The 288,358-nt window shown below is 42.8% G+C and overlaps 3 protein-coding genes, 1 long non-coding RNA gene and 2 pseudogenes across 12 annotated transcripts; 2 read left to right on the forward strand and 4 right to left on the reverse strand.

Annotated features, from left to right (window-relative positions):
* The first annotated feature begins 15,566 nt into the window (after positions 1–15,566).
* SMAD5 (SMAD family member 5) lies at positions 15,567–69,588 on the forward strand. 8 transcript variants are annotated; one of them, XR_010942118.1, is made up of 9 exons: positions 15,640–15,779; positions 35,367–35,920; positions 42,497–42,748; positions 46,112–46,231; positions 57,600–57,821; positions 59,585–59,841; positions 61,287–63,261; positions 63,595–63,633; positions 69,430–69,588. XR_010942118.1 is itself a non-coding variant. In XM_067731818.1 (7 exons), exons 2-7 carry the CDS (start codon positions 35,518–35,520, stop codon positions 61,428–61,430), a joined length of 1,398 nt encoding a protein of 465 aa, XP_067587919.1. In that variant the 5' UTR covers positions 15,567–15,585; positions 35,367–35,517; the 3' UTR covers positions 61,431–66,347. The 8 variants fall into 8 exon arrangements, 3 of the variants coding, with proteins under 3 accessions (XP_067587919.1, XP_067587917.1, XP_067587918.1); XR_010942119.1 differs by lacking the exon at positions 69,430–69,588 and adding an exon at positions 66,186–66,347; XR_010942115.1 differs by having other exon boundaries at positions 61,287–63,633.
* Positions 69,589–74,475: 4,887 nt separating this feature from the next.
* On the reverse strand, positions 74,476–76,207 carry SMIM32 (small integral membrane protein 32). Its single transcript, XM_067730112.1, has one exon. The coding sequence runs from the start codon at positions 75,562–75,564 to the stop codon at positions 75,253–75,255; it is 312 nt and encodes a 103-aa protein (XP_067586213.1). The 5' UTR covers positions 75,565–76,207; the 3' UTR covers positions 74,476–75,252.
* A 224-nt stretch (positions 76,208–76,431) lies between these two features.
* On the forward strand, positions 76,432–107,475 carry LOC137221698 (uncharacterized). Of its 2 annotated transcripts, XR_010942121.1 has the most exons (6): positions 76,432–88,105; positions 93,702–93,801; positions 94,160–94,247; positions 94,981–95,668; positions 106,482–106,579; positions 106,963–107,475. It is a non-coding gene; the product is annotated as an uncharacterized lncRNA (long non-coding RNA). The 2 variants fall into 2 exon arrangements; XR_010942120.1 differs by having other exon boundaries at positions 76,432–93,801.
* TRPC7 (transient receptor potential cation channel subfamily C member 7) lies at positions 94,419–217,660 on the reverse strand. Its single transcript, XM_067731820.1, has 11 exons — positions 216,889–217,660; positions 185,291–185,473; positions 152,097–152,261; positions 146,595–146,811; positions 131,502–131,735; positions 125,811–126,075; positions 110,332–110,527; positions 104,943–105,164; positions 104,217–104,297; positions 97,093–97,168; positions 94,419–95,120 (listed from the first exon to the last, which is right to left on the reverse strand). Exons 1-11 carry the CDS (start codon positions 217,639–217,641, stop codon positions 94,951–94,953), a joined length of 2,562 nt encoding a protein of 853 aa, XP_067587921.1. The 5' UTR covers positions 217,642–217,660; the 3' UTR covers positions 94,419–94,950.
* Positions 190,871–191,481, reverse strand: LOC137220573 (small ribosomal subunit protein eS4, X isoform-like; annotated as a pseudogene).
* A 10,547-nt stretch (positions 217,661–228,207) lies between the features above and the next one.
* LOC137220815 (neuronal vesicle trafficking-associated protein 1 pseudogene) lies at positions 228,208–229,122 on the reverse strand (annotated as a pseudogene).
* Between the last annotated feature and the right edge of the window lie 59,236 nt (positions 229,123–288,358).

Below are 288,358 nucleotides of genomic sequence, written 5' to 3' on the forward strand. Positions count from 1 at the left end.
GTGATGCTGGGCTCTGAGAGGTGAGTAGAAGTGGACAAGTGTGGAGGGGCATGGGGAGGGAACACTCTGGTAGACCCTCCAGACAGAGAGAATGGTGTCATGAGCCGGGGGGGGGGGGGCAGCAGGGAAGACGGAGAGGGGTGGACAGGGGTGAGAAGGGGGACAGTGAGAGAGAAAAGAAATTATACACTTGACTACCAGCACCATGAGCCCCTCTCCACACACACACACACAGCCCCTGAATATCTTACTTGGAAGCAAATGGAGGGTGAACTGGTCAAGACCAAAGGATTCCTCACAGGGCTGGATCCCTCCTTTTACTATTCAATACTTTACTGAGAGAGAAACTAAGAGTTGAATTGACTCAGGTGCCTGCTAATTAAGAAACAATGAGAAATCTACATAAGAGGATCTGAAGTAAATATGGTAAAAATATACACTTGACTGTCTAGTTTTAATTTTCATCCTTTTTACTGGACAGGAAGCTGAAATGCCAGATGGTCTGGTTCAAGGCCACGCACTCCTTGTCCGGACTCCTGGGCCTCCTTCCTTCCTCAGGAAACGTAGGCCGTTGCCCTTGGACTCAGATGCCCAGAACCTTTTCCTCTTGAACCCAAAAAGCTCCCCACTCCAAGCCTCAGGGGTTCTCTCTGCCAACTTTCCTCTCGCCCTCGCAGACCCTGGCTCCATTCCCTCTGGTTGACGCTGCACAGCCCCTTCCTGATACCACCTGCACCCAACCTCCAGCCTCGTCTGAGCTGCACAGAGTCCTTCCTGGCCCAGCGCTTCACTCCACCATTTTATTTCCTTTGTCCCAGACCAAACTACAAGGCCCCTCTGACCAGATCCCCCCAGGCTATGAGTAATGAGAGGGGAATGGGAAAGACTCTCTCAGGACCCCTGGGCCTCAACTACCCACCCACGTCCTGCCCCTTTCTCTCTGCCTCTTCCTCGGTAGCCAGCCGTCCATCAGATCCAGAGTGCCACCTGGGAAAGCAAAGGTGCTGTGAGTATCTGAAGATGCCTTCTTAGAACTGGAATCTTGGAGCTGTTTGGCCTGAGGAGTGGCACAGGTAGAAGGCCTGGTCTGGGGCTAGAAAGCACCTCTCTGTGAGTTCTGCTTCGAAGGAGCAGGTATCTCCCAGGGAGAACGCCTTCCAGCCCCATAGGAAGCTTCATTCATGGATTCGGTGGGCCACCGTGGGCCGGCTCTCTTTATGAGGAGGTGGTCTGAGACGGTCAGACCAGAATGAGGCCACGGTCATCTGGGTTTCTGCAAGACGAAATAAAATATAAAGAATCTCTTTTATAAAGATAAGAGGTTCTTAGCCTCTTGACGATCACAAACCCTTAGAATGGATGAAGGGTCCTCTCGCCAGGAAGATGTCCATGGGCAAAAGTGCCCAAAGCTCTGCACACAGCAAGGGGTCCACCCTGCAGAGGGCCAGGGAGAGCCCGGGCCTCCAGATAAGCTGTGTGCCAGTGGGCGGGCAGGCACCCGAGTCCCTTTCCCCAGGCCAGAGAGGGCAAGGGTGACCTAGTCTCATCCTGGGTCCGGTGCCCAAGTCCTGGCTGCAGGGAAAGAGTGAGTGAATGAGCACCTTTCTTTTCTCTTTGGGGACAGTGCCATCACATAGGGGCCCTTGCTCTCTACCAACATTTCACTGTGGCAAGAATTTTCCTCCAGGTTGAGAGGTGATTGAAATGCTATTTCCAATGCTTTCATAAGGGAAAAGTCTACAGAATTCACCCTATGGCCTTGAAACAGTCTGCTGACTCCTGACCAGCCAGCCAGATCTAGGGCCTTCCTAGGTCACTCTGAGAGGAAAGTACACTCCTAGACACACACAGGGGTCGAGAGACCAGTCTCTACAGTAGAAACTTGTCTGGGCTCCAACCTTTGCTGGAATGCTGACCAGGGCAAAATAAATGAGGAGGTCTCTGCAATTCAAATAAATAAGCAAACAAACAAAAAAAAACACGTCTCGTAAGGGAATGAGAGCAAAGTCTACAGGAGCCCTGGCTTAGTCTAAGACTTCTCTATCCATTTAAATTTTTAAAACAATTTTATTGAAGTATAGTTGATTTACAATTTTGTGTTAATTTCTGCCGTATAGCAAAGTGATTCAGTTACATAATATTCTTTTTCATATTCTTTTCCATTATGCTTTTTCACAGGGTATTGAATATAGTTCCCTATGCTACACAGTAGCACCTTGTTGTTTATCCATCCTATATATAATAGTTTGCATCTGCTCACCCCAAAATGCCCATTCTTCCCTCCCCCGCCCCCTCCCCCTTGGCAACCACAAGTCTGTTCTCTATGTCTGTGTGTTTGTTTCTGTTTCGTTGATATGTTCATTTGTGTCGTAGTTTAGATTCCACATATAAGTGACATTATATGGCATTTGTCTTTCTCTTTCTGACTTACTTAGTATGATAATCTCTAGGTCCATCCATGTTGCTGCAAACCCATTTCAATTTATAATGAACTTACCCTGCCCCAACCCAGAGGATAAGAAATGAAATTGTTTTCCCTGTCAATTTGGGGCGTTCCTCCCACATTTTTCCCTCAAGGTAATAAGCGAAAAAATTGCCTTTTGTATGTTTTGCATTAGGATTCAATTAACAAACGTTTGCTGTGGGTCTGCAATGTACCACTATACACCAGGCATCACAGCAATGAATTGGACAGATGTGTCCCTACCCCTTCCCTACACCACAGAAATAAGTCCAGGTGCAGTAAGTCTTCCCACAGGCGCTCCTGGAAGTCTTGTCATCTAGGAGTCATGGAGGAGTCCCCACCACCACCTTGGGAGGAAGTGACATTTAACACCTCCTGGAAGGGTGAAAGAAGCACGTGGGGCTCAGTCTTCCATGGGGCCTGTTTGCCCCAGACATACTTTCCCAGCTCTCCAATGTTCCATCTCACTCCTGCCCTTCCCATCAGTAGGTGTGCAGGGGGGTGTGACACAGTCCACACAGTTATGGGGCCACAACAGGAAGATGGTACAAAGCCCCAGGAGTGCCAGCTGGGGTGGGTCTGGGCTGGCCTTGGGTAGAAGCCACAAGTAGGACAGAAGTCACAGTCCTGAAATGTTGGTAGAGAGCTTGTCCTTCGAGTAACCCCATCTTCCCTTCTCCTCCCCACCAGTAGCCCTGTCTCTTCTCGGGGAAGGCAACCACCTAAGGCGCAGCTCTGACATGTGGAGCACGTTAGGATAATGCCACATCCCAGCCACGGCCTACAAAGCCCTGGGTCATCCTGCCCACCTCTCCAGGCCCAGCCCCACTGGCTGTCTGTGTCCGACGTTGGTCTTCTCTCAGTTTCTAATTGTTACCACCACGCTCCTTCTGTCCGTGCGGTCTTCACACGCTGTTCCCTCCTCTGCCTAGAAGGCTTTCCCCTGACTCATCCCCACCCAACCTTCACCCTCACTTAACTGCCTCTTGTTCATCCTTCAGATCTCAGCTCAAGCACCGTTTTGTCAGAGAAGCCTTCCCTGCCCCCTGGTTCTGTGTGCTCCTTGGCCCTGGTTCCTTTTTATACAGCATGGTTATTTGATCGATACCTGTCTCTCCTACTAGTTCATACAATCTGTGTGGGCAGGGACTGGTCTGTTTTTGGTCACTGTGTGTGGCATCTGTCACAAAGCCTGTTGCATAGTAGGCTATCAGTAAAAGTCTGATGAATGCTTGGATGGATAAATGGATCAAGGAATGTCTTTTATGGAGGAAGCTGTCTGTACCAAGCTGATCCCCTGGCGCTTACTTTGTGTGCTGGGTTGGCAGTGGTGGAGTCCAGGGAGCCCAGGGTGTCTGCCATGCCCACAGCAACCTTGTCAGGAAAGTGGCCCGAGCCACTTCATTCCTGGAGAGGTCGTTGTGACTTGTGCCCTGTGGTTTGAGTGGAAGCAACCTTATAGCTCTGGCCACGGTTGCCCAGATGAGGTCTGACGCCCCTGCCAAGTGGAAAATGCACTGGATGCGGAGAAGGCAATACTTTTTGAGGAGGATTGGCATGAAATTCTACCCAGTAGAATTCATTTTGGGTGATGGCAGACTTGGGAGTTTCTCTTGAGAAGTCTAACTACCGGAAATTCTGGAAAAGTGAAAAATGTAAAGGAGGATCGCTCTAGGGCTGGCTCAATCCCCAGCCATGCCCTGAGTTATTGTTCTAGAAGACTGCTGGATAACCCAGCCTTGGTAGCCCTGGGAACAGAGCGACTCTGTGGCTGAGGGAACCACATCCCCTGCCACACTGCGCTGCCCCATAGCCTTGCAATACGCCTCCTTTACCACTGGTGATTCATGTCCATCCCTTCCTTTCCATTTTAAGGAGTAAGAACAATCCTAGTGTGAGGATGAGGGGTGCGTTTCTCTGTGTGTTTGTCCTCATAGTGTGCTGAGTAGAAAAAAAAAAAAGGACTTCTTTAGTTACTTCTTAAGGCTGTTGGGAGTCTCTACAGCAAGCAGCTAGGGACCACACAGCACAAAGACCTGTGTCTAGTGTCTTTTCTTCCTGATATGCTCACGTAGCTGCGGCACGTTAGCCTGCTGCTCCAATTGTTCATGGCATCCTAGTAGTTCCAGAACTCTTGGGGTCCTTAAGGTGACATATCGCAGCCCGGTGAAGACATGGCCTGTTTGTGAGTCAGTGGTAATCGCCAGCCCCCCAGGTGCTGAAGCTTTCAGGAGTCAATGCAGGTGTGGGTGCCTGGGTGTCTGGGTGCCTTCGTTACTCCAATTTGTTTGTGGTTATGTCAATGTTACAAAAACCAAAAAAGCAAGCAAGATGTGAGTGTATCTATGTCCATGAGGTTGCTTGTAGACCTAAAAAATGAATTCCAGATGTGTGATGATGAGATGCGTAGAGGGAGGAAAAAAATTTGCAGTTTAGAAGTTTAGCTCAGGCGGGACTTCCCTGGTGATGCAGTGGTTAAGAATCTACCTGCCAATGCAGGGGACATGGGTTCGATCCCTGGTCTGGGAAGATCCCACATGCCGCAGAGCAACTCAGCCCGCAGGCCACAACTACTGAGCCTGTGCTCTAGAGCCTGCAAGTCACAACTACTGAGCCCGCGTGCTTCAACTACTGAAGCCCACGCGCCTGGGGTCCATGCTCTGCAGCAAGAGAAGCCACTGCAATGAGAAGCCCGTGCACCGCAACGAAGAGTAGCCCCCACTTGCTCCAGCTAGAGAAAGCCTGCGTGCATCAACAAAGACCCAATGCAGCCAAAAATAAAAAATAAATAAAAAGTTTAGCTCAGGCAGTGCTGATCAGAAGAATAAAAGGGTGTTTTGTGTCCATCTTAGTTAGGCAGACTGGAAAGGGAGCCATTTACACCTGTTGTCCTGGCTTGTTTGCAGTCCATGTGAGCAGGGACCCTGCCTGGTTTTGATCTCTAAGGCATTCCCAGCGTCTGGCCCAAGGCCTGGTACATAGCAAGCCCTCCGCAACTGTTTGTTGAGTGAATAAATGGATCAGAAAGTAGGTTTCAATCCTGAAGCCAGAGATCAGAATAGACAACTGACTGAAGGAAGAGATAGGGAGGGAGGGTCAAGGAGAGAGGCGAGTATTCTTTTCCACTAATATCTTTATCTCCAAATAGCCTTATTTTTCATGAAAAAAATAGAGGAATGTTTAGGACCTTTTCCTTACCATTATAGTGCCTGGCATATAATAGAAACTCATCCAGCAAATCATAAGCAAAGAAGATAAATATTTTAACCTGTATGACAAGTGGACTCCTTTCCTGTGGTCCTGAAAACCGGAAGCATTCCCAGATGGTTTTTGCTCAGACCCCAGAGACATCATAGCCAGGACCACATTGGAGCTCAGACATCGCATTTTTGGCAGAATGACCCGGCAGGGGGCTCCCACTACTCCATCCATGACACATTCAAGGCAGGCGACTTTGTTGACTTCTTTCCTCATTTTTAAATCGTTTGAACTCCAGTTTTTAGCACACAGTGCGATAGCACTCTTAACAAAACAGGTTTGTGGAAGCAACACAGATGAGATCAACCCCCCTGGACCGCTTAGCACAGCGCCTCTCTACAATGGAAACATTACACCGCATGACTTCGGGTAGCCAGAGTGGGCTTAGAGGAGCTTAACTGATTTGATTCATCAGTTCAAATCACCTTTAATGTGGCACATTAGTAATGCCACCATATTGTAAACGATACATCCACAGAGGCATTAGTCACTATACAAATAGAATTAATAGGTTTCACTACACTTTAAGATAAACATGTTGGAACAGTAACTCCATTCACTCAGGGCCTTTTGAGCTTGTTCCTTCAGGGTCCTTACCTGACTGTTAGAATAAACACAGAGTTTTATGGCCTACTTGCTCTGTGTGACTTCACCGTCACCAAATGACACACATTCAGTTTAGAAATTGCATTTGTGTTCATCCACACGTTTATTTATTTGTTCATTCATTCTTTTATTTAGTAACTGAGATTGTTTTCCAGCTCAGTTCAGAGAGTATTGTGGTTCCCTGGCTATTCTCATGAGTCACAGGAACCATTTTGTTGGAGTGCAAAAGTTAAGAATACTTCAATGCCGGTGAGTCAAGAGAGCAGGCAGCGTGCGTAGTAGTTAGAGCAGGAGTTTGGGTGTCAGACACGCCTGGATTTGAATTCTAGTATCATTACTAACAATCTGTATGAACTGAGACGTTGACTTCACTTCTCTGAGTCTCCATTTCCTTATTGTAAAGTGGCTGTGAAACATCTCACCTCCCACCATCTCTACATTGTATCTCTTCCTTCTTATGCACCTCTCATAGGGTCAAGAATCATGTGAAGTCCATTCTCTTTGTCTGCGTCTTTGGGATAGGGAGGGTGGGAGGGAGATGCCAGAGGGAGGAGATATGGGAATATATGTATATATATAGCTGATTCGCTTTGTTATAAAGCAGAAACTAACACACCATTGTAAAGCAATTATACTCCAATAAAGGTGTTAAAAAAAAAAAAAAAGAATCACATGAAGATCGCTGAGAGATCAGGAGGACCAAGCAGGCCTCCTGAAGGAAGCAATTAAGTTGCCCTGGGAAGGAAAGGTAGGACAGGGTGTCGAAGGGGCCATTCCCTACAGAGGTTACTGTGAAAGCAGGAGTGTGTTGATGGAAATGTGATGGCATGTTGGAGGGAGTGGGGACAGCAGAGACCAGCTTAGTGACGGGAAAGGCGGGTGGTACAGGGGCATGGTGGGAGGAGTCAGAAGACACAGGGTCGTGGAAAGCAGAGAGTGCAAGACTTTATAAAATGCACAGAATGAGGATTGGGGCCTAGGTACAGAATATTTCAGCCAGATTCTGTTATATCTTTCAATGATCAGCAAAGCATTTTTGCAAACATCAGTGCTTAAAAAAGACACCCTCCGCCGAGATGGAGTCAGAAACATTTCTGGGAGTTATAACCCCTAGCAGGCTGTAGAAAGATGTGCATTCACAACAGCTAGTTACTTAATGGCTTGTGCCTTAGTTACTTCATTGAGAAAAAGGAGGATGACGGTGTTAGCAATAGCAACTACATTGTAAATTTTCTGTGGTATTTAATAAAATACATAAAGCACACTGTTCTGTACTTAGCATAAAGTATGAGTTTGATCAATATTAACTATTGTGCACATGAAGAGATGTCTGGCAAGATTTTCCGTCAACTGATTAACCATGGTTATTTCTGTTTGCGTGATTTCAAGTAAATTTTACTTTTTTTGGTCTTTTCTCTATAATTTGAATTTTTCTAAAAAACATGCAATATTTTAAAAAAGGATTTTAAAAATCCTTACTTAGCAATGAAACATTTCAGGAGATGTAGTCTAGAAGGATGCAACTCTGTAACAGCCTTTCAAATGATCAAACTGAATAGTTTAACCCTTTAGCACTAAAAACTCCATTTCAGAAAAGGGTCTTGGTTTTTCATTTTCCTGATTGAATGGTCTATGATATGTGGGGAGGTTTTTACAAAAGAAGAGATCCTTAAAGTATGAAAAATCTCCTCCATTGTAAATACTTGGGCTTACAGCTTTGAAATGACAGATTTTGATTTTCTAGTTTCTGACTTTTCCATCAAATGTTCAAGGATTGTGAAGATAGAAGACAACCAAACATTCCCCCTGGAGACTATGAACTTCACTTCACCAGGGCAGACCTTTGTAGTCCCAGTACTTGGCCCAGTGCCAGAGACATAGTTGGTACTACATAAATATTTAAGTTGAATGAATAAATGCATGAATGAAACCTAAATCTAAGGGCTGAGTTTTTGCTTGGGAGGTGGGGGGAATGACACCCTATTACATATTAAAATTTGATTAGGAAATTTTAAAAAGTTAAATGCAAGCAAAGTGATTTTACTAGGAGTAAATGTAAAACCAAAATTGAAGGAGAAAATCCAATGACTGTTTATTGAGGGCCTATGGCACTCCAGGCCCTGATCTAAGTGTTGAGGATTCAGTTGTGAAGAGGAGCTTAACTCCAGTGGGGAACGTAAACTTTGATCAAGTCATGACATGTGAGAAGAGAGTCCCATGAAGGAAAGAGCTGGATGCTCTGGACGTGTACACAGGGGTGGAGGGGCAGGTGGAGTGGAGTGGCAGGGAAAGCTTTTGTAAGGAAGGGACCTTTAAGCTGAGACTTGGGTTGGTGAGAAGGAGTGAGACAGGTGAGGAGTGGTGGGCAGGGCATTTCAGAAGTTACCAAGGTAGAGGACGAGAACAAGCAGAGGGAAGCACAGGTATAAAGCCTTAAGTTGGGGAGTAGCTCGTGGCGTGTGAGGAACAGAAAGAAGGCCAGTGTGGGCAAGGTACATGTGAGAGTGTTGGCAATGGCAGGGACCACATCACTCGGGGCGGGGCCATGGTAGAGGGTTTATCCTAAATGCAATGGGAAGACCTTGAAGAACTTTGCTTTGAGAATGACCATAACCTCATTTACATTTTCAGCATGTGGTATCTATTGGGTGATCAAGGGATTGGAGCAAGGCTGAGTAGAAGCAGATGATGGTCCAGGTGAGAAATTATAGTGACCTGGACGAGGACGTGGACCTGACTATTGGTGGCTGGTAGATGTGGAAAGAAGTGGTTAGATTTAAGGTATGGCTTGAAGGTAGAACTGACGAGGCCTGATGCTGGATTGGAAGTAGAAGTATGACCTGATTGAACCCTGACTACTCCATCCAAACAGCAGCCGTTGTTCTTCCTTATCCCAGCACTCCGGCCCCCGACTCCCATTCGTGGTTTTACTTTTCTACCGAGTGCTCATTACCACGTGATATGCCAAATTTTACTTGTTTTCATATTTTTTAAAATTATCTGTTTACTCTCTGAGAGCCGGGATTTTTGTCTGTTTTGTTTAATGTCTTTTTCCTGGTGCCCAAAATTATGCTTGATGCCTAACGGGCATTCAATACACATCTGTCACATTCTTAAAAGAGGGAGTTAACAAATGAATAAATAAATGAGGATGAGAGATAGGGATAAGCAAAGAATGTTTTAGTTGGTTATTACAGCATACCAAACAACCCCAGAATATCAGTTGTATACCATAACAGACATTTTTTTTCCCACTTACGGGTCTGTGAATCAGCTTAGGTAGCTGAGCTTCAGGCTGCAGGTCTGTCGAGCTAGGCTCCAGGCTGTGGGTTGGGTATTTGTGTATTTTCATCCTCCTTGGACCAATGCCTACCTCAGGTCTATTCTCCTAATGGTAGATGGCAAAAGCACAAAAGACCAAACCAAATTACCAAGCACATCTAAAGATTTATGTTCATGTCATGTCTACTGTCCAAAGTCAACATGGCCAAAGTCAACATCAAAGAGGCAAAGAAGTATGCGCCACCTTTTCTAGAGGAAGTTATGGCAAAGTCACATGGCAAATGGTATGGATGTATAGTGTGTACTCCTTCCACAACAGGGAGGGAGTGACGTTTTAGAACAATAATCCAGTCTATCACAGATGACTGCCAGGTATGAGCAACTATGTGGATAGAGCTATTCATTGATATGGCAAAGATTGGAGAAGGACCAGGTTGGGGAGGAAGAATGAAAAACATCAGGAGTTACATCTGGACCTGATAAATCCAGTTATACTGCCAAGGGCAGACGTTACAAGTGGCAGACACATAACTAGCTTAAACTAAAGCAGAATGTATAGGGTAATGTGATTGGGAAGTGTAAGGGAGATCTGTTGAGCTTCAGGAACAGCCAGATGAAGGGGCTTTATCAGGGCTTTGTCTTCTCCTCTCTATCTCGGCTCTGATTCTCTCTTTTGGCCTCATTTTCAAGCAAACTCCCTCTACATGGTGGCAGGATGGCCCCTAGTAGCCTCAGGGTCACCCTTAGCTTAGCAAGGGTGACAATAAGAAGGAAGGCTTCTCTCTCTCAATATCCATACGTCAGTCTAAGAGATGACACTTGTTACTTTGCTTGAGTCATATGTTCTTCTATGAACCAATCACAGTAGCCTGGCTAGCGGGGAACTATGGTAACCCTCCTGGGCCATGTACCCACCTCTGCGGTAGGGTGTCTGGTCCTGTGGTTAAAATAGAAAGGAAATGGTACCACAGAGGAAGCAGGAGAAACTGGATTGGAGAGTATGGCAGGCAGACAAAATCCACAACTACTGTAGCTCAGCAGAGACGTTAAGAGCATTTAGGTTTAAGGGCATTTAGGTTGCTTCCGTGACCTGGCTATTTTAAATAGTGCTGCAGTGAACATTGGGGTGCATGTGTCTTTTTGAATTATGGTTTTCTCTGGGTATATGCCCAGTAGTGGGATTGCTGGGTCATATGGTAATTCTATTTTTAGTTTTTTAAGGAACCTCCATACTGTTCTGCATAGTGGCTGTATCATTTTACGTTCCCACCAAAAGTGCAAGAGGGTCCCCTTTTCTCCACACCCTCTCCAGCATTTATTGTTTGTAGACTTTTTGATCATGGCCATTCTGACCGGTGTGAGGTGATACTTCATTGTAGTTTTGATTTGCATTTCTCTAATGATTAATGATGTTGAGCCTCTTTTCCTGTGTTTTGGCCATCTGTATGAAAATATATGTTTTTAAAATAAGTGCTTAAATATCACTTACTACGTGCCAGGCACTGTTCTAAGTCCCTAACAAGTCTCTATTCATTTAATCCAAATAATAATCCTATTAAGTTAATTTTACTGTTACCTCATTTTACAGATGCCAAGACCGAGGCAAAGATTGGGTAAGAAACCTGTTCAAGGTCACACACGTAGTAAGCAAGAGAGTCTATGTTCAAACCAGGAAGTCTAGCTTTGGAATGCTCACCACTACGGTTTTATCTAGTTAAAGGGCATCCTGGAGAACGAGAAGTTTCTGTCTCCTTCCCCTCTCCCCAGTTCCACAACACTTCCAGATTTTCACCTGCTGCTCTGGATTTGCAACGGAGTGCACATGTGGTTTGGCTCATCAGAGACTATGTGTCTGAGGATGGAAACTGAGAATGTAGAAGCGGGGAGGTCAGTTGAGTTAACTCAGAGGGTGTTTGCCATCAGGAGGGACAGATGCTGTTTAAGTCAGGAAGAAATGAGCATTCACTCCAAGTCTTGCTTTAGAAAGCCTCTTTGTTTTATGACTCTGGGTGCATGCAACCCTTTTAATTTTGTGTTTTGGATTCCAGCCATAGCAGGCCTTCTTTAATGTAACAGATGGCTGGAGACGGGCAAGCGGGTTCCTACTCTCTACATGAAGCAACCTTCCCTAGAGAGGAATCTCGCAATTATGTTGCTCTGCAAAAGAGAGGAGAAGAAAAGATTAAAATGGACACATTAAATTTACACCACACCTAAAGTAACCACTGCTTTAGGCATCTGCAGACATTTGGAGGTCAGGAAAACTTTTGAAAATCTGATGAAAGCTACAGACCTTTTCTGCAGAAACTTTGTACATAGGTATATATACAGAAACGTGCATGTTCATTCCAGGGGGGCTCCTGGAGGCTCTGATGTCTATCCCTGAAGCTTCAGGGAGTCTCTGGCCCCAAGATTCCTGTGCTTCCAGGGGAGACAGCTGTTACTCTTTTACTTTACTTTTCCTTTTTTCGATACATTAAGATTCTCAAGTTCTGTGTTGTGAAAATAAAGGACCTGTGGACTATTAAGGGATCATTTCACACCAGGACACTCACATTTTACTGGAAAAAAATCCTGTCAAGTATTGGATAAAGTCACTTCAGTGTATTCTCTGGTTGGCACAGAACCTTGGCTCATTCTGTTAAAAACTAACGAAGTTTCTTTTGAAAATTGTAACATGATTTTTTTCTCTCTGGGATCGTGGGGTATGTCTTTGCAGATCATTTCTTTGGGACTTCACTCTTCTCAGAACTTTTCTCAGTTTAGCTCTGCCTTCTACACCGTTTCCAATATTAAGGATGTGGGGTGGGGCTAGTTTGTCAGTTGAAGAGCATAGAATTTTCAGAACTTGGAAAGGTGGCTTTATTGTTTCCTGGACAATGTCCAGAGGAGTCACACAAACTTAGACATTTCTTCTTTTGATGTCCACTTGCCACGACTGTGTGAGGAAGTGAGAGGTTTCTTAGGTGGCTACCAGGACCCTTTATGGATCTCTGTGATGTCATTCACTGATACTTCCACACTGGGTGACCCCTCTGAACATCACCACGTCCTTCCACTTCTACTGGGTGTGCACTGGTCATTTAGGGAGAATCTTCTGAGCTATAGCAAAGGGTCGGAGTGAGATCTATATTAAATATATGGAAACCAAACCCAATTCGCCTCAATTACCCTACATTTAAAAATAAAAGTTTAAAAATATGGAAAGACTGAGTTAATTATTCCAGTTCTTCTTTTCCCATATATACTCCCACATTTCCTGAAAATTATCTCCATATTGGATCTGCAAAATTCAGGGTGGGAGTAGGTCATTGACCAAACATTTAGGCTGGTTCTTTACATCAAATGAATAAATAACACAGTTATTGGAAAAATTCAAAGAAAGGGCTCATTTTCTCCCTAAACATCAACTCAACTAGAGGGAAACTGTTTTGGGCTTAAATCAGGGTTTGTGAACCTCAGCACGATTGATATTCTGGGCTGGATAATTCTTGGTAGAAGGAGGCTGTCCTGTGTATCGTAGAACGTTTAGCAGCATCCCTGGCCTCTACCCAGTAGATGTCACTAGCACCACCCTCCTAGATGTGACAACCAAGATTGTTTTCAAATATCGTCATATGTTCCTTGGGGGCCACAGTCACCCCTGCTTGAGAAGCATTGGCCTAAATTATCCAGAATTAGGTTTCTCTGTAAGTAATATAAAATTGAGTACTGAAGCTGCTTCTGTTTGGTCTTTCTGATCAGGTGAATGCTAAACTGAAAAAGCAGATTGTCTATTTTGATGCCGCACTAACTATATGTATCTGTTCAGGTCATCCTGTTCTGCATTTGCTTTTAGATCCCATTTGATTGCCCAAAACAGGGACTTCCTTACTCCTTTCCTATGGCTCTGACAGGCCTGTTCACTTGCTGTTTGATAATCTTTTTCACTATACAGATCTTTAATGAGCTGTCTGATTTTTTTATGCCCTTTGAGGTCTGGGTAATGTCTCAGTTCTTTGGAAGGAGTTTGCCTTCCTGTCTTCTATGTTATCATCTGTTCCGATTTAAGACCTAAGCTGAGCCTACACAGCAACTTGGAGAAGTTGGTGTCTCTGGTTGATTTGATCAGTATTTGGACACATAGTTCAGGAAGCAAAACTGTTGGCTTTGAGATCAACATGTGATTGTCAGAAGGAATCCCGTAATCACAAATTGTTCTCTCCATATGTGGGTGCAGTGACTGCAAAACAGCAAACAGTTTGTTTTGGGAAGGATTTTACTGGCTGTTTGAAGGCAGGAGTGGCTGAAACATACAAAATATTTAAACCAAATTTTTATGTCTTATAATGTTCAACAAAGCTCTCTGCAAACATCAGTTCTGGGAAAAAAATAAAAAAGGCATCCTCCAAGGCAGGGTTGTGGGCACTTTTGGGAGTTGTAAAGCCATGCAGGCTCCAGAAATATGTGCTTTCCAAGGGCTGGAAACTTCTGAATTAACAACAAGTAATCAGTGAGTGTGACAAAGAGTTAAAGTACACAGACTTTACTTTCACAAAGTTTATGATGTAGTAAAGAGTTTTAAGACGTAGACCTGAGATTGCAAACTGATGGCCAGCAGGCTAAATTGGGACCATGGATTTGTTTTACTTGGCTTGTACAGGGTTGGCCTCTTGAATGTCTAAGAAAGAAAAAAGAGTAAAAGAAGTTGCTAAACTGAGATTTTTGTATTAAAATCTGGATTTCCAGCTGTTTTTGAAAAATCAGAAGATCTGCCAACACTGGGTCCTTATTCCCATATTTCCCCATGGTGACATTTGGCTGGAGTGAAATAGCAGCTGCTCTCTCTCGTTCCCCACCCTGGCGCACTACATTCCCTCACCAGGCCTCTGTCCCTATCTGAGATGACTACCCTTAATGCAGAGACTCGGACAACATTCACCACGCCTCTTCACTGTGGAAACAAACTGCTAAAGCCTGGAGCAAAATAGCAGATTCCCATTTGTTTCAGGGGAGATGACCCTGGCTCAGGCCACCTTGGTGGCACTAGAGGCAGTGAGCAGCGGTCAGATTTGGGATATATTTTGAACATGGCATTGGTAAGATTTCGTGATAGTTTGGTTTAGGGAATGAGAGAGAGGATTTGAAAATGACTCCAATTTTGATTTTTATTTAGATTAATTTATTTCAAAAGCAAACCTACAGTGGAATATTGGAAAACCAGGATTGAACTTTTAAAATGAAAACAAAATTATTTAAAAGTTTTTCTTCACTAGTACTCTCCGAATTGGGTGCCCTAGATGGTACTATTACCCTTTTCTGGGAAATGCTGACACTTTGGGGAATTGGGGAAGGGGAGAGCATTGAGAAGAGCCCCAGTAACTACAAAAAGAGAATTCGGCTCTTGCCCCCAGAGACGGAGTAGAGGGACATCAGTCTATGGATGGCCTCTGTGCACCTCAGTGTCCCCACCTGTCCAGGACGGTGTATCTTGAACTACTGGGGTGTCAGTACGTGGGCAGGCCTACTTCAGGGAGCTACAAGGTCTGGCACTGCAAGAGCAATGGAGGATGGTAGAGGCTCCAAGATTTCCACGTGGGAGGGGGCTTAGGGCATCCAGTAAGAAGCTGCAAGATGTTCAGAAGCTTGTTTTGAAGCTACTTTTTCACAAAAAGAGGACTCTCTTCTCTCAGATTTATATTACAAATCATTAAGAGTAGCAAAGTTGCATCCGAAGATGTTTTTATTTACACTTTATACGTGACTGGGAAAATCTCCAACTGTCCATGTCGAGGACAATTATTTTATAATGTGGGTTGATTTGGTTAGTGGAGACTACTAGTGGCTATCAGGACGGTGGGAACTAGCCGACTGCCATTTCTGGGGCTGGCCATGGACGAGAGAAGCCTCCGGCAGATCGGAAGCCAGAGTTTGCGGGCACCGAGCCAAGCGCGGTGGCTTCCTTCAGCCCCTGTAGCTAGGAGGCCCTTCCCTCGGTGGGTCCCACAGCGGTCACTCGGCGGCTTGCGCGCATGCGCCGACCCCGCGGCGTCCTCCCCGGCTCCTTCCCTCCTTCATCCGGGTCCTGGGCGAGCGGGCGCCGTGCGCGTGTCCCGCGGCCGAGCTGCTAATAAAGTTGCGCTGTGGGCAAGCGCAGCTACGGCGCCGGGAGAGCGCGCGTCGCCGGCCCGTGAGTGAACGTGGGGTCCCGGGAGGGGCGGGCGAGGGGGACCGGGGTTGCAGGCTGTACCCGGACGCGGCTCTGCCCTAGCGGCCGGACTCGGGCCGAGGCGGGGGCGTGCGGCCGCGGGCGGAGCGGAAACCACCCGCCTGAGGGGCGGGAGGTAGGCCGAGTCCCGGCCTGCCGGGGTCCAGGCGGGCGGCGGTGGTGCGGCCCGTCTGGCTGCGGAGGCCTCGCCTGCCCCGGGGCGTCCCCGGACTGTGGCGGGAGGCGTTCGGGACGCCCTCGCGGGGATCCCCGGCCCCCCCCTTCTGTCCGGAGGAGCGGTTTGTTCTCCCTCATCCAAGCGCCACCCTCAGTACACACCCCTGGTAGAATTGCCGAGCTCGGCGGAGCAGCCTGGTCGGCTACATTGCAAAGCCGTCCAGTGGCTTGATGAATCCGTGCCGCCGTCGCTTTGTGTTTCAAAGATAAGGATCTACGCTTATCGGTGGAAATTACACTCTGGGCAGTTGTGACCTGCTGCTGCGCTCAGCTGGTAGTTAGACCCGGTTTCTGCCACTTGCCATGCCAGTTTTCATTATTGCAAAGATTTCTTCTACTTTATGTAAACTTTAGCTGCAAGGAAAACGACTGGCGAGGTCTGTTTGCCTTCACCATATTCACCCGCTACCGGGGTCCTTTACTTCAGTGTCTGTACTCATATTCCGGTCTGTCCCCCTCCCCCTCCCTCTTTCCTGCCTTCCCCTTTCAGCTGCTGTTATTACGTGGAGTTTGGAGCCTAAGCTTTGAAAACTCCCATGTGGCGCCTGTCTTAAGTCGGAGCATGCTCAGTAGCCAAAACAGATTTTGGTTGCAAAAAGAACTGGGGCGAGGATAGTCGGTTATTTGGACGTTTGCCCGCTTCCTAACAAAATGTTCCAATTCTGGTTTGGATGGCATTGGAGAGTGGAGCTGTAGGCCAGCCTAGAGGTGAGGAATGCCTGAACACCCTGGGCCAGATCTCTATCTTGATTGTAGAGACATTGTTTCCTGACCAGCTGGAGGTTTAGAGAGAGACTGGGGGGCCGGGGGAAGCATTCCTGGCTGCCTGTGAGTTTATATGGGTGTGGCACTCCCTGTATCTTGTTTACCTTATCTTTCTGTGGAAAAAGTTTTGAAGTCTGGTTGGGTTTGTCACATCATGCCTGTTGCCTAGCACCACCAAAAGTGTTCTTATCTAACAACGAAGACTGGATAGGTGGAAGGTTGTGGGTTGGCCTCACAGAAGTTGAGGGGAATGGGTACTTGAGTTGCTGTTTTTTAAATTCTTATTTATTTATTTATTTTTTTGTTGATTCGGCAGGTGAGTTGTTATAAATTCTTTTTTAAATTCTGTTTTTAAACGGGAGTAGTTAAATTTCCTTAGAGTACCTGAATTGCCCAGAATGGATTAGTTTTTAACTTTAATTTGAAAGCTGAAAGGTTGAAAACCTTAATCCCAATAGATTAGTAACTTTCCAAGCAGTTTAAAGTTGCTGCTAGATGCCAGTTTTGTGGGGAAGACAGTACCTAGACATGATGTGAACATTTATTGATCTGAATATTTCTATGCAATTAGTGTGTTCCAGATTCAGTAAATAGGAATTATTTATAGATCTGAACAAATTATTTTATATTCTTCCTTTTACCGCTACTTTGGTAACTTTTTTCCGCTAAGATGAATCAGAGGTTACAAGAATATGAAACAGTTCTTAAGAAACAAGTTAAGAAGGTGTAACCTTCGTAAAGGTTGTATTTATTATATTTAGATTTTTAAAATTTAACCTTTGCATAATTGTCTCTATAGCATCCTCCGTTCTTCCCTCTCTACCTTGCTGCTCCCTTAGTCAGTGTGCCTTTCCTTTTCACATAGCTGCTGTTATCGCATACACTTTACCCCTTTATTTTTGTTAATAAAATCGATTTGTCATTTATGCTTCCATTCCTTTCCGATCACAGCTGAAATAGGCAATAAAAGTTTGATGAACCTTCCCAACTAACTTTCCTCTTAGATTTTTAAATGCATCCGTATGATATGGTCTAGTTAAAAGAAGAGAACAGTGAACGGGAAGAGAAAAGAATAAAATATTTTTGTAGGTTCTGTGCAGATTTGATGGAATTATCTACTTGTCTGGTTCACTGAGATAGGCGCCACAAAAATGGGTCTATTGATGTGTGTTGCATTTCTTTCCCCTCTGGCAAAGTCAGTTATTAATTTCAGAGGGAGACAGTGGCAGAATGTTGTTACTAATGAGGTTTGAATCAGATTGACTGGTTATGTAACATGTTGCTGGGAGTATTATTAAAAGTTGCCTTCTGTAGCAAGGTAGAGGCAAGTAAATTCTGCTTACCCTCTTCACTGGGTTTTAATTCTTGGCTGAACCTGAAGGCACATTAGACTATAACCATAATTATACCTGGTCAGCCTGTCTGTTTCCTGTTTTCATCATGAACCCAAACATGATTTGCAGTGATGATCTTTTTTGTCCCTTGCATTAAGCAGAGGCAGTATGTTTTCGCCTGCTTCTGAAAACAGATTTGTAACTTGGTCAAATCAGAGATACTGGCTTCTTAGTGTTTTGAAGACTAGGCAGTAAAATATCAAAGTTTTTAATTTCTTTGTAACTTGAAATACTATCTTAAAAAATGTTTCACACATATTGTTTAATTGTAAATTTTAATGTTACTAGTAGTTTGTAGAGTCTTTGAGTAAGAAAGCCCTTTTTGTTTATGACTTACCAGTGTTTATTATTAACCAGATGTATATGTTGATTCAGGCAGTGAGCCACGCATTTGGGTGAATTTCATAGCTGACTTGAGTACTCTTCAGGATATAGCTGCCTTTATTCCCCTGGTTTATCAGTCTTCCCTGTTCGCTTTACTTCTAGAGGGTCTATGTTCTTTGTCTCTCTTTTTTTGTGCTTCATACTAAGCACAAAAAAGAGCCTGAAATAGTGTCTTTACTTCAAATGTTACAGGTGCTGTATACCCTATGGGTTTGCCAGTGTATTGATAAGGTCAAAGACGTTGGAGAAGATTTCCTTTTGTTAGGGACAGTCTTATAAAAGGAAATCTTATAAACAGCCTGGGGGATCATTCTTATTTCTACCGGTCTGGATATTTTGGAGAAAAGAATATCTGGGAGGATAGGACCCAAGAAGACTGTACAGAGATAGTACGCATTCTCCACCAAAGATGATGATGAATGACCTCACAAAGTCTCTCCATGTTTTTTTACACCTTGTTTTTCTACTTCCAAAGTTAATAGAATAAAAGTAATTGAAATTCTTAGTGCTGGATTATCCAGTTCATTGCCATTACCTAGATCTCTGAATCTGAGAGGTGCATTTACTACTTGGAAGGTTAAGATATAAAATTCTCTTTGAAGAATTGTTAAAAACTAGATTGTTGTTAGGACCAGCTAGTTTTTCAGTCTCATATTCTAACAGCTTTTATTGTTTCACAACTTTGAAAAGATGGCATAATTACAGAGTTACTAGGTTTTTCATAAATAATCAGCTAGTTCTAGGCTCTGTAGTTTTGATACTTTTTTGCCTTGGGCACCTAGGTGGGAGATTTTTGTTCCTTTTCTAGTAGAGAGGTGTGGTTTTAGTGACTTTTCTTATTGTATCCCTAACTTGGTTATGATAGTATTTTAGAAGAAGGAATTCTTTATTAGATGGTTCTGTGTGTGCAATACTATAATTGTAATTCACTATTGGAAGATGGTTGTTAAAGTACATATTGTAAATAGGGTTTGCTCTTGAATTCTTTGGTACAGCAGTCTCTGCTTATTTTATATATATATACGTATATATATGAATATGTATATACATATATATATGAATATATAAATGTATATACATATTCATATATATTCGTATATATATATAAAATTTACAGACTGGTATACTTTGGAAATTTGAAAATGGCCTTATCTGTTGTGAGATTTAACTGGATTTTTCTTTTTGGTTTCCGTTTATGTTGTTTTGTTATTACTGAAAATAATAGTAAGAAAAAAACTAGTGTCACCTTCCCACCTTTCTTTGAGCATAGCAGCTGGAGTCCTGTGAACAGTCTTACACTTTTCAAATTTAACTATGATCTCAGAATATGGCTGGTACTTTCAAGGCAAGTTTTGTTCTGTTCACTTCTGTTTTCATGATGTGTTAGGATTTGCCTAGCATCCTATCTGGTAGGCTGTATAACTTGAGATCTAGTTATTCTGGTTTGTGTATTTCCAGGAAAAAGGGGGTGCTGCAGAACTTTTTCAAAGCTAGTCTTTTGTTGTCTTCCCCTTCTTCACATCATTCTGCCCACTTAGGTGAGTAGGTGACTTGACCTCTGGGGTACACATGAGGTATCTGGAAAACATCTTCATAAAGCATTGGAATATATGTTATGTACACAAGTTAGCACTTTGTACTCCAGAGACACATTTTATAATGTAATGATTTGGTATCTGCCCTTGATTTTATAATTTAAAGGAAAGCACTATAAAGATTGACCAGCTCTGTGTCTATTCCTGTGCCTACAAGCCTCTACAGGTATACTCAGACACATCTGGCAGCAATGTCAGAAATCTTGCAGGCTCTGGCGGTGAGTGATACATCTAGATCAGGCTCTGCTTAATTAGAGGACTTAGAGGAGCAGGCGAGGTTTAAGGAGTGATTAAAAACTGGGAAACAAAAGTCTGGCTGTAGGAGATAAAAAAGTAGAGACTTGTGTAGTCACAGAGAGAGACTAGGCGAGAGTATTATGGTGTGAGAAGTGTCAGGGATCATGAGTTCAGCTCCTGAATGGCTTTGAAATCCACTGTGAGAACTTTGGATGTCTTTGGAAATTGGGAGCCACAATTGGGAAAAGTGGTGATTTAAGTGTTTCTCTAGGAAAATGATTTTGATTTTACGATTGTGATTGTATTTCCTCCTCTTTGTAGATGTTCCAATAAAGAATAGGATTTCTGAATCTAGGGGAGTTTTGGAGCCAACGTGCTCTTGGTTTCTTTCTGTTACTTGAGTGTAGTCATGGATGTGGCTTACGTGCTTTATAGTAATTGTATACCTAGATCTAGGGTTGGTTTGACAGTGGTGGTGGGATGTCTACTTTTGCTGATACTTGGTGACTAAGGATGTTAGAACCACAGGGGTAAGACATTTTTAAAGCTTTACCCCTGCCAACCACAAAATGTTATCTTTGACTGTATATAGGCAAGTGACTTTCTCCCATTGCAGATGGTCCTAAGGGCCTTGGTTCTCAAACCTACTGCAGAACCTGGGACGCTTGTTAAAAATATGGGAGGTAGGGCCCTACTCTCAAACCTAATGAATCTGAATTCTGTGGAATGGTTATGAGGAATTTGCTTCTTTAAAGCCCCCACCTGTAATTCTTCTGTGTAGGTTTGCCTGAGCCGATGGTGGCTTGTGACCCATATGCACATTTATTTGCATGGGTTGATGTGCTCAGGAGATTGCCGTTTGGCTAACAGTGTTGGGTGAAATTTTTGGATTGGTTTGCTTGCCTTTTATTTTGGATTGAAGCAATTAGAGAGATGTCGGAGCAGAAAGTGAAGGAGCTGTTTCTATGAATTTACCACTGAAGTCTGGGCATGAGCAGTGTGTGTCTATGTGTCTGTCTGTTTGGGGGAGACTGTTGAGGGAAGTTTGTGTGTGTGTTTATGGCAGGTCGGAGGTTCTACTCAGGTAGTTTGAAGTAAGAACAAGACTTTTGGTTTTTTGACTTTAATAAAAATTCATTTGAATGGAAGCCTGGTGAAGTTTAACAACATTTTATTCATACACTTAATGTATGTAAAATGTAACTCCAGATCATCCTTTAGCTTCCCTATCAGCCTTTCCCAAACCATTTGATGACAAATCCTATTCTTTGGGTAGCCCAGGCTGACACCTTGTAATCATTATTGACTCCTCCGTTCTCACATTCCCTGTTCTCTTCCATCAGGAAACCTTTTGTCTCCCAAAACATGTGAAATTGTCCATTTCTTACCACCCCACTGCTGTCACCCTGTTCTGAGCCATGATCATCTCTTACCTAAATTGCTTCAACTCTGAACTGATCTCCCCGCTTTTTACCCCTGCTGCCCACCCCGCCCCCATTATTCTTAACATGTGGGCCAGAGTGATTCTTTAAAATAATAAAAGTCTGAAAATGTCTTGTCTTCACTCAGAGTTCTCAAATGGGTCCACATTTCACTTACCATAAAAGCCAAAGCTCTTATCATATCCAGCATGGCTCTCTTACCTATTTGATCCCATTCCTTGTTTTCCCCTTCTTATTTACTCATTCTCAGGCTTCGTGGTCTTGTAGTTAACTTGAGTGTGCCAGGCATGCTCCCTCCTTGGGTTTTTCACATTGCCTGTTGCCTTTGCCTGTACTAGTTTTCCCCTAGGTATCTGCCTGGCTTACTCTTATTTCCTTAAAGTATTGACTCAGTTGGTACCTTCTCAGAGAGGCTCAGCCCAGCCACCTTAAAATTACACCTCCCCCACAGTGCTGCCCATCCACCTTCCTCTGCTTTATTTTTCTCCATACCATTTTTCACCTAACAAACTATACTGTATCACTTATTTATTGTCTTTTGTCTGTCTCCCTCCACTGGAATGTAAGCTACATGAGGACAAGGATTTTGGCCCCCTTTATTCACTTGTATATTCCCAGCTCCTAGAATTCTACTTCAATAAATAGACTTTTGAATGAATAACTTGAATCAATTTAACAAGTTCTCTGAATATGCTTAGTACTGTTTTTTAAAAATTACATTCTAGTGGGAGAGACAAAAATCAAGTAAACCAACGAATAATTACAAATTGGTAGTACAGTGAAGGAAATGAATATAGTATTGGATTAGAGATTAGGGAAAACCTACTTTATATAGAGTTAGATGATCAGGGAAGGTCTCTGGGATGATATCTAAAGCTGAAGCCTCAGTGATGAGAGAGCTAGAAATTAGTGGTTGGAGCTTGAGGAAAGTGGTCCAGGCAGAGAATGGCATTTGTAAAATCTGTGAGGAATCTGTATGGTACAAATGCCATACAGATTCCAGTACAGGAAGGTAAATGCTTTTGAAAAATGAATTCTTACTATTATTTATTGGAAGCAGAAAGTATTTGCCCCTAGTTTTTGATTGACTCTTAAATTTCAGCCTCCAAATTTAATTCATGTTTATTTTAAGATGTACAGAATTGCATGAAGCAGAAAGTAAAAAGTACCCTGAACCCCACCCTACCCCCATGGCTAATATCTTTTCAAATGCTTTGTATTCACGTTCTCTTTCATTCATTAGACAAATATTTATTGAGCATATGTATCACTAGGCTTACAGTGATGAGTGAGACAGATATGGCTCTTCTCATTTACATTCTTGCCAGGTTGTACAGGTAAATGTAAAAACATAGATATGTTAAGTGCTACGAAATAGAGGTATGTGAAGGAGTAAGTGTGTATAATAGGGGAATTTCACCTAGGCAAGGTAGTCTGGGAAGGCTTCCCTGAAGAAGGGATGCTTGAGCTGAAATAGAAGTAAAGTATGTGTGTGTGTGTGTGTGTGTGTGTGTGTGAGTGTGTGTATGTTTTGTAATGTGATAGATTCTTTTGTAATGAATGATATCTCTCAATTTTATAAGATTTTCATTTATGGTTGAGATGCCAGTCTTTTTCTTTGGATTTCCAAGGTACTGCTCTGTATTGTTATTGTCCAGTTGATAGTTGCAGTTTTTCAGAAGAATTTCAGGGAACCTAATACACACAGGGATTTCTGAAGCTCATAATTAAATCCCAGTTTTCTTTCTAGCTGTCTGAAATGACAAAACACATTAGTGAAAGAGTCATCTAGTTAGGTCTTCGTAAACCAGAGGTGAACTATAAAAAGCCAAGGTAGGGCTTCCCTGGTGGCGCAGTGGTTGAGAGTCCACGTGCCGATGCAGGCGACGCGGGTTCGTGCCCCGGTCCAGGAAGATCCCACGTGCCGCGGAGCGGCTGGGCCCGTGAGCCATGGCCACTGAGCCTGCGCGTCGGGAGCCTGTGCTCCGCAACGGGAGAGGCCACAACAGTGAGAGAGGCCCGCGTACCGCAAAAAAAAAAAAGCCAAGGTAATAGCAGATAATGTATGTGTTCACAGTTTTCTTAAGTCCCTCCAAGTTCTGATGTACGAAGTAGCACACATTCCTATCTACTCAGTTACTGGCCTTCTGTGCTTGCTGTATGTATTTTTTACTCTGTTTTAATACCCCATCTCTATTGAGTATCGTATGGAAATCTATAGTAAAACTAAGTGATGTGCTAAACAGCATGTGAAGCTCTTCATAACATCTTCTCTTTTTCCCATTATTCTTTATGATCATTGAGATTACAGATAGTATCTTTTAAGCCTCAGTTCCTAGCACAGAGTATTCCTGGCTTACTAGGCACCCAATAAATTTGAATAAATCAAATTCAACTCTTCTCTTTGTATCATCCTCCAAATTTTTATATTCATTCCTCCTGTCTTGAGCTTTAAGTGTCACATCTGCTTGGACTTGGATCAGTACTTGCTTCCTTATACCCCTCCACCATCACCTTTTTGCTTCATCTTGGCAATAACTAGAATTCCCCTTTTTGGGTGAGCGGTGTCTAATTCTTTCAGCTTTTAAACCTTTACTTGCTTTTTTTTTTTGGCTGTGTATGTGGAGTCTTAGTTCCCCGACCAGGGATCGAATCCGCGCCCCTTACATTGGAAGCGCAGAGTCTTACCGCTGGACTGCCAGGGAAGTCCTCAACCTTTACCTTTCTTGACTGCCCCGTTTCTCTTCTTGGTGGTCAGCAAGTCCTATGGATTGTTTATCTGTAATGTCCCTCATAACTCTTCCTTTTCTATCTCTACTACCGTCACTACCTGGTCTGTGTACCACCACCCTGGTGCGGCTTCCTCTCATAGTTGGATTACATGTTTTCCATTTACCCTCTCTGCCCCTTTTGGTTAAGTCTTTACTTGGCTATGTGCTATTGCCATTTTTGTCTTCTCAAAATGGCTCTTTGAATATGTCTTTCTGCTTAGATAGAACTCTGTACTGCATATAGGATTACTTCTAGCAGCCTGACTCCTTTGCCTTATATTGTCTTTCTTTGTTTGGCTCTCATTCTGTGGTAGTATCTTTCCCTTTAGCTTCACGATCTAGCTGATTGTCTCCTCCTAGTCTTTCTTGCCTCATTTGGCTTAATGATACTTGGTTTTCCTTATTCTTTTCCTTTATTACCAACTGGATCATGAATTACAGATTGTCATATTCCTTTTTGGATCTTGTGATAGTCATTCCTAAAATCTGTGCTAATATCATGAGCAATTATCCACACCTAATCATTAAGGCTTTTTTTTTTTTTTTTTTGCGATACGCGGGCCTCTCACTGTTGTGGCCTCTCCCGTTGTGGAGCACAGGCTCCGGACGTGCAGGCTCAGGGCCATGGCTCACGGGCCCAGCCGCTCCACGGCATGTGGGATCCTCCCGGACCGGGGCACGAACCTGCGTCCCCTGCATCGGCAGGCTGACTCTCAACCACTGCGCCACTCGGGAAGCACATTAAGGCTTTTATTCACTTAAGTGGGGTGTGTGTGTGTGTGTGTGTGTGTGTGTGTGTGTGTGTGTGTGTGTGTGTGTGTGTGTTTGGGTGGGGGGAACAGGGAGCCTGTCAGAGCTAGGTTATTGTACATTTGCTGAGCCCTCCCCTTTTTGCTGTCACCAGCCATTTGAAGCACAGTTAATTCCTTCTTAAGCAATTGTATTCATAAGTGTGTAATCTTTTCACCTTTTCCTCCCTTGTTTTCCAGTTATATTGGCATAATTCCTCTTCCTTTCTGTTTTTATGGTTCCCCTAAATAGGTAGAAGTTTGAAAGTGATCACTAGATATCATTATATTCACTCAAACTGCAATACTGATGAGAATTGACTTACTTTACACAGATTATCCTGTGTATTTCCTAATGGGATATTAGATTTTGGGGGATTCTCTGGGTTTTAAGCTAGAAATAGAAATTCTCTGAAAGATATCTTGGGCATTGTTCAATTTAGTTTGTGAAATTTGTTTGTTTGTTTTATTGACTTCTTTGTTAGCCTCCTGTGCATTGTTTTAAGAAGACTTGGCTTTTAAGAAGGCTCAGTTAATATTTAGCATTCAAAAAGGTTGGGTTAGTATGACTCCAGAAGAGCAAAAAGAAAACAGAATTTGTCTTCTGTGCCCAATTATGCTATTGAAATATGGCTTTAACATTTATAAATAATAACTATTTTGAAAGAGCTTCTCGTGGAGGTTTATTGCAAAAGAAAATAATTCCATGATTTAAGTTCCTTGAAGCCTACTGATATTTTGGTTTTTGTAGGAACGAAATAAGTCACCTTTAAAGAGTAATAACAAATATTTTACTCCCAATGGTGTACTTTAGGAAAGCTTCAATGTATTAGGTGGCCCAGGATGAGGATGACAGAGGCACAAATAGAATTTGCTCAGAAGCCAGATTTTCATGTAGGGTATTGTCTTACATATCTGGGCTGTTAAATGCATCTTCTCTTCTACTTAGAAGAAAACTCGGAGGTAAGCAAGCCCTGGAGCACTTGAAAGTACCAGAGGTACAAAATACGTACCCTGTGCTAAGTAGGTCCTTTTGGAGTTAGAAGAAAAGTTCATTTTCCTTAGGTAGTTTATACATCATTAGGTAGTAGCCAAGCTTCTCCAAAATCAACACTCAGGAATGTGGGAGAAGCTGTGAGGAATGGAGAAAGGGGAGGCAAGAAAGGAGAATGAGAATAAGAAAGAAGGGAGAGCAGTAGTACTGGTGGGAAGTGATGGGGAACATCAGAAAAGACTTTGGGACAGGAGGAAAGAAAAAGCTGCCTTATTTCTTCTAGATATGCATTTTTCCCAGCTCATAATATCTCTGAAATTGGTATGTGTCTTATAGCCGATGGCATCTGAATATTGGTTTCGGCTAGGTGGCAGTTTTGATGTTGTCATTGCACGTGCATGATGTCTGCCTTTGCTGTTTTCATTGCTGTCATTTCTTTCATTTACACCCTCTGGGAAGATCAAGGAAGCAGCAGTATCAAAACTTGCAGGATGGGTGTCAGTGGCTTGAACAACAATCCTGGAGTAATATTGGAACACTCTTCAGACCTACAGTCTTGATGGCAGAAGGATGATATTATGAAGAAAAAAATCTAAGCGATGAGAAAGCATGGTGTGATAGTTTAATTTGCAGCCTTTTCTTCCTTCAAGGTTCATAAAATAATGGAACCTCTTAAGTAGATGGCTTTGTATATTTGATGAAGTAAAGTAGCCCAGGGCTTCCCTGGTGGCGCAGTGGTTGAGAGTCCGCCTGCTGATGCTGGGGACGCGGATTCATGCCCTGGTCCGGGAAGATCCTGCATGCCGCGGAGTGGCTGGGCCCGTGAGCCATGGCAGCTGAGCCTGCACGTCCGGAGCCTGTGCTCCGCAACGGGAGAGGCCACAACAGTGAGAGGCCCGCGTACCGAAAAAGAAAAAAAAAAAAAAAAAAAAGTAGCCCAGCTGTGTATTTAAAATCCTGAGCCTGATGTCAAAAAATTTCACGATTATTGCAATAATAATGACTGCAGTTTCCCTTTGCTCAATATGTACTATGCCAGGCATTAAGTGTGTATCTCATTTAATTCTCAGAACTGATACTCATTATACAAAATAGGAAAAATGGATATTTAGGTGTGTTAGATTCAGAATTTGAACCCTAGTTCATTAGACTTCAAATCTGGTGTTTCTGTTTGTTACAATACGTATATTAATATCCCTGTGTAGATTAGCCTTATTGTATGTATCTAGTCAGTTTTCTTGTTCTACCACCTATGTTCCAGCAAACTGAACTGTAGTTTTCCCCCGTCCTGGTAGATAAAAACTCTGATTTTATGTCTTTATCAGAATAGCATTTATGCCTAAGATATAGCTACTTCATGCTTTTTGTCTCCCTCCACTCCCTTCCCCCAAGGGCCATCCCCTGAATTTCTTTTAGCATCCTATACACCCTAGGGGATCTGCCATTCTCCATGGTGTATTGCAGATAGGAATGGGCACATCTTAGTTGATTATTAATTTGTAATTCTTACAGTTAAGGTCTGGACCTGATTTATCTTTTAACCCTTTAGCATCTAGTTGAGTGGCTTGCCCTTTTTAGGTACACTCAGTAAGTGTGTGTTGTATAAATAAGAGTATAAGTCTGCTCTTGAGTTTAGCATGGGTGGTATATACTTGTGCCTCAGTAGACCCTGAAAGCATTGTAGAAAGGGAGTACAGAGGACCAAATTTAACTACCCAGCAATCTGTAACCTCTAACGGCTGAAGTTAGTGAATATAGCCTTTTTGGACTTCTCTATTACTGGGATAAGTTTAGAGATAATATAGAAGAGTATTGTTGTTGGTTGTGAACACAATCAGCTGTTTGAATTGAGGGTGGGTGTTCTCCATGTTTCTAAATTCATTTTATTTAGTGAAAGGCAAAGGGGGTGCGAAAAATTGAACCAACTTTTCAATAAGAGATTTAAAATTAAACCTTTTGGGTACTCGAAAACCTAATCATACTCTTATTTTCAAAGGTATTGCAAGTTCACTTGGGACTCATATTACATATGCTAGTATTTGCAAATCAAAAAAATTATTATTTTACTCTATTTTTTGTATACGTAATGAAAAAATTCTATCGTAATGGAGGACTTTTGTGAGGGTAGTAAAATAAATCTATTGCTCTATCCCAAGCACTCTGATACTTTTATTTCAATTTGTGGACCAATATCTGATTTTAAATATATATTTTACAGAAAAGATGACAGGAGAAAATTGATCTATCACATGGGTACCATAAAACAGTTTTACCGGGACTTCCCTGGTGGCACAGTGGTTAAGAATCCGCCTGCCAATGCAGGGTACATGGGTTCGAGCCCTGGTCCGGGGAGATCCCACATGCCGCGGAGCAAGTAAGCCCGTGCGCCACAACTACTGAGCCTGCGTGCCACAACTGCTGAAGACCATGCACCTAGAGCCCGTGCTCCACAACAAGAAAAGCCACCACAGTGAGAAGCCCACGCATCGCAACAAAGAGCAGCCCCTGCTCGTCGCAACTAGAGAAAGCCCATGTGCAGCAATGAAGACTCAATGCAGCCATAAATAAATAAATAAAATTTAAAATTAAAAAAAAAAAAAAGCTTATGCTATATTTAGGTCTTCATGAGCCAATGATAATTGGTTCAGGAAAACACCCATTCAAAATGAAACCACTTAAAATGCAGACCAGTATTTCATACTGAATTGTGAATAAAAGGTCTGATTCGGACTTTATCTTAAAAACTTAAAATTTTGGAAAATCATTAGGTTATAATTGTAAACATGCATTAAGTTTTATAACGAACAAAGACTGAATTGAGTATGGATAGGCTTAATTTTTCTCACAAAACAATTTAGTAGCATGATATGACATCCTTCATGTTTGACATTTGTGGTACTAATATTAAGAGCATTTTTATTTTTGTGAAAATATTCATTAAAATATTTATGGATTTTCCCATGGACTTCTGTTAATCCGTTGACAGTGAAGTTATTATTGCTTACTGATAACTATAAAAGTGGTGAATTTTCCAAACTCACTGTTCATCATAAGTGCAAACCACTGCAGGAGTACCGTCCATCTGGGTCATATTGCAATATTCCTGTGGGTCTCAGCGGCAAAGGGAACCGTACATCTGACGCTTACGTTGCTTGATGGGCCATGATTAATAAAGGAGTCTCATGTTCTTTGACAGTATGCATGAAACAACAATAGACTTATTTGTTTATAGGATAGTAAGGTAAAATTAAATCCCAGACCTTGCATCTTTTGCTCTCATTTTAATAAACTTTATGAAATGTTACAATTTTTGCAGAATTTGCAGTTTCATTTGTGGTTTAGAAGCTGTTACAGTAAGGGAGATGCTAGTGAACTAATTATAAGTGATCAGTACACTAGTAAATTTTTAAAAGATTTTTTAAATTGAAGTATATCTTAAAGTGTACAAATCTTATGTGTATAGCTCAGTGAACTTTTATGTATGTGTACATCTATACCACCATCACCCAGATCAAGATATAGAAATTTTCTAGCTCCCCAGAAGGCTGTCTTGTCCCCTCTTAGTAATATTCTTGCCTCTGATGCCATAGGTTAGTTTTGCCTGTTTTTGAATGTCATGTAGTTGGAATGATAAAATGTGTAATCTTTTGTATCTGACTTCTTCAGTATATCAGTGAGATTCATGCATGTTTTACATGTGTGTGTTCTTTTTCATTGCTGTGAAGTATTCTGTTGTATGAATTTATTACTGTGGTTTATCTACCCACTCTACTGTTGATGAATATTTGGGTTATTTCCAATTTGGGACTATTACAAATAAAGTTGTTATGAACATGTACTTGCCTTCGGGTTGACATAGCACTTGTTTCTGTTGGATATATACCTAGGAATGGAATTGCTGGGTCATAGGGACCTATGTTTAGCATTAGTAGATGTTGTCAAACAATTTTCCAAAGTGGTTGGGCTAGTTTATATTTTTGCTAGCAATATGTAAGAATTGTTCTGATTGTCATGAACACCTTCTCTCTCTCTCTCTTTTTTTTTTTTTAAGTCTAGCTATTCTGGTAGATGTGTGATATCTCACTGTCTTTTTTTAAAATTTTAAAAATTTCTTTGATAACTAATGCTGTTGAGTCCATTTTACCATCTAATGGCAATTTTGATATCTTTTGTGAAGTGCCTGATCAGGTCTTTTACTTATTCATTAGTGAATTTTTATGATCAATTTTGCTCCCTTTTTTAACTTTAGATAACAAGTACTTGGATTACTTGCGCATACCAGTTATGCAGTTTGGAAAGTTATAAAACATTTTTAGAAAGAATTCAATTAAACATGTTTAAAATTTTTAATCATTCCATATTTAAAGAAGTGAGTGCAAAGTTTGTCCCTTCCCCTTTCCCAGTGCTAGAAGTTCATGTGTGAATAGCATGTTTGAGTTTATAAAGCATCTATTACATGTATGTATATGTGTGTTTTCAATACTTCAGGCACACATTATTTTATTACTTCATCATTTTAATGACTTGGGAACCATCATCCCTATTTTATAGAAAAATTAATAGGCTTAGCAAGAGTGATACCTGGTCATGGTCATATACCTAGTAAAGGACAGAATCTGATCCTCTTCTGTTTTCATTACATTGATAATACTTAAATTAAAAATAGTGCATTTTTGAGTTATAAAATATTTAAATGTAGAAAAGTAGAGAAAATACTATATGTGATGATTTGTCAGATTTTCTTCAAATCTAGTTTTAAAAGAAACACAGCTAAAGCTTTTCCATGTGTTCTTCCACCTTCTTTCTTCTTTCACCAGAGATAGTCAGTATTCAGTATCCTGAGGTTGGTATGTATCATTTCCATGCATACTTTTATTCTCTTACTATATCTGTGCATGTCCATAAAGAACTCCTTTTTTTTGTTTTAAATTTTACACAGTTGCTCTTATAAAGGTATATATGTTTTTACAAATTGCTTTTTTTCAACTCTCTACTCACTCACTTATTTAATAAATAAGCACTATTCTAGGTCCAAGGGAATATGATGATGGATAAAGAAGACAAGACTACCTGCCTTCTAACATTTCTGTGGGGAAGGCATGTAGTTAATAAATAAAATTGATATGATATCAGATTATTATAAATGTCATGAAAGAAAATTGAACAGGACCAGGGGATAGAGAATGATGCAGGAGTGGGATGTATGCTATTTTAGATAAAGTGGTCAGGGAAGTCCTTTTTCAGAAGGTGACTTTTGAGCAGCTGAATTAATTGAGAGAGAAAGCCATGTTAAGATCTGGGAGTGGAGAATTCCATGGGAGGGAACATCAAGTGCAAAGGCCTTGAGGTAGAAATGACTTTGGAGCATTTGAGAAATGGAAAGCCTTCAAGTGTGGTTGTGTGCAAAGTTAGCTAGGAGAATGCTAAAAATGAGTTTGGAGGAGAAGCCAGAGGCTGGATCATGTAGGTCCTATAAAGTAATGTTAAAGAATTTGGATATTGAGTGTAATGGGAAACTGCTGGATGATCTTTGAGCAGAGAAATGACGTAGTTTGATATACTCTTAAAAGATTACTTTTACACTGGAATTCTGTGTATTAGAAAAGAATATGGAAGCTGTTTCTATATAGGTATGGAAAGATCTTGAAGATAACATTGTTTATACATTTTTCTGTACCTTGCTTTTTTTCTTTTCAATATACCACTATTCGTGTGCAAAAAAGGTTATGATTATTTATATATCTGTATTTGTGTAAAATTTCTCTGGAAAGACATAAAAGACAATACAAGAGGGATTGCCTGTGAGAAGGGGACCTGAAGATGGGCAAAACATAGGAAGGAAGCTGACCACTCTGCACTTTACATAACAGGAAAATATTTTTAAATTGTTAACAGAAAGTGTGTACATCTTCAGTATTCAGCCAGCCAAATTTTCACAAAGTGACTCTCTCATAAAATCACCCAGAGCAAGATGAACTTTACCAGGATGGCAGAAATCCTCAAGCTCCCTTCCAGTCAATACCCCCACTCTTCCCTTTAAAGGGTAACCACCATCCTGAGTTCTAGTAGCATGCATGAGTTTCACCGGTTTTATTGTACTAGCACTCTTAACTCCATTCTGTTCTATAGTAGATAATAGATTCTCTCCTATTTTATTTATTTCTTTAATTTATTTGGCTGCATCGGGTCTTAGCTGTGGCACTTGGGATATTTGTTGCGGCACGTGGGATCTTTCCCTGCGGGGCACAGGCTCTCTAGTTGTGGCACGTGGGCTCCAGAGCACGCAGGCTCAGTAGTTGTGGCTCACGGGCTCTAGAGCGTGTGGGCTTAGTTGCCCCGCAGCATGTGGGATCTTAGTTCCCTGACCAGGGATCGAACCCGCGTCTCCTGCATTGGAAGGCGGATTCTTAACCCCTGGACCACCAGGGAAGTCCTTCTACTATTTTTATCTTAGAATTATGCCTTTGTTAAAAGGTTAAAAAAATACAGAAGCATATAGAACAAATCATGCAGGACCCCTTTCTATTTTGCTTGTCTTCCATTCCATGCCTCTCCCCAGAGGTAACTGCAATGAATAATTTAGTATGTAGCCTTTTAGTCCTTGTTTTGGGTTTATATACACAAATAACTTTCCCCTTTTTTCTTGTTAGTACATAATATGGTTAGTATTTAACAGTAATAGTGATACTAGGTTAGTAGTTAACATTTATTAAGCACTTTCTGGTGGTTAACTACTAATCTAGTATCTGGTCTTAAAGCTCCTCTGCTTTTGTCTCTCCGTTCTTCAGCATATCATTGCTCATACACCTCTCTCTCATACACATGCACTACTCTGTTTAGCTTCTGTTATATTCTAGTATTACAGAATAAGGTCTCAGTCAGCCAGGCCTATCTGCTCTCTATCCTAGGAAATGCTCTCTTCATATCTGCCTATGGATTTTTTTACTTGTGCCCCTTTTCCTTTGAAATTTTCCTTCTCATCTCAGACAACCAAACCATGCCTTTACTTTCGGACCCAGATGGCTTATCCTATATCCTTAATGTTGCTACAACTGAAATAAGCCTTTCTAACAGTTTGTTTAACTCATAACACTTTATACTCTGTGACCTGTTACTGAAAAACGTGCTTTCATCTTTTTGTTGTATTTCTTTGGTTTAAGGTAGGCAGTTTTGCTTACCTGATGAAAATTATCCTGTGTAGCATTGGGAAAGATGTCCTGCATAGGGTTAGGCATATCCATCCATACATAAGGAGTATACCTTCACTTCCCTGTACCCTTCCTCCCATGGTTCCAGCATGGCAGTCTGGATAGCCAGTACTGAGCATCTGAGCACATGTGACTTCCCAGTGGCAGCAGGTTGAGTGGAATTTGAGTTTAGTGAAACGGGGTGTAAGTTGTTCTCTGCACTCTGTATAGTCTGGCCTTGCAAGTAGGGAGAAGTCAGTCTAATTGAAGATTGTGCAGTTCCTAGTGACAGGTGCCAAGAGGTTATGATACAGGTTTCTTGGGTGTGGTGTACAGTGTGAATAAATGCTTGCAGCTCTTAGCCCTTTTTGATCAATTAAGCACTTTTTAAAGGAGGAACCGTAATGTTCCATAGCCCTACATGTAACCCTTTTCTCCTAAAGAGGAGTCAGTCAGTGCTCCTATACTTTTCCTTTTCTGGATCAGCACCTAGAACAGTGCCTGGCACTTAGTAGGCTCTTACTAAGCACATATTGAAAGAATGAATCAGTTGGCTCTTAAGATGAAATTATTTGGTATATGACTTCTTTTTTTTTTTTTAAAGTACCATCATGGCTGTTCACAGTACATGGCGACAAGCAATCAATACATATTTGTTGAATTTAACTCTGTTTTATTTTACTTTATGTTTACCTGAGTTTTAACTGAGCACATGTGTTCTTTCCTGGGAAGATGCACCCCAATCCAGAATAGGCTTGATGCTAGAATTTGCTAGTATTTGTCAAAGACAGAGCTTCAGCATTATTTGGCAATTTTAGGCATAAGAAAGGAAGCATCTTTTGTTACTGACATCCTTTTTCCAAACATTACTCCTGCTATTTCACTAGCTACTCATTGTCTGTGGTTGGCTGTATAGTGACCACAGGGGATTGTACCACTCTTATTGGTGGAGTACCACTGCATATTGCTTCCTCTTGTCACCATCACCAAGGGCTTCTTCAGGGTGTAGAATGGTGGTCTGTCTGGAGCAGGTTCATTAACTTAACATGCTTAAAATATCAGAGAAGGCAATAGGAATTATGAAATTATAAACTATCTTTTTTTGGATTAAACTTTGAATTTATTCTCTTTAAATCTAGCATTCTTCATTTTAAAAGTAGATACCTCCCATTTTTCTGGCAGTTAAGTATGTTATAATTTAGTTGAGGGTTTGGTACATCTTACGACAACTTCTAATAAAATTTGCATCTATAATAATAATGTGACTTGAGTACTACTATGACTTTTGCCCAAATCTTACAAGTCTGTGGAACATTTTAAAGAGAATAATGACCCTAGGGAAGAGCTAGATTTCTCTTAAGACTTTTGTTCAAATCAGGATAATATCATGTTCAAAACTGACACAGCACATAACCTGGATATCAATGAAGAAAAGTACATTAGAATCAAACCTTAGATTTGGGGGCTTCTGACCGAAAGAAATAAAGGTCTAGAGGCTGTTTTTTTTTTTGGTTGGGGGATAATACATAGAAAGTAGAGCACCCTACTTTGCTTTTGGTTATCATTTGGCATTGCCAGTGAATTACTTGTTCATATTATGAAGAAGGAAGTGAGTGGTCACAGGACTAGGAAAATTTCTCTTTCTAGACATAGGTTTTTTGTTTTACTTTGTAATCCTTTTCTGCTGTTATTTAAAAGTAATATGCTTTTCAAATTATATTGATTTAAATGTATGTTAATTGCATTCATTTAAATTTTCCCCCTTTCTCTTTCAGGACTTGAACCAATGAAAGAAGCTTATGACACTTATGAAGATAAATGTCACTCCTCCCTTTTTAATTGGAACTTTTCTTTAGGACTTGTATATGACTTTTCACTTGTGATCTGACTTTGAGTTGCAGGAAGGTTTCTGAAGATTTAAATCAAATGACGTCAATGGCCAGCTTGTTTTCTTTTACTAGTCCAGCAGTAAAGCGATTGTTGGGCTGGAAGCAAGGTGATGAAGAGGAGAAATGGGCAGAGAAGGCAGTCGATGCTTTGGTAAAAAAGCTAAAAAAGAAAAAGGGTGCCATGGAGGAACTGGAGAAAGCCTTGAGCAGTCCAGGACAGCCAAGCAAATGTGTCACTATTCCCAGATCTTTAGATGGACGCCTGCAGGTTTCTCACAGAAAAGGCTTGCCCCATGTTATATATTGTCGTGTTTGGCGCTGGCCTGATTTGCAGAGTCATCACGAGCTAAAGCCATTGGATATTTGTGAATTTCCTTTTGGATCTAAGCAAAAGGAAGTTTGTATCAACCCATACCACTATAAGAGAGTGGAGAGTCCAGGTAGGTTTTAACTCCTCTGGGAAAAATTATAAAAACTTTTCTCTTTCTGATTTGCATTTGACTGAATTTAGTAATTAAGAAGGTTGTTTTAGCTTTATGTTTCCTTCTTAAAGATTTTAATCTTGGGAGGAGTACTGGATTTTAAATTGAGCTTAATATATGGATGATACAGCTCCCAAGTGGCTTGTTCTAATTCATTGTTCGCTGTAAGCAGCCAGTAGTATATACACTCTGCCATTCCTCTATTTTATCTGAAGTCTAAGTTCTATGTGTGTACTACATCCCACTCCTTTTTGTTTATTTTTTATTTATTCCAGCATTGTATTTTCCCTGTCTGCTAGACTTTTTCTGAAAGCATACAAGCATGTCATGATACAGCCCAAATTCAAATAAAAGTTAAGAAAGAATTTCTGTCTTGACCTCAAGAATATGCCCCCACCTTCAGTCTACCTTTTATAGTAGTCTCCATGTTTATTATCTCCACATTACTTTCTTCCTGTTCTTTCTTGATACCCCTCTAGTTAGTCTTCCTTCCCTACCATTTGACTTGTCAAATTCACTAATGACTGCCTTGTTACAGATAGAGGGGTCATTCATTCTCAGTCCTCATCTTACCTGCCTCATCAACGTCATTTGATACAGTTGCTCTTTTTCCCTCCCGCTCAAAACTTTTTTATATTGGCTTCTGAAACATTACACTCTCCTAGTTCTCCTACCACACTGGCTGTTTTTGCTTAGTCTCTTTGTTGGCTGTTTTCCTGTTTTTACAGGAGTCAGTCCCTGGACTTTTTCTCCATCTATATTTTTCCTCTGTGTACTTTTATGTTATCACATGTCCTAAAACTATCTATAAGCTTATGTGCACATTTTGAACTCCAGAGTCAGCTTCTCCTGACTCTGTATCCAGTTGCGTACTTAACATCTCCACCCGAATGTCTAATAAACATCAGATTTAATATGTCTAGATAGGACTTTGGATTTGTTTTTCCCACTAAGTCTTTTATTTCCTCCAGTTTTCCCAGTTGAAGTACATGGCACTAGCATTCATGTAATTGCTCCCTAGAAGTCATCTTTTATTTCTCTCTTAGGTTCTGTGTTTGAGCTATGAGCAAATGCTGTTTGCTGTACCTTCAAAATATATCTTGAGCATATCATCTCACCATCTCTAACACCACTACTCTAGTACAGACCATCATCATCTTTCACCTTAAGTAGTCTCCTAATTGGTCTCTCTGTCTTTTTTCTTTCCCTCAACCCATTCTGTTTTCTATTATAGCATCCAGAGTGATCTTTAGAAAATATATATCAAATCATGTCAGTCCCTGCCCAAAACACTTTAAAGGCTTTCTGTCACATTTAGAGCAGATTTCTACAAGGGCTTACATAAACTATCCTCAAACTTCCTCTGTTCCTTGGACTTGCCATATTCCTGCATCCAGGCTTTTTTCCAATGCTGTTTCCTCTACTTAGAGTACTCTCCCCCCAGGATCTTTTCGTGTCACATTTTCTCATTTCATTTAGTCCTTGCTCAAATGCCCCCATCACTACTTGACTCCATTAGGTATTTATTTTTTTTATTGACTGATGTGAGAAGTACCTTCCTCTGGCTCATTCTGTACTGCATTCCCAGTGCCTAGAATAGTATTATTAACTTGAACTTAGTAGGGAGTGCTCAGTAAATATTTTTTTGTATTGACTGAATTATATAAGCTGAGATACTAGCTGGGTACATTAGTTATCTATTGCTGCATAACAAAGTACCACAAGGTAAGTGGCTTAATACATGTTAATTATCTCACAGTTTCTGTCAGTCAGGAGTCCAGGCATGGCTTAACTGGGTCCTTTGCAAGGCTGTACTCTAGGTATTGGTCAGGGCTTGGGTCTTACCAGAGGCTCACCTGAGAAAGGATCTCCTTCCCAGCTCATGTGATTATTATCAGGATTCAGTTCCTTGCAGGCTGTTGGACTCTGTCTGGTTGTTGACTGGAGGCTGCCTTCATTTGCTTGCCATGGGACCTTCTTCATAAGTAGCTCACATTCATGGCCACTTACTTCTTCAGAGCCAGTAAGAAAGTGTCTTCTTGCCAGAAGGAACATTGTATTCTTGTGGAATGTTATCGCGTACATCCTGTCACTTTTGCCATATGCTCTTGGTTAGAAGCAAGTCACAGATAATATACTCAGAGGGTGGGGGGATTACTCCAGGGGTAAATACCCAGAGGCAGGAATCAGGGTAGCAACCTTAGTCTGCGGGCCTCGCTGGATTTCACTGAAGATAATATAAGAGCCCAGTATGGTAAAAAAGCTATAAAAATAACATTGATTGTGGAGACTAGCAAAAAAAACCAAAAATAGTAGTAATGGTGCTGTCAGGGAAAGTTCATTTTAAGGGCTTTAGAGCTGCCAGGTGGTATTTGAGGTGATTCTCAGTTTCTTGTTGAATCCAAGGAGAGCTGTAGCCTGAGGAATTGATGAGGAAAGGAAGATGTGAGGATTTAATAGAGAAGTGTAGTTTGAAAAATTCCCAGGCTTGATATTTGCTAGAAGTTGTTGGAAAGAAAGTCAAGGAATTTAGTGTATTCCCCCATAGCTAGGGTGTGTCCAATAATCAGTCAATAGAAATGTCTTATTTTTGTAATATGTTTTTCTCAGCTGTGATTCATTCTGTAGAAAAGACTGGGGCTTAGGCCTGGTATGCTTAAGCAAGTTAAGCAGCTGTGGCACAGGATGGATCACTTTATAGTATCAGTATTAATAAAGTCATAATTATAGTAACAGTAATAGTAATAGTAATGAACATTTATTGAGCACTTAAGGACGAGACACTTTCCTAATACTATGAGGTTATTCCTTCATAGGGTTAGAAAATGGTACTAACATTTTACAGCACTCTAAGTTTACCAGTAAGTTTACAGATAAGGAAACCAAAACTTAATAGGGAAGTACCTTATATAAGATCACATAGTTACTTATAGGGAAGTAACTTATATAAGATCACATATAGTGGAGCCAGAAAGTATTGCAGAATGGTAAAAAAAAAAAAAGAATGGAAAATAGTTGGAAAGTGCTAAAAGAAAAATAGAGGGCCAACCCAAGTGATCCAGTGTTTAATAGGCAGTATTGTCTACTGGTTAAGACTATGTTCTGGAACCAGACTTTCTGGATTTGAATCCTGACTTTACCAATGCTATCAGTGTGACCACAGGCAAATTAATTAGCCTTTCTGTGACTTCGTTTCCTCATCTGTAAAGTGGGAATAATAATATGTACTTCAGGTTAGTTACGAGAATTAGATGAGTTAATGCATGAAAAGTGCTTAGATAAAACATTAACTGGCTCAGAATAAGTTTCAAATTAAATATTCCAATAAAATAATACATTCTAGAAATCAAGCATTGGAGAAAATGGGAAGGAGAAAATTATGAAAGAAATCATACTAGAACAGTTCCCAGAACTGAAAATCGAAAGGGCCCAGTGACTGAGTAACCAGAACAAGGGGCAGAAAAAAGACCCACACATGAAATTTTAGCATATCATGGATAAAAAGAAGATTTTGAAAGCTCTCAGAGAGAAAAGTCAGGGCACATAGAAAAGACTGGGAATGAGAATACTGGATTTCTCAATGCAGTTTTAGATTCTAGAAGAAAATGAAGCAGTGCCCCCCAAATTCAGAGAGAAAAAGTTATCTATTCTGGAATCTGTCTGCAGATAAACATAAGACAAGATATTTTCATATAGGCCAGGGCTCAAAATTTCTCTTGCTTACATCCTTCCGTAGGAAGCTAATAGAGAATGAGGTCCAGGAAATGGGATCCAACAGGAGAGAAGAGAAGGGGAAGTCCAAGGACCTCAGATTTGTAGGAGACTTAAGTAGCAGCCAGTCTAGATTATAGCAAAGGATGGAGGATCAGGGGAGAAAGTGGAATCAATAGATTATTTGTATATTTGTGGGATCTGGAAAATAATATTGATGGGAATTTGATAGATCTGTTGGACTTCTGGAAATTAGTGGTACAGACTTGAGATTAAGCAAATGAAGGACCAGGGCAATAATTAATAAAAACATTGTTCAAGGAAAAATATAATCATAATATATACTTGTATTTATTATTTATACATAATAAATACAATTCAGCAGTGAATTGTATTTATATAATTTGTATAACATAAAATATAAACCCTGGATATTGATTTAACCAAAATTTTTTATGTGACTTTATTGTGGGGAAGGGCAAGGGGAGTGGGATAGAATGGTTTAAGAAAGCTACTTCATTTGCCACAAAAGCAAGTCTACGAATAATGTCTTGACCAACCAATAACAACAGTATAAGCATATTACTTAGTAGTGCACAAAGTGAATGTTAGAAGAAATGGCTAAGAGTTTAAATTTGTTGTCTCTGGAAGCAGTATAGGAGGAGGCTTAGAAATTGTTCTTTTTGTTTATAATCTCTTGTAGCATCTATTTTTTTAAACTATCCATGTATTATTTTTGAATGAAAATTAAATAATTTCTAAAAAAAAGATGTGTATAGATAATATACAAGTAAGAGAGAAATCAGTGATTTTAGTTTTGCCTCAAAAAAAAAAAAGTAAAGAAATCCTTACTGGATTGAACTCCTAAGTAGTTATTTCACTAAGTCTTTCAGATTACTAGCCAGCTACACATAGACATTCTTACTGTCTCATGCCCTACTGTCCAGTGGCATCTGTCCCATCATTTTGTAAGGGGAACAGCAGTTAGTAATACACTGTAGAACAAAGCGATTGTAATCAGATGTTAACTACATAATCACAACACTAATTCAGTAAAATGAAAAGAGATAAAAAAACAGTACAAATTACAGAGCTTCTGATTCCTCAGGTTCATTCTTATTTCAGGGAGGGGAAGTGTGACCCAGTTAACTTAAAAACAGATTGATTTTGTTCCTGCTGACTGATGTCAGAGTCAAAGTGAGATTTTCGGAAGTGAAATTACACTGACAAATATAGGAAAGTTATAAAAGAGATGAATTAGTACCGTAAGAGTTTAGAGAAATCAGGTTTGTTTCAATTTCCTGTAGGGAAAGGTGATCAGATATTTGTATGTGGTTGACACTTGGGTCTTTAGAGAAATTGAATATTTGAATAAAGTGAATGTGCTAAGAAAAAGTATATCTCTTAAAATGTTTAAGCTTTCTTGTATATATTTTCATTATTTTCATTATGGTCGTGTTTAGAAAATATGGTTATATTTTCATTATAGTCGTGTTTAGAAAAATTATTTTGAATGGAAGACCTCTACCTAGGAATTGTTAACTGTTTTCAGTTGGGAAAACTTTACTGAAGAACATAAAATGCAAGATCTCTCAAAGAAAGAAAGGTAAAATGTCCAAAATTGGAAACATGGAGGCTTTCAGGGCATGTGCATAGCTAATCTCAACTTTATTCTCTAGTCTTACCTCCCAGTTTAGTGCTTAGGCCACCTGACTGTTCTTTCTTATCTTTATCCATCTCCTCCTTTACATTCTTTACACTCTCCACCCCTAGCACTTCCGTGTGAAATGCTTCCAGGTCTTTAAGGTCCAATCAGATGTTGTCTTTTCCATGGTATTTTGTTTGATTCCTTGCTAGCTGGGAATACTTACCTCTGTTCAACTCCCAGTGCATTAAATTCTCTGTATTATTGTTGTTTTTATCTATTTTTTAATTTAAAAAAAATTTTAAGTTATATTAATCCATTATTTTATTTCAAATTAATATTAGCTTCTTATTTCATTAAAAGCATCCACAGTCTTGAATGGTAAAGAGCAAACATGCAAAGCAGTAATGTCATGGAAATAGCTACCTTGGTTGCAAACTAAGGGATGATACTTTTGTGCACACGGTTCAGAATGTGTTCCCTGTTGCATGTAGACAAAGCAAGACCAACAGCAGTAACATCTAAGGAGATGATGGCATATTTACCTTTTTTTTTTTTTTTTTGGCGGTATGCGGGCCTCTCACTGTTGTGGCCTCTCCCGTTGCGGAGCACAGGTTCCGGACGCGCAGGCTCAGCGGCCGTGGCTCACGGGCCTAGCCGCTCTGCGGCATGTGGGATCTTCCTGGGCCGGGGCATGACCCGTGTCCCCTGCATTGGCAGGCGGACTCTCAACCACTGCGCCACCAGGGAAGCCCCCCTTTTTTTTATAGGTATAGTTGATGTACAGTATTATATAAGTTTCAGGTGTACAACATGGTGATTCACAATTTTTAAAGGTTATACTCCATTTATAGTTTTTATAAAATATTGGCTATATTCCCTGTGTTGTAATTATGGTTGTTCTTAAATGTGCTTGATCTCTTATAGAATAGGAGTGATATCTTCTCTGCTTTGGATGTTCTGTCTTCTAGAGTATTTTATATAGGCTGAGTGCTTAGAGAATTTTTGGTTTAGTTATTTTGTAAATATAGATTCAAGGTTCTACAAAGCAGCCCTTCCTAAAAATAAATTGTTTTAAAAGGTTTACAGTCTTCCCTGAATCCTTTCTGTCTTTCCCTTCATGTGTATGAGATGTTTTAGTCGTTGCTGACAGATGACTTTTGATTTTTGTCTTTCAGTCTTACCTCCAGTATTAGTGCCTCGTCATAATGAATTCAACCCACAACACAGCCTTCTGGTTCAGTTTAGAAACTTAAGCCACAATGAACCTCACATGCCACAAAATGCAACGTTTCCAGATTCTTTCCATCAGCCCAACAACACTCCTTTTCCCTTATCTCCAAATAGTCCCTACCCTCCTTCCCCTGCTAGCAGCACATATCCCAACTCCCCAGCAAGTTCTGGACCAGGAAGTCCATTTCAGCTCCCAGGTAAGATTATTTATTTTATTGATACAAAAAAATAATTCCTAAGAGTTAGCAGTTGTTCTAATACTGCTGATCCTCTGGGTGAACTGTTAATATGCCAAGAGCCAACTATTTTTGACTATTCTTTGGTAATTGTTTGACTTCCAGAAGAGTTTGGAATTTTATTTTGCCAAGTACCATAAGTTTAAAAAAATGTAAGTAGACATTTTTCACAAAATATATAAACAATCCTGAAATTTGTATAGAACCATAAAAGACCCCGAATAGCCAAAGCAGTTTTCAGAAAGAAGGACAAAGCAGAAGGCATCACACTCCCTGATTTCAAACTGTATTACAAAGCTGTAATAATCAAAATAATATAATATTGGCATAAAAACAGACACATAGATCATTGGAACAGAATAGAGAGTCCAGAAATAAACTCATGCAAAAATGGTCAATTATTGGGTGGGCCAAAAGGTTTGTTCAGTTTTTTCCATAAGATGGCTCCAGTAGCACTTAGTTGTCTTTAACTTCAGTTGGAAGAGTTTTGTTAGATTGTATTTGACAGCCGTCATATCAGCATGCATTTAAAAAGAGACTTATCAAAATTGGTCAGTTTTTGTGCAGTCATTTTAATATTGAAGATGGAAGGAAAAAAGCAACATTTTCAGCATATTATGCTTTATTATTTTGAGATAGGTAGAAATGCAACTGCAACGCGTTGGAAGTGACAAGTGTTGGTGAGGATCTGGAGATATGGGAACTCTTGTGCACTGTTGGTGGGAATGTAAATTAGTACAGCCACTTTTGAAAACAGTATGGAGTTTCCTCAAAAAATCAAAAATAGAACTACCATGTGATTCTGCAGTTCTACTTCTGGATATTTATCCAAAGAAAACAAAAACACTAACTCAGAAAGATATCTACCCCCACCATGTTCATTGCAGCATTATTTACAGTAGACATGATTTGGAAGCAACCTAAGTGTTCACTGATAGATGAATGGATAAAGAAGATACGATAACACACATACACACGCAGTGGAATATTATCCAGCCATAAAAAAAGAATGAAATCTTGCCATTTGTGACAACATGGGTGAACCTTGACAGCATTATGCTAGATGAAATAAGACTGAGAAAGACAAATACTATATGGTCTCTCTCAAATAAGATATGTGGAATCTTAAAAAATAAATAAGAAACTAAGCTCACAGATACAGAGGACAGATTGGTGGTTGCCAGAGGTGGTGGGGGAAGTGGATGAACTGTTTTTATTTTTTTTAGTTTAAATAAATTGAATTTTTTAAAAAAGCAAACACAATTTGGGGGAGATCAGAGATTACCCTTTAAGAATAATGACAATAAAATAAGATAGAATTTAAAAATTGCACTCCCTCCTCCCAACCCACCTTCCCTCTCTCATTGCTTGATCTTTCTCTATAGCATGTATTACAATCCAGTATAGTATATATTGTCTTTATTTACAGTCTGCCTTTCCCCAGCCTCCCCCGTCTTGACTATAAACTCCATGAAAACAGGGATTTTATAGCATCTTTTGTTTATTGCTACATACCCAGTACCTATATCAGAATCTAGTATGCAGTAGATCCTCAATAAATATTTGTTAAATGAATAGACAAAGTTATAGCAACACATAAATACATTTACTGCTAACTATAGATATAACCATGTGTCAAGTGGTTGCCAGTGCAGCTTGAGAGATTGAAGCCAAATGGTGTTAATTTGAAAGGTTTCATAGAGAGGAGTCCTATATACAGTAAAGGCAGTGTGTAGTAAAAGCTTATCAAAAACATAAAGACAAAATGACTGATGAATGTGAAGTAAAGTAGCTAATCTGGAAACAAAATGTTGTTAGATGTCAACTGACCATTTATTGGACCAAATTACTAAATCCATATATACCATCAGGCATTAAAATTAAGTTCTACCAAAACAAGAGCAGCAACAAAGGAAGTAGCTATATTTGACGTAAAGTTAAATATTTTCGTATGATTTATAATACCAAGTACCATTTATCAGGTGCCTTTTATGTAACTAATACTGTGATGAAAGATACCACATTAAATTTAATCTTCAGAACAACCAAGTGAGATAGATTTTTTTTGTTTTATGGATGGAAAACGAAACTGGTATTAACCCCAAGAGCTTAAATACCTTGCGTAAGGTCGCACAGCTAGTAAGTGGGGTTCAGGCCCACGTTTCTCTGACTCTAAAGTGTGTGCTTTTTTAACTTTGCTACATTGCTTGTCAAATCATTTTGTACTTCGGTAGGTTAAAATGAACCCCAGTTATCTTTAATTAGGTAACTGATGCACCGATTTGCCTGAAGAAGGATCATAAGTGGATTTTTAAAGTTGCTAAATTTTGTTAATGGCATGCCTGTCTTATGTGAGTAAATCGTGAGGTCACTGTGTCAAGAAATATTGGGATGCCTACTGTTGTAAGTAGGGTCATATGTAAATATATACTTTGTAGTTTCTTTCCTGCAGTGAAGTAGCAATTGATGAAGTTGTATTTTGTTGTGTTGTGTTTCTTTGAAGAGGATTTCAGTTCCAACTGTTTAACTTGCTGTTAGGTGTTTGTTCAAAAACTAATTTTCATCCTTTGTCCTAGATTCAGTGCTGACTGTAGCTCTGTCTCAAAATACATCTTATACAAACGTTGAGGTGAAAAACAAGTTATATTCAGTATTTACAGTATGAGACAAATAAGTATAGCTGTAGCTTTTATAAAGGTTTTCAACCACAAATGTTGGAACTCAAAAGATATTCTAGTTAACTTTCAGTTTCCTAAGAGCCACTTAATAGGATTTAGCCATTTAATAGGACAGAGCAACCATTTTAAGACATTGCAGAAGAATTAGACAGCTGCTGTTAGTGTTGGCAAATTTTGAAAGAGCATGGTTTTATTTTCCAGTTTTAAATAACCATACAGTATGTGATGATCTTGATAATTCAGAAATGTCTCTGTAGATATCTATCTAAACAAGGATAATCTGTGGCCTTCAGATTGACCTGCAGTAGTTGCAGTTTCTCTGAGCATATGATTCTAAGCAAATGGAGGCAAAATTCTTGACCCTGAATTCTATTTTAGTGAATTTTAGCACTGATCTTACTATCCTGGATTGAAACAAATTCATGTGGACCTGCAGTAGGTTTCTGGTAGCTAATGGGTGTGCTGTCTTTTCTCCTTTTCCCTTGCCCTAAGGTAGCATCCTACATTTTTGTGTGTCTCTGATGTTTAGTAATGAATCCTGCTGGTAATCTTAAGAATTTACAGATGTGTTTAGATTAACTTTGAGCAGGATGAAGATTTTAACTATTCTTTTGGGACTTAACTTGTCTCATTTTCTTCCTCTTAGCTGATACTCCTCCTCCTGCATATATGCCACCAGATGATCAGATGGGTCAAGATAATTCCCAGCCCATGGATACAAGCAATAATTTGATTCCTCAGATTATGCCCAGTATATCCAGCAGAGGTAAGAGAAATACAATACTTTGTTGTTGCTCTTTTTTTTTAACTTCTTAGCCACTTTTAACAACCAGCTTTATTGAGGTGCAGTAATTTATTTTTTAAATTTATTTTTTATACAGCAGGTTCTTATAAGTTATCTATTTTATACATATTAGTGTATACATGTCAATCCCAGTCTCCCAGTTCATCCCACCACCCCCCCACACACACCCCCACCGCTTTCCTCCCTTGGTGTCCATACGTTTGTTCTCTACATCTGTGTCTCAATTTCTGCCCTGCAAACTGGTTCATCAGTACCATTTTTCTAGGTTCCACATACATGCAATAATATACGATATTTGTTTTTCTCTTTCTGACTTACTTCACTCTGTGTGACAGTCTCTAGATCCATCCACGTCTCTACAAATTACCCAATTTCGTTCCTTTTCATGGCTGAGTAATATTCCATTGTATATATGTACCACCTCTTCTTTATTCATTCGTCTGTCGATGGGGATTTAGGTTGCTTCCATGACCTGGCTATTGTAAATAGTGCTGCATTGAACATTGGGGTTCATGTGTCTTTTTTTTTTTTTTTTTTTTTGTGGTATGCGGGCCTGTCACTGTTGTGGCCTCTCCCGTTGTGGAGCACAGGCTCCGGATGCGCACGCTCAGCGGCCATGGCTCATGGGCCCAGCTGCTCCGTGGCATGTGGGATCTTCCCGGACCGGGGCACGAACCCGTGTCCCCTGCATCAGCAGGCGGACTCTCAACCACTGTGCCACCAGGGAAGCACTCATGTGTCTTTTTGAATTATGGTTTTCTCTGGGTATGTGCCCAGTAATGGGATTGCTGCGTCATATGGTAATTCTATTTTTAGTTTTTTAAGGAATCTCCATACTGTTCTCCATAGTGGCTGTACCAATTTATATTCCCACCAGCAGTGCAAGAGTGTTCCCTTTTCTCCATACCCTCTCCAGCATTTGTTGTTTGTAGATTTTCTGATGATGCCCATTCTAACTGGTGTGAGGTGATACCTCACTGTAGTTTTGATTTGCATTTCTCTGATAATAAGTGATGTTGAGCAGCTTTTCATGTGCTTCTTGGCTGTATGTCTTCTTTGTTTTTCTTTTATTTTTTAAATTAAAAAAATTTTTTAACATCTTTATTGCAGTATAATTGCTTTACAATGGTGTGTTAGTTTCTGCTTTATAACAAAGTGAATCAGCTATACATATACATATATCCCCATATCCCCTCCTCTTGTGTCTCCCTCCCTCCCTCTCTCCCTATCCCACCCCTCTAGGTGGTCACAAAGCACCGAGCTGATCTCCCTGTGCTATGTGGCTGCTTCCCACTAACTATCTATCTTACATTTGGTAGTATATATACGTCCATGCCACTCTCTCACTCTGTCCCAGCTTACCCTTCCCCCTCCGCTTGTCCTCAAGTCCATTCTTTATGTCTGCGTCTTTATTCCTGTCCTGCCCCTAGGTTCTTCAGAACCATTTTTTTTAAAATTCCAGATATATGTGTTATCATACTATATTTGTTTTTCTCTTTCTGACTTACTTCACTCTGCATGACAGACTCTAGGTCCATCCACCTCACTACAAGTAATTCAATTTTGTTTCTTTTTTTGGCTGAGTAATATTCCATTGTATATATGTGGCACTCTTCTTTATCCATTTATCTGTCGATGGACACTTCCATGTCCTGGCTGTTGTAAATAGAGCTGCAGTGAACATTGTGGTACATGACTCTTTGAATTATGGTTTTCTCAGTGTATATGCCCAGTAGTGGGATTGCTGGGTCATATGGTAGTTGTATTTTTAGTTTCTTAAGGAACCTCCATACTGTTCTCCATAGTGGCTGTATCAATTTACATTCCCACCAACAGTGCAAGAGGGTTCCCTTTTCTCCACACCCTCCCCAGCATTTACTGTTTGTAGATTTTCTGATGATGGCCATTCTGACTGGTGTGAGATGATATCTCATTGTAGTTTTGATTTGCATTTCTCTAATAATTAGTGATGTTGAACATTCTTTCATGTGTTTGTTGGCAGTCTGTATATCTTCTTTGGAGAAATGTCTATTTAGGTCTTCTGCCCATTTTTGGATTGGGTTGTTTGTTTTTTGGATATTGAGCTGCATGAGCTGCTTGTAATTTTGGAGATTAATCCTTTGTCAGTTGCTTCATTTGCAAATATTTTCTCCCATTCTGAGGGTTGTCTTTTCATCTTGTTTATGGTTTCCTTTGCTGTGCAAAACCTTTTAAGTTTCATTAGGTCCCATTTGTTTATTTTTGTTTTTATTTCCATTCCTCTAGGAGGTGAGTCAAAAAAGATCTTGCTGTGATTTATGTCATAGAGTGTTCTGCCGATGTTTTCCTCTAAGAGTTTTAGTGTCTGGTCTTACATTTAGGTCTTTAATCCATTTTGAATTTATTTTTGTATATTGTGTTAGGGAGTGTTCTAATTTCCTTCTTTTACATGTAGCTGTCCAGTTTTCCTAGCACCACTTACTGAAGAGGCTGTCTTTTCTCCATCGTATATTCTTGCCTCCTTTATCAGAAATAAGGTGACCATATGTATGTGGGTTTATCTCTGGGCTTTCTTTCCTGTTCCATTGATCTATATTTCTGTTTTTGTGCCAGTACCATACTCTCTTGATTACTGTGGCTTTGTAGTATAGTCTGAAGTCAGGGAGCCTTATTCCTCCAGCTCCGTTTTTCTTTCTCAAGATTGCTTTGGCTATTCGGGGTCTTTTGTGTTTCCATACAAATTGTGGAATTTTTTGTTCTAGTTCTGTGAAAAATGCCATTGGTATTTTGATAGGGATTGCATTGAATCTGTTGATTGCTTTGGGTGGTAGAGTCATTTTCACAATGTTGATTCTTCCAATCCAAGAACATGGTGTATCTCTCCATCTGTTTATATCATCTTTAATATCTTTCATCAGTGTCTTATTGATTCCTTCTAGTGTATTTTTCATTTCAGTTATTGTATTGTTCATCTATGTTTGTTTGTTCTTTAATTCTTCTAGGTCTTTGTTAAACATTTCTTGCATCTTCTCGATCTTTGCCTCCATTCTTTTTCCCAGGTCCTGGATCATCTTCACTATCATTATTCTGATTTCTTTCTCTGGAAGGTTGCCTATCTCCACTTCATTTAGTTGTTTTTCTGAGGTTTTATCTTGTTCCTTCATCTGGTACAAAGTCTTTACCTTTTCATTTTGTCTGTATTTCGGTGAGTGTGGTTTTCCTTTCACAGGCTGAAGAATTGTAGTTCTTCTTACTTCTGCTGTCTGCCTTCTGGTGGATGAGGCTATCAAAGAGGCTTGTGCAAGTTTCCTGATGGGAGGGACTGGTGGTGGGTAGAGCTGGGTGTTGCTCTGGTGGGCAGAGCTCAGTAACACTTTAATCTGCTTGTCTACTGATGGGTGGGGCTGGGTTCCCTCCGTTGGTTATTTAGCCTGAGGTGACCCAGCACTGGAGCCTACCTGGGTCTTTGGTGGGGCTAATGGCGGACTCTAGGAGGGCTCACACCAACGAGTACTTCCCAGAACTTCTGCTACCAGTGTCCTTGTCCCCATGGTGAACCACAGCCACCCCCCCGCCTCTGCAGGAGACCCTCCAACACTAGCAGGCAGGTCTGGTTCAGTCTCCTCTGGGGTCACTGCTCCTTCCCCTGGGTCCCGATGCGCACACTACTTTGTGTGTGCCCTCCAAGAGTGGAGTCTCTGTTTCCCCCAGTCCTGTCAAAGTCCTGCAATCAAATCCCACTAGCCATCAAAGTCTGATTCTCTAGGAATTCCTCCTCCCGTTGTCGGACCCCCAGGTTGGGAAGCCTGATATGGGGCTCAGAACCTTCACTCCAGTGGGTGGACTTCTGTGGTATAAATGTTTTCCAGTTTGTGAGTCACCCACCCAGGAGTTATGGGATTTGATTTTACTGTGATTGCGCCCCTCCTACCTTCTCATCGTGGCTTCTCCTTTGTCTTTGGATGTGGGGTATCTTTTTTGGTGAATTCCAGTGTCTTCCTGTCAATGATTGTTCAGCAGTTAGTTGTGATTCCGGTGCTCTCGCAAGAGGGAGTGAGAGCACGTCCTTCTACTCTGCCATCTTGAACCAGTAATAATTTATATACCATAAAATTTATCCATTTTAACTGTATGATTCGATGATTTTTAGTAAATGTGTAAAATTTTACGCCATCACCGCAATCTAGTTTTGGAACATTTTCATAACCCTTTAAAAATATCCCTTGTGCCTATTTGCAGTCTATCCCCTCCTGTCCCCAGCTCCAGGAACCTTCTAATCTGTTTTCTGTACCTGTAGATTTGCCTTTTCCAAACTTTTCATATAAATAGAATCACAAATTGTGTTGTTTTCAAGATTCATCCATGTCGCACCATGTATCAATAATGTTCTTATTGCTGAATAGTATTTTATTTTATGGATATACCACATTTTGTTTACCCATTTGTCTGTCGATGGACATTTGAATTGTTTCTAGTTTTTGGCTAGCATGAACAATGCTGTAATCAGCATTTGCAGATAGGTCTTTTTTTTATTTTTCTGCGTCACAGGGTAAATTTAAGTATTTACGAGAAACTACAAAATTACTGTAAAGTGAAAGCACCATTTTACATTTTTACCAGTACCATATAAGGGTTCTAGTTTCTCCATATCCTCCTAAGACTTGTTATTATTTATCTTTTTGATTATAGTTATTCTGATGGGTGTGAAGTGGTGTCTCATTTGTTTTAATTGTATTTCCCTAATGAGTAATGATTTTGAACATTTTTAATGTACCTAGCCATTCATGTATCTTCTTCGGCTTATTTAAATCTTTTGCCTTATTTTTTTAATTGGGTTGTTTGTCTTATTGTTGAGTTGTAAGAGTGCTGTGTATATTTTAGATAGAAGTCCTTTGTTTGTCTTATTATTGAGTTTTAAGAGTTCTGTATATATTTTGAATAGAAGTCCTTTTTCAGATATGTGATATGCAAATATTTTCTCTCAATCTCTGGATTGTCTTTTCATTTTCTTAATGGTGTCTTTTGAAGCACAAAAGTTTTTAATTTTGATGAAGTTATCAATTTTTTTCTGGATTATGCTTTTGGTGTTACATCTAAAAAATCTATGTCTATCCCAAGGTCATAAAAATTATTCTCCTGTGTGTTCTCCTAGAAGTTCTTTAGCTCTTATATTTATGTCTATGATTCATTTTGAGTTAAGGTTTTTGTATGTTAACGGTCTAAATTCATCTTTGCGCAAGTAGACATCCAGTTGGTTCTAGCACTATTTGTTGAAAAGAGTATCATTTCTCTACTGAATTGTCTTGGCATCTTTTTCAGAAATCAGTTGACTATAAATTTAAGAGTTTATTTCAGGACTCTCAATTTTGTTAAGAGTTTATTTCAGGACTCTTAATTTTTTGTTGCTCAAAAAATTGATCTGTATGTCTGTACTCACCATCTTGATTACTGAAGTTTTATAGTAAGTTTTGAAAACAAGAAGTGTTAGTCCTCCAACTTTGTTCTTCTTTTTAAAAATTGTTTGGCAATTCTGCATTCTTTGCATATTTTCATATCATTTTAGTATCAGTTTGTCAATTTCTGTCCCCCACCAAAACTCTTCCTTGGACTTTGATAGAGGTCACATTGACTCTTTAAATCAACTTGGGGAGATTTGCTGTCCCCTTCTAGTACACAGACATGGAATGTTTCTCTTTTCTTTTAAAATTTATTGCTAGGTGTGTGGAAGAATTTTTTAATTTCGAGTTTGGATTCTTCATTGGTAGATAGAAATAAAATTGATTGGATGAAGGCAGTCAAAAGGCACATACTTCCAGTTATAAGATAAAGAAGTACTAGGGATATAACGTACAACATGATAAATGTAGTTAACACTGCTGTATGTTATATACGAAGCTGTTAAGAGAGTAAATCCTAAGAGTTCTCATCACTAGGAAAAAGTTTTTTTCTGTTTCTTTAATTTTGTGTCTATATGAGATGATGGGTGTTCACTAAATTGATTGTGATAATCGTTTCATGATGTATGTAAGACAGATCATTATGCTGTATACCTTAAACTTGTACAGTGCCATATGTCAATTGTATCTCAGTAAAACTGTATGAAAAAGACTTAAAAAAAGACTTGCGTCACCTGCATCTTTGATTGCTTTGCCAGTTTGAGCTGTAATTTTAGACATAATTTTTGCTACAAAGATTTAAAATATAAGAGCATTTTAACCACTCTAAAGTTTAGAAATAGGAACTTGAGACAAATTAGATTTTTCTAATAGAAATATTCTGAGCCTAAAGCCCTAAAGGAGAGTAAGGAAACCAATTAACTTTAATTTAAATAATCATGTCTTAAGTAGTGAATGAACCAAGGTCTGTTGTTAAAGAACAACTGTATTAAATCCCTGAAAGATTAGTTTCAAAATGGCATTGATGCAGTGGTTTCAGGTCTAACTAATGAAATAAATTTCTATTGGTCACTATAAAAAAAATTTTTTTTAATTAAAAACATACAGTTGATTTTTGTATATTAATCTTGTAACCTGAAATCTTCTGAATTCATTTATTAGTTCTAGTGGTAGGTTTTTTGTGTGTGCATATGTGGATTCCTTAAGGTCTTTTAAATATAGGAGCATGTCATCCATGAATAAAAAATAGTATTTTTTTTCCTATGCAATCTGAATGCGTTTAACTTCTCCTTCTCTCTTATTATTAAAGGGCATATATGAAAAACCTATAGCTATCATAATTAATGATAGAAAACTGAATTACTTTCCACCTATAATTGGGAGTAAGACAATGATGTCGGCTTTTATTACTTCTGTTCAGTATTGTTCTAGAGAGTCTAGCCAGCAAATTGTTAGTTCTCTTCTATTCCTAGATTGAGAATTTTTATCATGAATGAATGTTGGATTTTGTCAAAAGCTTTTTCTGTATCTACTGAGATGATCATGTGAGTTTTTTGTTCTTTTTTTCTAGTAATAAGGTGTATTACATGAATTGATTTTCTGATGTTAAACCAACCTTGTATTCCTAGGATAAAACCCATGTGGTCATGGTGCATAATCCTTTTTTATATATTGCTTGGCCAGGTTTACTAATATCTTGTTGAGTATTTTTGCTTGTATATTCATGAAGGATATTGGTCTGTAATTTTCTTGTGATGTCTTTGTTTGGTATTGCTGTCAGGTAATAATGGCCTCACGGAATGAGTTGGGAAGTGTTCCCTCCAATTTTTGGAAGAGTTTTTGAAGTATAGTATTATTTCTTCTTTAAATATGTGGTAGAATTTACCAGTGAAGCCATTTCGGCTTGGACTTCTATTTGTGGGAAGATTTTAAATAATCGATTCAGTTTCTTTAGTTATTATATTGGTCTATTCAGAGTTTGTTTTTTCTTGAGTCAATTTTGGTAATTTGTGTCTTTCTGGGAATTTGTCCATTTCATCTAAATTATCTAATTTGACATAAAGTTTTTGGTAGTATCCTTTATAATCTCTCTAATTTCTGTAGGAGTTGGTAGTGATGTATTAATTCCTGATTTTGGTAGTTTGTGTCATGTTATTTTTTTCTCGTTGGTTTAGTTAAGGGATTGTCAATTTTGTTTACCTTATTTATTTATTTTTTTTTGCGGTACGCGGGCCTCACTGTTGTGGCCTCTCCTGTTGCGGAGCACAGGCTCCGGATGTGCAGGCTCAGCGGCCACGGCTCACGGGCCCAGCCGCTCCGCGGCATGTGGGTTCTTCCCGGACCGGGGCACGAACCCGTGTTCCCTGCATCGGCAGGCACACTGTCAACCACTGCGCCACCAGGGAAGCCCTTTGTTTATCTTTTGAATGACAACTTTTCCCTCTTCCATTGAATTCCACTCTAATCTTTATTTCCTTCATTTTTCTTGCTTTGAAGAATGCAAGTTTACTTTTAGTTTACTTTTCTTTTTGTAGTTTCTGAATCTTACATTATTAATTTGAGTTGTTTCTTTTCTAATATGGGTGTTAAAAACTATTTCTTTCCCTCTAATCACACTTTTAACTGCATCCCATGAATTTTTATTTTTGTTTGTCTTTATTTTTATTCAGTTGAAAATATTTTAAAATTTCCGTTGTGGTTTCTTCTTTGACCCATGGATTATTTAGTAGCATGTTTATCAAGTTCCAAATATTTCAAGATTTCCCAAATTTCTTTTTGTTGTTGATTCCTAATTTAATTCTGTTGTGTGCTTTGAACATATTTAGTATGATTTCAGTTCTTTAAATTTGTTGAGACTTGTTTTATGCTTGTTTTTGTATAGCCTGTGACCTAAGAATGGTTTCTAGATTATTAAAGAATTGTTAAGAAGAAGAAGAATATATGACAGATAGTACGTGGCCTGCAAAACCTAAGGTATTGCATCCCACTTGGTCATGGTGTATAATCCTTTTTATATGTTGCTGGATTTGCCCATTTGGGTGGGTAGAAAAGGTTTGCCAACCCTTGGCAAAACGTATAGTCTCTTTTAGACAATACTCCATGTGCCTTTGAAAAAATTGTATATTCTGATGTCGTAGGGTGTCATAGGATCTCTGGATTTCAGTTAGATGAAGCTGGTCAGTAGTGTTCAGATCATCTGTATCCTTGCTTATTTTCTTTCTAATTGTTCTATCAATTATTGAGAGTGGGAGATTGAAGTCCCCAGCTACTACCGTTGAATATTTATTTCCACTTCTAGTTCTGTTAGTTTTTGCTTCTTGTACTTTGGGGGCTCTGTTGTGTACAATTCAGTAGCATTGAGTACATCCACAGTATTCAGCAAACCATCACTCCTATCCATTTTCAGAACTTTTTCATCATTTCAACTAGAACTCTGTACCTATTAAATAATGACTCCCCATTCCCCCTCACCTTACCCCCTTGGTAACTACCATTCTGTAATTTACATTAGGATTCATTTTTTGTACTAACATTCTTTGGGTTGTAACAAATGAATAATGACATGTAGCCATCATTATATTACCATATAGAATAGTTTCACTTCCCTAAAAATCCTCTGTGCTCTGCCTGTTCATCCCTCCCTCTCTCCTAACCCCTGGCAACCACTGATCTTTTTATTGTCTCCATAGTTTTGCCTTTTCCAGATGTCTTGTAATCGGAATCTTACAGTATGTAGCCTTTTCAGATTGGCTTCTTCACTTAGTAATATACATTTAAGTCCCCCACCAACCATGTCTTTTCATGGCTTGATAGCTCATTTCTTTTTAGTGTTGAATAATATTCCATTGTCTGGTGTACCACAGTTTATTTATCCATTCACCTCTTGAAGGATATCTTGGTTGCTTTCAAGTTTTAGCAGTTATGAATAAAGCTTCTATAAACATCTCTCTGCAGTTTTTGTGTGGACATAAGTTTTTGACTCCTTTAGGTAAATACCGAGGAACACATGTGCTGGATTGTATGGTAAAAGTTTGTTTAGTTTTGTAAGAGGTCAACAGACTGTCTTCCAAAGTGGCTGTACCATTTTACATTCTCACCGGCAGTGAATGAGAGTTTCTGTTGCTCCTCTTCTTCACCAGCATTTGGTGTTGTCAGTGCTTTGGATTTTGGTCATTCTAATGGTTGTGTTAATTTGCATTTTCCTGATGACATGTAATGTGGAGCATCTTTTTATATGTTTATTTGCCATGTGTATATCTTCTTCAGTGAGGTGTCTGTTCATGTCTTTGACCAGTTTTTCTCATTACCTTGTTCATTTTCTTGTTGAGTTTTAAGAGTTCTTTGTATATTTTGTGTAACAGTCCTTTAACCAAACGTGTCTTTTGCAAATATATTTTCCCATTCTGTGGCTTGTCTTCTCATTCTTTTGATGGTGCCTTGGTGTTGTATCTAAAAAGCTATCACCCTATCCAAGGTCATCTAGATATTCTCCTCTGCTATCTTCTAGAGTTTTATAGTTTTGTATCATAGGTCTGTGATCCATTTTTGAGGTAATTTTCATGAATAGTGTAAGATGTTGTGTCTAGATTCATTTTTTTGGCTGTGAATGTCAGTTGTTCTTATACTATTTGTTGGAAAGACTATCTTGTATCTATTATTGGGGAAGTAACCAAGATCCTTCATCAAAGATCAGTTAACTATATTTATGTGGATCTATTTCTGGGCTCTCTATTCTGTTCCTTTGATCTCTGTTCTTTTGCCAATACCACACTGTCTTGATTCCTATAGCTTTATAGTGAGTCTTTAAGTTGGATAGTGTTAGTCTTCCAGTTTTGTTTTTCAATATTGTGTTGGTTGTTCTGGGTCTTTTGCCTCCTCATGTAAACTTTAGGATCAGTTTATCAATATCCACAAGATGATTTGTTGGGATTTTTATTGGGATTTCATTGACTCTGTAGATCATGTTGGGAAGAACTGACATCTTAAGAATATAGAGGCTTCCTACACATGAACATGGACTATATATCTCTGTTTAGTTTTTCTTTGAATTCTTTCTTTAGAGTTTCATAGTTTCCTCATATAGATTTTCTATCTATTTTGTTTGGTTTTTACCTAAATATTTAATTTTTTGAGTGCTGATATAAATGGTAATGAATTTTTCATTTCAAATTCTACTTGTTCATTGCTGGTATAGGAAAGTGATTGACTTTAGTATATTAGCCTTACAACTTGCAGCCTTGCTATAAGTGCTTATCAGTTCTGGGAGTTTTTTTGTCAGTCATTTCAGATTTTCTGCATAGACAATCTTGTCGTTTGAGAACAGACAGTTTTATGTCTTCCTTCTCAATCTGTATACCTTTTATTTCCTTTTCTTGTCTTAGTGCCTCAGCTAGGATTTCCAGTGTGTTGTTGTAAAGGAGTGGTGAGCACATCCTTGTCTTGTTACTGATCTTAGCAGAAAAGCTTCTAGTTTTTCACCATTAAGTATGACGTTAGCTGTAAGTTTTTTGTAAATGTTCTTTATCTCAAGTTGAAGAAGTTCCCCTCTATTCCTAGTTTGCTAAGAGCCTTACTTAGTTTTTTAGTTCAAATTTTTGTTTAAAATAATTTTACAGATACTGGTATAGTTAAGTCTTTCAGTTTGCTGAAACAGAGGTTTGTCATCTCAAATTTAAACCTGGATTAGATTCTGCTAGAAAAATAACTTAAAATGTGATGTTGCCTATCCGTGTATATGTATAATTTTGAAAATTGTTATGATCAAGGCATTTCTGATATTTGTTTTTTTGAAAACAAACATACAAACAGACTGAAAGTCAGGAAGGACAGTGAGACTTAAGTGAAATATCTGAAAATTTTCTTTTTCATATAGTGCTTGGGTTGGGTTAAAGGAAACACAGAGCCTGGAGTTTCTGATAATCATTAAACATTTTTTCTGTCTGGTTTGTTCACAGATGTTCAGCCTGTTGCCTATGAAGAGCCCAAACATTGGTGTTCAATTGTCTACTATGAATTAAACAATCGTGTTGGGGAAGCTTTTCATGCATCTTCTACTAGTGTGTTAGTAGATGGATTCACAGACCCTTCAAATAACAAAAGTAGATTCTGCTTGGGATTGTTGTCAAATGTTAATCGTAATTCAACAATTGAAAACACCAGACGACATATTGGAAAAGGTACTTTTGTCATTTTCCTACATTCAGTTGAATTCAGTCATTTGTTGTGCTTGCTGTGTAGTCTGCATTGTGTAAGGTTCTGGGGCATACAAAGAAGCTTAAGGCATGGTCCTGCCCTCAAGTTGGAGATGTTGAAGAATGTATTAAGTAAAGACAGACTTCTTTTCTTTATCCTACCTATTTTTTCTTCATAGTACTTAGGGTCTGAAATCATACTATTCTGTGTTTATTTTTTTAATTTTCAGTCTTTTTGACTGAAATACAAGCTGTACAGAAATTTGCATTGTTCACAACAATATCTTCAGCAACTAGAATGCTGCCTGGCTCATAGTACATACACAAGAAATATTTGTAGAATATATGAATGCTAGTGAAGGATTAAAATTTTTAAATTATGGTATTTGTGGAATATTTTGGGTTGAAGACTTGAAAGAATTTCCATTATGTTAGAGGAACAGGGTTACTGGTAGGATATCCAGTTTGAATGACGTAAGTCTTCAATGGCTTCACTGCCACTTCTCCCACCTTTTAAATTCAGGTAACAGGGTTTTATTTATAATTCATCCTGCAAGATAGTTGCCACAGCAAACAAGGAACTTTTCACATTGCAGTGAAATGTCTCATGCATCAAGTGGTCAGAAAGGAAACCTATCCCAGGTAGAGCTGTTTGCCTCTCTTTTAAGAAGTTTTGTTTTTACCACTTGCTACTTTTTGCTTCTTTGACTTGAGGAAGTCTTGGTCCAAATTAGGAACAAAAGGTAAATAACTTTAATTGTAAAATGATTTCTTATAGAAGAGATTCAGAAAAATACTATGTCCAAAAATAAGTTGGAAAGAAAGTTTCCATTCTTTTTTGACAGAACTGTCAACTTGCCATGATTTTTTTAGGTAAAATGCCTCACTTCTATGCATTGATTTTTCATTCTGCAGTAGAATAATTTAAGAGAAATCTACTTGGTGAATTCTTAAATTCTAGAATCATTTTCCTCTTTTTTCCCAGTATACAGTTCTAGGATCCTTTCTTCCATGGCTCATTTTTATTTGCCCAGAAACAAAACTAGTTTTTAATGTCATAGCCTGAAACTAGTCTGTGACTCACATGTGTGTACTATGATGGTCTTTTTAGTACTATTTGCAGTAGAGAAAAGTTGGGAACAACTTCAGCTCTAGCTATATAATTTGAATTTTTAAATATTGAACATTCATATATTATTTATATATATTTTAAATACCCAAAACATTTTTTTTAAAGGAAAGTAAAATACATCTGCCATTTAAAGGCTTTTCCTATGACCTGAAATTACATATGTGACTTAGCTTCTTTTTTTTTAAATGCTGCAGACCTTTCCATTAGCAAAAAGAGTGCAAAACTTTTTGCCAAACAGCTATTCATGATAGTTGATAGCACTAAGAATTCCTTTGAAAGGACTCATCATAAGGTGCTTTTTGGGGATTTTTTTTTTGCCATTGCTTTCTTTCATAGAGATGATAAATGATTGTTGGAAAAGGAAAAAAAAACCTGAGAACTGATAACCTAATATGCTGCCAACTTGAGGCTTAAGTCTTAGTTATTTGAGGATCATTTTAGATTTAGGCACATTAACCTCTTGATTATCTTTGGCAGCATAAGGCCATCTAGTGGTAGCTCCTGTCTGAAGACTTGCTATAGTGTAGTGGTTATTCTTGGTTGCACCTCATACAACTTCCTCGATTTCATTATACTGCTTTGTTAAGTTTACTCTTGTAATGCCTGTCTTTTTAAGGTGTTCATCTGTACTATGTTGGTGGAGAGGTGTATGCAGAGTGCCTCAGTGACAGCAGCATATTTGTACAGAGTAGGAACTGCAACTTTCATCATGGCTTTCATCCTACCACTGTCTGTAAGATTCCCAGCAGCTGCAGCCTCAAAATTTTTAACAATCAGGAGTTTGCCCAGCTTCTGGCTCAGTCTGTCAACCATGGATTTGAGGCAGTATATGAGCTTACCAAAATGTGTACCATTCGAATGAGTTTTGTCAAGGTGAGTGGGTTGTGACCTGTAGTTTAATTTGAGTCACTGTAAATATGTATATTATATGTCTGTAGGTTATAATTTTAAAAAGTCTTTGTTAAATGAAAGGTAGTAACTATTTTTTACCTGATTTAATAGGTTTTTAAATAAAATTCTTGAATTTATAACTTAAACCACATGATTGGTCTAAGATTTTATTTTATAATCCAGGCATTATAAAGTGCTCAGTATTGATATTGATATTGAATAGGGGCTGAGTTTATAAAAGAATTTCAGTTAAAGGCTAAATTGCTAGAAAGCATTTAATATTAAAATTGCTTTTTAAGTTTCTTAGCTTCAGCAGTTTCAATCATTATTGGATCCCATTAGGTTGATGTAAAGAATTCTTTACCATACTAAAATTATTTTCCTTGTTTTAAGCTCTGTTATTAAGGATTTGAAAAGTTCAAAGAACTTTTCAAATTTATCATTTGCTCTTGGCCTAATTTTATTGGTATTCCAAATGATGGTGCATAAGCAAAATTTAGAAAGAATTTTGGTGTTATATTTCAGCAACCTGTCCTGTACCTGCTTGTTCCTTAAGGATTTAGCCAAAGAAGAGCAATTGTCAAATGCTCTGTGTATGTTTTTTTTCTTTTTGGCCCACAGCCCCACAGCCCAGTGTTTTCTTGCTATAGGCTTTGTTATAGGCCTGTTTATGCAGCAGTTTATCAATAGCCCTGAAGGCATTTCCCTTGCCTTCTATAGAAACATGGCTTTTGCATATTCAATTTAGTCTCCCAATCCACCCTCATCACAGCTGCTTACTTTTCCTGGGCCAGGACTACTGTAAGCAGTAAAGCAGAGAGCTAGTTAAATTCAGGCAAATAGAAGTGGAAAAATTCTGTTTTACTCTTTGGAGTTTTAGGCTAAAGTGGTCCAGCTCAATTCATCCCAGTAATTTCCCATCTTAAAGGATAATGATATGTGACTGCCACTTTAATTACATTTGTATGCATTGATCAGATTTACAACGCCTTATCTGATGTTTAAAAAAAACCCTGAAAATCGAAAACTTTTTGTTTACAAAATCTGATGTGAACTTACATGAGGTTATATTTGAGTTTTATTTATCCCATTAAGAGAGAATCTAGCTCACTGCAGGAATATTAATATTTTAATTATGAGGTATTTTACCATTATTAACTTCCTAAAAGTAATAAAAAAAAGAATTCTGAAACATATCTTGTTCCAAGGGTTTCTATTAAGGGATTATATGTTATTATAATGATGCAGCTATTGTGTTGCTTTTAATTTCATGGTGAATGCTAAGATTGGTTTTGTGATAGTTTTTCCTTTAGGTATGTCTGTATATCTCTACTGTTAAAGTTTATTTTTGTTAGTGTGTTGAAATTGGTTTCAACTGGTTGACAATTTAAAACGTGACTTGCCATGTTATCTGTTCATTTTCATAGGGCTGGGGAGCAGAATATCACCGGCAAGATGTTACCAGCACCCCATGTTGGATTGAGATTCATCTTCATGGGCCTCTTCAGTGGCTGGATAAAGTCCTCACTCAGATGGGCTCCCCTCTAAACCCCATTTCTTCTGTTTCATAGTGTAGAAGTATTCTTTTTCAGTTATATTATTAGTGGACTTGTTTTAATTTTAGGGAAAATTTCAGTACAGATACTGTGAGCTTACATGGAAAACAGATATTACAGCTTATTTTTTTTCTACATAATTGTGACCAATACATTTGTTTTTGTGATGAATCAACATCTGTTTGTATTCATGTTCATGTGATTAACTCTCAAAAGTGTTGTGAAAGATGCAAAGTGAGTATTGTGCCCCAGTTCAGAAGTTTGGCATTGATCTTAAACTGGAACATACTTTTGCCTTATTGTCCCAGCAGTTTTTTTATTTGTTAAATTTTTTTGGAAAAGTAATAGATCACATGATGAAAATTATAACAGTATAAGAAGGTGTTCAATGAGAGTCTTCCGTTCTATTCTTGATTCTCCAGAAGCTGTACTTTTACCAGTTTCTTAGTCCTACCAGCTTTAAAAAAGTGTAATTCATTGTTTTATAAAAGCATATGGTAGGGGCTTAAAGGAAACTATAAAAAAAAAGTCGTTTATTTGAAGGAACACTATGCACTGCTCTAACAGGTAGTGTTCAGTAAAAGCCAAGTGATAGTTTTCTAAGTGACATAAAATTTACATTTAATACAGCTAAATGTATGTCAGTGTATTGTGACTTCACTCAATATTATCTTTTGTAAAATATTTCCTTTTTTTAAAAAAACTTACTGCAAACAACGGATCTCCAGTACATGTCATTTACTCAGATCTGTCATAAGTACTACTTTATAGCTGGTGACAGTGCATGCACGGCCTTGTGCAGTTGTGTTTGCTGCTTTTGGCCAATGTTGCAAGAACTCTAATTTTGACATGCATTAATCTTTTATTTTGCACTTTGATGGGTGATAGTTTTTAGAGTAACCTTTTGTGAAACACACTCAAGTGACTTGGACTTACATGTTCATCCTTGCTTCCTTGGTACCCCTTTTGTATTAAACACTGCAATTTATAGATTACAGTTATAGGAAGTTATGCTTTTTCTAGCTTTTGTTGTATTTTCAACCTAGATTGTAAGACTGTTATTCTGTATCTCCAATTGAAGGTGCCTTTTTAATTCCCTGCAGGATGATATTAATGTTGGAAAATCATGTACTTCATCCCATTGCTCTTACTTGTGTCTGTTTCCCCATGCAAGGACCTGTGTCCTGTAGCCATAGGAGCCTCTTCAGTCTGGCCCCAAGGATGAGGCCACCTGTCTGATGCTTAAATGAATTGAGCTAGCTGATTTGAAAACATTCACATATCAAAGAATACAGACTATTCTCTCAGTTACCATGGGTGCTCTTTTTCCATTTTTTTTAGCACCTATGTGGATACCAGTCTCCACAATCCTCAGAGAGGAAAGACATGAAAACTCTAAAATATTCATTTAATCAGTCATGCTTAAGGGCTTTGAGTAAAGGACTCTTAACCTCTTTTTCTAGGGAGCAGTCAGATGGACACTTAGTTATGGCATGAAGAACAAATACATTATTTTGGAAAAAAAAATCACCTAACTTACCTGTTAGAAGAAGCTTATTTTCCAGTGCCTTTTAAAAATATGTGGAGCCATGTCAGTCTTCTGTTTAAAATGTTAGTTTCATTTGACTTTCTACTTTGCCCTTTGTGCTCTTATGAGGAAAAAAATGCATTTTTTGAGTAAAGGAGAATGCAGTTCCTTTTGTTTTCCATAACATTATTTATTGCTTTTATAAAGTGCAGCCAATGGATGGTTTTAGTTCTCTCAGATGAAGTGCCATATGTGTTCCAGCTCACAGTCCTTTGCTAAGTAAAAGGAAACTTTCTGACAGTCACCTGAGCCTTAAACGTAAGTTTTACATGACATGCATTCGCAATCTTCCAGAATTGTGTCAGCCACACGAAAGAGGTTTGTTTGCTTAGTGATAGAACTTAGCTACTTACATCATTCTTCTACTTAACAGGCTCATGGCACAATCTTTGGAACAAATTTGTAGAATAACTACCTAGGTTGACTGGCAGATACATGTAATCAACTTCAGTGGGCTTGAGCTGGTGGAAACTATTGAATTGTTTTATTGATGCTTACAACTGAGTTAATTAAAAATTGTTTTTATTTATGTAACAGCCTTTAGAGTTAGCAAGATTTTATGTGATTGGCTTTCTCTGTGTTTTCTCTAAGGAGCTGTGTCTCGAATGACAGTACTGAAGCAATTAACTGGTAAGAGTTTCATATAGAAGTATAATTAAGCCTGTTGTATTTCCTAAAAGTTGTTAACTCCACATCCCTGAGTTTTATATGAAAACTTCATTCAATCCAGCTGGTCCTATAATTCCTGAGGATGCTCAGTACAGGAATGGATGGGAAATAAAAATTAGCCAGTGAGATTAAAAAAACTAAGTAAAATTCTACCAATGAAAAAAGCACCTCTGAAAGAAACCATTTCATAAAATTACAGTTTTAAGCTTTCATTTAATCTCCAGAATGGTTTATAGTCAAATTTATGAAAACATCATCACAACCAGAAAAATCACATTTTATAGCATGTACAACATTGAAATAAATACATGCCAGCTGAAAAGACAGAGTCTGGGAATAATAAAACTACAGCCAGTTTGGTAAATGCAAAAAGAGGAACAGAATCGAAATTAATCTCAGTAATGTATTAAAGCAACAAAAAGATGCTGACTGGAAAAAATAATTTAAGAGGTGCATTTGACTAACATCTCTACATAATTACCTGGCTTACGTTATGGAATATAAACTAGTAGGCATGTTACTGATCTACTGAAGTGAACGTTTTTTCTTTAGAGAAAATTTAAGGAAGACATCAATCTAAATGTCAAATATATATATCAGACTATAAATCACTTTTTACATTTTCTTGTTATGTAAGTAAACTATCAGTATGATAATAGAATTGTCTGGGTTTCTGAGGTGAAATCCACAGTAAGATTACTGTCAATAGGTAGTTCAATAAGTTATACTTAATAGTATGGAAAGAGGGTGTAGCTATTTTATACTTTTCATAACATTTGAGAGTAAGACATTCTTTTAGGATGTAAAATGATCAGTAAGTATTCAGATTTGGAATCTATTGTTAAGATAAGGACTGGGGCTCACATTATATAACCTTCAGTATTATCTTAGAGTACCTGTGGGAAACAGTTCCCCTGTAATAATGTTCTTTTAAAGGAGAAAGTTTATACAAAAATGAAATCATGCCAGTAGCAGAGAAACTCTAAATTCAACTTGATAGTACCTGTTTAAGTGTTGTATTTCTATTACAGAGAGCATCTAATATACCATTTTAGTTCCATTTCTTTATACTTTTTCTAGTTGCTTGCTTAATATTACTTTGGATCATTATCATTCTCCTGCTTAAAATATATTAATATCTTTTATACTTTCTGAAGAAGGAAAAATCTTTTGATAATTATTAAATTCAGCTTCCGATGGTGATTTAAATTTTGGACCTATTAACTTTTAAGAGGCTCAGAGCTCTTCCTTGTCTTATTAGTTAAATCCTCACTTAATCTCTCTGGTAGGAATTATGAATGTGTGTCCTCATTATACCCATCAGCTAGATAAGCAAGAATCTTTTAAGGTAGTAGATAGCCTGCTGGTTTTAGAAGTGTTTGGTGATTTTCATTGGCAGGAGTTTTCCTAAGTATTGGTTTATAGGCATCTCCTCAGATATTCAGTAGCGCAGCTTTTTGGGTGGTAATCTCAGGTTTGATGCCTGTTTCAACCCCTGGAGAGTAGCATTTTCCTCATTAAAACAGGTGGGACTGGGGAGGTTTCCTTCTCACAGAAGATGCATGTATGGAGAGAGAATTTGAGGCATTTCTTTTATGTAAACAATTCTATTCCATACCTGCTAAACAGAAATTTAGTTAGTTCTTTGTAATTCACTGGATTGAAGTTTAGCATGTCCTAATTACAAGAGGTAAGAGTATTTGTCAAGCCTTTGTTATATTGGATTTTTCATAATAGAAACTTCTCTTCTAAAATGCAGTTATTATGATTGAGGTGTTACCCTAAAATTGGATGATTTACAAAAACCAATGAGAAGGATTTTACATACCAAATTTTTTAAAAAATAAGAGCTTATGCTGTAATATTTGCTGTAGCAATTGCTGTAAAACACGTGGTGAGTTGTTTTGTTGAAAAGATCTAGTCTCAGAGCAGGATTCTTCTGTTATTTATGACAGAGTGAAAAAGGTTTGTGTCCAAATAATTCAGTTCTTAAAATTCCTAAATTCGTCATAAACCATTGTCCTTTAAGGATTTATTTGAAGATAACTGTTTTTTAAAAGTTTGAAATTTTGTGTAGAGGTAGATTTTGTTTTACCCCGTTGATAGGTAGTACCTTCTTAATACTAGCTGGTGTTAGCTATAACAGAACTCCAGTGAGGCCAAACAATCCCAAGTAAAGAAGAAGTCTTTTAGAATCAGATTTTCCCTTCTAATACCATTGGAGATGATGTTGCTTTGATTTATTCATAAAGTATTTTAACTGTAGGGACTCTTGGAGATAATAGTTGGGCAAGTGCTTTTCTTTTCAACGTGGTTGGTTAAAGTTGCATTTTGAAAATCACTTATGCTAAAATTGGGTAGGACTGTAATCATGAAAACTGGGTATTTGTGTGTAATCCTGCCCATGTTCTCTTAAAAAGATATTTCATATGCAGATGATAAAGACCAAATCACTGGCTGCACTCTAGGTCTGCTTCTTACTTGTACTTGTTCTTCTTCTGTTTATGTTGTAGAAAATGAAATTCTAGCAACATGCTTCAATTCTGTTATCTTTTTGATACTTATAAAAATGTATTAGGTTTTACTATATTGTGCTTTTCAAAGCCATAACTCTTAAGAACTTTGTTTTTGGATATTGTTTGCTAATACTTTATTTTAATAAATCTCAAAATCTGCTTAATGTGTGTTTTTGTTTGTTTTGGGGGCTATTCTTTTTTGATTTAACATGTTTCATTGAGTGAAGTTATAAAAAAGGATGAGATTATCAGTTGCTGTGACCGGCTGTGTTATCTGTTTGTGCACTAGCGATAGAAATTGAATATACTAGGCCTTTCCACCCAGCATGAGGTTTCCTCAGAAGGATCAGTATGTTTCTGTTCTGTTTATAAGAGAGTTGATGTGTTTTTCTTTGTTAGTTTAGTTTTGTTTTGAAAAAGGATTTGAATCTAGAGTCTGGGGTTTTTTAGTTTAACCACTAATTTCCCTTCCCTAGCTCTATCTAAAATTAGAGGTCTTGACCAGATGATTGAGAGACAGAATAGTTGTTAGCAGAGCTGGCTTTGGAGTCTGCTTGCCTGCATTTGAGTCCTGGACCTCAGAGCTTCCTTAACTCTGTGCCCTTAGGCTTAACCACTCTGTGCCTCAGTTTCCTGATCTGTAAAGTAAAAGTCTACTCGTAGGATTTGGGGGAAGTTTAAATAAAGTAATACAAATATAGTACTTAGTGCCCGCCACATCAGAACTCTTTTGTTATTATTATTATCATAACCATCATCTCTTACATTTCTGCTACTTCTTTGAATCAGAGGAATTATTTCTGATGCTACTTGACCTTAGTAGATTAATCCTTGATTACCCACTTTGCGAATTAGCCTTGTTTTTCTTAATTTTCTCCTTTTAAAAGAAGTTCAAAATCACAGATTAGTTTTGTCATCCCCACCAAATGCCTGCCTACTTTTACTACCTTCTGTGTTGTATATACAAGAAGTACAAACTTATTCTAATTAGAAGGGGATGGTGAAAATCCATGTGTCCCCACTAGAAAAACCCAAACTAAATATTTTAACCTGAAAGAATAAATATAAAAGCTCTTATTATTCTCTTTAGAGAAAAGGCTTCATCAAAAGAATCCATATCTGCAAATTGCAAATCAGTTTCTTCTTATGCTTTTTTTTTCTTTTTTTTTTTTATTTCAAGTGTAAGGCGTTTAGTAGCAAGTTCACTGTTTTAGAAGCATACTTTAAAAACATTTGTTCTGGCAAAAGATTTCAGTGAACAGTGAGAGGTGGTGTTGGCTTCTCTCAGATTTAAGATAATTAGTTTTCAAATTGCAATAGCCAAAACAGTTCAGGTGACAGGGATCAATTGTGACAGCGGCTTCAATTTTCTTTTAGACGCGAGAACTCAGTGGCTAATGCTATTCCATATTACAGCAGTTTTGATGCAATTCATATTTTATAAATATTTATAAGAAGGCTATCAGCGGGCTATAAGAAAGTATTTCCCCCTCCCATTTAACATTTTAAATATTACTGTGTTTTTTGTTGTTGAATTTGTAAGCCTATCTTAATAAACTGACTTTTGTAAAAAAAAAGTCCTGTGTTCTTTCCGTCTAAATCACTTTTTGTGGTTGTATTTTAAAGGGGCTATAGGGAAAATATAAGGAAGAGTTTTTGGCACCTTGCTTAACTATCTCCATCTTAAAGTATGTTGCATGGGGGTGGACGGAGGATTTAGGTTGGTGGTTAAGATTATTATCAATATTGTTTCAAGTGGACGTGTGTTATAGTTGCTGTGAGGGGTGTTTCGTGAGGCAGTTTTTTGATGTTTGGGATGGATTTTGAAAGCCTTCTTATACTTTTTCTTAATCTCTTACCCCTTTCCTGTCACCTTTTATTTCATTTTAAATAATAGTTTTATCTGAGATAAATGCTGAGAATTTTAATAGTAGAGAAAAGTATGAACTAAAAATCCCAAACCAATAGTGAACCACTAAACATCTGTGAATGTATCCTTCTAAACTATTCAGGTAGTCATTCTACATCAGTCCTTTCCTTTCTTTGACAAGAATTTAGCTGATTATGGGTGAAGCTATAGCTCCTTTTTTGAAAGGGTTCTAAGAGAAATTGGTTTGGTTCCAAAGTGTTTCTTGAATTCTGTATCCCCAAGAGAGCATTGTCCTCTGAGCTGTCTCTTGTTTTGTTGAATGGCAGACCTTTCCAAAACATATTACATCAAGCTTAGCTCTCCAGATATTTTAATGAGACTGCTGAAGTGACAGAAGGAGCCAATTGGGATTAATCTGGGAAGGCGTTCAGAAAGAAGGAAAATAAGACTTTGGAAAAGAAGGAGAAAGAAAAAAAAGTTTTTCATTCTCCATAGCATTTATCACCGTCCAACATCCTACATGTTTTATTTCTCTACCCTGTTTATAGACTGTGTCATCTCATGGGAATGTAAGCTGTGGCCAGATATGTGTTCCCACTGCTAGAACAGTTTTTGATATATTGTAAGCAGTCGAATATTTGTTGAATGAATGAGAGTACTGAAACCAGATATGATTTTTTATACTAGAATTTAGCTTTAAATTATGTAATAAGACAATACTTAATTGAATGGATTGGAGCTCAGTACTTTATTAGATCTCTTTATTACCCACCTCATAGGAGAAGAAAGGGGGAAACTCAACTAAGAACGTTCATATTTATTCTTTCTCTTTGAGCTTTTGGACCTTTGCCCCAAAGTTATCAGGCTCCTGGATTGTTGCTTAGAGAACCTTCAAAATTAACAGGCAACTTGGAGCTTTAACCTGTTGACATTTAATATTTTCCCAGAGAATCAAAAGGGCACAGTTTCCTTGATGTATTTGACAAGAGAAAATAACAACAACAACAAAAAAAGTGTGCTTTTTAGTTCATGGCTTACAGGGGCAGGGGCGGCAGTGTTAAGAACCCTGTAGTTAGATTTTAGTGCCCTGGTTTAGATTCCATGATATCACCCCCAACTGTTGTGCCTGAGGGTCAGGCCTTTAATTGCATTCAGGTGGGGCACCCTATGCAGTGCCTTTGAGAAACAGAACAGTGACCTTTGTTTGTACTTCAGAATAAAAGATTAATTTTGCTAAAGAGAGTGCGTGTGTGATTGTGGGGGGAGAGAAAGCAGAGGAGGGTTTGAAGGGCTATGCAGACATTAGTTAAGATTAATGGTAAACATCCCTTGGTTGTCTTTTCTTTACATAAAATTCTGTGAATTTTACAGAATTTGTTTAGGCCAAGTTAATGATGGCAGTGAAGGTGAAGATGATGAATGCAAGCACAAACTCGTTATGTATGAACAGGGAGCCTGCAAAGATGATCTTCATATGAAAAGAAAGGTGCTGTCCTTTTACTGTCTGTTTAATAAACTGCTAGACGTTTACCATACCCATTTTCTCTCCTTAATCGTTGAACACCTCTGTCCAGCTGCATACCACATTTCCCAGCCTCCCTTTCAGCTGTGGCCAGTCATGCGACTAAGCTATGACCATTGGCATAATAGCAGAAATGATACGTGTCATTTTGGCATAATGCTCCACAGAGGAGCCCTCTTGCTTTTTCCCCCCTTCCCTGTGGCTAGAATGCAGATAGCATGGCAGGAACTAGAGTAGCCACCTCAAGGTGGACACGGGAGCCAAGGGATGAGGGCGACAGAGTTGTGCTACTCTTGGAAGGTTATGTGGAAAGGAAACTTGGAGGTGGGGAGTGCTCTTTGTTGTAACAGTCAGGCTGTAACCTGGCGAGTCCTTACTTGCTTCTTCACTTACCCTCACCAGACCTTTATTGCGTGCTTACTGCAAGTCAGGCTTCAGGCTCGGCCGCAGAGCTGTCGCAGGGAGTCATTCCTGCCCTCATGGAAAGCGAAACTATAACATAGTTTAGTGGTTTCAGTCTCTATCTAGTTAGGGTTATTTGATGAATTTTGGAGGGTGGAGGAGGGGCAGAAATGGAGAATCAAGGAGACTTTAAAAAACAGGCTCTACTCCTGTTTTTCCGAATATCTTGATTTTTTTCTGGTCCTACGTGAGCAGTATCAGGTTGTTTGTTCATTTGTTTAACTAATATTTGAGGGCCTATTAGATGTCAGGCTGAGGAAAAACTGAATAAAACAAAAATACTTTCTCTCAAGCATCTTCATTCCGGTTGATGGAGACAAAATAAGACAAAAAATATATAGGGTAGTGGTAAGTTCTAAGGAGAAAAAGTAGGAAAGGAAGATTTGAAATGTCAGGGGCGGGAGAAGGAAGGTGGTTGAAGGTTTAGATCCAGAAACTAGAGACGGTCTCATTGAGAAGGAAATCTCTGATCAAAGTCCAAGAAGAGGTGAGGGAGTCAGTATGTGAAGTAGTGATTTAGTTGATTCTTAGTCAAGGCAATTCAGAAAGCATATGAATGACATGGTAAAGAACTCAGCTTCCCTGCAGGAAAAGGAGTAATTCAAGCAGAAATAGCTAAAGGTACAGACTTTTAAATTGCACATTCTTTAGTCTCTGCAGGATACAATAATAACTGAAGTGTTACATAGATGGAGACAAGAAATGTCAGTTGCTAACAACTTGGTGGATTACTACCTCCAGGAAACAGGCCAGTTGGAGGCCTGATCAATGAGGAGTGTTCAACTCAATATTTCATCTGATGCAAGTTTAGTTTAAGGCAGCAAATCAAAGGTGAAGTGTTGGGATGAAGAACCCACAGGCAAGAGTTTACCTTAACCTCTAGCTGTCTTTCCATTATATTCCAGTCAACAAATACTTATTCAGTGTCTATTTTGTGCTTAACGCTATGCTGGGCCTTAGGAAAGCAGCAGTGAGCAGAGCAGGCACATGCTGTCCCTGACCTCCTACAGCTTACACGGCAGTAGAGGGGAGACGTTAGGCCATGAACTACAACAGAGTTACTTGATGGCTGCGGTAAGGGACCTGATCGGCGGCTGTGAATGAATGTAACTGACCTCCTCTGAGAACTCGGGCAGATCCATTTTGAGGAAGAGATAGAGACCTGAGGGATGAGGAGGCATTAGCTGGATGAAGGAGGGGGGACAAGCAGCTTAGGCAGAGAGGCTTTAGGGATCAACGGGCCACTGTGTCTTGAGCCTGGAGTGCAAGAGGAGTGTGAGGGGATGAGGCTGGAGAGGTTGGTGGGGGCCAGAGGATGCTGCATCTTGTAGGCCAAGGTTAGAGTTTTGTTTTAAATCCTGAGAACAAGGAGAAGCCACTGGAGTGTAAGCTGGGGCTGGAGGCAGATACTGGGATCGGACGCATGCTTTGCAGAGAGGCAGAAGTGAATGCTGGGCTTTGAATTCAGGTCACGTTGGTGGAGATGGAGGGGAGTAGATGGAGCAGAGTGGTGTCTAGGATGGACTGCACATGGGAAGATGAAGAAGAGTTCAGGGTCAGGATGACCACCATGTGCTTTTTACTTTGGGCAACCAGATGATGGCTCAGTTTACTGAGATGGAGAAGACTGGAGGAAGGTCTAATTTATATGGAAAGGTGATGAATTTTAGTCACTGAGGGAAAGCAGTTGCTATTTTTGCTGCTGCAAACACTTTTGAAATGGTCACCCTGATGGCGAATAATAAGGATAGCTCACATTCGAGCACTTACCACATGTCAAACATGAGCTGAACGCCTTACCTCCAATGTCTCCCACAATGGTGAAAATCCCGTGAGCCAGGTACTGTTATTGTCTCCATTTTACAGATGAGGAAGCAGGTTTTCGGAAATCGAGAAGCATGAGCGTGGCATGGAGTGGATGGCCAAGGTCAGGTTACCGGGCTCCAGGACTCTGGCTCTTGGTCTCTACATTATGCTGCTTCTCCTGGTTCCTGGCATCTTTAACCACTTCCCTAATTTCCACCCTACCCACCCTCTTACTCCCCATCAGAAATGTCTTCTCAACCCTCTCTCCTGCCCCAGTGACTGGTTATGGAAGAGCAGCCCAAAAACGTGTGTCATAGGTCCTATTCCTCAATTTAGCTTGCAGGCCCAGCCCTTCCAAGGTAATTCCAAGACATCATGGGCTTGGTGGAAGAACAAAGGGCAGGAGGATGTGTGTGCATAGATCGACCTTCCTGATACCCATCTAAATGTCCAGTTACCACGTTATAGTCCACTTACCCTGCATATCAGCAGAAGACAGACATGAACTCAGCTACATCCTTTCCAGAGGAGAATCTGGGTCTAGGTCCCACATGACAAAGGACCCATTACTGCTCAACTAGTCTAACACTAGCCTAGAGATGAGAATGAAATTATTTAGGGTCACAGCCCTGGCAAAAAGCAGAACCCTAGTCCAGTTCTTCATACTGACCCTGCTTGGTTTCTAGATTCCAGATCTACACGGTGCAATTCCTTAGGAATTTCTTCCAGAAGTACCTGTTCATTTGAAGTGGGCAAACCTTTGGCTGAGGTGGCTAAGACCACTGAAACCCTGTAGAGACATCAGAAAGATGGTTTCCAAGTTATCTCCATCTTAGCATTTTTTAGCTTTAACCTCTTGCTGCCTTGGGACAGTGTTGTATTACGGGATCCCAAGAACCTCCTGGATCACTCTGGCTTCAACTGGTTCTGGTCCAGGAACTTCAGATGACCTCTAAGCCAGAAGTCCACTGATAATCCCCCCCACCCCCGCATTTTTTTGTGGTCACAGTAGAGCTGTGGTGAGAGCACATCCTGTTTGTGGGTCAGCTTCTCCCTTCGGCAGTGCTGCCTCAAGCCTAAGGCTCAGTTACAATAACAGCTAATATTTGAGTGCTAGCATGTTACACTGATTATATCATTTGACATTCAACCCTGTAGAGCTAGGTGATATAATACTCATTTCACAGATAAGGAAACAGGCTAGGATAGATTAAGTAATTTGCACAGGTCACACAACCAGTGAGCAGTGGAGCTGGGGTTTAAAGCCAGACAGACTCCAGAGCTTGTGCTTCTGACCACTCTGCATACTGCCTTGAGATCTATCCATGGGGAGATGTGGAGGCGGAATACGCTATCTCTACATTAGTCTCCTACCCCTCACAGACCCCAGACTAAAGCTGGAGGGTCCCGCATATCAGCAGTGTGTGATTTCATTATGCCAGCCAGGGCTCTCATACCTCCTTAAAATTTATTCCATTTTGTCTTCTCTGCAACCAAGGGTCACATGGATTAGCTGAGTTACCATTACTATAGGCTAGAAAGGTTTAGCTACATTTCCAAAAACCAAACTGTTCTGTGAGGTTATCATAGAATTAGCTCCATTAGGGCTTGGTTGGTGTTAGCTCTCCAAGACATGGGTAATCAAGCCCAAGATGAACTGTCAGCTGCTCATCTCTGCTGCTTCATGGGATAGGAGCAGGAGGGGATCTTGGGCACTGGCTGAGGAGGAGTGGTGGTGAGGAGCCCTAGCCTGAGACTGGAGCCGTAGCAAGTCTTTTCCCAGCCTCAGCTGGGGTCCTTAGATGGGTTTCAGTGTCAACCCTCACAAAAAGTTTGTAGCATTGTGTGCCTGTATGCATTTTGCCTGACAGGCGTCCTTAGTATTCTTCAGATTCTCAAAATCGGAGTGACCCCTAAATGGTTTAAAACTACTCGATTAGATAATCTACCAAATCTCCTTTAAGTCAAACATTCTCTAAGCTCCGGTGTCCTAATGAGCCAGGTGACTCCTGAAACTTTTAAACCACCGTAAAGAATTCTCCCTAGAATTAGATTAACTTTGAAAATGGTCAAGGTTATCACAATTCTTTCTATTCCCTCTCAGGTTCTTTGAAATCTGCTCCTCCAAGCTGGGCTTATTCATCCATTGCTTTCCTGCTGTGTTTTCCAGAGCTGGCCTCCCTGTCTACCTTGGGCAGAAGTGCTGAGCAGCTGCCCCCATTGCCTGACCCTCAGGCCCTTCCTTCACCAGGTGGTTCTGGTCCAGAAAAGGCTCCTGGAAGGGCTCAGGCCCAGAGAGGCTCTGAGAGCGACGGAGTGGATGCCAGGTGGGAGGAACCACCCCACAGGGAAGGTCTCCATGGAGCCCTATTAGAGGGAATTTTTTTTTTTTCAGCAGATGAGGCAGCAATTCCTCTTTGAGACCCACTCGGAAGACACTTGCCAGAGCAAGTAACTGACCCTGGGGAAAGGTGGAGCTGGAGAGGAGCAAGCATCATTAAAACTGACCTGGGCCACAGGGAGGTGGGAGGCGCGCTGCGCTTGGGTCTCAGCCTCAGCTCAGGATCGCCCTGCCCTTTATCCCCCTTTCCCAAGTGGCGCAACCAATGACCAGAGCGTCGTCAGCACTGGGTCTAATTCGGTGAGGTTTTATTGTAGAAATGCGGCCTCTGGAGATGGAGGACACTATTTCCTGACCACAGGGTGCTGCAGGTGGGACCCTGCGCCTCTAGACCGGCTTCCCCTTTGCGCGTGCGGGCAGAGAAACTGGGTCCTCAGACCCGGGCGGGACCCATTGAAACTCGAGTCCCCTCCTTCCCCAGGGGACGAAGCTTCCGAGAGCCATCATTCCCAAGTCCGGCTGAGTTCACACTCAGATCCTAGTGGGACTCTCGGTGCAAAGAGTGGGAGAGGTGGTAATAGCCGTAAGAAGACGGCTGCAGGGCCGGGGACTCCGGACAGGCAGCTCCGGGCTGGCTGCGCGCTCGGGTAGTTGCGCGCTCACAGCGCCTGCCCCTTGGGTATGCAAAGTAGGGAAGTCAGCGGGCGGCGAGAAAGGCTCCCTTGTACGGGCAGGAGCGCCGTCTTGCAGGAAGGCACCCCCTGCCCGCCCCCCCACCCCTTCAGCTGGGTCCGCTGTCCAGGGAAGAGAGAGTCCTCCAGGGAAGACAGAGTCCTCCAGGGAAGCAGAACCTTAGTTCCCTGCGGCCACGAGGATCGGGACCTTCTACAGCCTCCTAACGCCTCCTACTCCCTTGACGCCCAGGGTGCTGCTCGAGGGCGGGAAGGGTGTTGGGGTCAGGGCGCAGTGTTCCCAGGGGCGTCAGATGCACCCTGCCTGGCTCACACCGACTGCTGGTGGCGAGACCGGCACCGGGCGCCTGCCGGCGTGGCTGGCTCCGCCGCTACACCGGCCGCATCTTCCAGGGCGCGCGGGCGTCCCGCAGCGAGCGGTCGTGGGGCAGCGCGGCGAAGGCCGAGTGGCGCAGCTGGCAGCCGATGAAGAGGACGACGAGCGCCACGGAGAGCAGCAGCAGGAAAAAGAGCAGCAGGTAGGTAGGCAGGTCGGGCTTGGCGGCCGCGCCGTCCCGCATCCCGCGCGCGGTAGCTAGCTCCAGCGGCAAAGCGCCCTCCGCCTTGACCGTGGTTGCCAGGGCCAGCGCGCCGCCTACCGCCGCTTCGGGGCCGCCCGTGGCGTTGAACACGTCGCCGTACATGGCCCGCGGGGCCGCCGACCCCGGCCCGACCGCCTCACTTCGCTTTGCGCCGCCCGGCGCCGCCCCGCGCTTCCATGGCGTGCCCTGCTCTTCCCGCTACGGGTGACTGACCGTGAGCCAGGTGCCTGCGGGGTCGCCGGAACCGCGGAGCCCCCGGGCCGCCGCCGCTCCGTAGCCAGCCGCGCTCAGCTGCCCTCCCCGTGGGATGGTGGACCCCACGGTTCGGAGCTGGACGGCTCGGCGCCCGCGACCCCCGGACTTTTCGGGTTTCTCGCCGTCGCAACCCGCGGTCCCGAATCAGCGACCCGGGTTTACGGCCGCCCTCTCAGCTCGGACCCCAGCTCCGGTGAGCTCCGGGCTCCGGGGCGCCCCTGGGCTACAGCGGCGGCGAAAGCTGAGTGGTGAGTGTGGCCGCAGCTCGGGATCCCTGCTGGGCGCCGCCAGAAGCCGAGTGCACAGAGGGCGCAGACAGGGAGTCCTCCGCGTCCTCCCGCGCTGCCGCCGCTGAGTCTCAGAGCAATTCTGCAGCCTCGAGTCCCTGTTGAGATGCCGGGTGTGCGGAGAACCTGTCCCCGCTGGCTTCGGCTGCTGCGCTCCTGTCTCGAGCTGGAGACTGAGCTCTGAGGCGGCCCGCGCGCTCAGGTCCAGGGCGGGGGGTGGGGGGGTTGGAGGGGGGCGGGACTGGCGGCGGCTGTCCCCGGGGAGCGGCTGCGAACCAATGAGAGCGAGAGAGGACAGGTATGCACACACACACACACACACACACACACACACACACACACACCCCACCCCCACCCCCACCCCCCACCCCCCCGCCGCGCCTGGCCTCACATCACTCTCGGACAGAAGGACACACAGAGAGGGAGGGAGGAAAAACACAGGGTCATGGAAAGACAGACAAAGAGACGATTACAGACCTGAGAATAGAGACACACGCAAAATAGAGACAATATGGACAGCCAACCGGTTCAGAGACCAGACTCAGATAGGCATGGATACCTGTTTTTGTTCTTGTGGACATTCTCCTTCCAGGCACAGCCTGGTTGGCTCCAAGTCCCAAGACTGGGTAGTTTGGGGAGGGCAGGGAGGCCCTGGGTAAGGGCAGAGGGCTCCCAGACAAGCTGGGGCTGGTTCCGTGGGCCCAGGCTCCTCTCTAGCTGAGGACACATGTGCTTCCCCACCATGAGCTCACTTTATCAGCGCCCTTGGCCTGTTCTGCTCAGGCACAGAGGGCAAGAGGAAGACGTGATGCTGGCAATGGCCCACCTGCCCTTGGCAGCCCTGGCAAAGGCTTGGTGGCCAGGACAGGGGTGAGCAGTCAGCAGAACCAAGGGGTGTCTCCTTTCCGGGAGTCCACACTCTTCACTTCCTTTGCGAAGTTTTCCAAGCCCCCCAGATTAGAATGGGAACCAGTGGCCTGGCCACCGCAGCCCCTGCACTCTTCAAGAAGCACTGACTGCCCTGGACTGTCATGGTCTGGCACGAAGCTCAAGGAGGCAATCGCCCTCAAGGTTCTGCAAGTGCAGGGTCAGGAGGGAGTGTGCCTCCTTCCATTTTGCACCCTGGGCACCTCAGTCCTCACCCTAGTCCCAGCTCTGAGACCCCTACAGGGTCAGCCAAGGTCACAGCGTTGTCTCCCTCCCCCACACCTCCTTCCCCCATCAAGGGGTACAGGATGTGGGAGAGCTTGGTGAGCACCGGCTGCAGGAACCTGTGGGAAGATGAGTTCGTTATTCGCCTCTTCCCCACTGCACCTCGCACCTGCCCACAGGCTTAACAAGAGCAAGCAAGGTGTGCAAGGCCATCCTCGGCCAGAGCGCATTCCCACAAAGCCCAGCTCAGCCCAGGAGAAACGCCTCTGCGAGCTCTTTGTATAACACTGAATTGTGGGCCTGTCCTGACCCTACAGAGGGTTTGACTGCTTGCTAAGTGAGGTGCAGAAATGCTCCGGAGACCCTCCTCAGTGTTTTCCTGCAGTTCCATGGACAAGGCCTGTGGGGAGCCTCCCTGAGCATGGGGGTGGGTGTGGGTGTGAGGTGGAGAGTGGGACCTGGCAGGACTTAGCATGACCCCATCTGCCCACCTTGGTCCTGGGGTGCTGCCCAATGTGCTCCAAGGGCATAGGGCCCTGAGCCCCTGTGCCCGGCCGCTGCTTAGGCCAACTTCTCATCTTCCAGATGGGAAAGCTGGCTCCGAGAGGGGCAAGGTTTATCCATGTTAGCACAGGACAGCCTCCACGTAACAGTGATGCAGCAGCTGTGGATGTGGGCTGCTCAGGCAGGGAGCAGAGTCCCTTTCTCTGAAGGCCTGAGCTATTTGGGATAGCATTTTACTCAGCCAGCAGGATCCCAGGGACATTATGTGAAACCGGAAGAAGCTTCCTCAGGGACACCGTCAGCCAAGGGGAGAAGCAGCATGTGGATTGGATGGAGGGGATTTTATCCAGGTGAAGCCCCTGCTGTCAGTAACCCTCTGGGTCTTGGGTTTTTTGTTTGTTTCTTAAGGTACAACAAAATTAAAATTTTCTTTTTCATTAAAGATTGTGCCCATCTGAAAAATATAAAATGAAGAAAAACATCAAAATATTTTTGGTTTGTAGCTTAGTTTGTGGTTTGGCCTGGAACTTCCTGCATATGTTTGTGTGGGGAGTCATGGTGGCCCTGCTGACCCCCGGCTTCCTCTCCACCCTGCTCATGAGGTCAGGTAAGACAACCAGGCAGTGGCAGGAAGGCTGGGTGCCTCAGCTGGGAGGTCCTAAGTGGAATCTGGGCCAGGCCTCAGCCTTTTGGGCTATAAAGTAAGGGTTTATGGTAAGTGATTTTGGTTTCCAAAATTGTGCTGTGATCATTCAGGAAGTGGGCAAAGAGTAGGGGGTGTCTGCAGAGGACTTGGTGTGGATGGAGGGTCACTGCAGCTCCATTGCTCCTGGTGGGGCAGGGAAATCTCTGCACCTGGGGTCCCTGGCAATGTGCATTCCTTCGTCAGAGCTGCTGCTTTTCATCATCATTTTGCATTTTGCAGGCCTTGCAGCCTGTGAATGGAGGAACTGGGACTTGAACCTGGGCATTGGGTTCCAGAGTCTGCAATGGAGGTGGTGGGCCACCTCCAATTTAGAGCAGTTCTAGTAGCCACGGTTCACACCTCTTTCCATAGGCCAAGCACTTGCTGCTCACAACCTGTGAGACAGACACGCTAGCACCTCCATTTTCCCAAGGAGGAAGCTGCAGCCCCGAGGACTGGTGTCACCTGCCAAGGTCACACGGCTGGGTCAGGGTGCCCTGGAGCCTCAGACTAGGCAGTCTGTTCTCATCTACTCAGTCTTAAGCTGCTTTTGCTAGTGAGAAACTTAACAGAGAGTGTGGTCAAACCGTCTTTCCTGTTGGTAAAGTTGGAGGAGGTATCTTGCCCTTTTTAGGGGGTCCTTTGGTCCCAAAGTGGGAGGGCACTGTTTCTTTTCCAAAAGATGTTCAGAGAGGATGGTCACGTTCCCTGAACATCCCCAGGCAGGAAATTAAACAAGGTTGGTGCTGAGTAAATGCAGAGATGAAGTTTACACAGCTCTTTACACAAGCCAGAGAGACCTTCCATTAGGAAGCTTTGTGTACCCATACATTTAAGTCTCGGGAAAGATTATAAAGGGCCTTGGAGGTTGGCTTTGACAGGCAGAGGTCACAGGGCTGGGATCCCTGCGGGACCTCTTCCCCATTACGTGGTCGCTGAGTGACACACGCTCCCTCCCTGCTGGCCTGTCTGCGGAGAGACCAAGAGAGGCGAGGCAAGGGTGCCTTTCCTGCTGCGATGGGGCCATTCGTTAGCTGTTAAATGGAAACTTGGGAGACTGCAAGCATTACAGCCCCAGGATTTCATAAACTGCTGCACCGGTCCTTGGTGCCTGGTAAAGCTATTTTTATTTCTTCTGCTCACTAGGGGAATTATTATTAAAGCACTCAGCATCACCAAGAGGCTGGGGTGAAGATCAAGGGTGAAGTGTTGCTGTCTGAGGTTGGAGTTCATTGCTGCTGGTGTTGGTTTCCCTGTGTACTGTGAGTATTTAACCGCTGGAGTGGAGTGGTCTCCGCATCCTCTGTGAACGCTGGTGGTGCCCTTGCTTGCAGACTTTTATTGTAACCATCGCCCTTGGCAATGTTTTTGTTTTGTTTTGTTTGGGTTTGTGTGTGTTTTTGGTTTTGTGTTGTTTGTTTTCGTTTTTGTTTGGTACAGATGGCTTTGGCAACCATAGTGATTTGTGACTGAAGGTTGCATTTTAGAATGTCCATTTTAAGAACTGAATAGCAAGTAGGCCAAGCCCAGGCTCTGAAATGAAGTGATTTTCCAAATGGAAGCAGACAGCAGTGGGTTTGGAGAATGGTCATGCCAGGGCTTTCGAGGGGTTGCAGTCTGGTTTGTGAAACAGGAAAACTGGAGAAAGGGTGGGGTATGAGGGAGAGACGGTTCTGGAAGGAAAGAGCTCACAAAAGGTCTCCAATCCCAGAAAGGGCATCTCCACCTCTGTCCTCTGATCCCACGGGCCTGTGGGTCTCTTAAGGTCAGGGGGTGAGATGAAGGGTCAGTGACATGATTCACGGGCTGCCTGGGACCTGGGTGTGCAGGCTGTGGGTGCTGGCTCTGTCTCTGGTGATGGGGTGACTCTGGACATTTTTTGGACAAAGTCTCACTGGTTAGTGCCTCAACATCCTTCTCTTTGGTTTCAGTGACATGTGACCTCGCCTGCCTTTCTGAGTCCCTCTGGCTGTGTGGCCTCCAGCCAAGTGGGTTCCAGTGACACAAGGCTTGCAGGCTGCTGAGACATATTGCCACCCCCGGGCGCCATCACCTAGCCTCCTGTGGGAAGGACAGGGGTTTGCGTGAAGGTGAACCTGCACTCCTGCTGCTGCCTGGGCCTGACCGGGTGTTGGGTGGAGTCAGAGTAGGGTCATTGCACACTAAGGAACAGGCCACTGCTCTGGCCAAGAGTGGGATGTAGGCTGAAGCTGGCATGGAGCCAGCCTATGCCAAAAGGAACAGGACTGTTGCTTGAGATTAGTAGCCAGGCTCAGGGGTACCTGGCCTTCTGGCTGGGGCCCTCTGGTCCCTGTATCAAGGCAGGGGGTACCTGGCCTGTGAGGTTACACTTGGAGGGACACTGAGAGCCAGAGGGGATGCCTGGGGCCCAGAAGTGGTGACCGGCAGCAAGGCAGGGTGGGGGTACGTTCAGTCAATTAAGAGGCCCCCCAACCCACCCCATCTGTGGCATGTTGGAGAACTACTTCATGCAAAGGTCTGGGGCTTGGTGGTGAGGCCAGGGCAAAGGAACTCACTCAGGAAGAGCTGGCTCTTTTTGGATTGAATTGCCTAAGGTTTGGTACGCATACATCAAGTGGCATGCAAGATTATTTTAGATGGCACGTGGGTACGGCATTAAACATCATCGAATCACACAATGCGAAAGTTAATGTCTCATAATCAGCTTTAATTATTCTGATGATGGCAAGAGGAAAAATCCAGTTTGGTCCTGTGTCAGTCTGGATCCTCTGAGAAGCACATGCAAGAGATTTACTGGTAGAAATGCCTGTTGAGGATAAAAGGTGTGGGAGCTGGAGTACACTGGGAGAGCCTCCAGGTAACAGTGCGGGTCTGACACCTCTAAGAGGAGAGGGCTTGGAAGGACTTGGTAGGAAGCACCACAAGCTAAAAATGTCTCATGCAGGCCAGTGGGCGGCCTGTCAGAAGAGCCCCGTCAGGCAGGATGTATGCAGCTTTGCGGAGTTGGGCTCAGAGCGTGGTCAAGAGTAGCATCATCTGTCCCCTGCTGGGACTGGTGACCTTTCACATGGGGCTCTTGAGGCCTGAAGGAAGGGACAGCTGCCAGGGGTTGAAATCCTAGCCAGACTCACCTCTCCTCAGAAGCCCCCCTCCTTGCCCCCAGCCCCTGGTAACCTTTCCTCTCTGGCCTCGCCCCCCGACAGTCTCCAGCTATTTACTGATGGCTTTGACTGGGTGCCTCAGATTCAGAGTCTTCCAAGGGTGAGAGTTGCACCCTTGGGTTCTGAGTCTGGGCTAAGGTCAGAGCCCTGGGTCCCAGCCAGACCCCCTCAAAGCCAGTGCTTTGTTTTTGTGGTCAGTGGTATAAAGTTCACGTGTGTCCTCTCATTGCCGTCGGCATTGCCGCGGGGGCTACTACGGCCCAGGTGCTGAGCCCGCTGCCCTGCCCTGTGCTCTGTGGTCCATCCTTAGGGGCAGATGCAGGTTTTGTGGAGCCTGCAGCTTCTGCATCTCAGGGGCCCTCTCTGAGAACAACAGCACAATATTAGGTTTTTTTGTTTTTTTTGTTTTTTTGCGGTACGCGGGCCTCTCACTGTTGTGGCCTCTCCCGTTGCGGAGCACAGGCTCCGGACGCGCAGGCTCAGCGGCCATGGCTCACGGGCCCAGCCGCTCCACGGCACGTGGGATCTTCCCGGACCGTGGCACGAACCCGTGTCCCCTGCATCGGCAGGCAGACTCTCAACCACTGCGCCACCAGGCAAGCCCCCAAATTAGGTTTTAATGTAAATAATTATTTAGAATGAGAAAGAATCAAAATAAATGAAAAAGCTGACCAAGATCCAAAGTCCAGGAAGACAATCCAGACTGGCTTCTGGGGCCATACGATTCAAACCACAGTTCCCTTCCATCATCACATTCCTCGGTACCCGGTGTTTGGTGACAACTCCATATCTGGTCCCCCCTCTGACCCTGCACCTTCGTGTCCTGACACCTGTGAGCTGAAGTGGTGGGAGTTTTCCTGGGATCCCCAGTGGAGGGCTGGCGGTACCTTACCTCTAAAGTAACTGGAAACCACTTAGTTACACGCACTAACACTTGGAGGAAATGTATCTCCAGCTTGGCCTCCTCTCAGCTGGATTGCCCGAGTTTCCACGTTTCCTTCAGCGCCACCCAACCTGAGGAAAAGTGTGATGGGGGAATTTGTAGTGGAAAACAATAGTCTTAGCTGTTGCTTTTGCAAATTTTATAAACACATGACAGGTCAATGTGAACCGTAAATCCAGCTGGATCCATCCTGAACATGTTCCTCTGCCAGAGGGAACCTGTTATCCTTAGGTCACTGTCCGAGTCAGTGACCTACGGTGGCTCCCACTGACCTTTCTAAAATGAAACTCATTCCCCTTGATTTTTATTCTGTTGTAAAAGTAGTATTTGGTCATTACTGAGAAAATATAAACAAGGGTAAAGGAGACAATGAACGTCATCCTGGAGCAAACCCTGCAGGCAAGCAGTAACGATTTAGTTTCAGTCTTCCATCCTCTGCTAGGGGTTTGACAGGACATTGAGACGGGTTGGAATGTCCAGATGTCAGCACGTGGGCTCGCATTGTACTCCCCCTTTCAGCCTGGCTGGTTATTTAGCACGGGGAGTGACAGGGTCCGGATCCTGGTCAGAGGCTACGAGCAGACGGGACCATGGATGTGGGGACAGGCCGGAGAAAGACCCCCGACTGAAGAAGCAGCACATTGGTGCTAAAGAATGTGCTGATTCACATGAAGAAACCTGAGAGAATGTCCTTTTTGCTCTGTCAGTTCTTCACAGGGAGGGAGGGACAAATATGCCCATGGCCTGATTCATGAGGAAATGTGATTATTTAAAAAAAAGTTTTAAGTGAGAGAACTGAAGCTGTCCTTTAAGTGGCATTTTCAAACCTAAATTAGAAACTACATTAGCATTGCCATTTGATGCTGAGGCACAAGAAGTTTGGCCTGTTCCTCCCCTGGGGCTCAGGCTCCCAGGTCAGAAGTTAGGGGGTCTCCATCTGAGAAGGTTTCTTCTGGAGAGTCATGCGTGGTCCCTGCACCTCAGTACTGCTGGGGAAGGGGCTTTTCCCACCACTCCCTAAGGAGGCTGCCTGCAGGCTGTCTCTGCTGGATGGGAGAAGTGGGCTGGATGACTGGGAATCATCTGGTCCTTCTTTGAGAAAGCCTTTAAAATGACACTCCCCCAGATACAGTGTTGAGTGGATTTTCTCAACATCTCAACTGCAACCAAAGAGGGAAAACAGGAAGATGCATGGGAGTGTTAAGGGCATTTGAGAAATGACAGTCCCCCATCCAGCCCGGTGGGGTCCTGAGTTCACCGGCCCGGGCAAGTAAGGGAGTGTCCTGCACTGCCCCACAAGGGTTGCTGAGCCGTGGGGTAGTGTTCTCCAGGGACTGGGTCTGTTTCCCCTTATGGTACCCGTTCTCCCCAAACCCCTTCACAATCACCTGGGAGCTTTTAAAATGCAGGTTCTGTCTCAACCCTGAAGATTTGAATCTAGCATTTGGAGCTAGGAGTGCACATGCGTGTTTGTGTGTGTGTGTGTGTGTGTGTGTGTGTGTGTGTGTGAGATATGTCCTCAAGCACTGACCAAGGCATCCTCCGGCGTGCCCTGACACCTGTGATCCTTGCTTGCAGGCAGACGGCAGTCAGACTGCCCAACATTAACTGCCTCAGGGAAGGAATGACAGATTTAACAAAGGAGTCAAATTACTGGTTTTTGAGTACCAAAAGTCTAGGCCTTGGTATAAAGTTTGGAACAAGACATGATGAGTGAGGGCAGGGCCGTGGCTGGCACATATGGCACCTGTGGGTGAATTGTGAGAAGGTGCCTTTCTGCTTGCCAGGGCAAGGGCAGATTTTAGCCTCTGGTTGTGCCCTACCCCATAGCAGGCCACATTTGTGCAGTGCACACACTGCTTAACCTTATGTGGTAGCCCTTAGAAGAGATCTCCCTGATTTGGGGGCAGGGCCGGGAGGGAGGTGAGGAGAAGAGAGCTGGTGGGAAGACGAGGCGACCTTAGATGCTGGTGGGTCCCTGAGAAGGGAGTGCAGGGGCTCTCTGCCTTGGAACGGAGAACAGAAACGCAGAGGGTTTTGGGGAACAGGGTGCGGAGGGAGATAATAGATAGCTTTCTTGGGTAGAGCCCTAGGGAGGCAGAAGCCCCCAGAGTGTGGATGGCTCCCCCAGCCCCACCGGGTGCGAGGTGGCAGAATAACTCCTGCAAGCTCAGCTTAGCATATGTGGAAGTGCCAGGGGAGGGGGCACAGCTAGCTTCCTCTGGCTCTACAGCGGTTGGGAGACAGAGGAGGGCTTCTGTGCCAGTGCTCCAAGGAGGCCATGAGAGTGGCAGGACCTGCCTCAGGACGTCTTTTGGATGGGAATGAGGGTCTGTGTGGCAGGGGCTTGCAGGGCTGACCTTTCAGAAGCAGAGAGAACAGCGGTGGTGGACACCGGTGCAGGGAGGACCACCCACCTTCAGTCCGCAGGATTTAGCTCAGGGCCAGGAAAGTAGGTGTGGGGACTCGGAACTGAGATTTCCACCACTTCAGGGGCAGGATCCTTGCAGAAATCGACTCATGGAAAAGTAGCGGGACATTTCTTACCCACTTGAGGTTGTGGATTAAGACTGATATAATATGCAAAGAAAACCATAAGTAAATACCTCCTAATAATGATCTCTGCATGGTAGGATTAAGGGCAATTTTCTTTTTCTCCTTGTTGAGTGCTGAGGTTATTGAAAATTTTTCCAGTGACCATGTTTGCTTATTTAAATGAGAATAATAATGTTTTAAAAACTGTAATTTGCTTTTTTATCTCTCTCCCCTCTCTGGGGTCCTCGTTCCTTAAGTGCCTCATCCGTCACGCTTCCTTCAGCCCCTCTGAGCCTCCTCCCTGCCCCAACCTGGCAGGCACTGGCTGAAGGTGGGGCTGGAGCCCAGGAAGGTAGCGGCCCTAGTCAGGAGTCCTGGAGTCATGATGACACCGACAACACCGTCACCAAGGACACTTTCCTGTCCTCTCTGCACCCACTTGAGAGGACAGCCAGGGTGGAAGAGATACTCTTATCATTTTTGGCGTTGGGGAGATTGTCTCTCCTCCCCCCCAGGTAGGAGGGTCTAGGCTGGGCTCTGCTGAGCCAGAGGGTGAGTGGGCTGGGCCTTTCCACTGTCCAGACTCCCAAATGACACCCTTTCCCAGAATCTGCTGCTCGGGCCCCTCAGAGCCCTTGCTCGAGAAGGCCCATGTGGGCCAGTCAGGCCATTTGGAGAGAAAAGGAGAAGATGCTAAGACAGTGGGCCCCTTTAAGGCATCCCTGCCTGGGAGGGGGGCCGGGATGAAAATAGAGCGGTGGCCGGAGCAGGGCTTAGTGAGCTGGAGGGAGAAACGTGCTGATTATTAAAGACCGAATTACCTGGGTCTAATTACAAACACACTTAAGCAGCACATTTCTTCCTGATACACAACAGAAGTGGCTCAGATTCTATCACAAAGAGTCGGAAAGGGTGATAAAAATAAAAAACGGATCTCAGCCGTGTGTCTTTCCCCGCTCTCCCTCCCTCCCCCAATTAGTTGTGGTGGGAAGAGAAGTGGACCTCCCCCCGCCCCCCAAGCAACTTGCTCAGCCTGGTGGGAGCTTGGAGCGTTCTCCCTGCCATTTCTGTTGGCAGAACCCACCTGCATGGGGATGGAGGAGATGGAGGGATGAGGGGTCCCTCCCAGGACATCCAGGAAGCTTGCTGTCCTCACTGGGGCAGGTTGTCTGCTCAGGGATCTGCTCTCTGACTCCAGGTGAGCCCTAAGCTCGCAGGACAGAGGCATCTCTCTGCCTGTGCCCCCGTGCAGGCATGACATTTCCTCACCTCCAAGAAACAGGACACCAAATCCAAACAAGGCCATCCCTGGAGAATGTTATTACCCAGCCCCTGTTAGTGTTTCCAGTCCCTTTACTGTGTTTTCACTTCATAATGATGCTGTTTGATAATGGTTATGCAACATAGGATAGAGTGGGGTTGAACTGCCCATCCCTACTTTTTTTCTTAGTGCCTCCAATTCTTTATGCCCCATCTTTTCTACATGTCCAAATGTTACACATCCTTCCAAAACTTCACCTTGGTGAAGACAAGAGAGCTAGCAAGAGCGCTAGACCACGAGTGCCCATCAGTCAAGCAACTTGATAACTATACTGTTTGGCAACGGGGCTTCTGTAGCAATGGTGTCCAAATACAGTCGACCCTCAGGAGCATCTTAAAATATAGATTCCTAGGCTCACTCCCTGTCTGGCAATCTACAGTATCAGCAAGTGTCCCCAGGGATTCTGAGGCAGGGAGTCCTAGGACTGCACTGAGAAATGCCCTGAAAGACTTGTCCCTCCTGCCCCAGGCTGCCTCCCAGGACAGGGCTTCTACACATGTTGCCCAGCCGAAGGGCACCCCTCCCATTCACCTGTGTTCATGGGCACCCACCCTGCACCGAGTCCCGTTCACCAGGCTCAGGGGCCCCGGGGGTTGAACTTCCACTCAATGGGACCCTTGCATCGCATAAGCTCTTTTCTATGCAAAGAGGATAACAAATCCTGCCCTGCCCACCTGGCTGGGTTGTTGTTTGAATTAAGTGAGATAAGGGATGTGAAAGTGCTCTGAGAGCTGTAAGGCTGGGAATCGAAGGGAAGGTTATCTGTGCCCGCTAGGCAACGATTCACTGACTGTCTTGTGACATCGCCTCTGTACTGTCCACCACGCTTATTAAAAATCTCACAAATCTACTTAACCACTCCCAGCCGAGGGCTTGGCTTCGCTGACTGGCTGCATTCAGCTTGTTCAGCAAAGCCTGCCTCCTTCCACAAGATGGCCAGAGCGGTGTTGTTGGTTTCTGTTGGTGGACAGAAACAGGATTTCTTCCCAGGTGGAGCAAAGCTGACCTGGGTAGATGGGAGCCCACACTGTGGCTTCATTAACACTTACTGACTTGTGTTCTTGGGCTGTTGATTGAGGCCCCAGGAGTAAGTCATTCTCTTGGGGTGAATGGGTAAGATTCCTCTCCTCTGGTGGGGGGACCATGCTTCGGTTCCTTTGTTTGAGTTATCTACCGCTTGGGTGAGACGCCATCTCCAAACTTAGTCTTAAAACAACACTCTATTGTTTCCCGTGATTCCGTGGTTGACAGGCTTCAGCTGGGCGGTTCTGCTCCCCGCGGCTGACCCGCTGCCGAGCCTGCTCTCAGTTGGGAGCTTGGCTCCACTGGAAAGGACCAGAGGCTTCTCACCCTCCCAGGTTTCTCTCCACACGGTGTCTGCACAGTGAGTTGTGCAGCCGAGCTCCTCCACGACGTAGCAGCCGCCTACCACGAGGACGAGCCCCTGCTTACGGAGCCGCTGCTGGTGCTCAGCCGGACCCCCCGAGTCACAGGACCAAGCCTAGCGTCCACGTGGGAGGAGAAGAAGCAAAGGCAGGCGGCCGCAGAGGCATGCGTTCTGGGGGCCCCTGATGTGCTAATTCCCCACAACCTCACTTTCTTTCTTGGGAAGTCACCCCCGTACATCATAGAAGAGGGCAGCAGCCAGGCTTGTGTTTACCTGCTCTCTTTCCACTGGCACCAGTGTTGCTGGGCTTGGAGGCCTGGGGTGTGACTTGGGGAAGTTCCAGAGACCCCCGCTCCTCTGCTCTGTGCCAACGGTGGCTTCTGTCCCTGGGCGACCACAGCCTGTACAGAGGAGACTCAGAGGCCTGACAGGTAAGCAGTTTCTCTGTTACTTTCTGCAGTAGCACAGCTGCACACGCATGCTGCCTCTTGCATGTCAGTTCTGGTCTTCTCTTTCAGGGGGTGGCCTCCGCAGAGGCCTGTGGGAGCCCCTGCACAGGCTCCATGAAGATGGTGCCACAGACCTTGTCACTCTTCACGTTTGCTTGGGTTGCCTCAGGTCTCTGCCGCCAGGGGACCCGTGTGACAGCGTGTGGGGGGCCCTGCCTCCTCTGGCTGGAGAGTGCTGGGAGCCAGAGCTCATTCTCACCTCCAAACCCCTCTCCTCACGTCTCTGACCAAGTGGTGGGCACCGGGGGTGACCAGCGGGGTCTTGGCGTGGCCTCGGGTCTCTTCAGAGCTGCGGGCACCTGGTCCGGGGCCCTGTGGGTAGATGTGCACCTGGGCTGTGTGGGGAGTGACAGTTCCCTTGGTTTCCTCACACATCTGGGCTTTTGTCTCAAACCTTCGGCTCCGTTTTCTGGAAGAGGTCCCTTCTGTTTCACCTCAGGCTGAATCTTTCATGTCATATGTATGTATGCAGGGAGAGGACAGACTGGAGGGTCTTTAAGAATCAGCAAAATGGTATTTCTACCCTTTGGGAGAAAAATTGAGGATGTGTCCAGAGTGACTAGAATACTGATCTGTACCAGCCTCTCGCTGCAGCCTCAGCACAATGGGAATCACTCACCTCTGAGTCGCTGCCATTCACCTGGAGGCTCGGAAGTCCCAGGGCGCAGGAACCACGTCCGTGTGTCTTTGGAGAGGGACATCATGAGACACTCTGGCCCCCCAGCCCCATGGCCTTTGCTGAGGCTCAGAATACACATTCTGTTCATGCTTCTTGTGACAGACAGCGATGATGCTGTGAGCATCTTTACGTGAAGACGTGTCTGAAAAAGCAGCTCGGCTCTCAGAACATTCACCTTCAGCCGGGCTCCACAGGCCTTGGGGGCTTCTAATTTAGTTCTGCAGGCTGGGGAGCCACCCGAGGCTGTGGTTTGCGGGGATGTCTGTCTTGTGATTGATTGGAGCTGAGAGTGAAACCCTGGGGCTCTGTTCTGTTGTACCCTTGAAGTGATCAGGAGTTGCTTCCTCCCTTGAGGAGACTGACCCAGCTCCGGTCTGGGGTGGTCACTGCTCCCCCAGCACCACCAGTCTGAAAACCCTATGAGTCTCTGGTACAGCTGCTGGGATTCATGCTACTCTCAACGACCTAAGCTCACCGATAGCAGCACAAGTCCTCCAAATCCAGTATTGAGTTGTATCGTTACTTATGTAACCTGAATAGTCCACTTCACCAGCCTGCACCTGCAAGTAAGGCTACATTTCCTCCTTAGAGCAGGAACCTCGTCAGCCAGAAATTGGTTATCCTCAAACTCTTTGCTGGTTATTTTGGGGGTTTCTGAGTGGTTAGCCCCCCAAACAAGGGTGATAACTGTAGTCACTATGCCCGCTGCCTCGTCCCGCTTTCTGCTTTGGCCCCCCTTGGTCTCCCCGCTACTAACTGCCGGCAAAGCTGTTGAGAGGTGCCTCACTGGGGCCACTGTCCATCACAGAAGTGCCCAGGGTGCCAGTTCTGGATCCTCTCCCGGTCCTGAGCTGCACCCATCACCTGGGCCCCAGAGCAGCCAGTATGTCCAGCGTCTTGTGGATTCACTCTTGACCAGTTCAACCAGACTGATACCATCACCCACCGTGTCTTCTTTAGAGTCTCAAGAAGAATAACCCTGACAGTTTCTGGCCCTTGCTCCTCTAACTACAGAAATGCAAAACAGCCCCAGGGGGAGGATGGGGCAAATAAGTCCTGGAGTCATTTGTGTTCATCAGGATTCTGAGGATGTAAATGACATCCAGAAACCCAGTGGAAACTAGCATCAACAAACATGAGACTTTATCTGGCAGCAAAGCTGAGAAGGCTTCTGGAACAGTTCCTCAGATGTAGGAAGAGCTTCAGGAAGAAGGGTATCAGGGGTGAGAATGTGGCACAGCTCCCCTCTCCACCTTTCCTCTCTTCCCTCTCCCTCTTTTTTTCTCCTCTCCCCACTCCCCTCCAACCTTTACTTCTTCCCTCTCCTTAATTTCTCATCTGTGACCTCATTTGCAGACAGCCTGTCTGTGTGGCAGGGAGGGGTCTACTGGTGTCCCAGATTCACATTCCCCTGTGCAGCAACCCTACTGGAAAAAAAGATCTCTCTTTCTCAGTGTGTGCATAGATATCTCAGGGCAGGCATGTGATCACCCGGCTTGGGGCTGTGTTGGTTTCAGGGGCATGGGGTACTCTGGTAGGTTGTGTTGCGGTTGGGGTGAGATCTGTTTCCAGCCAAAGAGGGGTCACAGCCACTACAAAGCCTGCACGCTCGTGCCCTCCCCCACTCCACTCCTGCCTGCCCTGCCTTCATCTGCTTTATCCACGAGCACACAGGGCCCTGGAGGTGGTTGGGTGGAAGCGGCACAGTTAGCAGTGCTATCTACCCTGTGAGTGTTGAGTCTGCACTCAGACACCTGAACGAGTCCTGGCGTGCTTTTATTTGCATATATGAGGCCTTCTCTGGCCTTCTGCTTCCCCAGCGCACTGCTGGGACGGCAGGCCGCTGGCCTGGGAGCGTGTGGGGTCAGTGCCACGGGACCCACGGCCTCGTCTGTCAGTGGGCACAGCTGATGGGCTCGTTGGGCCCAGTTATTCCTGATGCAGACACTCTGAGGACGTGGAATCCGTACTTTTTAATCGTACTGTAATGAGAGTGCCCTCCACGCCTGTCCCGCTTGCTCCGGGGAGCCCCATCCTTCCCCCTCCTGCTCCTGCCTCCCTGGATGCCTACGGAGGGCGGCTGGGTGAGGACCTGGTCTTCCAGCTGTGGTCCCAACTCTATGGCCCTGAGCACTGTTCCTCCACAGGCAGGGCCAGGCTGCCTTGGCCTCTCAGCTCTCAGGCCCTCCCCTCCATCCCTCTCCTGCCCCCTCTGAGGGAAGCAGGGCTGGGTAGGGGAGAGCCCTAGCTCCTCAAACACCGCTTCTCTCAAACGTTTTGATTCTTTCCTCAATCCTCTCTCTTCTTTAAAGACTCAGGCCTTTGGGAACCTAAGATCTAGACACCTTTCTTTTTTCCCTGCGTCTCTGTCATTTTTTCCCTGAGGTAAAGGGCCTGGGACATCCCTGTGGCTTGACCGGTGGGAAAGCAGAGGGAGAAACCCGGCTCCTTTACCTAGGAAGAGCCAGCCAGGCGGCCTCTGCTTCGAGGCTGGGGAACCTCGGAAGCTTGCTGTGTCTGCAGAGAGGGCGGAAGGGGGTTTGCTGCCTGGTTAACCAGCCTGGGTTGATTGAGGTCCGCGTGCTTCTCCTGGAGTCCCTTCTCGCTAGTAGATCACCCTTCAAGGGATAAGAGGAAGGGATGGGATAAACATAGAATGGGGCGTGGCCTGCCTGCCACAGCGGGATCAAAACTCCTAATTCCTGTCAGCCCCCCAGAGCCTCAGGCTCTACCCTTTACAGAAGCATTAATGAGTGCTTTCAGGAGCGACAGGCCGTGAGGCTGCTTATTTTTAACCAGACAACGGAGGCTGAGCTCCTGAGTGGGACAAGGTGTCTCAGTCTCCCTGAGGCAAGCAGACCTGGAGGTGTCTGTCCCGGGCTTCCCAGGCCTGCAGCCGCTGGGAGGAACATTTGCAGAGTCGCACCCAGGTTAGGGAATCTCCTTCGGCCTGGGCTGCTTTGACCAGTGTTTTGTCTCCTGGGCCCCCTTGGGACGGAGGGAGGTGCTCTGTGATGGGCAGAGGAGGCCGGCTGTGCTTTCTCAAGTGTGTGAGCTCTCCTGCTTCAGAAATAGCTCTGGGTACTAATTGGGGGTTTTTGCCCAGGAAGTGTTACTAGGATCTGTCAGGTCCTACTAGGAACCATCGGAAGGTGACAAGTCACTGGAGACCTTGACGCTTAACCACTGGTTACCCAGAAACCTGGACAGGGCTGCCTCTCCGGAGCCCCACAGCACTGGGAGACAGGTTACAAGCATACACTAAAGTTACAGACTAAATAATGACTGTTGTGTAGAGGGCTGCGAGGGGACGGATCGGGTGCTTTGGGAAGTGTGAGTCTGGGGGGGGCCTGGGCCCTTTCTCCTCCCCCTCTCTGTACTTGTGCCTTTCCCAGACTCCGTTCCTCTGTCTCCTGTTTCGTCTCTCCAAGAACTGCTTCTCCTGCCTGGCTAATTCCACAGGAGCCAAGGAAATGGGGGAAAGTAAGGGAGGTCGTCAGTGCCTGGAAAACCACTAAGCCCCTGCCTCCGGCTCCAGGCTGCCAGCTCTGCCAGCCCTCGGTCCCAAGGCCTCTCCAGCAGCTTTCCATGAAAGAGACGTCCCTCCCCGCCTGCACCACCCTCTGGCAGCCATGAATCCGTTCCTGGACTACCGTCACCCCCCCTAGATGTGGCAGCCAGGGCCTAACGGGCGCTGCTAGTTTTCGTTCCCAGTTTTCAGTTACTTAGTGGGACTTGTTTTCCTTTATCTCCTTAAGGGGCAAATTGGAGACTTGGGTTTGATAGGAAAAGATCACCCCAGGACTTGAAAAATAGGGTTGCCAGCTGCCTCTGGTAGAAAAGGCAGATAGGGAAATTGAATAATGCATCTTAGAAATGTTTATTAGCATTCTGATGATGATAAGGGAGGGATCGGAAAGGAAATCTTCCACAAGTGTTGGTCATTTGTCCCCTGGTCAGGGAGGCTGGTGTGCTTTGTGGGAAGAGTAGTTGATTTATCCCCCACTGGACACATATGTGTCTCATCCCCGATACTTAGCAAGGGACCCGGGAGATTCTGCTGAAGGGATTCAGTCATCATCTGCAGGCTTTTGCGGGGGGGGGGGGGGGGGGGTGTGGAGCATGGATGAGCCTTTGAGAAAAGCTGCAGGTATTCTCTCCATAACAACGCACCCTCACAAAGACAAGCTCACAACTTGATGGGCACTTCAGGATTCGCAGGTTCTTTGAAATCCATCCATGGACCCTCACATAGACCCCAGGTGGAAAACTCCTGGACCAGAGTTTACATCTGTAAGGCCCCCTGCACATACATGTGCCCCCGATCCCTGTCGGACGCCTCTGCTACCTTCTTGCTGAGCACTGGGTACTGGTGCCAGGAAGGCCTGGGTTGGAGTCACATTTCAGGGCAACTTCTCCGGTCACCCGTCTTGGCTGCCAAGGCCCAACAAATGTGGGCTTTTTTCCCTCTAGAAATGCGGAAGATTTGGCAACACTGGGCCTGCATTCCTTATGGCAACAATTAGCTGGGCTTGGTGTCTGTGCCTGCTTTAGGTAGGGCATGGCTGTCTGGGTTGTCATGGCCTCTTCCTGCCACCTCAATGCTGGGACCAATTCAGTTCTGTTTATCACCCCAGTTGATCTGCACTTTTCTTAGAGCAGAGATAAGTAAACAGTTTTATCTCTGAAGATATACTGCATATCACAAAACACAAGTCTCCTATGTATGCATATAGAAAACACTCATATATGCACATGTACACGCACATACCTGTTTGGCCCACCCAGGTTGTCCGCAAGGCATCTGAATTTGTGACCTGATCCTCTTCCTCCTCATAGGGTTGCTGTGAGGGTTCAGTGGACTGATGCATGCAGAGCCCTCAGCACAGTGCCTGGTACACAGCAAGCGCTCACTCAGCACATCCAGCTGGTGTTACTAGTAAGTGATCCTTGGGGCCCAGTGGCATCTCCTCTAGCCCGCTCAGAATGGGCGTTGCTCGGGACTGGGGCGCCCTCTTGTGGCTGCTCTCCCTACTCACACCTAGGCCCCGCCGGAAAGATTTTAGGCTCCTTTCATCAGGCTCCCCTTCCCCTGCCACTCAAGGGGAGAGCGGGAGAGGTGGGATGGGAGAAAACATTCCGCTTCCCTCACCATTTCCTTTGCCTCCTTCCTGACCTTGGGGAGGTTGGGGTCACTAGGTCTGGAGACAGGAGGAGAGGCTTGGAGGTGGGGGTCCTGGCTGCGTCACTCCCATGGGTGGTACCTGCCCCCTCCCACTTGCTCATTCTCCTCCCAGAGCAGCAGATGCCCAAGGCCACCTCCAGAGAGGACGCAGGACAACAGGAGGGCAGCGCATCCACAGAGGCTTCCCAGGCTATTATGAGGTAATTTTATTTCTTTCCATTTCAGGTAAAAATAGTAAATACAAGATAATTTTAATAAAGGTAAAAATACATCATTTGGATTTTGTCGTTGTTCTCTGAACAGTGCTACCTACAGTACAATTTTTGATTTAGGATTTTTAAACCTTTTTTTTATATAAACAAATAGAGCGCTTTTGCTATTAGGCTATCTGTGTTCTCATCTGGCACTTAAGAATAGATCACAGGTCACCTCCCAGTTCCTTTGGATGTATGTGGGTGGCGGGGAGGGAGTGAGCAGGGCTGCATGGGATGAGGCATGATGGCCTCATGAGCCATCCAGGATGGCTTCCTGGATACAGACAGCGCTGCAGTCCGTGTGCAGTGGGAGGGCACGAGTGTGCATCCGAGATGGCCTTTTCCTGCGCTGGCCACAGGGACATATGTCACTGTGACTGGCCTGAAGGTGTCACATGCATCGGGGGGGGCACTTCCTCCCCTCCTCCTGTGGTCTAGTTTCTCACCCAACAGCCTAGATTCACAACAGTTCTGGGTCCAGGCAGGCCACTGGGCTGCAGATGTCAGCAAGGCTGATCAGGACAGAGCCAGTTGGTCCCCTTAGAGTCCTAGAGGAGTGGCCCAGGGCCCTCCCGACCAGGGCTGGTGGCCAGGGCTTCCCACCTGGCCTTGGAATGCTGGTAGAAGTCACAGGTGCCGATGCAGGCTGTTAAATGTCTTTGCCCTTGTTCGCCCTCAGGTGGTCTTTGTTTAAGTTCTTTCCAAACTTCTCGCTGAGCTGTTGGATGAGGTCTGCCAGCTCGCCGGTAGCTTGAGATTTCTCTTCAAGAAGCTCATAGCGCAGGCTGGAGATATCTTGCTTGATTTCCTTCAGTTCGCCTGCAAGGACAGATAAGATTTTGGTGAGATGAGCCTGCTGAAGGGGCTCAGCCCATAGGCATTTGGGGCGTGCATCCTTCCCACAGAATGTCAGGCTACTGGTCCAGCCCACCAAGGGTGGAGGTTAGGGGACGGGAGCTCTGTTTTGACCTAAATCCCACTCAGCTTCTACCGACGAAGGACCATTCATTCATCTGCTTAAGACCCCTCTCCCATTCCTGGTCACGCTCTCCATTAGGGGTTTGGGGTAGATGGAAGAATCAAGATCAGGGTTGTGACCTGCTAACACCGATTTATCACGGTTGTTAGAATGCTGGTTTTGGAGCCATTAGAAGCAGATTTCAAGACTCTAAGCAACACCCTCGTTAACTGAAACATTTTTTTCTCATTATGCTCCATGTTTTGTTCTGTCGTCTCAGGGAGGAGAAGCTCCCAAGCGTCTGAGGGGATCAGCTCAGCACAGTGGCTGCGGCTGTGGAGCCAGGCCTCCTCACAGGGGCAGAGTCTGTCCGCACCACGCAAGCAGCATCCCTCACCGGTGCGCCACGGTAGGCCTGCCTTCTCCTCTTTCTCTAGCAAGGGACCACAGGTAGGGTCTTCCGCTTCTTTCCACAGCGAACCATGTGGTTAGGAATCCACATGGGCCTGGGCTGTGGGAATCATCTTATTAAGCACAAAGGGAGTCGAAAGTTTCTCTCCTGGTTTGAGAGATACTGGACTTGGCTCAAGTGTCACATTAACTATACGTGTTTTTTAAGTATGCCTTATACACAGAAGATGCAGAGGTCTTAAAGGTACCGTTTGGCCAGTTTTGACAAAAGCATACATCCCCTATTTTCTTTCCATGGGGGCTTCTTTGGGCCCCAGTTTCGTGGTGTGATTCTAGTGGCGTGAACCTGGGCAGCCCCACCTTCTATGATCAGGTACCTTCCTGTCAATCACGTTACACGCTGTGGGGAGCTGGCTGCCATGACACCCGGCAGTTTTGTATCTGAGACCCAACAGTAGGGGTGGGTAGGTGGGCTGCTGCTCGGCTCCTAGACAGTGTCAGCCCCCGGGGCCATTCGGTCATTGCTGACCTTGAGGCTGCACTGTGGATGTCCCAGGATGAAGCAGAGGGTCACTAAATGACTAGGCTCCTTCCGGAGGCCCCTGGGGCCCTGGCAAGGGAGAGACTTCATGACTTCACTCTTGCGGGAGGCTCTTTCTAGGTGGCAAATACTTGTCCCAGGTGTCTCATGAAGATTAATTACCTGGTGTATGGTAATTTGCTTTTCGTTTAAGAGTAACTGCTTAAAATAGACTGGAAGATAACCCACACAGGGAAAATAATGTAGTTTGCAAACTTCAGTGGGCATCAGGATGACCTGGCATCCTTATCACGACGCAGACCCCCAGGCCACGCCGATGCATTAGGTCTCGGTGGGCTCTAGATCCGCATTCTTATCAAGTGCTTCTGAGGTGGGGGATTCTTTGAGAAACTCCTGGTTGGTAGCTTCTTAGAGCCAGGAAGTGAGACAGGACAGAGCTAGCTAGAACCGGGGCTGCCGCAGAATCTGAAAGAGGTGTACAGTCTGCTGCTGTCTGTATGTGTGCTCAGGGGATGAAGAATTCGGGGCCATCCTGAGCTCCAGGGACATGAGGCCGACTCACGGCAGCCGTGCCTGCACAAGGCAGAGCAACTGCTGTGAGCGGGGCTCCACGCCCTGTTGCTGGTGCTGAGATGGAGGCGCTACACGCCAAGACTGGGGGGCGGCTTTAAGGTCAGAGCTAAGGGCAGCCCCAGCTGATGGTCAGCCAGGGGACAGAGACGCCAGTCCTACAACTCCGTGGACCTGAATTCTGCCAACAGCCCAATGAGCCTCCCCAGGGCCTCCAGACAGGGACGTAGCCCCACCGCCAACACCTTGACTTTAGCCTGGTGAGACCACGTCTGGCTTCCGCCCTACAGCAGATGGATCCAATCGCTTACCTTCATTGACTTCGTCATTTTCTCTATCCACCTGGGCCTTCAGGACATATCTTTTTATGAGCCGTTTCATGATTTTCTGAAATGTGAACATAAGGAAGGGATCAAACCAGCCCAGCTCCTGTGCTGTAGGTGTGAGTGCCTTCCCTCCTGCAGGGCGCCTGTCAGCACGGGGGTCCTCCCTTGTCTGATGCCTCACTTTCGAGGGGTGCCCTGCCTAGTGGGGAAGGTTCCAGTATCTCTGGATTCAATACCACCTGAGCCCGGGTTGTGAAAACAGGGTACTCTCGGTGGCAGGAGGCCCAGCCACGGAGAGAGACAGAATCACCTGAGATCCACGGGCACTGCTTGAGGGTCCTTAGGCCTGCCTGTACCCTGGCCTTTGTGACCTTAGCCCATCATGCCCTCTTCTCGGGGCCTGAGCTCCGAAACACTTTCTTGTATTTCAACAACTGATGCGATCACGGGGCAGTAAGGAAACCTTAGCAGGCCAGTGCCGGTGGAGCCGCCTCCGTCAAGCTGCTGGGCAGGAGGGGAGGTTCGCTTAGCCCACAGTCAGAACCAGGCACGGAGGACCAGTCCACTGTACTTTGGAAAATTCCCACCAGAGGCAGAGACAGATACAGCCTTGGGAGGGTTGGCCAAGATACCGCTTCCCTGAAGTCTCACCACATGCCCAACACTGTCACACTGTCAGTCACGCTGGAGGTCCCACTTATTATGCAGACTCTATAAGCCAAGGAGGCAGGAACACACAGTTAAGAGCCACCAAGAATAGAGCCAAGTGTAAGAAAGACCGCAGGCGGTGAACTTTGCATTTCGCCAGCTGGTCGGTCCAGGGTTCCTGCGATATCGCAGGATTTAAAAATGTTCTGGTGGCCGAGCCTTCTGAAGCTGTTAGGAGCCAAGCAGCACCGTGAAGGGGGGGCTTCCCTGCTCCTCGGCATCCCTTCTGGTGACCGACTGGCCTGCTCGCTCTGAGGACCGAGGGGACAGAGGTGGCATTTGCTAGGTTGAAGGGCCCCGAATTCTGTCCCCAGCTTTGCTGTGTGAGGTTAAGCAGGTGGCTAAGTTCTCTCTGACTACCTGGGCTCAGGAAAAGCTTCTTGCAAGTAGAAGAGAAGTGAGCTGCCGGGATGTAGAGAGCTGGAGGATGGATCTCATCGTTATCACCAACTGGTGGTCCCCTCAGGGCCTTTAATGGTGACAGCCTTGCCAAGGAGGCGTCTCCAGCCCTGTGATGCCATGATTCAGTATCCCGGGACACTGAGCTCTGAGCCAGCTCATGGGGGCCACTTCTGCCCCTCCTCAGCCCCTGCTGGTGGTCCGCTTGGCTCTGTGGTTTGTGTCGTGCTCTAATTTCAGGCTGAACCGTTCATTAGTGAGTTGCCTTCATGCTGCTGCTTCTCTGAGAGGCCTGGGTCTCGTCCTGTTGGTGGTTAAACTGCAACGCTAGATTTCTCACCGATGGTCTCGTAGTCAATAAGGCAGGTCACCTGAGTTTTAAGAATCTGTGCCTTTTGTGGGACTCGATGCTCTTTTCACTTTGAATTGGAAGAACAAAACAAAATCAACGTTGTCCTGAACCAGTTCTCATGGGGGAAAAACCCCAACAAACCAGATACCCAAGTATCTGACATTCTTACTGAATAAGAAATTTGGAAGTATTCTACTGCAAACTTTCAGGCCGACATAAGACAAAGGCATCTAGTTAAAGGTTGTTGCCTTTCTAAAGGAAAACGTCAAGAATTAGAGGTCCTTCCATTTCTGGATCCATCCATTAAACAGACTGTATATTTACGACATAAAATTATAAACCAGAGAATGGAAGTGGAGAGCTCCCTTTTCTGTGATGGAGCCGAGCAGAATCCTTTCATAGCTACGGCAGCAGCTGTCATCCTCCTGGCTTCACGCGCACATTGTGTTTTAGTGCAACATGATTAAACTATGACTTTAAAAGATTTCATAGTATGTGTTTATTATTAAGACAAATTTGTTGAGTACTTCCTGCAGCCCGGGAGTTGTGTTATCCTCCTTGACAAAATGACCTCATGGAATCCTCCCAGAAACCAGGTGAGATAGGGGTTGTCGTCTCCATTTACAGATGAGGTCCCTGAGGCTCAGAGAGCGAGGTGACTTCTCCAGGGTCACACAGCCAGAAAGTGGCAGATCTGGGATTTAACCAAAATGGAAACCAAAGCTGGGGCTTCGTCCAAGCTTCAGAAAAAGGTTAAGTGCACGATGGTTTTGGAGGTGAGATGCAGGAAACTGGCTCCTGTTGGTCACAGGGGGCTTGGACTACTTCTGGGTACCAGTCTGTCCTTTACAAAGCACAAGGTCTTTTATGCAAGAAGAAGCCTCAGCTAGATTTCAGAGGATGGATTGCTAGCCCGCAGAAGAGGGTCACTGGTATGTCATTGTCCTAAATGCCCGAGGCTTGCTCTTGAACCCTGGCATGCTTGATCTGAGCTGTGGTTTCTGCAGATCTGCAGCTCCAAGGGGAGAGCAGCAAGGGTTTGCTTTTAGGATTAGGATTAGGATTAGGATTTTAGAGGTTTAATGTGGAAGCAGAATCGCATGAGCACAGCAGACATGCAGGGACCCTCTAACCTTCCTCCGCAGCCCAGGAGTGACATGTACCTTAAGCGAGAACAGTGTGACCACCTGTTGGTTGCTTAGAGACTTCATGCTCTGATGATGACCTAGCCTCCCCTCTGGCATATGCATGTTAGACCACTTGGGATCTGTGGGAGCAAGATGCCAGTCTCGTCCCCAGCAAGTCTGAAATGGTTAGAAAATGACCAAAGTTCTCTTAACGTGGACGCTACAGAGGATCTCTGTTTGCAGAAAAGATGGACATCAAAAGCCTCCCCTACTTCACTATGTGGAGGAAAAGCATGGTCCTTTGTGATGAGTTTGCGACCCTTCCTGGCCATCTTCCACAGAGTTTTCACTTCGTGGAGATAATAAACTTTTCCCAAATTAACATGCCCTCGTCAGTGCCAACTTGGCCCACTTTGCCCTGAGGCATTTAGCAAGTACTGGAGATGAGAATATTCAGTGATCTTACTCAGGAAAAATAACTAATACTGAGGTACCCGATGGGTAAGAATGGTTGTGACACCGAGACCCACATCCAGGGAGGGAGGCACACAGTTGCTCTGCCCAGACTCCGAGAGCCAGGTGGCCTCTGGCTGCTGCTGGTGAGGAGGGAATGGAAGGGACCGCTCTGTGCAGCCAGGGCAGCTGAAGACAGAGACAAGGAAGAGAATACACATGCTGAACATGGCAAACAAAGGAGCATCCCGAGGAAGGCAATGCTGCCACCTAGGAACAGAGAAATTGAGGAACATTTGGAAGAGAATGGACAAAAGGGATCACAGGACAAGTCATCTGTTAAACTGGGGTTTATCAGACCCCAGAATGGAAGAAATCAGCACTGGCAAGCTGGCTATCCTGTTGGCTTTAATCTCTACAGAAAAGGTCATCTAGAAGGCAAAAAAGAGGACTCCCCACTGGGCTTTGGGGAAGGGATTGCATCATAAAAGTTGGGGCTGTTTTCAGTGATGGACTGTGCCTAGATTCTACGATGCATTTGTGATGCAGCTCGTCTGCTTTGCCCATGAATGAAATGTATCCTCAGAGACTGAGTATATGAAGTCTGTACACACCCCAACAGGTGGACATGCCAGATGTCTTGGAACAGGTCAAGGGTAGCTTTGATAGGAAGCACACTTTGGCCATTTTGCTGGTATCATGGTTTTGTTCCATTGTTTGGTCTCATGTCCACAGAGCCCAGATTGGAAAAAAAAAATTACAAAAGCAAGGAAGCAATTTTGTGAAAAATGACAATTCAGACCCCTGGAAGCCTAAGAAAAGCAAAGCACAGAGAGCCTCTGGAGTTTGCAGGAACTGCCTCCCCTTGTAACAGAGAGCCCTAAAAAGTTGAAGGAATGACAAGCTTAAAATAAACACCCAACCTGCTAAGGGTGAGCAGTCAAGCAGATGCACTAGAGACACAAAGGAAACAAGCTTAACAACTATACACATATCAACGGCGGGGCTTTTATGTTATCGGGATTGCTGCAGAGTGTCTCAGAACCTCGATAGTGAGAGGCTGACAGCATACGGGCTCTGAGAGTTGAAGGCTGTGGGTGCAGCCTGGATGGTAAGAAAGAGGGCGTGAACTGGGTTCCTCACATTCTTGGCACTTTTGGAAGTTGCTTTGAGAGGAAAGCAATACAGCGTGGAAGGCCACCAGTGGGCCCAAGAAATCGGTTGAGCCATTTTTAGATCCCTGCCCAAATCCTTCGTTCTGTACCGGTTGCTGCCCCGTGATAGCAAAAGCACCCTCCGTTCCTAGCTTCCTCCCCACAGGCTCAGATAGAGCTCTTCCCAGGGCCTGTCAGACACAGACAGGGCAGGTTCTGACACTGTGAAGAGGAGTAAGGGGCCAGTGCCCTGGCAGCGTGATGGGGTGCAAGAGGGGTGCCCTTCTGAGTCAGACAGATCTCACTTCTACCATCCGTGTGACCTTTGCCACGAAGCCTGAATTCCCTCATCTGTTCAGTGGGGGTTACAGACCCTGCCTCTCTCACATGCCCTAGTGTCTAGTCTGATCCAGCTGCCTGTCTGTGTCAACTCAACGTTTACTCCTATTTGAGCAGATGATAGCTCAGGAAGATGCCCAGACTTGACCTTGAAGGACTGAGCAAGGTGCCAATGTACAAATGCAAGATGCTTTCTGCTCCATCCACTGTCCTCTCAGCCCTCTCCCTCTGACGCCCACTGGCCCAGTTTTTCTGTCTTCTTTCTGGTGATAACGATTTGAATAAGTCGCCCGAGGCTTTTCTTGCTGGATTCACAAAATACAGGGTGAGCCTGCTTTCCCAGGCCATCAGTAGCCTGAAGCTGCAAACCGGCTAATCTGTGTAATCATAGCAGGAAGCTCTCCGGGAGACTGAAGGCTGCAGGGACTCAGCCAGTGATGATGAAAGACAGAAATGGGATTGTTCAAGACTGCTGTGGAACAGGGCCTCGTTCATAAGGGATTCATCCTGGGTATAGACACTCACCACATCAGCTGCCTTCCTTGATATCAGCTGCTGATTCTGCTCAAAACCCAGGAGAGATCTGGCCCTAATCCATTAGGGTTTTCTTTTCTCTTCTTTTCTTTTTTTTAAATAATTTATTTTATTTATTTTATTTTTGGCTACATTGGGTCTTCATTGCGGCACGTGGGCTTTCTCTAGTTGCGGCGTGCAGGCTTCTCATTGCGGTGGCTTCTCTTGTTGGGGAGCACGGGCTCTAGGCGCGCGGGCTTCCGTAGTTGTGGCACATGGGCTCAGTAGTTGTGGCTCGCGGGCTCTAGAGCACAGGCTCAGTAGTTGTGGCGCACGGGCTTAGTTGCTCCGCGGCGTGTGGGATCTTCCCCGGGCCAGGGCTCAAACCTGTGTCCCCTGCATTGGCAGGCGGATTCTTAACCACTGAGCCACCAGGGAAGCCCCTGCTAGGGTTTTCTATCTTTTCTGTGGCACAGATAATCTCTACTTCTCTCCGAGAAGCTAAGAAATAAAAATCCTTCCCCTGACCAAAGGATTTGGTCCTGTAAAATAAATCAAAGCAGATCAAACTGGTCAGGTCCAATTTTGTGCACAATTAAAGACAAGACTTGCCCTTTGCCAATTTTTAGCCCATGTCATCTGTTAAAACTATAAGTACTATGAGGGATGAGCTGTTTCTTAATTGTACACTTAACTCCTCCGAACTGCACAGCTGGCTTCTGAAATATGGATGGAGATTCAATTAGAGACCTGTGTCTGGAAGATGCTAAGTCTGTAATGGCTCCCTCGGCGATAGTGGCACCAGGGTCATATCACCTTGGCCTGAAGGAGCACTCAGGACAGCTTCAGATTTACATCTGATAGGAGATGGTCAGCATGGGTAAAACTGCTGGTCATTGGGAGTGGGCAAGCAAGAAAAGAATGGCCTGCACTTTTATAATCAATAACCTGTAATAACCATTTATCACTGGCTGATGCAAACGGATACAGAGATTTTGCATTAATTTCCAAAAGCAAAGCAAGATCTGTACACACATAAGTTCTCCTAATTTTTATAACAACAGACTTTGCCTGCGGGCAGTCTAAGGTCAGGTGCTTACCGGAAACATCAATGTCCACCTGGTTGCTTAAGACAGATCCCTGGGAGCCATCCTGCATGCCTGCCTCTCCCTACCCAGTGCCCGCTGGTTTGCATCACATCCCTTTGGCCATGCATCCCAAACGTATATTTATTTATAAATATATAAATATATATTGAGTCAGTCAGTATATTGAGTTAGTCAGTCTTTCTCCCTCACCCTTCTCACACTCCAAGTCGCCATTCCTTGTACCTGGGTGACTGTCACATCCTCCTCACTGGTCTCCCTGCTTCCACTCTCGTCCTCACTGGTCTCTTCTCATTATAGCAGTTAGGTAGTCTTCTTAAAGCATAAATACAATTTTATCATCTTCTCCCTCCCCCAAGTTAAACTCCTCCCACTGCCTTCCTGGGTACATCAGAGTGAAATCCACCTCCTGACCTTGCTCCAGGCCCCTGATTTGGACTCTGACCTCATCGCCCTCCCCTCTCCCCTACTCAGAGCTCTAGCTGCTGTGGACCCACCAAGCTTCTCCCCTCTAGCTTTTGTTGCTGCTCTTCCTCTGCCTGGAAGGCCCCACGTGGCTGCCTCCTTCTCATCTCTGAGGTTTTAGCTAACTGTCCTCTCCTTGAAGATACATCCTCTGAGAGCCATATCTAAGCAGGGGCTCCCTATTTTTCTCGATTTTAACATCTGATTGTTTTCTTCTTGGCACTTTTATCAATTTGAAGTTACATATTTATTTGTGCGTTTACTTGCTCATTGTATCTCTCCCTCTATGGACTGGAAGTGCCAGTAAGATAGGAACCATGTCTGTATCCCCAGGAAGCAGCATGGTGCCTGGCATACAGTAGGCATTCAATAAATATTTGTCGAATGAAGGAAGGAATGAAGCTGTGTTCTGGGGGGAGTGACACAGCCATGTGACTTAATTGATGTCTGAACGGAGTCCGCTTCTGCCCATACCTGGGAAAGGGGTGGTTACCTGATATCTGGTGGGCTTGCTGTAAGTGTTATTTGCTGTCAGGTTTTCAGAATTCCTCATGCCAGCCTGATAGCGAGTCTTCTGGGAAAAAAAAAATAGAAAATACATAATATATAACACATAATCCATGATACACGATTGTACATACATACATGCTAGGACTCGAAGAGGACCTGCATACGGGGCTGTCTCTAAAATGAGGACCCTCAGGAGGTCACTATACCCACTGCTGCTTGGCTTTCTAGAACGTGTTCCTGGGGCCTCTAGTTCTGTAGGATGTCAGTGGGTTACAAATCACTGTTTGGTCAGCTTTGTTTGGAAAGCACTCAGTTAAAGTGATGTGGGTGTCCTTCCTCCAAGACTCCCCAGAGATTTTAATTTGCTAATAATTGAGAATCTCCAGGAGCGGGAGATAATGGGCAGGGAACCTTTCTTCCCAGTCATCATGATCCAGATACTTTCTGGGAAGAGCTAATCTGCTTCCCAGTCCACTAAGGAGTCCCTCAGTGGGGTCCCGGCTCGGCCCGCAGGAGGAGGGGCACTGCGGCCGGCCGGCTGCCCCTGCTGGGGCTGCAGCTTTGCTGACGCGCTGGCTGATTCTGGAAAGCACGGGGTCCCTCCGGGCTCCTGACTTCCTTTGTATCAGGGGCACCATCTGAATCAAACACACAGCTCCCCCTCCCCCTCCTGCTGCCTCTCTAGCCCCATAAGTCCCACGCTACCTACCCTGAATTTAGAATTCAGCATGCCCATTTCAAGGTCATTTTCACAGCTTTTGGCCTTAGATTTGCAGAGTTTTATGAGGCACATCTTGATTCTCATTATGAGATAATAAAATGATTTAGGACTTGGCACTAGATTAAAAGGAGCAGGTAGAGTTCTTCCTTCATCAAAATAAGACAGCCAGAGCTTTGCTCGGGCAAACTTCCACTCCACATCTGCATCCTCCTGTGAGGCAAGGAAAATAACAGCACACCATCAGAGGCAGTGCTATCCAACAGCACATAACGTCAGCCGCAAAGGAGAACCACACAAGGGCATTTAAATGTTCTCAGAGCCACATTATAAAAAGTAAAATGAAACAAGTGAAATTAATATCAGTGATTTTTTTTATTTAATCTGATAGATCCAAAATGTTATCATTTCAACATGTAATCTTTATAAAAATTATTTATGAGATAGCTCAGATTTCCTTGGCATACCAAGCCCTCGAAATTGGCATGTATTCCACACTCATAGCACATCTCAATTTGGACTGGCCACATTTCGAGTGCTCAGTACGTGTGGCTCGTGGCTACCATGTCAGACACCATCATGTGTTTCCTATTAGAAAGTGTATTTCTCATGGGTCAGAGTGCTGTCAAACGATGTTACGAGGTCTAGTGTATGTCATTCAAGGGGAGCAAACCTGATGAGCTGGCAGCAGGTCGTCTGGCCATGCCCTCTTCCCTGGTGGTGGTGGTGGTAGATTTAAAGCCCAGATCTGTTACTTCTGAGTTGGCGGCAATGCCAGAAACGCTGAGTGGGCCCCCCTGAGAGGTAGCAGGTGTGTGTTTTCTGTAGGGAGGCGCCTTGGGCCCCTGTCCTAGGAGGGTAGTCTGAGGCCAGGAAAGAGGCGTGGGGTTTGGAATCAGCTAGACCCCTACTAGCTGTGTGATGTAGGCAGTGGTCTTGGGCTCGCTCCTCTGCTCATGGTGATAGCCTGCTTCCCGCAGCCCTGAGGTCGGCACTGCATATGTGTGCTGTGGGCAGTGGGCTTTTCTCCACACGGGCCTGAGCTACACTTCAAAGGGTTGTGAGCCCAGCAGGGGCCCACATGAGGCTGCTGGGATGTGCCAGGAGAGTATAAGGTCATTACCAGCAGGCTTGTTTTTACTGAGACCCCCTCAGCACCTGGCCTGCTCTATGGGGACATGCTATACAGGTCGTTTAGACTGGAAGCTTTGTGAGGACTGGGGTTGTTCCTGGTCTCGGCTGTACAGCAGAGAGGTGTGGGAGGGACTGCCGACCTGAGAGGAAGGGTGATGCACTGGAGAGAGCACAGGCTCCGAAGGCTGGCTGGGTTCAAACCCTGCCTCTGTTCCTTACTAGCTGTGTAACCATGGCAGGTGACTTAGCTGCTCTGAGCCTCAGTTTCCTCACCTGTAAAATGAGGATAATAATACCTACCTCATAGGCTCTTGTGGGAGTTAAAGAAGTTAATGCGGGAAAAACAATGTCAGATACTTAGTAAACCCTCAGTAAGTATTATTTGTATCTCCATAGCTTAATACATTGCCTGATGTTCAACCTTCAGTCATTCAGCAAACCTCCTACTGTGTGCCCACCTAGCGCTCACCTACTGTGTGCCTGGCCTGTGCGAGGTAGGTACTGGGGATGGCAATCCTGCCCTCCTGGGACATGCAGCCTGGCCAATGACACGAGTATGTTAACTCATCAGCTCTTTGTATCTAGAGCTGGGCTAAGAGCTGGGGGAGGCACTGGGTGCTGGGGGTCCTGCCCCTGGGGTCAGGGAAGGCTGCCCTGAGGGCTAGCATTTGAGCTGAGATCCAAGGGGTGAGTAGTTCTCAACCAGGTCAAGTGCGGGTGGGCTGGGGTGGAGAAGAGTAGCGGTTAATTAGTGGAGAGGCAGTGAGAAATGTAAACAACTCTTCGTAGGCAGTAAAGAGCAGGAGACATAGAGGTTCAGAGCTGGAAAGTGAAATGGAGGGAGGATTGTTTGTAGTTACTTTTTTTTTTTTTAAAGATCAAGAGATGGGACTTCCCTGGTGGCACAGTGGTCAAGAATCCACCTGCCAATGCAGGGGATACTGGTTTGAGCCCTGGCCTGGGAAGATCCCACATGCCGCGGAGCAACTAAGCCCGTGTGCCACAACTACTGAGCCTGTGCTCTAGGGCCCGTGAGCCACAACTACTGAGCTCCCATGCCATAACTACTGAAGCCCGTGCGCCTAGAGCCCGTGCTCCCCAACAAGAGAAGCCACCGCAATGAGAAGCCTGCGCACCGCAACAGAGTAGCCCCACCCCCGCTCGCCGCAACTAGAGAAAGCCCGCGCACAGCAACGAAGACCCAATGCAGCCATAAATAAATAAATACATTTATTAAAAAAAAAGATCAAGAGATGCATTTAAATGCTGACAGGCAGGATTAGCTAGAGAGGGGGAGAGGGTGAGGATGTAGGTGGGGAGGGCTAATGTGCAGTGGCTGATCCCGAGGAGGAGAGAGGGTAGGGGGCCAGGGCGCATGGCTGGGGCTGCTCAGGGGGAGAAGGCCGTCTGCCTACAGGAGGACAATGGCGGGGGCGGGGGGGAGGGGGGGCGTGGCGGGCACAGAGGCAGGCAGGTCCATGGATTCGGATGTAGGTGCTCAAGATCTGTTGAATAAATAAGTGTTCTCCTGTAAGAACTTACAAATACGTGCTTCATTAAGGTTCATCATGACCATGAACACTAGGCACGTCCCGGCAGCCGATCTTAGGGTCCTTGTACACGAATCACCAGTGAGACGGTGGGGACATTTGCTCTCACCAGACAAGGAGAAGCCCAGCGCCCAGTGGGCTGCAGTGGGCTCTCTCTGTCACCTGTCACCGCCCTGTGGTGGATAACTTGACGTCATAAGCCGTGGGCTTGCTCACTCCTGCCCCAAACTAGTGGGCATCACTCATGCTAATCACGTGACTTCCCATGTTATGTTCATTTGGACCAACGCACAGTGTGCTCGATAGGATGGGGCAGAACATCTGGGGCGAGTGCTCCAGAAACCCATGTATTCCGGGGACCATCTGGTTTCTCTTACATGTGGGGAAGCTGAGGCCCAGGAGGGCAGGGAGGGTTAGTTAGCAACAGCTCAGTATTCACATAGGTGACCAAGTCTGTAAAACACTTAAATATATATATATGTATATATATATATATGTTGTTTGTCTGCTGACACAGTGCTGCGTTCTCCTGTAGGTGGCGGGGTGGCAGGGTGGTGGGGCTGGGGGCTAAGACTAAGGCTGCACGCTGGCTCACCTCTTCCTTTCTCCTCTTACCTCTTTTTCTTGCTCAGCCTACACTCTTGCAGCGCAGTGCTGAGTATACCACATTGTTTTATCCCTCCCTGCCTTGGCACATGCTGTTCCTACGGTTTAGAATACTCTTTTGGAGGGATTTTATGGACCAAAGCTTTCCCCTAAAATTCATATGTTGAAGCCCTGACCACAAGTATCTTAGAGTGTGATTATATTTGGAGAGAGGGCCTTTAAAGAGGTAATTAAGGTTAAACGAGGCTGTAAGGGTGGGGCCCTAATCCAATATGACTGGTGTCATCATAAGGACAGGAAGAGATACACAGAGGAGAGGCCCTGTGAGGACACAGCAAGAAGACAGTCATCGGCAAGCCAAGGAGAGAGGCCTCAGAAGAAACCAGTCCTGCCGGTACCTTGATCTTGGACTTCTAGGTTCCAGAACTGTGAGAAAATACCTTTTTGTTATTTAAGCCACCCAGTCTGTGATATTTTGTTGTGGGAGCCCTAGCAAACAAATACATGGAAGTCTTAATTTTTTTCTATACACAGATAATTGTTTCTTATAAAAGACTTAAGTACAGAGGTATACCAAGCAAACGCGAAAGTCCTTTCAAATCTCCTTTCTTGTTTCACTCCCCTCCCCAGAGGATACCCTATTTCTACCTTTGCTTTCTGTGTCTGCACATTTGTATTATTACGTACGTGAGACTTGCCTATGGATATTTTTCTACAGCTTGCATTTTTTCACTTAACAATATCATAGAGATTTGCTCTGTCAGCACAGAAAGGTCTTTCTCAATGTTTATAAACAGTATTTTAAAGTCTGTGCTATATCAGTTTATTTAAATATTCCTATATTGATGGGCTATTTCCAAGTTTTTCTTGTAATGAACATCTATGTAAAATCATATGTCTGCACGGATTTGCTGAGTCAAAGGGTCAGTGCATTTTATTTTGTTTTAATGTTGCATTTATTTATTTGACTTTTAATAGGTAGAACAATGACATGATTTCTAAGCATCAGAGCGTATAAAGAGAAAGCCTGTAAACCCACCATGACCTCTAACCCCTACCTCTCAACAGGCGCCCCTTGCTGTGCCCTTCTTGTGCACCCTTCCAGGTTAGTTTTCTTTTTCAAATGATTATATGATCAAAAAGGAATACGTGTTCCTTTTTCTTCCTCTCTACATAGAGTACAATATATACATTGTTCTGCAACTTGCCTTTTCTCTACTTACCATTATAATTGGAGGTCTTTCCACATCAGAATATAGAGAAAGTCCTCATCCTTTTTAAAAGCTGCACAGTTTCCCACTGTTCAGATCCATCATAATCTATTTAACTAGATTCCTAGTAATGCTCATGTAGTTTGTTTTTCATTTCTTGCTGTTCCAAACAAGGCTGTAATCAATAGTTCACGGTTTGTGCATTTTAGATTTTGGTAAATTGCCTCCTGATATACTGTCTTGACTCCTTTGTCTGTCTAGCAAAACAAGGCTTTGAACGGCCTTCAAGTATCACCTCTGCAAGCCTCGGCGCCCCCATCGTCATGCACTCTCTCTATTCTGCACCTCCTACACCTTCTAGGACTTCTCTGGGTGCACTGGCCCCACTGCACTGTAATTTGTTGATTGATGTATCTGTTCTCTCTCACTGGACTGAGTGAGAATCTCTTCAAGGGCAGAGATCATGTCTTGGTTATCTCTGTATCGCCAGTGCCTAGCACGGGCTTGGCTTTATTAAGTAGGTACTTAATAAATAACTCGGGAGAGGCAGAAGTGAATGTAGGGTGGAAGAAACAGTCATTCCCATTTGCCATGGGTCACCTGCATGCTGTCCTGAGGGGACACATGTAAAAGAGGAAAGATTCGTGACCCTGTTTCTTTCTGCCCTCATTGGGCCATTGCATGCATGGTGCCTGCCGTGTGTCATGGCAGGTTAACTGGAAGTGCTTCTTGGAGCGATCCAAGGAAAATGTCTGTTGTTTGCTGTTCTGGCTTCACATTTAATAACACATGAGCTTCTGACATCATTACCCCATTGCTGAAAACAGTGATGCAAATTAAACCGAGGGAGAGAGAGCATTTTCAATTAACTGGTCTTACCTCAATTTCCTGATACGAGTTGTTGATCATGGCTATTAGCATGTTGAGCAGCACGACCACCATGGTGACATTATAAACACCGTAGAGAACATAGCCAATGTTCTCGATGAATTTGTGGTCATATTTCAGCACCACCGAGATCACTTCAGACAAGCCAAAGATGGACCAAAATAAGGTTTTGAAGCTTTCTTCAACCCTGCAAGGAAACAGACAGTCCTCTCAGGAGGTTTGCATCTGCTGACACTTCTCACAGGAGAGTTGCCACTACCCAGACATCCGTGGTTACCCTGGAGTAGGGCTGGGGCTGCTAGCTGGTATCTGTACTCTGAAGTCATGAGATATTCAGGTTTCTAAGAAGACTTTGAAAGAACATGGTAAAGGGTAGACTCTTTCTTTTCCATTCAACCCTTTTATTGGGACCCTTGGCTGCAGCATCAGTTTTTATCTTGTTGCAATTACTTAAACATTTAAAATTAACCACCAGGGCAAATGTTTGTCCTTGTAGGTTATTAGCTTCAGAAAGCACACTCTTCCTTCAGTAGTCTCTTGAGTGTCTCTTCTCAGACTACCCAGCCCCACAGGAGAGGGAAGAGGATGGTGTTCGCTAATGGAGCCAGCATCATTGGCGACTGGGGCTTGCTGGGCATTTGACACAGGACAGCGTGCTTAAGCCCTGTGACCACCTCTGTGGTGGGCTGGCTTATTCCCTCCATTTGACAGCTGGAAGTACTGACGCTCAGAGCCTTCCATGCCTTTCCCAGGAACACTCAGCTGGCAGGTGGGTGCAAATCCAGGCATGTCAGAGGTTTTCAAAAGCAGGTCCTTCTAACCACTATGCTTTACCACCATCCTGGCTCTGGGTAGTGAGGCCAGCCACATATATCGGGTGCTCTAAACTGGGGATGAATTTTCAGGAATGAGAGTGATGAGTCTGATGTGTCCATGTTGATCAAATTCACCAGGTAACTGCCCAAACCTCACCCTGCAGCTCACTCAAGGTAGACACTGCATGTACTGTAAGGGCTGCCCAGGGAAGAGCTGGCTTTTAGGACACTGCTCTTTGACACTTGAGATTATCAAGTCACCAAATACACTGGTTTTAAGAGTAAGGCCCAAGCACGTCTCACAGTCTATACTTTGTGGCTCTGACCCTATATCAGGTTTGTGACACAGAATTCAATTAGAAAGCTGGATTTTGGTTGGGTGGTTTAGAACATGCCTGTGTGTGATAATATCTGAATGGTTAAGTGCAGGTCTTTTAGTTTGCATCCAGAGTTTGGGTCCTATTATGAGAAAGCACTTTCTTTTTTCTCTTTAACATTTCAGATTTTTAGCACTTACCACAAATGGCCAGGATTAGCTAGATCTCAGGAAAAAAAATCAGCGTTTTTTAAGGATTGGTATTTATTTGACAAGATGTACAAAAATACTAGTACTTGTCACTTTGGCTAAAAGTCCAAGACTGACTTGCATGAATTTTCAGCTCTCCTGTGTGTGTGAGAGTATGTGTGTGTGTATGTGTGTGTGAGTGTGTGCGTGTACGTGTGTGTGTGTGTGTCTAGCCAGCTGTTTGCTCATTCCCTGTGCATCTCAGAGTCTGAAAACTGAACACTGAACTGAGTTTTTGTTGTCATTATTTGTTTTTGTTTTCTTTTAAATCTGTGAGTTTGGAATATTTAATTTATCTTAGTTTTAGTAAGAAGGAATTTAGTTAGGGGTTTAGCAATAAAGACTGGGTATCGAGCTATTATTTTAGAGCTCCAGATCCTGATGCTATTCTGAGAAAGGGGCAAAACTGTTTCCTCACTTGAGATGCAGCGTCCATCTTGTGTGAAAAAGATGCCGTTCAGCCTGTGGGCATGATTCACTGCAGGTATTGCCTTCCATTAAGAAGCAATCTTTCATTTATCACCCTAGTGGAAGGGGACAGTGGCAGAGAGAATCTAAAACCACTGAATGAGCCCCAAATCAAAACTGAAAGGAGATGGCAGGACATGATTTCTCTGACACTTGGTCCCTTCCTAGCAGGGTCAGGTGAAAACCAGAGGACACGCTGTCCAAGGGAGGGGCTGGGCAAACAGGTACTGGTGCAGGATAATGTACTTACCAGGAACAACTTAAGAAGTGGATAATACATCCAACTGAGGGACATTTGACAGAAATTCATTTTCCCTTTCTTAACTTGGAGAACCCCACAAACCTTTGGCTGACATAAATGAAGCAAGCAATTCTAAGCAGTTCTAGAACACATCCAGGGAAAACCTTCTGCATTTTGATGAGGGAAGATGGCCTAGATTCGGCATGCGTTTTGTTCTCATTTGCTTCTTGCTGTGAATTTTGTTACTAAGCTCTGATTTATCCCTGGTGCCTTCCCTTAGGCATTCTGTGTTAATAATCTGGAGGGGACAGAGCCAGCCCACTAAGCAGTATGTGTTCCAGTAAAAGAAGAATATTTACCGATCCCTAAACCTATGCCTTTGCCCCTCCTCTAATACCCCACCTCCACCCCCGAGGCTTGGAATGCTCATCTGTTCAGTTTGTTGTCTGGGTGTCAGACAGTCTTCACACCTGTTTCATTTCTATTCTATAGCTTCAGGATTCACCTCTGGACTAGTATTTGGTCATGACCTCCAAGAGAGTCTAATTACAAGTGGCCCAGACTCACTGGGATTGCCTGAGTGGAAGTAACCCCCCTCCAAAGCAATAATCCTCTGCATCAGGCTGGGCAGGAAGGGATCTTAGCCAAACTATGCCTTTTTAACAAACTCTTCTATGTTCTTTAGGGAGTGTCTATAGCCCTTGCTTCCTCTTATCATGGGGCAAAATGAGTTGCAGTAACAAAGACTTCCTTTAAGGAAAAGCTGGGTTCATTGTCTTGGATCATCCATAACGGCTAGATTCACTTTTGGGGTCTCTTGGGACTTTCATTTGTACTCACACCCCGTGACATGAACTTTCAGTGGACTAACTGAATAGACTATTTTTGCTGTTGTTGTTTCTCAGAGGGGATATTATGGGCTGAGTTTATGTCCAGTTAGCTGGGCTAAGTGGTAAGCAATACACTATTTTATCCATAGCTCAAACCACCTAACTAAATAAATTCTAAATGGAATTGAAGCATTTAATGTTTAAAAACTACATAGTCAAAGCCAGAGTAAAATATTAGTAGTTATATAATCTTGGCCTGGGAGACGTTTCAAAACTACAGAGGGAAAGTTTGAAAGATATGCTCACGTAAAACTTTACTTGTAGATATTGAAAACATATTAAGTAAACATATAAGGCAAAAGACTGAGGAAAGGATTTGTATTTGCAACACATATGACAATGGATGATGTCTTTCTTACATAAAGAGCTCTTATAAATCAATATGAAATGATAGACATCCTTGTTGAAAAATAAAAGGAGGACAAAATCTTTCAGGAAAACTTGATGCTTTTTGTGGTGACAAGAGCTCCACAAGTAACTTGATAGGTCAGGTTTGTGGTGTCTTCTGGTTTAATATGTAGTGGGAAATAAGTGAAACGTGTCCTCACTGCATTGTGTTACGTTGACCTTGGAAACCTATAATAATATATGCTTAGAGAGAAGGCTGGCCTTGGAGAGGAGTGAGTAGTACATTCCTCATCCCAAGAGCTTGGGCACTGGAGCGAGCCCCAATGTCTTGTGAAGTAATGATGCTCTCTGAGTCATGTACCGGCCATCGCCCATAATTTTCAGGAGCTATGGGATACAGGGCATGGTGCAGAAGACCAGTCACTGAAGAGGTCTGGGACTGTCTTTCAAGAAGAAAGTATCTTGCAGTTGACGTAGATGATATTCACCATGAAGCCACTTGTCTCACAAAAAGTCCCCATTGTCAGATAGCTGGTCTCTAGGCTAAATTTGAGGTTCTTTACTGATAGGGATGCTGGCTGCTCGTTCCATATCCTCCTCCCACCCACTCTGGCTCTCTGCCAAGTTTGCCACAGATTCCTCCAATTGCGTCAGTCACAGGAATCTTCACAGAGATAGCCGGAGGAGTAAGAAAGCAAAGGTGCATACCTGGTTCAAATCCCAGCTCCATCATGTACCGGCTGTGTGAGCTTGGGCATCTTACAAAACCTGCTTGAGCCTCAGTCTGCTTATCTATGAAAGGGCTAATAGTACCTTATTATTAAGTTGCTGTGAAGATTAAATGGAGCAACCCATTTAAAGTGTATAGTAAGAGTCCAATAAATGGTACCTGTTATTTTTATTCATGTGTTTATTTGCCAAACATTCACTGAACTCCAGCTATGTGCCAGGCACCATACAGAGCAGGATGCAGGGGGCACAGAACTTGTTTATCTCTGTGGAGGTCCCAGTCTACAGCAAGCCCACTGGTGTGAGCCAGTGCTATAAGGCTGTGGGCAAGGATGCTCTGGTCGCCTTGCCCTACCCAGGAACACATACAACCCCATCAACCTTCGGGTGCCTCCACACAGGGCTGAATGGAGTTAACAATTCAGCTGCATACTGACTTTTCTGAACAAGGCCCGTTTTCCTTCCTATCTGCAAGGATCATCACCAACCCTTGATTTCATGCAAATCCTCTTTCTGATTTCTCCAGCCTGTGCTGTCTTTGATTGTTTGACTTCTGGCTTGCAGTGGAAGGGGCTGAGGTTTCATCAATAGGCCACCCTAGCCTAAGAACTGCTCCTAATGAAGTCAAAGGGGAAAAGTGCCTGAGAGTGACGTTGAATAGATCGTGATTCACCCTCCTCTTACCCGGTGGGGGGGTGTGTGTGTGTGGGAAGGTTGGGGCTGACTTATCATGCAGACGGCAGGAGCGAGGTAATCCGTTCTCTACCAGGTCTGTCTCGCCTGGATAACAGCACTTTAATAACGGGTTGTCTGAAGAGGCAGTTGTGTATGGGCCTCAGAGAACAAACGGATTAACAAGGCGAGGGTTTGGGGCAATTGTTATGGAAATTGCTGCTGCTTTGGGGTGCCATGAGGCCCTCCCCTCAGTGTCATGGAACTCTGCCCCCCACCCCAAACAGTTCAGTTCAGGGTTACCTACCCAAATCTGCAAGTAGCAGCCTCAAATTAAGCAGGAGGAATCAGCTCCTGAAAGGCTGTCTTCTCAAGTTCGAAGACAATAGCTGGCCTTGAGCTAGAGTTCTGCTGAAGCAGAAGCAATGCTCACTTGCCATCCCAGTGGGGACTGCTAGAAGGTGTTTGGAATCTAGAAAGACCTCCGCACCAGGGCTGTGCTTCTCTAATGCCCAGACCTGGAGACTGAGAGCAGTTGGACCAGCCTTGAGGGCAGTCAGGGCAAGAGTGTCCAATGCCTGAGGAAGTCTGGACCTCACCCCCACCATGGTCGTCTGAATCACCTCTTGGTTTATCCTGGGCCCTAAATGAGGCGTGATTTAGACGGTCCAGAAGTAGAAGAGTCTGGCCCCAGAATCAGGGCCGAGGAACTGGGATGCACAAAGCCCGGATTTATTCATACTGAGGGTCCAACTCTCCCCCTGATAGCCCGGTTGCTCCTTGAGGGCAGAGTTATGTTTTCTTCCCCCTTGAAACCCCAAACCTAGTGCAGAACCTGGCACACTGAAGGTGCTAACTAAATTCATTGTTCTTTGAATGAATGAGTCCCCGTTGCATATTCTGATTCCCTGTTCCTGATCCCAGTGTTGAGGTGAGGCTGTTGTAAAGCGGAGTACGGGTTCTGGGTTTAACTGTGAGCTTTTTGCTAAATAACTTTGTCTCGCTGTGCCTCTTTTTTTCTAGCTGCGGAATGGGAAAACAATAATCTCTACTTCACAGGGTTGTTGTAAATAAGTTAACAGAATGTTTGTGAGGGGTGCATAAAACACTGCCTGGCACAGGGCCTGAAAGACTCTTATACCCTACAATCAATTCTCAGAATAATCCTTTAAAAATATGAATCAGATCCTGCCTCTCTCATTTAGCAGCTTTCCACAGGCTAACAGTCAAACCTAGTCACCCAGCCAAGGCTCCCCTGACCTCACTCTGGCTCTCCCCTCACTCGGGGTGCTGTGCCCCTGACTTTAAACTTAATTGTCACATGGTCAGGTCAACCTTCTCCGACCATGTCTGAAGGAGGTCCGTTTCTCATTATTCTTTTGCATGACACTTTTATTTCCTTCCTAGCTGTCAGCACTTAACCTAAGATGTTCTTATTTGTCTATTTGTTTATCATCATCATCATTGTTATTATTTTGCCTCTTTTCCCATTCGCAGAGCATTGTGACCTCCACAAGGTCACGACTGGCTCACGTCTCTGCCATCAGTGCCCAGAACAATGTGTGGCTCACAGTGGGGGCTCAGGAAACATCTTTTGTCAATGAATGGTTGAAGCTGGGAAACTGAGGCACGGGGTGATGTGGTCTTAGCTTGCCTCAGACCCACTTAACAGATGTTTTTCTGCTAATATTCTAGAGCGAACCCTGGACAGTCCAGTTTCCTGTCCCTGTCACTTTGAAGAATGACAGTTTAAACCTTATTCCCATCCTAGAATTGAATTTTAGTGAATAAAGGGTCAGAATTTCCCCGTTGAAGATGCTACACTCAGTCTTAGAATAAGATAGAGGACTTGAGTCCCTTGAGGATAAGATAGAGGGGAGTGCCTGCAAATATGCTGTGAAGGCCTCATCCAAAAGGGCACATTTTCTATGGACCATCAGGTCTTTTTCCTCAAAACTTTGTGGGCTTTCAGCCCGTTCCGGAAGCGCAAAGCTACCAGGCTTTTAAAATTCATGTCATGAATAAACATGAGGAGAGGGTATAAATAAACATCGTATGAGAGTAGAATGTCTGCTGTAATAGGCACAATCATTCTAAAGTACCTCAGGGAAAGATCTATATTTTTATTTTTATCACTTGTTGGGGAATTATGTGAAGATAAGAAATTACATTAGACCCAAACTATCTTTTTGACACATAAAGGTCATTTCCAGATGCCCAGCCTGTATGAGCCTGACCTGGGCCACAGCATTGACCACTGCCATCTCCTCCATCAGGTCTCAGACCTCTCTGTGCTAGTTTCTCCACATGAAAATGGGCATAAAGAGTTCTCTCATTCCCCCCAAACCCTTATGCCTAACTTGAATTCATAAGATGAAAGGTGAGATTATAACTTTCAAATATGATAAAGTATGATGATAATGCTTCTGTATCAGGGATGCCCATATTTCAACACGGGCCCAGGATCCTGGGAAAATCTCTCCTCGTTAAAGCCCAGGAGGCTGACTGCATTCCACATTCGCACCTGCACACACATTCAGCATGCAGAGGCCATGGTCCCATGATGCTGTGCTGATTTCTCTTAACTGGCCATTGGTTATGATGAGCTTCATGAGGGCAGACGGTATAATCCAGCCTTGGCTGCCCTAGTGGGACCTCCTCTGCAGGTGAATCCTTGTTGGGGCTGTGGCCCTTTGCTATCAGAAGGCCCCTCTGGCTCATCACTCCCTTCTGGATGTTTCTGGGCCTGTATGGCTCGCCTGACCATCTCCCTTTTCTCCCTTCCTTGGGCCAGGGAAGTCTCAGGCTCTTTTGTTTGTAAAACACAACATGGCATTTTTAGCTTAAGGGCCCCATTCACCCCCTCAGCAAGTCTCTGCTTGTCCCTTGGTGCTGAGGATGGGCCCTCTTTAAGGCCCCACTGCTCCTGCAGTCCTTTAGGATATGGACCACTTCAGCCATGCTTTTGGGAGGTAGATCTGAGCGTTTGACTTCAGCTCTGCTGGGTATGGGTCCTGGGGAAGGTCAAAGCCCCTATATCTTTCCTGAATCACCGGGACCTTGCCCTCTTACCCATCATGCTCTCCTTGATTCCCTCCCCACATCCTTTTAGGGCCTTACCGATGTCAAAACCTGGAGAACGTCCTCCTTCTCCCCCCCTCCCCAGCCCCAGCCACGTGCAGGCAGTCACCGTGGTTCATCCACTCTAACCTCAGCCTCCTTCTCCATCCCCTGTCCACAGCCTCTTCATGGATCTATCAGCTCCCTTTGGGGCTGCATTTCCTTCACAACATTGGCTCAGTTGTAAACGAGCCCTCATTCCTGTGACTATTTGATTAATACCTGTCTTCCCAACCAGTCTGCAAGTTCCATGAGGGGAGGAATCCTGACTTCTTATGCTTCTGCTCATAAAACCCCCAGCACCAAGCTCAGGCATCCCCTTCCATCCTCTCCCATCCATTCCAACCCATCCTTTGCACTGTTGCCACAGCACACTTACTGAGGGCAGATCCGACCATGCTTCCTCTTTTTTTTTTTTTTTTTTTTTTTTGCGGTATGTGGGCCTCTCACTGTTGTGGCCTCTCCCGTTGCGGAGCACAGGCTCCGGACGCGCAGGCTCAGCGGCCATGGCTCACGGGCCCAGCTGCTCCGCGGCATGTGGGATCCTCCCGGACCGGGGCATGAAACCGTGTCCCCTGCATCGGCAGGCGGATTCTCAACCACTGCACCACCAGGGAAGCCCAGGAAGAGCTTACTTTTGGGCAGATTTCTTACTTGCACCTTGGCCATGGGGCTTTCCCCTCAGCCTTTGCTTTTAGCTCCTAGAGTTTCTTCTGCTCCTCTTTCTGTTTCTGCATGAATATCTTATCTCATCCATCTTCTTGGTCTGTTTCTTGGGCTGCTTTAGGGGCTTCTTCTTGCCACCTTTGTGGCCAGACATGGTGTTTGCTGTCCCTTCCCCAGACCCTGCCACTGGAAGCGGCTTTTGTTGTTGTTAAGAAAATTTTCACGTATTATGAGGCATTGAAACATCTGAACAAATCCACATCTGGGCAATGAGGCAGCTGCTTTCTCCTTCACTTAAAAATGCCCTTCTCCTTTACCTTAAACAGGCTGGAGTGCCCTCCTCCAAGACCCTCCGTTTAGGGTCACCCCCTCCATGAAGACTTCCCTGACCCTGCCAGGCAGAGTTCAGTGCTTCCTCCTCACTGTGCTGCCCAAGTACCCTTTGATGATGATCACATGGTGTAAAATAACTGATGCACCCCCCCTTTTTTTTTGGAATTCCCTACTTGTCTGTGCATTCCTCAGGGATGGGAAGATTGTCTTATTAATCTCTATGACGCCAGGGCCAAAACAGAACTTGGCATGGAGTAGCTGCTTCATAATGTTTGTCAAATGAATGAGCACACTTTGGAAAAGAAACCTGCTTTACCCAGGGGACAATCACAGGCTGATTATTGAGAGTTGAGATGCAGAATCATCAGGTTCTCAGTGATAATCAAAATCTGAATTTAGTATGCTATTCTTTAGAATTTCGTGTCACAGGAAAGTGACCCAACTTTTAAAGGCACTCAGCTTCTACCTTAGAGCATAGGCCCTGGTATGGGAGTGGGGGAATGTCAGGTAAAGAGGTGGACGACAGGCTTGGAGCCATGCAGATCTGGGTTCAAATCCTCTTTTGGCTCTGTGGTTGGGCAAGTCCAATATCTCACGGAGCTTCAGGTTCTTGGTAGTAGTATCTATGTCATTCCGTTGTTGTGTGGATTAAACGAGAGGGCAGATCATGTGTCTGTCATGAGTTGTTCCACAGCAGGGTGGTGTGGTGGTCCTGGGGTGGTGTATGTGTGGGCAGAGTCTCAAGGAGCCTCTGCCTCAGCCCCAGTGCCCATCTCCAGGTTCACTGGAAGGAGGAACTGGCTTTCCTGCAGCCCCACTGAGGTGGGTGGAGCTGAGTCAGTGCCTTCTGCCCCTGGTGTGCATATGAGTCTCTCTGTAGGGTATGGAAATTTTCCATGACTGTCATGGAAAATAGGAGCTTCTAATTTTGCCTAGCACTGCTGAAGTTCCTTCCATTAAAATGATCCCTGGGGAACGGCATAACCTTAAGAGAGGTATTTTTTGATTAGCAGTGTCTCCACCCGGCTATGCTATGAAGCTGACTCCACAACAGCCTTTAGAAAAGATTGGCTGGGATCATCTTTTGAGGGTCAGGGCCTACATTTTTTTTTTTTAATTTATTTTTGGCTGGGTAGGGTCTTCGTTGCTGCACGCCGGCTTTCTCTAGTTGCGACGAGCGTTGCAGTGCACAGGCTTCTCATTGCGGTGGCTTCTCTTGTTGCGGAGCACGGGCTCTAGGTGCACGGGCTTCAGTAGTTGTAACATGTGGGCTCAGTAGTTGAGGCTTGCAGGCTCTAGAGCGCAGGCCCAGTAGTTGTGGCGCACGGGCTTAGTTGCTCCGCAGCACGTGGGATCTTCCTGGACCAGGGCTTGACCCCGTGTCCCCTGCATTGGCAGGCGGATTCTTAACCACTGCACCACCAGGGAAGCCCAGGGCCTACATTTAATCTCCAGTCAAAATTAAGAGGGGGAGGCCAAGTTCACCCAAAGAGAAGACCAGTAGCCCATCCTGGGTTATGTTAGAGAGCCCTTCACTTCCCTGCTCTGGGTCCCTTCATTGCCCCCAGCCCCTCCCATTCTTCTTTGTGTACCTGTCCTCTTATGGTCACCAGTCCGAGTATAGGGAAGGCCACCCTTTTCCTACACATTCTCACCCAGCTGTATTTCATTAGTGAGCCAAGGATTTTTGTCTCTGTTTTTCCAACACTGAAACTAGAGTGCTGGACCCCAAGGTTTCCATATGATCTCTAAGCAGAAAGCCTTTGCCTATGGAACATGTGCATTCCAGCAAAGGTGGCTGCACAACAAAACTGCAAAAAGCAAATCCTATTTGTCTACTGACTTCCATGATAAAAATCAAAGGTATGTTCCCAATAAGAACAAAATTTCTAACAGTTGGAATTGAGAACTTTAAGACTCTTTGAAAGAAAATGCATTTTCAGGCGATTTCACCTCCACTTCCTTACCCCCGTCTCAGGACACTTAGATTTTATACTCTGGGAGCATAAAACTGGTCTGCACACCTTCTCCTCCTCACCTCTGGTCATTTTGCAGTTTCTAACAGAAGTGACTTAGAGACAGTGAGCTGCCAGCTGGTGCCCATCTGTCACGCGCAGGCAGGCCCAGCTCACCACCCAATAACCCGTGCGCACACGTGCCCCTTTTCCTGCTCCTCCCTTCACGCCAGCCCCCGACACTGAAGCAGCTGTGAAACATAACCAGACCTTTGGTTCTGAAGGGAGAGGAGGCTGGAAAGTTGCCTCCTAACTGCTCCTAGGATGTGACGGCAGACCATGCTCTCCGCTGGAATCTGGCTACGTATTCTGACTGCACAGAGCTTGAAATCCTATCAATAACACACTCACTTAGGTTAACAAGCTCTTTTTGTTTTTCAGTGCGCAGAGCTGAGCGTGGTCTGTCTCCCCATCTGAGTAATGATGAGGTAGAATCAGGTCAGCATTTCTCCCTGTGTGGTCCTAAGACCACCTATATCGGAATCCCCCAGTGGATTGTTTGGGCTGACTTCTAGGCCTACCTGGAAAGGAGGTAACTAGGCTCTCTCAGGGGTGGGGTCCGGGAAGACTCAGGTTTAGCCATCTCCCTGGATGATTCCGGTGTGGCCTGCGAAACGCTGGTCTCAGTGAAGACTGTTCATACTGTGTGTTTATTCATACCTTGGGCAGAATCAGTTCAGGCTGTCTGTTTTCCTCTACCTCCCCTCACTGAGGTCTGCCAGATGGACGGGATGGGAATTTGGGGGTGGGGAGGGAGGTATGGTGATTCCGGAACTGGAACACACTGGAGGTTAGGGCAGGGCCTGGCTGAGGGCTGTGGGTCTGTTGCTGGTGGAGAAACCTTTCTTCTTCTCTTTCCTTTTGTCCCAGGTTGTCTCTCCCCCTTCCATCTGGGACAGGACTATAACTCAGTGGGATTCGGGTGGGACTGGCTTTTGTGAGCTGGCCTGGGCCCACACCCCTAGGTGAACAGGGCTCTTGTGACAGACAGCTAGCTGTCTGTTGGTTCCTAACAGCTGACTTTCAAAGTGGACTCCCTTAGGGACCCAAGCTGTCCTTGAACATGGCTGGGGTGGGGGTGAGGGGGGCCAAGATAGGGGAAGAGTACCCACAGTGTGCTCCAGCCCAGATTTCCTTTCTGGAGCGTTGAGTCTTCTGACTCTATAGAAGCAGCTGAGAGGACCATCTGACCCTAGAGCTCTAAATTCCACACACAGACAGAGGGCGCCCTGGGGGTGGGCCAAAGGGATGATCCTGAGCTGGGCAGCGTGGCCCGGGTGTGGGCTGTTATGAAGCATTCACCAAGGGAGTCACTGGACTTCATCATCAACATTGCTGGCGCTCAGAATAGCTCTGCGTCCCCCTCAAGCACGAGCATCCTTTATCCTCCTGTGGCTTTTTGCTTATCAGAGAAGATCTCTGGGGGCTGGGGGTGGGGGGCGATACGCTCCAGAGAGCAGTCAAAAGGTAAGAGATGACATTTACAAAAATCCATTCTTTCCTCTCCACTTCACCACTCTGTTGACTGTTTTCCTGTTCAATCAAATCCTATTCACAACTTCACATCCCATTTTAGGAGTTGCCAAGGCGATAAATATCCTGTCCTTTCTTTACTGTGCTTGCTTTCGCCTTTTTCTCTCCCTTGCCCATCCTGGAGAGCCTGAATCCTCTTTGGTTGGGTTTCTCACATCTAGAAAGCTCCATTCAGTTCCCAGCAATGGGACAAGCCAATTGCTTTGGCCCTTCCTCCTGCTGTTACCTTTCCCCATGACTTTTCCTGATCCCAGAGACTCCCTTTATAGATTGGCTGTGCTGTGTCCAGCTGAGATCTGTGGCCTGGACAGCCCTGCTCTTAAGTCATGACGTTTTTCATTTTTCATGTGTCGCGCTACCAACTTTCGGAGGGACTGTGGGCTGACAGTACAGCCTCCTTGTAGGGGGAGCAAAGGGGAATTGCACAGAACACCCAGGGCAGGAGAAATGGGACAGAGGTCCTCATGGTCAGATTCCTAGTCAACTGCTTATCCTACTGCCTCGAATCTGGCTTCCTTTCTCCTGTTGATTCCCTCATTCTTGTTTACGAAGCATTTAGTGAGCAATGCTACGTACAAGACATCGTGCTAGACTGGAAACACAGGAGGGACATCAGGGCTTACCACGGAGGGTGAGAGTCTTTGTGTATTGACTGACATCTTGACATCAATAAACGATGCATCCCACACTGAGTGTGTACAGTTAGCTTTGCCTCTAGCAGATCCAGAGCAAATTTGCTTTGGGGTGATTCAAGCTTATTTCATTCCTTCAACAGTTAATCACTGAGTGCTGGAGTGCTATAAAGTAGTCCAACTGATCCACTCATGCACTTGGCCTGATCTGGTGGGCAGTTGGTAGGCTAGGTCCCTGTCCAGAAAGGTCCTATAGAGCCAGTCGGTCCCCAGGTGTCCTTTCTTACAGCTCATCCTGCCCCCTCCTCCTTATTACTCATCATTCCCATTATGATCACTATTATTCATTGAAGGCTTATTATATGCCAAGCACTATATTCAATCTGATTTCTTCCTTTTGGATCCTTACGACAATCCTGTGAAGCTGGCCATCTTGGTATTCTCACTTCAGAGCTGGGGACATGAATGCCCAGGGGGCTTAAACACTTGCCCGAGGTCACACAGCCAGTAAGAGGAGAGCTCAGACTGAAACCTAGTCTGTCTGAGCCAGGGGTGTGTGGTGTGCTGAGACACAGAGCCAGGCACCCCTCGGGTGCGTTTCTCAGCGCTGGCCAGGCACCTGTTCTCTGTGAACACAAACTACTTCTTTGCCTCCGCGAGTAACAGCTTTTGTGCTTCAGCAGCATCAGAGGCCCACCCTTCTGGGCAGTTTTCCTCGGGCAGGGCAGCGCTGTCCACGATTCTGAGCTGAGGGGCACAGGGTCCATCGCACCTGGTCTGGGTTTTTCGAGTCATGGACCGTCCCTTGAAGGGTGATTTCTCTGGAAGAAGGGTCAAGTGGAGGCCCCTTGCAAGGTGAGACCTGCTCAAGGAGCCTGCACGGTACGGCTCCGCCACTGTCACTGGCTGGAAAATAAATTCCAGGCCGCTCAGGGGTTCTTGGGGACCAGTGTCCGCAAGTGCTTAGCCCTGTGGGTTCCAGCTGCCATGCTTGTGACTGGAGACCTGACTGTCCTTCCCTCGAGACTCTGGGCCGCAGCCTGATGAAGGCAGGGAGCAGTTCTGGGACCAGGTGAGCCTGGGGCAGGTCCTGGACTGGAAACGCTTCTGAGCTTCAGGCACTTTCCAGAATCCCTTCGTTTGTGTGTGAAGGTATTTATGCACAAGGGTGGGAAGTCTTGTTTCCATCTTGCCGGTGAGGCCACAGGAGGCTCAGATCAATCAAATCCTATTCACAGCTTCACCTCCCATTTTAGGAGTTGCCAAGGCGACTTGTTGGCTTAGGGTCATTAGCTATGAAATGCCTGTGCCAGTGTAAACTCAGATTTGCCAGATCCTTCTACTAGACCACTGCTCACGGCTCCCGATGGCCCTCCAGGAGACCCCCTGGCATCCCCCGGGGGGAGAGCTCTGGGTCTTTGTGGACATAGGCTCAGTGAGCTCCGACACCACCCCGTGGGGGAGGCGGCAGCTCCTTCGGGACCCCGGAGTCAGTCGGCCTGACAGTGCCTTGTCACTCGGTCACACCGCGTGCCTCTAGCCTCCCTCGCCTGGGCCTTCCCTGCTGCTTCTGAGGCACGTGGTCCTGCAGCACTTGCTCGGTGCCCGTGCACAGCACTGGTTTGCCCAGCCAGGCACGGAGAGCTGCTGACCTGTGCCCACAGGCAGACCTACCTCCCATGCTGTGCAGATATGGCTTCCCCGGGGGCGGACCTAGAAGTGTAGGTACACTAATGTTCTGTGGAGTGAATCTGAGTAATGAAAGACAAAAGACAGCAGATGGAGAAGGTCTGGCTGATAAATTATCTAATTCTATCCTGATGGGCTATTCTGAGACGTAGTACTATATGTCTCACCGTAGAAGTCTGTGGTGACCAAGTTGTATGCCTTGGTAGACGGTGGTCAGGTCAGCAACCTCTATGTGCTTTCCCTCCCCCAACACACGCCATTTCCTTTTTTCCTTTGATCTTATTTCATTTGGATTACAACTCCCTCTCTCCAGTGAAATATTGGCATGCAACACCTGCCCAGGGCTTTGTTTTCTAGGTAACATAGCTAAGACAATCATAATAGTAATAATTCCTTCCATTTATTTAATTTACTGTGTGGCAGCTAAATCAGCTCATTGACTCCTCACACTGTCCCTATTAAGCATGTATTATTAGTTGCCTCATTTTAAAGATGAGGAAACTAAGACTCAGAGAAGTTAAGGAACATGCTCATGGCCACACAGCATGTAAGTGGCAAAGTGAGGATTAAACCCAGCTCTTCTGGTTTTCCAACTCCAGAACCTGAACTCGAAACCACCCTTGAATAAAGTTGCCTTTAAGCTTTAGAAATGCCAAGGAAACCCGAGTCTCTGTGAGGAGACACTTGCAAGAGGCTGCCAAGGATCCCTGGGAAGCCCGCAGAGCCCCCCAGGAGAGAGCAAAGGGGTACTCACGTTGTAAACGCTGGGTTGTACTTTGCACCTCGGTAGTAGGAGTACAGATTGAACATCCCAATCATGAAGGCCACAAATACCATGATGAAAATGACCATGAACTTGAAGATATCTTTCACAGTTCTCCCCAGGGAGATCTGCAGGGGCCCAAAGCTCTCGTTGGCTGGCAGGATGTACGCGATTCGAGAGAAGCTCAGCACGACAGCTATCGCATACAGCCCTTCCGATATGATCTGAGGGTCTGAAGGCCACCACTTGTCCCTGGCTAAAAGAAAACGATCTGGGTTACTCACTGGGCAACAGGATCTGCTCTGGAAGAGAAACCAGTTAGGCATCTTCAGAGGCCTCTAACCTCATCCCTTGCCATTCCTGCCCTTGTCTTTACATTAATCCTAATACATTGAAGGTGCCACCCTCCCTCTTGGAACATGCTGGCCCATCTGCCTGGAACACTCTCCTCTCACTTCAATCCCAGTCACCCTTCAAGACTCTGCTCAGGTGTCATCTCTTTCAGGAAGCCTTCTGTGCCCCCCACAGGCTGGGGCAGCCTCCCTGTACCCGTTGCTGCTCCCACAGTATCCCGTGTGCCCTCCTGTCATGCACTCGCCATGCTGCTTGCTATCCTATCTTCCTTCCCAGTGTCTGAGCTCCACAAGCAGGGGCTGTCCCATTCACAAGGAGGTGGTGGGGAGGCACACAGACTTAGAGTCAGACAGACCTGAGGTCGAAAGTGGCCTTTCTACGCAGTGGCTGTATGTAAAATATGACTCTCGGCAAGTCAATTAACCTTTTTGTTTTGCTTTTAAAATATTTTATTGTCATTTAGAAAATTTTTAATATTTTAATTTTATTGGACTATAGTTGATTTACAGTGTTAGTTTCAGGTATATAGCCAAGTGATTCATGTAGTTATACATATACAGATATTCATTCTGTTTTAGGTTCTTTTCTCATATAGGTTATCACAGGGTAGAGTTCCCTGTGCTATACTGTAGGTCCCCGTCAGTCATCTATCTTATAAATAGTAGTATGTGTATGTTCATCCCAAGCTCCTGATTTATACCTCCCCTCCACATTTCCCCTTTGGAAACCATAAGTTTGTTTTTGATATCTATAAGTCTGCTTCTGTTTCATAGATAAGTTCATTTGTATCTTTTTTAAAAATTAGGTTCCACATATAAGTGTTATATGATATTTGTCTTTGTCTGACTTACTTCACTTAATATGATAATCTCTAGGTCCATCCATGTTGCTACAAGTGGCATTATTTCATTCTTTTTTATTGCTGAGTAATATTCCATTGTCCCTCTCTCTCTCTCTCTCTCTCTTTCTCTCTCTCTCTCTCTCTCTCTCTATATATATATATATATATATATACACCACACTTCTTTATCCATTCCTCTGTTCATGGACTTTTAGGTGGCTTCCATCTTGGCTATTGGACTTTTAGGTGGCTTCCATCTTGGCTATCTCCGTCTTGGCTATTGTAAATAGTGCTGCAATGAACATTTGGGTGCATATATCATTTCAAATTATGGTTTTCTCTGGATATATTTTGGATTGGGATTGCTGGATCATATAGTAGTTCTATTTTAAGTTTTTTAAGGAAACTCCATACTGTTCTCCATAGTGGCTGTATCAGTTTACACTCCCACCAACAGGAGGGTTCCTTTTTCTCCATACTCTCTCCAGCATTTATTATTTGTAGACTTTTTGATGATGGCCATTCCGACCTATGTGAGGTGATACCTCATCGTAGTTTTGATTTGCATTTCTCTTATAATTAGTGATGTTGAGCATCTTTTCATGTGCTTTTTGGCCATCTGTGTGTCTTTTTTGGAGAACTGTCTATTTAGATCTTCTGCCCATTTTTTTGATTGGGTGGTTTGTTTTTTTGATATTGAGCTGCATGAGCTGTTGGTATTATATATTTTGGAGATTAATCCCTTGTTGGTTGCATCATTTGCAAATATTTTCTCCCATTCTGTGGGTTGTCTTTTTGTTTTGTTGATGGTTTCCTTTGCTGTGCAGAAGCTTTTAAGTTTAATTAGGTCCAATGTGTTTATTTTTGTTTTTATTTTCATTACTCTAGGAGGTGTATCAAAAGATACTGCTGCGATTTATGTCAAAGAGTGTTCTGCCTATGTTTTCCTCTAAGAGTTTTATAGTGTCTGGCCTTACATTTTGGTCTTTAATCCATTTTGAGTTTATCTTTGTGTGTGGTGTTAGAGAATGTTCTAATTTCATCCTTTTACACGTAGCTGTCCAGTTTTCCCAGCACCACTGTCCAATTAACTTTTTAAGCCTCATTTTCCCCATCTGCAAATTGGGGTAATATCAATGTGGTGAGGATGAAATGAAATCATTTATGTAAAGTGCTTAGCTGGAAAACAAATTGCAGGCCACTCAGGGGTTCCTGGGGACAAGGGTCTGGCACACAGCAGGTGCTGATAAATGTTTGTTAAATGGCTGAATGAAATCCTAACCACAAGTTTAGCCATAAATCAGAACAAATGAGCTCACACGGGGGCCAGGAATCTGAAGGTTCTTGCCTGAGAAAATGCTCTTGGGTTTGGTTCCTCAGGCAGTGTGTGTCTGCGAGTTGCTCCCTGACTGAGCTAAGGCCCCAGAACTGGTGACCAGTCGTCCAGGTTTGCTATGACATCCCTGTTCCAGGTGGCAAGAGTCCTGGGACCTGTCTCGTGCTGGGGAGATTCTGCTTGTGGTCACTGGTGAGGGCCTGAGCTGCCCTGGGTATATTCCTTCAGCAGAGCAAACCTGTAAAGTGTTTCTATTGTAGTTCTAATGGTGCAAGGAGCAGCAGCTTTCTTTAATAAGCTGCCTTCTATGTGTCAAGACATACAGTGATTTTCAAGTGCGGGTAGAACCTTCCTCCTGGGGCAGAGTGTGTGTGTGGGCCTCTGTGGTTGTCACAATGAGTGGGTAGGAGTCTTATTGGGATGCTAATATCCTGCAATGCTCCAGACAGACCTGTTCCATAAGAACTGCCCAGCTGAACAAGTCAATTGTGCCCCTGTTGAGAAATACTAAGTGAAACTTAAACTGAGAAACATAGAGAAACCTAAATTAGCCCCTACACTTATATTAGCTGCAGTTTTCACAACAGCCCTGTAGAGGAGGTATTATTACTGCCATTCTAAAGACTGGATTTGGGGTATGTGGTCCTTTTCAGAGCCAGGTAAATGCAGATAGCAAGGATATTACATAGTGATTCTTGGCACCCCAAGGGAGTTGGAAGAGAATAATTTTCTTCTTTATTTTCAAAGCTAGACTCTGTTAAACAATTATAATCATAAAGAGCAGTGAGAGATCTTTAGTAAGGGGAGCCAGGCCTCCATTTGACACAGACTCTCATGTAGTGCATTCTAAATTATATGCAGAAATATATAAAGTTATAGACTTTATGTTCTCATCAAGGTCATAAAACTCAGAAAGACAAGTAAGGGGAACAAATGTATTTTTCCAATATATCTGTTGCTCTCCATGGATAAATAACACATTTGGATAACATGAAATAGGACTCAGATTCTTCAAACAGAGGCCAAAAGGAATTCCTTTTTTCTCTCCCCTATAATTTATCATCTTAAACCTCAGTCGTAATAATAAAAGCCATTCCTATAATCAATATATTAAGATAGATTTAGCTGTTGTCAAACCCTGGTGACCCGGTCAGGACTTTTAGTGAAAAGTACTCTACTTTGACTGGCTTGTAAGAATTTTGATGGGTGTAAAAGCAAACAGCACTTTGATGATTCAGACAAAGGGATTTTCTTCCCCTTGGAGCTGTTTCTAGGAGAAAAATTGCCCTATTATAACCTGGAAAACACCTGCCTACTTGGTGCTGTAGAGGTTGGAAGGGAACCATTGCCTGGCTGACCACTAGAGGGCGCACTGCCTCCATAACTGGGGCACAAGCCAACCCTTTGCGATGCAAAAGATTTCAAGGGTACCAGGTGAACCACAATGCAAGGGCAATAAACTGCAAAGCTTTGGGTTGGGTGAGACTTTAATGGGTGAGACTTTAATACAATCCAGAAAAGGAATAGGAGTCCTTTTAGAAGCAATAGAAGCAATAGGAATAGGAAAATTCCTATTCTATTCCAGAAAAGGAATAGAGGCAATACTGTGGTTTGAATCACAGCCCTAAGAAAAGTATTCAATGCAGTATCAAGATTCTTTCATCTTTCCTTAACGAACCCTGAGCAGTATAGAGGGGAAACTATGCAAACCCATGCTTCTAAAATGTCTGGATTTGCTAAACCAACAAATGAAGAGTGGATGATTTGTAATACTACAAGGCTCTCCATTTCTTAGTGTGTGTGTGGGGTTCCCTACCACATTTACATGTAACATAATCTGTGTAACACAATCTACATTGAATATGGGCAGCAACTCAAGTTTTGTGTTAAGTGGCCAAGCTTCTGGAGATCATTGCTGTACCTGATCATGAAGATTCTGTGGTCACACACACCACGTGTCTTCCACCTAACAGGGACATTTGACACTCAAACCTTTCCTGCCACTAGTGAGTGCCTATTAAATGTCCAGCTAATTTACCAGTAACAACAAATATCTATTGTTTCGTCTCCCCACTCATCTTTCTTTTAGTACAGAAGCTACAGTGATTGAGCCAGAAAATGACCCCAGAGGTAGTCAGGTAGATAATAGGTAGATAATAACTTGTTACTATTAGTGAGCATTTAATATTTCAGAACACAGTGCAAAATTCTTCATGTGCACTATCTTATTTAACCCTCGAAACAAACTTTCTGACATGTATTATCCCAGTTTTACATATGGGAAAATAGAGGGTCAGAAAAATTTAGTAAACAAGTCCTTACAGTAAGCTACAGAAATAGGATTTGAATCCAGGTCTCTCTAACTCCAAAGCCTGCGAACATAAACACTATGCCATTCTGCATCGTTTTCATTTCATGTTGGACCAGGATCCCTTGCTATCCAAGGCAGTAATGTATTTCTGGGAACATTGTAAGCCATGCCACGAAAACCTGTTTCTTCCTCTATAAAATAGGAACAACAACAACAAAATCCTTTCTGTGGGGCTGTTGCAATGATTGGAGTTTATGGTGTAAAATGTCTATACAGTTCCTGACACCTAGAGGATCCTTGATAAATGGATGCTTTAACTCTTATTACTAAAAATTCAATCTAGCATCTCCCACTGTATGGCCTTGTGGTTTGAAAGAATTAAGGCATCTTCTAAGAACCTATCTTGCCATGAGAAAATAACTTTTGAACTGGGAAAGCAAGACTTATTTTTTCAGAAAATACAGGGATCCAATATGTAAGGAAAAGCTCCTGGATCCACATCAGAAATGAGATTTCTTTAAAAAAGAAAAGAAATAAAAGGATCGCCCCCGAAACGCTCCAAGAACCTTCTCAAAACAAATCCATCCTTTCCAACACAAAACGATTCATTTCTCGTAGTCACTAATTACACGTTCTATTCAGCTGGTTCTATTGCAGGGACTAGGGCTTTCTTGGAGGGTGGCGGGGCGGTGTCTGCTTTGACAGTAGAAACCACCAAAGTTCGCCACACCCATGTTACAAACCGCCAGCTGCGGGACAAGCCACGCTGACGGCCCCTGGCCACGCCCCGGAAGCGCGCGGAGCGGAAGGCGTAGCCGAACAGCCGCCGACTGGACTCACCGTAGGTGAAGTAGGCCACTTCTGGTGGAAGTGAGACGTTGTGGAGCGTGTCGTCCTGCACGTGCTGGTCCACGTACACCTGGGCCTCGCTGGCCTTCAGGAAGGCCATGAACCTTGCGGTGAAGGAGGCCACGAAGATGGACAGCATTCCGAAATCCAGCAGGTTCCACAGGTGCAGCACGTACTCCCGCGGCCCCTCCTCCCAGATTTCCTTGCATTCGGACCAAATCATTCCTGCGGGAGAGTGAGAAGGTGAGGCTCATTTTGCATTTCCGGGCGTGTGTGACCATAGTGGGCACGAAGGGAACCAGGGTACAGATGTAAATGTAGGTTCTTTGGAGCTGGGAACGTTGAGAGCCAGCAGCAAACGAAAACATGCCTTCAAAGGCAGATTTATAGTCAGGAAACCCACAGACGGCAAGAATTCGTGTCACCTGTCTCTCTGCTTGCAGCTAAACCATCTCCAGGTGAGAGGAGAGAGTTCTCATCCATTGATAGATTCTTAGAGGAAATATAGGAGAAATGTAATGGCTGACATTTATATATTTTAAGAACTGGGAGGTTATAAGGAATCATCCAGTTCTAAACTAGGTATAACGAAACTGAGGTCCAGGAATGGGAAAGGGTTTTCTGAAGGTCCCACATATGTCCTAGAACCCAGTTCTCCTAACTCCCTGATTAGAATGCTTTCCTTTATATTTCTACGAATTTTTCAGTGAACATTAGTTTTGGGTTATTAGTTTTTCTTTTCCTTACTCTTTTATAACTTATTGGATTTTAAAGACATATGTCTTCACTGTTACATGTTGATGTAGAAGTCAACGAGATGTTGCTGTTTCCCCCATCCCACCTCTAAGCCAGCCTCCTGAGGTAGCTGAGACTAACAACTGGGTGTGTATCCTTATATACCTGTACTATCCAGTATCGTAGCCACCAGTCACATGTGGATACTGAGCAATTGAAATGTGGCCAGTTAAATTGAGGGATGCCGTATAAGTAGAATACACACCAGATTTCAAAGACTTTTTACAAAAAATGTAAAATATCTCAGCATTTTAAAATCTGAAATGATATTTTAGATATACTGAGTCAAATAAAATCTCTTATTACTAATTTCACATCTTTCTTTTTATAATATGGCTATTAGAAAATTTTAAATTAAATATGTGGCTTATGGTGTGGCTTGCCTTATATTTCTATTGAATATTGCTATTCTCTCCCTTTATCTTCATTGATTATTAAATTAGTTTAGATTATTAAAAATTAGTTGGTAACATTTTGAGCACCTACTATGTGTACATATTATATCTGTTATAATATATACACATTATGTACATGTATGTGTACATATTAACTCCCTCAAATCTTTGCAGTAACCCTATGAAGTACATTCTCTTATTATCCCAGTTTTACAGCTAATATTTCCTTAGACATAGTGAATTGTAATGTGCCCAGTTAGGAGGCAGGAGATCTGAAATTTGAGTCCAGAAGGTCTCCTCCTAGAGTCCCATGCTCTTGACCACTATGCTCTTTGCTTCTCCAGGAAATAGAATTGAGTTGAAAGCAGATAATGAAGAAAAAAGACTCTTGAATGTTTTCTAATTAACATCAGAGAGTTCACAGCTACTCAGACATAGGAAAGATTTGATTCAGAACTAGCCCATTCTGTGTTACGCCGTGCTACACTTCACCTGCATACTTAGAAGGTTAATATGGTAAAAGAATCAGTAACTGATTGGTTAGTGAAACAATTCCAGCTCTTTGACCACATATCCCCTAAAGGTTAACACTGCCAGCCCCTCGGCACTCCCCTGGCTCTCGTGCATCAGACATCATGGCCTGCCTTCCCAGGTTCCTCCTGCCTCTTCCACAGCTGTTTAGAGAAGTTGTGGCTTTGTTTGACGAAACAGATTCTAAGAGCTGCATGTCTGTATCACATTGGAGGGGGACAGCAGGAAGTGTCCCCAAACATCGCAGGTCTGTTTACAAGACTACCCCCACCACACACACCTTGCTCCCCCCTTTTTTTCTTTAACAAAGCCATACTTCCCAAGCTTACACTTTGAAAATTTTTGTGCTAATTCAGTGAAGTAAAATTTCCTTAACAATGAAATGTACTTTCATCTGTGCCTGTTCAAATAGATATTTAAAATATGTTATTGGAAAAACCATTACAGGCTGGAAAAAATGTTGTTACTTTCCTCTATGCCCCTGCCCCCCCCCCATTAAAATTCCTGATGTCTTAGCGGAACTGCTTTTTGCTGAGCACTAGGAGAATTACAGGTTATCAATTATTTTAATTCAGGAAGCCCTGGGTTCAGTTCTACCTTGGTCACTCTTACTGGGTATGTGACCTTGGATAAGTCCCTTGATTTTCTTGAGGCTTTGGGCTGATTTCCAGCACTAAAAGCTCTATGAATCTGAAATGCAAATTATTTACAGTAAACTGACTTTTCTGACCAATACAGAGGCTCCTCATTGGGCATTGCAAATCACTTCCTCGCTGGTCCAATGCCCACATCAGTCTTCCTAGATTTACATATTAACTTACCCAGACTAATTTAAATTATTCCAAGTCCATGAGTAAAAGTAGCATGGGCCCAAGGGTTTGAGCAGCAGGAATGCTTAATTAAAAAAGAAATGTGTGAAATTAAGTACTTCAGTGAGTGAAATTAGGTCCCCTGCTTCCAGGGTGCTGAGGGTAGTTCAGCATTTTATATCCAACCTGAGCCCCCTGGACTTTTGCCTCTAGCATGTCAATCAGACGAGTATATAGAGCCCAGGGGCTTAGAGAGTAAGGATGTTGGGCAGTGGAGCCTCCTTCAGGCAAACTCCGCTTCACTGAGGGTTGCTTGGAGTGCAGAGAGCATGGTCACTGATAATTAATGAGGATGACTAGCAGAGGAACAGGTTGGGAAATGCTGGGAGGCCTTGAGGGAAATGAGTAGCTTTATTTAGGCAGGTTCTAAGTAACGGCATGCAGGCTGCTGAGATGGGGCTTGACAGTTCCAAAGGTGGTTCACTCCCATTCCTGCCTCAGATGCTATTCAGAAGGGATCCCCCTTCAAAGTCCTGTTGGACTTAACTGTGTGCATTCCTTAAATGGTCATAGCCCCTTCCTCTACATAGGGCTTCTCTATACTGTCCCAACGCCCCCTGACCACATCTTGGGAGGCTTGTCTGTTGTTCTGGGTCAACTTCTGATCACTGGGTCAGGATATAGGTGTTCTGTTAACTCACAGGTGGGAGAATATCCCTAGAAACCCTCAATCCTCAGGCCCTAACATCCAAACACCATCTCAGTGGCAGGTCCTTTGCAACAAATCTGGGCCTCACACACATTCAGGGTTCATTTGTTTTCCAGGCAAGGAGAGGATATTAATAGATGCAAACATTTTCTAAGAAAGCTCATCCCCATCTCTAATTTTAGTAGCTGACCATCGTTGAGGACCTGCTAGGTGCTAGGCCCTGTGCTAAGCACTTCTCCAACACTAAAGCTTCCTTCCAGCTTGATAGGTACCGACTGTCATTATCTCCACTTTACAGATGAACAGGCTCGTGTATGAAGATGGCAAGTAAATTATCCAAAGTCACACAGGCGGTTCAGGACCTTCTTTCCACTGCGCTGTCGCTCACCATGGCGTCTACTAGGCACAGACTTACTCTCACTGGTCAGGAACTCATTTACCACTTAACGGACAGTGTTGAGCTCTGACTTTGTGCCAGGCACCATTCTGGGGATACCACAACCAAGAAGATGCTATCCCTTCCCCAGCAAGCTCGGTCTAGTGCTAGAGACAGATGTGTCCACAAACAGTAGTGCTATAGGGTGACAGATGCTGTAATAAAAACGTCCAGGGGACTGTTTGTGGATACACAGTGATAAGAGCAGTCAGTATTACAATCGTGAGACCCAGCAGAGTGCCTGGCATAACATATATCTGTTGACTGAATGAAGGAGGAGGCACCTGGCGTGAGGAACCAGGAGGTAGCAGGGGCTGAAAGGTGTCCCACATAGTGGCTGTGGATGTGAGGGAGAACAGGCTGTTGTAGGGGACTGCAAGAGGCTTCGTATGGTTTCGGGTTGGTGGGGGTTCGGGTTGGGGCTGGAGGTCGGCAGCAGGAGGCTTAGTGAAGGCCCAGTAGATCCTGAAAGGCCCTCCTTCAGGCCACGTGTCACCCTAAGCTAGTTAGCTCCTAGAGGTGATAAGTGGAGGAGCAACGTGGTCTGACTTGCGGGGAGAAATTTTGGCAGGTCGGCTGCAGTAGTCTACTTGGAAATCTTACCTAGATAAGTGAGGAAACCATCAAAAGAATGATTTAGGTGAGGAACACAGCCCATTTGATTTTGCAGTTTTATTCTTGGTCAAACCTAGATGTGTGATTCTGGAGCTAAGACTTAGCACTGCCCTCGAAGAGTCTGTAATCCTTGGTGGGTGACGTGAACGAGCAGCTTGATCCTCACATGTTATACATGTGAAAGCTGAAATTCAGAGAGGCAGAGCCACCAAGGCAGAAGGGACACAGTCAGGACTGGGCTTCTTGATAATCAGTCCCAATCTCTTTCCTTCTCTCCCTCTCTTTAAGTGTATTTTCCTACTGTGCTAGGCCTTTACATCTCACTCCATCAATTGAGCTTTCAACTGGGGCATCTGTTTAAGAAAACACTGCCAGGTTCTCTGTAAGAGTTGGGTTGAGAGAGTCTTCATGACATAATTCTCTTCCTAGATGGAGAAATGACATGCGTGGTGAAGAGGCTTCCTGCCCTCCAAGCTCCATGGCTTTGTGTGAACCACTAATGTTGTCACAGTCCTCTGGTGAGTGTCTGTATAGACACACTCTCCAAGTCACAAGCTGTATTATAAGCTCTTTCCTCTACCCCAGAGTGGCTGCTCATGATACAGGCAAGAAAGATATATTCCTATGGTATGAACTGATGTTGGAGATTCTCCAGGCAGAAGAATCTGTGATCTCTGGTTCATTTGGTACTCCCCAAAGCAAGTTGTCTTACAGCTCTGGAGAACACACACGCCTGCTAGCAAATTCACCCCTCCTTCCTCAGTCACGCTCTTCTCTTGGCTTCCTTTTTTTTAAGTTTTTTAAAAATTAATTAATTAATTTTAAAAAATTTATTTGTTTGCACCAGGTCTTAGTTGTGGCTCATCTTCTCCTTAGTTGCGGCTCGTGGACTCTTTAGTTATGGCAGGCAGACTCCTTAGTTGTGGCTCATTGGCTTCTTGGTTCTGGCACGTGAACTCTTAGTTGTGGCATGCATGTGGGATCCAGTTCCCTGACCAGGGATCCAACCCGGGCCCCCTGCATTGGGAGCATGGAGTCTTAACCACTGTGCCACTGGGGAAGTGCCTCTTGGCTTCCTTCATACTGTGTCCTGGTTTTTCTTCTACCTTTGCATGTGGTCTTAGGCTCTTTGTGGCTTCCACCTCCTCTGCCCCTGCTTTAATTCTCCTGCATTTACAATCTAGAAGCTTCTCAAAATTCTGCTAGTAATCAAGTAAAGCATCGGGAGTTCAGGAAGAATATATTTCTGATTGGGTTTGATCCTTCCACAGAATTGTACAGCAGAAGAGGAACAACCTACATATCCAGTAGGGGTTTGGGGAAGTAATAGAGTATTGTCACACTATGTGGCCATTGAGAGAGGGCCTTGGGAAAACCAGGTACCTACATGGAGCAAGAGCTACCAGAAGATGAAAACAATCAACTACAATTTGTATGATTAGAGAAACATTAATATTAATTGAGACAGGCTGGAAACAAAGGAAAGTGTGTAGTATTTACTGTCAGAGATATTAACTGTTAGGAAGAAAAAGAGAAGGGAGAATGGGAGGACAGTGAGGGTGGACAAACTTGCAATTTTAAACAGGTTGTTTAAAAAAGTCTTCACTTTGAGGAGACTTTTTTCTTTTTTCTTTTTTTCATTCTCAGTTTCTTCTTTTTTTTAAATTTATTTTTTAACATCTTTACTGGAGTATAATTGCTTTCTAATGTTGTGTTAGTTTCTGCTGTATAACAAAGTGAATCAGCTATACATATACATATCTCCCCATATCCACTCTCTCTTGCATCCCCCTCCCTCCCACCCTCCCTATCCCACCCCTCTAGGTGGTCACAAAGCATGGAGGTGATCTCCCTGTGCCATGCGGCTGCTTCCCACTAGCTATCTGTTTTACATTTGGTAGTGTATATATGTCCATGCCACTCTCTCACTTCGTCCCAGCTTACCCTTCCCCCTCCCCGTGTCCTCAGGTCCATTCTCTATGACTGCATCTTTATTCTTGTCCTGCCTCTAGGTTCTTCAGAACCAATTTTTTTTAGATTTCATATATATGTGTTAGCATATGGTATTTGTTTTTCTCTTTCTGACTTACTTCACTCTGTATGACAGACTCTAGGTCCATCCACCTCACTACAAATAACTCAATTTTGTTTCTTTTTATGGCTGAGTAATATTCAATTGTATATATGTGCCACATCTTCTTTATCCATTCATCTGTTGATGGACACTTAGGTTGCTTCCATGTCCTGGCTATTGTAAATAGTGCTGCAGTGAACATTGTGGTACATGACTCCTTTTTTTTTGAATTAAAAAAATATGTATTTATTTATTATTGGCTGTGTTGTGTCTTTGTTGCTGCTCATGGGCTTTCTCTAGTTGTGGTGAACAGGGGCCTTTCTTCATTGCAGTATGTGGGATTCTCATTATGGTGGCTTCTCTTGTTGAGGAGCATGGGCTCTAGGTGCACGGGTGTCAGTAGTTGTGGCACGTGGGCTCAGTAGTTGTGGCGCACGGGCTTAGTTGCTCTGTGGCATGTGTGATCTTCCCGGACCAGGGCTCAAACTTGTGTCCCCTGCATTGGCAGGTGGATTCTTAACCACTGCGCCACCAGGGAAGCCTGTGGTACATGACTGTTTTTGAATTATGGTTTTCTCAGGGTATATGCCCAGTAGTGGGATTGATGGGTCGTATGGTAGTTCTATTTTTAGTTTTTTAAGGAACTTCCATACTGTTCTGCATAGTGGCTGTATCAATTTACTTTCCCACCAACAGTGCAAGAGTGTTCCCTTTTCTCCACACCCTCACCAGCATTTATTATTTGTAGATTTTTTGATAATGGCCATTCTGCCAATGAGGTGATACCTCATTGTAGTTTTGATTTGCATTTCCCTAATGATTAGTGATGTTGACCATCCTTTCATGTGTTTGTTGGCAATCTGTATATCTTCTTTGGAGAAATGTCTCTTTAGGTCTTCTGCCCATTTTTGGATTGGGTTGTTTGTTTTTTGGATATTGAGCTGTATGAGCTGCTTATAGAATTTGGAAATTAATCCTTTGTCAGTTGCTTCATTTGCAAATATTTTCTCCCATTCTGAGGGTCGTCTTTTCATCTTGTTTATGGTTTCCTTTGCAGTGCAGAAGCTTTTAAGTTTCATTAGGTCCCATTTGTTTATTTTTGTTTTTATTTCCATTTCTCTAGGAGGTGGGTCAAAAAGGATCTTGCTGTGATTTATTTCATAGAGTGTTCTGCCTATGTTTTCCTCTAAGAGTTTTATAATGTCTGGCCTTACATTTAGGTCTTTAATCCATTTTGTGATTATTTTTGTGTATGGTGTTAAGGAGTGTTCTAATTTCATTCTTTTACATGTAGCTGTCCAGTTTTCCCAGCACCACTTACTGAAGAGACTGTCTTTTCTCCATTGTATATTCTTGCATGCTTTATCAGAAATAAGGTGACCATATGTGCGTGGTTTTATTTCTGGGCTTTCTCTCCTATTCCATTGATCTATATTTCTGTTTTTGTGCCTGTGTCATGCTGTCTTGATTACTGCAGCTTTGTAGTATAGTCTGAAGTCAGGGAGCCTGATACCTCCAGCTCCATTTTTCTTTCTCAAGATGGCTTTGGCTATTCGGGGTCTTTTGTGTTTCCATACAAATTGTGAAATTTTTGGTTCCAGTTCTGTGAAAAATGCCATTGGTATTTTGATAGGGATTGCATTGAATCTGTAGAGTGCTTTGGGTGATAGAGTCATTTTCACAATGTTAATTCTTCCAATCCAAGAACATGGTATATCTCTCCATCTGTCTGTATCATCTTTGATTTCTTTCATCAGTGTCTTATAGTTTTCTGCATACACATCTTTTGTCTCCTTAGGTAGGTTTATTCCTAGGTATTTTATTCTTTTTGTTGCAATGGTAAATGGGAGTGTTTCCTTAATTTCTCTTTCAGATTTATTGTCATTAGTGTATAGGAATGCAAGAGATTTCTGTGCATTAATTTTGTATCCTGCTACTTTACCAGATTCATTTATTAGCTCTTGTAGTTTTCTGGTAGCATCTTTAGGATTCTCTATGTATAGTATCATGTCATCTACAAACAGTGACAGTTTTACTTCTTTTCTGATTTGGATTCCTTTTATTTCTTTTTCTTCTCTGATTGCTGTGGCTAAAACTTCCAGAACTATGTTGAATATTAGTGGTGAGTGTGGGCAACCTTGTCTTGTTCCTGATCTTAGAGGAAATGGTTTCAGTTTTTCACCGTTGAGAATGATGTTGACTGTGGGTTTGTCATATATGGCCTTTATTATGTTGAGGTAAGTTCCCTCTATGCCTACTTTCTGGAGGGTTTTTATCATAAATTTGTGTTGAATTTTGTCAAAAGCTTTTTCTGCATCTATTGAGATGATCATATGTTTTTATCCTTCAGTTTGTTAATATGGTGTATCACATTGATTGGTTTGCATATGTTGAAGAATCCTTGCATTCCTGGGATAAACCCCACTTGATCATGGTGTGTGATCCTTTTAATGTGCTGTTGGATTCTGTTTGCTAGTATTTTGTTGAGGATTTTTGCATCTGTGTTCATCAGTGATATTGCCTTGTAGTTTTCTTTCTTTGTGACATCTTTGCCTGGTTTTGGTATCAGGGTGACGGTGGCCTTATAGAATGAGTTTGGGAGTGTTCCTCCCTCTGCTATGTTTTGGAAGAGTTTGAGAAAGTTAGGTGTTAGCTCTTCTCTAAATGTTGGATAGAATTCGCCTGTGAAGCCATCTGGTCCTGGTCTTTTGTTTGTTGAAAGATTTTTAATCACAGTTTCAGTTTCAGTGCTTGTGATTGGTAGAAGGAGACTTTTGAACATAGACCTGAGTAAGTGAGGGAGTGAGCCATCGTGCTGCCTGTGGGAAGAAATCTTAGGCAGAGGGGACAGCCTAAGCTCAGTTTCTGAGGCAGAAACTGTTTGAAGCAAGGAAGCCAGTGGGGCTGAAAGAGAGTGAATGAGGTGGGAGGTGATGGGAAATGAGGGCATAGAGGTGGGGTAGAGAGGTGGAGGGCTTTGTAGGCCTTTATAGTGACATTGACTGTCATGCTGAGGGAGAATGTGATATCACTGAAGAGTTTTGAGGCAAAGAGTGACAAAACCTGATTACATTTTAAATGGATCTCTAGCTCCTATGCTGAGCATCTACTGAGGCACAGGGTGGGAAGGGCAGAAGCAAGGACACCTGGACAAGGCCCTTCATCTCTTAGTGGTCAACCTCTCTGTCCATCACTGGGGGACCAGTTTGAACTTGTTAGGGTCCTAAAGTCCTGTTCAGCTCTAGGGCTGCTCCTGGTGGCAAGGCAGTCATGGTTTGTATAGCCAGTCTGTCCAAAGGACTGCATTCATGAGTCATGGGGGAAGAGAACTGTGTGTTGTGTTTCTAGCTGCTCCAAGGCCTTCCTGGCAGTGCCCGGGAGTAGCATGTGAGGACTCGTTCAGTAAGGGCCTGTTACCATTTCAAGCCTCTCCGTGTCTGAGCAGAATATATCAGGTTGTGGACCTTAGGGTGTGCCAGCACAAAGAACACAGTGAACACAGTGCTCAATGTCTTCCTCTTAAAAGTTGTTATTATTATTAGCAGTATTTTATAATTAAAGAGCTCCAGAAAATAGAGACAAGATAATATTAGTCTTATTTTATAGCTGCTTCCCCAGTATCTGGCACAGTGCCTGGTACATAATGCTTGTAACTACAAAATATGGAGAAAAAAATTGAGAAAATAGAAACAACACTATCAGAAAACTTGCACGTTGTAGTCAGCACTGCGTTTACCAAGCTACCTGCTCTGTGCCCTCAACTCCACCTTCCTCCTGTTAGAGTAGATGAAGTGTCCACACTCCTGCTAAGGGCAAGTCCTCTGCTTGCCTGGTGGATCCCATCCCCTCTTGCTACGCAGGAACTTTGCATCCAAAGTCAGTGGTCAAGTCTCAGGCCGCATGTTACTTGATCTGTCAGCAACACTCGACATAAGTGATCACTGCCTGGGTCTTGACACAGTGACTTTGGTTGGCTTCTGGGACACCACTCTCTTATCTCAGTCTCCTTTGCTGGGTAAGATACTTCTCATTTTCCCATCCTTGAAATATTGCTGTGTCCGAGGGCTTGGTCCTCGGGTCATCTGTCCACATTCACAGTTGAGGTATTGCATACAGTTTACTTTAAGTAGACTGACATGCCCAAATTTATGTTTCCAGCCCCATCCTCTCTGACCTTCAGCATCTGTATCCAGTTGCTACTTGATGTTTCCACTTGGAGATCTAATAGATAATCTCAAACCGAACTCTTGATTTCCATATCTACTGTCTCTCCAAACTGCTCCTCCCCTGGTCTTTCCTGCCTTACAGGAACTCTCTATTATACCATTACTTGAGCTAAAAAACTTGGAATTTTCCTCGACTGCTCTCTTTCTTTCACACCCCACAGGCAATCCAGTAGTAAATATTATTGATTTTACCTCCGAAATATAATAACCGTCTACTACCTCCTCAAACCCAGCTATTTCCTGTCTGAATTACTGCAGTGGCCTCCTAACTGGTCTCCCTGCTTCTGCTCTTGTCCTAGAATCATCTGTTCTCTACACAGCAGCCAGTGATCCATTAGAAAATGAGGTCGTAGGATGTCACTTCTGTGTTCAGAACTGTCCAGTTGTTTCCAGTCATACTCAGAGCAAAATCTAAACTCTGTGCCATGGCCTCCAATGCCTTGCATGATTGACTCTGCCTATCCTGTGACCTCATCTCTGCCGTCTCTCCCTTATTTATTCTGCTGCAGCCACACTAATTTCTTTGCTGTTCCTCGAACTTGTCCAGCTTGCTCCTGAATGCAGGCCTTTAACACACACTGATCTGTCTTTCTAGAATGCTTTTCACCCAGATGTCTGCAAAGCTTGCTTTCTCTTTTCCTTTAGATCTCTGTTTACATTTCACCTTATCAGAGGAGGGAGGTAAGAGAGCTTGCTCTTACCTGCTCAACTACTCTGATAAGGTAAAATGTGAACAGAGACCTTAATGAAGAGAGAAAGCAAGCTAGGATATTTATTCAACTTGTCTTCTCAGTCAAAGAAACTTGAATACTGACTGGGTATTTGAAAAGAAATGATTAGTTTTCTTTTATGTTTGTAGTTCTGTTTTAGGAAAAGAATCCTGATTTCTATTACCAGTCATGATGGAGCAGTAAACTGGAAAAAAAAAAAAGAAACTATTTTCAGACGTTGGAAATAGCAGAGCACTGTGATACTTAAGAGAAACAAGCAAGGTAAGCCACATGATAGCCCTGTCTTTTATTTTTTTCTGGAAGCACATTTCAGTCTGCAGGGTTTGGAGAAGGATTCCAGAAGCATAGAAGGTGGTCCCAATGAGTTGAAGACACAGAGATTAGAGTTCAGGAAGGCTGAAGTGATTAGATGTTATATGGCAGAGTTCCAGAGAGAAAGGTACTATACAGAACCAAAACCCAAAACCAAACACAAACAAAAATAGTCCAGAAATGTACACAGGTGTCCTTTTGAATGTTCCCTGAATGCTAAGTCATGAATGCATAGAGTAAAACGCCACAAACAACGGCAAGAGAGCTGCAAGCTGAACAGTTTCTAGAGCTCACCCAGAGTGGAAAGATGTTTGAGCTCTGACCATCCACAGTTGAGAATCCTTGTTGATTACCCTGAGCATTTAGTAGAGACCCAGATGTGTGTCTCTATAGTACAAGGATAATCAATCCTTATGGTAAAGTTTTTCCAGGTCCACTCTAAGAAAGTTTGAAAAGGACCAAACTCATCTGTAAGAATTTAACAGCCTGTCAGAATAAAGCAAAAAAACTTTTTAAAGGAAGACAACAAAATCTAGATGCTCACCAGTATAACATGTAATGTGCCCATCATTCAATCAAAAATTACTAACACACCAAGATATAGGAGAATATGATCCATGTCACGAGAAAGTTTAGTCAGTAACCCAGAAATGATAGAGATGATGAAATTAGGAGTTAAGGACTTTATAACAGTTCTTACTATAAATATGTACATTATGTTCAAGGATTTAAAGGAAAATACAGACATCACGAGGAAGGAAATGAAAGATATAAAAGAGAACCAAGTGGAACTTACAGGGTTGAAAAATATAATATTTGAAATGAAAAATTCAGTGGTTGGGCATTAAAGTCACAGATAATGGAGAAAAAATGTCAGTGAACTTGCAGCACAGAAAGATTAGAGAAAAGTAAAAGGAAAATTATCTTTTAGGATACACACAGAAATGTTTGTAGATGAAATTTTATGATACCTGGGATTGGATTCAAAATTCTACAGGGTTGAGAGAAGGGAAGTAGGATGAAACAAAAATTAACTTTGATTTGCTAATTGTTGAAGATGAGTGATAGGTCCAAAGGGTTCAGTATAATCTTCTCTCGAAATTTGCAGTTCTTAAAATTATTCATGATAAAAGTTGGAAAAATATAATCTAGTAAGAAAAAGTAGTTAGAATCTTTCTTCTGTCTAAAATGTAACAGGAAGTAGGTCAATGAAAAATAAGTCTTCCCCTTTACAATACTTCTTACGTAATGGTCTTGAAAACTCAGCTTTGCTTTGATGGGTAGAAGCTGGGACCAGACTACAAAAGCTGGGACCTCTGTAGCTAGAGATGCTTCCCTCTTATTGGGATAATGCTCTGACACCCAGGAAGAGAAATATGAGGATGCAGGAAGAAGTCGTGGGTCAGTAGGAGTACCGTGGTTAACATATGGTAGCACCCACTGAATGGGGAGTATGCTTGGACTCACCTGTCTTCTATTTGCAGCCCAGGTGGGGAAATGTGATGGGTGAGCGATTGGTACCATAAATACTTTGTTTTATCCATAAACCCAACATGTGAGTTGTTTTTTTTTTTAACCGTGTCATAGTTTGAGTTGCTATAACAAAGTTACACAGATTGAGTGGTTTATACACAACAGAAATTTGTTTCTCACCGTTCTGGAGGCTATAAGTCTAAGATCAGGTGCCAGCATGTTTGGGTTCTGGTGTGAGCCCTCTTTCAGGTTGCAGACTGCTTGTTGTGTCCTCACATGGCACAGGGAGGGTGAGAGAGCTCTCTGGGATATCTTTTAAAGGGCAGTAATCCTATTCATGAGGGCTCCACCCTCATGACCTAAGCACCTCCCAGAGGCCCCACTTCTAATACCATGACATTGGAACTAGGGTCTTAACATATGAATTTTGGGGGATATAAACATTGAGTCCATTGTAAAGTGCCTAGTGTTAAAGTGCTTAATTTAGTTAAATTGAAGGTGGGGCCGGTATACTAGGGAGAATTGGGGTAGACTCAACTGTGAAAGTGAAGCCACAGAACTTACTCTGCAACAGGCTTTAATGTTCCTTTCCAACTTGAGTACCAGTGACTCTACAAAATGAACCTTTGGCTACAGACTTGCCGGTTGATTAAAAAAGCACCTGGGAAGCATGGTGTGCTTTCCTGTCTCTGCCCTTTGGGTCAAACCATTCTTCTCCTCATTACCTTCTGCCTATTGAGAGATCCAGGTTAGAGACCATACTCGCAGTTGTTCTCAGTTTGGGGATCTATGGGATATTCTCCAATGGTTCAACTCTTGTGGCTCTCTTAGGCAATATCATTTAATTAGTACGGGGCATGTACTGGGCTGTCTTTTCAGGTATTTGTTCTTTTGTGAATTTGTTGATTGAAAGTACAGACACTTTGACCCTGAATACATTTTGACTCAATGTTTGTGAACATAAACATAATGAATATTATGCCAATATTGAATTTTTGTTAAGAAAAGCAATTGGGGGCAAATACCATTAGGACAGTTTAATTAATTGATAAAATCTTGATACTGCATATATTTTTTGCCTTTTTTATTTTCAGTTTTGTTTTACTCAAAACATTCCCATCAAATTCAGATCTTTTTGATGTAAATCTTATAATTTATTGATCAAGTTTTGGTTATTTACAATATCACTGATTGTAGTTTTTGCAGTTTTTTATTGTTTCCTACGAAATCTGATTTTTTTACCAATAAATTTTGCAGTTTTCAGTGTTAGAAAAATCTGTAACACAGTTGGCCATGTACAATTTTAGCCATTGCCAGTTTTATCTTATCTTACTTATTTCTACTAGTAATAGTTCTTGTGAGTTAGGCAAAAGAGAGATAGCCTTTCTTGACTAGTCAGTGAGGTAATTTGGAAGGATTTCCTTGGCAATTCCAGTGGCAGACCTTGGCAGCACAAAATAGCACCACAAAGAGGAATTCCACAGCTTCATTACGTTCACTAACACAAATAATGAGAACACGTTACTCCCCTAACTTTTTAGATTTGTATTATTACTATTCTACTATGTATCAGTATTCAGTGGTAACAAAAAATATCTTGGAAGCTATGCAATCTTATACTTTTTTTCAGAGGCAGAACTTGATTTCCTAAGGCTTCTAGTAGACTATATTTAAATGAGCAAAACCATATGTCCCCCCCACACACGCTTCACAGTCACTTTCAGTACACACATAAGGAAAGGTACAGAACGAATCTCCCCCAAACACCTGCTTTCAAAATCGGGATTTATATTACAGGTGTGTGCATCTTTTACACCAGCACATACAGGAGTTGACTTTGGCTTCCTTGCTGGTCATCTCCTCACCATTTTGTCTGCCAAGAGTGCATTCAAGAGGAGAGGAAGAGCTTCTGAAGTCAGGGTTTAATAATGTCCTGTTATAATTAGGGGAGGAGACATTAAAAGAGTGACTTGCTTACCCAAGACCCACTTCATGATGAGCATTTCTGTCCAGGAGAATTGTGTAGTTTTCACTCTGAAGATCTGTTTTGGGTAGTCTGTGAAGGTTTCATTGGGCAGGGTTTTAACACCTTCGAAGCGGTCTGATGCGTTCACAACTAACAATCCCAAGAAGATTGTAAAAGAAACTGCATGTGCTACAAATTTCATGAAAGGGCTCCTCAGGGTTCGTCCTAGCTGGAAACAAAAGATATACAAGACATGTTAATCTGGCAGCTCCAGGCAAGTTCAGGGCTCTCTTTAAAAGGCTTTTGCTGAAAGTTGAACCAGAGAATCCTCAGTTTTGGACAGAAGCTGCTAATTGAACCCAGACATTTTCTCTAGAGCTTTTATGTGAGAGGCTGCTTGACCAAATCCATTTTTCTGCTCACTTTAATTTTTTCTGTTTAGAAGACTTAATGGGAGTGGTAAGAGAAAGGAGTAGAACACACTAATATGACATCATTTTACAACATCAGTTTACAATCTGACTGCACAGCTACCCCCAACCATGTGGGTATGAATTTTATGCCTTGTGAATCTAGGAAAAAAATCTGTTTCAATAGAGTTCAGAATTTTTTAAAAAAACACTTTGGATATGCTCTGTTGCTCTTTTGTCTATTTTCTTGAGTTTTAGCTTAGATGACTTATTTTCCACATTTCTTATATCTTGGTAAATTTATTTAAAGCTATGCATTTCCCACTAGGTACTGCTTTAGCTATGTTCCTATAAATTTTGACATGTAGCATTTTCCTTGATACTCAGTTATAAATATTTTTATAATTTCCTGTTTGATTTCATTTTTAACTCAGAGGTTATTTAGTTTCCAGATATACAGGACTTTCCCCCCCTTGCTTTAAAAAATCCTGTTTTTATTGCAGCGTGTGTTCAGATCATAGCCTCTGTGATACTACCCTAAAACTATTGAGATTTTCTTTGTGGCCTAGTACATGATTAACTTGTGCAGCTGTTCCATGTGAGCCTGAAGTGATCCAAAAGATGCCCTTTTAGGGAGTAGGTATTGGTCACATCTTCTTATCCCTGGCTTGCCATCCAAAGGCCACTTGGACTTTTGAGGACTAAATTGGGGGCTGCACAGTCAGTCTTTGCTGACCCCTGTAAATGAATTCACTTGGGTCTCTTCCAGGTCACTGCTGTCACGCTCACCTAAACACCAACTCTAACCCCTCACCAGGTGTACTGATAAGGCAAGAGCAAAGAGGGGAGTCTTTCCTGGATCTCAGTTCCTTCTCCAGGGCAAATGTTCAGTTATAGCCAGTGACTAGTTAATTGATGTTCATGTTCTGCCTCATTCAGGAGTCCTAGAGTGAAATGTCACCCAGCATGCAGAGTATTGGTTCAGCAAAAGATCAGCTATAGGATTTTCTCCTGGTAAAATTTCCCTAACTGTCATTATGTTCAACATAACATTTATAAATCAGATGGCTTGATGATGTTCTTTCAGTAGGCTTCAGTATGCTAATCATCCACGTTAATGGTGCCAGTAATTATTGTAACGCTCTAATGTCATAGAACCCGTCTGTTGAAATTTAAAAAGATAATTTTAATCTTTTTTTTAAAAAAGACTGCGTTTCAAGTCTGAGCGTTGGAAATCCCTATTTGTGCTGGAAAGAACTTGTTCGGATTCACCTGCATTGTCAAATTGTCATATGGCACTAGAATAACTTCAGAAGTGTTGAAAAAGATGTTTACCTGAAAACTAAGGGGACCACAAACGTCTTACAAATGACATTTCTTAGTAGTGTTTAACCTTATTATTTACAAAATAAGGACTGTAGATTATTTTTAGCCATAGGTAGATGTACTAAATTCAGAATGTAGAGATTAAATATAAGGACAAATAAAATACCTTACATAAATTCAGTAAAAAAAAAACAAAAAAACGGAATCAAACGATGTCTCATATTGACCTATGTGATGTCAAATACATACTTTGAATTTTTCCACATTTTATCTGACTGTGTTGGCATCTTGGAGCCCCAGTTCCCAACCAAGATGCTGGGATACTTTGGTGTATACAGGCGACATCCTTAGATAGTCATTGCATTGTTTCCTGTCACTGTGTCCTAGCTGAGGTAGTGGTGAGAGGCGAGGTAAGTTGGAGAATGACTGCAGAGTGGGGAGAGGAACGGTTGAGGAGAGGGCAAGGGATACCAGATCTGTGTGTCCCAGCAGGGTCCCAGAAATGTCAGAAAAAGGTGGAGAACACGGAGGTAGACACAGCTCTTAAGGGATTGATGGCCAAGTTTCCCCAGTCCTTTATCAGTGGGCTCTATGTAGCATCTTCCAATGACTACCTGGATGAGGACCTGGGGACACCTCTCCATCTTCTCATCTAGGCAAGGCACCTGATGTCAGGAATCTGCACGCAGCCGTGCCCATGCTGGCCCTGGGATTCCCCATAAGAGCTGCTTTGAGGAGTTTAATGTTCTCTTTGTTCCCTCCTTCAAGTTGTTATCTTCCGGCAGAAGATGCATATGTAAAAATTATTGTATTTATTGCAGACGATAAGAAAAAACCCTGATAAGGCCCTGCAGTGATGTAGAACGTTAACCTGGGCTCAGTCCCACTTGATTTAAGCCATAGGGAGGAAAAACGAGGTTAGGAATTGATGCACCTTTCCTATTTTTCTTCTGGGCTTGAAAACATCTTTTTAACTGGTAACACTTTGATAAATGTCCGATGAGATCAAATCATTTCAGGGATTTCCTTTTTCTTTTTTTTTGTGACATTCCATATTTATCTCAATTTTTTGAAGCAAATTATGCTTGGGGTAAACTTCCTCCTTTCACAAGGCCACCAAGTGAACCAAAAGAAAGGAGAAAAGTCGACCAATATATACCAGCAGCTCTTAGCTGGGGAATCATTAACGCTGAGTCAGGTAACAGCGTTAGGTGTAAAAAGAGATGGTAGAGCTTTGGGAGACGTAGGTCTTGTCCTCCTCTGCCTGAAGAGCAAAACTGGTGAGTCTGAAACATGGGCTAAAGCAGCTCTGTCATTACTTGGCCCTTATGAGCTGAGAATATATCGGGAAATCCAGGCTTGCTGTACTCAGTCTCTGGCTCAAGCCCAGACTTCCTGGGTACTATTCTTTTACTCTGGGAAATAGGTGAATGTGAGATAACTGAGTAGTGCTCCTGAATTAGCTCCAAATGAACTGCATTCTCAAGCCCTCAGGGTGGACACCTGCTTTTACTTGTTGACACACCTCTGTGTTCTGTGGCACTGGGCTCTTAGCCCACAAGTGTAAGCACCTAACTGGGACCTGGTAGCCAGTTGCCCACAAGGTAGGCCATGACTGCAGTAGAGCACCCAGAGAGTTTCCAGCATCTCTCCCCAGTCTGAACTTGCAGTCTTCCTCATCAAATGCTACCCTCTCTTGCCGCCAGCTGCCAGTGGCCACAAGCAAGGGCTTAGTGTACAAGCTGTTTTTTTGTCTTACTGGACATTCCAGGGACACAAAATGTCAGTCAGAATAGTCTCTGAACAGAGGAGAGGAAGCAGCAGCCATGGGGCCAAACTTTCCTGCAATCATTACTTCTAGAATATTCCAGAAGACACCATAGGTCTCACCCCTACATTCCATGGTGGCATCAGTCTCTTGAATTTACTGGGTCCCCAGAAAGTCCGGGATTCCTCCCCCGTCCACACATCCTTCTTTTTGCATCACATCTGCATGATATTGCCAAGATTCTTCTCAGACCTACTGAAAATCTAAAAAATTTAGTCAGCAGCTGGCATATCATCTCTTTCTGAATATTTCCCCAGGCAGGTAGAGGCAAACCAATTTGCTGGTGTTGCTTAGTCCCAGTTCCCTGGAAGCTGTCACATTTAGTTTTACAGCAAAAGTGAGGATTGGCAGTGTTTGCCTGTTATTTTAATGATTGATGCCCTAGAATTAGTTTGTGGCTTAGAGAGTGTGGAGGCAGCATCCCTGTCCATCTCTGGATGAAGGCAATGATCTAACTTGCAGTACAGACTAGATAATACTACTATGAAAACAAGTGCCTAAAACAAATGACTAGCGCTAATCCAGTTTTCAATCTGGTTAGTCCTTTTTCACTCACTGTGCTTTTTCCAGCTCATGATAAAGGACAGAAAAAAATAGCCTTACCCTACATATGTATCATTTGGGGAATACCGATTTAGAAATCTGTGTCATGGTAGAGTGCCATAGAAACAAAATCCTCAATAGATATGAGGTTGAACACCACAAATATTCAGTATGAGGACTTTTATTTTTAACACTGTCCTGCAGAAGAAGGAGTTTGAGTCCTAATTTCTTTCTCTGACACCCCTTCTACTCTAAGGCAGTCAGTTCCTTGCCTGCCTGGTTAGGTGGCCTCGTTAGCAGATCTGAAGTCTTGGGCCCATCGTCCTGGCATGAGTTTTGTCTTGGTGGAGTTGACAAGAGGATCCATTCACTGATGACACTTTTATTAACTGCCTTAGCTGATCAAATTCCCTGTGGAACTAATCTCCCTGTAGTCATATTTCTTCTACTGAATGTTGATTACCTAAGCTTAATTGCTTTTTTTTACTATATCACAAAGTAAATGCAGCTTTGGAAACTTTAATGACCACTTAACCTACGAAATATATTTCCGAATTTCGACATGATTTGTTTTTATAGGCGCTAGCTCTTGCCTGAAGCTGGAGTGACTGCTGATGCCTTTTGTGGCTTTGGGTCAGATGGGCTGTAGGGAGGGTGGAACAGGAGGGGCAGCAGCTTGGCTCTTGCAAGTTCCACTCCTTGCATTACAGGCGAGCACCAGACATTCCCCCTTCCTGTGAGAAAAGAACCCAGCTTTGCACCTTTCCAGCTCTCCTCCTTTTTCCTTTGTCTTTTTTCCTTCTAGTGACCTACTTAGCTGCCCGTGTGGGCCAGAACCCAGACAAGGAAGCCAGGAAACCAGGAAGATGTTGAGATGGGTCTGCAGTGCCCTAGTATGAGAAGCCTTTGACTCTCAGCTCCTAGTTGTTTCTCCTTTCTGAACCTGCTTAGAAAGTGTGTGCATCATAATGTAATTGAGAGAGTGAAATGACGTGTTGCATGAAAAGGGCTTAGCGAAAAGGAAGTACTCAATAAATGTTGGCTCTTCCTATTAGCGTTATTATAATTATTACTACTATGGGTTTGGAGGCCATGTTTAGGACATTGCATAATCAGAAAAGGAAAAGTGCCTTTATTCCCCCTTTATTCTGTTATTGATCAGATTATGCCTTGTGTATACAAAAGTTTCCATTTTATCACTCCTCTGTCTTTTAAGAAAATGATTTTAAAAGGCAAATCTTAGCATTTTCCCTCTTAAGTGGTTTTCTACTTTTGTTGGGTCTCTCAGGGCTATTTTCTTTAAATGTGGGAAATGGTCAGCTGCATGTTTGGACAAAATGGACTTCAGGTTATGCTAAGTGGAGAGAAGAAATAACCGCAAAGACATGCACCTTAAGCAGTCTGTACCTTGCTGCACGGAGCAATCCAATAGGCTATGGCGAGAAAAGGGAGGCCTAGGGAGACTCCAAAGACAGCCAGGAATTTCACAGCGATAGACTGTTGACGTAAGCCTGAGAGATTTTCATACCACATGGTAAGCAATTGCTGTTGACAGTTAGGATGAGCAACGAACTGTAAAAACAAAACAAAAACAGAAACAAAATGCAAACAGGAAAATGGCATCAGTAGCACTTGAACAGTATATGACCTATGAGTAGCTCAGGGCTGACATGTTCCCCTGGGGAGGGTGGCCTGGGTGTTCGAGCCAGAGCAGCTAGGTCAGGTACCTGCTGGGCCCTTCTGACTTGGGGATGCTGGGGGTCTCTGTGCTATAAGCCCTCATAGGACTGGCCCTCATAGGACTGGCTGCATCAGGGCTTGGTAAGCTGAGGGCCTTGAGAAGTCTCAGGCACAGAAAATGACAGTCAGCTTCTGGGTAGATGCTTGTCTCCAATCCGAGGAGACTTATCTCTGGGCAGAGTTCATCTGGGAGTCAACATATTGGAATGGATGGAGCGTGAATGGGATTTTAGAATCGACATGCGTTTGAATTTTGCTCTACCATTTACTAGGCAGGTGGCCTTGGGCCAGCTACTTCACCTCTCTGAGCCTCAATGTTGTCCTCTGCAAAACAGAGCCTGTCACATTGTCTTGTAGAGTTAAATGAGATATTGTAGAAAAGTTCCTCTCTCTTTTCCTCTGTTGTCTAAGAAAAAGTTCTTGCAGTGGAGTTTCCAGAGGACATGTTAAAACTCCTCAGTATTTCCGCACTGGATTTCAGTGGTATTTGGCTTGCATCCCTGTTGCTTATTGTAGCATGCTGGAGCGCTGACACATCGTATCCCCATGCAGTAGCTTCTCACTGCCACCTCCCTCTCTTGGATCTGCCTTGCCCTCATGCCAGGTTACAAGGTGGGCCTTTTGTGGACATTTTGTATTGTTGACCTCACCCTTCTTGATATATGTTGGACTAGGGTTGGAACCCAGACTTAAACTGGGTCCATTAGGTTTTCTCAGCTGGCTATTTTTGTTTTTTATTCCTCTTTTTATTTATTTATTCATTTTTATACATCTTTATTGGAGTGTAATTGCTTCACAATGTTGTGTTAGTTTCTGTTGTACAACAGAGTAAATCAGCCATATGCATACATATATCCCCATATTCCCTCCCTCTTGAGCCTCCCTCCCACCCTCCCTATCGCACCCCTCTAGGTTGTCCCAAAGCACTGAGCTGATCTCCCTGTGCTATGCGGTTGCTTCCCACTAGCTAGCCATTTTACATTTGGTAGTGTATATATGTCAGTGCTACTCTCACTTCGCCCCAGCTTCCCCATCCCCGCGTGTCCTTAAGTCCATTCTCTGTGTCTGTGTCTTTATTCCTGCCCTGCCACTAGGTTCATCAGTACCATTTTTTTTTAAAATTCCATATATGTGCATTAGCATATGGTATTTGTTTTTTTCTCTGTCTTACTTCACTCTGTATGACAGACTCTAGGTCCATCCACCTCACTACAAATAACTCAATTTCATTCCTTTTTATGGCTGAGTAATATTCCATTGTATATATGTGCCACATCTTCTTTAGCCATTCATCTGTTGATGGACATTTAGGTTGCTTCCATGTCCTGGCTATTGTAAATAGTGCTGCAATGAACATTGTGGTACATGACTCCACATAATTTTGAATTATGGTTTTCTCAGGGTATATGCCCAGGCTACTTGAGACTGTGATCGAGAGAGGCAGTCTTTTAATTTACTGAGGAGTTAACATGTAACCTTCAGGGATCTGGGCAGCTCCCTTCCACTGTGTAGACTTAGTAGCAAAACAAGCCAGTTAAAAAGAGAGAAAGAAGGATGAAGTTGTATAGAAAGAGATTCTATAGTGTCCTACCCTCTCTGAGGTCCAGCTCCACTCTGCACACATGGTCCACGAGACACCCCTAGATTCATATACAGCATCTTCCTTTTTCTGATTGATTCAGCAGGTTGACTTGAGTTGCTGTAACCAAACATCCTTTTTCTGCAAATATTTGGTGCTACTTGGCCATTTGTTTTTAGTTGATTCTGAGTCTTGGCCAGTAGAAACTGGTAATAGGCAATATGTAAGTAACATTTATGGGAATAAAGTTTACACTTGAGAAAATTATGCTCATTAGCTTATTTCCTCCCTGTGACAAAGGGAAGCCATTATTTGCTTTAGGCAGCCTGCTCTTTGGCCCCGTCAGGATAGCCATATGCCGTAGGAGCTGGGACGCATGGACTAGAGCAGACAGACTGGGCATTCTTCAAAGAGACTGCATTTTCAGTAGATTACCCTGGATCATAATGTCCCAATTTTCATCCCATTTGCCTCATTGGGTATTAAGAGGATATATGCAGCAATTTCTGGGAAATGCAAAACATTCCCTTTTCATTATAAGAACAATATAAATAGAGCTATTTAAAAAATTCTCAACGCAGATGGCAACATCTTCTTGTTTCCAGTTTCTGGGAACTCACAGTAGCAACCAAATGATTTGCGAGGATGCTATCAAAGCTTCATTTGGCCCTGCAACAGCCCCTGGTGATACTGTTACTCAATCATTAGCTGCAAATGAGGCTTTTTTGGGGTAGCATTATTGGATTCATGTCAACCATTGTGGCTTTTCCCTTCAAGAACAAGAGCAACAGATTCTCCTCAACCCAGGTAGGAACCCTCAGGCCCTCATATGCTTTCCTGTGCCCTTTCTGGCTCACAACAAAGTGGAGCAAACAACAGAACGTCATGCACGTGTTTCAGTAATTCTCAGAGCCTGATCCCAGCAAGTCGTCCCGTTGCAGGTCAACTTGCAGGCCTGGGGCGGGGGGGCAGTCGGTTTTGTTTTTCAACAGTTAGCCTTCCCTCGGTGCTGAAATGGTCCTGCTCTGGAGAAACACACAGTCTCATGAAGTAGCGGAAGACCACGTGGCTCACCCTGTGGCTCCCTGCACTGTAGCTGCTCTGGAAAGACTCCCGCCCTGACCCCTGCCTTTGGCCTCTTTGTCTTCATCTGGGGAGAAGCCCATCCATGCTGCTTCTGCTGCCTCCTGCAGACAAATCAGCACAACAAATTGGGCAGCAGAGCAGGAGGGGAAGAATTCTGAGAGGGAACACAGTGGGAACAATTCCCACTCGCCCTTACTTGCCTCAGAGGACAGTGGTCCCGACTAAAACAGTGGGGTCTCTCTTGAGACTCTGTCCTCTGATTAGACCTTTGTTAGTTTCCACAGTGGCCTTTCTTCCTCCATAATAAAGCAACCTAGCTCCAAACATGCTACTTATTTGTAGACAGACTTTATAATACTCCCAGTAAGCTGACAGCAGCTGATAGCTGAAGCCCAGATTGTTATTTATCTTTATGTGGGCACTTTTCTGTATTGGTAGCAGGACTTCAAAGATAACTTCGTGACACACAGTTCAATGTGTATCAGAGGATTTTTCTCCACTGTGCTTTTGAAGCACAAAGAAACATCATTCCTGACCCAAGGAAGATGAGAGTAACACGAGGCACACCATCAAGACACAAAGAACACCCTAACCAGAAGGGCACTCAGTCAGGGAACAAAGGCAGGAGCAGGGGGAGGGTTTTTAAAAGCAGGGTCAGAGAGGAACAGAGGAAGGAAAGCCCACAGCTAGATAGAACAGAGTGGGAACTCAGAAAATCAGTGTTGTCCTGGGCCAGATTTCTTTGGCATCTGGCTCACAATAGGATGGAATGATCTGGACCCTAACAAGAGGATTGCTCAGGCCATTCCTGCCCCTAACCATTCTGGACTGAGAGCATGGTACACATTTATGAAAGTTCTTCAAGGGAAGAACTGGTTTGACCACCTCAGCCTTCCCATCGACATGATTCACACTCTTCCTAGTAGGGAGTAGTGGCCTGGAGCTGAGACTGTTAAGGTAGGCTTACATGGAGCAGAGCAGCCTATCAAGAGAATACACGTCAGGCCAGACCCACAGCTGGGGTGGACTGTTCCAGAGGACTGGGTTGGGGCGGGGAGCCAAGAAGTTAAATTGCAAAGAGGGATAGGAGGGAGCTCTGAGACAGAATTCCCTATAATGGAGAAGGAGACTGGAAAACAGGACCTGAGGGTCAGGAGGGCCTAGAATTCATGTGGCTGCCGGTTCTTGAGTCCATCTCAAGTCAGTTATTCTGGTGGCATGTTTGACCAGCCTTCATGTTTAGTATAACAACATTTGTACCCAAAGCTGGTTTTCTGTTAATATCTCACCTAAACTTCCTATTCCTCCCAGACCCTGGTGACACTGAGAATATAATGCTGGCATATGGGAACTTTTGGGCATATTGGCCAAATCTTGGCTCTTTCTTTGCGTTCAGTTGGTCCATGGGCTACTATTTTTCTTCTATAGCCTGAAGGAAAATTATCCCCTTCACTCTTTTCCCTGCTTTGTATTCATTTATAAGGAAATATCTGATATTTTAAGAATAGATAGTTGTTGAAGAGCTATCAACATTCCTTAAGTAACTATTGAGTATTTTTAGGGCTGTTTCACGGAATATTAACACCCTTGGGCCATACATTCATATTACAACAGGGCTAAGACTTTCCTGATGGGGGGTGTTTAAGCGTGTGGACGGGTACATGGCTGCTTGGGTTCAAGTCCGGGCCCTGCCACACCCTGGCCATATGCCCTTCGATCATTGACTCTTTCCATGCTTAACTTCCTTTTTCTGTAAAATGAGGCTAATAATGAAGATTGAGTGAGTAAGGATTTGTAAAGTGCTTAGGACAGTACCTGACAAATAGTAAGCGCTGTATTAGTATTTGATAAATAAAAATAAGCCTGTGGGGCTTCCCTGGTGGCGCAGTGGTTGAGAGTCCGCCTGCCGATGCAGGGGACACGGGTTCGTGCCCCGGTCCGGGAAGATCCCACATGCCGCGGAGCGGCTGGGCCCGTGAGCCATGGCCGCTGAGCCTGCGCGTCCGGAGCCTGTGCTCCGCAACGGGAGAAGCCACGACAGTGAGAGGCCCGCGTACCGCAAAAAAAAAAAAAAAAAAAAAATAAGCCCGTTACTCTCCTTTCCCTTCCTGTTTTTTCCTTTCCCTCTTCCTCTTGTTTCTCTGTCCTCCTCCTCACTCCCTGAGGTTCTACTCCACCCTCCTTATCTTTATTCTGACCTCCACATTGTTTTGGCAGATTTTCTTGAAGTGTTGTTGCCTTTGGAAAGGTTCATGTAGCCTGACAGGTGCGTGAGGCCACTCCCTCTCTATCCAGTACCTCCCTCTGTATCCTCCAATGAAAGCGCTTTATCCAGGCAATTAGGTAAAAATGGGCTGGTCTCTGCTAGGGCAGTCAGGGTCACCATCCAGTCTACTCAGCTCCATGTTGATGCTCCCCCTCCACTCTGGAGCCCTCCATCAGTGAGGCGCAGTACAGGTTCCTGAACCTGCAGAAGTACTTCTCCTCCGTCCTCCATGCCCCTCCCCTCCTCCACCTTAAAAGCTGTTAAATCCTGCATTTCCCGTTTAGTGGGGAGGGGAAGAGGGCTACATTTGAGCGGAGGCTTGGAGGCTGCATGATTTCTATAATCCTTAAACACAGATTTTTTTCTCTGACACTGGACCTCATTTACAGAATAATGAGATGTGGCAATGCATGATCTGATAAGCCGAAGAATAAATTAGCTGGAGAAAAATTTATGAAATCCAATGCTTATAGAGAAAATGACTTATTTTATACAGATAAACCATCAAAGGCTGATGTCCAATGTGACTGTGGTCAAGATTTTCCACTTAGCTCATCACTAGCCTTTCCGTCTAGAAATCTTTTTTCCTCCCTCTGGAAACTGTCTACATAGGCAAAAAGAGACAGATACTGTATCAGTTGTCAAGTGGCTGTTCTTAGTGTGGACAGTCAGACTGAATTAGTATAGTTCTGTGGTGCCACTTCCTGTCTGCTGCATCTCATGGGATTTGGTTCAATGGTGCTAATGTTCTTCCCTCCCATTTTGTCTTGGCAAAGCTCTCAAGTCATGGAAGTTGACGAGGGAAGAAGAGGAATGGAAATGTCAGTTGTTGACTAGTTTAGTTTGTTGGTTTGTCCATTCATTCATTCAACATATTTTTCCTCACTGCTGCCCCTTACCAGGCACTGTGCTCAGCACTGGAAATACAGAGAAGTTGCAATCCTTGTCGACAGGGAGCTCTCAGCTCTGTGAGTCTGTGCATGGAATACGGCTGAGCAGTAACACCCACCAGTTTACGGAGTAAGCCTTCCATGAATGAATGAACACCAAATGCTCATCCCATCAGTGTGCTTTCTCCTGGGTCCCTCCCTCTTGTGAGACCTACTATTGAGAGCCCCACATCCTTGGCACAGCTGGTTGCTTTGTCTACACTGATAACTTAACCTTCAGACTCTTCTTCTCTGTGCAGGCTGTTAGCAGAGTGGTTACATGCACAGGCTCTGAGGCTGGACCATCCTGGTTCAAATCCCAGATACGACATTTTCTAGCCGTGTGACCCTGGGCAAGCCACCTCACTTCTCCTAGCTTCGTGATCTACGAGAGAGGAAAACATGTGTTGGATGCTCAGTACGTGGCCTGGTACTCACACTTTAAGGTGGACATTGGTGTTACTGCTGCTGCTGTTCCTACTACCACTTCTGCTCTCGCTCCAGGGCTTAAAATAGTTCTCTTTGCTCTTCCCTTTGCTGAGTTTATCCATCAGCAGAGTGTTGAGTGACCATGTGATTTTAGAGTTAAACATTCCTGAAGAACTTAGTATGCTTAATTACAGTAAAAAAGAAAGCAGAAGTTGCCATTGTTTTATTAAGTTTTCAATCAATAGAGCATTCTAATATAGAACCAACATTGCCACCATGCCTACTGAACCTATTTATTTAGCCATGCAGCTCCTGAGAGGCCACTACAAGAGTATGATCCAGGATAGTTCTGGGTAAATGGTGGTGGAGAATGAGAAGGAAGAGGTGTGGGGCTTGGAGCTTTGCGTGGGTAGCCCCACAATTCATACCTCTTTCAAGTAGCCTCTAAGCATGGGCACTAGACAAAGTAAAATGTTTTAAAATCACAGCTTGAGTGTTTTTTTACTGTTAATAATTTAGGACCTAGTCTATGAAGGAACTTTGGTTATGTTATCTGTAATCTTCACAATAACCCTCCCCCAAAATGGATATAGTATCTACATCCTCATATACAAATGAGGAGGTATTATCGACCCCATCTTGCAGTTGACGAAACTGAGGCTGGGTCAATTTAAGTCCCACAGCTAGAGAATGGTGTAGTCAGGGTTCCAGCTCAGGTCTGTCTGATTCCAAAGCCTGAGGTCTTTTCATGTGTAAGCTCCCTCTGAAATTCTCTTGATTTGGTTGGCTTGGACTCTAGCCCTTCCCGGTCTTAGTTCTTTACCATAAATAAAACAGTAAAAGCAAACGCTTATTGAGCACTCATATGGATCAGGCCCTTTGCTTGAGCACATTATGAACATTGTCTCATTTAATCCATTATGCCCATTATAGAGCTGATGGCACTGTGACTGTCAGATCCAAAGTGGACATTTCTTAACCACTTCCTTATACCGCCTCTCTCAACTGACGTTTCCTGCGTCTTTTCTGGGTCAGGTCTCTGGCATATTCTATCTGCCAAGCAGGAGGGCCTCTCTGTGAGCCTACAGATTTCACATGTGCTGCAGAGATGCTCATACCCCCAGCCAGAGTTTTGGGTGTCTCCTTTCACCCTGTGGCAGTGGGCTGTGTCCTCTTGGGGAGGACAGTTGATCTCTGACTTCCTTCTCCAGAGCAGTAGATGTTTTATGATAATCCCACATCCACTCCATTTGCACTGTTTGGGTTGGATGGGAGGATGGAGGGTTAGGGTTAGATGGAGGGGATTTTGGTTGGGGAGAAAGGAAGCAAGTGAAAGGGAGGGAAAGGAAGGAAACAGAAGAACAGAGCAAAGGATGGGAGAGTAAGAGATAGAGTTTAAAACCTGACTTCCAGCTGCTGTTCCAGCTTCTGCTCATTTCCTCCCCATCCCTAGTCTCTGGCCAAACTCCAGCAAAGCTGTTCTCAGAGCCTTCCCAAGCTTGACCATCTCTGAGCCTCTGGTCAAGGTATCGCTGCAGCCTGGAGTGCTTTCCTTCTCATCCCCCCATAGCCAAGTTTTGTCCAGCTCAATAACTGTCTCTTCCGTGAAAGTTTACCCTGCCCATTCAGGTGAGAATCTTTCTTTCTCTCCTCTCAAGTCATTTGTAGTCTCTCTCATTAATCATAGTTATAATGCCTGTGTAACCCTCTACTGGAGAGAAAACCCCTCTGGAGGGCTCTTATGGTCCTTAGGGTGGTGCTCAGTGCATGGGTACTCAGGCAGTGTCATCTGAACGAGTGAATGGTGCAGCAAGAAGTTCTCCGAGTTCAGACTGCAAACCTGGCGCCATCTAGAGGACCAGAGTGGCCTTCCAAACATGGTCCCTGTGGTGTGGCAGAGTCCAGCACTTGCGGCCATGTGACCACATCTGGAAGACACACATGGGTACAAGAGGCTGAAAGTTTGCTTGCTATCCAGGAGACATGATGAGCAGATAGATGACTGAATTCATGTCTCCACTGAAGTTGTTCTCACTGCAGAAGTGCCAGGAGATTGGAAAATGACGACAACAGCAGCAACAACAACAACTTCTTCATTTCCAGAGGTAACTGAGCTAGGAGTTCAAAGATCTTACCAGGAAAAAATTCATACCATCATCTGCAGGAGGTGCCCAAGAGTGGAGCCAGGGAGGCAGGCGGGGATTGGAGCTCAGCTCCTGGGGAGTTCTGCTGCTGTGTTTCACGTGCCTTGCCTCCACACCTGCCTCCCTCTCCTCACCTGTTCTGCAGCGCTGTCTTCAGAATCCCCCATTTGCTAACTGAGTGTGTTTTAAACACTCCCCTCTTTGCTGGGAGATTCCATTTGGATGCCTGCACAGATGGCTCTCGCTCGATTCCAGCTTCCCCTGCCTTCTCTTCCACTTGTGCATCTGCTAGCCCAGCCAACCCTGGCGTGTTCTTGGTTATTTACATAGCGGAGGGTCCTGCCAGGTAGCTGCTGATTGAGCCATTCTGGAAGTCTACAGGGCAGCAAGAGGAGATGGGCACTTCTGAAGACTCTTCGTGCCCACAGAGACAGATTTGATATCGTCTTTTCAGTTGAGTAGTTTGCCTGTTGTTCCCAAAGATAACTCTCTGTTCCTGTTTCCCAGGGTCAGCAGGACGTGGAAAATTCCTCGACCTCAAATTAGTCAAAGCTTGAATTTTCCGGATCAATAGGGATTACTTTCACAAATGCCCCAAATTGGTAGGTTCTGAGGACTGTATCTGTGACATGATTTTCTCATGAAGCACCCTGTGCTTCAGTCTTTGGGGGGCAGTGACCCAAACAAATGGTTCTGGGCTTCTCCCAGAGCTCTGAGCGAGCCATTTCCTGAGTGCAGACACAGTGGCAGCGGGACTTGGCTGGCCCTCCTGGAGGCGAATGCTGACTGTGCGATTTTCTAGTGCTCCCGGGAGTCCTCCTGCAGCACTGAGCCCTGAGGGTGCTGATGAAGTGACTTGGTTTCCAGTCTGGCTGTGTTGTCATGGCCAGAGTCACACTGTGTGTGGACGCAGAGTGAGCTTCCAGCTGGCTCCAGATGACTGCCTCTGCTCTTTCACAGTGTCACAAAGAGGCCACTCTCCATTCCTGGGCATTGACTCTCTCGACCCCACTTAGGGCTGTGCCCTAGCCTGAAACTAAAGGAGAAATGGAAGCAGCTTCTAGCAAACCTTCTTGGATTATCTGTAACTACTCATGTTCCCGATCACTCCCTTTCACCCCAACTGCTCTACATACTGTTCCTAAACATGGCCTGTGTAGTAGCCCTCATGCCTGTTTCAAGGAAGGTCCATCTTGTTTCTCTCTGGTTCAGTTCCTAATCAACCTTCAACATCCAAGTTTCTCTTTACTTTCAAGTCCTACCAAGTCCTTCAGCCCCCTGAGATACCTTGGACTCTTCTGGGTCTTGTTGTACAGCCAACTCACTTGACAGTCATGGTCATGGGTCAAGCTGTGAATAGCTGTATTATTGTGTTTACATCTGATCTCTTCTGCTATTTTTAAGCTCTTTGAGGGAACCAGCTGTCTTTGTATCCCCAGGAGTGTGCAGCCTTATGTTTTGCACATAGTAGGTACTCAGTAAACATATTTTGAGTGATGAATTGTACTCTTCTGAAGCCTCCAAGATCTGCTCCATCATTTTCTCTGTGACTCATATTCCCAGAATGGTTTCTAAATATAACACATCCTCTCTTACTCTCAGGGTCTGATGAACATTTAACTGTCTTCACGTCTTTAGTAGAGGGCAGACAGGGAGAGATGATGAAAACTAAACCAGGCTCTTGTCTTCTTGTGCAGGAGAAGATTGAAATGGGAGGCTGAAATAGGGTTCGAGGATTCTCTTTTGGATTGAATGAGGGTTGTTTAATTTCTATGTATGGCATAACCAAACTGACATCAATCTGGAAAATATTTATGTAATAAAAATAGTAATAACTATTATCATTATAAAGAGTAGCTAATGTTTATTGATTATCTATTCTGTGTCAGGCTCTTTGCTTAACAATCACTGTTATTTAACCCTCATATCAATTCCTTGAGATAGATATTGTTATATCCCTCTTTTAAATATGGGAGCATGAGACACAGAGAAATTAAGTAACTTGCCTATAAACACGAAGGTGATATAACAGGGTATGGACTTGAAGCCAAAGACAATGTTTTGAACTATTATCCTGTATTTCCACAAGGCAGATTTTAAACACCAAAGCATGAGGCACCACAGTGATTTCTCCAAGCTTACAGAGGCCAGGGGACCTCCTGATTCAAGTTGTTGCTAGACCTCTGATCTCTCTGTGCTTCTGCCTGTGGGCCAGCCAAGGGCCAGTAGAGATAAAAATCAGGAATACACAAGGGGAAAGGCTTGAAGCCAGCTTCCTCGACAACCTCATCTTCCTAAAAGGAGCGAGTCATCATGCTAAAGATGAAATGCTGGGCTCTCTCTCCTGCATACAGACAAGAGTGGCAACAACTGATCCAGCCATGGCTCAACTGCCTGGTCAGCACTTTGCTAGGAACCAGGTTAATGTGGACGTCACCTAAGCCCTGATTTACAGCCTAGAAACATACTGACTCTGGCCAAAAACCCGCTTTGCTAAAGGATCTTTTTAGGATCTCCGGCCTCTTGCCATATCCCACCTGATGCTGACATTTTACTAGGAAGAGCTGTAGTTTCAGATAATTCTTTGAGCCTGAGAACTTGATAATATTCCCAAGTTGGATCCGTAACTCTTGTCCCTTAGGTGCAAGGTCGTAGAACATGCACAGGGTCTGGAGTCAGCCCACCTGGCTGCCAGTCTTGGCTTTACCACTGACTATTAAGGGACAGGGTAGCTTAAGTTTTCAGGCCTCAGTTTCTCCATTTATAAAATGACCATAAGCGTGACTAACCCAAAGGAGGTTTCAAGGGTTCAGAAAATGCACTTCCAGTTTTTGGTTTATGGTTCAGTTTTCAAGTGCCACAATACTGTTTTGTTGTTGTTGTCAATACAATATTTTATTTCTGTGATAAAAGTCAGAAATGTAAATCATTTTTATCTTAAGCCCTGTGCAAAGAGTTATGTCATGCATTAAAATTTTTAGTCATTCAAAAGTATGTCACTTACGGAGTATTCATCTATATATTTCTTATGATTCTTAAGTAGAGAAAGAAATTTGATTATCAATAACAGCAAAGTTTTCCTACAAGAATAATTCTAACTCAAGTTCAAAGACTTCATCAACTAGGAGAACATACATCCAAAGGTATTGATATTGATCCAGGAAATCAACATTTATATACTCAATTAAACAAAAGAAGACAAAGACCAGAAATGCTTTCTTGAACTATAAACACAGCTTCCAGCCAATAAAAAATTGTAGTCCTAGGTTGATGGAGCTAGTGCTAAGTGGTAGGGTGAAGTAGTCATACATTTTTCCAGAAAATTTTCTCCAATTATGGAATGAAATATTAGATCAGTTGCAGATGAAAGAATCAGAGGGAACTGTCTTGGGTTTACTTATAACTTTCTATTATGATTCCCAAATTTCCAGGTTTCTCTTGCAGAGTAATGTGCATATAACTCAGCAATGATTTATTTCATACACTTTGCTTTTTAAAATCACACTTTACGTTTTACTCTTACGTAATTATTTAAAAATAACACTTAAAATTAATTTCTCTCCTACAAATATATTGTTGATGTATGTGTAACATGTATTTTGCCCATGTTTTCGTTTTACTTGATGCTTTTATTTCTATATAGTTTTAAATTTGACACATGCTTAGGATTTTTGTGTCACTTTTTTAAATTTATGAATTCTCAACACTTAAAGAATGTTAGTATTACCAGTATTTTGATGATAATGAGAAATGCTGAAATAATGGCATAACCATTGGTTGGAGGATTAGAAGTAGCATGTTTGTGACCCACATGTTCCAGGTATTGGCAGCTGGCGAGCACAAACCTAGCCCTATCGGTAGGCATGCTTACATTCATCCACAGACAGATAGTAAGTGCCAGTTGATACTGTGCACCAAGCATTTTCAGACACAGAGGACACAGCAGTGAGCCAGGTGGTCAAGGCCTCTGCCTTTGGGAAGCTTGTTAATTCCCAGATCTTGATGGTTCGTAGCCCTTTCAAGCTAGATGGCAGGGATTTTGTTTGATTGCCTCTTCCTATATATTTCTGCTTGATTCCAGTATCCTACACAAGTCACTTTATCCGTCACTAAATGTTTTCTGAACTGTTCCTCGGTGGCTGGTCCAGTGCACAGGCACAGCTGTTCCTGGGCCTCTGCAGCCCTGCTCTGGCTGCCCCACCATCAGCTCTCTGATCTCCTTTTCTGTTTGCATTGAAGCCTCCTGGCTGGTCCATGCCTCTGAAGAGTGTGTCTATCCTTCTGCTCCTTGCTCTCAGGGGCTGACTTTCTCCTGTAGTTCTGCCTCTGGGCTGGTGGGCTCCCACCTGGTGGTGAGCGCTGAATTCCTCAGGACTTTGAATGTCTCCTTGGCAGATGGGACATCTGCTTCCTTGGCAGAGATGACCACTTGCTCTCCATCATGCCTGTCTCCAGATCTCCATCTGTTTACCCTAGAAATGTCTGTCTCCTCTCACGCTCATCTTTTCTAGAGGGCAGCACCCCAACAGAGTCTCTGGAAGTGATGCCTAGGGTGAAGTAATACCTTCCATTGTCCCGCAGTTTCTCCTTCTCAGGGTTCAGGCCTGCCTGATTCTGCTTCTGAGATCCTAAGTGGAGGATCATTGTCATATTTCGTTTTACCTCCATCTGGCTATATGAGTTAGCCTCCCGAAAGCTGGATGGAGAGAGGTGTCAATCCTGAGCCAGTACTCTTAGCTCCCTACACACAGCTCATCTTGGCTTGTGGGGAGGCCAGGGACGATCTGAGGACCACCGTCTGCTGAGCCCAGAACCCCTGCTTATCCCTCACACTCAGGTCTTGGCCAGACTTCTCCTCTCTTCTAGGAACTTTTCTCTCAGACCTTCCTTAAAAATTAACCTTATTTCCTGCTCTTCCACCTTCTGGCACCGACCTGACCAACAAAGTTAAGTCCCGTGTAGACAGTGTTCAAGTGCTCTTCCATGTGGCTCTGGGCCCTGTGCAGACAATAGGGTGTGTCTGTTATGAGCACCCCTCCCCAACAACCAACGTAATTGTTCCCATCTAGAGCACACAGAGAACTTTTAAAGGGTGTCTCCTAATCCCATATGTCATACTGCTTCTTTCTGTCCTCTGATACTTTAAAGGACATTGGTACGTAGACAAAAAGCCGGGCACATACCTTAGCTAGATAATTAGTAAATGTTGGGTTCTTTTCTCTTGGTGCCTGCTGTCACACAAGGCTTCCAGCCTGAACATCCTCAGTTGGTCCTTTCCCTTCTCTCGGAAATGTGGAAATCCATCACACCCCAAACACTGGGAAACATGCAGCGTTAATTTCTGGTGAAGGCACATTCTGGTCAGGCAGGTGACCGCTGGCTCTGTGTTCTTAGATGCCAAATGAGGGGTATGAATATTCAGCAACCAATGCAAAGGTCCCCTTGACAATATGTTTGGTATTTGAAGAGACAGACGTCTCCTTTGTCATTCAGGGGCTAGTGATATATATATATATATATAGAAAATTTCTTGATAGGTTGAGTTAATTTTGGTCGTACTTTGAATGCTGGTTTTTATCAACCTCTGGCAAATAAAATCTCTTTAAGCATGTTCATATTCTTTAGAAGTGGAAACTGAGTCTTATAAGTTATCATGATATATTTAAGGTTACACCTTTGTATACATAAATTTATGTTCATCCATCCATCCATCCAGAAAATACCTACTGAGCCAGATAGCAGGAACACAAAGTTTGCAAATAATGTCTCTCAGTATTGCTCTCATGACCCTCAAAGTCTACTTAGGGAAACAGACAGGTAAGCAGGCAAATTCAGTGTAGCTCAATCAGTGCCATAACAGGGGTTAGCCATGCATGCCATGATATAGCAGCCCAAGAGGGGATATGGAGGGATAGTGAGAAAAGGCTTCCTGGAGGAAAGATTCTTGAGCTGAGCCATGAAGGCTATAACCAGGCCACTGAGAGAGTCAGGAAGGGCATGTTGAAGAGAAGCAGTTGCAAAGAGTTTGGGCTCGGGAATTAGATAGATCTTGATTTAAATCTCACCTCTGCCTCTGAGCTGAATCTGTTTCATCTGTAAATGGGGATGGCAGTACTGATGGTTTACATGGAATGAATGCATTCAGAACACTTCACATGGTGAAGGGGACAGATTAAGCACTTAATACATTATGGTTGTTGTTATTATTAGTGATGCCTTGGAGCCTGGTGTGTCAGGAGAGGTGTAGGTATCTCAGGGTGAATAGACCATTGGGGAGTGATGGGAAATGGGAGCCTCTGAAGGGGTCTTGCCTCATGCTAAGATGGAAACTAAATATGACTTGGAAAAGCAGGTACCTGGGGAGCTAGAGAGAGTTGTAATAGACTTTCATTTTTAGATATATGGGCCAGATGCCCATAGTGTAGATTGTATGTGCACACACATTTGCCCCCACTTACGCCCCTGCTGTCCACTCATTTACCAAAGAGCAGAGCAACGTCATTTAAATTACATCGTCAGTTTCAAAAGGCTCCAGGGCCACCTGATTCATGGAACCTGCCTAATAGACAATGAAAATAATGTCCAGGATTCATTTTGCAACCTCTTTAAATGTTAATGATCAATAATGGGGAAAGTTCCTGGGCCAGTTGTGGGTTTAATTTAATTTACAAAGCCACCTGGAGCTATGCAGAATACTTTTTACATTTTTTCCATACCAAATTTGGATAGCTTCTAGTCACTGTAATGTCAAATGTATAGCAAAGACACTACCCTAAGGTCTGAGAATCTAGAATGGAAGCCAGGTGACCTGGGTAAAGGGACAGGAAGGGACAGAGTGGTAAGCAGAGGGAAGACCTCTGTTTGGTCAGGGTGGTCAAGGAAGGCTTTGATGTGTTTCAGGAAGAATGAGGCTGCCAGTGGGCTGGATCAAAATGAACAAAGAGGAGAGTGGCAGGATGTGAAGTAGGCAAGAGCTAGATTATCCAAAGTCTGATAGACTTGGGAAGAAATGTGATGTTTGTCTAAGCATAGTGGGCACTATTGGTCTGGCCTCTTGTCCAGCTGAAGGAGGCTCAGTTCTTAGCAGAAATCCATCCTTCCTAGCCAGATAATGTCTCTTCCTTGTTCTTGGGGAGATGGGGGAGGGGAGGTTACAGAATCCACCATCATTCTTGCACTCTCATCCTCAGGTCACTGAGTGTTGGACAAGCAGTCTCTCCTTGGTCTTCACTTCTTCTCTGCCTTGATGCTCATCCTCTGCTCCTCTCTGTTCTCTGAGGAAGAAGCCTCTCTCCTAATCACAGCTGTGCTCTCACCTGTGTTCCTGACCTTCCCTATGGCTCCCTGACCATCTGAAGCCTGGCTCCTGAACCCTGCTGCAATGGATTTCTCAAAATTTCTTCTCCTTGTCCGATCTGCGAGTCTGTTCTGTGTCTTCCTTCCCTCTGACAGCTCTGTAGTCCAGGCGTAGCCTACCGCCTGCTGAATCATAAATGGGACCCCCTCTGTATCACTGGGTGTCTATATAACCTGCCTGGGAGAATCGAGCCTGTCTTGTTTTCCTGGCTGAAGGCTCATCATGGGAGAATGAGTGGCATTTTGCCTTCTACCTCCAGAGGAGGTGGCCAGGAGGGCTCTAGTGAGCCAAGTGGTCCTAGCTCAGGGGGAAATTCACAGTTTCTGGGGGCTTTAGGGATGGCTTTGAAGACCATATGCTGGCCTTATTTTCGGATCAAGGCCCAGTGAAGGGGAAGGGCTAGAGGGGAGGAGGGTACCTGGTGGTGGAGAGATACTTCCTGAGACTAGGAGAGGGGAGTGGGCTTTGGGAGTTCTCTGTGGGGTGTAGGCATCAGGTTCTACTTGAACTGTCTGCCCTGGAGGTAGAAGGACCCCCAATAGGGGTAATTTCAGAGTGCTAGTATTGACAGTGGCCAAGAGGCTTTTTTTTTTTTTTTTGCAGTACGCAGGCCTCTCACTGTTGTGGCCTCTCCCGTTGCGGAGTGCAGGCTCTGGACGCGCAGGCCCAGCGGCTATGGCTCATGGGCCTAGCCGCTTCACAGCATGTGGGATCTTGCCGGACTGGGGCACGAACCTGTGTCCCCTGCATCAGCAGGCGGACCCTCAACCACTGCGCCACCAGGGAAGCCCCCAAGAGGCTTTTTTAATGGAAGTTGAGGAGAGGGTCCCGGCATCAGTCTGACCTAGAGATCTTGCTTCACTGGCAGCTCCATGAGGGCAGGGATTCTTGTCTGTTTTGTTTTTATTATTATATTCCCAGCACCTGCTATAGTATTGGGATACAGTGCTCAAAAAACAAACTGTTGAATGAATAAGATGGAGCCACGGCTTGTGGACAGATGGAGGTGATCAGTGCGTCTTAGGGGTATCAGGTGTCCGCAAAGAGAAGGGCACAGGCTAAGAGCCCTCTTTGGGTATACAGGTGAGTCTTCAGGACTGTGATAAGACACAGAGGAGGATGCCCTAGACTGACTGAGGCAGGATTTCCTGTCAACCTGGGTGTAGGAGACCCTGGGTTAGATCTGACATGATTTAGAAAAATTTAAAAATGATAAGAGCCAACATTTATGATGCACCAGACATTTTTTAAGTAATTAATTTAATCCTCACAATAATCCTGTGACATAGATACGATGATTAACTTTTTTTTTCAAATGAGGAAACTGAGGCATAGACAGGCTAAATGACTTGTCTAAGATCACACAGCCAGGATGTGAACCACCCAGGAACTCTCACTCCAGAGTTTCTTCTATACCAAGTAGCAGTTAAGATGTGAGATTTCTTACCCCTGAGAGTCATGAAGCAAATTCATACTGGTTATACTTGTTTCTTCACTAATTACATAACTTAATATTGTATATACATGTATAATACTATATGTAAAATTTTAGTAATATAATAAAATAATTCTGACAGAACAGATTATGGTTAGAAATAGATAATTTGTTTTCTAGTAATAGAGTATAACAACTTGGAGGGAGCTGTGCCTTGTCTGCCAACCAGGTAATACGTAGCCAGCTCCCTAATTACTAGTACCTGCTACAGATCAGGATAACTCCTGAAAGATAACATTTGTAATGTGCTATACTAGTCCACATTTATACAGTACTTACTACGTACTGGAACTTTATAAGGCAAGTATTATTACGCCTGCTTTAGAGATGAAGGAAGAGCAAGGTTAAGTGATTTGCCAGGGTGACCCCAGGCTGTCTCACTCCACAGCTCATGATTCTAACCACTGCGCCACACAGAATGTTTTTTTCCACATCATGTGGAAAGATCTGTTTTTCAGTAGAAACATTCATTCTTTAATTATCTGGAAGGGAGTCAATTATTTCAGGAAGAAGTCTTTAACAACCACGTAAAGAACCTTTAGGATATGTGTACACTGTTTACGAATATACAATTATAATAGAACACTGCATATACGTATATGTATATGTAATGTATATGTCTCCCACCCTGTCGGTTTTCACTGGGCAGTGGTCTGTTATCAGTTAAGGATTTGTAACTAGTGCTAATGGATTTGGTTGTTGGAATTTTGTTTTTATAAATCCTCCCTAATGGGTCTTAATTTTACTAAATGCCAGGCTGATGGTCACTGAAAGCAGCTTCCAAATTAGCAAACATTAAAAAATTTCTTTTAATGTTTAAGAGTGCTCCCCACTCTTCCCCTTTGGGGATCCCACTGGTAACCTCCTAGGCAGAGAGAGCCGGTCTTAGCCCTGTGGGTCTCAGCACAGTGTGGTAGTTAAGAACAGAGGGTTTGGGACCAGGCATGTAAGTTGAAGTCCCTGCCTGCTTCTTACCAGCTGTCTAATTTTCAGTGACTTACTCTCCCTCTCTGGGCCTTGGTTCCTTCATCATTTAAATGGGGAAAACATGACTGAGGCTTCTGTGAGTATGCAGCATGCAAATGACAAGTGGGAACAGGATTGGCACTCAATGCCACAGAGCTACTCTACGTGCCCTTTTTTTTTTTTTTCTGCGGTACGTGGGCCTCTCACTGTTGTGGCCTCTCCCATTGCGGAGCACAGGCTCGGGACGCACAGACTCAGCAGCCATGGCTCATGGGCCCAGCCGCTCCGCGTCATGTGGGATCTTCCCGGACCGGGGCACGAACCTGCGTCCCCTGCATCAGCAGGCAGACTCTCAAACACTGCGCCACCAGGGAAGCCCTCTACGTGCCTTCTTTCTGAGCATCTTCTCTCCTTGCCTTCTGGGTCCTGATTCTTTTTTCCCTGTCCTCTGCCCAGTCCTTCCCTCCATCCATGTGGGCCCAGGGCTCTGAGGTACCCCATCTTACTGCAAAGTCCTCCAAGCTCCTAAATAGCCTCCAATTTCATCCCTCAGCTACATGAAATCTCTGTTAGGGCAACTTAGAATCTGAGTAAAGCAATTTATCCTATGGCAGGCCAGACTCCCACAGAAGCTTCTAAGTTAAACTTGTGCCCTGGGTTACAAAGTCCTGTTTTTTACCTCCAAAAGAGCAGTTACAGAGATTCCTTCCTTTCTTGGTCATAGCTACCACCTTACTTTATTTAGGCCCTCATCACCTCCTCCTGGTTCATCTAAAAGCATCTTAGGTAGTCCCCGTCTCGTATACACCATCACATCTTGCTACCTACAGTCCTGACATACCATTGACTTGGCCACACATGTGTAAAAGTTTCTGTATTGCACAAGAGCCATACACGTCAACACGGAGAAGATGAAGGGTCCAGTATGGAAATGCTAAAGGATATTGGTGGTGTGGTGTAGTGAGTGGCTGTGGGCAGGGGGAATTCACATAGGAAATGCTTATCTGCCTAGTGACCAGGGGAATGAATTTAAAAATTTGCATAGGATAGTATTTTACATCTCTTAAATTAGAAGAAAAAATCCTAATAATACTTCATGCTTGCAAAGTATTGATGAAACCAGTTTAGTTGTATAATACTGTTGACATTGAGAAATAGTATTGCCCTTTGGGAAAATAATTTTTCAGTGTGTTTCACAAATATTTATGTCCTTTGACCCGGTAGCCTCACTGTCAGAAATCCAATTTTAGGAAATAACAGAGAAGAAGGAAAGAAAGTGACATGTATGGAGATGATAGTAAAATATAAATAATGACAAGTGAATGTATAGCTAGTGGGAAGTAGCCGCATAGCACAGGGAGATCAGCTGGGTGCTTTGTGGTCACCTAGAGGGGTGGGATAGGGAGGGTGGGAGAGAGACGAAAAAGGGAGGAGATATGGGGATATATGTATATGTATAGCTGATTCACTTTGTTATAGCAGAAACTAACACACCATTGTAAAGCAATTATACTCCAATAAAGATGTTAAAAAAAAAGTGAATGTTTACCAGTAGAGAAGATATAAACAATGGTACATTAATGTTATGCTGGCATAAACATGATAATTATAGGAAACTGTTTACTTTGTAATGCTTGGTAAATCCAACCACAAAATTAGTTACCCTATAAGTATGTATTATAAATACATGCCTACTATGGGAAAGAATGGGAAGAATGTTAAACAAATGATAGCAACTGACATATGAGGCATATGAATGTAGTCTATTCCTTTCCTTTTAAATATTTTTCTTATTGTTAAAATGCTATGTGTACAATAAGTAAAATTATCAAGGTAAACTGCAAAGACAACTCAAGGATTCCCTTTCTGTTACGGAATGAAGGCGGAACACTTCAGCATGGCTTCTTCACAGCCCATCAGAGCTGGCCCTGCTTCCCCAGCAGGTCGTATTTCCTTCAAGCCCAGTCTCCTGAACAACGCCCCCCGCCCCCCCACCCCCGCTCATTTTTGTCCCCTTCACCCCAGCCTTTCTTCCCATGTGTCCTTACCCTGACCACCTCTGATTCTGCAAACATTATCACAGCTTTGTGCTTTGCCCCACTGTTTTCTCCATCTGGAATTCCATTTTCTTTGGCGCTCTGACCCACCTTTCAAGGTCTGACTCAGAAGCTACCTATTCTGCCTCCCTGAGGGTTTCCAACATCATTTTTTGTCTAAATTAATCTTTCCTTTCCTTGTTAGACAGAGGGCTGGAGTCAGATGTGTGTAGCCCTTTAGGATGTAAGCTTCTGATGGCAGGGGCTAGGTCTTTTATTTTATTTATTTATTAAAAATTTTTTTTATAGGAGGTTCTTATTAGTTATCCATTTTCTACATATTAGTGTATATATGTCAGTCCGAATCTCCCAATTCATCACAGGCGCCCCCCCCCCCCGCCACTTTCCCCGCTTGGTGGCTATACGTTTGTTCTCTACATCTGTGTCTATTTCTGCCCTGCCAACAGGTTTATCTGTACCATTTTTCTAGGTTCCACATATATGTGTTAATATACGATATTTGTTTTTCTCTTTTTGACTTACTTCACTCAGTATGACAGTCTCTAAATCCATCCACGTCTCTACAAATGACCCAATTTCGTTCCTTTTTATGGCTGAGTAATATTGCATTGTATATGTACCACATCTTCTAGGGGCTAGGTCTTTTAATCTACAGATTTAGCTGATAATAGGTGTCACATGATTATTCCCTCCTTCAAGCTTGCAAGTCGGCCTGTTCAGGAAGAGCTAACACCTATCAGAGGGGAAGCAAGCAAAGCAGTCAGATGATGATGTATCCAATGGTTTTATTTTGGAGTAATACATATAAAAAGATTAATTGGGGCTTCCCTGGTGGCGCAGTGGTTGAGAGTCTGCCTGCCGATGCAGGGGACGCGGGTTCGTGCCGCGGTCCGGGAAGATCCCACGTGCCGCAGAGTGGCTGGGCCCGTGGGCCATGGCCGCTGGGCCTGCGCGTCTGGAGCCTGTGCTCCGCAGTGGGAGAGACCACAACAGTGAGAGGCCCGCGTACAGCAAAAAAAAAAAAAAAAAAAAGATTAATTGATTTGTAATTGCTTCAGGATGCAACTTGCTGGCCAAATTGCTACTGATTTTATTAAACAATGGTATTTTGTATTTAAATGACCTTTAGTTTTAAATAAAATAAGGCTATTAGTTATGATCTGAGTTTCCGTGGACTCTGTGCCAGTAGTTGTAGGACTTTAAGAATGAGACAAACCATGCCTAATGTCTAGTAGCTCATCATGGACTCATCTCCTATTTATCTCATTTTGTTTCTCAAGAGAACCCTGAGTTTCCTCAACAGCTTTTAGGAATGCATCTCACCTTGAACGTGGGATTTTGTTGTATTTGAGAAAAATGAAAACTGGAGGAAAACTCAGGTATGGTACATTCATTCACTCAGTCAATCATTTATTCAGTAAATATTTTTGAGTATCTTCTGCTTGCCTGGGTCTGCTCTAGGCTAGGAATACAGTGGTGAGCTACCACCACAGAGCTTACTGTGTTGAGGGAAATAGACAATAAACAAGTAGACGAATGACAAATGATATTTGCTACAGAAGAGGGCACTGGGATAGAGAGTGGCTGATGAGGGAGGGAGTCACAGGGCAACACGTCTGCCGTGCTACTCAGTGGGGCTGCACTGAAACCACGCCTTAGCTTAGCTTCTCCTGCCTCGTCCTGCTTCTGCCCCTTCATTGCAGGCTTCTCACTCACTTGCACAAGGACCCTTGTCTCCAGCTCTGCTTCTGGAAGTGATGATCACGAGCCTCAGAACTCCCTGGAGTCAGGGACTGTGCCTTTCTTGTTCACTTTTAGATGGAAGGTTTAAGTGGGAGGCTGATGTGATCTGACTATTTCAGAAAGTTCTCTGACGGTTGCTTGTGCGTGTTGGTGAGGAGGAGGGGAGGGTGAGGTTGGAGGCAGATGGATCAGTTGGAGGCTACTGTAGTAATCCAGGCAAGACAGGACTATGGCTTGGATTATATAAATTAAAGCATCTCTATTAAGCAAAGGTTTTCATCCACAATTACACTTACAAGACTCCCCTTCCATCAAGAAATTTGTAGGTGACCTTAGGCAGATGAATGTTAATAAAAGAATAATGCATTATGGTACATAACGGGAGGAATATATAAAAGATTAAATGCTCGTTAAGACTCTGAATCCATATATGAGCATTTAGTACAGAAATAATGAGACGGAAATGTGTAGTTGGTCTTCAGCTTAATTGCTGGAGTTAGTTACAGGTCCTTGGGCTGGGGGGACTGTAATTTCTAAGATCTGTTTGACTGGGATAAAAGTGACAATTTGAAAACGACTCTTGTTCTTTCCGCTTTGGGCTGGTAACTGCATTTGGTTTGCGTCTATTTCTTGGAGGCAGTGGCGACTTATGTTCCTTTGTTGAATGCTCCTCAAATTCCTCTCTTCCTGTTAGTCCCTAACTCGGAATGTAATAATAATCAGCCTCTGAATACCTTAACAAATGCATCACACGATGGATATAAGGATAGGTAAACTAAGGCTGCACAGCTTAGGAAACATGATAACCGAGAAGAAGAAAAATGCTTTAAAGGATTATCCTTCCATGCAAATATTTATATATTCAAAGAGCTGAACAGAAGGCAGCAGAATAACCAAAAAGGCAGTAGTTATTTTGTCTGGTTGTGCGGACTTTGAGGAAGTGAAATCTCTTTTGCAAATGTGCAGTAGTATTTGCTCTTTAGAGAAAATTGTGTCAGATGATTCAACAGCAGGCCTGAGGAAGGGCAGAGAGGAGGCATCAGACGCTCTGCTTTTCCCTCTTAAAGCTGAGCCAGGCGGGGGCGTGGGGGGTGGGCAGGTCAGCAACTCAGGCCAGTGAGTGGAGGAGCACTCCTGAGGCTCACTGTGGAACACTCAGTGAGCTGAGCTCCCCTGTGGAGGACAGAGGCCCCATTGCCTCTCCCTGCCGTGCGGGGCCACCCTGAGAGCCACCTGCTGCTCTCCTCCATCCCTAAGACTGCCAGGCCAGAACCACTGTTAACGGCATCTCTGCATAGGAAGAGCTCTTTTCCAGAGTTACAGACCCAAAAGGATACACAGGTCGGCAATGGAGGGCATGGAGATGATGGCCCCATACTCTCAGGCCAGCCTGGGACATCATCTGAATTCTGTTATGTGGATTTTTGATCGTGAGGGGAATTACAGATGTTTGGAGTACATTAAAGCCTATGGCTTCACATTTTACACCCATCTGTCTATTCATTTGCTCACCATGGAGACTGCACATGATGTGTAGGGTGAGTACTATTTCTCAGTCTTCAGAGACCAAGATGAATGAGGAGAGGTCCCACCTGCCAGGAACTCAGTCTTTACAAAATTTAGAATCATTAGAGAGCCTTTTAAAAACACAGTCCCTGGGCTCCCACACAGGAGACTTGTATTAGAAGCTCTGTGGGTAGGGTACTGACATTTTTTTTTTACAAAGCTCCCAAGTGGTTTCCTTTATGTAGCTAAGTATGAGAACTTAATTTGTTCTAGAGAGATACATTGAGTTTGATTTCGATGTAACGTTGGGTTTGGTCTAGACAGATGCAGTGCATCCTTGGGGAACTACAATCCCTGTCCTCAGTGGTTTACAGTTAAGGGGTTATAGCCTAGATCCTGAAAACTATCCCAGAGATTCTCAACAGGGAATGATTTTGTTTCCACGTCTTCCTGTGGAGACATTAGAGACCGTGTCTTGGAGACATTTTCGGTTGACAAAACTTGTGAGGAGGGTGCTACTGGCACCTAGTAGGTAGAGGCCGGGGATGTTGTTAAATATCCTCTAATGCACAGGACAGTGCCCACAGCAAAGAATTATCTGGCCCCAGATGTCAACAGTGCTGAGGTTGAAAAAGGCTGGTTTTGTCTTAAGGGTAGTTTCTGCTTGTGAAACCAACATGGCATATAGTTTCCATTAGCTAGCATTATGCACTAACTGTGTTCTAGCTACATTATGTGTTAATAAACATTGATTGTCATTTATTAGGTACTATTGTTTGTCCCCACCGTACAGATAAGAAAACTGAGCCCCAGAGATGAAATAACTTATCTAAAGCCACCTATCTAGTAAATGAAGGACTTGGGATTTGCACATGTGTAGTCAGGTTTCCAGCCATAACAGTATGCTGGTGCCCAACAGGTTTTATTTTTCTTCTCCTGAGAGTTTTTCCAGGCAGAAAAGGGGTACATACATACTTGCGTTAGTTCTTCTTAGGATTGTTGCTTGAGAAAAACAAGACTACTTTTCCTAGGCAAAAGATAGCCGCTCTGAGCCAAGAGATTAATGGACGTTGGTCATTTTTGTGCCAGCTGGGGCCACAAAAGTGCTGAGAGGAATCCCCGAAGAGGACACTGATTGATGCTTTCAATACCGATGGATTCCAGCAGCGTTTGGCAGCTCCTGGACATCCTGCAGCACAGTTTGGGGTAGTGCCTGACCAGCCAGACTGTGTTTGTGACAGCTCTGGTCTTCTTAACTCTGAGCATCTGTTGAAATGATGCCTCAGCAGGAAAACACAGTGGGAGAATGTCTGCTCAGAGCATGTGAGCGTCTGATTGGCCTCTCAGGCGTCCTCTAGAAAGCCCCAGTGTCCCCACATTCCCTTTGCTCGCTGGCCCTGTGCTCTCTGCAGGCGGAGGAAATGAAACAGAACCCCAGTAGAGGTCAGCTGCTGTCTCTAGTGTCCCTACCTGTGGTCACCACACTAGGGTGAGGGGTTTCAGCCAGTTGTGCATCTACTGCTGAGCCTCATTGTGTCTCTTAGCACAGATTTAGGCCAGGAGGCTTTTGAGGGTTGGAGTAGCATCTGCCTTATCCAAGGGGCTCCTGCAGGCCAGCAGGTTAAGTAATTTAAGACAGGTTACTAAAGCCACGTATTAGTAAGTGGAGAGTGTGAGCCGGCATGCTCCTGGCCATGACGCTATAAACTGCTACACAACATGTTCTGTTTTCTTCTTATGGGAGTTTTTCCAGGTAGAAAAACGGGCCAACTTATGGCATGACTGTAAAATGTGCACAAGATGGTGATTTTTGGAGGAAAGAACAAACAGACTTATGCTGTTGTTAGAGGCCCTGGCCCAGCTTTAGACAGGGTGGTGATGCTGGGGGAATGTTCCCCCCCACACCCCTCCCCTCTAAGGTTGCCCCTCCCTCCTTGGTATTCTCCTCTGTGGGCACATTTTGTGCACTTCTGGGCTCCATCTCTATGAAGGAATCTTGAAATGAAGTTCACAGCAGGGAATTGAGGTTCATGGAGGCCACTGACTTGGTATGTTACCATTTTTTGTAGAGATTTTCCATTTTTGTTAAGAGCACAGACTGTTGCAAAGAATTTACAGTCTCTAGTATTGGCTGGGCTATTGGGTCTACTGTTCAGCTCTCTCTCCTCCCATCTCCCACAGAATTTTTCTCAAACCTTTTTAAAGAAAATTTTTTCAGGCTGCCTTCTACCTCAGAGGGTGATTCTGCTTCCGATTTATAGAGACGTTGATGCTTTTAATATTAATTTCCTCAACTTTTTTTCCTGTTGGTGGTCATTAGTGCTGTTTACCAAATAGCTCCATTTTTTCTTCTCCTTTCAAACACATGGCAGGGTTATTCAGCACTTCCTGGCCCTTTTGTGGTGGGGTGGGTGATGTGACTAATTGTTGACAGTGAGTTGTAAGTAGAAACAATGTGTGTCACTTCCAGGTGAAAGCATTTAATTGCTGATGTGAGACTCTCCAGGGCTGGATTTCCCTTTGGCAGGGTGGAAACATTTGAGATGGGGGCATTTCTATCAGCCTGGGTTCCTGAGTGAATTCCTCTGAATTCTGTTGCAAGATGGAAATAGGATGAGCAATAAGTAAACGTTTGTGTGTGTGTGTGTGTGTGTGTGTGTTAAAAGCCAATACAACTTTGGTTTTGCTTGTTAACGCAGCATAACTTCACCTGCCTTGATTAATAGTCTGTCCCTTTTGCTCAACAATATTGCTGCATCCATACCGACCCTTTTTTTTTTTTTTTTTCGGTACGCAGGCCTCTCACTGTTGTGGCCTCTCCCGTTGCGGAGCACAGGCTCCGGACGCGCAGGCTCAGCGGCCATGGCTCACGGGCCCAGCCGCTCCGCAGCACGTGGGATCCTCCTGGACCGGGGCACGAACCCGTGTCCCCTGCATTGGCAAGCGGACTCTCAACCACTGCGCCACCAGGGAAGCCCCATACCCACCCTTTTTGCTTTTCAGCCTTTCTCAGAGGCTTTCTATCCTGAGAAAACCACCCCTGATTAAACTCCTCTGATGGCTTCCTATTGTTCCTTAAAAAAGAACAAAAACAAAATCCTTTAGCATGGTCTGCAAGCCTCCGGTTCCTGTGTGCCTCTGTAGACTCATCCCACACCCCACTCTTCCTCATGCCTTCTGACTCTGCCACATTCACATTCTTTCAGTTCCTCTTATAGGCTGTATTTCTTCTCACCACAGGGCCTTTGTACAGCTTTGAACATGTTTTTTCCTGCCAGAAATGCCCTCCCCACCTCTGGCTAACTTTTCTCAGAGCAAGCATTGAGTTCTTCCGAGAAGCCTTTATTGACCTCCCCAATTAGGTCATATCTGCCTTTAGAAGTTGTAATACCATGTTTTTCTGCTTCATAACACTGACTTCAGTTGGAACATTACAATTTATTGGTGTGATGTTCTGATTAATATCCATCTTCCCCACCATGGTTCATATCACGTCATTTTTATTCACTACCACATCCCCAGTGATTAGCACAGCACACTTTGTAGTCACTCAGAGAAAGCTTGTTAAATGCATGAATGAGGATATATAGTCATACTGTCCAGTTTAGTAACCACTGGCCACATGTGCCTATTGAAATTTTAATTAATTAAAAAATTAAGAATTCAGATTCATAATTACATTAACTGCATTTCAAGTGCTAATTAACCATATGAGGCTAGTGGCTACCATATTAGACGGTAGAAAACAGAACATTTCGATCATCATAGAAAATTCTATAGGATAGTGCTGGCAGGATAAAGTCCAAGTTCCTCGTGCATGGCATATGATACCCTCAAGGATCTGCTGCTGACAAACTCTCCAGTTTGTTTCTTTCCCACAATAGCACAGCCTCAGCCACATCCCCCTCTAAACATGTTCCTTTCATAAACGTGCCACTCTTCCTAAGATATCTGTGGCTTTTTAACTTTAACCTCTCTCTACCTGAATTGCCATCCCTTCCAGAACCTCTCATCCTTTAAGCCCTACCTCAAGCATTTCCACTTCTGGGAAACATTTCCTGAGGTCTAGACTGAGCTGGTCAGTGCTTCCTCTGACCCCCGTGCTGCCCCCTTCCCATTCCTGTTTGCCTTGCTCAGACAGGATTGTGACCCTTTGTTCACACATCTCTCTCCAGTGCTACACGAACCCCCCTCAAGGACAAGGCCTGGGTCTTCTCAGTCTCTCCAGTGCTGAACACAGAGCTGGTGATGTAGTAGACATCAGTGAATGTTAGTTAAATGATGAGTCAGCCAGTGAATGAAAATCACAGGGGATATTATTTCCTGAGTACAGCAGTGTGAAGAAAAAGGGAACTGTGTTACTAAGTAGGGCTAGTGAGGGTTCCGCCTGCATCCTTCCCCCTCCCATGGTCTTGTCCCAGGTCTTTATTTCATGTGATACTAGCTTTCTGGTCCAGGAATCACCCAGGAGCTTGGCAGAGTCAGGAAAGGGCACCTCTGAAATTCTGGGATCTGGAAGGCTCTGCTGAGTGGTGCTGCTTCTTGAGGAGAGTGGGTGGGTCTCATCAGCTGGAAGGAAAGATAGCTGGTACCATAATTGCATCCTCCAAATCAAGCCACATGTCAAGACGCTAGAACTGGGGGCCACCTGGAGTCTGAAAGAGGCAACTGCTGTGAACTCTGCTTTGCTCAGCTAGCAATGTGCAGAGGCTGTTGCCGCTGTGGTCAGAGGCTGGCTGTCTGCACCTTACCCACCACACTGATGGCTCTCTGAGGGCAAGACTGTGTCTTACTTTCCTCAGGATCCCCTGCAGGCTGATCAGTGACTGTAGGGCTTACAGGCCATGGCTAAAACAACTTGTCAGATTAAACTAACCACCCTTATTGGTGACATTGCCTAATAATAGACATGCTTTCTGCAATGACAGTGATATAATTTTGGACAAAAGATTCATGTGTTCGCATGTTTTTTGGTAGCAGACCTTGGCTTAATTATGTCTAGAGGGGCCTCCATCTCCTCTACAGGTGGAGTTAAGGCTTCTATTGTAGAAAATAGGACCTTCCAGGTCTCCTGTCTCACTCTCCTTTGGCGCTTTGAACCTGGAGGACACACGCCCACAAAGTTCTTTCAGTGAATGGAGATGCACCTAATCCCCATTAAGGCCGACCTGAAGTCAGGAAGGAGGAAGAGATGACATAGGGGAGAGAAAGGAAAATAGCCTCACTGTAAGCCTAGAAATGAAGAAGCGATAAAGAGGAGAGAGAGGAAGGGATGAGAGTGAAGGGCTCCGAGGTGAGTCTTCAGTTAGACAAGTTGGAAAGGGCACGAAGCATCTTGTCTCTGTAAGCAGTCCGTCAGCAATGACCTTGTGCCAGACACTGCACTGATCTTCCTTTATGGGTGCAGACTGGGCCAGCTGAACCTGAATGAATCACAGACTGGTTAGGCCTTCCCAGTTGGTGTGACTCAGAGTCCCCAAGCATTTATTTAGAGTTGATATGCAGGGGGAGGGGAGAGTCTTTAAGAAGGATATTTATGCATGTTCCCTGGAGACAGAGCTAGAAATGGAGGAGTCTGCAAGACGTCTGTCACTCAGGTTGGCCCTGGGGGAGAAGACCAAGGCCTGTATATATACTGGGGCTGTAGGCCAAAGCTGGAGGGATTGTTTTCTTTATCTGTGAAGCATAGGTAGAGTTGCTTCTGGGCTGAGCTGTGACTCAGTATGGGGAAGAAGCATCCTTGCTTCTTCATGAGGCATGCTTGGCTTCTGAAGGGACTGTGGCCTGTAAAGGCTTAGGGGGACTGAGGTGGATAACAGAAATGTCTTAAGTAATGTGAACACTGACTCTAAGCCAGTGCAATGTGTGTATTAATACTGCCTCATTTATACCCACAGGCTGGTGAGGCCTGGGGCTATTTGAGGCACACATGCTTTATTCCATTTGATCCTTATAACAATTCAATAAAGTAGGCATTATTAACCAAGCTTTATAGATGAGGGAAGTGAGACACAGAGAGGCTAAGTGACTTGCTTAAGTGACCCCATTAATAAGTGTTTGGACCGTGATTAACTTTTAAGGGTACCTTCTTAGCCACTTCTCCAACACTGCCTTCCAAACACAGTGGGAAGGCTGAGTCACCCTATTAATCAAGGCAGAAGTCATGGAGAACAGCCATATCCTCACAAGGCCTTTTGGTCTTTGGGGAAGGAGTTTTAGGCTATAGGGATGATGTCCTTACCCAGGGGGACATTTCTAGCCTTCTCTGGGAAGATAACAAAGGACAAGCTAGGGAATATCTCTGGGGATAAAGGGACCCGTCTAGTCCCAAGGAAGGGGGAGCATAGCGTTACTGAATGACAGTGATGATGCTTTCCTATGGAGCTGTAGAGACCTTTTCAGTTTCCAAAGCATTTACCCTCATATCAGTTCATTTGAAAGTTCACAGAAACCCTGTGAAGCAAAAGCATATATGCCTATTTTTCAGAAGGGGAATGAGGCCCATAGAGCTTCAAAGACTTATCCAAGACCATGTGGTCATTAAATGTAAGAATCATGCTAGACATCTCCTGACATCCCCTTCATCATTCCTTCCTCTTTACCAGGTGGTCCCTCGTGCCATGGTGGGGTAATTGTCTTTATGTAACAGAGACTGACATTATGGCTGAGGCAGTCAGAGGACCAGACATGAGGGTGATGCCCGAAGAGAGGCAGACATTCAAATGAAGGACATGATCTTGGGTGCAGTGCCAGCCACAGAGTGGCACCCATTTCACTCAGATCTATGCATTTCATAAATATAAAGGCTGATTCTGTATTAGAGTTTCCCAAATACTGTTACATGGAAAACTAGTTTTACCAGATGCTCCATGAGAAAGGGAGTTCTGTGGTCAAGTAATACACATTGTACCCTTCTTCTTTTAGAGTAGCAATGCATGATCAAGGTTCTGTAATGTCTTTAAGCAAAGAAACCTTTTTGACTCTGCTTAACTCAAGGTCTCTAAATTTATTTGAACACAAAAACTTCTTTTAAGGTCACCTATTAGCAGCTCATGGAACTACCAAGAACAACTAGTTTGTTTTAATCACTGAATTAATGGTTTGATTTGATATGTGGCAGAGACTTAGGAATTTTTTTATGGCTTTATATTCCAGCCTTATGACACATATATATGTCAGGTGTAAATAAGCCTTGGTGCTAGTTGTTTCATAATTAAAAGACCCAGGGTTAGATTGTGCCCATGCAAGCATTCTAAAGTTCATAAATTAAAAATGAAATCTCATTATAATATCAATAAGATTTTAAAATATTATGTATTTTCGCTGGTAATTCACGATAGAATAAATGTCAAGGAAAACTGTGAGTCTGCTCTCTATGATGGCATATGTGGTTTGAGAGAATTACCTATTGGAGATTTTTGAAATGAGCAAGGCTGACATTTTATGCAGGTCATTTATCATCTTCCTACCTATGGATTGCATCAGACACTTGACATTCATGATGAGTGTTTCTTGAGACCTTTATGATTCTCCTAATTAGCAAATACCACTAGAGTAAATAATTTCCCTCACAAAACCTCTTTATTCTGACCAAAACTGTCATGTTCATAGAGTGTTTTCACTTTTTCTTCTCATCCATCACCAGGGCTGTTTTGTACTTGGTAGTTGACAATGAGAAGGAACATATAGGCTCTGAAGTGGTAGCCAAACTCTGGACTTGCTCAGTGATTTGCCCTCAGTGACTGTGTTGCTCAGTTGGATTTGTGTTTCAGAAAAATGGTGAATGCTTGCATTTTCATGGGCTGTTGGAATTGCTTGTGAATAGCCAAAACTGTGAACGTAAATCTGCAAATGCCAAACATCGTCTTTTCTTTGGGGTGTCAAATACATCTTCACCTTTCACCCTGTGTTGGGAAGCAGGAGAATACTGTGGCTTGGGGAAGGAAGGAAATGCTAGAAACTCAGGCTTGTTACCATTCATTACCAAGCAGTCTCTTCCGCAGGGTTTCTTTGAACCCCAAGATCATGGATATCTCAGCACCTTTAGGAAGGGATTGCTGTGCTTTGCTGAAGCGCCTCAGTGAGCCCTTGAGATAAGCTAAAAAGTGAGTTTCCCTACACTAAGTAAATAGGATTGTACATACTTGAAACTGCAGCCTGACTCCTCCCTTCCTGTAATTCTATGCTTCTGAAGATTAATCTAAGGCCACATTTCCCATGATTTATCAATTTTATCTTCAGGATTCAGAGTCTTTGAAAAAAGCTCTTTTTCCTAGAAGTTTTGATTATTATTAAAAGTAAAAGGACAGGAAGATTTTTATCGAACTTGGAAGCTCTCTCTAGATGAATACCACAGATATACATGGTTTCTTGAAGGATGGTTCATCCTACACAAATTAAGATAATCAGACAAGAGGAGAAATGCCAAGAGGCCAATTTGGGGGCATTGGAAATCCCCCCAGTAGTCACCCTGTAAAAGAGCTGGAAAAAAAAAACCAAGCCCTTGAAGACTGATCAGCCATCTTGCTTATGTGGGAAGCACATTGGTATTTAAGCATATGGGTCTTTGGAGCTCTGCAGTTTTCATCAGGATGAATGATGTCGTCTAACATCAGAGCAGATTCTAAAGAATCCAGAGTATATCCAAAGTGGAACCCTAATTGAATTTTGCTCCTTAGGGACTCAGTCTGACCAGCCACTGTGGGTGTGAGGGCTACTGGGTGCTGGTGGCCATTAAAGACACCTTGAGGTTGATTGAGGAGCTGGGACTTACTCTTTTGAAAGTCTAGTCATGCTTCCTATTAAAGCTTTTCATAAGCCTTGAGAGTGAAATTCCTCTGAGCCTCCCAGAACCGTGGATCCCACAAATCCTCTACACTAAGACATTTTCTACACAAGTCCCCAGGCACACAGGGAAAGCTCAATAAATGCCGTTCACAGAGCTGAGTGATATGTTTTTCATGAAAGCTTGGGAATCGGCCTGCTAGCTGATGGGAGTGTTCACTGTAATCTTGTCCTTGCTAGTGGCTTGGAGGTTGAGAATCTGCTCTTTTGTTCTCCAGGCTTGAAGCCTGTTCACGGAGTAACTGTCATGATTCATTTCTCTCTCCTGGTGGGCTGGGGGTGAAGGAAGGAGCTCTGAGCAGTCCTGCAAGTCTGGAAGTTCTGGAAGTTCCCTGTCTAGAGGCAAGTCGGGTACTCAGTGTTGTTACCATCCCCTTGTGGGAACAGAAAACAAGCATGAACACAAAGGTAGGCCAGCAGCCCTGGAGCTGGGAAGGCCGGGGGCGGTGGGGAAGCTTACCTTCTTGACTTCGTATTTAATGGCGAGTTTGATCCGGCTCAGACTTGGACGGTGGTGGTCGGACCAGACTTGGAAGTTCACATCACCATTTAAAATCGCTTCCACCTCTTCTGTGTCTCGGCACAGGTCCAGCACGCCCACCACAAAATCCTTGCATTGCATAGATAACTTCCTGTAATCGTTCTAACAGAATAAAGAGAAATCAGGGGTGTGTCACACTGAGCCCCACAGGTGGGCTTGCCTAGCATAGCAGTGTCGCTCAGCAAAGCTGTGCACCAAGCGCGAGCTTAGAGTGCGTTGGAACCAGAGGGTATGCTGGATCCAGAAGGCAGGGCAACTTCTCTTGACACAACAATCTAGAGGGCATCTTCTCTAAGCCAAGATTCGTCAAGGTGTGCTCCTCAGCCACCTCTATCAGAGTGACCTTGGGTGCATGCTATAACTATGATTTCCAGGCCCTGTTGCAGACTCACTGACTTAGAATTCCTGGGGATGAGGCCCAGGAATCTTTTAACCTCGTTCCCTAAGTAATTCTGAAGCCTGCCAAAGCCCACCCTGAGCTCTTTGAAAGCAGCAGTTCTCCTTGCCTAATTTTGAGCCAAATCTGAGGGAGGAGTGATAAGGAAATGCACTTTTAAGGCTGATGGAAATATCACTTAAATCATTTACTACCGATCTGTAATGGCAACTGCTCTACGCAGGAAGTTTGCTGGAAAGATACGGCTGATAGGCTAAATTTGGGGGAAAAATGTACACAGGTGTGCTTTCTTTTAACGTGCTGGAAAATCTGCTTGTAAATTATAAATTTAAAAATCAAATGTAATTTAAATCTAACAGAATCGTTTCCTACCACAGATCCTTTTGTACAGCAAATCATGACACCTTAAATTACTTGCCTGTTGAATAATCATTTTCAGACCTTGACCTCCTTTTTGTTTTGTTTTGTTTTTTTTTAATGAGTTGCCTCTGGGTTTCTCTCATCTCCTCCCTAGGCATACGTTTCTAAATTATCTTTCAGAGGCTGACTGCCTTTCCTAGTGACATGCCAACTTCTCTCTCCCCTAAAACACACTGCTTCAATTCCAGATAATGATCCGAAATGTTGGACAAAAGAATGTTTCATGTCACCTTCAAACCACTACGCCCCCAAAATATTTTCCCCTAAAGGCTTCCTTATTGGTTTCTTAGTTGAAACAAGTCTATTCAGAAGCAACACAAGAACCAAATGTCACTTTCAGAGTTAATCAATGTCGTAAGCCCTGAGAGTGGTAAATAGTAGTTGGTAGATAGGAGTTCAGTTTTGCTTTTCCAGAACCTGGATTCCTCAGCACATAGATGGGAGACTGAAAAACTGCAGAAGCTCAACAATTTTTCTAAATTAATGATTCGTTTCTCCTTGCAGCACTGCTGCTTCAAAATGTCCCTTTACGTTAGAGAAAGAAGTAAGTGTTGATAAATGTTTGTTTGCTAAAAGGAAAAGGGTCAAGAAGATGTTTTCAGACAAGAGTGGCTACCCTTCGTTTCCATATATCATTTAGGGATAAGCAGGGTGTTTTGGAAATGCTGGGTAGAAAAATGACGCTCAGCTCAGGCAGACTGTCATGGGCAGGTCAGACTGTGCCGTCCCAGAGCCTCTGCGCATTTCTGGGTGCAGTGCAGTTCAGAACAGAAGGTACCACTTCGTTAGAGACTTTCACTTCCCTGGGCTCTTTCAGCTAGCCGGGCCATAAAAAAGGGAGACACACCAGAGCAACCCAAACGGCTGGTTTGGTTTTGCCTTCTGTATCAGTCTGCAAGGCAACATGCCTGGTGTCTGCAGATGGCTGGAGGAGGCAGGCCTGGGCCTGCCAGGAAGACAGAGATGACATGGACATGGGTAGATGGGACATGGAATAGATGCAGACGGGAGGGTCATGCCAGGCCCAGGCCTCCCAGAGAGAGCCATGGGCGCACATCTCTGCGGAGTTGCGATGATTAGGAGAAATGGGTCAACCCTAGCTCAGCGAGCCTTTGAGCCACACTCCTCAACTTGAGTTGGAAAGACGAGACATATACCTAAGACTTCACAGGTGCCCTTTTACAAATAATTCCATATTCCTGCACACTGAAGTCTGCCAGGCCCAGTGGGCGACAGCTGTTCTACCTCCATCATCTTACTTAATCCTTATAAAAACCTCATGTTAGAAGGACTGTCAGCATTTCCAGCTCACAAGCAAGAAAACTGAGACTCAGAGAGAGAAACTAACAGGCTGAATCCACTTTTCCTTATATTGGTCACTTACTCATCTCTGGTTACTCTGTCACCTTCCTTGAAGATTTTAGCTTCTGTCTTACTGTCGCTCTCCCAACATTAACTGCTGTTGTTATTGGTGGTTTCAGTACCCAAGAAGATGTCCCTTCCATTACCCTGCCCTCTCATTTCCTTGACACCATCTTTTCAAGTGACCTTATCCTCAACTCCACCTCAACCATTCATTCTCTTAGTTATTCCCAGTAACTGCAGCTCCTCCACGACCCTAACTTTAGGTCTCCCTCTCTCTGACCACTACCTCCTATATGTCCAGCTTTCTTCATCTGGGATCCTAATTCTAGCAGTCCTTTGATTCCATGAAACCTACAAGCCATTGACCACACCACCTTTTCACTGGTTTTCATCCCCCTCAGGTCCCTGTCTCCCTCCTTGCAGAGCTTCTCTTTTATGGGTAGTCTTTATCATCATCCTTGCACACAGCAACTCTCTTACCCTCCTATTTTGTCCTCCTCATTGGATGAAAGCCTGACCTTGGTTGCGTCTAGCTCTCCACTACTCTGCTCCCGCCTCTGCACAGTTAACGCGGCTGGAGAGCACACACCTGCACCGAGCAGGCGTGCTGTAAACTCACTACCTCCAACCTCAAGCAGTCCACGGCGCTCCTGGGCAACTTACCCTCCCCCCTGTCCCAAACAAGCGTTTCATACCTCTCTAGTCTCAGTTTTCTAACACTTCATCCCCCTCCTAGTTTCCTATTTTACTTGGAAAATAGAGCTCATTGGAAGAGAAGCTTCACATGTTCGCACCATCCACATAGTCTACTTTCATCTGTGCTCATGGACTCTCTTCCCTCTTCTTACTCTTGCTGCTCCTATCTAAGGCCAGCTCCTCCACTTGTGTGTTGGATATCAGTCCCCTACGCCACTCAAGGACATGGCTCCTGCGCTCTTCCTTTCTCTCCCCTGCACTGTTAATTTCTCCCTTTCTCTGTTGGCTTAGTATACGACCGTGTTGCTATTGTCTTGTCTTAAGAAGGAACTCCTCTTGACTCCACTTACCTCTCCAATTACTACTCTAGTTTTCTGTTCCACTTTATAGAAAAACTCCTCATTAGACTCGTTTACGCTCATAGTTGACAGTTGTCCTCCTTACACTCTTTCTTATTCCATTCAGTAAGGCTTTCACCCTCTACCCATTGCCTCCACTGAGACTGTCCTTCCAAGGTCACAAGTGACTTTCATATGCTAAATCCAGTGGTTGGTTCTCAGTCCTCATCTTACATGACCTGTTAGGTGCTTTGACATAGCTGATCACTTCCTCCTCCTTGATACACATTCTTCGCTTGGCTTCTAGCATAGCATACTTTTCTGTGGTTTTTCTTCCTGAATGAGTACTTTTGCATCTTTGTTGATTAATTCTCATGTCCCTGATGTCTTAGTTTTAGAATGCCCCAAAGATGTGCCCAGTCCTTTGAATTCTCCTGTCTGTTTACACTCATTGCCTTAGTGATCCTGTCTAAGATCATTAGATACCATCCATATGCTGAGGACTTCAAATTTTATGTCTTTAGCTCGGCCTTCTCTCCTGAACTTGAGTCAAATATATCCAATTACCATCTTGGTATTTCCACTTGGATGCCAAATAGGCATGTCAAACTTAATGAAACTAACTCTGGACCTGGTCTTCTCCACCTTGTTAGTATTCCCCAATTTCTCAGTTGTCCAGGACAAAAAATCTTGGATTTATCCTTGATTCCTCTCTTCTTCTCAAAACAGACATATAATTTAGTAGCAGATCCTACCAGCTCTACCTTCTAAAAAAATATATCTATATCTATCTATCTATCTATCTATATATAAAAGATCTGACCTCTTTTCACCAATTCTACTATTTCTACCTTGGTCTAAGCCATCATCATTTCTTGCTTGGACTAACCAAGAGACTCTTAACTGGCCTCCCTGATTCTATGATTCTGTCCTGGTCTTCTATAGTCTATTCTCCATACATCAGTCAGACATTTAGGAAAAGTAGTCAGGTCATGGCACTGGTCTGCTCAAACCCTCCAGTGGCTCCCCATCCACTCAGAGTAAAAGTGGATTCATTATACTGTCCTATAAGGACATACATTATCTAGCCTCTCCATTCTCTCACTGATTTCATTTCCTGCGGTTTTCTCCCTCCCTCAGTCCACTCCAGCCACTCTGACCCCCCTGCTATTCTTCAAACACACTTGGCATGGACTAGACCTTTGTACTAGTTACTCTCTTTACTTGGAATGCTCTTTCGCCAGGTATCTACATGAACAACTTTTTTAACTCCTTCAAGTCTTCGCTCAAATGTCACTTTCTCAGAAGACTTCCTTGACTGTCTTTAAAAAATTGTAACCCTTCTCCATTTGCAATCACCCTTTCCTGCTTTTTTTCTTCATAGTACTTATGACTATATGACGTCCATACATGTTATTTAATTATTGTCCATATCTTTCACTAGAATGTAAGCTTCTCGAGGGCAGGAATCATTGCTGTTTTGTTCACAGATATATCATTAGAGCCTAGGATATTTCCTGGAACATGATAGGCACTCAGTAAATGCTTGTTGAGTCTATTGGAGCAGTGTACTTGTCTAAGATGACGTAGCGACTGAGTGGTAGAGCCAAGATTCAAGACAGGTCGGTATGACCCAAATCCTGTGCTCTTCCCTCTCACCATGTTTCCTCCTCTTGGTGAGCAGCGTGTTCCCTTCTACTTAGCACACTTAAAACTAGAGACTTAATTGGGGCTGACTCTCAACTAACTTGGAGAAATAAAGGGTGGGCTGGGATATGGATATTTGAACACCCAGCAGATTCTGTAGTGTAGTAGATGAGTGCACAGGTTTTGAAGTCAGAAAGACCTGGAGTTTGAACTTCTTTTTTTACTACTTGTCAGTTGTGGGAAATAGAACAAGCCATGTAACTCTTCTGCATCTCAGTTTTTAATCTGTAATACTATACATACCGTATAATGATTGGGAGAATCAATACCAAAACAATGTAAAATACTTAGTGTAGTTAACAGGAAATAACACAAATAACAAAATAAATAAAAACCTAAATAAATATTGATAATAAAAATAAAGCCTGTAAATGGTAATTTTAATTAGTTACCACCTTATTTTGACCACTGATTTCAAACTCTAGACCTCTTGCTTTCTGTGGTTTTTAGTTACTGGACTGGGAGCAAGACTGGCCCTTGGAGAGGAGAACACAAAATGCTGGAGAAACCCTTGATTCTTCTCTCTCTCTCTCACTCATGTCTAATCCATATATTAAAAATATACTCTGAATTTGTTCACTTCTCTTCATCTCTGGTGATCACATCAGCCCTTCCCAGGGTAGCACCGCCAGTTACCACATGCAGGTTATCAGTATTGAACTTGATTAAATCTGTAATCTTGCCCGTCCCCAAATCAGTCTGAATGATGTTCACCTTGATGAGATCAGAGTAGTGGGTAGTGTCAGCATCACGGCTTACCAAATGAGAGATCTCTTTTTGTACCCACAAAGATCTTTCTCATTTTGCACAACTTACACTTGGCCTCTTTAGGAGTAATACAGTGAACAACAAAGTGACCCTTGGTGTGATAGTCAGATGGAAATTTTCTCTAGTCTTGTCAATACTGATGATATCCAGAAACCCAGCAGAGTAGGTTATATCAGTGTGGACCTTGCCATCCATCTCAGTGAATTGCTCTATGCACATCTTCTTTACTTAATCTCCTGTTAGGGCATACTCAAGTCTCTTCTTAAAGAAAGTGACAAGGGACCACCATTCTTAGCTTGTGGGGACTGCTGGATGGACACAGAGTTAGCAGACAAGTCAGTTTGTCCAGATTAAGGGCTTTGAAGCTGCTACATGCTGCAGTGCTTCTTGGGACCGTGAGCTGTAGCTGTGCTGGGCATGGAACAAAGAGGCCCTAGAGTTTTGCCTTTTCCAGAATGCCATATAAGTGGAGTCATATAGTATATAATCTTTTGAGACTGGCTTCTTTCACTCAGTATAATTCCTTTGAGATTCATCCATATTGTTGTGTGTGTTAATAGTTCATTTCTTTTTACTTCACATCTACTGCATGCACGTATCAGTTTGTTTATTCGTTCACTCATTGAAGGATTTGGTTATTCCCAGTTTTTGACAATTATGACTGAAGTTTCTATAAACATTCATGTACAGGTTCTTGTGTGAAGATAAGTTTTTAGTTCTCCAGGGTAAATATCTAAGTGTGGGATTGCTGAGTATATAGCAAGTATATGTTTAATTTTAGAAGAGCTGCCAATTACCACCAACCAATTATGAGAGTTCTGGTTGCTCCATGTTCTCTCCACAGTCAATTTATTTTCTGTGTTGTGGTATCTCATTGTGGTTTTGATTTGCATCCCCTAATGGCTAATGATATTGAGCATCTTTTTATGTGCTTATTTGCCATCTTTGTATCTTTTTGATGAAGTGTCTGTTCAAATCCTTTGTTAGTTTTTTTAAAAAACTGAGTTTCTTATTATTGAGTTTTGAGAGTTCTTATATATATTCTGGATATAATTCCTTTGTAAGAGATAGGGTTTGTAAATATTTTCTCTCAGTCTATGGCTTATCTTTTCATTCTCTTAACAGTATCATTCAAAAAATAGAAGTTTTAAATTTTGATGATGTCCAAATTTATCACTTTTTATTTTATGATTATGCTTTTGGTGTCATAAGCTAAGAAATCTTTTTTAACACAGGGTCTCAGATGTGTCCTCCTGTGTTTTTGTTTTCTGTTTTTGACATTTAGGCTGAGTTTTTAAGAAATGATTACAATAAAAGTTTTCTAAGCATTGTAGTATTTCATTAAATGGTTACAGTTACCTTATAAAGCTGATAGTATAATATTATTCCCAAATAAGAGGAGGACAGAGAATTGATCATTGGATATAGCAACTTGGAGGTCATTGGTCACCTTGATGGGAGCAGTTTTGAGTGGAGGGTGTGACTGGTGAGGATTAAAGAATGGGAAGAGAGAGAAGAATTGAAGCCAGTAATACAGACAGAGAGGAGTTTTATTAAACAGGAAGGCAGAGAAATGGATAAGTAGCTGGTGTGAGAAGTGGAGTCAAGAGAAGCTTTCTCTTTTCTTCTCTCTCACTCTTCCTCCCTTCCTTCTTTCCCTCCTTCTCCTTATGGGAGAAACCATAATATTTTTTATGTTGATGGGAATTTTCCAGTAGATAATTATGCTGGTCATTGTATATGATATCAGTATATCATTGTATGAATCCAGTAATTCAACAGTGTATATGACAGAAGATTAGGTATAGTGTATAAATAGAGGAATGAATTTGGATAGAATCACATATGGTTTATCTGTGGTGGGAGGGAAGGTCAAGTATGTGAGTGAGGATGCTAGTAGATGGATGCATTGGTGGTAGGACTCTGTAGACATTTTCTTTCTATTGTTTCAATTTTTTTTCTAGTGAAATAGAAAGAAAAATTATCAGCTGAGAGTAAGAATTGGGGAGAAAGTGATGGAAGTTTGAAGAGAGGAGGTCTGAAATAGATTTTAGGGAGATTTAAGAGTGAATTGATGAAGGAGACAGGATATTATTGCTGAAGAACAGTAAGAGCCCATTTGAAATTCATGGTTAGAAATTTAAAATGAGACCAGCTAATGTGGTTGATTCTCTGTAACCACATTCACCTCCCTGGGTGCCAGCAGACAATTAGATTTTACCAGGATTGTATTTTTTTGCCAAAAGATAGAAGAAATCAAGAGAGAGGCAGTGGAACTGAGCTGTATGTGGGGAAGATTGTAATGATAGTCCATGGAATTGAGGCTGGTATGAAGGGAGACAGGACTTCCAGGGGAGAAGGAATGTAGAAAGACCCAACTATATGTTGTCTACAAGAAACCCACTTTAAACATAAAGTTGATGGTTTCCTACAAAATGAAATATACTTTTACCATATGATCCAACAGTCGTGCTCCTTGGTATTTACCCAAAGGAGCTGAAAACTATGTCTACACAAAAACTTGCATACGGATGTTTATAGCAGCTTTATTTGTAATTGCCAAAATTTGGAAGCAAGCAAGATGTCCTTCAGTAGGTGAATGGATAAATAAACTGTGGTACATCCAGACAGTGGAATATTACTCAGTGCTAAAAAGAAGTGAACTATCAAGCCATTAAAAGACATGGGGGAGCCTTAAATGCATATAACTAAGTGAAAGAAGCCAATTTAAAAGGCTAAAAAATACTGTGTGATTCCAACTATATGACATTCTGGAAAAGGCCAAACTATGGAGATAGTAAAAAGATCACAGTGGCCAGGGGTTGGGGAGTGAGAAGGATGAATAGGTGGAACATAGAGGGTTTTTAGGGCAGTGAAACTACTCTGCATGATACCACAATGGTACATATATGTCATTATACATTTGCCCACATTCACAGAATGTATAAAACCTGGAGTGAACCTTAATATAAAGTATGGACTTTGGCTGCTAATGATGTGTCAGTGTAGGTTCATCAGTTGTAACAAGTGTTCCACTCTGATGGGGGATGCTGATAATGGGGGAGGCTATGCGTGTGTGAGGGCAGGGAGCATATAGTAACACTCTGTACCTTCTGCTTGATATTGCTGTGAACCTAAAACGGCTCTAAAATATAAGGTCTATTGAAAAAAAGATGGTTAGATTAGTGAGTTGGAAGTCTTGGGGGTAGGCAAAAGATTGACAGAGTTGGGATATTAGAGGGAGATATAAAAATTTGAGCTAGTAGTCAGAGATTATGGCGAGTTTGCATTGATTGATCATGACAGGTATAGGCTCAGGTAGGCTCATCGTGACTAAAGTAAGACCACTGGAGGAGATGAGCTCATAAAACTGAGTCAGGGCGTTAAAAGGATGGTCTATGTATATATTAGCGTATCAAGAATTTAAATAGCAGTAACTAAAACCATGGAGAAATGACAGGGATTGACCCATTGTTGCAGATTCCAATGATATGGAATTATGGGTGACATAGTCTGATGAAATACGGTTCAGAACTCAGTGTTCTTAGGGGGGAGAGAAGGAGAAAGGTCTGGAAGTCATAAGGAACAGCAAGAGAGATATGTGCTCCCTCCCCCCCTTCTCTAGGCCCAGTGGTATGAGGACTGTGAGAGGAAAGCCAGCCCCCCGCCTGGGGGGACTGCAGGGGAAGTGTGTCCTTAGGGGAGCCTGTCTGCAGAAAGAGCAAGACACATCTCTAAGAGGAGGGGGCAATGACACGGGGGGTTTTGCTGAGGGGAGACTATGCTTTTTGGAGGGTGAAGTAGGAGCGTATCTGGAGATGAAGAAGCGGGGTGTGAGGACAGAGCGGGGCATGCGAGGAGCCTTGTGGAGAATCAAGTGCAGGTTCTGAGGGGTTACCTGGGAGGCAGCAATGACATAAGGGAGTTTAAGACAATTACTGCAATTATATTGTGAGGATTTCGTGAGGTAAAGCAGGTGAAGTGCGTGGCATGTGTTGGGCACATAGGTCTGGATCAGTACAGTTTAGCCAAGAAAGGACTTCAGAGCCTCATCCTGCCCTCCAGCCCTCCCTTCTGCACATCTCCCACTCAGCTGGTGGATGAGAAAGCTGAATGTTAAGATTTAACACACATGGCTGAATCCTTATTAATTGTAACTGGAGTCACTGAAATAATTAATGGATGTGAAATGCAGGGTAAGAACCTGAGCCTAGTGCTCATTATTGCAGATGAAAATTGAAGAGTTTCAATCCATGTTTTAGCTTTCATGCATACACTTGATTGTTTCATTAACCTTCACCATATAAATAAGCCCGGGCTCCGGAGGATCATAAAAGGCAAATATCCTTCAGCATTTAATTTCCATTTAGGAGCTCAGATCCAAGAAAGGTGGTTCAAGTCCAGCACATGAATCAGCTAGCCAGCATTTCTTGCCTTGGCTTTCCCAGGGGGATTTACACAGCCCCTAGGTCCTCAGAATCCAGGGTTCTGACCCCAGGGTGGGGTGGGTAGGGCTGGCTCCCTGCTCCAGTGACCCTCTCAAAGGCGTGACTCTCAAACTCTGACACTGGTTACTCTCTCCCTCCTTGACTTTATTATCTGTTCTCTGCAGGAGCCCTCCCCTTATTCATCCTAGACTTACTCCCTGCATTTCCTAATGGGTTCTCTGTGTCCTAACTGTTTCAGAATTTGGGAAGGGTGATTGTGTATGAGCCATTGGTGATCTTAGAATTTCTTGGGACGGGGCTGATCAGTCTTTGCATGAGGGAGATGACTGGGTGATTAGTGTTTGGTTGGGCTCTAGAATCAGAGCGTCCGAGTTCAAATCCCAGCTCTGCTGCATACTGTCTTTGTGTTTGCGTGTATAACTTAAGCTTCCTCTGTGTTCTAGCTTAATCTGTATAATGGGAGTTATACTGTTTTCTGCCTCATGGAGTTGTTGTAAACTAAATAAGATAATCCACATAAGTTGCTTAACACAATATGTGACAAGTATCAGGCAATATTAAGATACATGTGGCTTGTAGGTTAGCAGAGAGTGTAAACATGGAAAATTTGTCTTTCAGGGTGTTGGTCTTCAAGTGCCTTTTCTAACAAAGCAGACACACCCATTGTTGGATTTAATTTCGCAGCTTCACCTGTGTCAGTCCTCAGGTGGAAGGTGCAGGTAGCAGGACGGAAGCTTGGAGCAGGGCATTGGAGCAGAGTCCTTGATAATTCACAGTGAAGGTGCAGGCCCCTGGGTGCTGAGCTGAATCTGCAGGTGACTGCACCGCCTTTCTTAGCCAGGCAGTGTTGACAGTGTCTCTGTTGACACTTTGGCTTCCATCCTGATTTTTGGTTTACTTAACTGGCAGCTACTGACACCGTTAAGGGGCTCCTTAAGCCATCACCATGACGCTGTGAAGTCCCAGAAGTCATGGATTGCTCTGCTTGTTGGTTTTATAACAAGTCCCCTCTGATGGATTCAGACGCTTGCCTAAGGAGAATAGAGGCTGTCTTTCAAGGAAACAGATGAGCAACTCGAGTATTTTATTCTAATTCAGCAGGTATATTTGAGCACCCACTGTGTGCCAGGCACTGGGGATAGAGACCTAAATAAAATACAATCCTTGCCTCTGAGGAACTCAGGGTCTTGCTAGAGAGAATGACAAGTGACTAGGTAAGGACCACAGGGTGACGTAAGTGTCTTGGGATATGCCACCCAACTACAAATATGGGGGACTTCTAAGAGGAGGCAGAGTGTGAGCCCTGAGGATGGGTAGAAGCTAACAGGGGTGAGGCACGTGTGGAGAGGAGAGTGACAGGGAATGGACGTTCCAGGAAGAGGGGCTGGCAAGTGCAAAGGCCCAGAGGCCAGAGAACGTTCACCAATGGGTGGACTGTGATGGGTATCAGCTACTTTACCCACAGATGGTTACGCATAGGTTATGCACATTATCCAGCGTTTTACATAACTTCTCATAATTAAATAAACACGAACACGCTCATGTATCCAGAGAGGAATTCACATACACTCTGCACATCCTTATCCAGATTAAAGATGCTGCTTGGTTCTCATTTGCTGAGCTCCCAGAAGAGCCCTTCCTCAGCTTTCTGCTTTTTCAGCTGGAACCACAGGGAACAGACACAGGAAGGCAGGTCTGCCTGTGTGAACCTTGCCCCACCCCAGCGCTTCCCAGCTCCAGGCCTCCCTGGAGGCTCCAGGGCTCTCCTCCCTCGCTCTGCACACTCTCTGTCTTTGTCTTCTATCTCCTTCTCCTTTCCCTTTCTCTCTCTTTCTCACACATCACTCTGTCAACCACAGGTCAGTGCTCCATGGTAGAGGGATTGCTCAAAGCTGTGACTCAGGAAATTAGCCAGGAGGTGTGAGTTGAAAGAGAAGGAGGGACCCTCAGGAAGCTCCATGGTTCGCTTACATAGAAGCAGCCCCACCTTTCCCCTGCCTTCCTGTCCTACCCCCGCATGGGGTCGACCTAAGCATGATCGGTTGGTCTCTGTACCCATTAGAATGGGAGGCAGTATTAAAGCATATGACTCTTACAGTTTTTGCTCCTGCGGTGTTATTTATTGAATGTTTACTATGTGCCAGACCCTGGGCTGAATGCTTTACATATTTAGCTCATTGCATTCTCATGACAAACTAGGAAGTAGATACAGTTATCATTCCTCTTTATAGAAAGGGGAACTGAGGCCCAGAGACTTCAGTGCAGCTGGGATTTGAACTTGAGTGTGGCTGACTCCAAATTCCATAATACTAACACTGGGAAGTGCTCATCTGATAAAAATACCAGCTGCTCTGGCACGTGCTCTAAAACCCTGAGCGCGACCCTGAAGGGGCAGGTTCAGGGTCCTTCCTGGTGAAGAGGAAGAGAGAGATGAGGGCCTGTTGCTAAGAGTCAAAGGTGCTGAAACCGTGTGAGGCAATACCCTGTGTATCCACACCCAGGGGCAGGCCGGGAGTAAGACTGGCTGAGCCCAGAGAGCTGAGTTTGCCCCGCGCTCTAAGTTACCAGCAGGTGCGTTGGCATCAGAATGTTGGGGGAAGCCATCCCTAATGGGATGTGCCATTCCTGTTGCTCCCAAGGCCCTAAGCCTCTTATTTAAGTGCCAGTCTGTCCACTCCCCCCACATCCTTTTCAGTCTTATGACTTTCACCAAGGGGCCATCCACCTCTATTCTGTAACAGGTCCCCCTCCCCCATGCAGGACCACTGTCTTCATGGTGAGAAGTTATGGGAATGGGTGGGAAGCAGAGGGTCTGCAGAATTTCCCCCTGCGGTGGCTGGGACACCTTGCAGCTCACTCCTCAGATACACAGAGAAACTGAGAGTGGCGGGATGAGGCTGCATTGCTTTTGCCATCTGAATTCCAAAGTGGGCAGCACGGTGACTGCTGTCCATGGTGCACTGGCTTTTAGCAAGCATGATTTTCGGGTCTGTTTACTGTGTTGGAGCTGAGGCATACTGTATAGCTGCAGAGTGATGCTGAGTTAACAACTCTCTGTTCCTCGATCCTTCCAAAGCTTTCGTCCACAAGCACACCTAAGCCACTTTGGTCCGTGGATTGGTTCATTAAAGAACTCATGTATTCATTTATTTATTCATTTAATCAACAGAAATGAATAGCGCATTTACCCCATGCCGAGCACTGTGCTAGCACCCTGGAGATAAATGAGGAGCAAGGCAGGCATGGTCTCTGCCCATTAGACCTGCGTTTCTTTACATTCAGCCTCATAGTAATTCCTGGAAAAACATTACCTTCCAAATAAACCCCGTTGGCAAGCAGTAGAAACAGTAAGAGTCTGTTAGATGGAAAGCTTGAGTGCTTTCCAGTAATCCATCCTTACAAAATGTTCCAGCCAGTTCAGCCTGTGCTTACTGTGCTTTCTGTGTCCTAGAAGCTGTGCCCAGCTCTGGAGATGCAAGGAGAAGTGAGATGTGGTCACTGCCTACCCATGGTGAGACTAGACGTAACTCAGTTGTTCTAATATTATATGGCAGTGCTGGCCGCTCATTCAACAAATAGTCATTGAGTTCCCACCCTGTTCCAGGCACTGTTCTCAATCTTTGAATACAGCCATAAGCAAAACAGACTCCCTGCCCTCGTGGAGCTTATGTTTTACTGGGGGCCTGGGGACTTCAGGTTTCTGTTTTACATTGGTGGTTAGGCAGGAACTCCCTGAAGAGGTGATTTTGTACAGAGAGTTGGTGAAGGAGGGAGCTATCTATGTAGATATATATGAGGAAGGAGCACTCCAGACAGAGGGTCACCGGTACAAAGAGGGAGAAGAGTGCAAAGCAGAAGAGGGAGAGCATCTGGTGTTTCTGAGGACCAGCGAGGAGGCCAACTACTGGGGCAGAGTGGGTGAAGAGGAGAACGAGGGAAGAGGTGAGGCCAGAGCAACTGCAGGAGACAGATGGCCAAAGCCCTAAGAGGCACTTGTAGCACTGTGGCTTTTTCTCTGGTGAGATAGGGAGTCACTGGAGGGTTTCAAGAAGTGGCGTTAGCAGGATCTTCTGGTGTATGCTTGAAGGGAATCACCCTGGCTGTTGGGATGGGATGAATTGTAAGGGGCAAGAGCAGAAGCCTGAAGACCCAGTAAGAGGTTGTTGCAATTATCCAAGGGAGAGATGAAGGTGGCCTGGACCAGAAAAGTAAGTGCTCAAGGGGGAGAGAAGTATACAATTCTAGATGTCTTCGAAGGATAGAGCCGAGAGGATTTATTGATGGATTGGACATCAAGAAAAAGGAAGAGAAGAGTTAAGGATGAATGAGGTTTTTGGACCAAGCAACTGGAAAGATAGTTACCATTTATGACATGAGCACTGTGTTAGATGAGCTCTTTGTTTAGCAGATGTTTCCTTCCTCCTTCCCCATCTCCTTGAGACGAGTGCACTTCCTTCCCCATTGGTAGGGAACTTGGTCATGGACTTGCTTTAGTTCATGAAATTACAGTGTGTGACCCTTAAACTTAGGGCTTAAGAGGCATCATGTATTTTCCTTTGTCTCTGTGGGAGTTCTGACCTCTGCCCTTGGAGTGCCCTTGGTTTCCACTGTCCATGCAGCCTGGATCCCAGAATAAGACATGTAGAGCAGCCTCCTCCTCTGACCCAAAGACTTGTGAACCTGACAATAAATGTTGACATGTAGACTGCTGCGTTTTGGGGTGGTTTGTTACACAACATCATTGTGGCAATAACTGACTGATAAAGGGACAGAAGTAGGCTGAGTGCTTCGGGACATCATCATCAAAGATGGGCTCTTAGCCCTGCCTGGGTATTCAGGGAAGTTGCCCTGGAGAGAATAAGTTGTGACTGGATCTTGAAGGATAAATCAGAGTTACTGAGTTCAAGAAGTGGAGGAAGTGTATTCCAAGTTGAGGACATAGCATAAACAAAAGCACAAAAAACATGCTATATGAATATACAGGAAACTATGCAAGTAGAGGCACAGGGCAGCAGAAGATGAGTCTGGGGAAGTAGACAGGACCATGGAGGGCCATGGAAGGTTTTGTCCTCCATGATAATAAGCTTGAACTTCATTCCACAGGTAGTGGGGAGGCACCAAAGCTTTTTAAGTGGGAGGAAGACACGGTCTGATTTGCACTTCAGTGGGATCCTTCTGGCCCTATGTGGACAGAGGAGGACAGCTTCACCTGTGTGGTGGAAGCTCTTGTGATCATCTGATCAAGAAGAGTGGTGGTAAGGATGTAGGGATGAAAATGGATTGGGGATATATTTTAAGTTTTAGTACCAGCAGGATTTAAGGTACAGAAGGAAAACAAGAACTCAGTATGTGGTGTGCTTTGGATGTCAAACGCTGGAAGGAAATTAGTATCTGATGGGATTATAACATGGTAGTATCTGATGGGATTATAGGTGAATTTTCTTTTTCTTATAAACAGTTTCATTTTCTACATTAATTGCACATTTACCAACATAAGCAAAAAAATTTGAGTGAGTTATAATGTTTAAACCTGCCTGTTTTCCTTTGGGTGAATTTGCTAAACCCTTAAATCTCAGTGTTGGAGAGGAGTATTCACCCTTGGTGCTGTCTTGGCCAGGACTGCAGTCTTGTCTATTTGATATCTAATAACTTTGTTGTTTTTAAACATCAAATTAAAAGGAGATCGAAAATGAGATTCAGAGCAAATTTGACCTATGCATCTTATTTGTACTTACTGTATATTGTGAAAACATTTCAGAGAAACACTAATTTAGAATTGGCATTAGCAGATAACATACCCTTCCAGAGGATTATGTCATGATTCACCTGATTATAGATTCAGAATAGTAAATGTTCAGGAAACTTTTTTTAAAGAGTAATTATAGCACAGCATATGTATAGAAGTAATTTTTTAAAAATTTACTTGTGATTGCTGAAAAATGCTATTGATTAAGAGGGGCTAATGACTAGATGGCAAGGTAGGAATTAAAAAAATGTAGAGCCCTGCTAATTATAAAACAAAACCCCAAAACCAAATTAGGCACATCAGTACTTATGATTTCTCTGATCAAAAGAGCATACACCGTTCTTTTCACCTCAGTGCCTTTGTCCGTTGTGTTCCCAAGTCTGGACTGATGCTCCTCTTTACTTCCTCTAAGAACCTCTACTCTTCTTAAGACCAGGCGGAAGGTAACTCCAGGATTGCTTTCCTGATATCCCTGGGGAAATCCACTGTTTCACGCTTGGGCACCCACTGCATTTTATTCTTAGGGTCCAGTAGACCTGTCAAAGTGCTCTCTGTATTTTTGACACGTTCATACTTGACTAATTCATTCATTTGTATATCTCAGCCCAGGGCATGCCACATTATAGGACTTGATAAATGTTGCATAAAATGACCATACATATACTCTGATTCAAGAATTTTATTTATGGGAAGCTGAGGCACAAGCAAGTGCTGGTGTGTGGCTACCAGGGAACAGATCTAGGAGGTGCGAATGGGGGTCTATTCTTGGCTCTCAGAGATGGTCTTGGAGCCAGACTTGCCTGTTCAAGGCTCATTATCTTGTGCATAGCAAACTGCACTGACTTTCTAAAAGTCCCGGAAGACACAGGTAAAAGATGAGTAAGTGATTGCATTTAAATAAGTTCAAATCTAATCAGGAAAATAAGATTCTAGTTTTTTGACTGATTTCTCCAAAGAATGACTTAATAACACTTGGAAGTAGGACTTAAAGCTGTTTTGTAAAAATATAAAAAGAGAGAGACCAAGGCTTTGATATGCTTTCATTTCTCTCTACAGCTTCCATTGTTACCTATGTGCTGATGAGTCCCAGGTTTTTACCTCCAACCCCAACCTGTATTCTAAGGAGCAGATTTCAATATCCAACTGCCAAGTGGTCGTCTACACTGGTAAGTCCCGCACACACTTCAAACTCCGCATGCCCCAAGCTGAACACATGGGTCTTCCAAACATCCAGACCCGATGTTCTGCTTTCTGCTTCAGGAAATAGAGTCCCCATCCACTCAGCCTCCTGAGGTAGAAGTCCTGGGTTCATCTTTGTCTCTGCCAATTAGTTACCAGGATCTATGGATTCTGATCTAAACAATCTCCACTGTCTGAGCCCTACTGCCCACACTCACAGTCGTGATCTTAATTCAAGTCCTTAGAATTTGGTCTCTAGGCTTTTGAATTAGCCTCCTGATCGGACTGTTTACCGACAACAGTTCCTTCTACCCTGATGCCAAACCACTATCCCCTTGGTTAAAAAGCTACAGGATAAAATCCATGCATCTTTATTACCATGTTTCAATATACTTCCCTAAGATTAGCCCCCTTCCCTTAAACCCATCTAGCTGCACCTGTCCACCAAGAACACTGGGCCTTTCACGCCTCTGCACATGGTATTTGTCTGCCTTTATGTCTTTCTTTCCCTTCTCCATTTGCCAAACTCATCCTTCAAGAACCACTTCAGAATATCATCTTTCCCAGGAATCCTTATCTCACATCACCAGGCAGTTTGCTGCGCTCTTCTTCGTGTTCTCATAGCATATTGCTCCTACTCTACTATGTTCTGTTTATCCCTCAACACTCCAGTCTCTCCCATTGCTTTGAGGACAGAGTTCAGGTCTCTTCCACACTTGTAGACCTAGTACCTAGTACAGTATCTGGCACACAGAAAGAAGACCACCATTTGCTGAAAACCATTTAACCATTCTCAGTCCGTTTCCTCAACTGTAAAATGGGAATAATCATCTCTTCTTAAATCTCAACTTAGATGTTGTTTATGAAAATGCCCTGTAGAAATGAGAAGCAGAAAGGCCTAGAGAAGTGGGGACTCAACAAGGGATTGTTAGTAAAAGTACCTGGTCTTATGCATGAGGAAGATGAGCTGCAGAGAAGTAAAGTGACTGAGCCAAGGTCACAAGTCAGTTCCTGGTGGAGCCCCGGGTCTCCTCACTCAGCGCCCCCCATGCTAGCATTGCCCCCGAGGATCGTCTTTTATGGTGGCAAATCACCTGTGTGACATATGCTGTGCCCTGGGCAGAGTATGACCACAAGGCTCCAAGCTATTTGGTTCCCTCAAGTAGTCTCTGAAATCTGACTACCGTGAGCACATGCCTCACATATTTGCTTTACGTAAAGAAAAGATCCAACCCTGTGTTTAAAATCTGCTTTCTACTTTTGTAATCTTAGAGGGAATACCATTTGGGGAAATAAACTCTTGCTCCTAGTTTTTTTAAGCCAAATTAAAACATATTTTCCACATGTTCTGGCTCTCATCTCCATGCTTACATTAAAAATATCAGGTTTAAGCACATAAAAAATCAAGTTTCTGATGTGCTGCGGGAAGGTATTAGGTGAATTCTTTGGAGAATAAACTTTAAGCAAAATTAATAATCACCAGAAAAGAGAACTTGTCATCAGAAAGATTCTTGAGCTACTGCTTTCAAAGTATATGTCGGAGAAGCTGGAGAGAGCTATTAACTCAACAGGCAAAGCCCTGGTCTTCAACATGTATCAGTAAAAGGCGTGCTATCCTTCCCCAAAATGCAAACATGAATTCTGATGCCCCAGGTCCAAGCACCTGTATTACTGTAAATGGAAGTGTATTGTATTTCCAGGATGTGTGTGTGTGGGTGAAGAGAGGAAGAGAGAGAGAAGCTTAGCATCTCAGCATGGCCCTTCTTAATGTTCAAAGCACTTATCCATCAGTAATTAGTAAACCTGCTCTGCAGCCCAGAAAGACAGGTCATTATTATTAATTTCACACTGTAGGTATGGGAGATGGAAAGAACATCATAATATGAAAGATAATCATGCTACCAAGCATTTGGGGAGTGCTTTTCTGTTTGAGAATTGATAGTATTTAGAAAATTTTAGCCTCAGTCATTCTTACATCACTGTAATTTTAGGACTAGGTACACAAGATTAGTTTCCTTATTTTTCCTGGGCCTTATACCATTCTGCATCTGCGGTGACCAGAGCCTGTACTCCAACTCCTCCAGGCTCCTGGGGTCGGCAAGAGTGCAGACGGTACCATACCACCTGATCTGTCTTACTGAGAGCTGATGGAAAAGTCCATGGCCTCCTAGTGCTAAGGTAATACACGTTTTGAAAGGAAGCCTGTGCCAGGATATTAAAAGAGAGTTTATTATCCCTACACTGTGTTTGAGTGTATAACACTTACGGTAGGTACTGATCACATAGTTTATAAATGAGAAAGAAAGAGAGAGAGAGAGACACTAGTTCATCAATGCCTAGCGAGATTTCTGAACAATGGAAACTTTTTTCCCTTTGCAATCAAATGCAGTTCTCTCCGTTTTCCTAATTGGTACTAAATGGAACTCTACCTGGAATCCAAGAGCTGCTATGGTATTTTCCAGCTTCTTACAATTCATGGGCTTGAAGGGTAGCAGAATCTGCCACCCTAAAATGGGCTGCTTTGTCATAAGGATTCTTCTCAGCTAAAGGCAATTAAGAAGAAGCAGATACAAGAAAAGCTCTCTGCCCTCTCCTACTTGGCTAAAAGCAGAGCATAAATTTGTAAAGGGTGTCCCTCCTCCACTCTCTAACAAGGAAAGCAGATATTAATCACCAGAGACTAGACCCTTACCAGCCCAGAGACAGCACCAGAGGTATCTACGCAACAACCTTGTTAAAACTAGCTCTCATCTGCCATTAGTTTCCCCATATATTTACCTTCCCACAATTTGATGCCCCTAGAAGCTCAGAGTTCTTTTCTGTTGTCTTGTCATGTGTCTAAAAATTTATCCTTTTGTTACGATGTTATATAAGCCCAAGTTCTAACTACCCCTTTGAGTTACTCATCTCTGAGTTCTCTCATCTGTTTGCATGATACACTTGAAAAAACAGCAAATGCAGAGAGAGGCTTTCTCTGAATGCCCCTTTTCTGCCTCAAGACAGATCCTCCAGAAGGAACTTGATGGCCATAAATCCCTTCCCTGGGAGCTTCTTGAACCAGGGAAGATGGGCTCTTGTCACAGGAGAGGAGGTACTATACCCAGACAGACTTTGTCACAAACTATCATACCTCCCATCTATTCTTCTACGCGCCCATTCGTGTTTCCTAAAATTCATTTACTCTCCCCTAAAAGGCCTGCACCCCTGCCCCCATCCTCCATACCTTTCCCTATTAGATGGTATTTAATCCTGAGTTCTAAGCCGCTTCAGAGAGTTACTCATTTTTCCCTGGGTATTTCTCATGTATACACAAGGTATATGTGCTTCTCTGTACTTGTGTTTGTTTTTCTTTTGTTAGTCTTTACCCAGGGGTCTCAGCTCTGCACTCAGAAAGGTGGAGGGAAAATTCCTCCCCTACACAGGCAAATCTGTCTGTCCCTGGGCACGACTCAGAAACCCTTCTTCACATGGCCCTTCCTTAGTCCCTGGGGCCCAGCTTCACCTCATACTGGTCCACAGGAGTTCTATGATGGGGCTCAGAGGTTTAGTTTTCATGAGTACGTGTAGGCACTCTCAAAATCATCAAAATGACATGAAGATTATTTTAAGTTAAAAACATCTGAACAAACAGTAACTAAACTTCTTTTGCTAACTTGAGGAGAGCCTCCCAAAAATACAGTTGCCATAAATCCCCTCTGTGGAGGGGCTGGGGGCGTGGTTTACAGCCAGAAAGGAGACTGACCACCTGGATGAGAACAAACTTCACGAACTCTCAAGCCTTCCCTTTGTATCCCTAAAAGCCCATGTGTTTCCTAAACATCCTGTTTTTCCTTAAACCCTTTTCTCCTCTTCCTTACCCTGCTAGGTTGGTATATAAACCCCTGTCTTTAGCTGTTTAGGGAGCCACTGCTTTTATGCACTTCTGTGTTCGTGTGAATAAACTCAGTCTTTTCTCCCGTTAATCTGTCTTTTGTTAGTCAATTCACAGGCCCCCAACCATGGCAACCTAAGATGGTAGTGGAAAAGTTTTCCTCAGGACACATGACACTAAAATTTTCTAGGAACTGTTATTTGTAATGTGTTGATATCACATGGGGGAATGCCACAATATTCGGTGTAAATACATTAAATACATTGAAGTGGGTGCTTTTCTTGGGGCTGAGGGAGAATAGGGGGTAAAGTATGAAGGGAAACAAAAATATGATAGTAATGATCCATCAAGTAGTTGTAGTATTAATTCAATTTTTGTACCTGGGGGTAGAGGGAGCACTAGGAGCAAACGCGGGCATCTCGCTGCTGCGGCCTCTCCCGTTGCGGAGCACAGGCTCCGGACGCGCAGGCTCAGCGGCCATGGCTCATGGGCCCAGCCGCTCCGCGGCATGTGGGATCTTCCCGGACCGGGGCACGAACCCGTGTCCCCTGCATTGGCAGGCGGACTCTCAACCACTGCGCCACCAGGGAAGCCCAATGCTGACGTTTTTGTTCCCTCTACTTTTCTATATTCTCTAAAAGTTTTCTAATCTGTGTGTTTTATTTTCATTATCCCCAAACCCAACACTTGAAAATGTTTTTCTCCTACTGGATAGGGGTCGTGGCCCATTACTGTCTCCCCTATTGCTTCTGTCAGCTACCTCCCACTTCTTAGCCACCCTGCCGCTCCTAGACACACACATGCACACACACACACACGTACACACAACCGACACACACGCACAAACGCGCACACACATACACACACACGTACACGCACACGTACACAGACGCGCACACACACGTACACACACGGAGACACATACACACATGTACACGCTCACACACGTGCACACGTACAAGCACACACGTACATGCACACGTAAAGATGCACACACGCGCACACACGTACGTGCACACGTACACAGACACACGTGCACACACACGGAGACACACACGTACACACACACACACACACACACAGAGTCTTTTACAGAATTAGCCTGTCTCAGCTTGTGCCTTGGTCAGTAGAACGCATCAGTAGTCTCTGTCCTTTCTTCCAGAACGACCTCCTAGTTTTAGGACTGTTTTTGGTTCCCAGAATAACTGACCTTTACACTTTTATCCTGCCCTGCTCTGTGGGTCTGCCTAGATTCCTGGTGTCAGCCTTCCTCAGTTTCTCAACCTGCTGCTACCTATTGTATAGGGTTAAGTAGTGTCCCCGCCGAATTCACATCCTTCCTAGAACTCCAGAATGGTACCTTATTTGGAAATAGGTTTTGCAGGCATAATTAGTTGAAACAAAGTCCTACTGGGATAGAGTGAGCCCTTAATCCAAAATGACTGGTCCTTTTAAGAATGTCCTTACAAGAAGACGGCAAGAGACAAACACACAGGGAGATCACTATGTGGCAACAAAGGCAGAGATTGGAGTGACGTATCTATAGGCAAAGGATTGCCAAGGAAGCACGTATCCTACCCTGGAGCCTTCAGAGCCAGCATGGCCCTGGTAACACCTTGATTTTGGACTTCTGGCCTCCAGCAGTATGAGAAAATAAATTTCTGTTGTTTTAAGTCACCACATTTGTGGTACTTTGTTTCAGCAGCCCTAGGAAATTAATATATCCACCTAGACTCAACTGGGATTTCACCAAGGAGGATTCTGGGTACCCAGAAGAGCCTCATCTGCCTGCAGTATCCTCCTGGTCTGGTATTCTCAACATCCAGAGTCTTGGAGGAAGACGAGGGAGCGGTCTCCTTTGTGCCTTTATTTGTGATAAAATGAGCTCCAGTTGAACACAAATCAGAGATGAGATTAGATATTTTCCTCTACTTTAATGTAAACTTTACTTGGGCCATGCAGCAAGCACAGGGAGAAAGATGTCTTGAGAATCTGCAAAAGCGCAGTGGAAAGATTGAAATCTAGTGGAAAACTTTTTATACTGGGGTTATCACTTCTGAACCCACTTTCCGATACCTTTCTGCTGGTCGTGCTATGCCGTGAATAGTTTGGCCAAGCCTGGGGCACACCCTTCTGTACCTCCAAAGTTCAAGGTAGAAAATCAGAATCCTCATCACTGTCCTGCCCTCCTGCTACTCCACTGGGCTTCCACCTTGGAGAAGAAATAAAGAACTGGCTCTGTGCTCCCTCCCCTCCCTGTGTCTCTCTGGAGAGCACTGAGAGGCCCTAGGGACAGAAGAAGTTCCTGGGAACTCCTAGATAAGACAGCTGTCCTGGAAACAGCCAGGAGCCGTCTCCTTCTCTGACTGTGCTGTCACTCCAACTGCAGTGAGTCACCTGCTGGTTGAGATGTGCTGGTCCTTCTGCCACTCCCCCCGCCCCCTTCCTGGGAGGACTGCCCCTTCCTACAGCAGTTGTCCAACTCCTGCCAGTCTTGTCCCCTCCCAGCCACTTAGTACCCTAGGCAGAGTGGATCTTCCCAAGCTGAGTCACTCACTCACCTGCTGAAACCTTCAGATAGCTCCCCATTCACCCTACAGTGAATTCCAACTTCTTACCGAGGCTGCCAAGGGGTAAGGCCACGGCTGAGTGGTTCTTTAGCACCTCTGTCACCTGTCACCTCTTCTGTTTACTCCCTATGATAGGGAGCTAGTCACAGTTCTCTACACAGGCCTCTCTTTTCCCTCTCTTCACTAGGCTTTTTCACGTGCAGTTGCTGTGCCTGGAACCATCTTTCCCGTTCCCTGCTGTCTAGCTGTCTCATGCCCTCCATTTTCATTTCAATGTTGTCATCTCTGAGAAATCGTTCAACACATGCACACACTCACACAGAGTCAGCTGTCCCAGTAAGTCAGTGCGTTTAAAATTGCTCTTCTACTGCTTAGCACTCAGCATGATTTGTAAAGCTATTTGTGTGATTATATGAAGAACGCCTGTCTCCCCCACTAGACTGTAAGGTCCTGAGGGCAGGAACTTATCTTTTCATCATTTCATCCCAGCACCCAGCCCAGAGCCTGGCTCATACTAGAGGCTTAATTAAGTATTTTTTGCATGAATGCTGAATTTTCAGATAGCTCTGTAACTAGGGTCCATCCAGTTTTGATATTCTACAGGTCTACAGACCATATTTCCATCCACCCTCCTGACATATATTTTCCACATTTAATCTACATGTGAATTTGCTGCTAGTAAAACACATGCCTCCCTGTTGTTGGTATATTATGATTAATTTATATATAGAACTGTAACTTTTTTTCAGGGAAAAACTCTACATTTTCATCATTTCCTTTTGATATAATTTGTGCTACTACTCATTGCCTGATATCCTCTAAGAACTGCCTCCATTTTCTCCATATCTCTGATATTTCAGACTGATAGTTGCACTTGTATAGGAAATGATTTTTTCTCAGTTTTTTTGTGTGTAGTGATGAATCTTTAACACAGAGATATTTTTCAAAAAATAATCTCCGTCTGTACTTGGCAGGAGCTCAGCTTGCCCATTTTCTCCCTCCCCCTCTTTGCAGCCTCTGTCTTTCCTGCCCATGTTGCTTCTTTTCACAGCAATATTTTAGCAGCACGCCAGCCTTCTTCAGTTTCAGTGGTCTGCATTTTTCCAATTGGAGAATACTCCCTTGACCTATTGTTAATCATGGAGCTCATACGTACAGCCTGTACTTTTTCTTATTCTGGAAATATCTTTGGGATTGGGGAGGGATTAGCAGAAATCAGGAAGACCCTCTGAACAGAGGAGGTGTTGAAATTTAAGTTGTGTTTATTGGGAAGAAAAGTTGTGGTGCTGAAAATCCAGTGGGCTTTGGGGAACAAAAAGGGATCCCCACTGCGATCTCTGGGGAAAATTATGTACTTACTTTGGGTCAGGTCCTCTTCAAAGAGTTTTATATTCTTCATCTCATTTAATCCTCACCAACACCCTCAGAGGTCATTATTCATTAATTCACTCACTGACTCATTTTTTACTGAACTAATATTTACTGAGTACCTAATATGTGCCAGGACATTCTGGAGGTTGAATAGGATGAGGCATTGAAAGCTCATAACAATGGGGTGAATCGAGATGTCATTTACAGAGATTAGGGGTAAGGGCAAGTGTTTGGGTGGGGAAAACAAACATTCCATTTCCCACACTTTGCAGTTCTTTCCTAACACTTGTTCCCTCCCCCATCTCCATTTTTCAAATAAGAAAACAAACTTCCAACAGATGCCCAAGATTGTATGGTTGCTAGGAGAAGACTCTGAACTGGAACCCAGGTCATTCTGCTTCTGGAGCCAAGCTCTGTGCTTTCGACTCCATAGCCTTGAGAAAATGAATCATGGCTGCACTGGGTGCTCACCCAAAGCCTGTCCCCTGTCCTTGTCCTCGTCTAGCATAGTGGCCTCCTTTTTCCCATCTGAATACCTGTCACCCAACTTACACTCTCTCCCTGTATTTTAGAGGCTAATACTCTTGGCATAAAGAGTAGAAGAGGAAAAATCATTTAAGGCATTAGTTGTGACCCAATGAAAAACTGTCATTAAAGGACACATTAATTAGCTCATTTTCCTGTGATGACTCATTAATGAATGCTCTGGTGAAAGTGCTCCTCCAGACACTTAGGTAGAAAAATAGAAAAAGAGAAAGCTAACGTGGGCAGAATCACCTGTCTCTTCTCCTGGGATAAGCCAGTCCCTGGATCTTTCTCTCAGGTATGGAGACCAGCGCACATGCTCTGGCCGCATTTTACCTGTGCGTGCTTAGTGGGGGGGCTGTCCCATTATAGCTCATCACCTGACATCTGTGATCTATCTCTTCTGTGCTTACATTCTGCATCCTCAGATGCTCAAGCAGAGGGATTGGGTGACACAGTCAGATCCCTGAGGGTCTTTTGGATGGTATATAAACGAGTGCTTTGAGGAGGTTTCTGCCTGATTCTCTTAAACAACAGCAAAAACAACTTGCTTTTAAGACCTGTAGCCTTCACAGCTTAAAAATATTTTCCCAAAGGAAAAGGAAACAATTTTCAAGTCATTTCCTGCATATTAAGCAGGCATTTGTTTATACTACCAGCCAAGCTTTCAGACTTCAAGGAAGTGTATTTTCCCAGGATGTTGGTCTATAAAATTTAAAAATCCTAAAAATATTCAAAGCATATGAGAAACAGGTGCAAACACAGATTCCTCCGGAGGCTGGGGGCAATGGGCTTGTTCAGCTTTCAGTACTGCCCGAGGCCCAGAGAGGGCTTTGCTCAAGCTTCATGGCTCCAGACTCCAGGGTTCAGATGTGTTCCACAATACAAAGTCACTCCTTCACCTTCTCCCCTTCTCTTCCCTTTTCCATTTTGATAAGTTTGCAAGCAAATTGCAAACTGTCATCTCAACATCTTTACCTTCACAATGGGATCTCACTAGAGATCGTAGCAGGTGGCAAATTGGTCCGATTTATCATTATTTGCATTTTTAATTTGTGGTATTTTAGGCCCAGAGAGTTTTTTATGGGTCTTAAAATGGCAACAGAAACCTTGATACATAATTCATTATCTGTTTTTCGTAATGCATGTAGTTAACAACCCATCGACAAACAGAAAAATCATCAGCACTTCAAGCAAGATGAAGTTATAGCTTTAGCTTCCTTTCCCCCCTACTCTTCCCCTCTGTGGTCTCTAAGAATAAATTGCTTGTATCTGAAGCACAGTCTGCAGCCGCCATGCTGATGTGTTGTCAACAGGAAAAGCCTTCTTAGTTGCAGCTTATTATTCAGAATGACCAAATCTTAAATAACTAAGGCAAAGTGTTTGTTGGGCTTCCACAGTTTCTTGACTTGGGAACACTGGGTACTTTTTCAATTTAAGCAAAAGGTGAGAAAGCAAGAGGAATACCTCCAATCCTGATCCTGCTTTCTCTTTCCTTCCAAACCCCTAAACCTCCCTCTACAGTATTCCTTTGTCATACTTTCCTTCCCCATCCCCTCCCCACTCCCACCAGACATTGCTGTTGGCATAACTCTAAGTTGGAAGAAAGAGAAATCCTTTTGAAACACATCTGTAATCCTTTTGAAATAACAGCTCCACAGATAAACAATACACCTAGACAGGATGCCCAGGAATTTGACTGAGAAGATACCAGCAAAATAAAGGGGACCTTGAGCAATTTTATCAGAAGGATGATCAGTGAAGAAAACCATGCAGGCTAATTCAAGAGAAATGTAAAGACCTTATTGTGTTCATGGTGGCAGAGCTGTAACTCAACTGAGATAGGCAGATTCCTTATTTTTCCAGGCTACTCCAGGCACCTCTACACAGAAAGCCCGTTCCATCAGGATGAAACACCTCTGAAAAGTCTATCCGATAGAGTTTCCCTTCCTTTGTCTCCTACTGTGTAGACAAATCAGTTAACCAAAATGCCATTTGTGGGCAGTGCTCCAAGATGAAACGTGTTCTGTTCTGTGTGGGCAAGACCAGGAAAACACTCTCTGCCCTCCAGGAGTTGAGTGGTCATTGACACCAGACGGTGCAGCATATGATTGGTCTTCAGTTATTTAACGTGTGTTAGTTTTCAACCACCTTGTAATCTTTAGAGCTTCCTCATTTCACCAGGTCCATCACATACCTCTGTTAAATCCATAGTTGTTGGAAGAGTTTAAATCATAGATAAAAGTAATCACTTGCTTCATCAGTGATACGATTATCCTTCCAGGATTTCCTTTATTCAAGGATTTATGGAGTGCTTACTAGATTACCGGGCACCATTCATGGCATTAGGGAGGCCTCACTGCCACGTCAAGTTTTAATATCTTTGTAGACCCAAGAAGATTAGAGAGACGTAAGAAAATATGTGCATAATTTCCACACTACAAATAATGGCTTGCTAGCAGGCACCTGACTCCAGCCAGAATTTACTGGAGACCTTGACATTGGCTCTACTTATTGCTAATGACTAAACTTTCTTCTGGTGGTAAATTAAAAAGACTCTAAAAACAATAGCTTGGGGCTTCCCTGGTGGCGCAGTGGTTGAGAATCTGCTAATGCAGGGGACACGGGTTCGAGCCCTGGTCTGGGAGGATCCCACATGCCGCGGAGCAACTAGGCCCATGAGCCACAAGTACTGAGCCTGCACGTTTGGAGCCCGTGCTCCACAACAAGAGAGGCCGCGACAGTGAGAGGCCCGCGCACCGCGATGAGGAGTGGCCCCCGCTCACCGCAACTAGAGAAAGCCCTCGCACAGAAACGAAGACCCAACACAGCAAAGATAAAGAAATAAATTAATAAACTCCTACCCCCAACATCATCTTTAAAAAACACACAAACAAAAAAACCCGATAGCTTGGGCAACTGAATCCAGGTTTTCCTGCATGATATTTTCTAGTCAGGAAGAGTCACTCCCAGAATGAGTGTTTTAGAGGATCTGGAGGACGACTTATGACACCTCCAGTGAGAACCTCATAGCCTTTTTATACAGTTGGTGGCATTGGGTCATCTCCGTACCACATGGCTGCACTCATCAGTGTATAGTCCCTCTAAAGCAGAACAGACTCCTGGAGAGTCCATTTTAGAGCACATCACTTGCTCTTTATTCTTTCATTGCAGTTCGACTTCCCTCTTGCTAATAAGCTGCTCTTTTCTCTGGGAAGATTTATAATGTCAGGAGTGCACATGTAAGGACAGTTTAATAAATAATAAAGTTCTAAAGGAAGGCTTATGTTAATTTATAATGCACCATTTGTCGACAATCTGAAAGACATTATTTCAAACAAAGGTAACTAGGGGGATGTTAATAGGCAGCAAATGTGTTTATGCTAACTCTTATTCATTGCATTGTAGAAAAGATTTGTCATTATGTTAGTCATGTTCTTAATTGTACATAATTTTCATAATTTACTTTTTTTTTTTTTTTTTTTTGCGGTATGCAGGCCTCTCACTGTTGTGGCCTCTCCCGCTGCGGAGCACAGGCTCTGCATGCGCAGGCTCAGTGGCTATGGCTCATGGGCCCAGCCGCTCCGCGGCATGTGGGATCTTCCCAGACCGGGGCACGAACCCGTGTCCCCTGCATCGGCAGGTGAACTCTCAACCACTGCGCCACCAGGGAAGCCCCATAATTTACTTTTTAAATCAAAATATCATAGTAGATGCTTTCAACAAACTTCCAGTTTTAGATTATTATATATACTAAAATATGCCAGACTTTGGGTTTTAGTAAAGAAAACAAATGGCTCAGATGTACTTCCAAATGTTAGTCTAGCATCATTTTATTTAGTAAGGCTGGCATGCTCCCAGATTCCAGATAAATAGAGAATTGGGCAATTATCCAGATAATCTGATCCAAAAAACATTTTTTTGCTTGAATTGTTTTTTTCTTGGGCAGAAATATCTAAGTTAATTGGCTTAGCCATTTCTTTTATATGCTTGTGCATATTCAGTCTGAAGCCTAGGGAACAAGCAAAATTCCACTAAGCTTCCTTGGGACATCACTGGACTTATTGCTGGTAGGTGGAGTTTATTGTACAGAAACAAGGAAATGAGAGGCAATAGCCACATTCCTTGGGAGCTTCTTTGGTTAATCTCTACATCTACATCCACCAATTTTTCTAGATGAGGCTATGAATGTTACAGGGTTTATGGAAGTGGCTCCAGTTCAGTAGATGGATCCAAGGTAAGGGGACAGATGGAGTGAAATTAGTTTAATTACAGGATTTTTCATCTCTTCATCATTTGCAGTGCCCTGCAGCTTCCTGTAAGCCTGGTTCTTCAGTGCCTGGCTCTGGGTGATCCCATTCCTACAGAGAGGCTTCAATGGCCTCATGCATGCACAACTAAATTGTCCCCCTCTTCAGTCTCAGTGTCTCACACTCCAAATCCTCTAATTCATGTTACCTACCAGTCAAGTAAATTTCCAAAACCCTAGCTTTCATTTTAGTCTCCAAATCACAAACTTTCAGGGGCTCTCCATTTCTAAGAGGATAATATCCAAACTGCTCAGCTTGACATGCAGGGCCCTCTGAGGTCTGCCCACTCATCTCTTCAGCTTTCCTTCTGGTGCCCCTACAGGAAGTCTTTATTGTAGTCACATGGAGTATCTCATCAGTCCGCTACCTGCTGTGGGCCATTCTGGACCTCACCTTCACTTGCCTCCTCTGAATGCCTACATCTCTCTTCCCACTGATTCAGTTCCTTCTGCTCATTAAAGCCTAGCCCAATTCTGTTTCCTCCTTTGAGATCTTCCTGAACAGGATGGTCCATGAGGCCTCCTTTGCTGTGAGTTGGTACCAATCCTTCGCCACCTAATTGTGTCCCATGCAGGGGCAACTCTTGCCCTGACATCTTATTTGGACAATGAACTCCTTTCCTGCCGGTGACATCTTGTGTCAGCCCAACATGTGAAACCTTTTTGCATGCTTCATGGCATCATAGGCTCTGACTGAATGGCAGGATGAGAAATTATGAGCCCAGTTGTATTTTCTACTCTTTCAGCCACACCGTCTGCAGTGGAAGGTATCTTTCAGATAGAGACAAGTGAAACTCTGAGAAGCCCAATGTATGAACAAGGCCTCTGGCTCACAACTTCCCAGAATGGCTAAGAGCTGGCTCTGGGGTCTGAGTGCCTAGATTAAAACAATGGTTTTACTACTTATTGGCTACATGATACCTCTCCACCTCTGTGCCTTCATATAAAATGGGCACAATAATGGTACCCATACCAATGGTTGTTGAGGGGATTAAACATCATATAGGTAAGGAACTTAGTGCTTGGTACACAGTAAGTGCCCACTAAATATTTGATTTTAATTTATTATTAAACTGTCAAAAGAATTAGGTCCCAGTTTTCTCTTTCGGGGGAGTGACAGTTGACAGTAAAAGCACAGGACCACTATTGAATAATGGACTTTGGAGGTGGGTCTCCATCTCCTGGACTAACCTGGCAGTTCCAAGTATTCTCAGGGGGTGTCGCCTTGGGCCCATCTACTGGGATGACAAGCCCAACTCTACAGAGAGAGTTTTATTTTTATTTTGGTGTACCTCCTCCTCAGCCCTTTGACATAACTGCAAGCCTTTCTCAATTTAGCAAGCTATTGCTATTGAATCTAGGATCAACACAGTAGTCTAGGATGGGTTAGAGCTATGAACAAAACAAATGTGAAAACTGTACAGGTGAGACAATCAAGAAGTCCAAGACCTGGACTAGGAAACAACCAGAAGTATCCTAGACATTCCTGAGCTGCCTGGGGCAGAGCTGAGACATTTACACTAGAACCACAGTATAATCTTGCCTGTGTGCTGCATGTCTTTTACTGTATGGATTTGCATTTACGTCACCTCTTTGCCACATTTATGTGGTTTCAAATATTTCACCTAATGGGCTGCTTTTCCTTCAGGCCTACATCTGCCACACCTTGAGGAAGTTCCCTTCCTCCCTGTGAGCCTGAATAGGCAAGACCCAGTGTTAAACCAGAAGACAACCCATTTGGCTCCTGGACACACCTGGAAGAGCCCACAGGGCAATCTGCCTGCAGGGTGGTAAGTGGGAGAGTTACCTTGAATTCAGTCTCAATGTTGGCTAGTCTGGCTAGCTCATTGCTTAGCTCCAGCGCGGTGAGGACAGGGTCTTCGCTGGACAGGGACAAGTAGGCAGCACTTGCCAGTCCCTTGTAGGCATTCATGCGGGAGCGCGAGTGGCTGAAGGAGTCCTTCCGCTGCTTCTCGGTGCACTCATTGCACTTGCAGAAGTAGTCGTGGGGCCGCTCGATGCGCGCGCCCTTTAGAAGGAGGATATGCACGATCTCATACTCCTGGCAGTGGGCCGCCAGGATGATGGGCGTGATGTCGTGGGAGAAGCGCGTGCCGTCCTCGTCGTAGGCGTAGAAATCGTCGTCCCGCAGCTCCTGCTCCAGCGGGCTGAGCGTCAGGCGCTGGCCCTGCGCGAAGGCCGGGTGGCTAAGGATGGCCTCCACGATGCGCACGTAGCCCTTGCTGATGGCCAGCAGCAGCGCGTCCCCCACCCGCGCCAGGTTCTCCTTCTTGAGCAGCAGCTCCGTGACCTCCAGGTGCTCGTTGCCCACTGCCAGCTGCAGCGCGTTCTGCCCCATGTAGTCCACGCAGTTGAAGTTGAGGGTCTTGGACTCCTCCAGCATTTTCCTGACCACCGGGATGTTGCCATACTCAGCCGAGTCCAGAAAGCGCTCCTCTTCGGGCGTCAGGCTAGTGCCCTTCTCGTTGAACATGTAGGCGGGACCGCGGATGGCCTGACGGCGGCCCTTTTCCCTCAGTGTCGTGTGCCGGCGCTGCATGTTTCTGAAGGTGCTGCTTCCCAACCTGTGGGGTGATAAGGCAAAGATGCTAGTTACTCTCCCAGGATCCTGCAGGTTCCCCAGGGGCAGAGCAAACAAAAATTGTTGAGATGAAAAAGAATATCGTGATTGGAATATTTTGAGAAGTTATGAAATCTTGCTAGAAATTACTGTCCTATCACTGAGATTAAGACAAATTTCATAACCCAAACTATTCTTATACTAATGGAAGAATATTGGTTAAGTTACACAGCAGTCTATCCGCCTTGGGTGGAGGAGTGTCCAAAAAGCTGGAATGTGGGTTTAGGCCAAGCTAATGGTGGACATGGAGAGTGTGAGGTCATGATGTGGCGGAAACAGGCCAAGGGCTGTATGTTTTATTTCCATTTGTGCAAAGTTGAGAATGTCACTTAACTTCTCTGTGCTTTAGTACAATGCTTTTCTGTGCTTTTACCTGTACAATGTGGATAACTTTTGTGGGCCATAGAGTCCGTAGGAGGATTAAATGAGGTAACGTGCATGTAGAAAGTACTCAGTCCACGTGAGTTTTATTGTCCCTTCCTGCCTGTTGATGTGCCTAGTTCTTCAGGGGTTCTGCCACAGAAATGGCCACCATGGATACTGCTGCCTTTGCTTCCCACGCTATGAGCTCCCACACTATGACAAAACTGCAGCAATATGCAGGCATGGCCACACACCTCTGTTTCAGTGCTATACTATAGCGGGACTGTGCTTTCGTGCTCGTCCCCATGCAGACTGAGCACCTACTAAAGGGCAAGTATTGCACGGAGCAGGCCTAGACTCATTGCTGCTTACTGATGGCCGCTGAAGCAGCCTTCCTGAGGAAATTCAGCCACAGTTTCTTAGGATCAAACCTAGATTTTTATGTGGATAGAAAAACAGGTTAATTTATATGCTGGGTTCATTTCTTTCTTTTTTTTTAAATTTAATTTAATTTTTTTATACAGCAGGTTCTTATTAGTTATCAGTTTTATACATATTGGTGTGTATATGTCAATCCCAATCTCCCAGTTCATCCTATCACCACCATCCCCCCCCCGTAACACCCCACTTCCCCCTTTGGTGTCCATACGTTTGTTCTCTACATCTGTGTCTCTATTTCTGCCCTGCAAACCGGTTCATCTGTACCATTTTTCTAGATTCCACATATATACTGTATGTTTTGGAAGCACATTTCAGGAAACAGTAATGGAGTTGGCCATGACCACCATGCTTGTTCGCAACAGATCTTGCACTATTTGTCATTTATTTTTGATCTAAAAAAACAGTGAAACTTTTGACATGTCCACCAGAAACAACACATTTAAATAACGTGGAAAAAAATGTCCATGAATGTCTTTTTTCTGTTTAATCATCTTACACACTTAGTTTATCTAACTGGCAATTTCGTAAACATATACTTTACTGTCAAGATTCAGGTTGAAACATAATTATCTTAAAAAGATTGTGAATGAAAATGTCATAATTGGACTTGCAAGGTACGACGCCAGCCCTCCTCCTAGCCTTTCCTGCCTGTTTCTTTTTTTTTTCTTTTTAACATCTTTATTGGAGTATAATTGCTTTACAATGGTGTGTTACTTTCTGCTTTATAACAAAGTGAATCAGTTATACATATACATATGTTCCCATATCTCTTCCCTCTTGCGTCTCCCTCCCTCCCACCCTCCCTATCCCACCCCTCTAGGTGGTCACAAAGCACCAAGCTGATCTCCCTGTGCCATGTGGCTGCTTCCCACTAGCTATCTGTTTTACGTTTGGTAGTGTATATATGTCCATGCCACTCTCTCACTTTGTCCCAGCTTACCCTTCTCCCTCCCCATATCCTCAAGTCCATTCACTAGTAGGTCTGTGTCTTTATTCCTGTCTTATCCCTAGGTTCTTAATGACCCTTTCTTTTTTTTTTCCCTTAGATTCCATATATATGTGTTAGCATACGGTATTTGTTTTTCTCTTTCTGACTTCACTCTGTATGACAGACTCTAGGTCCATCCACCTCACTACAAATAACTCAATTTTATTTCTTTTTTTTTTTTTCCTTCAATGTATCTTTTTTTTTAACATCTTTATTGGGGTATAATTGCTTTACAATGGTGTGTTAGTTTCTGCTTTATAACAAAGTGAATCAGTTATACATATACATATGTTCCCATATCTCTTCCCTCTTGCGTCTCCCTCCCTCCCACCCTCCCTATCCCACCCCTCCAGGCTGTCACAAAGCACCGAGCCAATATCCCTGTGCCATGCGGCTGCTTCCCACTAGCTATCTACCTTACTACGTTTGTTAGTGTGTATATGTCCATGACTCTCTCTCGCCCTGTCACAGCTCACCCTTCCCCCTCCCCATATCCTCAAGTCCGTTCTCCAGTAGGTCTGCGTCTTTATTCCTGTCTTACCCCTAGGTTATTCATGACATTTTTTTCCCTTAAATTCCATATATATGTGTTAGCATACGGTAATTGTCTTTTTCTTTCTGACTTACTTCACTCTGTATGACAGACTCTAGGTCTATCCACCTCATTACAAATAGCTCAATTTCGTCTCTTTTTATGGCTGAGTAATATTCCATTGTATGTATGTGCCACATCTTCTTTATCCATTCATCTGTTGATGGACACTTAGGTTGCTTCCATCCCCTGGCTATTATAAATAGAGCTGCAATGAACATTTTGGTACATGACTCTTTCTGAATTATAGTTTTCTCAGTGTATATGCCCAGTAGTGGGATTGCTGGGTCGTATGGTAGTTCTATTTGTAGTTTTTTAAGGAACCTCCATACTGTTTTCCATAGCGGCTGTATCAATTTACATTCCCACCAGCAGTGCAAGAGTGTTCCCTTTTCTCCACACCCTCTCCAGCATTTACTGTTTCTAGAATTTTTTTTTTTTTTTTTTTTGCAGTACGTGGGCCTCTCACTGTGGTGGCCTCTCCCATTGCAGAGCACAGGCTCTGGACACGCAGGCTTAGCGGCCATGGCTCACGGGCCTAGCCACTCCGCCGCATGTGGGATTGTCCCAGACCGGGGCACGAACACATGTCGCCTGCATCGGCAGGTGGACTCTCAACCACTGCGCCACCAGGGAAGCCCTGTTTCTAGATTTTTTGGTGATGGCGATTCTGACAGGTGTGGGATGATATCTCATTGCAGTTTTTATTTGCATTTCTCTAATGATTAATGATGTTGAGCATTCTTTCATGTATTAGTTGACAATGTGTATATCTTCTTTGGAGAAATGTCTATTTAGGTCTTCTGCCCATTTTTGGAATGGGTTTGTTATTGAGCTGCATGAGCTGCTTGTAAATTTTGGAGATTAATCCTTTGTCAGTTGCATCATTTGCAAATATTTTCTCCCATTCTGAGGGTTGTCTTTTGGTCTGGTTTATGGTTTCCTTTGCTGGGCAAAAGCTTTTAAGTTTCATTAGGTCCCATTTGTTTATTTTTGTTTTTATTTCCATTTCTCTAGGAGGTGGGTCAAAAAGGATCTTGCTGTGATTTATGTCATGGAGTGTTCTGCCTATGTTTTCCTCTAAGAGATTGATAGTGTCTGGACTTACATTTAGATCTTTAATCCATTTTGAGCTTATTTTTGTGTATGGTGTTAGGGAGTGTTCTAATCTTATACTTTTACATGTACCTGTCCAGTTTTCCCAGCACCACTTATTGAAGAGGCTGTCTTTTCTCCACTGTATATTCTTGCCTCCTTTATCAAAGATAAGGTGACCATATGTGCGTGGGTTTATCACTGGGCATTCTGTCCTCTTCCATTGATCTATAGTTCTGTTTTTGTGCCAGTACCATACTGTCTTGATTACTGTAGCTTTGTAGTATAGTCTGAAGTCAGGGAGCCTGATACCTCCAGCTCCATTTTTTGTTCTCAAGATTGCTTTGGCTATTCCGGGTCTTTTGTGTTTCCATATAAATTGTGAAATCTTTTGTTCTAGTTCTGTGAAAAATGCCAGTGGTAGTTTGACAGGGATTGCATTGAATCTGTAGTTGCTTTGGGTAGTAGAGTCATTTTCACAATGTTGATTTTTCCAATCCAAGAACATGGTATATCTCTCCATCTATTTGTATCATCTTTAATTTCTTTCATCAGTGTCTTATAATTTTCTGCATGCTGGTCTTTTGTCTCCTTAGGTAGGTTTATTCCTAGATATTTTATTCTTTTTGTTGCAATGGTAAATGGGAGTGTTTCCTTAATTTCATTTTCAGATTTTTCAAATTAGTGTATAGGAATGCAAGAGATTTCTATACATTAATTTTGTATCCTGCTACTTTACCCAATTCATTGATTAGCTCTAGTAGTTTTCTGGTAGCATCTTTGGGATTCTGTATGTACAGTATTATGTCAGCTGCAAACAGTGACAGCTTTACTTCTTCTTTTCCGATTTGCATTCCTTTTATTTCTTTTTCTTCTCTGATTGCTGTGGCTAAAACTTCCAAAACTATGTTGAATAAGAATGGTGAGAGTGGGCAGCCTTCTCTTGTTCCTGATCGTAGTGGAAATGGTTTCAGTTTCTCACCATAGAGGACGATGTTGACTGTGGGTTTGTCATATATGGCCATTATTATGTTGAGGAAAGTTCCCTCTATGCCTACTTTCTGGAGGGTTTTAATCATAAATGGGTGTTGAATTTTGTCAAAAGCTTTCTCTGCATCTATTGAGATGATCATATGGTTTTTCTCCTTCAATTTGTTAATATGGTTTATCACATTGATAGATTTGCGTATATTGAAGAATCCTTGCATTCCTGGAATAAACCCCACTTGATCATGGTGTGTGATCCTTTTAATGTGCTGTTGGATTCTGTTTGCTAGTATTTTGTTGAGGATTTTTGCATCTATGTTCATCATTGATATTGGCCAGTAGTTTTCTTTCTTTGAGACATCCTTGTCTGGTTTTGGTATCAGGGCAATGGTGGCCTCGTAGAATGAGTTTGGGAGTGTTCCTCCCTCTGCTATATTTTGGAAGAGTTTGAGAAGGATAGGTGTTAGCTCTTCTCTAAATGTTTGATAGAATTTGCCTGTGAAGGCATCTGGTCCTGGACTTTTGTTTGTTGGAAAATTTTTAATCACAGTTTCAATTTCAGTGCTTGTGATTGGTCTGTTCATATTTTCTATTTCTTCCTGATTCAGTCTCGGCAGGTTGTGCATTTCTAAGAATTTATCCATTTCTTCCAGGTTGTCCATTTTATTGGCATAGAGATGCTTGTAGTAATCTCTCATGATGTTTTGTATTTCTGCAGTGTCAGTTGTTACTTCTCCTTTTTCATTTCTAATTCTATTGATTTGAGTCTTCTTCCTTTTTTTCTTGATGAGTCTGACTAATGGTTTATCAACTTTGTTTATCTTGTCAAAGAACCAGCTTTTAGTTTTATTGATCTTTGCTATTGTTTCCTTCATTTCTTTTTCATTTATTTCTGATCTGATCTTTTTTTGTTTTTTTTTGTGTGTGTTACGCGGGCCTCTCACCATTGTGGCCTCTCCTGTTGCGGAGCACAGGCTCCGGACGCGCAGGCTCAGCAGCCATGGCTCACGGGCCCAGCTGCTCTGCAGCATGTGGAATCTTCCCGGACCGGGGCATGAACCAGTGCCCCTTGCATCGGCAGGCGGACTCTGAACCACTGCGCCACCAGGGGAGCCCTGATCTGATCTTTATGATTTCTTTCCTTCTGCTAACTTTGGGGTTTTTTTGTTCTTCTTTTTCTAATTGCTTTAGGTGCAAGGTTAGGTTGTTTATTCGAGATGTTTCCTGTTTCTTAAGGTAGGATTGTATTGCTATAAACTTCCCTCTTAGAACTGCTTTTGCTGCATCCCATAGGTTTTGGGTCGTCCTGTCTCCATTGTCATTTGTTTCTAGGTATTTTCTGATTTCCTCTTTGATTTCTTCAGCGATCACTTCGTTATTAAGTAGTGTATTGTTTAGCCTCCATGTGTTTTTGTTTTTTTTGTTTTTTTTTGTTTTTTTTTTGGCGGAACGCGGGCCTCTCACTACTGTGTTCTCTCTTGTTGGGGAGCACAGGCTCCAGACGCACAGGCTCAGAGGCCATGGCTCACGGGCCCAGCCGCTCCGCGGCATGCGGGATCTTCCCAGACTGGGGCACGAACCCACGTCCTCTGCATTGGCATGCAGACTCTCAACCACTGCGCCACCAGGGAAGCCATCTCCGTGTGTTTGTATTTTTTACAGATTGTTTCCTGTAATTGATATCTAGTCTCATAGAGTTGTGGTTAGAAAAGATACTTGATACAATTTCAATTTTCTTAAATTTACCAAGGCTTGATTTGTGACCCAAGATAGGATCTATCCTGGAGAATGTTCCATGAGCACTTGAGAAAAATGTGTATTCTGTTGTTTTTGGATGGATGTCCTATAAATATCAATTAAGTCCATCTTGTTTAATGTATCATTTAATGCTTGTGTTTCCTTATTTATTTTCATTTTGGATCATCTCTCCATTGGTGAAAGTGGGGTGTTAAAGTCCCCTACTATGAATGTGTTACTGTCGATTTCCCCTTTTATGGCTGTTAGTATTTGCCTTATGTATTGAGGTGCTCCTATGTTGGGTGCATAAATATTTACAATTGTTATATCTTCTTCTTGGATCAATCCCTTGATCATTATGTAGTGTCCTTCTTTGTCTCTTCTAATAGTCTTTATTTTAAAGTCTATTTTGTCTGATATGGGAATTGCTGCTCCACTTTCCTTTTGATTTCCATTTGCATGAAATATCTTTTTCCATCCCCTCACTTTCAGTCTGTATGTGTCCCTAGGTCTGAAGTGGGTCTCTTGTAGACAGCATGTATATGGGTCTTGTTTTTTGTATCCATTCAGTCAGTCTGTGTCTTTTGGTGGGAGCATTTAATCCATTTATATTTAAGGTCATTATCGATATGTATGTTCCTATTCCCATTGTCTTAATTGTGTTGGGTTTGTTATTGTAGGTCTTCTCCTTCTCTTGTGTTTCTTGCCTAGAGAAGTTCCTTTAGCATTTGTTGTAAAGCTGGTTTGGTGGTGCTGAACTCTCTCAGCTTTTGCTTGTCTGTAAAGGTGTTTTCCATCCAATCTGAATGAGTTCCTTGCTGGGTAGAGTAATCTTGGTTGTAGATTTTCCTCCTTCATCACTTTAAATATGTCCTGCCACTCCCTTCTGGCTTGCAGAGTTCTGCTGAAAGATCAGCTGTTAACCTTATGGGGATTCCCTTGTGTGTTATTTGTTGTTTTTCCCTTGCTGCTTTTAATATGTTTTTTTTGTATTTAATTTTTGACAGTTTGATTAATATGTGTCTTGGCGTGTTTCTCCTTGGATTTATCCTGTATGGGACTCTCTGTGCTTCCTGGACTTGATTAACTATTTCCTTTCCCATATTAGGGAAGTTTTCAACTATAATCTCTTCAAGTATTTTCTCAGTCCCTTTCTTTTTCTCTTCTTCTTCTGGAACCCCCTATAATTCAAATGTTGGTGCATTTATTGTTGTCCCAGAGGTCTCTGAGACTGTCCTCAGTTCTTTTCATTCTTTTTTCTTTATTCTGCTCTGCAGTAATTATTTCCACTATTTTATCTTCCAGGTCACTTATCAGTTCTTCTGCGTCAGTTATTCTGCTACTGATCCCTTTTAGAGTATTTTTTATTTCCTTTATTGTGTTGTTCATCGTTGCTTGTTTCCTCTTTAGTTCTTCTAGGTCCTTGTTAAATGTTTCTTGCATTTTCTCTATGCTATTTCCAAGATTTTGGATCATCTTTACTATCATTATTCTGAATACTTTTTCAGGTAGTCTCCCTATTTCCTCTTCATTTGTTAGGTCTGGTGGAGTTTTACCTTGGTTTTTCATCTGCTGTGTGTTCTTCTGTCTTCTCATTTTGCTTATCTTACCGTGTTCGGGGTCTACTTTTTGCAGGCTGCCGGTTCGTGGTTCCCGTAGTTTTTGGTGTCTGTCCCCAGTGGCTAAAGTTGGTTCAGTGGGTTGTGTAGGCTTCCTGGTGGAGGGGACTAGTGCCTGTGTTGTGGTGGATGAGGCTGGATCTTGTCTTTCTGGTGGGCAGGTCCACGTCTGGTGGTGTGTTTTGGGGAGTCTGTGGCCTTATTATGGTTTTAGGCAGCCTCTCTTCTAATGGGTGGGGCTGTGTTCCTGTCTTGCTATTTGTTTGGTATAGGGTGTCCAGCACTGTTGCTTGCTGGTCGTTGAGTGAAGCTGGGTGTTGGTGTTGAGATGGAGATCTCTGGGAGATTTTCGCCATTTGATATTATGTGGAGTTGGGATGTCTCTTGTGGACCAGTGTCCTGAAGTTGGCTATCCCACCTCAGAGGCACAGCACTGACTCCTGGCTGCAGCACCAAGTGCCTCTCATCCACACGGCTCAGAATAAAAGGGAGAAAAAGTGGAAAGAAAGAAAGAGGATAAAATAAAGTAAGATAAAATAAAATACAGTTATTAAAATAAAAAATACAAAATAATTATTAAGAAAAAAATTTTTTTTTAAGTAAAAAAAACAAACAAGAAGAAAAAAAAACTGGACGGACAGAACCCTAGGACAAATGGTGAAAGCAAAGCTATAGAGACAAAATCTCACACAGAAGCATACATATACACGCTCACAAATAGAGGAAAAGGGGAAAAAATAATATATCGTTGTTCCCAAAGTCCACCTCTTCAATTTGGGATGATTCGTTGTCTATTCAGGTATTCCACAGATGCAGGGTACATCAAGTTGACTGAGGAGATTTAATCCGCTGCTCCTGGAGCTGCTGGGAGAGATTTCCCTTTCTCTTCTTTGTTCGCACAGCTCCGGGGGTTCAGCTTTGGATTTGGCCTCGGCTCTGTGTGTAGGTTGCCTGTGGGTGTCTGTTCTTTGCTCAGACAGGATGGGGTTAAAGGAGCAGCTGCTTCGGGGACTCTGGCTCACTCAGGCTGGGGGGGGACGGAGGGGCACGGATTGAGGGGGGAGCCTGTGGTGGCAGAGGTCAGCGTGATGTTGCACCAGCCTGAGGCACTCCGTGCGTTCTCCCGGGGAAGTTTTCCCTGGATCACAGGACCCTGGCAGTGGCGGGCTGCACAGGCTCCCGGGAGGGGAGGTGTGGATAGTGACCTGTGCTCGCACACAGGCTTCTTGGTGGCTCCAGCAGCAGCCATGGCGTCTCATGCCCGTCTCTGGGGTCCGTGCTGTTAGCCGCGGCTCGCGCCCGTCTCTGGAGCTCCTTTAAGCGGCGCTCTTAATCCCCTCTCCTCGTGCACCAGGAAACAAAGAGGGAAGAAAAAGTCTCTTGCCTCTTCGGCAGGTCCAGATCTTTTCCCGGACTCTCTCCCGGCTAGCCGTGGTGCACTAACCCCTTCAGGCTGTGTTCATGCCGCCAACCGCAGTCCTCTCCCTGGGATCTAACCTCTGACCTCCGAAGCCCGAGCCTCAGCTCCCAGCCCCTGCCCGCCCCGTTGGGGGAGCAGACAAGCCTCTCGGGCTGGTGAGTGCTGGTTGGCACCAGTCCTCTGTGCAGGACTCTCTCTGCTTTGCCCTGTGCACCCCTGTTGCTGTGCTCTCCTCTGTGGCTCCGAAGCTTCCCCACTCCACCACCCGCAGTCTCCACCCGCGAAGGGGCTTCCAAGTGTGTGGAAACCTTTCCTCCTTCACAGCTCCCTCCCACTGGTGCAGGTCCTGTCTCTATTCTTTTGTCTCTGTTTATTCGTTTTTCTTTTGCCCTACCCAGGTACGTGGGGGAGTTTCTTGCCTTTTGGGAGGTCTGAGGTCTTCTGCCAGCGTTCAGTAGGTGTTCTGTAGGAGTTGTTCCACGTGTAGGTGTATTTCTGATGTATCTGTGGGGAGGAAGGTGATCTCCGTGTCTTACTCTTCCGCCATCTTCCCCCTCTTCCTGCCTGTTTCTTACATCAAAGGAGTTACATCTGTCCCACAAAATAAAAATTAAAGTAGCCTTGGCGTACCAGCAATTACACTTTCACTTTTCTCACCCAGCTAATTAAAACTAAGTAGCTAATACGGCTGTTGGTGCAAACTTATTCATAATAGCTGTGAACAAAAGGGACAGTAGGTTTCATTCCTACTCAGCCCATCACAGAGCAGACGGACTAGCTACAGGGAGATGGGTTCTGCAACCTGTGGCCCCGGATCCCTTCTTCCCAGAGTCCCCACCTCACATGCTCTGACCCAGTCCACATGCACTGAGGGAAACATGGCTCCCCTGCCCAGTGGGCACCCTCTGTACTGAGAGGGAGCCTTCTGCCCACAGCAGTGACCACAGCCCGAGCCGACCTGCTGCAGTGCCTGCACACTCAGTAGTGAGCACGGGGCAGGCAAGGGCACAACTGCGACCTGATGGCATCTTTCCTTCCTTCCCTCTGCTGCTCACTATGGTGCGTCTTGACCATTGGCACTATTGCCATTGGCGGGAGGTAGGAAGAAACGTGCAGTACATCTTGCTCTTAGCAAAGCAAGGGATCACTCTAGATATGGCTATGGAGTCAGGTTTGCAAACGGCAAGGTAGTTAAAAAAAAAAATCAATCCCACAAAGTGCATATTTATCTGAAGTCGAATCCCTTGCATATCCAGTGTAAATTTATTTTTTGACAGCATCCAATAAATCCCAGTAAAGTCGCTAAATTAAGATTCTTTAACATGGCAAGTTGTGTCAGAGCTCTTTAAGCAATGCTGATATGCCCTTGATTTTATGCCATGGTGGTCTGCAGCAAGCTGTATTTGCAAAGCAGCATTAGCAAACAGAAGCAGTTGCACCATACCTGAGTAACCTCTAAATTATCAGTAATTATATCTAATGAAATCTCCCTCAGAGTCCCTTTGTTACCTTCCAGTGACACTGTAAGGAACCTGCCCATCTCACTAAGCAGATTTCTCAGCAGCCTCAGTCTCCTGCTCTGAGAGCTTCTCTTCGGACAGAACTGACATCCATGGCGACACCGAGTGGGTGATGCTCTGCTTGGCCAGGTTGTGGTGGTTGATGATGGTGTAAAATTTCTCCCGGACGTTGGAGTCTTGCTCCGCATGGTAGCTCTCCAAGCCTCCTGGGATGCACTGGGTGTTCTTGAGGGTGAAGCCATCGGGACAGGCACGGTCATAGTTGTACATCTTGTAGACGACCAGGAAGATGACACAGGTGAGAAAGACCAGGGCAAAGAAGACCAGCACAGACACCTTGAACCTCTTGGTTACACCCTCAGTGATGCTGACAGTGAACGTGGCTATCTCGGGAGGACGTGCTTTGCCTTTATTTCAGTCAGGTTCATTTTCAGTCTTAGTTTTCACGACCACCTTATCCAGGGGCGGGAAGTGCAGCTGATTGACATCAAGGGGCGTCATCAGGGGGGTGGTGTCGAAGCCATCCTCCAGCAGCGGCTGCTTGGTGCCCTTCTCCGTGAAATTGTTTCCCACCTTCACCATGGTTCCAGGAGACCCGAGGCTGCCACTCCACGCCTGGCTCCGGCAGGTCTGGGCTCCGACCGTGCTCTGAGCCTCCGTGTTGCCCGCTCCCGCTCACAGCAATCTCAGATGAAGATCTTGAGACAAGTGGGGCTGAGAGACAGGCTTTCAAGTTGAAAGGTCTAGAGTTGGAATCCTGGCTCCACCTTTTGCCAGCCTTGTGACTCTGGACAAGTTACTGAACCTTTTAGTTTGTCAGGCTTTTAAAATGGCAGACTGGAGATAATAATAGCTGTCGTGTAATTTGAGCTTGAGCTGGATATCCCATCTCTAGCTCACTTGGACTCCTTGAGCAGGTTCCCAGTTCAAGATGCTTTAACTGTAAAGTAGAGAGTCTGGACCAGGTCCCTAAGTCTCTACAAACTTGAACCTCTCAAACGTTTTTATTCTCCAGTTGGCCCTACCCACATTTTCTAGCCTCTTTTTCTAGTCTACCCACACTCATATTATTCAAATAATATTAAAATGGCATACATTTCAATAAGAAAGTATCTGTTCTAAAGAGTAAGCACTTGGGGGTTGGTTTTGAACTATTTTCCATCTTCCCAGTTGTCTTTTTGTTATTGGTCATGTCTCCATGCATCGAGTACTTCACTGAAGTCATTTGTAAAAGATAAACAAAAGTAATCACAGAAGAAGGCTTTTAAAATATACCTAGTATTTTGAGATTAAAAAAAAAAAGTATTGTCATTCAGTCTTGTGATTTTTAAAAATTTGGGCTCTATTTAGTTTTCTGCTCATTTTACCTTCTGACGTGCTCAAACCCTTCTGGTGTTAGCTCCTTTTGGGGCCCCAATCTGGTAAAAAGCAGAGACTTGGAGGTCAGACTTTGTACTCTGATCCTGCTTAGGCCTGAGTCACACTTCTTGGGAGAAGCTGCTAAACTATTCAGTGGAGCAGCTTCTTCATCTGCAAAAAAGTAAAAGGAATAATGGTGGGCAACTCCTTCAAAAGGCAACTGTGGGGGCTTCCCTGGTGGCGCAGTGGTTGAGAGTCCGCCTGCCGATGCAGGGGACACGGGTCTTGCCCCAGTCCAGGAAGATCCCACATGCCGCAGAGTGGCTGGGCCCGTGAGCCATGGCTGCTCAGCCTGCGCGTCCGGAGCCTGTGCTCTGCAATGGGAGAGGCCACAACAGTGAGAGGCCCACGTACCACAAAAAAAAAAAAGGCAACTGTGGGTGATAAATCCTGATAGAGTGCTCCTCTCTTCTTTAGGAAGAGCTTCTGAACTGCCATCCACTTTTCTAAATTGTACGTTGATAAAAAATTGCTAGGGAGGATTCCCAGAATTCAAGTTTATGAGCCCCTCCTGAGCCCATTTCTCTCAACAATGCCATCATTCCAGGGAGGGAGGGTGCTCGTTGATGCCAATGCAGACCGTAGATTGAGATTCCAAAAGAGATCTTTACAGGAGAGGGAAAGACTCACAAATTGGGCACAGTGTTTATTATTATAAGTTCTTTTAGAAGGAGAGGAGGTAACTGAGTTGAAAGCTAAGCAGTCACCTCTTTGTGTCCCCAAAGGGCCTTGTTTCAGAAGAGGATGTGAACTCAGTTTCAAGGTCTGTTATCTGGGGACACACACTCAGGTGGGAATTAAGCCCACAAAAGACTAAAACTCTTTGTCATGAATTTCTCAGCCTGTCCTGTGATGATGCTTCTCCCTTCTCAGGAGCACCTCTCTGGACTTGCCGTCACAGCACAACCTGAGAAAAGACTCAAGAGCACCTGAGCAGTGTTTCAGAGACGTAACAGTAACTGTCCTAGCAGGAGCCGGAGCTGGAGCTTCAGTTCACATCACTTTTCCACTGGAGGTCTGCTCAGGAGGGAGAATAGGTCAGGTGCCAAGGTCAAAAGTACACAACTACTACACAGCAGTGAGCCGTGGAGCGATTAATTCAAAGGAAATATAATAACTACTGAACCAAGTCAGAGCACAGAAAAATTTCTCAAGGAACACATAAGTACCCAATCTAAATTCAGAGTCCATATGGATGTCATAGACGCTGTAGCCTACAAACTTAAAGGACGTTAAAGCATCGTTTGTTAATTCCCTTCATTAACAAACATAAAAAACAAGGTGTTAACGTTTTCATTTTCAGGTGGAGAAACTGAGTTGGATGACGCAAAATGACTAAACCTCAGGGCAGATAATTTCTGTGCAAGAGTTGCACATCATATAAATCTTGATGTTTCTGTAATAATCATGTTTTATCAAAGAAAAAAAAATGTGTGTGGCTAGTATTTGTCAGAAGTTAAAATGTCTTTATTACTTACCATGCGTTTTCCTGAATGACCTTGAAAGCAGACACTCAGATATAGCAAGAAATAAACAAGCCTTTCTTTCCCATCCTTAAATACCTCAGCTTTGACTTACATTTGGATGCTCACAGAATTGTCAGTTCAGCTCCTTTCCTTACAGAATCTGGTGTTGATGAAACATTATGGGCCTTCAAATCATGTATGCATACAAGAGTATACTGGGACATTCCTACTCCATGGGATTACTCTTAACATAAGGGGTTTCACAGCAAACCCTGGAGCTACGTGAATTGATTCAGGTATTGATGGAGGCCTTTTAACCTCACTGGGAGTCTTATTAGCTCCGATTTCTATTCTAATGATACTTTCAAAACATTTGTTTTATTTTTTCAGCTCTGTTAAGGTGTAATTGACAAAATTATAAAATATTTAAAGTCCACATTGTGGTGATTTGATATATATTTATATGTTTTGGTTAGAACATTTAAGTCCTCTCTTAGCAGATTTCAATTATATAATACAGTGTTATCAACTATAGTTACGATGTTTTACATTGGATCTTCAGACCTTATTCATCTTATAGCTGAAAGTTTGTACCCTTTTACCAACCTCTCCCTATTTCCCCCATTTAAACATTTATATACCTATGAAAATATTTAGCCACTGTATCCTTGCCATTTAATCTTGACACAATAGATAATCAGGCTTTAGCCATACTTTTCATATGGGTTGGAAAGACTCCACAAAAGATGATATGTCAGAAACATAGTCATTTGGTCCACAATAGCTGGAGGACAAAGCTCACACTCATGAATCAGATGTGTTGCTCTGTTGGACTCTGGGGATCCTGTCAGTTTTACTGCCAATAATGAGCAAAATGATTCTCCCTAAAATGCAGTTAGCATTTAATTGCCCCTTCTTTAATTTTTTTCTTAAAAATGAACTTTGAATGCACATGCCTTTTTATTTGCATATATTATTGAGATAAGTGATCAAACTCATCAAACACCTCAATTAAGATACTGTGTATCTTTTCCATTTTCCATAAATGCATACATTGACATTTGATGTCATTGAGAAGGGTTTCAGTGGAAACAAAACCATATTTGAGAGGAGGACTGATTATTAAACTCCCTCTTGATCCCTTGGTTGCTATTTTTATCAAGCTGCTCTTACAGATGCATCAGCCAGTCTGAAGGAAGCCAGATGTCAGTGATCCATAAAAAGTATGAATTCTACACCCTAAGTCCCGCTGCAAAAGAGCATGACCACAGAGCCTTTTGGAGACAGGGACTGTGGTTAATTACTGATGAAGCAAAGGCCACACTTAATCACAATGTCTTTTTAGCGATATTTGTTGTAGTTTTTATAAAATTGCTACATGCACCGTAGGTCTTTGTAGAAATTATCCAAGCCTGAAACGAATTTAGTCTGTAACATTCCACAACTTAGAACCAGATAAAATCCAGGAGTCAGGTCAGCCATCCAGGAAAACCTAGTTCTGGTCTGTATATCCTCTTTCAAGTGTACATATTGTGAGTTTTAGTTCAGAGCAACAGTGATGAAATAGTCAAGTGATTTCGAGTTTTCTCCTAAACCTCAGTTCCCTTGCCAGTAGAAAGGAAGTGTTAAAATCCACCCTCCATGGGCCTCAAGACTACAGTCAAGATGAAATAATGTGTATCAAATGCCCTGGATACTGTAAAGCCTTATACAAATGTCCATGACAATAATGATGAACGCCTTACATATCAGTACATTTAAGTAAATGATTATAAATTGGCTTACATTTTACTCTACACTGGTATATAAAGCTTAGCTATTTTTCTAAATAATAGCTAGAGGTAACATATATTACACATTTGCCATGTGCCAGATACTGTGCTAACTGCTTTATATGAGTTGTTTTAAATTCACACAAATCGTATGATAAGCTTGGCTATTGTCCTTAATGACTAATCCTAATGATTAACACTTATTACACATTAACCACATTGCAGGTACCATGCTGAGTACTTTACATGCATTATCACTTTAAATCCTCATAAACTGTATGATATATTTGCTATTGTCATTCCCATTTAACAGGTGATAAAGTGAAGCTCAGGTAAATTAACTTTTGCCTATACAACTTGTGAGGCTGAATGATTTGTGAGTGGTAGACCTACTGTTAGGAGTCTAATCTGTCTGATTTCAAAGCCTGTGCTTTTAGCTGGTATGCCACTGCCATCCATCTTCCTCATGTATTTTTTCTAAATTTCCTTAGACTGTAAATTTTCCCTCTAGAGTGCAGGATCCTTGAGGGCAGGGGAATTACTTGTTTATATGGTATATGTACCTGGCACCCGATGCTTGGCATATGGTGCATGGTCAAATAACGTAATTCTTAAATACTTGACTTTGGGTTGGTTATTAAAGAAGGCCAATAAAACAGAGGTATTAATGTTTACTAGCGTCCTCTTTCTTACAAATACAGGAGCCATGTAATCCTATAAATACTGTTTCCTATTTGTAACTGACAACTTTTAAAATAAGGTATGAGTTGCAAAGGAAAAATTAGTTTCCAATTAGCTGCACTATAAATAATGGCCCATAAGTTGCTAGGTGAGACTGCTCATATCAGAGGGTATATTAAGTCTTTTTGTTTGTTTGTTTGTTTGTTTTTGTATTAAGTCTTGTGGGTGACTTGGGCAGATGACTGAAGCAGGCGTTCCCACTGCTTCAGAATACTCCTAAATGTTTTTTAATGTATTTCTAAAGGCATCCAACTTATTTCTAAAGTATCATCTTCCTTATTTTGTCAAAGCTGAGGTGAGATAGTACGTATAAATTACAGTTTAGTAAGTGCTCTAGTAATAATTGAATAATATTAACTATTTTAGTTTAATACATTTATAATAACTGTGGATTCAAAGCATTCAAGTTCCCACCTAAGCTAGTGAAAATAATTTGCTTGTGCAACACATATATTTTGAGTAAAAAAGATATTCACTTATTTACTCCATGAATATACGTGAGTTCATATTCCTTGCCAGTCAGGTCCTACAGGAAAGAAGCAAAGTATCCTTCTGCTACTCATTACAATACATGATATTGAGACATACTTTCCAAACACTTCTGCTAATCTGGCATTTTTTTTGGCCATTGCATCTTGGATTGAAAAACATTATCCAGTGTTCCTGAATGTTAATAAATGATTTTATCATCCATTTATCTTTCACCAAATACCATCATTTAGAGAAGAGGTTATTCTCAGTATTTTCAAACTACCCTATGTATTAGCCGTGCAAGTATAACTAGTGCTTTGTGTGTGCTTCTTTTATTTCATTTTTCTTTTTAAATCCTCGGTGGTCTATTTGGAACTAGGGAGTTGTGAAACTGAATATCTATATCTCATTGTGTATAGCTCCAGGTAGAGCTGAAACAGTAAGTTCTAATAGTTACATTTTTTTTTTCCTCCGAAAATTTGTCTTGGAATACAATAGATATGTGTAACCTTTTGATTGTTTATTGACCTCTGTGACAAGAGTCTGAAATAAACATCTAGTACCAAAAAAGTAAGAGAGGCTCTTAAATCATGAAATGCAATACTGAGAAAAGTAACATGCTGAACATTTATCTGGGGGTGGGGGGCAGTGTTGATTGCGTTTCCTAAGCAAGAGATCCTCTCATCCAGGCTACCACATGCATGTGTAATTAGCCTCAATGAGGCTTCACATAGTTTTGAATTTTTTCTGGGTTAATTACTGCCTAAAGGAGTTAGCTCAAGTGTTTTTAGAAATAATTGTTTTGAACTTATAATTGTGACATAGAACCTTAGTAAATTGTTAAATAATTGAACCAATGTCATTGTTTAAAAGATCTTAGAGAGTGAGTTTGAATCATATCCATAATGAATATTCTGGATTTAATGTGAATTCATTCATAAATCTGATGTGTGCCCAGTGCTTCAGAAATAGGACCCACCAGCAGGTGGCATTCTGAGGCAAAAATTCACTGAGTGCCACCAGACAGGGTCATTCATTATTGCCTCTTTCAAATCTACCCTAAATCCATTAAGCCTTTAAGTCGCAATTAATGGCAGTAGCATCCTGGTTATGTCTACCCAATTATACTTAAGTGAATTTACAACTTCAAAGTTAAAGAGGGAGGTTCTGTGTTCCAGAGTTTCAAAGCTTGTGCCAAAGCCCTGACAGATTACATCTCTTTTAAGAAAAGCATATTTGTTATGCTGAAATGGTTGTCTAAAGGACATGCTTTCAACAACGAAAAGGAACGAAAGGTAATAGTCTCCTTCCCACCTGTAGTTCTTTAGTGGTGGCAACTTATTAGGATATAGCTTTTTCCTCCTCATACCCCTGTATTTATATTAAGATAAATACAACCACAAAAAAATCAAAAAGCTCTCAGTAGTGAAGTAGGAGGAGAAGAGACAACATGCATACTCTCTTATAGGAATAAAACTACACTCTAGCACAAAACGGCTGGGCTACCAGCATGAGTTGCCTATTTCTAAAAGGCTTTGTAAACTTAGACTTTCAATGAAAAAGTAAACAAAAAAATTCTCTACCAACCCAGCAAATAAGAGACTTTAGATCCAGATTTACATCTAAAAATCTAAGCAATGCACAAGAGGGAGAGGGCTAATAAAAGTTTAATTCCATATTTCAGCGAGAAAACAAGCTGTACTGGAAAAATCATTATGAAAGAATCATCATAGCTGCTTACATTGAGGGTGAAATACGCAGGCTTGTCCTTCTCTAGATGACCGGAATCCGGTGTTGAGTCGTGGGAATCTGGCTCCCCATGGGTGGTTTGCCGAATAGATGCCACTCTCCGTGGTGCTGAAGTATGAAGCTGGTCGAGTGAGTGGAGTTGAGAGGATGTGAAAGCGCACTCCAGTGTCCTTTGTGTTGTAATAGTAAAAACTCGCCTTCCGTGGCAGACCCGCTTTACTGTTCTTTTCCTAATCTGGGGGAGATTTCCCAGGGAACATGACGGAGAGGGATCCGTGTGTGAGACTGGCACGCGGTGTGGTGATGGGTTCTTAATAGTCCCCACCCCCTCTCCAGTAGCTTTGAAAGGGAGGTAGCAACTCTGCCTTCCTACCACAGCTCCAAAGGATTTCTGCCGGCCCCCACTCAAGCCCCAGAACGGCACATAACACACACACACACACACACACACACGCACACACGCACGCATGCACACACACACACACACACACACACACACCTCAATTATATAAGGTAGCAGGTTCTGGCTCCCGAAGCAGAATATTCATCTGTTAAATGAAAAATGAGGAATGAACTGGTTTTCTACCTGTTGTATCTGTGTGTGTTTACAGAGGGAAGGAGTTGAGAAGAAAACTAAAACCAGAGGAACCTTAAGAATAACAGAAGTGGTTTACTTTAATAAGCTTTAAGGTCACACCCCACTTTGTCTTATGTGAGTGATGCATTTTCTAAATGTAACCTTTTGTTTCTTGATCTTTTAGCCATTGTCTAGGGTCAGGAAGAGGTCAGTGATGTAGAGCAAGTCTGATACTAGTAAAAAGACTTTAAAAGGGTTAGCTTTCATTTGTAACTTTCCACTTTTTGAAAGGAAATTCCTAATGCAAAAACCCATTTCCCCACATTCCACCCTCTCACCAGTTGCTTTGTTAACAAATGATCTATGATTTTTAAACACCAAGGTATTTTGATGGCCTCAATGGAGAGAAACCTCCTTAATTGAAATATTACCTGTGTGAGAGAAACCAGGATTACTCCCAGGATCTATCTGGGTCACTGAACAATGAATCAGAAGGCTTATTGTTTGAAACCAACTCAATGGTTAACAACTGACAGTCTGTATACTTAGGATTAAAGAGTTGGCTTCAATATATTTTGCACAATGTCATTCTAGGTTTATATGCAAATCAGATTACATTGGTTCATTAACATGCTACTAGCATTTTCTCTGCATATAACATGGTATGTGGGAAAAGACCCCGGAATTTTGATTCACTTATTAACTGTGTCACCTTGAGCATAATAACCTTACTGAATCTCAGTCTTCTTGTATGTAAATGGTGGGTGAAAATGGGTAACAATGCTTTTTTCCAAATGCATGCATTTAAGAGATGCGTAATAAGTTTGACTGTTCTTCCTCCCCTCCTTGTTCAAGAGAAGTTAATTATCTAGTTAAAACTCTAAAAAGCTTGACAACAAACTAATTTGATTCCTATAAGCCTCTACACAAGCTCTCCAATGTTAATGATTGTGGTTTATTGGATAAAATACTATTTTAAAAAGAAATTTCCTTAACATGAAGACTTTTTCTTCAAAAATTTTGCAGTCTTGAGGGCAAGGGAATGTTATTTTTAATTAGAATCAGCAACAAATACATTTAACTCATTTTGAATAAAATGTTAATAAATTAAGAGCTATTTAGTATTACATTTTTTTGTAGAAAAAAAATGTGAAGCCAACAAAAGTGTCTTACACAATCCCAGAGTTAGAAGATTAGCTATGACACTGATAATACTCCTTTGATTGGGATCCTCTTCATCATGATCAGTGAAGCAATACAGAATAAGATACTCTTAATTATAAAATACTTTATGAAGACTACTAGGTTGTGGCTTTTAGTTGATAATGATGGAGATGAATTCTTATTATATTTGTTTTGAATACATAACCAAGATAAATTGTGACATGAACTATGTACTTGTTTCCACTTATGATGAGCTCATAAAAAACCCCGCATATTTTAAAAAATGTGCTAATGACAGTACAACAGTCATATATATGGAGGAAATGAGCTAATTATTTTATAGATATATAATTGAAGATAGGTCAGAATCAGCTCTTCAGAAATGATGGGATAAGATGATGTTTTATGAAGAATCTAACTTGCAGTGTACACATTATTAGAGAGCTTTATCACTTCTGGAGGATATTATACACAACATTTGGTTCAATGGGTAAATACTTGTAATCTGAAAAAACTTATGTACATATCAAAATATTTTCAATATGTAAAATGCAGAAGTAATTAGGTTCTTACTATCAACAGTGAAAGTTCAGAAGATGATAGATGTCTAAGGTTCCTGTGTAAGGTCTCGAGCTTTGTTTTTTCCTAGGCTCATAGCAGAGTACATAGCACTTCTTGTCAAACTTCTTGTGTTTTAATTCCAAATATTCCATTCCCCAACGTGTCCCTTAGTTTTATCACCTATAAAATGAAGGTAATAAGAGTCCCTCACTTGTAGAGTTACAATGAAGATAAAATGAGAGAACTCACATAAAATGCTTATAGCAATGCCTGGCACAAAGTCAGAGCTCAGCATGTGTCAGCTTCCATTCTTTTTTTAAAACAAAAAATTTTTTGAGTTATAATTAACATACAATATTAGAGTAGTTTCACCTGTACAACATAGTGATTCGATATTTTTATATAAATGCTCACCACAGTAAGTCTGGTGACCATTCATTGCCATACAAAGTTGATACACTGTTCTTGACTATTTTCCCTATGCTGTGCATCCCTGTGACTTATTTTTTAATAACTCTTAGTTCTCTTCATCTATTTCACCCATTCCTCTATCCCATCCTCTCTGACAACCACCAGTTCTCTGCATCTATGAGTCTGTTTCTGTTTTGTTTATTTTGTTTTTTAGATTCCACATAAGTGAAATCATATGGTATTTCTCTTTCTCTTTCTGACTTATTTCACCTACGTAATACACTGTAGGTTTCTCCATGTTGTTGCAAATGGCAAGTTTTCATTCTTTTTTATGACTGAGTAATATTCAATTGTGTGTGTGTGCGTGTGTGTGTATATGCACACCACATCTTCTTTATCCATTCATTTATCGATGGACACTTAGATTACTTCCATATCTTAGATATTGTGTACAGTGCTGCAGTGAACATAGGGGTACATATATCTTTTCAAAGTAGTGTTTTTCTTTTCTTTGGATAAATACCCAGAAATGGACTCACTGCACCATATGGTAGTTTATTTTTAGGAAACTCTGTTTTTTATAGGAAACTCTGTACTGTTTTCCATAGTGGCTGCACCAGTTTACATTCTGACCAACAGTGTATGACATCCTCACTAAAACTTGCTGTTTCTTGTCTTTTTGATAATAGCCATTCTAGCAGGTATGAGGTGGTTTTGATTTGCATTTCTCTGGTGATAAGTGATGTTGAGCACCTTATCATGTGCCTGTTGTCTATTTGTATGTCTCCTTTGGAAAAATGTCTATTCAGGTTCTCTGCCCATTTTTTAATCAAGTTGTTTACTTTTATGATAGTTGAGTTTTATGAGTTCTTTATATACTTTGGAATTTAGCCCCTTAGCAGATATGTAATTTTCAAATATCTTTCTCAGTTCAGTAGGTTGCCTTTTCATTTTGTTGGTGGTTTCTTTCGCTGTGTAAATGCTTTTTAGTTTGATGTACTTCTATTTGTTTATTTTTACTTTTGTTGCCCTTGTCTGAGGAGACATATCCAAAAAATATTGCTAGGACAGATGTCAAAGAGGTTACTGCCTATGTTTTGTTCTAGTAGTTTTATGGCTTCAGGTCTTATTTTTAAGCTTTTAATCCATTTTGAGTTCACTTTTGTATATGGTGTAAGAAAGTGGACCGTTTCATTCATTTGGAAGTTGCTGTCCAGTTTTCCACCACCATTTATTGAAGATACTGTCTTTTCCCCATTGTATATTCTTGACTCCATTGTTGTAGATTAATTGACCATATGAGCATGGGTTTATTTCTGGGGTCTTTATTCCATTGATCTTTGTTTTTGTGAGTACCATACTGTTTTGGTTACTGTAGCTTTGTAGTATAATTTCAAGTCTGGGGACATGATACTTCCACCCTTGTTCTTCTTTCTGAAGATTGCTTTGGCTATTTGGGGTCTCTTGTGGTTCCATACACATTTTAGGATTATTTGTTCTAGTTCTGTAAAAAATGCCATTGGTGTTTTGATAGAGGTTGTATTGTATCTGTAGATTGCTTTGGGTCATATGGGCATTTTAATGATATTGATTCTTCCAATCCATGAATATGGCATATTTTTCAATTTAATTGTGTCATCTTCAATTTCCTTCCTTAGTGTCTTATAGTTTTCAGAGTAAAGGTCTTTAACCTCCTTGGTTGAATTTATTCCTGGGTATTTTATTCTTTCTGATGCAGTTGTAAATGGGATTGTTTTCTTCATTTCTCTTTCTAATATTTCATTATTAGTATATAGAAATGCAACAGACTTCTGTGTATTAATTTTGTATCCTGCAACTTTACTGAATTCATTTATTAGTTCTAATAGTTTTTTGGTGGAGTCTTTGGAGTTTTCTATATACAGTATCACGTTATCTGCAAATGACAGTTTTACTTCTTCCTTTCCAATTTGGATGCCTATTTCTTTCTCTTTTTTTTTTTTTTGCCTAACTACTGTGGCTAGGACTTCCAATAATTTGTTGAATAAAAGTAGTGATAGTGGACATCCTTGTCTTGTTCCTGATCTTGGGGAAAAAACTTGCAGCTTTTCACCATTGAGTATGATGTTAGCTACGGGTTTGCCGTTTATTGCCTTTATTATGTTAAGGTATTTCCCTCTATACCCACATTGTTGAGAGTCTTTATCAAACAGAAATGTTGAATTTTGTCAAGTGCTTTTTCTGCATCTATTGAGATGCTCATATGATTTTTATCTTTTGTTAATGTGGTATGTTACACTGATTGATTTATGGGTGTTAAACCATCCTTGTAACCCTGGAATGAATTCCACTTGATCATGGTTTATGATTATTTTAATGTACTGTTGAGTTTGGTTTGCTAATACTTTTTTGACAATTTTTGCATTTATTTTCATCAGGGATATTGGCCTGTAATTTTCTTTTTTTATTGTGTCTTTGTCTGGTTTTGTTATCAGGGTAATGCTGGCCTTGGAGGTCTTCCTCCCTCTTCAGTTGTTTTTGGGAATAATTTGAGGGGAGGTATAAACTCCTCTATAAACGTTTGGTATATTCACCCGTGAAGCCATCTGGACCTGGATTTTTTGGGAGTTTTTGATTACTGATTTCATTTTGTTGATAGTAATTCATCTATTCAAATTTCTATTTCTTCATGATTCAGTCTTAGAAAATTATATATTTCTAGGAATTTATATATTTCTTCTAGTTTGTATAATTTGTTGGCATATAATTGTTCATAGTATTCTCTTGTGATTTTTTTTGTATTTTTGTGGTGTCAGTTGTAATTCCTCTTTCATTTCTGATATCATTTATTTAGGCTCTCTCTTAATTCTCGATAAGCCTGGCTAATGGTTTGTCAATTTTATTTATCTTTTTAAAGAATCAACTTTTACTTTCATTGATCTTTGCTATTGGTTTTTAGTCTCTATGTCATTTATTTCTGCTCTGATCTTTATTATTTCTTTCTTTCTACTAGTTTTTATGTTTGCTTGTTCTTTTTCTAGTTTCTTTAAATGTACAGTTAGGTTGTTTATTTGAGTTTTTTCTTATTTCTTGAGGTAGACCTTTAGTACAGTGAACTTCCCTCCTAGAACTGCTTTTCCTGCATCCCATAGATTTTGGAAAGTTGTGTTTTCATTTTCATTTGTCTCAAGGTATTTTTTGATTTCCTCTTTGATTTCTTCCTTGATCCATTGATTGTTTAATAGCATGTTGTTTAGTCTCCACATGTCTGTGTTTTTTCCAGTTTTCTTCTTATATTTGATTTCTAGTTTCATACTGCTGTGGTCAGAAAATATGCTTCATGTGATCTCAGTCTTCTTAAATTTATCAAGACTCATTTTCTGGCTTAACATGTGAAAAATCCTGGTGGAACTTCCATGTGCAATTGAAAAAAATGTATACCCTGCTGCTTTAGGATGGAATGTTCTATATATATATCTGTTAAGTCCATCTGATCTAATGTGTCGTTTAAAGCGAATGTTTCCTTGTTGATTTTCTGTCTGAATGATCTGTTCAATGATGTAAGAGGGGTATTAAAGTTCCCTACAATTATTGTATTGCTTTCTCTTTCTCCCTGTATTTCTGTTAATATTTGCTTTATATTTTTAGATGTTTCTCCTCTGGGCTCATAAATGTTTACAAATGTTATATCCTCTTGTTGGATTGATCTCTTTATCATTATATAATGCCCTTCTTTGTCTTTTGTTACAGTCTTTGTTTTAGAGTCTGTTTTGTCTGATATGAGTATTGCTAGCTTTCTTTTCTTTTCCATTTTTATAGAGCGTCTTTTTCATTCCTTCACTTTTAGTCTGTGTTTTTAGAGCTGAGGTGTCTCTTGTAGGTAGCATATAGATGGGTCTTATTTTTTTTGTTCCTTCAGCTACTCTCTGTCTTTCAATTGGAGGAGTTAGTCCATTTACATTTATAGTTAATATTGACAGGTATCTACTTATTGCCATTTTGTTAACTGTTTTCTGGTTGTCTTTGTCATTCTTCTTTGTTCCTGTCTTCTTGGTTTCCTCCTTTGTTGTCTGATGGATTCCTTTAATGTTGTGTTTGGATGCCTTTCTCTTTATTTTTTTCTGTACCCATTATAGGTTTTTGGCTTGGTTCATATGTATAGACCTGTAAAGGTAGCTATCTATTTTAAGCTGGTAGTCACTTCTTTGAAGGCATTCTAAAAGCACTACATTTTTACTCCCTTCCCTTTGTTGTTGTTTTTTTTTTTTTGCGGTACATGGGCCTCTCACTGTCGTGGCCTCTCCTGTTGCGGAGCACAGGCTCTGGACACGCAGGCTCAGCGGCCATGGCTCACGGGCCCAGCCGCTCCATGGCATGTGGGATCTTCTTGGACCAGGGCATGAACCTGTGTCCCCGGCATCAGCAGGCGGACTCTCAACCACTGCGCCACCAGGGAAGCCCCTTCCCTTTGTTTTTGATGTAATATTGTATACCTTTTTATTTTGTCAATCCTTTACTTATTGTAGTTAGAGTTGATTGTTCTATTTTTGCCTTTTTACCTTCAATCTAGCTTTTTAAGTGGTGGATCCACTGCCTTTACTATATATTTGCCTTTACCAGTGAGATTTTTTTCTTGTATATATTCTGATTTCTAGCTGTGGCCTTTTCCACTCCAAGAAGACCCTTTAACATTTCTTGTAATGCTGGTTTAGTGGTGATAAACTCCTTTAGTTTTTGCTTGTCTGGGAAACTCCTTATCTCTCCTTCAATTCTGAACGATAATCTTACTGGATAGAGTTTTTTAGGGGCTGGGGCCAGGGGCAGTTGCTGGGGAGTACTGCACCTAAGGCCACCTTGATGGGATGGATGGAGCTGGAGTGGGCACAGGCTGGGGGGAGTCAGGGGCACTCAAACAGTGGTGCTTACTGGTGCCTCTGGCCCTGGAGAGGGTTTTAGAAGTTCCCTGCCTGTTGGCAGAAGCTCTGGGGTTAGTGAATGGATTACCTTCCAGGAAGTCTAGGTGCCTTTTAAACCCCTATTTTTTTTTTCCTGTGTTCCAGGGTGAGTGATTCTGTGCTCAGGCCCCTCAGCAATATTCCTCCCTACTGCAGGGTGTCTCCTTTAGGAATGGGGTTCCTTTGGATACCATGCCTCCACCTTTCCTACCCATTTCTATGTGGTTCTTCTGTGTGCAGTAGCTGTTCAGTCAGCCCTCAGTTCTTCTTCAGGAAGAATTGCTCTATATGTGGGTGTAGGTTTGGTGTGTCTGTGGGAGGAGGTGAACTCAGGGTCTTCCTACAGCTCCATCTTGGACCCCTCCTGTCAGCTTTCATTGTTGCTTAACAGCTCAGTCTATAACTGAGCAGTGAATGTACTATTGATCTGTGGTTGTCAGACTTTGTATGCTCCAGCCTGTTAAAAATATAAAAATACAAATGTCTGGTGCTCCTTCCCCAGAGAATTTGCATTTTTCCCCAAGATCCTCTGGTGATTCTGATGCAGGTGATTCATAAATCATACTTTGAGGAAACACTGCTCTTGTCTGTTGGAAGACTAAGCTGTTTCAGAAACCACAGCCATGAATATGAAAGTCTATTTCAAATGATTGAATTCTTTGAGACACACATTGTCTCTTTTTTCCCCCTTTCAGAATGTTCCTTAATAGTGCATGCTACTTTGGTTGTTGGACAGACCTGGCTATTTATCCTTGATAGGAACAGCAATATACTGTTATATAATATAAGCATACTTCTTATACTTTTGATTTAAGAAAGTGATGCAGATCAGTCTCATAGAAAAAAAATCCTGGTTGAAATTGCCAGAAGTCACTATGTTAAGCTCATATTCAAAAAGAACAGGGGATCTCTTTCTTGTTTTGGTTGATGGCAGTATCACTACAAAACTTCTGCAGAGTGAGCACAAGATGTAGTCAAAATCCTATGCTCTAGACTGTTCTCAAGCCATGAAAATTGTGTCTTTATTTGCAAGCAGGTGGGAAGTGACTAGAAATGGCACAATATCTCGAAGTGATGATGAGAATAATGCTGATCTAATCCTATTCATTTATGCATTTTATGGCAAATTACTGACCTTCCAGTTTGAGCTGTAACTTTTGGATTTCAACGGTTGTACCTTTACAGGATTTATATCAGCAATAATCGACCAGTAGCCTATGAAAGTTCTCTTTAAAAACCAAACAGAAGCTAGTATGAAATGATTATTAACACACAGGAATACTCTTTTAAGGAAGGACTTGCGTGGAGATAGCAGTCAGCTGATAGAGTCCAGCTGTCAGTTCCTTCAGGGTCTGCCTCAGCTGCAAAGAGCCATCTTATTTGAGGCCACATATTTTCTTCAGCAGCCTTTATCTGGTGACTGAGCGAGTTGGGAGTATACAGGCCATTTTAGGGACACTCTTCTGAGCAATACTTATTCCATAGCTCACTGGTATATTGGCCAAATTATCATAGTTTGATTTCTCCCTCTGCCCAGTCATTCTTCCTCTCTCTTCCTTTCATAAATGTTGATCTCTAATAAGTATCTTTTACCTCAAACGCTGTCTCAGTGCCCAGAGAATACAACCTGCACTAATTGGTGACAACTGTGGTTTAAGAAAGTAGGTGATAAAATGGATTTTGAAGCTGTATCACCACTATCCAGATGTCAGTGTGGACCCCATCGTGGGTCACATGTGAAGCACATACAACTCCTGGAACAAGGTAATGGTCCTAAACTTCACCTGTGCTGAATTGGGAGGTTGTACTGGTAGAAGAGAATACATTAACAGGTGTGATGTGTAATGTATTTGAAACTTACAGGAGAAACTTACAGGTATTGGATGGCTGTTAATAAATGCCACTGATGCCCAAGAAAAAGATAATGAGTGGATGAGGGTGTATAATAGGCAATTGAAATCCAGGTGTAAAAGCCAGAGGACCTCTTGGTTGCATACCAAAGAAGCTCTTATCGACTCTAGTGGGAGGGTAGAGAAAGTCAAGGTCTGAGCCTAGCATTAATACTTAGAGGACTAAGTTTCAGAGATGATTAAATGCCCAACGAAATTAGGTCTGTCATGCTGAGGTTAGCACCTTGGTTGGGAAAATCCAGGACTCTGATGGGATAAAGATGTCTGCATAGATTTCTCTGAAGATTGTGACTTCTCATACACCTCTGAACCCTCTGAGACTGCAGACGTGGCCCACTCATCCCTGTTAAGAGCAAGTACCCACCATCTCACACTGGAAGGCATATATAGGCCTCACCCCTGAGGGTACCATATGCCTGCCTCAGGACTCACACCACCTTCCCTATTGCCCACAAGGCCTATAACTAGGGTTAAGTTATACCCAGGATCTGAGTTGACATTAATTCTAGAGACCCATAATATAGCAGAGGATGTTCTGAGGTAGATAAAGCAGGAAAGGGATGATGCTCCAAAGGAGGTACAAGAACTAGCCAACATATACTGGAAGGGCTCAGGGGAGTACGTGTGGGACTGCATTCTGAGGGTGCTTGATCAAGAGGGCCTGAAATAAAAATTGGGTAGTAAAGAGTTTATTGACTCTTGAATTACAGGATTTAACATTCTGGCAAGGATCCCAGGAGATGTCATGAAGTTACTATTAGGCTGGTCCCTGGAGACATGAAAACAGCAATGGCTCACAATACACAAAGTTGAAATGACAGAATTTCCATGTCAGAGGTTGGAGGAAGGGAATAAAAAGCTTGTAGATGTGGGGATGCCGTAACTATTGTTTGGATAGAAAGCCCATGATATGATTATGTTCATGGGATCTAGAGGACACATCTTTTACTAAGGGCATAAGGAATGCATTTGTTAGAAAGGTACCAGTATCACTAAAATTTTCAGTGTGGTTCTTTTCTGTAGACCAAGGCTGGTAGTAGGGTAGTTGTTATAGAACTTGGCTCGCTGATAGCAGTGGGCTTAATAGAACCCTGAAACAATGGAGTCAGGTGTACTTAAACATCCCAAGCCAGGCTGTTGCAATATTGTAATGACCAGCAAGACTGGAGGGTCAGTCCAGAGTATAACCTATAGAGTTATAGAAATTGTTAACAGAAAACAGTACCTGTAAGGACAAAATAGATGGGTAGCTGACTAAGATACTATTCAGTTTGTGCCGGTAGAACAATCAAGAAGGGACAACTGGTAGGCTGAGTGTGTTACTTTAATAAAACGTCATGATCCTCAATGTATATTACTTAGTGAAAGGAGCCAGACTGAGAAGGCTACATACTATATGATTCTAGCAATATGATGTTCTTTAAAAGGCGAAGCTATATAGACAGTAAAAGGATCGGTGATTTGCAGGGGTTAGCAGGGAGGGAGGGATGAATAGCCAAAGCACAGACGATTTTTAGGGCAGTAAAACTATTCTTCATGATACTGTAATGGTGGATACTTGTCATTACAAAGTTGTCAAAATGCATAGAATATATGACACCAAGAGTGAACCCTAACGTAAGCCGTAGACTTTGGGTGATAATGATGTGCCAGTGTAGGTTCGTCAGTGGTAACAAATATACCACTCTGGTGGGGCATGGTGATGGTTGGGGAGGCAGTACATGTGTGGGGGGCAGGGCATATATGGGAACACGGTACTTTCTGCTCAGTTTTGCTGTGAACCTAAAACTGCTTTAGAAAATATAATTTTTTAAAAAACAAGGTCAAGGGCTTCCCTGGTGGCGCAGTGGTTGAGAGTCCGCCTGCCGATTCAGGGGACGCAGGTTCGTGCCCCGGTCCAGGAGGATCCCACGTGCCGTGGAGCGGCTGGGCCCGTGGGCCATGGCCGCTGAGCCTGTGCGTCCGGAGCCTGTGCTCTGCGACGGGAGAGGCCACAGCGGTGAGAGGCCCGCGTACCGCAAAAAAAAGAAAAAAAAAGAAAAAACAAGGTCAAGATTCCTTACCCAGTTTCTGGATCTGATCCAATTTTCAGGCCTGGAACCCACTGATTAAAGAGGTGGGAAAGAACACCTAGGATCTTTACATGGTAATGATTCCTCTAGTCCTTCCCGAAAGGGTCCTATGGTCATTTACCTGAACAGCTTTGCACTAGGGAAAAGAGAAATGGGAATGAATGCCCAGGCATTTTGAGATCTGCTGGATGCAGTGTCTGAGTTGACATTAACACCCAGGGACCCAAAGCCTCATCATGGCCCCCTTGTTAGAGAGGTAGTATATAATGACCAGGCGATAAATGGAGTACTGACCAACACTGAGCTTACAGGAGATCCACTGGGTCCATGAGCCCACCTGATGGCATTTCCCTGGTCCCAGGATATTAAGTGAGTTTGGCATACTTGGCAGATGTAACCCCCACATTAGGCTGTAGTCATGTGGGGTAAGAACTATCACAGCAGGGAAAATCAAGTGGAAGGCTCTTGAAGCTATCCCCCATACCTCTTACACAGATAGTAAAGTAAAAAGCAATAGGGCATCCTGGAGAAGAAAAGTAGTGCGGATTAATAGCACTCCTTAGGATTTAAAAAACAGAGGTGTTAGCCCTCAAGGTACCTCCATTTAATTGATCAGTCTAGCACCTGAAGAAGCCCATGGTCCCAGGGTGACAACTGTAGGCTACTGCGAGTTCAAGCAAATAGTAGTCCCAATCACAGCCTCTGTACTAGATGTGGTATCTTTATTGGGGTAGATTAATAGGCCTCAGATATGTTGTCATTGTTTTGGAAAATACATTATTTTCTATCCCAAATCATGAAAGAGGATTAGATATTCACATTGAAGAGACAACAGTATATATTTATAGTTTTGCTTGAGGACTTATACTAACTTTACTGCTCTCTGTCATAACGTAGAACAAAGTAATCTGGACTCCCTAAGCATACTGCAGAACATCATATTGATTTATTGGATTGGAGATATTATGTTTACTGGGCCAGATGAGCCACAGGTGGTCAGTATGTTGGAGGTCCTGGTAAGACACATGTATTCCAGAAGGTAGAAGATGAAAACTGTGAAGATTTATGGGTTTCCATGTATATAACATATTTAGGGGTCCCAGAATCAGGAGCATACTGGTACATTCCTTCTCAAGTAAAAACAAATTACTGTGTCTTGCGGTCTTCTATCCAAAAAAGCAGCACATTGATGGGTAGGCCACTTTGGATTCTGGAGGCAGCAAGTTCCACATCTGAGGATTCTGCTATAACGTATTTTTTTTTAACATCTTTATTGGAGTATAATTGCTTTACAATGGTGTATTAGTTTCTGCTTTATAACAAAGTGAATCAGTTATACATATACATATGTTCCCATATCTCTTGCCTCTTGCGTCTGCCTCCCTCCCTCCCTCCCACTCTCCCTATCCCACCCCTCTAGGTGGTCACAAAGCACCGAGCTGATCTCCCTGTGCCATGCGGCTGCTTCCCACTAGCTATCTATTTTACGTTTGGTAGAGTATATATGTCCATGCCACTCTCTCACTTTGTCCCAGCTTACCCTTCCCCCTCCCCATATCCTCAAGTCCATTCTCTAGTAGGTCTGTGTCTTTATTCCTATCTTGCCCCTAGGTTCTTCATGACCTTTTTTTTTTCTTAGATTCCATATATATGTGTTAGCGTACGGTATTTGTTTCTCTTTTTCTGACTTACTTCACTCTGTATGACAGACTCTGGGTCCATCCACCTCACTACAAATAACTCAATTTTGTTTCTTTTTATGGCTGAGTAATATTCCACTGTATATATGTGCCACATCTTCTTTATCCATTCTTCTGTTGATGGACACTTAGGTTGCTTCGATCTCCTGGCTATTGTAAATAGAGCTGCAATGAACATTTTGATACTTGACTCTTTTTGAATTATAGTTTTCTCAGAGTATATGCCCAGTAGTGGGATTGCTGGATCATATGGTAGTTCTACTTTTAGTTTTTTAAGGAACCTCCATACTGTTCTCCATAATGGCTGTATCAATTTACATTCCCATCAACAGTGTTCCCTTTTCTCCACACCCTCTCCAACATTTATTGTTTCTAGATTTTTTGATGATGGCCATTCTGACCGGTGTGAGATGATATCTCATTGTAGTTTTGATTTGCATTTCTCTAATGATTAATGAAGTTGAGCATTCTTTCATGTGTTTGTTGGCAATCTGTATATCTTCTTTGGAGAAATGTCTATTTAGGTCTTCTGCCCATTTTTGGATTGGATTGTTTGTTTTTTTGATATTGAGCTGCATGAGCTGCTTGTAAATTTTGGAGATTAATCCTTTGTCAGTTGCTCCATTTGCAAATATTTTCTCCCATTCTGAGGGTTGTCTTTTGGTCTTGTTTATGGTTTCCTTTGCTGGGCAAAAGCTTTGAAGTTTCATTAGGTCCCATTTGTTTATTTTTGTTTTTATTTCCATTTCTCTAGGAGGTGGGTCAAAAAGGATCTTGCTGTGATTTATGTCATAGAGTGTTCTGCCTATGTTTTCCTCTAAGAGTTTGATAGTGTCTGGCCTTACATTTAGGTCTTTAATCCATTTGGAGTTTATTTTTGTGTATGGTGTTAGGGAGTGTTCTAATCTTATACTTTTACATGTACCTGTCCAGTTTTCCCAGCACCACTTATTGAAGAGGCTGTCTTTTCTCCACTGTATATTCTTGCCTCCTTTATCAAAGGTAAGGTGACCATATGTGCGTGGGTTTATCACTGGGCTTTCTATCCTCTTCCATTATCTATATTTCTGTTTTTGTGCCAATACGGTACTGTCTTGATTACTGTAGCTTTGTAGTATAGTCTGAAGTCAGGGAGCCTGATTCCTCCAGCTCCATTTTTCGTTCTCAAGATGGCTTTGGCTATTCGGGGTCTTTTGTGTTTCCATACAAATTGTGAAATGTTTTGTTCTAGTTCTGTGAAAAATGCCAGTGGTAGTTTGACAGGGATTGCATTGAATCTGTAGATTGCTTTGGGTAGTAGAGTCATTTTCACAATGTTGATTCTTTCAATCCAAGAACATGATATATCTCTCCATCTATTTGTATCATCTTTAATTTCTTTCATCAGTTTCTTATAATTTTCTGCATGCTGGTCTTTTGTCTCCTTAGGTAGGTTTATTCCTAGATATTTTATTCTTTTTGTTGCAATGGTAAATGGGAGTGTTTTCTTAATTTCACTTTCAGATTTTTCATCATTAGTGTATAGGAATGCCAGAGATTTCTGTGCATTAATTTGGTATCCTGCTACTTTACCAAATTCATTGATTAGCTCTAGTAGTTTTCTGGTAGCATCTTTGGGATTCTCTATGTATAGTATCATGTCACCTGCAAACAGTGACAGCTTTACTTCTTCTTTTCCGATTTGCATTCCTTTTATTTCTTTTTCTTCTCTGATTGCTGTGGCTAAAACTTCCAAAACTATGTTGAATAAGAGTGGTGAGTGTGGGCAACCTTGTCTTGTTCCTGATCTTAGCGGAAATGCTTTCAGTTTTTCACCATTGAGGACGATGTTGGCTGTGGGTTTGTCATATATGGCCTTTATTATGTTGAGGAAAATTCCCTCTATGCCTACTTTCTGCAGGGTTTTTTTAATCATAAATGGGTGTTGAATTTTGTCAAAAGCTTTCTCTGCATCTATTGAGATGATCATATGGTTTTTCTCCTTCAGTTTAATATGGTGTATTGCATTGATTGATTTGCGTATATTGAAGAATCCTTGCATTCCTGGAATAAACCCCACTTGATCATGGTGTATGATCCTTTTAATGTGCTGTTGGATTCTGTTTGCTAGAATTTGGTTGAGGATTTTTGCATCTATGTTCATCATTGATATTGGCCAGTAGGTTTCTTTCTTTGTGACATCTTTTTCTGGTTTTGATATCAGGGTGATGGTGGCCTCGTAGAATAAGTTTGGGAGTGTTCCTCCCTCTGCTATATTTTGGAAGAGTTTGAGAAGGATAGGTGTTAGCTCTTCTCTAAATGTTTGATAGAATTCGCCTGTGAAGCCATCTGGTTCTGGACTTTTGTTTGTTGGAAGATTTTTAATCACAGTTTCAATTTCAGTGCTTTTGATTGGTCTGTTCATATTTTCTATTTTTTCCTGGTTCAGTTTCACAGGTTGTGCATTTCTAAGAATTTGTCCATTTCTTCCAGGTTGTCCATTTTATTGGCATAGAGTTGCTTGTAGGGTCATGTTGTGTATATGGTGGGATTGGAAGGGAGTCCTCCTTCCAGAAAACCAGACAATTAATTCCAACAAGTACTGCCTCCAATTCGATCACCTGAAAGCAGCACTCAATGAAGAGCGTCCAGAATTAGTCAATAGAAAACACATAATCTTCCATCAGGATTACGCAAGACTGCATGTTTCTTTGATGACCAGGCAAATACTGGGAAGTTGTGATTCATCCACCGTATTCACCAGACATTGCACCTTCAGATTTCCATATATTTAGGTCTTTACCAAATTCTCCTAATGGAGAAAATTTCAATTCCCTGGAAGACTGTAAAAGGCACCTGGCATAGTTCTCTGCTCAAAAAGATAAAAAGTTTTGGGAAGATGGAATTATGAAGTTGCCTGAAAAATGTCAGAAGGTAATGGAACAAAAGGATGAATACATCATTCAATAAAGTTCTTGGTGAAAATGAAGAATGTGTCTTTCATTTTTACTTAAAAACCAAAGGCACTTTTTTGCTAACCCAGTATATCCCAGGGTCCATGAAACATTTCCAGCTTTGAGTGCATCCCAGAGCAGGAAAAGTCTACAGCAGGACCAGGTTGTAGTGCAAGTAGCCCCACTCTTGGGCCACACACTCTGGCAGACCAAATATGATTAGGGGTTATCATTGATGGGAAAATATGTCATATATAGTTTGTGTTAAGCCCCAGTGAGAGAATCATAATGTAAACCTTTCGGGTTCTGGAGCATGGCCTTGCCATTTGCAGCAGAAAATTTTATACCATTTGAAAAACAACTTCTGGCATGCGACTGGGTCCTGGCAGTGATGGGTCATTTGGATCCATTAGTTTGGATCATGGCCAAACTAATTGACTTTATGTCCAGAACTGTCCATCATGAACTGGGTCCTATCAGATCCACAGATCATAAGGTCAGATGGGCCCAGGAACAATTCATTGAAAAATGAAAGTGGTATATCTAGGACTGAGTAATATCAGGACCAGAAGACACATGCAAAATGCATGAGCGTGAGCAGTAGCTCAGATCCCCATGGCATCCCCCAGTGTGGCACAAGTGATCCTTCCTCAGCTTATACCAATGGCTATATGGAGAATTTAATATACCAGTTGAAAGAAGAGGAGAAGACCTGAATTCAGTATACAGATGAATTGGCTTCATATATGGGTACAAGTCAAAAATGGTAGCTACACCAGAATCTCATTCAAAGATGGCCTTGAAAGATAAGGGAAGTCCTCTCAGTGCACAGAGGATTGGTGGACCTGGTTACCCCTTTTGCGTGGAAAGAGAACTAACCTGAGATTAAATGTATGCATACTCATGGACAGTACGGAGTGGCTTGGCCAGCTGATCAGGGCCCTGGAAGGAGAAAGAATGCAAGATTGATGACAAGAAAGTCTGGGTTAGAGGGGTATGAATAGACGTATGAGAGTGAGTATGAGTTGTGAAAATCATTGTACCACATGTTGATGTCCACCAAATAGTATTTACCATGGCAGTGATACTAAACAACAAGTAAACAAAATGACCTGTCCAGCTGATAGCAGCCAGCCTCTGTCATCAGCCATCTCAGTGCTGACACAATGGACACATAAATGATGGTAACAAAGGATATGCAAGGCCTCAACAGCCTGGACTCCCATTTACCAAGGCTTTCTAGCTATGGCTACTGCTTAATATCCAGTGTGCGAGCAACAGAGAATAATATTAAAATGACACCATTAACCAAGAAGACCAATGATCCTGTAGCTGGCAGGTAGACTATGTTGAACTCATTTTATTCTGAACGGATTCACTGTTTATTTTCACGTCTCACAGGAATGGACATGTATTTTGGGTATGAGTTTGCCTTTCCTGTCTGTATGGTCTCACCCAGCACTACTGTCCAAGGGCTTATAGAGGGTTTGATTCATTGGCATGGGATCCTGTGTAACATAGCCTCAGACCAAAGGACCCCCCTTTTTAGCAAAGGAGGTTCATGAATGGGTCTGACCGTGAGATTCACTGGCCATATCACCTTCTACTCCACTCATAAACTGCTAGCCTGATAGATCATTGGAAGCTCAGAGGCAATGCTCTACAGGAGTGAGATGCCATCTTTTAGAATGCTTTGAATTAATGACCTTTATATGGCATTGTATCCAGTAGGAGGAATACATGAACACAGGAATCAAGGGGTGGAAACAGTAGTGACCCCATTTACTATCACTCTCAGTGACCTACTGAGGGTCATTGTGTTTCTTTTCCCCACAATTCTGGGTTCTGCTGGGTTAGAGCTCCTGCTTCCCAAAGGGAGCACACTTTCTCAAGGGCACACAGAAAGAACCCCATTGAATTATAAGCTTTAGTTTTCACCTGGGCACTTTGACTTCCTTCTGTTTAGGGACCAAAAGCAAGAAGAGGAGTCCCGGTCTTGGTGGGGTAATTGACTGATCATTTGGAGGAGATAGGGCTGGTATTACACAAAGGAGGAAGGGAGGAGTATGGGTGGAACTGAACTGGTCCACTTGGGCCTGTATTAGTACTCCCTTGCCTAGTGTGGCTGTAAGTGAGCTGGTACAGTGACCCCAGCCAAAGGGCATGGTAACCGTAGGTTCAGGTCTTTATGGCTGAAGGTCTGAAGCACATTAATAGGTAAGCAGAGGTGGTGGTTGATGGTTAATAGAATCTAAAAAGGATAGTGGAAGGAGAAAATAATGAGTATCTCTTGGGACTCTGAGACCCACTTCTACTTCAGGCACTGTAGTTATCACATTAATATCTCTCTTCTAAGCTTCTTTTAGGAGGAGGGGCACCCCAGACCCCTGGAGAAGCTTCTCTTCCATCGTGTGTGCAGTAGGGGATTGGAGTAGAAAAAGGTGGGGATGGCAGCTTCCCCAAGGAAGGACTTGCTGCCGGCTGAGAGTGTCAGAATCAGCAGTCTCCACATTTCAGCTCCATCAGTCTCCCTCAGCTCTCGAGGCCCACCTTGCCTGAGCTCCCGTCCTTGTGGGGGGCGGAGGGGACCTATTTCTGGTGACTGACTGTGGGGGAGTATACCAGCCATTATGGGTTGGCACAGGACTGTACTCACTTCACCACTTCACAGAGCCCTGCTAGGCTGGCAAAGGTTTGATCAGGCCTGCATTTTCCGTCTGCCCAGTGCTACTTCCTCCTTCATCTCATCACAAGTATTTATTACAAAGAAACATCTTGGACCCCAAACGCTATCTCTGATCTGTTTCTAGAGAACCTGCAACAGATGATTTACAGGGATAAATAAATCACGAATCAAAATTAGACATAGTCGAAAAAGAATAGGACGTAATAAGGATAGGACATAAACTGCTTGATTTAAGCTAACATGCAGATATCTCTCTGAGTCCTATTCACAGGCTATAGACAGGCTCCAGGTCTTCTAGAAGCCAGAGTGAAATAAAAAGCCAAGTAGCCGGGGGAAACCATGCGATCAGATGAAGGGCAACAATTCCTCATCCTAAGGGTAGAATTTTTTTTTTTTTTTCTTGAGAAAGGACACTGCGTAATGAAATGAACAACCTTAACAATTACTGTTGTGCTGCATGGTTAACTAGGTGGCGCATCCCCATTTGTTACATTTATCTTAAATGGAATTACAATCAATCACATTATCCTAAGCAGGTTTATGGTTTGTCACTCACGCTCCTCAGGCTCTGGATCAGTGGGCATGTATTAGTCATTGGGACCAATTATCCAAGGGTGTTTGATTAAGATGGTTTTATTGGAGATGGAGTGTGCAGAACCACGATGACTAATGGTGCCTCATGCACTATTATTTATTTCATCCTCCTATGCGCCAGAATGTTTTTGCTTGAGCTGACTTATTTACCCTTTTGATTCTCCTTCCCCCAAATGGTGATGCTATTCAGTGCAGAGGAGGACACAGGCAAGTAAGAGAAGGGAGGAAAGAAGAGGAGAAAAAGGAGAAGGAATAAGTGGAACATTGAGAGGCCCAGAGAATCCTACAGCTGGAGAATTCTTTCTTGAGTACCTGAATCACAAGTCAGCAAAGCGTTTGATTTTGAGCCCTTGATTTTCTATTGAACAGAGATACATTACCGGTTTCCTTACAAGAAAGTGATCTTATCTCATTGGACTAATTCTGAGAATAAATCATTCCTTCAAAAAATCAAAGTATTTCTTTTATGGCAACTAACAAACCTTCAAAACTGGGGTTATATTTGGATTTTGCTAGATTAGGTGTAGAAATAGTGTAATGGGTTTCTTGGGGTATAAAATAGATCATTAGATTTATTAAAGTTCATATTTCTAAAAACATTACATTAAAATGCAGCACCTAGAGAAATTTTAAATGATTAAAAAGAAGTTTTTGCCTCTGAGTATCTAAACTCCTGCATTCATTGTATATGGCTTATAATTTTTCTTTTTTAAAATCAGTTTTAATTCTTTTAAAATGAAAAGTAAATCTTTTTTATTCAGTTGTTTCCAGTTATTACTTTTTTATCTCATTTTCGGTTTCTTGGATGCTTCTGATTTCTGCAGAGCTAATTCTATTTTTTAAATCTTTCTAGTTCCATCCCCACACTCTTGATTTTCCCAATCCTTCTTTATCCAAAACATATACAGTTGTCCCTTGGTATCCATAGGGGATTTGTTCTAGAACTCCCAGGGTTACCAAAATCCACATATGCTCAAGTCTCTCATATGAAATGGTGTAGTATTTGCATATAATTTACGTAAATCTTCCCGTGTACTTTACATCATCTCCAGATTACTTATAATACCTAATACAATGTAAATGCTAGGTTAATAGTTGTAAGTACAATATAAATCCTTGTAAATAGTTACCTGCATGCAACAAATTCGTGTTTTGCTTTTTGGATCTTTCTGGAATTTTTCTGTTGAGTATTTTCTATCCTTGGTTGGTTGAATCTGCGATTTTGGTACCCGAGGATATGGAGGGCCAATTATATATAATAAAAATCTCACTGATTCAGATTAATTTCAGGTGCAATGGTTTGAACTAAGAAGAAGATTGTATTACAGTCTGTCTTCAAACCCATGTATGCCTTTACATTTATTTACGTATTGCTGGAATGTTAATAAATTACATGATATCTTCTGGGAATTTATTTTAATGAAAAGATAAAGAATTCTTATATTTTTCACTGAGTATTATGCTGGCACTTTGCCCTCAGAGCAGTTCTTCCCCCTTTTCCATCACCGTTTTATTTTGCAAGGGATTTAATCTCTGCAGGATGCATTTCTCAGGCTCCCATTAGCTGGCTTCCATCTGGGTGTGGCCAATCAGAATCACTGGTGGGAGATTTGAGGGCAGGAGCTCAGGGACATTTCTATGCTTGTCTCTATGCTTAGGCAGCAAGTGCAGCTCTTGGAAGGCTTCAGGTCTCATTGGACTGACTGCTATGGTTTCTATATTTGCTTGGTGGCCCTAAACCCTGGATTTCAGGAACATTTTCTTTTTCCTTTGATGCTTTAACCCAGAGCTGATGATGGTTTCCTGTGGTTACCAATCTCTGAGCTGTTTCATTGCCCCCTGTTTGACTTCTCAGCTCATCCATGACTCATAAAACGAATTCTCAAATTCCTTCTGTTTTGGAAAATATGGACTTCTAAAATAAATGGTTTGGGGACAACTGAATAGTCATTTGGAAAAAAAAATAGCCTATATCTCATACCCATTGCTGAAACAAATTCCAAATGGATCAGAGATCTAAATGTAAAATATGAATCCATATAATAATAGAAGAAAACAAGGGTGATTTATCTCTTGAACTGGGCATGAAGAAACTTTCAAACTATAATCCCAAATCTAGAAACAATAAAAGAAAAGATTGATAATATCCATTAATTAATAAATAATAAATAATAAAAAAATTTTTACATGGCAAAATACCACATGCAAAGTCAAAAGACTAATAAAAAATCAAAAGATTTATGGCCAAAGGGCTGATTTCTCTAATAATAAAGAATTCTTAAAAATCAATAAAAAAATCACAAAATATGATATAAAGTGGACAAAAACCCCAAACAGTTCACAAAAAATATAAAATGGCCCTTAAATACAAGAAAAGATATTCAACATTACTCATAATAAAATGCAAATTAGAACTTTATTGAGGGACCATTTCTCATCTATCAGAATGGTAAAACATGTCAAAATCTAGATAAGACATTTGTCAAGGCTGTGGAAATTCAGTTACTTTCGTACATTTCTGGTGGGAATGCAAAATGACAACAACCCCCCTAGAGGGGATTTGATGATATTTAACAAAATTATATATGCATTTACCTTTTGAACCAGAAATCCCAGCTCTGGAAATTTGTCCTGAAGAAACACCTCCACAAATATGAAACAGCATATGTGTAAGGTTTGCATTCAGGAATGAGTTGTAATAGCAAAACATTCCAGTTAATCTAAATGACCATTCAAAGGAAAGTAATCGAATTAAATACAGTGCTCCAGACAATGGTATACGATGTGGCCAAAGAGGAAGAATGAGGAAGCTGTCTCTGAATCCACGATATAATGAAGTGCATATAATAGGCTACCTGTCATGTAGGAAAGAAGGGGAAATTCTTCATTCTTCCAAAATGAAACAGGGTATATCAACCAGATATCAATGAAAATATTTACTTACAGGGTATGTTGGGATGGTGTGGAGAGGGTATAGGGCTGAATGTGAGATTTCTCTTAGTAGACCATTTTTATGTGGTTTTAATTTTGAACATGTGAATATTGTAAATATTAAAAAATCTAACAAAACATGAAAAGGCGGACATTAAATTTGAATAAGTGAGAAATAACCTACTTTATGTCAAATTGATAACAATCACACAGAGAAAAGAATTAAGTAACCTGAACACAAGACTTTGACTGTATACCCTAAACAGAATGTATTGTAAAGTAAAAAAGAACTGTTGATACAAAGAACTATTGACATTTGCTTAGCAGCTTTGTTCTTGATGGTAGTATTTGGTGGTGTAATTCTGAAATTGTTTTGTGTGTATAATAGGATAAAGCAATTGAGTAAATGTATTGATGTTTTGGGGAAGCAGAGTTTTTACTTTCATAAGTGAGGACTAACATAGTGTTGGATTTCAATAAGAGTTATCAATATGAGCTCATTATTTATATTATTGGGTTGGCCAAAAAGTTCATTCAGGTTTTTCAGTAACGTCTTACAAATGAATGAACTTTTTGGCCAACAAAATGTATTGTATTATAGTATAGTATATGTTTTGATAGATAACAGGGACACTTGTACACTTCCTAGTTCTGTTTGCTGAAAGGAATTTAAGCAAATCTGCTTCAGTAGCAATGAGTACAGCTGGCACCTAGATCTGGATTTCTAAATACCAGTCACCACTAAAGTGCTTCCTAGAGAAATGGGTATTTCCAGGCCCAGAGCAGGGAATTTACAAGGTAAAACTGAAAAATCTCATATCAAAAAGCAAGTAAGTGCACAAGGACTAATAGGTTCATTACAAAGAAAAGTGCAAAAGCTGGCTTGAGACAAGTTACACATCAAAAAGAATGATGATAATTGATTGTAACATGTTGAGTAAACTGAATTCATGAGTTCCTCATGTTGAGAAGAGAGAAAGAGAGAGATACAAAGAGAGACTGAGAGAGAAGAAAAGCTCTTTTTATAAAAGAATGCTAGCTAATAAATGTAGGTGGGATAACACTATTAGGAAATAAGTGTTTTCACTCCAATTTAATAAATTATTAGTTATCAGTTAATTATTAGTTATTCCAACTAGGATGATCAGTGAATGCTGAAACTATTGGGTTAGAGATTGTTGAGGGATAGGTTATTTATGTGGTCTAAAAGTACATCCCAGAGATTATTTGGGGTAAAAGGAAAAATATACTTTTATAATGGACATATCTGATGTTTCACACCTTAACCAAGTAATCAAACCTGGCATCTCTAAAAATGGAATAAGCTAACATTATGTGTCTCCTGAAGTAATGAACTGAGATGTATAAAACATCATCTACGTAGTATATTTGCTAAAAATATTTAATCTAAATCTTAGGTCAGTTTTGGTAAGTTGCATTTTTTGAGAGATTTGTCCATTTCATCTAAGTGGTCAAATTTATTGTCATAAAGTTATAATATTCTCACCCTTTTAACATCGGTAGATTTTTCAGTGATGTATAATACTTCTTATTAATAATATTGGTAATTTGTGTTCTCTTTTTTTCTTGATCAGTCTTAGTAAATGTTTACCAATTTTTTTTCAAGTAATTTTTAACTATAATTTTCTCTCTTTCAGTTTTATCAGTTTCTATGCATATTTATTATTTCACCCTTTCTGGTTACTTTGGGTTTGACTTTACCTTTGGTTACTGACCTAAGACCTTTCTTATTTTCTAACGTAACTATTCAAAGTTATAAATTTCCCTTTAAGCAGTGCTTAGCTGTATCCCACAAATTTTGAGATGTGTTTTCAATGTTATTCAGTTTATTTTCTATTTTATCTTAGAATTTTGTCTTTGACCTATGGATTGTTTAGGTGTATTGCTTAATTTTCAAATATTTGAGAAAATTTAAAATATCTTTTTGATATTAAGTTCTAATTTAATACCAGTGTGGTCAGAGGACATCCTGGGTAAGATTTCAATCCTTTGACATTTTCGAGAGTTGTTTTATGGCCCCCACATATGACTTACCTTGGCAAATGTTCCATGTGTACTTGAAAAGAATGTGTATTCTGCAGCTGCTGAAAACTTAAATCTAAAATGAGGAAAATAATAGGCATATGTAGAATCTGGTTTATTCTACAGACTAACTGGCCTGGAGTCTTCAAAAGTTAATGGTGTAAAAAAACAGTTAATACACAAAAACATTCAGACTTGTCTAGATTTAAAAAGACTAAAGAGCCAAAACAGTAAAGTATATGAACTTTAAGTGGACCCTGGATCAGAAAGTAGAAAAACAATGGAAGTATAGAGTAGCATATGAACCTTGAGTGGATCCTGGATCAGAAAGTAAAAAAACAATGAAAGACATTTTGGGAACAGTTGAAGAAATTTAAATATGGACTGAATAACAGATGATATTATTGAATCTTTTTAGGTGTGATAATGCATTTCAGTTATACTTATAAGAGAATCTCCTTATTCTCTGGAGATGGATGCTGAAGTATTTAGGGGTGAAGTATTTAGGCATGATGTCTGCAACTTATTTTCAAATGGCGAAGAGAGAGAGAGAGAGGGAGGGAGAGAGACGCCAAGTATAATCATTGGTGAATCTAGGTAAAGAGAATGTGGTTATTCATTGTACCATTCTTTAGCTTCTCCTTGGGTTTGAAATATTTCAGAATGAAAAGTTGGGGGAAAAAACCTCCCTCTGTGTAAATAATCAGGGTAATTTTCATTATTCCTAGTTAGACCCTACTAATAAAAGCATCAGGTACATTGATTTAGTTCTCAGCACGACCAGTAGTATTGTTATCATCACTGTTTTGCTGTGCCATAGAGAAGAATAAGGTTAAAGAATGTTTCCAGCATTGCAAGAGTAGTAAGAGCAGTAAGAGGGGGCTCAGGGGCTCAGACTTGAGTCTCATGAACTCCAAAGCCTGAGCTCTCAACCTCTACCCCATCTTTCTCTTACTTTGACCTCCCAAGTGCTTGAATTCCTAATTTTTTGGTTGATACTGTTACCTTCCTTTGCATAATAAGTGTTTTCCCCATTAGGTAGACTAAAGTTAAACTTCTGCCCATTCTGTATCGGGCTTATGACTGTCAGAGCAAAAATTAAAGAGGTAAGAGAGACTTTATTCAAGGTTACTGCAGTAAGAAAGAGAGACTAGAACCCAATGAGTTCTACTCTGCTGAAACAAAGGGCGGGAAAGATTTTAAGAGCTGGGATGGTGGGTGGGGAGGGTCATAGGCCATCCATGTTTGCTAATTGACCTTACCCAAAGGAAAAGTAAACTTTCTGTATCTTCATGGCAGAAAGTAGTTCTACAACTTGGAACAGGGTGTCCATGGGAAGTTAGACTCCATCCTCCCACAGAAACTAGGAGATAAGGGAGCTGTCTCCCCTGATGTTTATATTTCAGAGGGATGGCTCCGAGGTCCTTGAGAAAGATAGTACAGGCTTGTAAAATTGGTTAAGAAGCTTTTTAAAAGATTTACATCTCAAAGAAGCAGAGAAAGGGTTTGCAATTTTAAGTTTTCAAAAGTAAATGCTCTAGGAAAAGGGAAGCCTATCTGAAGTTTAGTTAAGTTGGAGGAATTATAAGGCCATTTTGGTCATGACAATGCAGATTTACAGGGGTCTGACTGAGAGCTGTGCAACTTGTGTTCTAACCCCAGCCCTCACTCAGATTCCCAACTTTCCCTTGGTCTGCTCATGACTCTACACAAATCCTTCTTCTCCTTTTGAAAATGCAGAAGTACTTCTCTTCCTCTGCTCATGCATCTTTCTTCTTCCCACCTTAGTTCTGCCTGAGGATAATCCCTTTACAAGCCCATGATTCTCTTCTCTTACTTTCTTCCTGAACTTTTAATCCTCTTCTTTCCTCTTCCCCTTCATTCTTTCTGGGGGTAGGCCATCTCTTGGCTCCCTTCCATTTCTAAGTCTCTATGGGTCTCTGACTCTCTCTCTCAGGGTCCACTCAGGAAAAAGGAAGTAGGGCTATACCAATGCAATAAAGAGTCTAGCTCTTCTCAGATGTTCATAAAAGGCAGTGGTTGAAAAGATTTTCTCCAACTTATGCCACAGGAGTAGCAGAGTGAATTGGTGATGGGCAGGAGTTATGGAATTTGCAACATACTGTGTAGCTTTGAGTAAGCTTGATAATTTCTCTGAGCTTCATTGCATTTGTTTCCAAAATAGGACTGATATATATAATTTTAACCATAAGAGTTAACTAAGGTGATGGATATAAATCCACAGTGTCGAGTATTGATATTTACTAACTTATCACTGTTTCTTTGGAAAAACAAAATAAGTCTGCCTACAGAATGCTAATAACTGCGTTGAGAAGATCGAAGGTGACATTTTCTCAGGTGAACTATCTGATCACTCCCCTCTTGTGCTAGATCTGCCCTCAAAAGTAAGTGTGGTAGTTTTGTATTGTGTCAATTTAGCTAAAACTAAAGTTCCCAGAATTCCTTTCCCTGTATAATTCTAAATCATTTGGGCCGTGTGAGGCATTTCACAGGAGGTGTGGTGGGTGGAAGTGAAGCAGCAGCCATGTTCTTTATGCCTAGAAGGTCAGTGCAGGGCATGGTACTGGTATAGCCTGCTGCATCTTCTCACATGCTGTAGCTGATCTCCTGGTTCACCTCCAGCTCCTGCTGCCTTCATGCTTCGCTAACTCCTGGACCCAGACATGTGATTAGTTCTTTGATGAAGGGTGCCAGCTTCCCCTGCAGGATACCTCCATCATCAGAGTAGGAGCTTGGAGGCAGTGAGAGACTGCAGTGGGTACTAGTCCTTTCTGATCATCCTCATAGGTTCCAACTTTTCCTTACTTCCCCCATTTCCCATCTGTCTTCTCTTTCTGATGGTCTTGTCTGCAGATTTAGGCTCTAGTACCAGAAGAAGGTAGAATAGTTTCACATAGACTCTTTAACCTGTTCCACCAATTGTGTAAAGTCAAATCTCTGATTCATCTTTTAATGTATCTGATCTGTCATAGTGGTTTTGCTTCTCTAATAGAACCTTGTCAGATGTAACAGGTAATGAGTTTCATCAGAGCTGCATAGATAGGCTTGATATCTCTCAGTGACTAGGACAATTCAGTAAAAGATGACCATTTCCTGGGGTGTAAGAAATGAGGCTCTGTCCCTGGGCCTTTAAGATCTCCTTCCTTGTGTAGTATGTGGAAATATGTCTATTTTCAATTCTGACTCCTTTGAATCAGACTAATTCTAAGATGGTGTTTTCGCTCCATCAGTGATTACAAGCTATAATGATAGGCTTTCCTAATGTGGTGACAAAATATCACAAAACTTTGCAGATGTTACTTTGGTAATTTCTAATACAGACATTGAATGATTTATACAATCTGTGTGTCAGACTGCCAATTTTCACATTTTGAACATAACATGTAAAAATAGTATCTTTTACAAGATAAGATATGCAGTATAAAATATAATTAAAAAAATCATTCGTCCATATATTTGGTAAAAGGTAGTCGAATCTGAATGCTCTCTTTAGCTGTTTTAAATAGGGAAATTGGAGAGAGAGTTTCCTTGGGAGCCATGAATTGCCAGAGAAACCAAGTGGGAGAAACTAGAAGCTATTACTTTGGTTGGCCTGTTCTACTGTAATGCTGGGTTTGAACTTTAATCAGTGGCTCAGATTTGAAAAAGGGTGCCTGTGCCAGGACAGAAAGCATAAGACAAATTCACTTTGTGATGCTGAGAAGCAAATGTTCCTAAATTAATAATACCAGTGGTAATAGCTAAACAAAATTAAATAAAACCTAAAAACACCCCAAACATTAGCTATTTCTTTGTAGTCTTTATGCATAGTACTGTGTATTATCTTAATCCTCATACAGCCCTATGAGAAAGGCACTTTCCCTTCTAACTATGAGGAAATAGAAGCACAGAAAGACTGTTTCACTTGCCCGAGGTCACAGGCTGGTATAATGAGTTAGAATCCCCATTAGGGTCTGGTTGAGTCCATAGTCTGCATTGTTAGGTGACTTTTCTTTACTGTCATGGGAGAGGCCATTCACTGGCTCTCTTTCCAAGAGCTTGGCAAGCTGTGAAAAACCTGTGAGACCTGTACGTATGGACTTTGAAAAGGTGTCCTTTTGCTATTGGTTTTTAATGTTATTGCCTTGTAGTTAGAGAATTCACTGTTCTGTATCGATAGCTTGGTAGAAACTTCTTTTGTGGTCCAGAACGTGGTCAATTTTTGTGAATTATCCATATGTACTTGAAAATAATGCATCTACTTTATTTGTAGGATATGTCTGCTGGATCAATATGGTTTATTTTGCTGTTCAAACCTTTTATCACCTTATTTATTTATTTTTGCCTGCTTGATCTTTCAGTTTCCAAGAGAGATGAGGTAAAATATCCCATGATGATTCTTTGATCAATTTCTCATTGTGAGTCTACTTATTTTTCTTATAAAAAATAAGTGACTATGTGGTTCATTTATACGGGATCAGGATTGTCATATCTTCCTGATGAATTTTAAGTTTCATCATTAAGTAAGATCCTGTTTTATCCGTAAAGATGCATTTTGCCTTAGTATAATTTGATATCAGTATTATTATATCATGTTTCTGTTAATAGTTTCTTGCTTTATCTTTCTTTACCAAACTTCTAAAAATATTATAAAAACAGGTCTGTGTGTGTGTGTGTGTGTGTGGTGGGGTGCTTTGCTTGGTTTTGGGAATTAAGTTAATTCTGAAATTTATGCAGAGCAGCAAAAAGGCAACGATAGCTAAAACATCCCAAAGGAGGGGATTGACCTAGCAGATAGCAAGATTTATTTTAAAGTTATAAAAAGTAATTTAGTGAGTTATTAGTATATGGATAGAAAAATAGGCCAATGAATCTGAATAGAAAATCCAGAAATAGACTTTGTTTTCAGACAGACTGGAATTGCAGATTAGTGGGGGAAAGGATAAGCTTTTCAATAAATGGTACTGGGCTCATTTACATATTGATTTCCTTCCTAAAATATGACAATAAGTGAAGATGAAAGTTCAAACCGTATAACTTTAGGAGACAATATTGGAGAATATATTATGACTTTGGGGTAGGAAATGACTTCTTAAAATGGTGGCAAAAATTCCAAACTAAAAAGGAAAGATTGTTACATTTGACTACAATAAATTAAAATTTTTTGTTCATCAAAACCTGCTATAAACAAAATTAGGATATTTGCAATACATGTACTTGAGAAAGAATTAATGTCTAGAATATATAAATAACTGCTCAAAAACTCAGTAGAAAAATGGACAAAAGATAAACTGATATATCACAGCAGAGGAACCTTAAGTGGCCAATAAGCATATGAAATGATCAGTCTTATTAGTAATCAAACAATTGCAAATTAATACCACAATAATACCATTTTATATCCATCAGTTAGTAAAAATTAAAACATCTGAAAACATCACATTTTGTAAACAACTTACAATACCTTATGACCCAGCAATTCCACTCCTAGGCATATGTATATATACCCTAAAAAATGCTTGTTTTTGTGCACCACGAGACTTGTATAGGCTTTTCATAGCAGCAATGTCTGTATTCATAAAGACCAGAAATAACCCACATGTCTATCAATTGAGAATGAACAAATAAATTTTGGTGTAATTATACAATGGAATACTAGATAGCAGGGATTCTATATCCCTGTGACAGCTCTGTTCCATGGAATACTGTATCCCTATAATATAGGGCTGTGTCCCCCTCAGGAACCCAGGGTTCCTGAGGGGATCTTAAAACCGCAACTCCCAGTCCCTAAAGCTTATGTATGGTCCTACACTCCCTTAATCCACCATGACAGTTCCTTCCCCTTACTGCTTTGCTTATTCATTTCGGAACCTTGGGGATTTCATTTTGTGTCTTTGACATTGATCTTTGTGAAAGAATTTTACATTTTGAATTTTAAATTTTGTGAAGAATGTTTTATCAAGCATTTCTATGATTTTATAGAAGACGGAGGCTTTTCTGCATCAACAGTGTCACAAGAAGCCACTGCCACCCATCTGTATTGACTTTGCCTATTCTAGGATTCAGTGCTTTGCTATAAAGTCATGTTGCTTTGCCCAAGTTCGGCTGTTCAGTCTGCCAGCAGACAGGAATGTGTTCTTCATGAAATCCTTTTAGAGTTCTATTCTATTTATAAGTTTGTTCCTCTTACTCAAAAAGACATACAGTTTACAGTTTAGAAATATAATTATTTCCCCTCTCTTTTAAACATAGTTCTGTTACTTCCACACCAGCCTGTTTGGTGACTTACCATGATAAAGCCATTTTCAAAAGGCTTTTCTTATATCAGGTATCTGATATCTTATATCAGGCATGTGAAGAATTATTTTCAGCTCTTCTAGAGGGCTGAATGTAGGGTTGTGAAAGGAGACCAGGAATGACAGCAGAGGTATTCTTAAATTACATCTGCAAAACCAAGATTTTAGAATGCTGTCATAAGCTTGAACATTTGCCCTCCCCTCCCCTCCCCTATATACTCCTCTTTCACCTCCTTCTCCTCTCTTTTTGCATTAAGATTTTTTATTGCACTCTAACATCTAAAACTCTTAGAAAAGTATAGACCACAGAACACATCCACCTGAGAATTATGTAAATTTAGTCATTGTGGGGAAGCATTTTTGAGATATCTTTGATACAATATATTTGTTTCCATTTGAAATTCCATTCCAAATTTGGTGTGTCAAATGCTGAAACTCCCTCATTTCCTTATACCCAGTCTCTATTTTTTTCTCCATTCTTTCCTTTTCATAAAACACAAGAATCTGCCTGGAGTATCTCCCATTAATAGAAAGCCTTATGATACTTGAATGACCCCAGAAAAAGAGGTTTGAGACACTTTCTCCACAAAGTCTATTTGCCAGATACCATCCCTGGTTCTAGCCTTTGATCCAGGACAGATAAAAAAGAAAAATTTTCAGATTAGCTATTGGTATATTAAAAGTTGCCTTATCTTTAAGACCTTTTGGGTCATGCAAGCTACTACTTCATTTTAAACTCCAGATTAGATGTTCCTCATCTGATATTACAAATCCAAAAAAATAAATGAGCCGCAAGCACAAGAAATATAAATAAAATTATAGCACAGCACGTAATCAGTTTTCTCAGAATCATTAATAAAAAGTTAAAAGCAGTCAGAGGAAAATGAGACCTTGTGTACAGAGAAATAAAGACACCAGAAAATTTCTCATCAGGAACGATGAAAGTGAGAAAAAAGTGGAAAAGCATCTTTAAAGAACTGAAAGAAAAATACTGTCAACCTAGAATTCTATACCCAGTAAAAGTATCTTTCAAAAATGAAGGCAAAATAGGGACTTCCCTGGCGGTCCAGTGGTTAAGACACCATGCTTCCACTGCAAGGGGTGCAGGTTCGATCCCTGGTTGGTGAACTAAGATCCCACATGCTATGTGGCATGGCCAGAAAAAAAAAAAAGACATGAATAAATAAGTAAATCCTATGGAGAATATCGATATTTAAGGAAAAAAATGAAGGCAAAATAAAGATGTTTTCAGGCATACAGAAGCTGAAAGAATTCACCATGAGCAGACCTCCAATACAAGAGATATTAAAAGAAGTCCTTCAGACAGAAGGACAATGATACCAGATGGAATGTATATACAGGGAAAAAGCATACAACAAATGGTAATTACATAGGTAAATATGATTTTTTATTATTTAAATCTCTTTAAAAGATAATTGATGACATAAGCAAAAACAATAATGAATTGGGGAGTTTATAATACATACACACATATGCAAATATATGACAAAAATAGCATAAAAACCTAGCGGTGAGAAATGAAAGTGTGCTTTTGTTAAGTTCTTATACTCCGTATGAAGGGGTATAATATGACTTGAAGATAAACTATGATAAGTTAAAGATATGTACTATAAACTCCAAAGAAGCCACTAAAACAGCAAAGCAAGAGTAACAGCTAATCAGCCAACAAAGGAGATAAAACTATATTATAAAAAAATACTCAATCCAAAAAGATGCAGAAAAAGAAGAAAAGCGAACAAAGGACAAAGGGGACAAATAGAAATAAAAAAGCAAGACGAAAAACTTAAACCTAATAGTTCATATTAAATGTAACTACTCCAGTAAAGCAGAGGTTATGATATTGGATAAAAAAGCAAGACCCAGTAATATGCTACTTACAAGAAATGTAAAGGCACAAGTAGGTTAAAAGTAAAAGAATGGGAAAATGTATATCTTGGTAACAGTAGTCAAAAGGAAGCTGGAATGGCAATATTAATATCAGACACAGTATATTTCAGAAAACCAGGGATATTACCAGGGATAGAAGACAAAGAAGGTAATTTCATAATGATAAGTAGGTCAATATATCAAGAGGACATAACAGTCCTAAATGTTTACATGCCTAATAGCACAGTTTCAAAACACATGGCAAAAACTGATAAAACTTCAGGAAGAATGAACAAAAGCACAATTATTGTCAGAGATTTTAATACCCCTACTCAAACACACAGGCAAAAATTCCTCAAGGACATAGTAGTCTTGAACTGCACTATCAACCAACCTAAGTTGATTGGTATTTATATGGCTCTCTCAATATCAATAGAATACACATTATTTTCAAATTCACACAGAACATTTACCAAGATAGACTACTGGGCCATAAAATAAGTCTCAATAAATTTAGAAGGATTACAATATGATCTCTGATCATAATAGAATTAAATTATAAATCAGTAACAGAAAGATCTGTGGAAAATCCCCAAATGTTTGAAAACTGAATAACATACTTCTGAATGACACATGGATCAAGGAAGAAATTAAAAGAGAAATTTGAAAATATTTTGAAATGAATTAAAGTGAAAAAAAACGCTATATGAGAATTTGTGGGATGCTGCTAACCAGTATTTTACTTAGTGCTATTTATAGCACTAAACATCTATATTAGGGAAAAAAACACAAATCAGTGATCTCACAAATCAATGATACCCACCTTAAAAACAAAAGCAGAAAAAGAAGAGCAAGTTAAACTAAAGTAAGGAGAAGAAAAGAAATAATAAAGTTTAAAGCAGAAATCAGTGAAAGAAAACAAAAAAAAAGAGAAAAATCAAAATGAAATATAATACTACATGTATTTGAGAATATCAATAAAATTAAGCCTGTAGCCAGACTAATCAGAGGAAAAGAAGACATGTGTTAACCAGCATCAAGAATGAGAGAAATGACATCACTGTAGATTCTACAGCTATTAAAAAGATAATATGGGGGCTTCCCTGGTGGCGCAGTGGTTAAGAATCCTTCTGCCAATGCAGGGGACACAGGTTCAAGCCCTGGTCCAGGAAGATCCTGCATCCTGCAGAGCAGCTAAGCCCATGCGCCACAACTACTGAGCCTGTGCTCTAGAGCCCACATGCCAAAACTACTGAAGCCTGTGTGCCACAACTACTGAAGCCTGTGCAGCTAGAGCCTGTGCTCTGCAACAAGAGAAGCTACCGCGATGAGAAGCGCACGCCCCGCAATGAAGAGTAGGCCCCGCTCGCCGCAACCAGAGAAAGCCGCACACAGCAACGAAGACCCAGTGCAGCCAAAAATAAATAAAATAAAAATTTTAAAAAGGATAATATGGAATTGTTATTAACAGTTTTATGCCCATAAATCTGACAACATAGTTGAAATGGACAAATTTCTTGAAAGACTCAAAATACCAACATTCACTTAATAAGAAGCAAATAAACTTGAATAACCCTACTTAAGATACTGAATTTTTACTTAAAAACTTACCCATAAAGAAAAATTAGCTCTCAGATGGGTTTCTGGTGAATTCTACTAAACATTCAAGGAAAAAGTTGTACTAATATTATATGAACTCTTTCAGAAAATTGATGAGGAAGAAACACTTCCCAACTAGTTCTTTGAGGCTACCCTTAACTTGTTAGCAAAACCAATTATCTTGTTAGAGAAAGTCATTACAAGAAAAGAAAACTACAGACCAATATCCCTTATATGAGCATTTTAAACAAAATTTTAGCAAATTGTATTCAACAATATATAAAAAGAGACCAAGTTGGCTTTATCCTAGGACTTCAAAGTTGGTTCAATGTTTAAAAATCAATGTAATTCATCATATTAATATCTTAAAACTGAAAAGCCATATGATCAACTCAGTATATGAGAAAAAGCATTTGACAGAATCCCAAATCTATTCCTGATAAAAACTTTCATCAGAGTAGAAATGGACTACAACTTCCTCAACTGAAAAGATGTATACAAAAATACCTACAAGAGACAAATACTTAATGATGAAAGGCTGAAAGCTTTCCCCTTAACAACAGAAACAAGACAAGGATGTTTGCTCTTATCGTGTCTTCTCAGCATTGTACAAGATGTTCTAGCCAGTGCAAACAGGCAAGAAAAAATAAAAAGGCATCCATATTGAAAAGTAAAGCTGTCTTTATTCACAGATAACATTTTTGTCTTTGTAGAAAATGCAGTGGAATATACAAAAAGCTTCTAGAACTAACAAGTAAGCTTAGCAAGGTTGCAAATACAAAATCAATATGCAAAAGTCAATTATTTTTCTGTTTTAGAAGAAACCAATTGGAAATTGAAGTAAAAAATTTTGTTTGCAATAGCATCAAAAAATGGAAAATACTTAGGGAGAAGTCTGACAAAAGAGGTGAAAAATCAGTACATCAGGAAAAACTAAAGTAGTCTTAAGAATGTTGAGAGGTATACTGTATTTATGGGTTAGGCAACTAAATATAATACCATTGTTAATATAATACCATTGGTCATCAGCTGTTGTTAAATGACTATTCTGCCAAATTATTTCATAGACTTAATCCCCAATAAAAATCCTACCAGGCTTTTTTTTTTTTAAATGGTAGATGTTGACAAACTGATTCTAAAATGTTAATGGAATTTCAAAGGACCTAAAATAGGCAAAACAATTTTGAAAACAAGAACAAAATTGGTGAACTAAGACTTATTATAAAGTCACTGTAGTTAATAAAGTATGGTATCACTGCAAAGACAAAGAGAAAAATGGAACAGAGTAGAGAATCCAAAAATAGACTCACATATATATGAGGAACTGATTTTTAATAAAAGTGCAAAGGCAATTCAGTGGAGAAACAGTAGTCTTTTCAACAAATGGTGCTGGAACAATTGGGCATCCATATGCAAAATAAAACTAAACAACAAAAAAAGAACTTTGATCCTGCCTCACACCATATGAAAAATTAATTCAAAATAGATCATAGACCTAAATGTAAAACCTAAATCTATAAAAGTTCTAGGAGAAAATATGGAAGAAAACCTTTGTAACCTTGAAATAAGCAAAGATGTCTTAGATATGACACCCAAAAGATGATCCATAATAGAAAAAAAATTGAGAAATTGTACTTTATCAAAATTAAAACTTCTGCTCTTTGAATAACACAGTAGGAGACTGAAAGCACAAGCTAGAGTCTAAGAAACTGTTTACAAAACCGATATCAGATAAAAGTCTTGTATCCAGAATAGGTGAAGAACTCTGAAAATGCAAAAATAAGAAAACAAACCAATAAAAACATGGGCAGAAGATTTAATCATACACCTCAATGAAGAAGATGCATGGATGGCAAATAAGCACTTGAAAACCTGAACAACATAACTAGTCGTTAGGGAAATGTAAGTGAGGATCACAATAAAGTACTTCTACACACTGATTATAATGGCTAATATTAGATTGACCATATCAAACGTTGGTGAGGATTTGGAGGAACTGGAATTCTCATACACTGCTTGTTGGAATGTAAAATGGTAAAAGCATGTTGGAAAACAGTTTTTTAGTTTCTTCAAAAGTTAAACATTACCTATAACGTATGACCCAACCATTCTGCTCTTAGGAGTGGAATATACCTGAGAGGAATGAAAGCATATGTCCATACGAAGACCTGTGTACAAATGTTCCACACAACTTTATTTGGAAGAGTCTAAAAATGAAAACAACCCACATGTCTGTCAACAAGCAAAAGGATAAACATACTATGCTATATCCGTCCAATGGAATACTACTCAGTAATAAAAATAATGAACTACAGATTCACACTATTATGACTCTCAAAATAGTTATGCTGAGTGAAAAAAGTCACACAAAAATAAAGTACATACTGTATGATTGCATTTATCTAAAATTCTAGGAAATTCAACCTAATGTAGAATGATAGAAATAAAACCAATGGTTGGTTGCCTGAATTCATAGGAGGGGGTAGAATGGGGAGGGGGAAGAGAGAGGGATTACAGAGATGTATAAGGCAACATTTGAGGGTGAATATGTGTTCATTACCTTGATTGTGGTGATGGTTTTGCAGATGTATAGATATGTCAAAAATTATGAAATTCCCTGAACCAAGATGGTGGAGTAGAAGGACATGCTCTCACTCCCTCTTGTGAGAACACCAGAATCACAACTAGCTGCTGGACAGTAATCGACAGGAAGACACTGGAACTCACCTAAAAAGATACCCCACATCCAAAGACAAAGGAGATACCACAGTGAGATTGTAGGAGGGGCACAATCACAGCAAAATCAAATCCCATAACTGTTGGGTGGGTGACTCACAGACTGGAGAACACTTATATCACAGAAGTCCACCCACTGGAGTGAAGGTTCTGAGCCCCACGTCAGGCTTCCCAACCTGGGAGTCCGGCAATGGAAGGAGGAATTCCTAGAGAATCAGACTTTGAAGGCTAGTGGGATTTGATTGCGGGACTTTGACAGGACTGGGGGAAACAGAGACTCCACTCTTGGAGGGCACACACAAAGTAGTGTGTGCATCAGGACCCAGGGGAAGGAGCAGTGACCCCATATGAGACTGAACCAGACCTACCTGCTGGTGTTGGACGGTCTCCTGCAGAGGCAGGGAGTAGCTGTGGCTCATCGTGGGGACAAGGACACTGGCAGCAAAAGTTCTGGAAAGTACTCCTTGGTGTGAGCCCTTCCAGAGTCTGCCATTAGCCCCACCAAAGAGCCCAGGTAGGCTCCAGTGTTGGGTTGCCTCAGGCCAAACAACCGAAAGGGAGGGAACCCAGCCCCACCCATCAGCAGTCAAGTGGATTAAAGTTTTACTGAGCTCTGCCCACCAGAGCAACAGCCAGCTGTACCCACCACCAGTCCCTCCCATCAGGAAACCTGCACAAGCCTCTCAGATAGCCTCATCCACCAGAGGACAGACAGCGGAAACAAGAAAAACTACAGTCCTGCAGCCTGTGGAACAAAAACCACATTCACAGAAGGATAGACAAGATGAAAAGGCAGAGGGCTATGTACCAGATGAAGGAACAAGATAAAACCCCAAAAAACAACTAAATGAAGTGGAGATAGGCAACCTTCCAGAAAAAGAATTCAGAATAATGATAGTGAAGATGATCCAGGACCTCCCAGAAAAAGAATTCAGAATCATGATAGTGAAGATGATCTAGGACCTCGGAAAACCAGTGGAGGCAAAGATCGAGAAGATGCAAGAAATGTTTAACAAAGACCTAGAAGAATTAGAGAACAAACAAACAGAGATGAACAATACAATAACTGAAATGAAAACTACACTAGAAGGAATCAATAGCAGAATACTGAGGCAGAAGAACGGATAAGTGACCTGGAAGACAGAATGGTGGAATTCACTGCTGCACAACAGAATAAAGAAAAAAGAATGAAACGAAATAAAGACAGCCTAAGAGACCCCTGGGACAACATTAAACGCAACAACATTCGCATTATAGGGGTCCCAGAAGGAGAAGAGAGAGAGAGAGGACCCGAGAAAATATTTAAAGAGATTATAGTCGAAAACTTCCCTAACATTGGAAAGGAAATAGCCACCCGTGTACAGGAAGCTCAGTGAGTCCCGTACAGTATTAACCCAAGGAGAAACATGCTGAGACACATAGTAATCAAATTGGCAAAAATTAAAGAGAAAGAAAAATTATTGAAAGCAGCAAGGGAAAAACAAGAAATAACATACAAGGGAACTCCCATAAGGTTAACAGCTGATTTCTCAGCAGAAACTCTACAAGCCAGAAGGGAGTGGCATAATATACTTAAAGTAATGAACAGGAAGAACCTACAATCAAGATTCCTCTACCCGGCAAGGATCTCATTCAGATTCGATGGAGAAATCAAAAGCTTTACAGACAAGCACAAGCTAAGAGAATTCAGCACCACCAAACCAGCTCTACAACAAATGCTAAAGGAACTTCTCTAAGTGGGAAACACAAGAGAAGAAAAGGACCTACAAAAACAAAACCAAAACAATTAAGAAAATGATAATAGGAACATACATATTGATAATTACCTTAAATGTGAATGGATTAAATGCTCCAACCAAAAGACACAGGCTTGCAGAATGGATACAAAAACAGACCCATATATATGCTGTCTACAAGAGATCCACTTCAAACCCAGGGACACATACAGAATGAAAGTGAGGGGATGGAAAGAGATATTCCATGCAAATGGAAATCAAAAGAAAGCTGGAGTAGCAATACTCATATCAGATAAAATAGACTTTAAAATAAAGAATGTTACAAGAGACAGGAAGGACACTACATAATGATCAAGGGATCAATCCAAGAAGAAGATATAACAATTGTAAATATATATGCACCCAACACAGGAGCACTTCAATACATAAGGCAAGTGCTAACAACTATAAAAGAGGAAATCGACAGTAACACAATAATAGTGGGGGACTTTAACACCTCATTTACACCAATGGACAGATCATCCAAACAGAAAATTAATAAGAAACACAAGCTTTAAATGGCACAATAGACCAGATAGATTTAATTGATATTTATAGGACATTCCATCCAAAACAGCAGATTACACTTTCTTCTCAAGTGCACACGGAACATTCTCCAGGATAGATCACATCTTGGGTCAGAAATCAAGCCTCAGTAATTTTAAGAAATTGAAATCATATCAAGCATCTTTTCTGATCACAACACTGTGAGATTAGAAATCAATTACAGAGAAAAAAATGTAAAAAACAAAAACACATGGAGGCTAAACAATATGTTACTAGATAACCAAGAACTCAGTGAAGAAATCAAAGAGGAAGTCAAAAAACACCTAGAGACAAATGAGAATGAAAACACAACAATCCAAAACCTATGGGATGCAGCAAAAGCAATTCTAAGAGGGTAGTTTATAGCTATACAAGCCTACCTCAAGAAACAAGAAAAATCTCAAATAAATAATCTAACCTTACACATAAAGGACCTAGAGGAAGAAGAACAAACAAAATCCAAAGTTAGCAGAAGGAAATAAATCATAAAGATCAGAGCAGAAATAAATGAAATAAGAACAGAGAAAACATTAGCAAAGATCAATAAAACTAAAAGCTGGTTCTTTGAGAAGATAAACAAAATGGATAAACCATTAGCCAGAGTCATCACGAAAAAGGGAGAGGACTCAAATCAATAAAACTAGAAACAAAAAAGGAGAAGTTACAACAGACACGGCAGAAATACAAAGCATCCTAAGAGACTGCTACAAGAAACTCTATGCCAATAAAGTGGATAACCTGGAAGAAATGGACAAATTCTTAGAAAGGTATAACCTTCCAAGACTGAACCAGGAAGAAATAGAAAATATGAACAGACCAGTCACAAGTAATGAAATTGAAACTGTGATTAAAAATCCTCCAACAAACAAAAGTCCAGGACCAGATGGCTTCACAGGTGAATTCTGTCAAACATTTAGAGAAGAGCTAATATCCATCCTTCTCAAATTCTTCAAAAAAATTGCAAAGGAAGGAACACTCCCAAAGTCATTCTATGAGGCCACCATCACCCTGATACTGGAACCAGACAAAGATACTACAAAAAAAGAAAATTACAGACCAATATCACTGATGAATATGGATACAAAAATCCTCAACAAAATAGTAGCGAACAAATTCCAACAACACATTAAATGGATCATACACCATGATCAAGTGGGATTTATCCCAGAGATGCAAGGATTCTTCAACGTACGCAAATCAATCAGTGTGATACACCATATTAACAAATTGAAGAATAAAAACCATATGATCCTCTCAATAGATGCAGAAAAGGCTTTTGACAAAATTCAACACCCACTTATGATAAAAACTCTCCAGAAAGTGGGCATAGAGGGAACCTACCTCAACATAATAAAGGCCATATGTGACAAACCCACAGCAAACATCATTCTCAAAGGTGAAAAACTGAAAGCATTTCCTCTAAGATGAGGAACAAGACAAGGATGTCCACTCTCACCACTATTATTCAACAAAGTTTTGGAAGTCCTAGCCATGGCAAACAGAAAAGAAAAAGAAATAAAAGGAATCCAAATTGGAAAAGAAGAAGTAAAATTGTCACTGCAGATGACATGATACTATACAGGGAGAATCCTGAAGATGCCACCAGAAAACTACTAGAGCTAATCAATGAATTTGGTAAAGTTGCAGGATACAAAATTAATGCACAGAAATCTCTTTCATTCCTGTACACTAATGATGAAAAATCTGAAAGAGAAATTAAGGAAACACTCCCATTTACCATTGCAACAAAAGGAATAAAATATCTAGGAATAAACCTACCTAAGGAGACAAAAGACGTGTATGCAGAAAACTATAAAACACTGATGAAAGAAATTAAAGATGATACCAACAGATAGATATACCATGTTCTTGGATTGGAAGAATCAATATTGTGAAAATGACTATACTACCCAAAGCAATCTACAGGTTCAATGCAATCCCTATCAAATTACCAATGGCATTTTTTACAGAACTAGAACAAAAAATCTTAAAATTTATATGGAGACAAAAAAGACCCCGAATAGCCGAAGCAGTCTTGGGGGAAAAAAACGGAGCTGGAGGAATCAGGCTCCCTGACTTCAGACTCTACTACAAAGCTACAGTAATCCAGACCATATGGTACTGGCACAAAAACAGAAACATAGATCAATGGAACAAGATAGAAAGTCCAGAGGTAAACCCACACACCTGTGGTCAACTATTCTATGACAAAGGAGGCAAGGATATACAATGGAGAAAAGACAGTCTCTTCAATAAGTGGTGCTGGGTAGAGTGGACAGCTACATGTAAAAGAATGAAATTAGAACACTCCCTAACACCATACACAAAAATAAACTCAAAATGGATTAGAGACCTAAATGTAAGACTGGACACTATAAAACTCTTAGAGGAAAACTTGGGAAGAACACTCTTTGACATGAATCACAGCAAGGTCTTTTTTGATCCACCACCTAGAGTAATGGAAATAAAAAGAAAAATAAACAAATGGGACCTAATGAAAGTTAAAAGCTTTTGCATAGCAAAGGAAACCATAAACAAGACGAAAAGACCACCCTCAGAATGGGAGAAAATATTTGCAAATGATTCAGTGGACATAGGATTAATCTCCAAAATATAAACAGCTCATGCAGGCTCAATATTAATAAAACAAACAACCCCATCCAAAAATGGGCAGAAGACCTAAATAGACATTTCTCCAAAAAAGACATACAGATGCCCAAGAGGCACATGAAAAGCTGCTCAACATCACTAATTATTAGAGAAATGCAAATCAAAACTACAATGAGGTATCACCTCATGCCATTTAAAATGGGCTTCATCAGAAAATCTACAAACAACAAATGCTGGAGAGGGTGTGGAGAAAAGGGAACCCTGTTGCACTGTTGGTGGGAATGTAAATTAATACAGCCTCTATGGAGAACAGTATGTAGGTTCCTTAAAAACCTAAAGATAGAATTACCATATGACCCAGCAGTCCCACTACTGGGCGTATACCCAGAGAAAACCACAATTCAAAAAGACACCTGCACCCCAATGTTCATTGCAGCACTGCTTACAATAGCCAGTTCATGGAAGCAACCTAAATGCCCATCGACAGACGAATGGATAAAGAAGATGTGGTACATATATACAATGGAATATTACTCAGCCATAAAAAGGAACAAAATTGGGTCATTTGTTGAGACGTTGGTGGATCTGGAGACTGTCATACAGAGTGAAGTAAGTCAGAAAGAGAAAAACAAATATCGTATATTAACGCATATATGTGGAACCTAGAAGAATGGTACAGATGAACCGGTTTTCAGGGCAGAAATTGATACACAGATGTAGAGAACAAACATATGGACACCAAGGGGAGGTAGTGGCAGGGTGGGGCATGGTTGTGGGATGACCTGGGAGATTCGGATTGACACGTATACACTGATGTGTATAAAATTGATGAGTAATAATGACGTGTTGTATAAAAAAATTATGAAATTGTACTCTTGAAGTAAATGCCGTTTATTGTATGTCAATTATGACTCAATAAAAGTATAAAAAAAACCAACGTGGAGAGATTATTTTCATCCTCAATGTATTGATGAAGGAACTGATGTTTAGCAGTTATCTTGCTTAATGTCACAAAGGGAAAAAAAAATCCAGCTTATGTGTTTTGCATATTTTAACTGAATCCTTATAGCAATTCACAAGGGTATCTTTTCCTTGTCCCATTTTACAGAAAAAAACAAAAAGCAGAGAACGATAGAATTTAACTAACTTGCCCGTCGTCACATGAGTTGTGGTTAAGCTAGGCTCTGAACCCATATCTCTGTGCTTCCAAAGTTTGTGTCTTCTTACTGTTGTGTATCCTGACATCTTTGGGCTCTAGACATGATCTCCAAGTCCTTACATTTTAAAAAGAAAGAATCAGCACCACTAAGCCTTGAGAATTTCACACCTAAAGAAATGCCTTTGGCTTTAGGCATAGAAGCATGTCTGAATCCTCCCCAATACATGATGAATGTTTATGCGTGCATGGCACACTATTTGATATTCCTGATATTGTGAGCAATTTCCCATAGGCTAACTGCACCTCCAGACTTTCCTTGGCATTCAGGAATGCATTTTAGAAGTGGGTCAGTTAGAGTGAGGCCTTGTTCATTTAACTTTTTAAAAGCAAATAATGTATAAAGTTCACTAATTAAAAATAACAGCTAACATTTGTTGAATGACGGACACTCTCTGAGCACTTTATATATATTGTCCTGCTTATCCTCGGAATGCCTAAGAGGCAGGTATTAATATTATATATTTTTTAAAATGAGGAAACTCAGGAAGTTCCTGGCGGTCCAGTGGTTAGGCCTCTGCGCTTTCACTTCTGATGGCCCCCGGTTCAATCCCTGGTCGGAGAACTAAGATCTAAGATGCCGCAAGCCAAAAACAAAAGAGGAAACTGTAGCTCAAGGAGGTTGAGTTACTTTCCCAAGGCCATGCAGCAAATCTGTGGGGAAGCCTGGGATAATAATTACTTGAATTCCAGAATGTGCTTATCATCTATGCTAAACTGCCTTGTAGTATTTTAACTGTTACTTAAACTCTTTCCTCTAAGTGATTTGAAACATCCATGACAATAGATCATGGCAACCCATGGTGTTTGATCTCTGTGACTGAAAGAACTCTGGGCAGCCCACAGATCCCAACAGTCCTCAAATGGGACTCCGCAAACCTGGAAACATACTGCAGGCTCCTCAGGAGAAGGAGATCTAGAATACCAGTTTGATCAAGAAGAGCTGGCTCAGCCAGGGGAGGTGGAACATCAGTGACCCCTTTGGGATCACTGATTTTATCAGTGTTAGGATGGATTTGGAGAACAGAGCAGATGAACATCATCTGTGTAAAAGCTTAGAAAATGGTATCAACACCTCTCCTGTCTTCGGTGCACACTCCTCTGAAGTGTTTGAGTCCAGTTCCTCAGACTGGAGAAAGGCAAGGAATAGCTGGACTGCTTCTGTCAGAATCACAGAATGCCTAGCTTCAGCTCCCTGCTGCCTCTGGAACTGAACTCAATTTCTAGAACATTAAAAAAATCCCACCACAATTAATAATTAATATGTGGTCAACACATATTGAAAGTATAGGAAAACAATGCCCGAGATTTTTTTAGAACATTAAGGGTTAATTACCAGATGTATGATGGGAAGCAGTCTTCTTCAGACTTGTGTTTTATTTTGTTTTCAGCAGTGGGACCCATTTTCAAACAAGATCACATACATTTTAAGATGGATAAAAACTTTTTATTAATACAGATTGATTTTACGTTTATACCATTTGTTTATACGTTTATACAGTCAATCGGCGTGGCCACTTTGAGGAACATAAATATTTGAAATTGGGCATTATGGTGGTGCTCACAGGCTCACATTTACTTCAGCACCTTACTAAACTAGAAGGAAACCTTGGTGGGATTTTGGCAACATTGATGCAGAATGTTTTGTGAGATAGTTTGGAAGCTACAGGTATTGACCAAAAGGGCTGAATGATCCTAATAGGGGAGTAATTCCTATGACTGGAAAATCTGGAAAAAACCCCAGAAGGAGTTGGTATTGGATTGAGTCTCAGAGGTGGGGAAGGAATTGTTGGTGAAAGGTATGGGTACGGAGTGGGGTCCACACGGACCATCTGCCTCCTCTGCGCCCTCCTGCACATTTGGCGCCTCATGTAGGTGGGTTCTGGCCCTTGGTACTGGCTGAGCAAGAGTCATCTACTGTTCCTGTGTGAGCTTCCTCCCTGTGGTCCCTTAGCCCCTTCAGGCCAGGCTCTGTGACTCGTTCATCTCGGCCCTGTGTCATCTTCCGTGCTTTGCCAGATGCTCAGTACATTCTTACTTAATGAATAGGGTCCCAGGTAAGGGAGGGGGTCACAACGTATGAAGCAAGAGTTCATTTCTCCCCAGTTTCAAAAGGATATTAAGTTAGGCCCAAGGCTCCCCTCTTCCCTTGGCTAGCAAACAGTTTCTCGGAACTGCACTGAGTTCACAGGGGCTCACTGAGACTCTGAGTTTCATTTGGGAGCAGCCTGGAAGAGGAGCGCCACATAGGCATGTTTAGACACCTGTTTAGACTCTGTCCATGCAAAGCCCCTGAAGTAGATAATTTTGATCAGTTGAAGTGCTGATTCTCTTTTTTGCACGTTTCTTTATAATCATCCCAGAACCTTCCATAGGCACTTCGCTCTTAACTCTTCAAGTCACTGCCATGTCTCGTCTCGTTCTCCAAATGAATTTACCTAGCTCCTCCTAAGAACCAGATCCTGCACTAGGTGCTTCAGGGACATCCAAAGGTTGGGGGTGTGTGAGGACACAGGCAGTAGGAAGGTACAAAGACAGCTCAGCACCCTCGGCTTACCCACAGTGGAGAGCTGCGGCAAAGCACAGAATAATTAACTGCCAAGGGAATTATGCTGACGGCTGATGCTCTGGGGGTTCAAAAGAGGAAGGCAAAAGTTGTAAGGGAATTTACAGAGGATGCAGGAACTGAAGAGGAATTTGGGGCATGGGAAAGCTTTGACCGTTGGAGGTGCACTAGACAGGCCGATGAGAAACTTGGGAGGGCAGTGCACACTCCGTGTTCAGCAGGCAATGGGAAAACTGGTCTAATAGGAAAGGAAATATTTTTTTTGATTGGACACCAAACATCATCATCAACAACAACAAAGCAGTGACAGTGAACACCTCCTGAACGTATAATTCTTGTCAAACACTGAGCTAAACACACGATAGTTTTAATCTCAGTTCATTTCCACAAAGCTTTATGAGGAAATCAGGGTTCTGCTAGCCTATGCGGTAGTTCTGGGGAATGAGAAAATGGCAGACACCTCACGGGAACGTGAGTTGGAGCAACTGGACAACTTTGTGCAGTGCACAACTGCTGAAGTGTACGTGGTGGTAGAAAGAATCATCACATTTATGAGTGAGGACAAAGCTCTGTGTTGAATGCTTCACACATATAATGACTTTCTGACTCCTCATAACTACCCTATGAAGGCTGTGCTATTCATTTCCTCATCCCATGCAGTTCCACTTAGGGGAGCTTAATGCTGGTACAGTAAGTTGGAGCCGGTTATGGAGGGTCTTGACTGTAGGCTTGGTGGGAAGTAGGACCTTATTCGGTTGGCTTAGGAGACTTTTACCCGAGCCACTTGGTGAGTCCCTCTCGAGGCCGTCCCAGTTGCCCAGGGCTCCAGGGTCTAGCCAGGGCAGGCTCCATCACCCACTTACCGTATTCTTGCCGAGAGCACGTCCATCTGTGTCCTCCATCCTGTGCCCGCTCTCTCTGGAGTCCCCCCTTCAGCCTCCTGCTTGTCATCATCACAGTCACCGGCCTTCCCGGGTGCCCCCACCTCCGGCTGGGGCGGTGAGCTCTCTGGTCACGGTGCTCACAGGCCCCGCGAGGGCGGGCACAGTCTCGCTGTCTCAGCACCCACAGCACTAAGCGCAGACCTTTGGACGAACAGCAGTTGTGTGAATATTTCCCGCGAAACGCGCTTCTCCTTCCGTTTACTCAGTTTAAAGAGCGCCACCTCTTTGGTTGACCTGGCGTGATGATACTTGTAGATGCAGACCTTGTGTTCCTGCCTTACTAGCGTCTACTTGTATCAGAGCTTTCACACCCTCCTTACCTGCTCCCTCTGATGCTCAGCGTCACGTGCTGTTTCCTTGCTGCCGTCCAGCTTCCAGCACCGGCTGCCAGGCCACTGGACAGATTTGCAGAATGGTACTTTTGTTCCCTGTTTTGAATCACTGCTGAGCATCAATTGCTTTTTAAACCCCAGTCCTTCAGGCAGGAAGGGTGAGATTTGGGCTCCTCTTTTCCAGGCTGGCTGTACGAATCGAATTACCTGCAGAAAAGGGGCCTTGGCACTTCTTGTCCTAGATGACGCTGGTGCTTTAGCTGGTCCACGCCTGTGTGTCCATCCTTGGGGTCATAACATTGAAATCTTTCTGTATTTACTGGTAAATAGCCACTGCTTCAAGCCCTTCATGGGCTTCCCTGCCACCCTGCTTGCCCTGGCCTGTCCCCTGGGATCTCTTAAATCTCTCCTAATCCAGCAACCAAAGGGTTAATGCTCAACACCAGCAGAGCCCTAAGACTGGCTTCGGTTCTGAATGGCTAGTCCAGGGCCACACAGGTCGTTCAGGGTTTTGAATCTCACTCTTGTTTCCTGGCCAAGGAAAGCCCGACTTGCCTTCTTCCCTGGAGATAGGAGGGGCATTTTCATGAGAAGAAAAAGCTTCCATTCCAGGTGAAATGGGAGCTATTGTTTGTTTATTAAGCACTCACTCTTTATCAGGCTCTGTGCTAAGCACTTCATCTGAAACACTTTATTTAATTCTCACAAACGTCTTTGGGAGGCCCCTAATAATGTTATGCCTGTTTTGTGCTTGAGAGAAAAAGGATCATAGAGGTCAAGAACTTGCCAGGACTGGCAAATGGCAAAACTGGGATTTGAACCCATGTCTGTTAGGCTGCCCAGTCCATGCACTGGGCTTTGAACTGTAGTCCTCATTTCATCTACTAGACTCAGGGTGGACCTCAAGGAGGACCTTCTTCAGTCACATCACTCCTCCTTGATGACTGCTTTGATTCTGGTGGGCGTACGTGGGCTCAGTGAAACACTCCAGGTCACCCTCTCACTGGGATTTGGCAGAAAGAGTCCCTCTTACTGTCATCTGAGTGATATCATTCCCTCTCTTCGGCGAGCCTACGTGTAATGGATTCTTTAAGATAACATGCAGTGAGTTATGCCTTCTTGTGTCTCTACCCCTTTGCAATGTGACTTGCTGTCTCACCTATCAAGAGGTGGAGTCTTTCTCTACCCCTTGACTCTGGATTGACCCTGTGGCTTGCTTTGTCCAAGAGGAATGTAGTAGAAGTGTTGTTCTGGAATTTTGCAGCCCAGACCTTAATAGGCCTTGTAGCTTCTGCTTGTGCTCTCAAAACCCAACCACCATGTAAAGAAATCTAGACCGTCTTGCTCCAGAGAGCCCACTTGGAGAGGGAGGTCACCTGGAGGGGAACTGGGGCACCCCAGCCCACTGCTAGCAAGCAAGCACCAAGCTCCCAGATGTGTGGATGAGGCTTTCTTGGATTTCTGTTGCTAGCTGAGTCATCCCAGCTGACTCCATGTGGAACGAACACAAGCCATCCACTCTGAGCCCAGCCAACCCACACTGTGAGCCTCACTGTGAACACGGCTGCTGTTTTAAACCACTGAGTCTTGGAGTGCTGTGTGATACAGCAGGGGATAAGTGATGCAGTATATAAAGGCAGAGGAAAATTCTATTAAAAGTCAAGGCCTAAAACACTTGTTTATAATTGTTCGTAACTCTTTATAAATAAAAGTTAACAATTTATTACACAGAGAGATGTCAGAAATACCAAGGAAATCAAAGAGGACCTTAATCTATGGAAATTATTAAAATTAACCATTTGGTACCTAAAATCTCCCCAAAGTCAACAGCTAAGCCAGAATAAAAGTTGTCCTTGAGAAAATCTACAAATGATCTTCTTTACTTAGACATTTCCTTTTAAATGACCCGATTTGTTACTCTCTTAATGCAGTTGCAAGATGAAAACATAAATGTTAGAACCTACAAAGCAAGGTGGATATACCTCTCCATTGTCTTCCTTGGAACAGGCACTTGGACATGTCATGGATCTTCATACATATGTATATCATCCCTCTATACACCTTTAATTCAATTTAGCAAGTGCTTATTGAACACTTACTATAAGTAAAGGTAGAATCATATCTGTATAAGCAGAGAGAGAGAGTCTGAATGAGATCTGTGCAAATTCCCAAAAGACTTCCAAAAGATGTATTGAATCTCCACCTTCTTCAGAACTACTAAACAGTTCTAATATTTTCTGACCCCAGCTTCTGGAGTACCAGTTATTTAATAGAATCTAAATACTTGTTGAACGAATAAATTAATAAATGACTAGAAGAGTTGAAAAAAGGGGGCCTAAATGAAGGAGAATGAGAAGAATAATCCAGGAGCAGAATAATCTAAAAAAGTAATAATCTATCTCTGGGTGATGGGAGTTGGCTGAGTGTTCCTCGGTCAGGAAAGTTGTTCTCTGCAGAAAGAGTTTCCATATCTTAGGATTTTCAGACACGAGGCTGGAGGGAAGCTGAGCTCAGACAGATATAGCAGCATGTGAAAATTAAGCATGATTTTTAGCTGTGCTTTAGTGTTGGGGGTATAGTCCTGGCTATAGGAAATGCCAGTCCTGGCCTCTGCCCTGGACAGACCGCCCTTGTGGTTAAAGTCCCAATCACAGACAGCCCATTTCTAGGGGAGAAAATCAGGAATACAGAAATGGGCAGTGAGCATCTGGAAAATTCCCAGGACTGTTCCATGGGATAAAGGATTGAAGAGCCATTTAGTTTTTAGAAAAGACTTGTGGTAGATTTGAGGATTGTCTTCAGTATTTGGACTGCTTCCATGTGGAAGGGGTTCACCTTGCTCTGCATGAGCTCAGAGGGCAGAGGGAGGACTGGAAAGCAGAAGTTACATCTCTATAGGACACACAAATATAGTACGAAGTGGGGAAGGAGCACCAGATCCCAAGGCAGACTCTTTTCTGGAGAGATGTACTCCTTTTAGCTGTTTTTTGGCCCAAAGAAGTATGGCTTTACAGTAGGATCAAAGGATAAAGATATCTGAGGGGAGGCTTGAAGGTGGACTGAAAGACATCCTTACCAAGGGTATTAATAGCAGAGATTCTAGAGCCAGATGGCCTTCCTTAGAATCCCAGCTTTACAGCTTGCTCTCCTGGGCCAGTGATTTAGCTTCTCCTTGATTCTGTTTCCTTATCTATAAATGGGAATATTAGTAGAACCTACCACATTGGGTTTTTGAGGACTAAATGAGTTAATATTCACACTTAGAACAGTCCCTGTACATCGGTGAGCACTACAGGGGTGCCAGCTGTTATTTCTATAAGAGGGACAGGAAGCATAAGCTTGTTAGCCAGGTTACCTTCTCTCCTTTCATGAGGGCATAATGTTTACAAAGCTCTTTCACATGTAACAACTAACTTGGTCCTCACAGCAACCGTATGCTATAGATAGTGTCGATATTATTATTCCCAGAAGATGAGAAAACAGGGTCAGCGTCATAAGTGACTTAGCAAGTGAAGAAAGAGAGTCCTGGCTCAGGCTCGAGCCTTAAGTCTAAGCCTCAAGTCTTAGCCTCAAGTCTAAGTCTAGCAGTCATTCCCCTGCACCAGATTGCCTCCTTCCTCATTTCCACTTTGGCAATACAGCTGGGCAGCAGTAGCTTTAGGATGAATCTGAATAAATGACCCATTTGATTTTAGAGGGCATAGTTATCTCCACACTCCAGCCAGACACTGAGGAACAATGCACCTGTGATTTATGCTGCAATATTTTCCCTTTAAAGGTAAATAATTAACCCATAAAGGAGGTTACCTCTTGGCACACACATTTTCCTTTTGTTATAAAATTTTCATGCCACATATTTCAGCTTCATTGATTGAAAGTCGAATTATGAGCCTCAGGGCAAAGGCAATATGAGGTTTCCAAGAGCCTTCCTGAAATTATTACCAGTTTCCCCATATTAACGTCCATGAATTTATCTCAGTGCGAGGGTTGATAATACAGAACATGAAATGATAAATATGTTCCCTGGTTTCTCACTTGCAAGAGCCACAGATGCCAGGAAAGATGCTCATTTTCTGTAACTTCCCATGTTCCCCATCTCGCTATACCTGTACTGATAAGCCTTTGTGCTTGGTGGCTATTCTGTGGGAAGAGAGCGCTTCTATTTTCTAGTGAAAAAACTGAGCCCCAAGCGCTAGGACTTATCGCCTAAAAGATTCCACATTCTCATTTCTACGAGAGAGTCGAGTGAGATAATGTATGTAAAATATTTAACAGTGTCTGATCGCATAACTGCTTAGTAAATGCTGAAAAAAAGAAGTCCTATGGAAGAGTCAAGAGATCCATTCTGTTGGCTTTACATTCTGCTACAGGGAGCTTTGCTCCCTCTGCATCACTTTTCCACAAACTAGTTGATAGTCCAGTATGTTGTTTATTTCTTAAAATTCCAAACACTGTGAACAGAAATAGACATATTATTTATTCAACTAAAATTTATTGAGCACATGGTAGGTATTAGTGAACGAAATGAAATAATTGCTTTCAGAGAGCTCAGTCTGCTGAACAATCAGGCAGTTTAAGGGGAGTGAGATACTGTTTTGGTGTATTTACTACTGTGTCTGGTTAGTGGGTTTTTTTTGGTCCTATGGCACATTTCCTATTCAGATTAGACCTTGAGGCATTCTTTGCCTCAGGAAAGGATTTTTTTTTTTTTTTTGGTCCTACTGCACATTCCCTATTCAGATTAGACCTTGAGGCATTCTTTGCCTCAGGGAAGGGTTTTTATAGCAGAACACAGAAAGATAAGAGTCAAGTCTTGGCTTTTGAGTTTCAAAATTTGTTTGAAAACTCAAGGCACAGACAGTAGTTTCAAAGGAAACTTCCAAAAGTTTCAAAGGGTCTTCCAAAAGCTTAGGAATTTAGGGTTCCAAAAATCTTCGCCTTGAAGAGTCTCAGAGGCTAGAAGATATAAAAACAATCAGAGTTTAGGATTTTTTTTCCGTCCTCCATAGAAGATAAAGATTTTCTGGTCTAAAAGAGGAAAACTGGAGGGAATGCAGTAGAAATGAACACTGGTGCTGTTCCCTCAGATGGGGCCCAAGACTCTCAGCGCCGAGTTCTAGGGAGGATGGGTGAGAAAACTGACAGTATATCCAGGTTGGTTTGGGGACAACCTGGCGGGGAGGGTATCTGCACTTAATTTTCTTGGTGGAACCTGGGAGGATGACGATACTCC

This window comes from Pseudorca crassidens, chromosome 3 (assembly GCF_039906515.1).
Source record: "Pseudorca crassidens isolate mPseCra1 chromosome 3, mPseCra1.hap1, whole genome shotgun sequence".
NCBI lineage: Eukaryota > Metazoa > Chordata > Mammalia > Artiodactyla > Delphinidae > Pseudorca > Pseudorca crassidens.

Bases quoted from the DNA above. Each gene is read 5' to 3' on its own strand.
- TRPC7 (XM_067731820.1), bottom strand. From the start codon at position 217,641: ATGCAGCGCCGGCACACGACACTGAGGGAAAAGGGCCGCCGTCAGGCC. The intron at 126,076-131,501 runs GTGAGTCCAGTC...GTTTTCTTTTAG, and splicing joins AGTGGCCTACTTCACCTACG to CCAGGGACAAGTGGTGGCCT. The intron at 105,165-110,331 runs GTAAGACCAGTT...CTTGCCTCACAG, and splicing joins ACTCGTATCAGGAAATTGAG to GAGGATGCAGATGTGGAGTG.
- SMIM32 (XM_067730112.1), bottom strand. From the start codon at position 75,564: ATGTACGGCGACGTGTTCAACGCCACGGGCGGCCCCGAAGCGGCGGTA.
- SMAD5 (XM_067731818.1), top strand. From the start codon at position 35,518: ATGACGTCAATGGCCAGCTTGTTTTCTTTTACTAGTCCAGCAGTAAAG. The intron at 42,749-46,111 runs GTAAGATTATTT...TCTTCCTCTTAG, and splicing joins AAGTCCATTTCAGCTCCCAG to CTGATACTCCTCCTCCTGCA. The intron at 57,822-59,584 runs GTACTTTTGTCA...TGTCTTTTTAAG, and splicing joins CAGACGACATATTGGAAAAG to GTGTTCATCTGTACTATGTT.